Consider the following 255,084-nt stretch of genomic DNA (forward strand, 5'->3'; position numbering starts at 1 on the left):
TCCAATTCAATTTGAAAAAAGGAACAAGACTAAAGTAGGCTTGGACCTTTGGCCGTGTGAGTCAGGGCAGCCTTAGTTGGTGGTGCTGTGCTGAGATGCCTCAAAGCCTTATTAAAAGTGTTTGGATCCCCATGAAACCCCACTATACCCAAGTTTAGCATGAGATTTGGGTAAGAATGGGGCTGATGGGCTTCAAGGTTTATAAAATGAGGAATGCTGATTTTAAAAAATCAAGCTTTGAAAACTTCGAGTCCTGCACTTGTGCACGGTGACTTTTTTTTTTTTTTAATTTTTATTATTTGACAGAGAGAGACACAGTGGGAGAGGGATCACAAGCAGGGGGAGTGGGAGAGGTAGAAGATGACTCCCTGCTGAGCAGGGAGCCCATTGAAGGGCTCCATTCCAGAACCCTGGGATCATGATCTGATCCGAAGGCAGACGCCCAACAACTGAGCCACCCAGGCGCCGCTGCACAGTGATCTTTAACCAGCTTTACTTGGAGTGCACACCGATGGAATGTCAGCCTGGCTGGAAATTTCAGCAAGTTCTGTTGGATGGGGACATGGAGCATCGCTGCAGCCTTGTAGAAGTGTTGTTTCCTTTGTGGCACAGATACATGTACCTGTGAGATGCACTTTCACCAAAGAAAAAAGATTGAGGTAGGCAATATTAGTAAATGCATGTTAGTTGCAAATGAGGTTATAAGAACAAAAAATAGCAGAAAGTGGGTAGATGCCTCTAGGAAGCAGGAATCAGAATTCAGGGGAGAGACAGGTAACTAGTTTTTTATTATAAAACATGTAGAATAATTAGACTTATAAGATGACATACTTGTACTACTTTAAGGAAATATATATTAATTTTATTTTTAAGATTTATTTATTTGAGAGAGAGCATGCACAAGAGCATGAGTGGGGGGAGGGGCAGAGGGGCAGAATCTCAAGCAGAGTCCCTGTTGAGAGCAGAGCCCAATCCCATTACCTATAAGATCACGACCTAAGCTAAAATCAGGAGTCAATGGCCCAACTGATGGAGCCACCCAGGTACCCAAATACATATGAATTTTAAAAATACAAGTGAGTCTCAGGGAAATCAATTTGTTAATAATTTTTGGAAGGGATCAAGGCAGTGGCTTCAAAATTCTGATATATATATATTTTTTCCAATGGGAGACTGAATGAGACAAAAAAAGGACAACATGGAGGGGTGCCTGCCTGGCTCAGTCAGTGGAGTATATGACTCTTGATCACAGGGTTTTAAGTTCAAGCCCCATGTTGGGTGTAGAGATTACTAAAAAATAAAACCTTTAACCACCACTCCTGTCAACACACCTTGACTGAAAAGATAAGGTTTGCTGCTGTGCTTCCCTCCCTAACTGGATTTTGGGATAGGCAGGGATGTACTCCTGGGCAAAGAGCACGAGGCCAGGAATAAGGAAGGAGGAATTCTCTGGGTGGAATCATTTCCTGTATGCCAAATGAAGTACATCTGTAGTTCTCAAGGAGAAGGTGTATCTTGTCCGATTCATGGAGCATTTCTCTATATGTAATTTTTCTGTATATTTCCCTATGACATGATAGTAAAGTCTTGATTAAATGTTTCAGCCTGCCTTGATGGTGTCTTTAGTCTAAGCTAACTAAGGTCAGAGGGTTAGGCCTTTGTGGTTGTCTGAAGAGACCCCCTCCCCACCTGGAGACTGCTCTAGAATAGTAAACTTTCTAGTTCTCAGGTTTGTTTTCTTTAAGGAAGATACTTCTTTATGCATTTCTTCTCCCCTGAAAACCAATGACATATATATTGTCATCATCCCCATTTTTACAGGGGAAAAACTGAATTCTTATGAAGTTAAGGGACGCATTCAAGGTCATGAGGTAGCAAATGGCAAGACTGATTAATAAGTCCATACTTTTTCCTGACCATCCATAGTAATTGCTATAATAAAGGTTCAGACCAGCAATTTGTTTAAATATGTGGTCACACAGTAATCCATAGAAAATTATAATGCATTTAGTTATCTTGACCATCACCTCCCCTTACCTTCAGAGAGGTTAGATTTGTCCAGGGAGTAGAAAATGTGATCTCTTTGGCAACCACATCTAAAACAACGAACAAGAAATATCAATGGCTTGTGGCAGCCTCAGAACACAGGATTTTACGCTGATTAGCTTTTTTTTTTTTTTTTAAGATTTTATTTATTTATTTGACAGAGACAGAGAGAGGGCACAAGCAGGCAGAGGGAGAGAGAGAAGCAGGCTCCCCACCAAGCAAGGAGTCCCATGTGGGACTCAATCCCAGGACCCCAGGATCATGACCTGAGCTAAAGGCAGCCGCTTAACCAACTGAATCATCCAGGCGTCCCCATTCATCCGCTTTAAAAAAAAAAGTTGATCACAGGGCGCCTGGGTGGCTCAGTGGGTTAAGCCACTGCCTTCAGCTCAGGTCATGATCTCAGGGTCCTGGGATCAAGTCCCGCATCGGGCTCTCTGCTCGGTGGAGAGCCTGCTTCCCTCTCTCTCTCTCTCTCTGCCTGCCTCTCTGTCTACTTGTGATCTCTCTCTCTGTCAAATAAATAAATAAATAATATTAAAAAAAAAAAAGTTGATCTAATTCTCATTCACCTTTTTCAAGTGTACGATTCATCCTTTTCAAGTATGATTCAGTGGTTTTTAGTATATTCACCACTAACCATCTCCACTCTAATTCAAGAACATTCAATTCACTTTATTACTAAAGTTGATTTAACAAAAAAGTTCAATATAAAAAGGGCACATGACCTGGTTTTATTTTTGCAGTAAAACGGGTGCTATGTAGAGGGAACTTGTAGCAGCAGCTGATTTCTTCCAATGAACACACCTATTGCTTATACCTGTTCCAAGGCTTCTAATACAATAATATTATTTCATTGTATTACCACTATTCCAATATTCTTGTTCCCCCATGAGTTGCCATTGCCACACTTACATCACAAGATCTATAAAGGGGTCAAATCCCCACAATATTCATTGGACATGTCTACCACCATTTAATCTCAATAATAATTTCTTATCCATAAATTTTTTTCAACTTAGGAGGGTGAGCTTTGCTCATGATGACTATTCAGAATTCAAAGACCCATACTTCGATTTACTTTTTAAATCTTTTTTAAAGAGATTTATTTGTCAGGGACAGAAGGCACAAGCAGGGGGAGCAGCAGACAAGAGGGGGGAGCAGCAGACAAGAGGGAGAAGCAGGCTCCCTACTGAGCAGGGAGCGTGACATGTGGCTTGATCCTAGGACCCTGGGATTATGACCCTAGCAGAAGGCAGATGCTTAATGAGCGAGGCATCCCTTGAAAACTCTTTTCTTACGGGTATAAGAGAATAGCTGGGTATGTGTGTGCAATTGAGAACCCCAAGAAAGATCTAGAGATCTCAAACAAAACTGGAGCCAACAAATGTAGTGCTACTACTATAGTCTTTAAAAAGGAAACTGCATAACTTATAAGAAAGTGCCATAGAGCAGTGCCTGGGTGCTTGGTCAGTTAGGTATCTGAATCTTGGTTTCAGTTGAGGTCATAATCTCACTATTGTGAGATGAAGCCCCACTTTGGGCTCCACAGTTGGCAGAGTTGGCTTCAGATTCTCTCTCTCCCTCTGCTTCTCCGCGCCCACCCCCCCCCCCGCACCTGCACACCCTCTCTCTTTAAAACAAACAAATAAATATCTTTAAAAAAAAAAATTGACATAGAGATACCATTGTGTTAATGGTCAGGCCATGGTAGAGACATCTGAATTTTGTCCAGTTCAAGAGCTGTTCTCTAAAAGTGACAAAAAGAAAAGGGTCCAAGGAGTGTAATCAAGATAATTAAAAGTAGAAAAGATTCACAACAAAAGCTTCAGGATCTTGCAGTAATTTAGTCTAGGAAAGTTATTTAAGTACAACTTTAAAGGACTCAAGAGGATTGTTATACCGAAAAATGTGATGACCTTTATTTATCTCCTTCTTTCAGCAAGGAAAAGACAAAGAAAATTGATTCATTCTAAAGGAAGAAGGGTTAGATTAGCATAGAAAATCACCAGACAGAGCCTTGTTAAAAACCAAATGGTGGTGGCAGCAAAAAGTCCTCTAAAATTTTTTAAAAAGCTTCTAAAAGTTGCAAAGATTAGTTTAAAAAATTCCTTCACTCAGATTCACCAATGTTAACATTTTGCCACATTTGCTTTATTTTCTCTCATATATATATGCATTTATATATTTATAATCATTTGAGAGCAGAATTAGATACATAATTTCCTTTATTCCTAAACAGTGGGTATTTCCTAACACAAAGGATATTCTCCTGCCAAACCACAGTAATATAAAAATCAGGAAATTGACACTAAGACAATGCTATTATTTAATCTACAGACCTTACTCAAATTTTTTTTAAAAGATTTTATTTATTTATTTGACAGAGAGAAATCACAAGTAGATGGAGAGGCAGGCAGAGAGAGAGAGAGAGGGAAGCAGGCTCCCTGCTGAGCAGAGAGCCCAATGCAGGACTCGATCCCAGGACCCTGAGATCATGACCTGAGCCGAAGGCAGCGGCTTAACCCACTGAGCCACCCAGGCACCCTCAAATTTTCCTATTATCTCAACAATGCCCATTTTTTTAAAAAAGATCTTATTTATTTATTTGAGAGAGAGAGAGTGCGCACAAGCAGGGTGAGGGGCAGAGGGAGAAGCAGACTCCCCACTGAGCAGGGTTCGGAATTAGGGGTTCCATCCCAGGGCCCTGGGATGAAGACCTGAGCAAAAGGCAAAGGCTGCACCCACTGAGCCACCAAGGCGCGCCTCAATAATGTCCATTAAACGGGGGGGGGGGGGGGATAAAAGTTCCAGGTCCAGGATTCATGCATGCTGCATTTAGTGGTCAGGTCTCATAAAGTCCTTTCCTATAGAACAGTTCTTCAGTCTTTGTCCTTCATAACCTTAATTTTCATGAATACAGGCCAGATATTCTAGGTCTCAGCTGCTAAGCACGCCCACACACACACCACAAAAAGATTCTCATTTGTTAGGGGAGTTTTATGTGTGATCTTGAGTGAAGACCATAGGTAGAGTGACCCACACCCTTCAAGGTCCCTCCCAGAATTATTACTGTGTGCATCACATATTTAAATGTTAGAATTATTCTAAATGGTGGGATAGACAATAAATCATTTTTGTATTCAGAACTGCAGTGTTGCATAGATCCCCCCCCCTTGGCATTCTTGCATTTTACGAGTTTATTTAACAAAAGTAGGTTTATCCGTCGAAGAATTAGCACCTCTCTTTTTAAACACTTGAAACTTAAATTACCTGTAGACTCCCATTTTCAGAATTTCGCCTTCTCAGTGATGAACTCTGCCCTCGCTAGGAAACAAGAGCTGCAAAAATGGGTGGGTGTTACTCATTAAAATCTTTCAACAAATATTTGTTGAGTGCCTAGTGTACGTCCGGCTCTGTTCCAACCCTGGGAATACGTTACGGAACAAAACAAAATCCCTGTCCTTGTAACCTAGTTGCACACATTCAAATTTAAATGAAAAACCTCAGAACCCCGGGATCCGACTTCCTTAAACAGGAAGACGAGTCTCTGAAAAGGAGCGGCTCTGGGATTGGATTCTCACAGGGACAGCGCCGCGGGATCCCTGATAAACGAGCGGAAAATAAAGTTCTCGGTTGACCCAAACGCACTACGCAAATGATTAATCCAACTACCAGAGGCCACAGAGGACCGGCGACGCAGGACTTCCCGAGCGGCTGTAACCACTTTCTCAGCCACCGTCGGCCGCCGGGCGTTGGCCCTCCTCGCAGTCGTCGCGAGCGCTCAACCTGCCGGGCGTGGGCCACCACGTAGCCGAGCCCCGCGTCCCCGCCAGGCGGAACCTCCCGGCCCAGGCAAATCCAAGCACCTGGGAACCGCGCTCCGCGAACGCCCCGCGGGGAGGCGGCTCCGGGGAACCGGCTCCTCCGGGCGGCCTCGCCCACTGCAATGCAATCTGGGTGGTTTTTCCAGGTCCCTCCCAACCTCACTCCGCGCCCAGTCCCTGCCCCCGCGGCGCCTGCGGGCGGGGGAGCGTCGCACGCGGACCGGAGGTGGGGGGCGAGGCGGCCCCTGGACCGCGGGGGGCCCCTTTCCCACCCTGCATCCCGAAGCCCGGGTGCGGAAAGCACGCGCCGCTGGAGCTCGAGCTGCAGACGGGGATGGTACCGAGCACCCTCGTGGTACCTTGAGCGCGGCCCAGCCCCGCCAGAGCCCTGCCTCCGCCCGCTCTCCCGGGACGCGAGCTGCTACCTGCGCCGCCGGCCGCAGCGCCTCCGCCCGCACGGTCCTGTCGGGAAGCGCCCCGGCTCGGCCCTGGGCTCCTCCAACTCCGCCCCGCCCCCTCCCGCCGCCCGAATCCTCCGCGGCTGTCGGCTCAGCCGGCGCTCGCTCCTGGTGGGGCAAGCGCGATCCTCATCCTCCCCAGACGCGCATCCCGACAGGTTCTCAAGATTCGCACCCGGCTGGGTTCCTTGCGGGGTGTGTGCTTGCCTGATTTCACACCATGAATATAAAGGGTGGATACCTGGGGCCCGACTAGTAATACCTCAGACGGATTTCGGTTTCCGAGAGTAGATAAGTTTGAAACCTAAAACTCGAGGAAACGTCACCTCTGGAGCTTTTCTCACACACGTCTAAAGGCCCTACCACGTCACCTTCCGACCTGGTGGCTGGCGGGGGGTGGTCATGGTGGGCGTCTAAGCCTCGGTGCAGACATAGCTTAGCTAGAGGAGGGGGAGTGCTTGCGGGTTGGCCAAATAGACACAGAAGTACAAAGGAAAAGGTTTGAGTAGGGGGCGTGGGGTCAGAGCGGGAACTGAGGAAAACATTTGCTTTGGCCAGTTGAGGAAAGCGTTAGTGTGTACGTTTTCTTTAGAGCCTCGGGCAAACCAAAGGAAGTGGGCCCAGCCATGGAGAAGGTTCTAGTCCCCAACTAGCAGCCAGGACCGAACAAGACATAGCAATGTTAAGGGAGTAGTTGGGAGACAAGGAAGTGGGGTCCATTGTGCCTCAATTTCCTCGTAGCGCGCCGCACCTGCGTCTTTGAGCGAAACTTGGCGGCTGAGTGGGATCCCCGGGCGCCCGGCTCTGTCTCCTGAAGGTGGGCAGCGTCCCGGGGTTTGGAGCAGCGAGCGTGCGCCTGGGCTCCGGCCCGGCGAGGGGGAGGGCCCACGGGGTTTCGCTTACAGTTTGCACTTAAAGGTGTGCTGGGGTCGGGAGCGGTTTTTCCGGTGTTTGGCAACTGCCCCCGCCACCGCCCGGCTGCCGTTGGCCGGTAGCTACCCCCGCGAGTCGCCCTCCCCGGGCGCCGCGCCCTGAGTAGCTCCGCACCCAGGGCTTCACCTCTGGCCTCCTTTCGCTTCCCGGCGCCCGGCATTTTCCCTTGACCCTTTAAAAGAACCTTCGGCGTCGCTCCCCACAGCCGGCGTTTTTCCCTGCCCCTCCATCCCTCTCCATTACCTTCAAAGAAGGGGTGACCCCCCCAGCCCACCACCACCACCACCACCACCACCACCACCACCAGCGACTCCCGCACTGCCCTCCGCGCCTTTCACCCCTCACCCTTTCCCCGTCCGGCCTGGGCTACCCTACAGGTGGCAACCGCCTCTTCCCCGCCCCTCACGTCTCCCCCTCCTTCTTTCTCGCCCTCTCCTCTCCATTCATCCAGCCATTGTCTCCCGCCCCCTCCTCCCCTTTCCCCAGGCGGCCTCCTCCCCCACCGCTGCCACGTCGTGGTTTGAAGGAGCCAATGGGCCGGCGCCGCCAGGTGTCTCTTACCTGCACCACGTGGGGGAGGGGGAAGGGGCGGGCAGGTAGAGCCACATCCCAAAACAGAAAAGCTTTCAGCCATTGCGCGCTCCACCCGGGGTGCAGCCCTGCTCCTGGCTTTTTGCATAGACGCACCGGCCATTGAATACAAAAAGGGCAGGCCTCCGGCGCCCTCCTTCCCACCCCCCTTGCAGCCCCGGGTGGGGAGCACCGGCCAGGTGTGGGCTTGGTGGTAGGTTGCCGCCTTTTGCAGCAGCGGCGGCGAGGAGGGGGGGTGGTGGGCACCCTTTCTTTTTCTCTTAGAAGAGATTTTTAGCACAGGTTTTCTCGTTCTCACTTCCACCCCACTTCACCGCCTCCCAACCCCCCTCTCCCCCTCCCCACCTATCGTCATGACGGCGTCTCCGGATTACTTGGTGGTGCTTTTTGGGATCACTGCTGGGGCCACCGGGGCCAAGCTGGGCTCGGATGAGAAGGAGCTGATCCTGCTGTTGTGGAAAGTCGTGGATCTGGCCAACAAGAAGGTATTTCTCCAGGTTCCTGTCCAAATGATAGGAATGGGGCAAGAAGTTTGTTGTAGAAGTTTGGGGAGTCGGTAAACAAGTGTTCTTGTTTGGCCACTTGTGAGGCTGGACCCGAGGCCTACGGAATCCAGAGTAAAACCAAACGCGGTGGCCACCGGCTTTGGAACCGTTTCACTAATCCGAAATCTGGCTCAGGTGGGGAGGCCCGGCGCAGCCGAGCCAGGTTCTCTGCCCGTCCGGGGACGCCCGGCGGAGCCGGAGTGGAATCCCGGGAGCCGGGGTTCCCACTTCCAGGGCCTTTCTGACCTGATCCGGGTGGGGGTGGGGCCGGAGGCTGGGCCGTGCCGACCTCTCTGCCACTGGAGCCGCTCGCGACAAGTGAGCTTTGATTCTGCGGCCAGACCCCACGAGGGGCGCCGGCCGCCGGGGCAGGGAGCGAGGGAGGAGGGTGAATATGGGGCTTCCAAATTGAGGAAGGGGAAAACTGACCCCAGCTTCTTTCCCCTCTGGAGGTGGGACAGTTGCATGAAGTACTAGTTAGACCGGATCAGTTGGAGCTGACGGAGGACTGTAAAGAAGAAACTAAGATCGACGCGGAAAGTCTGTCCTCCGCTCCGCAGCTGGACCAAGCCCTCCGACAGGTGACAGCCCTGGGCCGTGCCGCCCACCCTTATGCAGGCCGCTCAGGTGTCCCCCACCCCACCCCACAAGGCAGCCATACCAGCTCCCACGCCCTTGCCGGCGGGTCCATGGGCATCCCTGGGCAGGGTGGCGAGACGCGCGGCCGCGTGGGTGGAAACCCGGCCTGGAGGCCCGGGTGGACCTTTTGGGAGGCGATCGCTGCTTCTCCAAGCTTCCCAGCGCCTAGTTCGTGGGCCTAAAGTTCCTAGTTCTCGAGATATTCCTGGGGTCTCGGAATCAGTCGGGTTTTACCAATTGAATGATAAGCGGAGTTTGAATCCTAGCGCCCCAATCCCCAGGGCTAGACCCCAGACGCTCCTGTTCTTTGAGGGGGTTTGGGTCTGTGGTTCAGCCTTAGGACAGAGGGCGCTGTGGCTGCGGTGTAGAGGAGCGGGTGGTCCCCGCGCGGCGTACCAGAGGTGGCCCAGTTTGGTGGGGGACCTGAGGGAGTCTACTTGGTTTCAGGCTTCTGGACTCGGACAAGCCGGGTTCTGGTTGCTTTCTTTGTTCTTCAGTGGCCTTGGTCGTAGCGCCGGGGAGGGTTTGCAGGCCGGAACATGTCGAACTGCTCGTTGGGTCACTGTGAAACTGGTAGAATCCACTTAATGGAATTGAGGTGACCCCAAAACCGGCTGCTTCGTGGTTCTGACGGGTACTGGATCAGGGGTAGAGCGGGGCGCTACACACCTGTGCAGGTGAGAGTCAGAGCTCTCAAGGCCCTGCCCTAGCACGCAAAGTGCGAATTAATAGGGGTAAGTTACCATTTTGGGGGTTCTGTTCCAGGAAACGTGTTGCCAGACTTTCCAGAGGTCCTTATACCCATTAACCACATTTGTTTATCATAAACTGGCATCTTTCTTAATCTCAACACATCCAAACATAAAGTAACACCAGGGAATGATGTAATCTGAAGGCAACCTGCTGATGAAATGAGACCCGACTTAAAAAGTCTTGAATGTGGATTTATTGCAAAAATAGAAGAGGGGATGGAAGGAAGAATGTATATACTAAATTCTCCTGTCTGTGAAATGTGGGTTGATTGGAAAGCTTACCTGTATAAAGGAGTCTAGATAGGAGCCTTTCTAACATTGCTCCAGCACTGGTGTCCCTTTATATGGCCTTTTGGTTTTACGTGGTTATCAACACGTGGGGCCACTTTGCCAGAGTTTGGAATTCCTGCATCAGTTGCCTCCCTGTGTCTTGTTTTCAGTTTAACCAGTCAGTAAGCAATGAACTGAATATTGGGGTTGGAACCTCCTTCTGTCTCTGTACTGATGGGCAGCTGCATGTCAGGCAAATCCTGCATCCTGAGGCTTCCAAGAAGGTAAGAGTGCTGGCTTCTCAGAGAATGATTGGACCTTTGGTGTTGACTGGAGGCTGCCTTTTTTTTTTCCTTTTTTTAATGGTTTATCCAAGTTTCTCCATTTTTATAAAAAGATACCTATCGGGAGTTACTATTCGATGGCAGAGTTTCAGCTTGAGAAGATGACAAAGAATGGGTGGTGATGGTTTCACAACAATGTGAAAGTACTTAATGCCACTGAACTGTACACTTACTGTTAAAATGGTAAATACCATGCTATGTGTATTTTACCACAAAAAAGAAAATTCATGACCCTTCAGTAGAGGTGTTTGACATAGCAGTAATTTTATAGGTACTTTCTGATGACTTAATAAAAGTTTCTCTTTTTGTTTAAGTTTTTGAGATGGTTAACATTCTTACTTTTCCAAAGTATATTAGCTGAATTTTTGACTTTTAAATGAATAGCAGTAAGCAGGAGAAAACATTTTTAAATTTTAAGACATTGTGGTATTTTCATCTGTGTGGAAAATGCTTTATCTTAGAAAGGAAGGAGCAAAGAATAAGGTTGAATTAAACCCTTTTAATTGTAACTGATTTCATTTAAGAGCTTTGTACTGTGTAAAGAGAGCCATATAACTAGTGAAACATTAATTACAGCATACTGCACTTTGACTTAAAGTAAATGTTCAAAACTGATTAAATTTTGTATCATAACAGTAGGTTCAGCCTCATCTTTTATCTTTGCTGGTCTTTCTGCTACGGAAAAGCATATGGGGGTGAGAAAAATATAGCCTAACTATAGATACGTGATTTCTCTCCCTGGGAAGAATACTGAGGGGCTGAGGGAAAATGGAGAGTATAGAGGGCAGACCCAATGTAGCCAATCATTGCTAATATAGTTGATCTTATCAACTTAATTAGTTTGAGCTGTAACTTTTTATTGTGGTAGGCAAATACTGAACTTGAAAAGATGAAGTGAAATATTTTTTTAAAGAAAGTAGATGGGGCAAGTTTTCAAAGAAAGATTTAGACTGACGTTGATGTCACAAGTATAGTGGCTAGGCAGTGCAAATTTTTCTTTTTACCTCGCTAGGGAAGAAATGGAAAGATACAGATTAAATATGTAATGACAGTTTCAAAAGTCTGAAAGAGAAATTCAAGTTCCTCTATCAGTCGAGAAACCACTCCTTTTGTAGCAACTTTAGTAATTATTCAATTAAAAAGGGGCAGTGGTTTTCATTAATAGATGCTAGACCAATTGCTACACCCTTGATCCAGAAATAGATATATGAGGATATTTTTCTTCCCCTCAAACTCCTATAGAGAGGGATAAAACTTAATCCTTTTTCTGTTGTGCTGAGGGAAAACAGCTGTTTTATTTCAGATAGACTGCTTTAAATGTGGGAAAACCTCCAGAGAATAATTGAGACATTTTTCTGAGTCATTTCTGCTAGGATTTAGATAAAGAAACCTAAAAACAATTAATATTCTTAAACTAATTTAGTATCATAAGGTAATTCTATTTATTAAGAAAAAATAGAGAAAATCATAAAATAATCTTGCCATTCAGAAAACTATATTGAAGTGTTTTTCTCTAATATGAATATATTTGAAAATATTCTTCCAGGTACTTGTAGAAAAGCCCATTTTTACAAAGAGCACTCATACCACACTTTTTAGCCTACTTTATAGTTTAGTATAGCAACAGTATCTTTTTTTAAATTTTTTATTTTTTATAAACATATATTTTTATCCCCAGGGGTACAGGTCTGTGAATCGCCAGGTTTACACACTTCACAGCACTCACCATAGCACATACCCTCCCCAGTGTCCATAACCCCACCCCCCTTCTCCCAACCCCCTCTCCCCCCAGAAACCCTCAGTTTGTTTTGTGAGATTAAGAGTCACTTATGGTTTGCCTCCCTCCAGTCCCATCTTACAACAGTATCTTTTTAAAGACTTAAATGTTCTGTATTTTAAGTGAATACAACTATTTAATCTTTTATTTTTGAACGTGTAAGTTATTCTCATCATAATTAGCTTTTAAATGAACATTCTTGTAGGTAATCTTGATTCACCATTTTCTTAGTAACTGTTTAAAAAACTGACCGTGTACAATGATACCTATTTTATTTATTTATTTTTGAAAGATTTTGTAGTAATTCCTACACACAACGTGGGGCTAGAACTCAACAACCCTGAGATCAAGAGTCACATGCTTTACTGATTGAGCCAGCTGGTGCCCTGATACCTATTTTAAATACAGGAGGAGCAGGTCTCTATCTAGTAGAATCCAGTTAGGAAATCAGGATAGAAAGAGTTATCATTGCATAAATGTTATATAGGTTGCAAACATTAAAAAGTCTTTATTTCCTTGACTTTCTAATGTGTAAATGAGTAGAAATTCCCAGTGAGTGAAGAGAAACTATTTTGAGATTGTAAGAAAAATCTAAGTTCAGTTTTTTTTTTTAAAGATTTTATTTATTTGACAGATCACAAGTAGGCAGAGAGGCAGGCAGAGAGAGAGTAGGGGAAGCAGGCTCCCTGCTGAGCAGAGAGCCCAATGTGGGGCTCAATCCTAGGACCCTGGGATCATGACCCAAGCGGAAAGCAGAGGCTTTAACCCGCTGAGCCACCCAGGCGCCCCCCTAATTTCAGTTTTTAAAAAATCCTCTTTCGGGCGCCTGGGTGGCTCAGTGGGTTAAGCCGCTGCCTTCGGCTCAGGTCATGATCTCAGGGTCCTGGGATCGAGTCCCGCATTGGGCTCTCTGCTCGGCAGGGAGCCTGCTTCCCTCTCTCTCTCTCTCTCTGCCTGCCTCTCCATCTACTTGTGATTTCTCTCTGTCAAATAAATAAATAAAATCTTTAAAAAAAAAAATCATCTTTCAAAGCTATTCAATGTGGGTTTCCCTGCCCCAGGGGAAACAAAAACATAATAGTGTATACTATTTTCCCAGACCTTTGAACTAGCTTAATAACCACAAGAGTGGTGCTAGTAGCTAAGAACAGCAGGTAACTATTTCTCCCATGCTCTTGAGATTTGTGATTTTCCTTTTCTTTCCTTTAAAAAAAAAAAAAAGTCTAATTTGAGTTCTCAGGTATAGTCAGAATCTTGGCCAGGAAAACTAATGTGGCACTATAACTTGGCACAAAAATCATCCTTTTTAGGCAATCAGGAATTTATTATCTTACTCTGATTTCAATACAGAAAATATTTATTATATGAAACCAGTATTTAAAAATACTGTGTTTTGTAGCTGAGTCCTATGTCTAGGTAGATATTGTAAAAGGGCTAATACTGCTGCCTGAAAATACTGGTGGTCTGAAATGATTATGGTTGAAAAGAGTATAGTTTTATCACTTAGAAAATACATGACAGCCCGAATGTATTATAACTTCAAAAGTGTTTTAAATGAACGCATATGGAACACAAATGTAATCTGTTACCTTAAAATAAGGTATTTTTTCCATGACACTTGTCTATAGGATGTAATACTGTACCAGAAAATAAAGTCACTCTTATATTTGATTTAAAAAATTCAGTTGTGGTAAAATATACTGCCATTAAGTTCTTAGGTTTCTAGTTATTAGAGAAGCATTAAACTAAATTCATCTAGTTAACAGTGTCTACTTTTGTCCTTCCTCAGAATGTATTATTGCCTGAATGCTTCTATTCCTTTTTTGACCTTCGAAAAGAATTCAAGAAGTGTTGTCCTGGTTCACCTGATATTGATAAACTGGATGTTGCAGCAATGACAGAATGTATCCTTTAAGTGATTACCCAAGAATCATTTGAAAAGGTAGCTCTAGATAAAATGGCAATTCAAGAAAGTATAAAGTATTTTTTAAAAGATTTACTTACTTGAGAGCAAGAGCTTGCGAGCATGGGAGTTGGAGGGAGGGGCAGAGCGAGAGAATCTTCAGCAGACTACCTACAGAGCAGGGAGCCTATGCAAGGCTTAATCCCATGACCATGACATGAACCACACCGAAACCAGGAGTTGGAGGTTCAACCAACTGAGCCACTCAGGCACATCTAAATTTTTTTTTTTTAAGATTTATTTTTAATTAAAAGACATTTATTTGAGACAGCGTGTGAGCAGGGGTAGGAGCAGAGAAAGAAGGCAAGAGAGGATCTCAGGCCGACTCCAGACTGAGTGCAGAGCCAGATGTAGGGCTGCATCTCACAACCCTGAGATGATGACCTAAGTTGAGATCAAGAGTCAGTCGCTTAACCGACTGAGCCACCCAGGCACCCCACCCCTAAAAATACTTCTTACTTTGTTAGTGTATGAATGAAATTTACTTTTCCAAAATTTGTTTATTTTACTAGAAAGACCTAATCGTATAATTAGAGGCAACTTTCTTGAAGTTATGATTTAAATTTGAGTACTGATTTAGTTAGATGGACCTAGAATTGGATTTTTATGAGCTGAACACATCTAAAATAGAATTCAGGTTCACATTATTGGAAGTGTCTGGATTTTTTTGGTTGAAGAATTGTAAGACTACCTTTTTAATTTATTTATTTGGCAGTATGTGTGAAAGAGAGCACAAGCAGTGGGGAGGGTTAGAGGGAAAAGCAGGCTCCCTGCAGAGCAGGGAGTCTGATGGGGGACTCAATCCCAGGACCCTGGGATCATGACCTGACCCGAAGGCAGATGCTTAACTGCTCGAGCCACCCAGATACCCCTTTACAAACATTGGTACCCCTTTTAACGGGTTTCTCAAATACATCTGAGATTGTGGTGATGATAATAAGTCATCTTTTGAGATGATAAAATGATGTTGGGACTTTACCCCCCAAATTCTTTCATTACCAAGATTGTATCCTTGATGCACTATGTATTGTAAAAGTTTTATAATCACAAATCTTGTAGTCATGACTGACCCATCATTTTCATCCAGTAAGACTTTAAAGTGCTAACTAATAAGTAGTCATGTGCTAACATCAGATGTGAAATTGAGTAATAGAAGAGTTGGGCAATTGACCCAAAGTCACTATGAGAGCCAATTTGAAGTCAGATTTAAGTTACTTTCAGGAACTTAATGGGTTGTAGATGTTTATTCTTTTTCTTTTCTCATTCTTTTCAAGAGCTAAAGCCTGATTCTTGTTTTATTTCAAAATTTCCCTTCCAGGGTGCCTGGGTGGCTCAGTGGGTTAAGCGGCTGCCCTCAGCTCAGGTCATGATCTCAGGGTCCTGGGATCGAGTCCCGCATCGGGCTCTCTGCTCAGCAGGGAGCCTGCTTCTCTCTCTCTATCTTTCTGCCTGCCTCTCTGCCTACTTGTGATCTCTCTTGGTCAAATAAATAAGTAAAATCTTTAAAAAAAGAAAAAAAATTTCCCTTCCAGATTGGAAAATGTTTGCATGTTTTTCCTAACGCCTTATAAGCAGGGAAAACCCATTGTATCTCCCTCCTTTCTAGAAGTAGTTAGCTAGAAATTTGCTTTCATGTTCCCACTAGTACTGGGAGGTAGGCGTGCAGTAAGTTTATTTTGAGGGAATTCTTGGAAGAATTAAAAAATTGGGACAGCAGAAAAATTGTTACTAATTGTTCTGTTGGTTTGAAAGTGGTATTAGTCTGCTAGGACTACCATAACAAATATATTAGACTATGTGGCTTAAACAACAGAATATAACTTGTTCATAGATAGGGAGTCTGGGAAGTCCAAGGTAGACAAAAGAGAAAACCAAAGAAATCTGGAGGAAAAAAAAAGATGAGGGAAAGTCTAATTTAAAGTTATCTAATTTAGAAAAAGACAATGTGAGTAAAAAAGGCAGGATATTAAGAACTGTTTAGTTTTGACTATTCAGTATCCTCTTTTGGCAAAGACAATCTTCCCCTAGTGATGATAGGTCACATGCTAGTAAAAGTTTCCCTAGATACAAGCAACAGGTTCTTATGTTTGGGTTTTTCAGTTTTCTCAATATATTGACAGTTTAGAGAGAACTTCCTAGAAATTCATGTTTTCTTTTTTCCCGTTGGTTTCTTCTTGAGACTTCATGTATATAAAATTTGGGGTTATTAGTAAACGTATCAGTGTAGTAATCTGGACTTTATACTCGGTTTGTACCTTTTTTTTTAAAGATTTTATTTATTTATTTGACAGAAATCACAAGTAGGCAGAGAGGCAGGCAGAGAAAGGGGGGAAGCAGGCTCCCTGCTAAGCACAGAGCCCGAAGCGGGGCTTGATTGGTTTGTACTTTATTACCTACATACCAGTATATAGTAATTTTTTAAAATAACAAATTGAACTATCTGGCCTTTAAGTGAAGAAATAGGATGCTTTGCTGATTATTTTTTGTCATTCAGTTTAATCCTAGCTCTAAAATTTATTTATTTGAGAGAGAGAGAGCGCATGAGCAGGGAGTAAGGGCAGAGGAAGGGAGAGGATCAGGCTCCCTGGGAGCCTGACGTGGGGCTCAATCCCAGGACCCGGGGACCATGATCCAAGCCAAAGGCAGACGCCTAACGACTGAGCCACCCAAGTGCCCTTGGTGGTGGTTCTTTTTTCAAGTTCCATGAAGATGAAAATCAGAAATATTTGACTATAGTAAACAAATGAATTGTGAATAAAGCTAACTTGGGCTCCATTTCAGACACAGGGCACTTGAAATATGAAGAAATTCATGGCCATTTAGTAATGCATTCATTGGAATAACCAGGGTATTTTCTATTTCTTGAAAATCTTGATTATAAAAAAAATAAAATTAAAAAAAAATCTTGATTATATCCTACTTTCTTTGGGTTTATATCGGAAGAGTCTTAGGTTTGTAGTTTTCTTCCCAGTTAGAAAGTAGAATTTTAATCTTTTTTTTTTCTTTTTAAGATTTTATTTATTTATTTGTCAGAGACAGAGGGAGAGCGAGCGAGCAAGTACAGGCAGACAGAGAGGCAGGCAGAGGCAGAGGAAGAAGCAGGCTCCCTGCCGAGCAAGGAGCCCGATGTGGGACTCGATCCCAGGACCCTGGGATCATGACCTGAGCCGAAGGCAGCTGCTCAACCAACTGAGCCACCCAGGCGTCCCTAGAATTTTAATCTTAACTGTTCTTATTAATGTTCTATCTGCATATTTCCTTACCGTTTAATAGGTAAGAAATCTGGTGTGCCTGGGTGGCTCAGTTGGTTAAGCGACTGCCTCTGGCTCAGGTCATGATCCCAGGGTTCTGAGATTGAGCCCCACAGTGGACTCGTTGCTCAGCTGGGAGCCTGCTTCTCCCTCTTCCTCTGCCTGTTACTCCACCTGCTTGTGCTCTCTCTCTTCTCTGTCAAATAAATACAATTTCAAAAAATAACAATAGGTAAGAAATCTTAAGCTTTCCCGACAATGGTTTTTTACACTGAAGCTGTGATCAGTTATTTTATGACTCCTATTGGGAGGAAACATTATTGGCTTTACTGGGCCACCGAAGTCCTCAGGTCAAAAACAGTCATACCAGATTTGAGTTATGTACTTGTCCTTATCTATACAGAGGCTTTCCACGATCTCTGAAGAGTTGTGTTCTTTCAGATCACTAAGTATTTCCCTTTCTCGTATGGAAATGACACTGAATTTGGAAACGTAAAGGTGGTCATTACACATCCTTGATGGTTTTGCCAAGTAGATGGGGAGTCATTTGCTCCTGAGGGATTACCTGTCCAACCAGGTAAACGAGGGGAGGGAGAGGCTCTTGCCAACCCTTGGAAAGGAACAAGTAAGGGAATATCCAGCTTCACTTTCCTGGGAAAGTTACTTGAGTTTTCTAAGCCTCACCTTTTATCTCAGGTGTTCTACACGAAAGCTTTGTAAAGTACCAGGAGCAGTGTAAATGAAAAAGTAAGACTACTCTGATAAAATAAAGGGTTTAGGAATTCTCGAACACAGTGCTGGTCCTTATTTTAGCACTTACTTCCCTCTTTTGTCTTTGCATTGGTTCTAAGACCACTTCTGGTGTTACTGTTGAACCTTTCTGAGTTCTTCAAGTTGTAGTTTTGTTACCTGCCTTTTAAAGTATGCAGTCTCCGAAGAGAAGACCTCATTTTGCAGGTGAACTGTGGGTAAGCATTTTGTAAGCTTTTTATTTAATCAAGTGAGGTGGTGTGGTAAGAGTGGGAAAATAGGAATCGGGTCCTCTGATTTTTGGGGGGTGCACTGGGGGGAAGATTATCTTAGATATTTAGAGGAAATTAATATAAGCTTTCTCCTGTGAAAAAGACATTTTGATTGTGGGACTGTTTGTATAAATGACTTCTTTTATCCATTTTTAAAAAGAGCAACCCTATTTTTTCCCCAATGGTGGATGGAATTACTTCCTCCCAGTTTCTTAACCTGTGTTTTCTTAGCTTTGTTATTCATGAACTAACTTATTCTCATTAACCAAGACCTTGTGCATTGTGTTTTCTTTACTTTGCCAAGACTTTAATAAGAACTTTTTTTTTTTTAAGATTTTATTTATTTGAGAGAGAGACAGTGAGAGAGGAAACATAAGCAGGGGGAGTGGGAAAGGAAGAAGCAGGCCTTCTACTGAATAGGGAGCCTGATGTGGGGCTCGAACCCAGGACCCTGGGATGGTGACCTGAGCCCAAAGCAGATGCCTAATGACTTAGCCACCCGGGCGTCCCTAATAAGAGCTTTTTAATAAAAAAGGCTTCTGATAAACTGAACTTGGCCTTGTAGGCAAGCAGGTAAAAGAAGGTTTGTGAATTAAGTGCTTATGTGTATGCTTCAGCAGCCCCCTCACAACCAGTGTAGGAGTGTCACCCCCTTTTTCAGCTGGGGAGACTGAGACTTATAGGTTTTATCTAGAGGTGCCAGCACTTTAGCCAGAGTCATTCTCATGTAAAAATTATGCTCCTTGGGGCGCCTGGGTGGCTCAGTGCGTTAAGCCGCTGCCTTCGGCTCAGGTCATGATCTCAGGGTCCTGGGATCGAGCCCCTCATCAGTCTCTCTGCTCAGCAGGGAGCCTGCTTCCCCCCCTCTCTCTGCGTGCCTCTCTGCCTCCTTGCGATCTCCATCTGTCAAATAAATAAATATTAAAAAAAAAAATTGTGCTCCTTAACTAGGGGATAATACTCTAGAATTTATAAAGCCATTTGAGGGTGAGATTGGCTATTTATAATAGATATGTCCCTTCTAGGTTTACGTTCCCATTTCCTGAGCACATACTTGAACTGCTCAGCAAGAAAGAGGAATTAACTTCATAAAATTTTTTATCCGGTTCCATCCATATGTGCTGTTTATTATTAGCAAAAACCATTTCACTAGTGCAGTTTTCCACTGTCAGGATGAAAACAATAATCGCTAAACCACTCCTGTCCGCCCGTCCAAGGGTTATTAGGAGTGTGTGTGTCTGTCTCACCACTTCTTGATGGGGTGAAGGATTTATGTGTGTGCATGTGCTAATACAGTGACATTTGCCTATTTTTTCCCATATATTAAAGATGGAGATGGGTGCCTGGGTGGGTCAGTGGGTTAAGCATCTGCCTTCAGAACAGGTTGTGTGTCCCAGGGTCCTGGGATTGAGCCCTGCCTTGGGTTCCCTGCTCAGCGGGGAGCCTGCTTCTGCCTCTGCCTTTCTCTCTCACTCTCATGAATAAATAAAATCTTAAAAAAAAAAAAATAGAGACAAAAACCTTAACAGCAGAGTGGTTAAGAACAGGAGCTTTGGAGTCAGATTTATTGGGGGTGAATTTATTGTATCCCTCAGCTTCAGTTTCCCCTATCTTAAAATGGGCATGCCTATTGTAAGGAATAATAAGATACTGTATGCAACCACTTGGCCAGTACCTGGCCGGCCATACACTTTTCTGTGATGACTATGATCCTTTGAGCTTTACCGGGGTGGGGGTGGGGGTCCTCAGATGAAGAAAAATAGCTTCCAAGGACTGAAAAAGGACTTGATTACTGATTTAGGAACTTATTTAAACTATTTTACACTTAAGATTTTTTTTTTTTTAAACTTTGAGTGAGATTGGATATAGACCTTTTAAACATCGAGTGTTTTAGTACACTAAAACACTTTAGTATTAGCTGTGTTAGTACAGCTAATCTTCAAGGTTAATTTTGCTTTCCATTTGTAAAATTGTATGTGTGGTTAATTCTGCACTTCCGTCCTGATAAACTGAACGGGGCCTTGACAATTGCATAAACCTTCATTGCCTTGCTTAAAAAGGGGAGGGAAATGCTGAATCCTCCTTGGTACCTTTCTGCGTATGAAAGGGATTTTAAATATCTTCAGGTATACAGTTAAGCTAGGTTAGTAGTTGACCTTGTTAGCTAGTGGGGGGAAGAAATTATCTTTGGCATCAGGTTGGCATGATATGAGCCAAATCCGTAAATACTCTGGTTTGTGGTCTGTAATAGGTGACTAGAAATACTATATATTCTTGGCCAGCACTCAGTTATGTTAATTTTTTGTGGTTTATTTTAATTATAAAATAATTTTTTTAAAATTTTTTTATTTATTTGACAGATCAGAAGTAGGCAGAGTTAGGTTGAGGGGGGGGAGAAGCAGACTCCCTGCTGAGCAGAGAGCCCAGTGTGGGGCCTGATCCCAGGACCCCAGGATCATGACCTGAGCCAAGAGGCTTAACCCACTGAGTTATAAAATAATTTCAAAATGTGAGTTTGGGAATTTCAGGGTAATTTTTTGGTCTGTTTTAGAAGGACTGAGAAGACAGTCTCCCTTTCCTAGTTTGCTTACCCCACCCAAGTGTCTTTTCCTAAAGTAAAAATACTCACTTTCCACTCTTTTATTGAATTACCGAAGTCTGTCTTATTTCTTTGACAGTATAATTGATTTGTCAGTTCTGATTTTTGTTAAAATAATATCTCCTGAGGTAATATTTGTTAGGATGGGTCTTACTGTTTTCCCTGTAAGCCCTCTTGGAAGAGTTAAAACTGTGGTTTTGGATTTTTTTTTTCCCCAGCATTTTATTCCTAGTATGAAAAAAGTTGTTGTTGCCTTGACTCCATAGTGGCCTTCTTGATTTGTTTATTTCAGAGCTTACTTTAAAATATAAAAGGTGGGCGCCTGGGTGGCTCAGTGGGTTAAGCCACTGCCTTCGGCTCAGGTCATGATCTCAGGGTCCTGGGATCGAGTCCCCCATCGGGCTCTCTGCTCGGCAGGGAGCCTGCTTCCCTCTCTCTCTCTCTCTCTCTCTCTCTCTCTGCCTGCCTCTCTGACTACTTGTGATTTCTCTCTGTCAAATAAATAAATAAAATATTTAAAAAAATAAATAAATAAAATAAAATATAAAAGGTTATTTAGAGAATCTATTTTTTAAATTATGCAAGTCATTTAAGGGTGATTTATCACTTCTTTCCCTTCTTTCCTTCACATACTTGTAGGAAACTTGAATTCTTCCTTGGGGTACTAATTCCACTTCTCTCTTTCCATATTCTGTTGGCTATCCCTTTGTTCATTAGCATAGGCATTTTGTTGTAGTATGTCTGGCCATTAAGCCATTGTGTTCTAGATAAAGAAGCGGAGTAGAAGGGGAGGAAACAGACTTGTCTGCTGAAGGGTCTGTGGCAGGGAAAAATGGCTTGGGGTTAGAATTTTTAATTGGGATGCAGTTATAATGGAGCTTAAACTTAATCATTCCACTATGTATTTGTTTTATATATGTAATTCTCCTAATATAAACTACAAATTTAGTTTAAAAAAGATGTTACTTACAAGTGAAAATTTATAATCAAATGTGTCAATTTTTAGGCAGTCAGAAAAGGTAACTTTTTTAAGTGGATGAGCTAATAGTGGCGAGCTTTGTTTAAAGGTATTTATTTATTTATTTGTTTGTTTGTTTATTTTTGAGATGGTGAGTTCATATAGCTGGACTTAAAATCTTGCTCTCTAAATTTCACCCTCCGCTAATACACATTTTGGGCTAAATCCTGAAATCCGTTTCACTGAAGGAAGCACTAAGGAAATGTTCCTCCTATTCAAATAATGGCAAAGTCTGGACTTCTGAGCTTGGCATAAATGTGGCACTTTGCTCAATTGTAGCTTCAGATGTTAGTGTTGTTCCCACCATGTCTGGCTTTACCCTTTCTCATTTCCTCATGGCATTTCTCACTGTAAAGCTGGCTAAGCCTGTTCGTGCTGTTGTGGCTGCCTCGAGGGTAGAATGAGTAAGTTGCGTGATGAGCCATAAATCAGGAGGCATAGACTCATCTTTCCTTTCCTCAAGATCAGACGTGCAGCAAGCCATTCAATATGTAATTAAAATTGATAGGGGAAAGAATTGGTACTAAACTTTTTTTTTAACCCTCCTTTGTTACTCATGTTAAATTCTGGTAAGGATTATGAATTGAACATGCCTTCTGAAGAGGATGTGTGTGTGTGTGTGTGTGTGTGTGTGTGTGTGGTGTGTGTGTGTAAGTAAATGTGTGTAAGTTTTGGTTTTGGTTTGGGCATGCAGGAGGTTGGGTGACTTTTGAAAGTTGTCAGGAGCTGAGCGCTGCTGATCCTTAGTGTGCGATGTCTTGAAGGGAAAACGTGTTGGGACGTGTCCTGTGGAACCAAGTTAGCCAAATGTCTAGAACATATTCCTACTTTAAAAGCAGAGTTCAGTAAATAATTCTTCATCTACTAATCCATGTCTGTCCAGACAGGATACTTTCCATTTTTACTTTGTCTTTTATTTTTTTTATTTTTTTAAGATTTTATTTATTTATTTGACAGAGCTCACAAGTAGGCAGAGAGGCCAGCAGAGAGAGAGGAGGAAGCAGTTTCCCTGCTGAGCAGAGAGCCTGATGCAGGGCTGGATCCCAGGACCCTGAGATCATGACCTGAGCCAAAGGCAGAGGCTTTAATCCACTGAGCCACTCAGGTGCCCCACTTTCAGTCTTTTCCACTTGACTTTTTTTTTAATTTTTTTTTAAATATTTTTATTTATTTATTTGAGAGACAGTGAGAGAGAGCATGAGAGGCGAGAAGGTCAGAGAGAGAAGCAGACTCCCCAAGGAGCTGGGAGCCTGATGCGGGACTCGATCCCGGGACTCCGGGACCATGACCTGAGCCAAAGGCGGTTGCTTAACCAACTGAGCCACCCAGGTGCCCATCCACTTGACTTTTATATATACATTTAGAAATCTTCTGATAAAGTATTCTCAGAATGAATTAAGCAAAGCTTCTTATCTTGGTGCAGGGAATTATATACACATAGTCAAATCAGAGATGTATTGTAATTCCGGCTCTTACCTACCAGCTGGGAGCCTGGGTGAGTTAGGCAACTCACTAAATCCTGGTTTCTTCATCCATTTGGTTTTACCATTATCTGCCTGGTGGGGCTGCTGTGAAAATAGAAGGAAACAGATGGTGTTTGGCATGAAATGGTGTTTAATGCCATCGTTTATGTCAATAGATTCTGAGAAATGATAGGTGCTGTCGTAGATAGCAGAGGTATCTACATGCTTGGGAAATGTCTAGTACTGTTGAGAGAGTATTTTATAGGAGTAGTAATATCTAATCAATTCTTAAATTGATGGTTGCAGCCTAGAGCAGCCAGAAAGGTATTGGTGATGGATGGGTAGGAGTTACCTATAGTCTCATTTGGTTAGGGGATTATGAAGATAAACTTCATAGAGGAATTACCTGAGCAAAGGTGAGAAAGCTCGACACCTCTTATGTGTAGAGGAGAGAAAACAGTGGTTAGAGTGGAATATACTTTCTCCCTCCTACTCCTCCAAAGTTTAATTTCCCTCCAATATTCCGTTTGGGGACAGGACGTGGTAAACATACATTCCTGTGTGGCATTCTGGTTTTGGCCATCTCCAACCGACTCTCTTCCTTTAGGCCAGAGGTCAGCAAACTTTGAGTAAAGGGCCAGGTGGTCAATAATTTAGATTGTGTGTGTGTGTCTGTTGATATGGGTTTTGACAAGCACTGAACTGGGTTCATAAGTGGTGTTTCTTTGGCTGGTTTTCTTGAAAATCTGTTCCATAATGGTCTCGTATATAAGAGCTTTTTCTGATGGTTCAGTAGATAGTAAGGGGTGAAGTTGGAACAATTGGGAACTCTTAGCCTATGCTGGTGGTTCTCAACCTGGGTTGATTTTTTCCCATTCGGAGACATTTGGCATTGCCCAGAGGTACTTTAAGTCAGAACTGAGGGGGATAGAGGCCAGTATGCTAGTAAAAATCCTATAGTACGCAGGACTACCACTTCCATCCTCACCCTCAACAAAGAATTATCTGGCCTATTGGTCAGTAGTGGCAAGGTTGAAAAACAGTGATTTATACAATGGGATTGGTTTCCATTTCTTGAATGCCTTTCTCTTGACTCCATTGCACCTAGCCCCTTGCAAGGCTAAAAGCGTTACTAGAATTGCAGCGTTCCAGAGGACTGTTTTCTGGCAGAGTTTGTGTGATCAACTATGGCTATGACTATGGCTAGTCATAGCTAATCCTTCTTAGTTCTGTAAGTCCTCCCACCTTCCACCCCTGCCTTCCCAGAAAATTTAGGGCAGTTCTCTTCCCAAAGTATTTTCATCATTTGACTCTTGTTTTTCTGTCCTGTCATCATATTCCTTGAAAACAACACTCGAGGGGCGCCTGGGTGGTGCAGTGGGTTAAAGTCTCTGCCTTCAACTCAGGTCATGATCCCAGAGTCCTGGGATCGAGCCTCGAGGCTGCTGAGGACACTCTCTGCCGGGCAGGGAGCCTGCTTCCCTTTCTCTCTCTCTGCCTGCCTCTCCGCCTACTTGTGATCTCTGTCAAATAAATAAATAAAATCTTAAAAAAAAAAAGATTAAAAAAACCCCACTCAATTAATACTTTATTGTGTACTTTCCATGGATAATCATTTCATTTTATTTATCTTTTTTAAAGACTTTTTTTTTTTTGAGATTTATGCGGGGCTCCATCCCAGGACACTGGGATCATGACCTGAAGGCAGACACTTAACTGACTGAGCCACCCAGGCATCCCTAAGACTATTTTTGAGTAATCTCTACACCCACTGTAAGACTTGAATTTATAACCCTGAGATCGAGTCACATGCTCTACTGACTGAGCCAGCAGTGCCCCCCAATAATCATCGCTCTTGTTGCTTGAGCATCTCCTGGGACTGTTTCTCTAATCTCTTAGTGGGCAGGGCATTTATTTCATCAGTAGATGATGTAAAGGGTTGGACTGGGGGGTGGGGAAGTGCAGAAATTATCTGTCATTTCGATTTGATTATTATCCTGTTAGTATACAAATTAGCATATGGTGAATGACCCTCAAAGTGATTATCATGGGTTATGAAAGTTGGCCACCCCAGGGCTCTAGGAAGAAGGGGAGGACATCACTTTTTATAATGCCTGCTTTGTGCCCTGGACTTGTTTTATCTCCTTTAATCTTCACAAAAATGCCCAGGGAGGCAGAGATTATCACAGCTTTGGCTTTTCAGATAAGCTGAAGTTCAGTGGGGTTGAGTAATTTGCCAAGGAACATATGGCTGCATTTCTCCATGTGGTATGTTTAAAGGGCTGAGAAATGTAGCTGGGTGAGGGACAGCAGGAAGTGAAGGAAGTGAAATTGTCCAGCATAGTGAAAAACAGTAGCTCCTTATGGAGAAAGAACAGGGAGGGGAGGGTGTGTAGGAATGAAATGCAAAAGGATTTTGGATTGAATGGAGAAGGATATTGCTCGTTGAATTAGCTCTTCAGATTATTGGTTTTTGTTTTGTTTTGTTTTAAAGATTGTATTTATTTGACAGAGAGATCACAAGTAGACAGAGAGGCAGGCAGAGAGAGAGGAGGAAGCAGGCTCTCCACAGAGCAGAGAGCCCGATGTGGGGCTCGATCCCAACACCCTGGGATCATGACCTGAGCCGAAGGCAGAGGCTTTAACCCACTGAGCCACCCAGGTGCCCCAGATTACTGGTTTTGATGCTTTGTAGACCGAGCTCTCTGAACTGTTTTAACATTGTATCCTCTTTGATTGCCGTGAAGTAGTGCCTTGAACTTAATGTCTGTCTTCATTTTTCACCCTTATTACAAAATACCAGTTAGAAAACTAAAGGCAAACATTCTAATAACCACCCACCAGATGGCTGTTTTCGTTTTAAGCTCCAGAAAAGACAGAGTAGTGTAGTGTTATCTATTATACGCATCACACTGCATTATGAAATCTGCAAATTTATACATAATACCTAGTGTGACTATAGTATTGAAACTTAAAAATAACAGAATTAACCATTGTAGTAGCTGTTAACTTCTTGACAAAGATAAAAGTTTATTTTAGAAAGATAGTAAATGGGGTGCCTGAGTGGCTCAATGGGTTAAAGCCTCTGCCTTCAGCTTAGGTCATGATCCCAAGGTCCTGGGATCGAGCCCCACATCGGGGCATTCTGCTCGCAGGGAGCCTGCTTCCTCCTCTCTCTCTCTGCCTGCCTTTCTGCTTCTTTGTGATTTCTGTCTGTCAAATAAATAAATAAAATCTTTAAAAAAAAAAAGATGGTAAATCTGTAAAACTTGATGGAAATCTTTTCTGGTCTCACCCTGTATCACAGTTTAAGGCACTGTTTCTTTCTCTTTTTTTTAAGATTTTATTTATTTATTTGACAGAGAGATCACAAGTAGGCAGAGAGGCAGGCAGAGAGAGAGAGATGAGGAGAAGCAGGCTCTCCGCTGACCAGAGAGCCTGATGTGGGGCTTGATCCCAGGACCCTGGGATCATGACCTGAGCTGAAGGCAGAGGCTTTAGCCCACTGAGCCACCCTGGTACCCCACTATTTCTTAAAAGCCCTGTTTCCTGGCTTACCCAAAGCATGTATTCACTTGATCCAGAGCCACATTGGCCATTGTTAGCTCTGAGCATTTGAATTGTTTCTACAAATTGACTCTAAAAGGACAAGCATTTGCTGACATCTAAGACAGCTATACTACAGGGTCTCCAAAAATCTCCTAGTAGGAAAGTTCCCCTTAAAAGAGGCATTGTAGAAATAGTGTTATCAGTAATATGAAGTGCCTTTTTCAAACAGCCTAAAAAAGCCATTTGATATATACCTCATGGTCTTGACTATATGTCTTTCAGTCCCCATATTCATTGCCTTGCATATGCTGTAAAGGTAATAGGGTGAAGGAATTCACTAATTCTGGTGTATACTTCATGGTTTGACACTAAATGAAAGTGTTTAGTATTCATGCATTTGCTACTACTCAATAAATTTTATTACTGGTAGTGCCTCAGGACAGGATTGTTTGGGCCATTTTACTATATATTTACCCAAGAGGGTAATTAGAGACTCCAGGAAGTACGGGTGAAGTCCAGAGTGACAGGAAGCAACTATTCTGTGATTTCAAATAATTTGCAACCTTAGATGCATTTTACCTGGCTTTTTGGCTCTGTGGGAGTTTAATCTTGGGCTAGAAGCACCTCATTTTACTTCCTCAAAGTGTTTCCTTAAGGGGCGCCTGGGTGGCTCAGTGGGTTAAAGCCTCTGCCTTCAGCTCGGGTCATGATCTCAGGGTTCTGGGATGGAGTCCCACATGGGGCTCTCTGCTCAGCAGGGAGCCTGCTTCCTCCTCTCTCTGCCTTCCTCTCTGCCTACTTCTGATATGTCTCTGTCAAAGAAATAAATTAAAAAATCTTAAAAAAAAAAAAAGTGTTTCCTTAACTTAATATCCCAGGCTTAAACTTTGAGAAGACTGGTTCAGTCTCCCGGTATGGAGCCTCTCAAGTTGAAGATATGGGGAATATAATTCTAGCAATGATTTCTGAGCCTTATAGTAAGTATTGCTGTGGTAACAGTTGTGGACCTAGAATTTGGTCTTGCCGTGTTTACCTCATACACACTTTTGAATGTCCTCCCATAGCTTTCTCTCCCTAATAGCTAAAAGATGACTTCTGTGTTCTCATTTTTAGATCACAGGTTTTCAGATCCAGAGAGAGTAAATTACAAATTTGAAAGTGGCACTTGGTAAGTCATAGAGTGGTATTCCATTTGAGTCTTTTGATATGTTTTATTCATATTGTGATACTTAACACCCTTTGTATTTCAGTAACTTCACTAAACCTTTTGGCTATCCATTTTTTAAATATTAGGTTATTTATAAAAGAAGGTTATATCTTAAAGTGAGCTTGGACGTTGGGGGTTAAACTTAATGAAACTTAATACTTGCAACTTCAGTCACTATGACCCTTAGGTATCCTGTCTGTGCTTCTTTTTGCCTCTCTGAACTATTCATCCTCTCACAGGAAAACTTACAAAGGAAAAATCATAGGCTTTAAGAGTTCACAAGATTTTTACTGAGATAATTTAAAGTATGTTCTATCAGCTTATACTTTAAAGCAAAGGAAATAAGTGGTAAGAAGTATGAAATGGTGGTATCTCTGTGATCTCAGGTAGACCTGTTTGCTTGTAATCACTGCAGTGAATTCCTGAGACTGCCTGGTGCCTGAAGTGAGCAGAAACTTCTGACTTCATTGCCCATAGAGAGACTTCGGATCTGTTTAGTTGGGGAGAAAGTGATTCATTTAGGAAGTATCCTAGGACTTCTGGAAATAAGAATATGGGAGGAACAGAACATCAAAATATATAATATTAAATATTAAACAGTATGTTATATACATATAAATATTAATATAAATGTATAATGACGTCAAAATATATACTAGGTGATTTGCAAGTGACTCATTAAGGTGTGGGAACTCCTGTGCATTTCCATAAACACTCTGTGATGGCTCCCCTGTTTGATGGGGGAGATATTTTAATGGCAGAGTTCTGACTGCATGTATATATTCCTGACGTGGGTTAATTGCCAGCTTTATGCATATCTTAAGTTTTGCTGTCAAACTGGATTTCAGCTCCACTGGTAATACTGGCCGGATCTGAGAGTAAATATGAACCTCTCCTTCTTAGTTCTGGGGGAATTTACTGGCCTTCAGGGTATTGGGAGAACTTTGCTTCCTATGAGCTGATCCTGGGTCCTTTTGCATGTATGCCCAGCAGGCAGCAGCTCAGCTGATGGATGGTTTGCTGAGTGACCTCAGCTTGGCTTTCTATAGTGAACTACCTAAAGAATAATTTGAACTGTGCCTAGGTAATCTTTGAGGTTATGAAATAAATCAGGCAGTATTACAAGTCTGTCTGGATACCAAATGATACCTTATATGTAACTAGGAAAGTGGTAACTTGGAATAGGTCAGATCCTCTAGAGCTAATTAGGCAATATGAAGTTTTTTGCTTGACCCACAGCAGCAAGATGGAGCTTATTGATGACAACACCATAGTCCGTGCGCGGGGTTTACCGTGGCAGTCTTCAGATCAAGATATTGCAAGATTCTTCAAAGGACTCAACATTGCCAAGTTGGTTTTCTTTAATCTCTATTTTACTTAGTAATCCCAAAGAGATAATGGGTGTCCTATCATTTTTCCTCACTGTGCCTTTTTTCCCCCCCACTGCTATCTGTCCTTTTCAAAGGGGAGGTGCAGCACTTTGTCTGAATGCCCAGGGTCGAAGGAATGGAGAAGCTCTGGTTAGGTTTGTAAGCGAGGAACACAGGGATCTAGCATTACAGAGGCACAAACATCACATGGGGACCCGGTACATAGAGGTATGTCCTCACAACCTGAGATCCTTGACATCTTGAATGAGTATTCATGTTGGAAGGCTCAGAACCTGTATTTACTTTTTCTTTCTTTTTTTAGGTTTACAAAGCAACAGGTGAAGATTTTCTTAAAATTGCTGGTGGTGAGTGCTTTTTATATAATACATCTATAAGAAGAATCTGAAATGTATTTATATAACCAAGGTAGATAAGTGGGGTATGAATAGTTTTTATTACCTAAAGAAACATAGGAGTTGACTTTTTAATTAAAAAAAAAGTGTGTGTGTATATATATATACAGATATATATATACACATATACATATATATGAAACCATACAAAGGTGAAAGGGTCCTTTAAAGTCATGTACAGTGGGAGAGAGTAGTTCTTGAAAGAAGTTAGTCTGAAAACTACTTTCAAACAGCCATACCAGAGTACCTGGAATTGTTGGCTATGTGCTTGTAGGTTTGCTCTCAAGCTTCTGTAACTCCTCATTCAATGGCCAGGAACACAGTAGTTTTCTGGCTCTAACATGTTTGAGTACATAGTGTTTGCAGTAATAAGGTCAGAAAAAAAATGGGACCAGATACTGTTTTTATCTCATTATTGAGTGATTTGTTACTTTAAAACCTATAAGGAACAGATGCATAATAAATGTTGATTATGGTTTGAAAGGCTTTTTTTTTTCTATACATAAAACTATCTTGTAAGTTTCTATTGCTGTTACACAGCTTTATAACTATCTCCTTTTAGTATATTGTGAATATTTTCCCATGTAACCAAATTTTCTTAAATGTTAATTAATATACAGTATTATGTATCATACATTTTTTAAACACCCTGTTGGACATTTATAACTCATTTCCAATTTTTCACCCTAAATATGTTTCAGTGAATATTCTTGTATCTCTGTAAGTGCCACTCATTAGGATAACTCTAAAATTAAGATAGCTAAATCTAAGAATGCAGGTAGATCTTTTAAGAGACTTTTGAAAATACACTGTTGCCAAATATATGCTAGGGTGACTTTCACCTTAACTGTAGAGAACATTTGTATCTTGGTAATACATAGCCCAGGTTAAAATCCCTGGAACTGTTGAACTTGTAACAAAAACATCTTGTTTGCACAATTTACTGGTATATTTCCGTTTTGACACTTAATTCGTTAGATATGAAGGCTTCCAAATTTGTACAGCTTCAAGATTGCTTCCAAAATCATAAAGTGATGTTTGGTATTGTTTGGGGATGAAATATATTTGGAGTTGCTATGGTTCTGAGGTTCCATGATAGATGGCAAAGTTAACTCCTGCGTTAATCCTGGGATCTCATAGTATGTGGGTAGTATGAGAGTTTGCTTCTTGAAGGGGGCATCTAGCTGGCTCAGTAGGTAAAACATGCAACTCTTGATCTAGGGTTTGTGAGTTCAAGCCCCGTGTTAGCGATAGAGCTACTGAAAAATAATAAAATGTTGAGTATATGAGCTTGAAGGATATGCTTCTAAATATTTGCTACATGGCAATATTATACAAAAAGCTTGATGATAGTCAGAATGGTAATGAATCTCAAAACAGGCTGCTGTGTTCATTATACTCCTCTTACATTTGAAACTTTCTTAATAAAAAGTAATCAGGAAAATAATAAATTGCCAAAGTGAGTGCTTTGTGTGTAGACTTATTATCATAAGTCTATGAGGTAGGTAGTTTTACTCCCATTTTACAGATGAAGACACTAAAATAATAGAGGTTAAACTTGACTAAAGCCATAGCCTAGTAAATGGCAAAGTCAAGACTGGACCCAGGCATTCTAGGTTCTTGACCTGTGCTCTTACCTAGCATGATGATTTACTGCCTCTCCATGAGAAGAGTACAGTGATTGGTCAATGATTTGATTGTCTGGCCACCTTCCCAAGTTAGGTGTTTTATGAAATTGTGGGGGGCCAGGGTTTGAATTTGTGGGGAGAAGAATCCGATTCCTGGAATGTTGTCTTGAATTCAGTGAGAGAATGAATTTTAATGATAAACACAAGACATTGCCAAGAATTTTACCATTTTAAGCTGGGTGAAGTCGATGTCTTAATCATTTCTCCCCATGCTTCCTGGTATTTGTGTTCCCTAGGTACATCCAATGAGGTAGCCCAATTTCTCTCCAAGGAAAATCAAGTCATTGTCCGCATGCGGGGGCTCCCTTTCACAGCCACAGCAGATGAAGTGGTGGCCTTCTTTGGACAGCATTGCCCCATCACTGGGGGGAAGGAAGGCATCCTCTTTGTTACCTACCCAGATGGTAGGCCAACAGGGGATGCTTTTGTCCTCTTTGCCTGTGAAGAATATGCACAGAATGCATTGAGGAAGCATAAAGACTTGTTGGGTAAAAGATACATTGAACTCTTCAGGAGCACAGCAGCTGAAGTACAGCAGGTTGGTTTTTAAGCCCATTTTGGTGGCTCTGGGTGATTTTCTATTTCTTTCCAGGAACAACTCTACATTATTGTGTTAAAACTTAAAGAATACAGAAAGTATAGGTGCATTTTAAAAAATTTCTGTTCTGTGATTAGAAGATAGCCACTGTTATTTTCTATGCATCCAGAGAAAATGTGTTTGTTTTTATGTAATTAGACTGTTACTATAGATACATTTTATATATTTTTTAAAACTATGTATCTTCCAAGTTTAACCATGTCTAAAAAATTTCATTTTTAATGTTACGTACATAATTTACTGCGAAATTCTATTACACATTTAAATTGGCCTTTTTTCATCTATAAGAAATTTCTAGATAAACATCCTTATGAAACTCTCAATTTCTGATTGAGTCTTTAGAACTGGATGGAGTGAGCTTTTAGGGTTGTTTTTTTTGTTTGTTTGTTTTTTTAAAGATTTTATTTATTTATTTGATAGACAGAGATTACAAGTAGGCAGAGAGGCATTCAGAGAGAGGAGGAAGCAGGCTCCGTGCTGAGTGGAAAGCCCGATGTGGAGCTGGATCCCAGGATCCTGGGATCATGACCTGAACGAAGGCAGAGGCTTTAACCCACTGAGCCATCCAGATGCCCCAAGGTTTTTTATATTTTACCAATATCTTAATATCCCCAAAGGCCTGATCAGTTCTATACTGCTGGTAATGGTATAAGGTGTCCTTTTGTCCTGTTACTCTCCCAGAATTCAAAAATGTTTTTGAGGCACAGGTGGACAATCAGTTGGCCCAAAATGATCCAGACATGAAGCCATTTGTAGGGTTTCAAACCTTTTGGCTATTCTTGACTTACCAGCTGAAGGGTCTTTAAGGGTCTACATTTTTCTTTTGTATCTGAAATCATGCAGTCTGCTTCACATGTGGCTCTTCCAGCTTAATCTGTTTGGGTCCCCTAGTAGAATAGAGCAACTTTAATGATACATTTCATTTTTTAAAAGTAGTTTAGGACACTGACTTGACTATCATTCCTATGAGTTCATAAAATGATTTTGTCTAGCTTCTTTCTGCAAAGCCCATTGTGTATTGTGATTTGAAACAATTGCTCAGAGTTGAAAAGAACCTCTCACCTGGTAGGATACTGACATGATTTTTATATCTTGAATAAACATACATGATATTTTAAGCTAGTTCTGCATCCTGATGTACTAGTGCTCTTGAACCCTAAACTGTGAACATCCTTAGAATTTAAACAATTCTGTACCTTGTTGAAAAGGAGTATCATATAGGTACCTGGGTGGCTGAGTTGGTTGGACCACTGCCTTCAGCTCAGGTCATGATCCTGGAGTCCCGGGATAGAGTCCCACATCAGGTTCCCTGCTCAGTGGGGAGTCTGCTACTCCCTCTGACCTTCTCCCCTCTCATGCTTTCTCTCTTACTATTTCTCTCTGAAATAAATAAAATCTTTAAAAAAAAAAGAGTATATAAATTCTGAATTTCTAAAATATGCTAAACATGCTTGAGGCTTCAAACATTAAACACATCAGTGCCAAACCAGAGGAGGGGAAAATAAAATCTTAGATCTTTAACTGGAAGAACAGTTTTATGGAAACTTGGCCTAGAAGAGACTACTTCAGGGCCTTGGCTACTGTGTTTTGATTTGGTTTAGGTATAGCGTATGCTGCCGCTATGTGACTTCACCACAGTGAGGTTTGGGTGATAGATGAACTCCTGTTCCAGCCCCCATCCTACTGATTTATTTAAGAAATGCTGAATCAGGGGCGCCTGCGTGGCTCAGTGGGTTAAAGTCTCTGCCTTCAGCTCAGGTCATGATCCCAGGGTTCTGGGATTGAGCCACACATGGGGCTCTCTGCTCAGCAGGGAGCCTGCTTCCCCCTCCCTCTCTGCCTGCCTCTCTGCCTACCTGTGATCTTTGTCAAATAAATAAATAAAATCTTTAAAAGAAAATGCTGAATCACATGCTCTGCACTGTCATCTTTTCATTCCTAATAACCATTTCATTCAGTAACTCCCTGCTCATCTCCTATTTGGCAGGTATCGGAAGGTGCTCGACCATTTCTGTGCTGTTTGTCTACAGCAACACTTATTTTGCGTTCATGTTCATTCCATAATGTTTGTGCTGTTTATATAATTTTTTTTTAAAAAATTCTGCTGTCTCTTAGGTTTCTTTGGCTGTGTTGGATTTGTTCTTTGATTTCAGTTACCTCTTAACAACTGAACAGGGTGGGAGTGAGGAAATTAGGGCATTTGGGGGGAGGGTTTTGATTTTGTATTTTCAGTTTATGGCATGATGAAGGTTACAGAAGTAAGTTCAGAAAACAGGGTTGTCATATATGCTGTTTGCACAAGGACCTCCTAGTAGTATAAACTGGTAGGTATGTTCTAAGCTAAGGCAAGAGTAAACAAGAACCTTATATATATTTTTTAAAGATATACTTATTTGAGAGAAAGAATGAGTATGAATGAGGGTGGGGGGTTGGGGGCAAAGGAAGAGGGAGAAGGAGAACCCTCCCTCACCCCCCATGTAGGGCTCAATCCCAGGACTCTGGGATCATGACCTGAGCCAAAGGCAGACACTTAACCAGTTGAGCCACCCAGGTGCCCCTTTATAATTTTTTCAATTTTTTATTTTTTATAAAAATAGACCAGAACTTTATAATAGAGTTTTGCCTGGGAGTAATCCTTTCTCCGAAGTATACCGAGCCTCTCATTCATTTTCAAGATAGTGGAATTCCAGGACTTTTTTAAAAAAAATTTAAAAAAGAGCACCTTGACTGTTTGTCTTTCCACTATCTCAAATTCACATCAAGACTGATTATTCTGTGGTCACCAAATAGTTTTTTTCATTCTTATTACCAACCATTCAGTCTTGGGCTTTATACATTGTTATAAATGTAGCATTGTATTCTAGTATAATCCAGAGTCACTGTTTGACCTGTGGTTCCTTTACGGTGTCATTCTCTTGCTTGGGTTTGGAGGTAGAATGTGATAACAGTATTAAGCTGTAAGTATTAAGTATTAACACCGTGCTTCATGAGATGAAATCTAATAGATTGCTACAAAAGTTCACATTTAGCCATATATCCGGAGGGTTACCCAAGCAGCATACTTCTCAGGATATTTGTCCTGAGACCGTGAGATGCTTGTCCAGTAGACCAGTCCTTGATCAGAGCTCATTGTATTGTGTGTGGCAAAAGCCAGGGGGAGGGGGGGTGTCTCCTGCTTCCTCCGCTGAACAGTAGGAAACCCTTTCCCCATAGGAGCGTCTCAAACTTGAATATGCTTATGAATTACCTGGGGCTCTTGTTAAAATGCAGGTTCATGTTTCCTAGGTCTGGGACAGAACTGAGACACTGCATGTCTAACAAGCTCCACAGTGCTGTGTTCTGGTTTGCAGATTGCATTGGAGGAGCAGGGCTCTAAATCACTTCTCTTTTGCTTCGAGTACAGGTGCTGAATCGGTTCTCCTCGGCCCCTCTTATTCCACTTCCAACCCCTCCCATGATTCCAGTACTACCTCAGCAATTTGTGCCCCCTACAAATGTTAGAGACTGTATACGCCTTCGAGGTCTTCCCTATGCGGCCACAATTGAGGACATCCTGGACTTTCTGGGGGAGTTTTCCACAGATATTCGAACTCATGGGGTTCACATGGTATTGAATCACCAGGTAAGGAGCAACTTACTAGAAAACTGATTTGCTTGTTCTGAGGGGCAAAGGTCCTCTTCCAGTTTAAAAAAGAGAAAAAAAATGTACAGGTGTTCGTCAGTGGTATCCTAAGCCTTTAAGGAAAGCTTTAACCGTAGATGCCTGAGGTCTTTCAGATGAATGCTGAAAGAAAAGAGTGCTGTCATCGGCATGGTAATTTAAATTCAGCTCTGATTGCACCATCACTTGTATCCACCAGGTTATCCGTACTCTCAGGAACGATGCAAACACATTATCTAATAACGACATTTTTACTATCGCACCCACTGAGCTTCGCTATTGTAGCTTGAAAGTGATTTTAGACCATATATAAACCAAAGAGCATGTCTGTGCTCCAGAGTCTTTTTTCCTTATAGATTGGTTAGAACTCGCTTATTTTATATATATGACATTTCGTGATATTTAGTAGAGTACAGACTTAGTAAGGATTTGTATCTGTGCCACCTGAAACGAGGTGATCATAACAGGCGCTCGAACGTGTTAATGAATTGTTGGGAAGCCTCCATCAAAGGATAACCGAATTCTAATGGTACACAAGTATATATTCTAGGCATATAAAAAGTAGTTCTGTCTTGGTGTCTCCTGATTTTTGGTTAAATGAAATAAATCCTATTACTTGCTAAATAAGTCACCAGCATTGTATGCTGTGGTGAGCGGAGAAGAATTTTTAAAAACCTATAAACCACAGGGAGTCCCATTAAAATTTTGGAACTCTTAAAAGCAAGGCTGCATTGGTTTTTAAAAGTGTTCTCTGAGCATTATGGGTTGGATATAGGCGTGTACTGGAAATACCAACATTTTTCTAAATTCCTAGTCTTGGTATGAGGAACCAACAAACCTGCTGAGTCCCTGGCTTGGTTTTCCACACCAGCACATGCTAGTTCTAACTCTTGTGTCAGTATTAAACTCTGCAACTTTTAATCTATGTACCCTCTCAGCATGCTTCACTGGTGGGAGTCCTTTTGAATAAAACTTCCCTACATTTCAGCATTGCCAGGAAATTGTTTGGTTTCTCTTTGAGCACCATTTCTAATAATCTAGGGGCTATTTTTGTTCTTTGATTAACCACAGTGGACATATTTGCCTGTTATTGACCCACGTGACCTGTTGTGATTGCATTTGGGAGAAATGCTTCTCGAATGATGGCCGAGCCTTTAGCTACCTTGAAGATGTTAGGTTTCCATCTTGGGTTGGGTTTCCCTGGTATCCCTGATTTCCCTGGTATGGTAACTCTTATGGTAACTTGCATGGTTATAATTTGCACAAAATAGTCCCTTAGAGACTTTTAAAGAAATCCATAAGAAAAGGAAGGGAGTCTTAAAAGCTGATGATGTCTTTTTCTCCCCCATAAAATGTCCATGTTAAAGAAAACCAACATGTTCTGATTCTGTGAAACAGAGGTCAGCTTGGTTTTAAACAGGATTTTTAGCAAGCAGTTAGTAATAGAGGAAATGTCTGTAAACACCTGTCTGGCTAAGGTTTAAGGTGGAGGTGCCAGGGAAGAGGTGAGAGGAAGACTCCTAAGCAAGGCTGATGATACAGCTTTCACCTACCTTCCCTGTGCTTTGCAGTTCCCATTTCCTTCTCCCCCTTCTCTGTTCCTATACCCACATCCCAACCTAGGCTTCAGGGAGAAGGGAAAGGGATCTTGCAGGTCAGTGACGGACAGCTGAGAGCCAACACAGAACACTGGTTTATTCAGCTTCATGTAGGAGCATACATAAAACTCTTAACCTGGTGTTCCTACTTGTCAATCAAATAAAATTTAATTGGATTTTTCAGAAAGTCAAAACCCAATCTATAGTCCTATACTTTGAAACCAGTTCTAAGGAGACCCTTTCAAAACCCTGTAAATCTGATATTAATTAGCGGAAATGAGAAAGAAAAGATTGTTTTTAGCTATGAGCTCTCAAAACTCTCTCCAGAGTTTTGTGGGCTGTTCTGGTGATTAGGTGATAAAATGCAAGTTAGATTTCCGTAGACCACACTTGTCACCCAGATTTTGTGGCTAAAATGTCTGTACTGTGGGTGATTGTCACTTTGCATGTTTTGTAAGCAACCATTTCCTTGTTGAAGGAGACAGTCTCCTTTTGTTTTTATTCTTCCCTCACACGCTCAGGGCCGCCCATCAGGAGATGCCTTTATCCAGATGAAGTCTGCGGACAGAGCATTTATGGCTGCACAGAAGTGTCATAAAAAAACCATGAAGGACAGATATGTTGAAGTCTTTCAGTGTTCAGCTGAGGAGATGAACTTTGTGTTAATGGGGGGCACTTTAAATCGAAATGGCTTATCCCCACCGCCATGTAAGTTACCATGTAAGTTTTTCTTGGGTCTTGGCGCTCTTCTACGCTGTATGCTGGTAGGTGCTTAAGCTGCTTTCATAACTTGCTGTGCCCCTGGTTCTTTTCTCAGGCAGGTGAGGGGTTATATAAGGCTTTCCCATCTGAAATCGGTAGTATCTGGTAATCATTTAAGACCTTGGTTGTGGACACCCATAATTAGAGATGCTACAAATACCTCCTTTCAAATTATATTCTTGCTTTTCCAGTGATAAGCACTTGATTTCTGAAGCTTAGTGTGCTCAAGATAAGCACTGACTCTGGGAGGCAACCTGGCTATGTAGATATTTTAATACGCATTTAAAGGTAAAATAAGTATGGCTAGATCATTTTTCTTTTCTTTCTTTTTTTTTTTTTGGAAGGGTGATTTGCTATCCATTTTGCATTTTTAATTTTTCGAGCATTAAGTATTGCTTTGGAGAGGACAATCTGGGGAGCACGTCTCTTGTCCTCCAGGATATCTTGAAAGAGCTAGTTAGTAATAAAATACAAATGCGTAAATAAATTAGCCAAAGTTTCCATTGGGTCGCAGGATCAGTGCTTAATTTCAAGCCATGCTCTTGCTCATTGGCACCTGGGTGCAAGCCATCTGGAATCCTGTGTGAGAGGAATAAGCCCTTTAGTCTGGACACCATGTTGTGGTTCGTGACTAAGGAACATTTGTGGATCTGATGTTAAAACTTCAATCTTTTTGACACAATATTCACTTTTGAGTAAGACATACCTTGTTAGGAGCAATGCTGGGTATGTTTAAAGAATGTAGCACTTGGGATATAGTCCAAAGATAATGGAGAAAGCTAACTGGATTATGTATTTGATCCCAATAAAATGGAGTGTGTTAGGACATCACTTTCTGTAAAGAGGGATCTATCGCAATAAAACTATTTGATAAAGTATTTTTCATATAGAACATTCAGTGGGGCTTAATCCTTTTTTTTCCCCCTTGGACTTCCTAAATGCTAATAATTCCATTCATCTGCTGCTTGCTGTTGGTGAATATCTAAGAGTTTATGACTAATGAATGTCAAGTTCTGGAAACTTAGGATTGGGTTTAAGTGGTGTCTTAGAGTGATCTTAGTCCTATGTATTCTGTCCATAAACAACTGATATTATCAGTAACATTTATGATTTCCTTGAGTGATAATCTTATCAAGCATTGTGAGATAAGGGAATTTCTTCATGCTGTATAACCCAATTTATTCTGCTATAGTATTCTTTTACCTCTGTCTCTTCCTGGTGAAAACTGATCATTACAGACTTTATTCACAAGACTTTGATTTTTTTTTTACCCCTTTCCTCTCACAAACCCTAAGGTAATAGAAAAAACTTAAAATGGTTTTCCACACAAAAATAGATGTCCATGTATTTTAATATCCCCAAAAAATCTTAACCAAAATTGACTGCTTGCTACTTTAGCAGAATTCACTCATTTAAAAAAAAAAAAAAGTCAGAATTCCAATTGACACATGCTAATATTATACATATTCAACTGGACTTTTTTTTTTTTTTTTTAACCTACAAACTCACTTGAGGTGATTTTCCATTTTTACGGCAACCAAAAAACTTAGAGAAATTGCATATTTTTTTTTAATTTGCTCTCAACAACTAAAAAAGTTAAAAGAGTTAAAAGTTAAAACCCGCCTGAGGAGTTTCTTATTAAATCTGGGAAAGAAATGCTGCTGTAGTCTCAGTGTTTTTCAGAGTTTTAAACTTTGTTTATTGAAATTTTAACTTTTTTAAAAAGTTGAACATTTGAAGGTAAACTCTACTTTTCTAAAGTAATCTATAAATATACACATCTGATTCTTTAAGAGTATAAGAATAGCTGTCCTTTCATTTGAGGAATACCCAAACGTGGGCAGCCTAATCTATATCAAAAATTTCAACCTTTTTTTTATATTGTCCTGTAACAAATTACTTGATAGTTTTGAAAACAAGGTACAGGCAGAGGCTTCATAATTTTCTATATTACTTAGATGCCTCAGTTTGCTCTGTTTGCCCTTTTGTGGAGTCTTTAAGCTCAGGAATCTTCATTTTAAAACTTATCTACATTAAGTATCGAAAATGCAGCACAGTTTTTGGTAGATTATGAAGGAGATACCTAAAAGTTGAATATGAGATTGCTGTGTTGGTCTTTGGTTTATGTAGCCCTGTGCAGCAGACTGTCTTCCTTATCTCCATACATATGTAGAAACTCCTAAGAAACACACAAGACAGTAGAGATTTTCCTGTGAAAAGGTATCCCTTGGGCCTCTGCTATTTGCAAAATATATTAGATGGTTCTAGGTAAAAAAAAAAAAAAAAATTGAAGAATTCTAACTTCAGGCAACCATTCCATGACCTGTTCTGTTCTGTTGAACACGATGGCCTGGAAAGTTGTGTTCATCCCACGTGTTACAGCTATTGAGCAGTAACTAGTATGACTTAAAGAGTTATGGGGCTTGGAAGATGTTGAATAGCTAGAAGATAATAGAATTTCATCCTTTCTGTTTTCTCTTCAACCGCAGTCAGCTTTTTATCAGCCGACTCTCAGGAAGGCTTGAACCTGTTTTTCTTGAGTTATTTTTCAGGCTGGGTAGTGGGGTTTTTTGGGTGGTTGTTTCTTTTTTAGAACAGGTCCAGAGATGGAGCTAAGCTTCAGAGCCCATCTTCTGGGGTTCATTTAGGTGGAAATAATGCAGAGTTAATCTACTCTTAGGTCAGTTCACTCTGGCACCCATCTATGCCTTGGCATAGGACTCGTGAAATCATTTTTATCCTAAGCATTTTCATCTTAATTGTACTACAGAGTAGATAACAAGGTGAAAGAGAAGCATAGCTCTCATAAAAGCAACAAACTACCCAGCTTTTAGTGTGAAGTTATACTAAATGTCAGTCCTGTGTTTCTTTCCTCAAAGGGTTAGTTTGTGGTAACTGGCACTTAAGAGTAGAAAACAAAAAATCACATATCACAAAATGGTTTTTTCACCAATTTCTAGGTCTTCAGGTTTTGAGATTATATTTAGGTGTTAATCTATATAATCAAAGGATGTTGCTTGGAAATTTTAATCAAATATCTCATGGAAGATTAGGATTCCATGATTGATGAATTGAAAATTTACCAAAAAATTACCCACTATTAAAAAAAATTGTTTTCAAACTTTTAAGAAGATTACATTTGAGAAATTCCACATTGTTACAAAAATTTCAGAAAATACGAATTATATACAATAAAGAGAAGTTGTTTGGGATGATAAAGAACTGGTGTCTTTAAAATGTATGTATGTGTGGAGCAGTGACATCATGACTTGAGAGCTAGCAAAAATTGTCCTTTGGGAACAACATATCTCAAAGTCTCTCTCTTTGCTTATTTAGGCCTGTCTCCTCCCTCCTACACATTTCCAGCTCCTGCAGCAGTAATTCCTACCGAAGCTGCCATTTATCAGCCCTCTGTGCTTTTGAATCCACGAGCACTGCAGCCCACCACAGCCTACTACCCAGCGGGCACTCAGCTCTTCATGAACTACACTGCATACTATCCCAGGTAAGGCTCTGATGGAAGTGGAAATGAGGGACAGAAACAAAGGACTCCTTTGATAGGCAGTAGCTGAGTTCACAAAAGAATACTGTTTGCCACGGAAGATTCGGATGGCAATCTTGATTCTGTCCTACCTCTCTGACCAAGAAGGCTGTTTCAGGACCAAAATAAGTTTGTTTTTTAACCATATCTGGACAGCAGAATCTCTTAGGTTACATATGTATACAGCTTTCTTTTTTTCCTTCTCCTGTCACAGGGCCATAAGTAGGCATTGTAACAGCGTGGCAGTATCCTGTGAACAGATTATAAAACAGGAAAATCCGTAAGATCAATTATAGTCTAAAGTCACATCAATTCACATATTCACCCATACTAAATACTGTTTTAAATTTTACAGAACTTCCGTGCTTCCCCCCCAAATCAGTTCTAACATGTCCAAGATGAGATTATTCAGTACTTTGTTAGAATCAACGTATTTTCAGTCTGATTTATTCTTTCTGATGTGCTCAATTTCTGGAAAGCAACAGGTATGATGGAGAGAAAGCTGTTGGTCTGAAAGTTGGGAGACTTGAGATTTACTCTGAGCTCTTAGTCTAACTGGGACAAGTCACTTAACCTTTCTGGTTCTTATAAAATGAGGAGATGGGCCAAATTTTTGGAAGACCCTTCTAGGTCTGATTGCTTGTAATTCTAACTTGGATGTAGAATGCCCTCATTTTCAAATTTGCTTTTCAAAAAGATTTGTTTAGCCAGTGACTGGTTCATTATTAAAATAAAAACTTATTTTATTTTATTAAAATTCAAACTTCATTAAGATGCATTTTTGTTAAAACACAATTTTACTTTGGTGCAAGCCGTATTGCTCAAAATTTTAAAAATTACACCAGGCCTGGGGCGCCTGGGTGGCTGGCTCAGTGGGTTAAAGCCTCTGCCTTTGGCTCAGGTCATAATCCCAGGGTCCTGGGATCGAGCCCCACATCAGGCTCTCTGCTCTGCGGGAGCTTGCTTCCTCCTCTCCTTCTCTGCCTCCCTCTCAGCCTACTTGTGATCTCTGTCTGTCAAATAAATAAATAAAATCTTTTTAAAAAAATAAATAAATAAAATAAATAAAAAATAAAAATTACACCAGGCCTTATTTTTCCTTCCCCAGCTATTTTGACTACATGTTTTGAGTACATCCAATATGCAAGTGAGGTTTTTTGTTTTTTTTTTCTTTAAGATTTTATTTATTTATTTGACAGAGAGAGATCACAAGTAGACAGAGAGGCAGGCAGAGAGAGAGGGAAGCAGACTCCCCGATGAGCAGAGAGCCCGATGTGGGACTCCATCCGGGGACCCTGAGATCATGACCTGAGCAGAAGGCAGTGGCTTAACCCACAGACCCACCCAGGCTCCCGCAAGTGAGGTTTTTTGATGAGTGATCTGGAAGTAATCTATCCAATCACCAGAGTTGGTATATCACATTGTAGCTTTTTTCCCCCCTCTCCATCTAGTTTTCTAGAAGGGAGCAGAAACTGTAAAATCTCAGTAGCAGTGAAGCTTGTGGCCTCTGTTAATTACATTTGTTACTTTGTTACGTATTTTTAAAACATTCATAAATGCTGTTGTACATAGTCTTTTTTTTTTTTTTTTTAAGATTTTACTTATTTATTTGACAGAGATCACAAGTAGGCTGAGAGGCAGGCAGAGAGAGAGGGGGAAGCAGGCTCCCTGCTGAGCAGAGAGCCCGATGTGGGGTTCGATCCCAGGACCTTGGGATCATGACCTGAGCCAAAGGCAGAGGCTTTAACCCACTGAGCCACGCCGGTGCCCCTGTTGTACATATTCTTTATTCTCCTGGGGAAGAATAGGGAGAAGGCCATAATAATTGTCAGTTGGCCATATTTTGACGGTTTATAAAGGCTCAGAAGCATGAATCATTTTTCATGATTGAGCACTCTGTCAAGCATCTGGACCAGTCCCAGTCTATCACCTACTCTGGAACCTGTGACAGTCACTTGCTACTTGTGGGCTCTGGTTTAAGAAAGGTCTTTGATTACCCTTATACCTCACGATGTCAGGAGTGAAATGGCATTGATCCTCTGGGTGCCTGGTGCTTTTTTCCACTCAAGAATACATTTTCTGAATATCCAGCTCCATCACTGCCTTGTAATACAGACCCTATGAAAAGAAGGAATCCCTTGGGGGTTCCTGGGTGGCTCAGCAGGTTAAAGCCTGTGCCTTCCGCCCAGGTCATGATCCCAGGACTCTGGGATTGAGCCCCTCATGGGCTCTCTTTGGGGAGCCTGCTTCCCCCCCCCTCTCTGCCTACCTCTCTGCCTACATGTGATCTCTATCAAATAAATAAAATCTTAGAAAAAAAAAGAAAAAAAAAGAAGGAATCCCTTAGAAATAGCCATCTAACATGGTAAGATGGGAATTTGAGTCTTGAAGCCCCAAAATCAAGAGGAACTGACATGGTTTAATAGCTCCTATCATTTTGGGCCCTTGGCTAAATATTTTCTAGTAGTTTAAAAGTTTTTAAGGTCATCGTTGTTCCATATAAGAGTATAGAAGCATAGTGAAGGGTGGCTGAGTGGCTCAGTCATTAGGCATCTGCCTTTCTCTCAGGTCATGATCCCAGGGTCCTGGGATTAAGCCCCACAGCTGGCTACTTGCTCGGGTAGCCTGCTTCTCCCTCTCCCACTCCCCTTCTTGTGTTCTCTCTCCTGCTGTGTCTCTGTCAAATAAATAAATTTGAAAAAAAAAAAAGTATAGTGAGTAAAAGCAGATTACCATTTTATACACCTCTAAGTCCAGAAGCAGTCGCTATTACTGGTTTGGTAATAAAGACATACATGTGTACTTCTGAATAATGTGGCATACTTAACATGTACTACTCACTTGTCCCTTTTGTTTTGTGTTTTCTTTTTTTTTCATCGACATCTCCCCTAAGGAATATATGTTCACCTCATTCTTGGAACTTCCAGATGATGTCACAAGGGTGAAAATACATCAGAATTTAACAATTCCTTTATTTTTAGACCTCTAATTTTAAAAAAGTTTTTTCTACTAAACAAAGCTCATATTGATCTTTATGTACTTATATTTCCGTGGACAATTTCACAGAAAGGGATTTTTTAAAAAATACTTATTTTTAGAGAGTGCAAGTAGGGGGAGGGAGATGCAGAGTCCCCAGTGAGTATGGAGCCCAATATGGGGCTCAGTCTCATGACCCTGAGATCATGGCCTGACCCGGAATCCAGAGTCAGGTTGCTTAGCCGACAGAGCCACCCAGGTGCCCCAGAAATGAAAATTTTAATTGGAGGTTATGTGTATTAAATTAAAATTAATACTTTCAAATAACCCCTAACATATTTCATTATTTTAATTGACATTTCCCTAATTGTAGTGAGATTATCCACACAAAGTGTTTAAACACGGGAATGTCTTCATATACTGCAAAATCTAGAATAATTTAAAAACAAATTCCAAACTGTAAAATAGCAGAATACCACTAATTTTCTAACCTGAACTGAGTAAAAGGCATTTGAGGCTATTGAAAAATTCCTGTGTAAGTTTTCAAGTATATTTTGACCATATTCCCTCATAATGGGGAAGACTTAAGAGAGTGTCTGTGAGGCAAAAAGGGGTATTAATCACTCTAGAGTTCTTGTCTCTTCTAAGATTAAAGGTTTTAAAATTCCCTCCTTTTTAATGAAATATGTCATTAAGAAAGATCTTTGGTTACCCTTATACCTCAGGATGTCAGGAGATTTAACTTGAGATTAATTCAGTGTGTTCTTTAAGAGGTTAAGATGTTAATGTATTTTACAGATTTTTTTGAAAGATTTTATTTATTTGATAAAGAGCAAGAGCACCAGTAGTGGGGGAGGGGCCAAGGGGAAGGGAGACAGACTCCCTGCTGAGTGCAGAGCCCTAGGATACAGGTCTCCATCCCAGGACCCTGAGGTAGATCATAAGCTGAGCTGAATGCTGCCGCTTAACTGACTGAGCCATCCAGGTGTCCCTATTTTGCAGTTTTGTTTGTTTGTTTGTTTGTTTTTGTTTTTTTAGATTTACTTATTTATTGGACAGAGAGAGTGAGAGAGCACAAGCAGGGGGAGCAGCAGAGGGAGAAGGAGAAGCAGGCTCCCCAGCGAACAGGGAACCCAATGTGGGGTTCCATCCTAGGACTCTGAGATCATGACCTGAGCTGAAGGCCGGTGCTTAACCATCTGAGCTACCCAGACACCCTCCCCTCTTTTTTTTAAAAGCATGTCACCTCAAAAAGAAGTGATTAACTTTTTTTTTTTTTTTTTAAGATTTTATTTATTTATTTATTTATTAAAAAGTAATCTCTATCCCCAGCATGGGGCTTAAACCCACCACCCTGAGGTCAAGAGTCACATGCGCTACTGACTGAACCAGCCAGGCACCCCAGTTTTAACTGTTTTTAACTTCCAGTTTAACTGAGCAAATGTGAGATCTATTGGGAATACGATTCATAAAACATAGACTCTTCCTACTATAGAGTGGCTGTCAGAATGCATGTGTGACCCTGTGCTAAGTCAGTGACGTCAGGGGACTTCTTCAGCTGGAGGGCATTTGTCCTTATTTTATCTCTAATTTGGTCTGTTTAAAAATTTGAAGATAAACTCTTTAGTGGCTGCTGCTCTGAGATACAGTATCTTTTATCATAAGGATTTGGGTTACTTGAGGAACATTTAAGGAGAAAACATGAACCTTTTTTTTTTGAACCTTTAAAGGAGTTTTTAGCAGCCTGAATGTGTGGCTGTGACAATGACATTTTGAAGAATGAGTGAAATAAAAGCATATGTGGTTTCATTTTCTGCTTATGGACTTTCCTCTCCCATTTGGAAGAATTACCCAGTATCCTAGCGCTTAGCCAAGGATACAAAGGAATTAGAAGGGCAGATACATCTCTGCCTATCCTGCTTATCACTGAGAACTCCATTTTATCTATCACACCTTTTCTCTTCAAAAGGAGAGTCCTACCTTTTATCCTCCCCTTTCATTTTTCCTAGAAAAGTAAATTCTCCTTTGCACCAAACCTGTGGCATAGGTGAAACACGTTGATTTTTCAGTTCTGTGCCATCCAATTTAAGGAAAGCCAGATTCACATACATGTCTTTATATGCATCACCTTACCTTTGGTAGGACACTTAAATAAGTAACATACCACTTTGAATCAAGAGAGAGGGCAAGGGATATTTTATTCATGATTGTGTTTCGTTTACTTTCATTATTCAATCAGCTTATTCTACTTAAGCAATGAATATGTATATGTAATAATATTGAGGCATTCTGCAGTTTGGTTTGTTGTATAACATTTCTGTATTCTATTTTGAAATTCTTCACATTTGAACCAAAAAAATACCAACCCTCTGAGAGATGCCTGTATTTTGTATTTTCAGTGCTTAGCTTTTGAATTAAGTATAATTTCATTCCTGTGCAATTGTAACAAAGAGAGATCTCCTATACATTTCACCAGGTTTGTCCCAATAGTAACATTTGGCAGCCAGTTTATTTGGTGAAAGTTTTCCAAAAGACTAGGAAAAAAAGATAAAATGTATCTTTAGTATGGTGTTATATTTTTCTTGGTTATTAAAATAATTTAAAAAAAAATTTATTTATTTGACAGATCACAAATAGGCAGAGAGGCAGGCGGGGGCAGGGGGGGGAAGCAGGCTCCCCGCCAAGCAGAGAGCCCAATGTGGGGCTTGATCCCAGCATCCTGGGATCATGACCTGAGCCGAAGGCAGAGGCTTTAACCCACTGAGCCACCCAGGCGCCCCTAAAATAATATTTTATAACTTAAATATTTAGTGCTACAAATACAAGCTGGAATTCAGCATACAATGAAGTGATACCAGAATACCAGTAATAGAGTAGTATCAAGCAATGTTGTGATAATGGAGAAGCGTCAGATAATTTTTGTTGGTGGGAATGATTATAACTGAAGTTTTTCAGTTTGGATGACAGTTCTAAATCACATAAGCAAGAACTGCTGTGGGCAGTTAACTCTACTGTCCGTGACAATTCAGTATAGCTTTCATAGTAATAAAGTCAAAGTAGTAATCAGCTAGGCTGAAGACTTGATTCATGTAATGAGTAGTTCAGGGATTTAAAATGCAAATGTGCTTAACAATCTTTTTAGCATGGCAGAAAATTATAGTGTGGTGAACATCAAGGAAAAATAACCATTCAAAACACCTGATACAATTTGTTCTGATTTGTAAACTTGTTTTTCTAAGAATTTTTTCTTTAAAAATTTGTATCATGTTACTTTTAAGCATAACATTAAGAAAACTCTATTACAGAAATTTTCAAAGTCAAGAGATCATCTTCTCCCTACTTGTGACATTATTATTTCATCTGTTTCAGTTTACCCTGCTCTACTCCTGTCCTGGAATTTTTTAAAAATATTTTTTCTTTGGGGCACCTGGGTGGCTCAGTGGGTTAAGCCTCTGCCTTCAGCTCAGGTCATGGTCTCAGAGTCCTGGGATCGAGCCCCGCATTGGGCTCTCTGCTCAGCAGGGAGCCTGCTTCCCTTCCTCTCTGCCTGCCTTTCTGCCTATTTGTGATCTCTCTGTCAAATAAATGAAATATTAAAAAATATATATATATATTTTTCTTTAAGTAGGTTGCACACTCTGCCCACTGAGCTGGCCAGTCACATGCTCCAATCTTCCCCGTGCCCCGCCACAAACATTTTAAAGTAGAAAACCTAGAGGTCATTTCTTTCACCTGCTACTATTTGTGTGCCAAATATCTTTAAGCACCTTATTCTCAAAATGTTACTGACTGTAAAGCAGGAGAATTTAATAAAACACATCAGTGTTGATAAAATAACCCTCTTTTACCTTTATTGCCTTAAACATTTTCTTTGGTATGTGTTTGAGAGATTACACTGAAGGAGGCCTAAAGGAAGAAATGACATTTGTCTATGAATTTTAACATTTTAGGTTAGTGACTTATTTTGACTTTCCTTATGAGTTCTTTTATTTATTTAAATATTTTTATTTTAAGTAATCTCTTTACCCACCATGGGGCTCAAACTCAAAACCCTGAGATCAGGGGTCACATGCTCTGACAGATGTACCTCAGCAAGTCACCCTTCAAATTTTTTTCTTCTGGAGTGCCTGGGTAGGTCAATCATTAAGTATCTACCTTGAGCTCAGGTCATGATCCCAGAGTCCTAGGATACAGCCCCCAGTTGGACTCCTGCTCTGTGAGGAACCTACTTCTGCCCCTCCCTCTGCCCCTCTCCCCTCTACAACCCGTCCTACTCCCCAGTCACCCTGTGCTTTCTCTTGCACATACACTCTCTCAAAAATCTTTAAAAAAAAAAAAAAAGTTTTTCTTTTAAACATCTAAGAGGATCAGTTATGTTGTTATTTTGTGCTTCCAATTAAACAACAAGATTACTTTCAAAATAGTTTCTAATGGCACCTGAGTGGCTTAGTTTGTTAAGCACTGACTCTTGATTACAGGGTCATGTGTTCATGCCCCATGTTGAGCCCCTGAGCTTAGGAAAAAAAAAAAAAATTCAAGGCACCTGGGTGGCTCAGTGGGTTAAGCATCTGCCTTCAGCTCAGGTCATGATCTCAGGGTCCTGGGATTGAGTGTCGCATCGGGCTCTCTGCTCAGCAGGGAGCCTGCTTCCCCGTCTCCCTCTGCCTGCCTCTTTGCCCACTTGTGATCTCTGTCAAATTAATAAATAAAATCTTTTAAAAATTTTTATTCATTAATTTGACAGAGAGAGATCACAAGTAGGCAGAGCAGCAGGTAGGGGGCAGGAGGAAGCAGGCTCCCTGCTGTGCAGAGAGCCTGATGTGAGACTCGATCCCAGAACCCTGAGATCATGACCTGAGCCGAAGGCAGAAGCTTAACCCACTGAGCCAGCCAGGGGCCCCAATAAAAAAAATCTTTTAAAAAAAAGTTCCTACGGGCACCTGGGTGGCTCAGTAGTTAAAGCCTCTGATTGCGGCTCAGGTCATGATCCCAGGGTCCTGGGATCGAGCCCCACATGGGGCTCTCCGCTCAGCGGGAAGCCTGCTTCCCCCCCTCTTTCTCTGCCTGCCTCTCTGCCTACTTGTGATCTCTGACTATCAAATAAACAAATAAAATTTAAAAAAAAAATAAAAATAAAAAATAAAAAAAGTTCCTACATGAAAATTGACTCCAGCCTTTACACTTAACTGGGATTCAAACAGTGTTTTTCCAGTCACTTTCCAAACACAAAGTCTTTGTAACACTATGGTGTTATGAATGTTAATACAGTCTGCAATAATTTTGCAAGGCAGTATTTCCTAAGTTAATGTGTTGTAACTCATTAGAGGGGAGAATGTAGTTCTCTAATCTTTTCACCTAACCTATTTCTTTAGCTTAGATAAAACTTTGATTCTCTCTTTCCCAGAGAAATAATGGTAAGTCTTCAAATTATGAATATTGTCACACTACCACTACCTCTGTGTTGAATGTCATTGATAACATTAATTAGTATTACCAATGTTTAGTAGTTTGTAATTAATACATGAAGGAAGTATATTACAAGGCATGTTTTCAATAATGTGTATAATGAGTGGTCTGATATGGTAGGCACCTTGGCCCCCAGTATTATCATATATCTTTCTTTGTTTGGCAAATTTTTTTTTTTTTTTTTTGAACAATGAGAGAGAGAGTGAGAGAGTTGGGCTTGGGAGGGGTGTAGAGAGAATCCCAAGCAGGCTTTCTGTCCAGCTTGGAGCGTGAGGGTCTCTTGGCTCTGAGATCATGACCTCAGCTGAAGCCAAGAGTCACACTCACTCAGCTGACTGAGCCACCAGGTGCCTCTTGAAGATTTTTATTTTTAAGCAATCTCTACACCCAGCGTGGGGCTGGAATCCACAACCCAGAGACCAAGAGTCACATGTTCTACTGACTTGAGCAAGCTAGGCACCCCTCCATTTTACATTTCTAACCAACAATGAGATAGAAGTCTAAATTCATTCTTTTGGCATTTGTACATTATCCCAGCATTATTTATGGAAAAGATAATAGGCATACCTCGTTTTATTGTGCTTTGCTTTACTGCACTTTGTAGATAACTGGGTTTTGTTTTTTGTTTGTTTGTTTGTTTCAAATGGAAGGTTTATGGCAATCCTACAGCATCTTTTTCACAGCGTTTACTTATTTCTTTTTTTTTTTTTTTTTTTAAGATTTTATTTATTTATTTGACAGATCACAAGTAGGCGGAGAGGCAGGCAGAGAGAGAAGGAGAAGCAGGCTCCCTGCTGAGCAGAGAGCCAGATGCGGGGCTCGATCCCAGGACCCTGAGACCATGACCTGAGCCAAAGGCAGAGGCTTAACCCACTGAGCCATTCAGACGCCCCCATTTACTCCTTTTCTCTCCCACATTTGAGCAATTTTTTGAAATATTTCAGTTTTTTATTTTGTTATGATCTGTGATCAGTAATTACAACTAGCTGAAAGTTTAAGTGGCACTTAGGATTTTTTAACGTAAAATATTTTTAAGGTGTACCCACTATGTTTTTGGGCCTACAGCTTTTGCTCACTTAGGAGATTACAGTATAGTCTAAACAAATGCTGTATGTGCACTGGGAAACCAGAAACTTCATTGGATTTGCTGTATTGTGTTGTTACTCACTTTATTGCAGTGGTCTGGAAACCCACAACATCTCCAAGGTTTGCTTTTGTATTCTTTCTTCATTGAATTGTCTCAGAATCCTTGCCAAAACTCAAATGAACCATAAATGTTAGGGTTTATTTCTGGCTACTCAGTTCTATTCCACTGATCGTTACCAATCTTTATGGAAGTACCACACTGTCTTGATTACTGTATTTTTTTTTTAAGATTTTATTTATTTATTTGACAGAGATTACAAGTAGACAGAGGCAGGCAGGGGGTGGAGGGTGAGGAGAAGCAGGTTCCCTGCTGAGCTGAGAGCCTGATGTGGGGCTCTTCCCAAGACCCTGGGATCATGACCTGAGGCTAAGGCAGAGGCTTAACCCACTGAGCCACTCAGGCTCCCCGATTACTGTGGTTTTATAGTAAGTTTTAAATTTAGCAAGTGTAACTCTTATTTTGTTCTTTTTCAAGGGAGTGTGGCTCTTCTGAGTCCTTTGCATTTCCTTGTATGTTTTAGGTTCAGGTTTTTTGATTCTTGTAACAACCCAGTTGGAATTTTGATACTATTGAATTGAATCTTTAGGTCAATTTAGACATACTGTCATTTTAACAATATTAAGTCTTCTGTTTATGAACATGGGCTGTCTTTCCTTCTATTTAGACTATGTTTTATTTTTGAGAAATGTCTTTTAACTCTCAGTGTACAGGTCTGGCTATTTCTACATTTATTTCTTTCTAAATTTTTTTTTTGATGCTCTTGTAAATGAAATTACTTTTTTTTTTAAGATTTTATTTATTTATTTGACAGAGATCACAAGTAGGCAGAGTGGCAAGCAGAGAGAGAGGAAGGGAAGCAGGCTCCCTGTTGAGCAGAGAGTCCGATGCAGGGCTTGATCCTAGGACTCTGGGATCATGACCTGAGCTGAAGGCAGAGGCTTTAACCCATTGAGCCACCCAGGCACCCCAGAATTCCTTTCTTAATGTCATATTTGTATTTTCACTGTAGTGTATAAAAATGAAATTGATCTATTTTATGTATGGACCTTATAAATTATACTTAACTGGTTTTTTGATTTTAGCTTTTTTTTTTAGTAATTTCTTTATTTTCTACTTAGAGGTTTGCCTTGCCTACATCTTGTCACTTTTATTTTATAAATTTTTTGTTGATTCCTATTTCAATAATCTGAAAGACTTTGGCATTTGGGTTTAGAAAATTCTTATTCTTGTGTCCTGTCAGGTAGATAAACAATTGTTTAATTTTCCTTAAGATGCCTTGTGTATAGCAGGAATCCTGGTGCAAAAAAACAAGGATATGATTCCATGTTTAGGCTTCATGAGAACAGATGCTACCTTATAGATGCTGAACATAATTGTCACTTAAAACCTCACATTTCCAGTTGGTAACTTTCATTTTGCTGTTTTGTCTTGTTTGTATTTTGAATGTACTAGACACCTAGATTTAATTTGTAAGAGATCTTTAGCCGAAGGACTAGAATGCGCCAGGACAGAATCATGGTAGTAAGGTCTATACTGTGGAAACAATCTGAGGCTCATAGTCAGTATGGAAACCTAGTAACACAGATACACAGAGAAAGCTTGGTGGTTCTTGAGAATTAGAGTGAGTATCTACCAGGCATTTGACATGAGCAAAATATGGTCCCTGAATGATGAATGGTGGCTGAAACATCTGGGTGGTTCTGGTTTGGTGAAGAACTAACTGGTTGTATGACCTTTGGGAAATTACTTAACTCTTAGTTTCTCTTTCTACCTCTGTAAAAACGAGGTGTGTCTGAGTGATGGCTAAATTTCTCCTCAGGTGTAAAGTTCAGCATTCCCTCGGTCTCTGCTCTCCTAGTTGCACATAGATTGACTGTTAGTCTCTAAATAGGTTCTAATCATACAGAGTAGTAAACATCTCGTGTGTGACTCTACTATGCAAACAAGTTGAGGATCCCTGCTTTATACACACCTAGTAAGGTGTGTATAAGGGCAGCTTGATGTCAAGTAATATTTTCAGGCTCTGATATTTTAAAAATGATAAAATGGAATGATGATTATGGAAATAATATAAATTACTTCATTGTGTGATTTATGGGGTTATTTGGTTGTTGTATCATTGAACTGAAGAACAATTCTGTGAAACTAAAAAGGTGCTATTATGTCCATTTTGCAAATGATGAAATTGAAGTTCCAAGAAATTAAGTGACTTACACAAAGTTACTGTGCTAATTAAAAAAAAAAAAAATGGAACCTGGAACTGTTTGTACATCTGGCACCATTCCCATTAACCCATCAGTTAGGATTATATAGGATAAATAATTTCAAAGATTTTTAGTCCCTTCCATTATGTGTTTATTGGTCTTTGAAATCAGATAATTACCTATATTTGTAAGATTTAATAATCTATAACTGTGGGTCTTTATTCCTCTTTAAGCTAATAAGGTCCTTTAAAAATTTCCACCTATGTATTTTCAAGTATGAGTATCTGGCCACTAATTGTGATAAAAAACCAACTGGGTGGGAGACAGGTTGAAACCAATTTCACAATATGGTAATCACTTGAGCTGCCACATGAAGAATGATTATGTATTCAGTTGGCTTTCTCCTTGGAGGTAATTGCTGCAGATGAACAAGAGGACACAAGCATCAATTTTCCCCTTGTGTTAATGGTGATTGATTTAATTTATTATGTGTGCCTTCCAGTTTACCCACTTCAGTACTTTTTTTTTTTTTTTTCCCTCTAGTCAGGTTGGAAGAACTAACTCATGAGTGCTATGGTACTTTGTGTTTTGTGCTGTACAGTTGCTTGTACATATGGGTGGAACAGTGTATTCTTTGGAGCAATAACTTTGGATATTTTTGGTCACTGTGGCTGTGGTTCCTAGAAGTCCTTTGAATTTCATGCCTTACTATTCTGGCAACTAGCCAGTTAATCATCAGTGAGCTGGGCTTTGGAAGTGGTGCTTTGTGGTTATGTGACTATGAAGCTTTAATTCTCTCCTGACTGTCCCTTTAAGAATCTCAGAACTGGATCTCTGGGGAAGCCTTGCACTTAACTCTATATTAACTGTTCTACTTTTCAACTTTTGACTTTCCTGGAAGTGTGGGACAGATCAGCTATGGTGTTCTTCCTTGTCTTGGGAGAGATGAGTGAGAATTCTAAGATCATCTTAAGAAAGTCAGTTTCCTTAAATAACTAATGTTTTTAGAGTAAATATTGGACATTGTCTCTTCCTGTTGGTTCACTGTGCTTTCTCTCCCTTTAGCCCCCCAGGTTCGCCCAATAGTCTTGGCTACTTCCCTACAGCTGCTAATCTTAGCGGTGTCCCTCCACAGCCTGGCACGGTGGTCAGAATGCAGGGCCTGGCCTACAATACTGGAGTTAAGGAAATTCTTAACTTCTTCCAAGGTTACCAGGTCAGTAGCTTGAAGAAGAAAAATACACAGTGCCCTTATTACTTAAGTTGGTTTTCTTGAAAAATGCAACAGCCAGGAAAGAAGCAGAGTCTCAGAACCTGTCATGTGTACCTGTGCTGAAAGATTTGCTTACAGAGGCAAAAAGAACCCGAGGTAAAGTCAGAGGGACTAGTTATGTGAGTGCTCACTTCAGACTCACCCCTTTGACAAGATGAGCGCTTTTCCGTGCTGTTCTAATTGTCTCAACATAATCTGTTGGTGCTCTTTTTTGAAAATTGGGCTACTTTGGGAAAGCTCTTTAGAGCACACAGCATTGTGGGTCTTTCACGTAGAATAGGCTTGGCTGTTGAGTAGTTTTCCTCAAATTCTTGATGAACAAGAAAAGAAAAAGTTCTTAAACATGAAGTTGAGTATTTAAAAAGTGAGGCCTCTCTGCCTAACCTGGAAAAAAACAAAGGAGACTCAAGGAATCTTTAGAGGCTAACTTATTAAAATGAGCTGTAGGATAATTAGCTTTTTATGAAATAATCTGCTGTAATTATTGTAAAACGAACATTCAGTCTTACTGGATTTTTCTACCACTGCTGATGTCCATCAGTTGTCTTCTGACTCAAGCTGAAAAATGACAAATTTCTTCCCATCCAAGTACTAACCAGGCCCGACCCTGCTGACAAATTTCTTGATAAGAGCTCTTTAGCAGGAAGCATAGTCTCCTCAATGACATCACATCTGAGCAACCTTTCCTTCCACAAATGACATAATTACCTAGAACCCAAATTCCTTTCCTGTGTTGTCTAAAAATCAATATCCTGAAGCTGCTTAATTGAAATTACCTTTCTTCTTGGAGCTGAGCTTTGCTTGATTCTCCAGAGTTGAAAAGCGTTTATAGACATAATAGTCTATCTTATCTAGTCAAATCTTAAAATAGGCCTTGAACATTTACGGTACAGTGTTGTACAGGTTGTGCCTACAGAGGCTGTTTCGCTCTTAGAATGGGTTTATGAGATTGGTATCCATGAATCATGGAGGATTGTGGAGCTCAGCTAAAATAATCTCGGTGGAGATACCATAAACCCACCAAGTTACTCTAATGGTCTTAAGGGCTTTTAACATAGAGTATTTTCTGACAAATGAAGAAAATCTAAGGAAGGTTGGACAGAGTTGTTTTTTGTTGCTGCCTGGTTTAATACATACTTACTAGAGGTAAGATACTTTTCAGAAATCAGTGAGTCTTCCCCCATTATCTATGGGAGAAACATTTTTTTTTAAACTTTATTTTCTTTTTTCAGTGTTCCAAGATTCATTGTTTATGTACCATACCCAGTGCTCCATGCAACATATGCCCGCCTTAATACCTACCACCAGGCTCACACCCCCCAGTGTCATCCTCCCCTCCAAAACCCTCAGTTTGTTTCTCAGAGTCCACAGTCTTTCATGCTTCATCTCCCCCTTATGGGAGAAACAGTCTGAGACCCCCAGTGGATGCCTGAAATTGCAGATAGTATCAAACCCTACATATGCTTTTTTTCTTATTCCTGCGTGCCTGTGTTAATTTATAAGTTAGGCACAGTGAGAGATTATCAACAATAATAAAGTACAACTGTAATGAAAGACATGTAAATGTGGTCATTCTCTCCCTAAATATCTTACTGTATTGCCCTCACCCTTGTTGTGATGAGATGGTGTGAGAAGACAAAATGCCTGTGTGGTGAGAGGAAGTGAGGGAAAGACTTAGGGATGGCGATGTTGCATCAGGACCCTCTGCTTCCCGTGGAGGGTAACTGAAACTCCTGGTAAGGGGGACTGTTGGAGATGCTTTGCTTCTTTCCTAAGCCATTATACTACCTATTGGGAGCTCTTGCAGGGCTAAACAAAGTTAGTTTCTAAACTTCATAGTGAGATTCATGAGGTTATGAAAGGAATAGAGACTTTCAGTGAAAGCTATTGAAGAAATTATTTAATGTGACCAAGATAAACATTTTTTTTTTATTTTTCTCCCAATGTTCCCCAGTTCTAGAAAGCTACAAGCAAAGTGTCAGGTTTTAGGGGTCAGCTGAATTAGTTTAATTTTTTGTTTTGACTAATCAACTTTATACCTTCACACTGAATAGAATTAAGTGGTCATATACGTAGAAACTGGATATGACATGAAGCAAAATTGCTCTTTTGTTTTTCCTTTAAGATTTTATTTGAGAGAGAGAGACAGAGAACACAAGCAGAGGGAGCTGCAGGCAGGAGAAGCAGGCTCCCCATGAAGAAGCCTGACGCAGGACTTGATCCCAGGACCCTGGGATCATGACCTGAGCCAAAGTCAGACACTCCTCCGACTGAGCCACTTAGGCGTCCCAAGCAAATTTGCTCTTATTATGAAGAGTTCTGTGGCTGACTTTTGTAGGTATTTATTCTACCAGTAACAAATAAAAGCATTTATTTTTAGATTGATAGCTAAAAGATTGACCTGCTTTAGAGTTGAGATCAAAGAAGTTTGTAGTAGTTTATTTTCTGTTAGCTTCTTGGGAATCATTAAAGGTTAGAGTTACCTGATATAATCAGAAGTAAGAAGATTGTGCAAATTACTTCATCTCAAGGCATTTGACCTTAACTGCTGAAGTGCTTGACGTGTATGAACTAGATCAATGAATTGGGATTATGTAGGAACCTGGGGCGCTTGGCTGGCTTAGTCGGGAGACCATGCAACTCTTATCTCAGAGTGTGAGTTCAGGCCTCATGTTGGGCCTAAAGCTTATACTTAAAGATTACATAGGAACCTCACTTACCCAATTTTGAGTATATCAGATTATTCCAGTGTCTTCAGTAATTTTAGCTTTAAGGCAGTTACATGCATGCATCCGAAATTTTTTGTATCACTCTTTCATAAAGGCTCATGTTTTCTGGCTTTGAGAGTCCATATCGTCTTTTTCCCCGCGACCCCGTACTCCATTATTTTGATAATAAGCCACTCACAGGATTTCAGATTGTTTAAGTATAGCTTTACCATAAGACAAAATCAGTGAAGGATGATTAAAAACTGTAAATTCTGTGTTTGTCTTTATTTATGGTGTACTTCTTGCTATTTTTTATTTAATGGGAGGTTTTCATTTATTTTTCTGATTATCTATGATTATTATATGGTTATGTAATATAGTCATGTAATTAAGCAAATACGTGGTAATAATTGGTTGAGCGAAGGAAATTGCTTGGTAGTTTCTGATTCTGCCTTTTAAAAATGTCGAGGTAATAATGGCCTGTGTCATTTTCTATAAACATTATATTTAAATATAATTTTTAGATGTATGTTTCTCCTACCATTAGTAAAACTCCTTGTACTTCAATTTAATTTTTCTGTACTTTATATTTGGAGAGGGGGTGTGAAGCCAGAAAGGGCAAGGATTTACAAAAAGGGAAGAATTCTTGTGGCTAAAACACAATGCAGGAAATGTTTTCTGCTATCAAGTCTTTAATTTGTAGGGGTGCTTTGCTGGCTTAGTTGGAAGAGCATGTAACTCTTGATCTTGGGGTCATGAGTTTGAGTCCCACATAGGGTGCAGAGATTAAAAAATATACATAAGAAAAATTCAGTAATTTTACAAAGTTAAAGTGCCTGGGTTGGGCCCATTTTGATGAATGAGATTAATAGAATGAGAACTGATTATATGAAGACAAGCTACCATGAAAATATTTGGTCAGAAGAATGTCCTTCTGGTTGTGAAAATAAACCCATATCTATATTTTAGTTGGTGGGCCTCTTATTCTGGACTCTCTGGTATTCTTACATAATTTCTTTAACTGTATTTGCTCTGTGCTTTACCCTTTACTGTTAAAGGCTTTGCAGTTTCCATAGTGCTAGTTTTTGTTTCCTCTAAAAATACTGGCTTTAATCAGTATCTCTTTGGGCCTCTCATGGCTGATATTTTTACTTGTCCTCCTGAAGAATCAGGCTGATGTTCCAAATAACAGCTAATATTTAAAGTTCACAGAGTTGTTTGCAGATGCTGGGCTTATTGTACAATACCTTGCATATAGTTGATACTCAATTCCTTTGTATCTAGTCGCGCCTGTGGTATCATGGATACTGTACCGTTAGCACGATCTGAAAGGTTTGGTGTTGACTGTGTCACAGTATTCTTTTCTTCTCCCTGTGTTCAATTAAACTTCCTTCCTAAGGAAGGAAGGAAGTTTCCTAAAAAGGAAGTTTTATGGTATTTAGACATATTAAATAGGATGTAGCAACTTGGGATTTGTGGTTATGTATGTGGTTTATACCAAGAGTTTTAACTTGTTTCCTCTGGTCTAAATAGAGTGTAATACTGTTGGTAGATTTAGTCAGTTGAAATACTAATAATCCATAGTGGCAGTTTGTCCATCTTTTGATCCTGTTTGTTCTAACTTGCATTTTAGTATGCAGCCGATGATGGACTTGTACACACAAATGACCAGGCCAGGACTCTACCCAAAGAATGGGTTTGTATTTAAGGGCCCCAGCAGTTAGACCATCCTCAGAAAAGAAGGTAAGGCACTACGATGTGAAAGCTTAATCATAAAGGGCCCAAACAAATAGAGATCAAGAATTCAAAAGCGTTTCTTATGAGTTGGGTGAGAGATTTCCCCTTTTCTTCAGTGTGATGTAGGAGGGTCAGAAATCCTGGAAGAAATGGGAGACTGGAATTCAGTGTGTCATTCAAAAAGACAGTATCTAAGCAACATTTATGGATAATAGTTGTATGTTATTTTGAGCTAAGGGAAAACTTTTCTATTTGGGAATCCATGTGCTGTATTTCGTGTGGAATGCAGGTTGGGTGTGCTTTTTTTTTGGTTTTGCTTTAACTGCAGTAAAAGTCACATAATAAAATCCATTGCTTTTAAGTCTATAATTCAGTGGCATTTAGTGTATTCACAACATGCGCAACCATCTCTATCTAGTTCCAAAACCTCTTAATCACGCCAAAAGGAAACCTCATGCCTTTTAAGCAGTATCTCCTTATTTTCCTTCCCAAATGACCCTGGCAACCAGTATGCTTCCTCTCTGCATGCATTTGCCTACACTGGATATTTCATATGAATGGGATCCTACAACATGTGACTCTTTCGTGTCTGGCTGCTTTTCACTTCACTTGTCTTTGAAGTTCATCCTTGACATGGCATGTCTCAGTACTTTGTTCCTCTTTGTGGCTGAACTACCCCATTGTATGGCTATACCACATCTATTCATTTCTCTACTGATAGATGTTTGGGTTGTTTCCACCTTCTTGCTATTTAAATAGTACTGATATGAATATTTATGAGTACCTGTTTTTAATTTCTCTTCGGCATGTTTCTAGGAGTGGAATCACTGAGTCCTATGGTAATTCTTTTGAGTTGGGTATACTTTTTTCCATTTCCTTAAGTTTCATTGTCTAAGTCTGGAGGGAAGGAACCCTGATAGTTTTTGAAAACAGTTTTTTAATTGATAACCTTTTCTTTTCTTTTTAAGATTTTTATTTATTTATTTGACAAACAGAGAATACAAGTAGGCAGAGAGGCAGGCAGAGAGAGAGGAGGAAGCAGGCTTCCTGCCGAACAGAGAGCCTGATGCGGGACTTGATCCCAGGACCCCTGAGATCATGACCTGAGCCGAAGGCAGAGGCTTAACCCACTGAGCCACCCAGGTTCCCCCGATAACCTTTTCTTAAAGGATATTGACTTTCTTTGTGAGACTGAAGAGAATATATTTTGGGGACATGGTCAGGAATTGGTGTGGCTTAATTTCTTCATTTTTTTATTATTGAGTTTGCTGAAATTGGTTTTCCTGGCATACCATCTTCAGATTTTGTTACCATTTTTATGGCTGAGGAGCCTATGGCCCTTAAACATATGGATTCTGATTTGGAAAATATGGTTATCAGTAGTATACTGTTGTTCATGAAAAATGACAGTTGGGTTCTTAGTTCTCCTTCTGATTTTAGAAACCTCAGTTTTGGGGTGGAGGTGATGATTCTCTGCCATTTTCTGTGAGGTTTCAAGATCTCTTGGGTATCAAAGAGTATCATGCCCAGATACTTTGCAGTGGGAGGTGGGGTCTTTTCTAGTTTAGTTAACAATGATGGGAGACATTAATTTAATTTTCTGATACTCTTTTTGGTCCATACTTTGTAATTTGAAATGTTCTTTGTTCAACCTCTAAATGCTGTTTATGAACTTAATAAAGATCTATATAGAAAAAGGAACATATTAAATTAGAAATGAAACTTTCTGCTATTACATGAGAAATATCCTAAATTGACTATAGCCATTACTCAGCTTTGATTCTATCTTATGCTTGGAGTCAGGATAGAATAGCAAATCAGTTGCTCTGTCAAAACCCGATTTTTGCATTTTATTATAATATCAGATTAATACGCTTTTTATATTGAGAATTTTTTTAAAAGTCACGTGGAGTTACTGTGTGAAACACTTGGCCTAAGTTATAAGATATTTAATGATCTCAGCAACCCTGGGAGATAAGGATCACAAAAGTATTATGTGCTCATTTTAGAGAATTTGGAACATATAGACAGGTACAAAGAAGTCTCCAATAATTTCTACCCTCCAGAAATAACCACAACGAATGTCTCCTTTCAGCTTCTTTTGTGTATGCCCTCATGCAATTTGGACTTAGTTTCCTTTCCCCTTAACCTTCTATTGTGACTATATATTGTTTTCAACTCATCTATACTACTCATCGGATTTATCATCACCAGTCCTCTCTTACACCAGTAGATGACCTTATGCTGTTTAAGCATTTTATACCTCCGATGCCATGTGAGTCTTCTCACAGCACTGTGAGGCATTAGGGTGGGTGCCCCCACGGCTCCATCTGACAGACAAGGAAAGGAAACCCAGGAAGCTGGGTAATTTTCAGAGTCCTACAGCTTATGACCAGGCTGAACAAAAGAGCCATCACTTCTAGTTTCAATCTTCATACTCTTTTCCGTTGAGCATGGCAGAGTAAGTACTTGTAGCAGGATGAATGGTGGTCGCAAATACGTGTCCCAATCCCTGGAACTGGTGACTATTACCTTATCTGGCCAAAAATGTAAATTAAGGATTTGGGGAGAAGGAGTTTATCCTGGATTATCTGGGTGGACCCTTACAATAGTTACAAAAGAGGCAGAAGGAGAGGGGGCAGTACAGGCATGGAGGCAGAGACTGGAATGATGCCAGCATAAGCCAAGGAGCACTTGCAGCCATCAGGAGCTGGAAGAGGCCAAGAGTGTTCCCAAGAGCCTCTGGAGAGTATGCATCCTGGATGATAAGTTGATTTCTGACCTGTGGCTGCTAGAATTGTGAGATAATAAGTTTCTGTTGTTTTTGTTTGTTTGTTTTTTGTTTGTCTTGTTTTTTAAAGATTTTATTTATTTGACAGAGATCACAAGTAGGCAGAGAGGCAGGCAGAGAGAGGAGGAAGCAGAGAGCCCGGTGTGGGGCTCAATCCCAGGCCTTGGGATCATGACCTGAGCCAAAGGCAAAGGCTTTAACCCACTGAGCCACCCAGGCACCACAAGTTTCTGTTGTTTTAAGCCACCAAATTGTAAATTTTTTTATATGGTTGTAATTTTTTTTCAAATTGTAATTTTTTTTTTAAAGATTTTATTTACTTACTTGTCAGAGAGAGAGCACAAGCAGAGGGAAAGGCAGATAGAGTAGCAAGCTCCATACTGAGCAAAGAGCCCAATGCAGGACTTGATCCCAGGAACGTGAGACCATGACCTGAGCCAAAAGTAGATATTTAACCAACTGAGCCACCCAGGCATCCCATAGTAATTTTTTAAGTTTTATTTATTTATTTAAGAGCGAGTGAGAAAAGACTCCTGGGACCATGAGCAGGGGAAGTGGGAGGCATCCTGTAGCAATTTTTTTGAAGTTTTATTTATAAAAGAGAGAGAGAACGTGCTCTGCGTAGGGGAAGCAGGAGAGGGAGAATCTCAAGCAGACTTACCACTGAGCATGGAGCCCAAGTGTGGTGTATAAGTGAAATTAAGTGAAATAGCATAGAAGAACCAATCTGTGTTCAAATTTTAGACTAGTTTAAATAGCTTTAAATAGGACAAATTTACTAGTTTAATAGCTCTATGCCTCCATTTCCCCATCTGTATAATGGGGATAACATGGTAATCTTACAGGATGGTTGTGTGGATAAATGAATCAATCCACATCAAGGTTGTTCATCAGCTAGTCACTGACATGTAGGGTTCATGTTTCCGATAATGTCATGCCTCATAGCTTCTTACTTGGATATTTTTGCTTCACCTTATTTGAAATTTCTTACATTAGAATTTAATTTTTAAAAATTGTCTTCATGGTTTTAACAATGGTATTGAGCCTCTACTATCAGAAGAATGCTGTGGTAACTCAGGAACCCAGACTAAGGAATGTCAGTGTGCTTATTGACATTGTAAAATGGACTCTCCACAAGGGAGCTGAGTGAAGTGTGGAGGTGACAGCATGCACATGATCATGCATGGTAATACACAGGGCAGGGAGTTGTGGAAATGCCAGTTATCACAGAAACTTCATTTGCCAGCATTGTATTCCCTGAAAACTTGTCATGTAAAAGCCAGCTTTTTTGGTGTAAAATAAAAATTTGGACTACCTTAAGGCTTTTTTAAAATTTAAGACCTTGTGTCATTCAAAATAATTTTTTTATAGCTGCCAATAATTGAAAAATTTGGAGACTATAATATTTCCTTTCATTGTTTGTTTTTTGTTTTTTTCAGTGTTTAAAAGATGTATGGTGATCCTGAAGCCGTCAAATAATGACAACTTCTAGCAACTTCAGGGGAAGTTTGTCTACGCTCAGGCTGCAGTATTTTCAGCAAACATGATTGGACGGTGGGCTTTTGCCCAATCTTTTGGTAGAATAAAAAAAACTTGAGCCAGTGAAGCCAAATCCTTATAGCAAGCAGCACGCCTGGCTCCTTGCTGATTGCAAATAGGCATTTAAAATGTGAATTTGAAATCAGGTGACTCCATTACTTCCAGCTAATGTGGCATCGTAGGTGTTTCCTAAGTTTTAAGTCTTGGACAAAAAATACTAGTGTCTACCATCTCCATCAGGAACCGTGTCGTGGAAGCTGTTTCTATTTTTCATTCTCTTTCTCCATGTCTTCTGCACAAGCGTGCCCTCTTACTAATTCAAGAATAAGGTCTTGGAATCCTTAAGTCTTACAGTTAAACCACGCAACTGCCTTTTTAAACACCTTGGGATAAATCAGAAGACCTCTGGCACCCACCACCAAACACTCCTAGCTTCAAAGTTTCCTTTTTTTCTCAGCAGGTACCAGTTGTAAATAAGAATGAACTAGGGGCCAAAATGCGAAACCAAAAATGAAACAGCTATCTGTAGTTAGTAATTTCTAGTTTAAACTGTAACTGAACATTGTGGCTTCATATGTATTATTTTATATTGTACTTTGCCCATTACTGATGGTTTGGACTTTAATAAGAGAAATTCCATAGTTTTTAATATCGTAAAATAAGAATATTTGAACAGTGTATTCTAGAAAGCAATATACTAACTGAAGTGAATGCTTGTATATATTAAGATAGAGCCTTAAAACTTTCTCTCTAATGCCTTAACTGTCAAATAATTAAAACTTTTTAAAAGCCTAGGATTATAGTCAGCATGCTGGACTGAGAGATAAACACTGAAGCCCACTAGAGCAGGTACTGATGCTGTCAGTGTTTAGCACTGTGTGTTTAGCTGTGTTTATGCTAAAAAGTGCAATATTAGACACTAGCTAGCTAGTACTGCTGCCTTGTGCAACTCCAAAGAGGAAAACAGGATTTGATTAAGTGCTCATGTGTCTTTAAGTTACTCCTATTGTCCTTAGTTCGGATGCAATGCCCTGCAGGCTTCTGTGGCTGCTATTTTTATTTCCTTTGCATTATTTTTGATTAACACCTTGAATGGAGAGCCAAACATTCCCTCTTCACCTGACCAGCAATGGCCCTCTAACTGCAATAGGAAAAAAACTAAACAAAACAAAACACAACATTTGGTCTGAAAATTGGTGACAACTGGCACTTAAGATCAGAAAAAGAGTTGTTTATACTTGATGCCTTAAGATGCTGTCAGCCCAAAGCTCTGAGAGACTTTAAGATAGAAAGTAATACTTAACCACGGTACTAGAGTTTTCGTAGAATTGTTACATTTGATAATAAAACCCGCCTGTTTAATCTCAAAGCATGTGTGCTTTTTTTTATCCCTGGAAGAGTTAGGGTCATGGTGGGAGAGCATGGGTAAGCCATGTTTTCCCAAAGTGGTAAGGTTTTCCCCTGGTTGTCATAAGGGTTTGTAAAAGCCACCAAGGATAAGTGCACTCCAGGTACAGGTCAAACAACCCTACCCCCTTTTTAAAAATAATGATTGATTGATTTGATTTGGCAACAGGGAAAGGGAGAGGGAAGGAGAAGCAGGCTCCATCCCAGAACCCTGGGATCATAACCTGAGCTGAAGGCAGCTGCTTAACTGATGGAGCCACCCAGGTGCCTCCCAAACAGCCATCCTTTAAAGCATAAATCACTGAAACTTTTGTTCTGAAATGTTTAACTGTGACATCAGTGAAATCATTTTGTCCTTGGCGTTTTATTACTGGTGCTCTACTTGACAATCTAAAAACCTACATAAGCCACAGAAAACTGAGAAAATGGAGCACTCTGTTTCTGAATTCCACACAGTCTTCTATTCCAATTGCTCTTTGCCCATATGGATTTCCACAATATTCTCAAATCTGAATTCTATCTGTTCCTCAGGAGTACAGTCAAGGCTTGGCTGAGTTCTATTTCAGAGCTGTCCTATATTGTCGGGATCCCTTGGCATACATAATCTTGTTACAGAGCTTGAGTATGTCAATTCGGAATTTGGATTATAACATCATGGGTAAGAAGTATACCTGTATTTTCTCTGTACAGCACATTTGCACTCACTCAGCCCTTGTGAAGCATTCATGGGATAGGAAGTTGAATTTACCTGGGAAATTCAGTCCCAATCCTCAATGTCATGTACAAAAATGGAGTCCGTCCTTTCAGGTTTGTACTTCACCTTAGGGTGTCTGCTGTCATCTGCAAGGAGTTGGCAGAGATCTTCGGCAAGCTGAGATTCTGACCCCCATTCTGTCCCTGGAGGCTTTTAACATTGCCCGGGCTATTCCTTGCTGTAACCAAAAAGTTGCCCGTGCTAAACTTGTTTTTCTATTTACCTCCCTGAGGTAGTGCACATGTAGCTGATCTCCTGGCAGAAAAAAAAAAACTGGGTGTGGAGTAAAGGAAGGAAAAAAGATGAGCACAAAGAGGACCAGAATATGTATAAGACCTTAAGTTCCTTCTCAGGTTTATAGCTGATTGCACAATTTCTCTTCGCCCTACTTTCCCCAGCTATTGGGGACATATGAAAGTAGAATGATGAACACTTTGCACCCTTTACCTAGCTTCAACAATGATGAACTCCAGGCCCATCTTGCTTTATATCTCTTTTCATTTTGCCCATTGTATTATTTTGAACCAAGTCCTTTGGGTCAAGTCTAAAATGGATCCTCCGGTGCTTGGCTGGCTCAGTCGGAAGAGTGTGGGACGCTCAATCTCGGTCGTGAGTTTGAGCCTTGTGTTAGGTGTAGAAATTACTAAATAAATAGAGATCTCCCAAGTTTAAAATTAAGCCACTAGGGCGCCTGGGTGGCTCAGTCATTAAGCGTCTGCCTTCAGCTCAGGTCATGATCCCAGGGTGTTGGGATTGAGCCCCACATCAGGCTGCCTGCTCAGCAGGAAGCCTGCTTCTCCCTCTTTCATTCCCCTTGCTTCTGTTCCCTCTCTTGGTGTCTGTCAAATAAATAAAATCTTAAAATAAATTAAGCCACTAAAGTAGGTGATGTTCTTGAGAAGAGTAGAAAAATAAAACTAAATTGGTACAGTTGGTTAAGTCCCTGCCTTCTGTTGAGGTCATGATCCCAGGATCCTGGGATTGAGTCCCGAGTAAAAAAAAAAAATTGAACTATTGGAAATTCTCTGTTTATGGATGCTTTTAGTTCAAGGTTAAATCTGACTTGTTCATGCTGTAGTCTTATGTGCTAATGCAAGGAAGCACAGAGTAGGCAGGAGATGATCCGAACTTTGAAGACCAGGGATGCCTGGGTGACTCAATTAGTTAAGCATCTGCCTTTCATTCAGGTCATGATCCTGGGACCCTGGAATCAAGTCCTGCATTGGACTTCTTTCTCAGTGGGGAGCTTGCCTCTCCCTCTGCCTGCTGCTCCCCCTGCTTGTGCGCGCTCTCTTTCTCACTCTCTGTTTCTAACAAATAAATAAGAAAACTTTGAAAACCAAAGGCCATGATGATGATGATGAAATTCAAGAATAAGTGCACTACGTGGGTGCCTTAGGGAGAAAACTATTTTTTCTACACGTTTACTGCTTCCTTTGTGTTGAATGACATAGTAAAAGCCAAGACCCCAATGTGTGGGCCTAGGGAAAAAAGGTTCAGAAGCAAATTACTTGACTTGCCCCATCTTAGATTTATATTTTGTCCTAATTTCATTGTAGTCCAACACAATACCATTAGGTGGAGTGTGGAGAGAGATGTGGAGCCAAAAACCAAGCTGGAACTCATTATATGGGAAGAATATACCGTGACTGACAACAAAACCACTACCGAGAAAGTGTATGTCCAACAGTAATAAGTATTATATTGGTTAAATGAATCTTCACAACAACCTATTATATAGTAGGTACTGCCATTATGAAAGACTAGAAAATGGAAGCATCGGTCAAGTAAAACCTCACAGCTTCACAGAAAGTAAAGGGAGGGACCTGGAAAATAAGATTTGGAGACTGGGTGATGTGGTTGATACTCTCCTAGCTGCTCCTTTATCCACTTGGCTCTTTTCTGAGCACAGCACAAATACTGTTTGTTGTTTACAATGTCACAAAGTAGGGCTTCAGAGTGTTCCTTGGGTCTGCCTTTCTACGTTATTGCCAGCATGCCTCTAATTCAGCCCCTGAATTATTCAGTAGCTGCATATTGTTTCTGTTCTAAAAGTGAATGTAGATAAATGGGTAACAAAGCTTCTGGCTACACATTTGAATTTGAGACAATGTTTTATAACCCCAACCTGTATGATGGTAGAATTAAACACCAAAAACACATTTTAAAAAATTAATGTAGGGGGGCGCCTGGGTGGCTCAGTGGGTTAAGCCGCTGCCTTCAGCTCAGGTCATGATCTCAGGGTCCTGGGATCGAGTCCTGCATCTGGCTCCCTGCTCAGTGGGGAGCCTGCTTCCTCCTCTCTCTGTCTGCCTCTCTGCCTACTTGTGATCTCTCTCTGTCAAATAAATAAATAAATAAAATCTTAAAAAAAAAAATTAATGTAGGGGCTCCTGTTTGGCTCAGTCAGTGGAGTGTGCAAGTTCGAACTTGCAAGTTCAAACTCCACCCAGTGGAGTTCAAGCCTCTGGGTGCAGAGATTACTTAAATAAATAAACTTAAAAAAAAAAATCAATGTGGGGCCACCTGGGTGGCTCAGTTGGTTGTGTCCAAGTCTTGATTTTGGCTCAGGTCATGATCGCATGGGTTGTGAGATTGAGCCCCGCTGAGATGGGCTCTGCACTCAGCGTAGAGTCTGCTTGAGATTCTCTCTCCCTCTGTCTCTCTCCCTCTCCTCCCTCTCTCTCAAATAACTAAATAAAATCTTTAAAAAATTAAAACCAGGAGCACCTGGGTGGCTCAGTGGGTTAAACCTCTGCCTTAGTCTCAGGTCATGATCTCAGGGTCCTGGGATCGAGCCCTGCATCAGGCTCTCTGCTTCTAGGGGAGCCTGCTCTCCATCTCTCTCTGCCTACCTCTCTGGCTACTTGTGATCTCTCTCTGTCAAATAAATAATAAATCTTTTTTAAAAAATTAAAATCCGTGTGAACCGCTTCTCAGCCATTTGGCTAAGATCAAGCATAGTATCTGCTCCTATCAATTTAATATCTGCTGTCTTTGTCCAAGGACAATGTTAAATGGACTTTCAGAGAAGGCACCTGGAATAGGAGTTTGTTCCATCCACTCCACACATCAGCCTGGTACTGCAGCACTTCTAAGAACTGTACACCCCCTCTAGGGTGACAGTAGGAAAAAAAAAAAATCCATGTGAAATTCTCAGCTTGTTCTGCTTCTAGCCTCCCTGGTGAGTCATCTTCCCCACTTGATGTTATTTCTCCCAGTTCCTTCTTCAGCTACCTTTTCCTTCTTTTCAGTCTCTAGACAAACTCATTTCCTTCCACACTCCTCTGCTGGAGCTACAGACTTCTGTACCTAACACTAAAATGGACATTTCCAACTGGACATCTCCCCTGGCAATTCAAATTCAACATGCTTAAAATGGAACTACTCTATGATCTCTGTGATCTGCTACTCCTTGTGTTCCGTTTACTTCAGGAAGCAGTGCCACAAACCCCTGGATGCCAAAGTTAAGAAAGTCGTTCTTTAACTTCCTCTTTCACATGTTTTTGCCTCAATGCTGGACTCTTTATCAAATTCTGCTTTCTTTTGCCAAAATGCTTTTTAAAAACCCTTTTTTAATTACCACAGATCTGATTACATGGTCTTTAAAGATTTTATTTATTTATTTTAGAGAGAGAGAGTGCAAGCTGTGCAGAGTGGGGGGACGATAGGGAGGGATAGAGGGAGAAACAGAAGATCTCAAGCAGACTTGTACTGTTCATGGAACCAGACGCGGAGCTCAATTCCATGACCATGAAATCATGACCTGAATCGAAATCAAGAGTCCGACACCTAACCAACTGAGCCACCCAGGAGCCCCCAATTATGTTCTTTCTTTTTTTATTTATTATTTTTTTTAAGAATTTATTTATTTATTTGACAGAGTGAGAGACAGCAAGAGAGGGAGCACAGCAGGGAGAGTGGGGGAGGGAGAAGCAGACTTCCCGCTGAGCAGGGAGCCCGATGTGGGACTCAATTCCAGGACCCTGGGATCACGACCTGAGCCCCAGGCAGACACTCAACAACTGAGCCACTTTCTTTTTTTAAAAATGACTTTATTTATTTATTTATTTGACAGCGAGAGACAGCGAGGAGGGGGAGTGGGAGAGGGAGAAGCAGGCTTCCTGCTCAGCTGGCAGCCCAAAGCAGGGCACGATCCCAGGCTTGACCTGAGCCAAAGGCAGATGCTCAACAACTGAGCCACCCAGGCACCCCTGTATGTTCTTAAAAAAAAAAAAGTTATTGAGGTCTGACTGAAATACAAAAAGGGGCACATATTTAACATATACAACTCAGTAAGTTTGAGTTAAGTTTACATAGGTGAAAACCATCACTACAATCAATGCCACAAACATTCATCCCCTCCAAAAGTTTCCTCCTGGCCTCTTTGTTTTTCATATGTGTGCGATAATAACACACATAATGATTACATGTTCTTAAAAATCTTTTGAAGGAAAAAAAAAATCTTTTGAAGGTTCCCATTTGCTGCAGGAAAAACCCCTCCCACATAGGGCCGTGTGATACTGCATGGGCTGCCTCGGCTACTTGCAGAGCTTTTTCCAAGACACTCATCTCATATGCTACATTTTGTTGTACTTTTTCTAGTCCTTTGCCATCTTTGTCTGAAACAACTTTTTTTCCCCTCTTATTCCTCTCTTCACTGACCAATTGCTACACCGAAATAATTGCCTGAGGAAGGTCTTTCCTGATTCCCTAGGTCTCCCTATAATCAGCTTCCTAGCTATTGTAACTTTCATCAGAGCAATGTGTAACTTCTTCCCCACTGTATCCTTAGTGACTAGCCCCTGCTTGGGATATTTATACATAATACCTGTTTGTTGAATGAACAAGTTTATGTTCATTCCTGAAGGGGAAAACTAATGTGATTCTAAAAAAAAAAAAAAAAAAAGTAGTTACATATAGCTTTCAGAATTTTCATAAATTTTAATGTACACCATTAAAAATATTAAAATGAGGGGCGCCTGGGTGGCTCAGTGGGTTAAAGCCTCTGCCTTCGGCTCAGGTCATGATCCCAGGGTCCTGGGATCAAGCCCTGCATAGGGCTCTCTGCTCAGCAGGGAGCCTGCTTCCTCCTCTCTCTCTGCCTGCCTCTCAGCCTACTTGTAATCTCTGCCTGTCAAATAAATAAATAAAATCTTTAAAAAAATATATTAAAATGAGGGGCGCCTGGGTGGCTAAGGTGGTTAAGCGTCTGCCTTTGGCTAGGGTCATGATCTCAGGGTAGTGGAGCCCTGCATTGCTCATTGGGAAGTCTGCTTCCACCTTGTGCTCGCTCTCTCTCTCAAATAAATAAAAATCTTTTAAAGATTTTAAAATGCATTAGTCCAGTTATTAATGGTATACTTTTTACATTGAAATACACATCCAAGGAGACAGTTTGGTATAAAATTTACCTACGTATGATGATTTTGGCTGCTTCTGCCATCTACTGGACATGTAGTGCTACTGGCTCATCAGGGTCCTATTCTAAGATTCCAGCTTAGATTAGATATCTAAGATTCCAATAGGATTTTAAAATTTTATCTATATCTAAGTCATGTCATAATTGATTTTTTTACTGTATTTTAAAAATAAATGTTATGCCAATTCCCCTATTACACATAAATTGTTACATTGCTAAGTCACAATTTTGGTAGGAAACAATCCCCCCTGTCCCCTCAAATCATTATGCTCTTTTGGTTTTAAGATCCCTATAATTTGCAAGTGTGATTACTTCTCAACATGGCAGGTCTAGATATGTCTGATAAATTATTATTATTATTATTATTAAAGATTTTATTTATTTCTTTGACAGACGGAGATCACAAGTAGGCAGAGAAGCAGGAAGAGAGAGAGGAGGAAGCAGGCTCCCTGCTGAGCAGAGAGCTTGATGTGGGGCTCCATCCCAGGACCCTGGGATCATGACCTTGCCAATGGCAAAGGCTTTAACCCACTGAGCCACCCAGGCGCCCCTGTCTGATAAATTATGATTTGAGAAGTGATTCAGCGGTCACTCCAAGGCTGCACTGGGCCAATCCAGGTCTGGCCTGAGCCCTTTACAGCATGGCAAAACAGCAGAAACAACTTCATACATTAGGGTTTTAGAAATGACAGATTCTGTTCCTGAATTTGTGCAACTGATGTACTCAGAGTCTGCCTGCGATCTAACAGCCTTCCCTCTATCGTAAAAAAGAATTTAATGTGTTAATTACATGTTCCCAGAAGGCTTGAAAGCAATCAGTGTTGGGTGGCTTTGAATGGGGCAGTCTGAATTCATATAAATAGAGCTGCCAGAGTTAGCAAAAATGAAGAAAACACTAAGCCAAACTGAAGAATAAACCAAATACTCAATTAAATGGAAATTTCAGACAAACAACAGATAATTTTTAGTATTAAATATGGCTGAATATTATATGGGACATAGTTATACTAAAGCGTCCTGTATTTTATCTGGCAACTCTAATATAATTCAAATCAATTCAACTTCACAAATATTTTGAGGGCTTACTATCTGAAAGAAGAGAGGAAACAATCTTGGGACAAAGTCAGCAACCTGTGTCTTTACTAAAATTGCTTTGCTGGGAAAATCTCGATAATAGACCATTAAGTTCCAATAAAGTTTTGCTTTTATTTTTTTTTAAGATTTTACTTGGGTGTGGGGGAGTGGGAAGAGGTAGAGGGAGAAGAATTAGACTCTCCACGGAGCAGGGAGCCGCACGCCGGGCTTCATCCTAGGACCCCAAGGATCATGACCTCAACTGAAGGGAGCCACTCAACCAATGTAACCACCCAGACACACATTTTGATTTTATTAATGGGTATTGTCTCACATGACCGATTCGGTCAAACATCTCTTTCTAGAGGAATTTTAACTCTAGAAAAGAATTGAACTTTAGAAAATCTCCTAGGGGATAAAATCTTTAAAGAAAAAAAAAAGAAAATCTAAGATGCCTAATATGTTCAATTTTAAAAATATTTAAATAGAACACATTTTTTAAAAAGATTTTATTTATTTGACAGAGAGAGATCACAAGCAGGAGAAGCCGGCAGAGAGAGAGGAGGAAGCAGTCTCCCTGCTGAGCAGAGAGCCCGATGCGGGGCTTGATCCCAGGACCCTCAGATCATGACCTGAGCCGAAGGCAGAGGCTTTAACCTACTGAGCCACCCAGGCACCCTAGAACACATTAAAAAAAAAAAAAAAAGTATCTATTAGAGAGAGAGGGAGAAAGCACAAACAGGTGGAGGGGGAGAGGGAGAAGCAGGCTTCCTGCTAAGCAGGGAGGCCCCAACATGGAGCTCAACTGTGGGGCTTGATCTCAGGACCCTGTGATCATGATCTGAGCCAAAGACAGATGCTTAACTGAGCCACCCTAACTAGAACATAAATTGTTTAGTCTATCCCGCTTGGGAGGATTATACATTTCACAATTTGACCTTGTTGATTTTTATGATTGTCGCTCTCCCAGTCAGTGGAAAAGGACAGTAAGTCCTTACGATGAGTGACAATAGGGAAAATGTATTCAGTAGGCATGGAAGCTCAACTTCAAACAATGCGGAACAGTGAGGAACAAGTTGAGAAGCAACTGCAGTCGCAGCTGACAGTCTAAACCTTGATTCCCCTTTTAAAGAAAAGGTAAAGGGAAGAAAATCCCACATTAATCCAAAATCACAACCAGAATTAGTGAACAAAATAGCTTCAAATCAAGGGATGGTTCTGATGGTAGTACAGAATATAAGCTTTATGTTGGTCTTCTAAGTCCCACCCACAGCTAACACTTGATATTATCATCAACTTTTAAGTCAATTCTCAAAATACTTGTCTACAATGTTTGTCTGTTTTCAAAGACTGGAAAGTGTGAGGATCAAACATGACCAAAATACAAGCCAGAATATAATGGCAGTAAGTGTGTCACCTGTTTTCAAAAACAAATTGATCATATATGGTTCGGACTTCACAAAGGAGATGGCGTTTGAGAATAATATAAATATGTTTATTTATTACATAATAAAGATAAAAAATTCCCTACCTTTAGGGGGACCTGGGTGGCTCAGTGGGTTAAGCCTCTGCCTTCAGCCCAGGTCATGATCTCAGGATCCTGGGACTGAGCCCCACATTGGGCTCTCTGTTCAGCAGGGGGCCAGCTTCTCCCCTCTCTCTGCCTGTTGCTCTGCTTACTTGTGATCTCTCTCTCTCTGTCAAATAAATTTAAAAAATAAATAAATCACTTTTTAAAAATTCCCTATATTTAATAGACGAAAAGCTGAACTGATGCAAGGATTTACTAATTCTGTTCTGTTACTAATAATAAGATGAAGGATTTGATGGAATTTTTTTTTAAAGATTTTTATTTATTTATTTACCCACTGAGCCACCCAGGCGCCCCAGGATTTGATGGAATTTTTAAAAAATAGACTTTGCCAGCATTTTATTTCAAGTAGGTAAGTCATCAGGGGCTTTTATCTTCTATTCTTCTCATACCTTGGCAGCATATACTATACTTGGCATATAAAAAGCACATGATTAATTTCAAGATAGAAATCTCAGGAATCATCTTCAGCTCATCATGTATCACATCCAATTTGTCACCAGGGGCTATAGATTTTCTCTCCAGCATCCTTTGAGTCCATTCTTCTTGAACATTTTTATTTCTATGCCCCTATTCCAAGTCTTTATTCCTCACCCAGTTTACTACTGTAGCCTCCTAAGCTCCATTTCCATGACTTAACTTCTTAAAACAAAGAAGATTTTATATCACTTCATAAAAACATCCATTGCATACAGAAGGGATCCTCAAACTTCCAGAGGTGGCAAAAAATCATACCGTTTCTTTGAGAGCATATCGTAAGTAAAAGACCATTTAAGAGGGGTGCCTAGGTGGCTCAGTGGATTAAAGCCTCTGCCTTCGGCTCAGGTCATGATCTCAGGGTCCTGGGATGGAGCTCCACATCAGGCTCTCTGCTTGGCAGGGAACCTGCTTCCCTTGCTCTCTCTCTGCCTGCCTCTATGTCTTCTTGTGATCTCTCTCTGTCAAATAAATAAATAAAATCTTTAAAAAAAAAAAAAAAAAGACCATTTAAGAAAATAAGAGGTCTTTAGGTCGAGGCGAGGCAAACGACGATGAAACAAACCTTCACATTTTGGACTGGAAACTAGCAGTCCATGACTGCAGTGGTAAAATAATCAAGTTATCATCAGAAGTGATCTTTGGACCATGCATTTGGACCATCATTAGAAAATTATGGATTGACCTACTGAAAACTCAGGTATAATGCCTGCTGCAAGGCAACATTTTGAGCACTTAGGATTCTATCTTTTGGGATCATGTATACATTTGGGGGGGGGGGGGAAGGCCTATTTCTCTCAGAGCAAAATGAGAGATTGAGGGGAAATAAAGTGTGACACTCTCATTTTTATGTGGAGGTTTCAGGTTTCCAGAGAAGAACTATGTTTCTACTATGGAACACAATCATGATTCCATTGATTTCTATGTAAAGATTGAATAATGATCTTTCTCCTTTCATGATTCCCTTTACAGTTTAAGAGGCTGTTTTTCTTCTCTGCCCATTAGAGCAGGCACATTGGCAATTAAGCCCTTCAGTCACCTTGAGGTGATTATGAAGGAACTATAGGAGGAGTGGGCATCACCTTAAGACTCTTGAGTTGAAAAACAGTGGGCCTCAGTGGCCTCTGTATTGTTTCCCAGGAGGTGGAGCTCTTGCAGTAAGGGTCATCTGATAAGGATACTCTGCTATCTGCTGCCCATTACACTGGGTCCTCGCATATCTTGTGGTTTTCAAGGTCCACACATTCTGTTCCTGCTCTGCGTTGATCCGGGTCTTTTCTGGTCTACTGGCAACCTCCACTGTTTCTAACTCCCGGTGCAGTGTTGTTTAAGGGTGAGACATATTTACAGGCAACCAAAGGCATAAAAAGCGTTCCTGGAACTGTTTTTTGCACAGCCCTGAAAAGCGATAGCTTCTCTCCAAATATCCTAACTTGACAAAGGGGTTATTAGGAGAATCTTGCTGCCCGCTAAGAATGGGAAGTCCAGAATTACTCGGTGACTTCAGCGAGTTCTGGTGCTCTTTTTCTCGCTCTCTCTAAAATGAGCATTTTGTCAGTTCCTAAACCTACTTCCGAATACTGTTGGGGGAAAGTTCTGGTGTTTGTCGGAGAATGCCCGACGTAGGAACAAGATCGGGGACACATAGCGCAGTAAGTTGAAACTGTGGTCGGCCGCCGGGGAATATCTAAATGCATCCCGCTCGCCGCATTGACCATGGTATTACTTTTTTTTTTTTTTTTTTTAAGATTTTATTTATTTATTTGACAGAGAGATAGAGCGATCACAAGTGAGCAGAGCAGCAGGCAGAGGGAGAGGGAGAAGCAGACTCTTCACTGAGCAGGGAGCCCGATGTGGGACTCGATCCCAGGACACGGGGATCCTGACCTGAGCCGAAGGCAGCCACTTAACCGACTGAGCCACCCAGGCGCCCCTTACTCTTTCTTTGAATTGTACCAGGAAATGCGACTGTATGTGTTTAACCAGTCCGGGACGTTATAAACACGGAGTGCCCAGTAGAAGCTTCCTTCGTGGAACGCTCGTGTCATCGAAAGCGGCCCACTAAACCCCAGCGCCAACCGCGAGCAAGCAGTCCGCCGCCCCGGGGAGCCGCCGAGCGCGCCAGCACCGAGGGCAGCCGCGAGCCGAGCGCTCCGGCGCCAGCTCGCGCCAGCTTTGCGCCTGACACCTCGCCCGACCTCCGCTTCCTCTCGGTCAAACGGGGCGCGGATGTGGTCTGAGTCTGGAAGATGAAACGGATGATTTTGTCTGAGTCGAACGACAAACGCCGCGGAACCCCAGCTAGGCGTCCAGCCTTCGGAAGGGCGGGGGGAAGGGGGAGGGTGCGGGCAGCCGGGAGGAGGAGGCGGGGAAGAGGAGGCCGAGAGCGCCGGCCGTGGGCGGGGCCACCCGCGCGGTCGAGTCGTCTTCCTGCCCGCGCAGGCCTGGGCGCGCCAGCAAAACGCTCCGGCCGCCCTCCGCTCCCGGCTCTCTGGTTCCTGGGCCGCCGGGCGGGACGCGGTTGGCCGCGACACCGGAGGGGGGCGGGTCAGGAAGTGGGGGCGCGGCGGCCCGGAGCGGTCTTGGGGCTGCCGAGGGGTTCGGCGACGCGGAGGGCCGGAGACTCCGGGCCGCGCGGGACCCGGAGGGTCACCCGGGCCTCCGCGGAGACCATGGCGGAGGAAGAAGGTGAGGGCTCCCGGGTCCAGCGCGCCAGCTGTCGCTCGTGGTCTCGGGAAAGGGAGGCGGGGGCGCGAGGGGCCCAGAGGCCTGGGCTGCGGGCGGTCAGTGGCCGCGGCTGCGCGAGGGGTGGCTGCGTGGGGGGGCCGCGAAGGAGCGGGGCGGCGGCGGCGCAGGGACTTTTGGGAGCGGAGTGAATGGCCCGAAGTTTTGTCCGCCTCAGTGGGAAGCAAAGGTGGAGCTTAAAGTTGGGAGTGAGGTAGGGAGAGAAGCTGTGTTTGTGTGTTGCGGAGGGAGGGGGGACTCCCCGAGGGGGAGGGCTCCTAGCAGACAGTTAATGGGGTGGGAGGCGCAGTTTGGGTTAGAAGATGGAGGCTTAGGTGCTGGAATGCATATTTTGAAAGTGATAGTGTTTAACCAAATGCCCTCACTCTGGAGTGCCTTCAGGGGTCTGTGGATCCTGACCAATACAAGGTCCGGGGAGGGGGGGAGCAGCCTCACGCCGAAAGTATGGAAAGAGGCAGGAATTTGGGGTTAACGAGGTAAGATGAATTGGGAGGGGAAACTGAAGAAGGCCAGTTCGTTTATAGGTTAGGGGGAGATGGCAAAGGGCTGAGCGATGTAGGAAGTTTGGGAGGATTAGGAAGCCAGGAGTGCTTTGAGCGTGAAAGTCGCTGGAGAAAGCTTCCCGTGCCCGCACACGGCCCGTGCTAAGAAAATTAATCTCTTCAGTAATATTTATTTATAGAAAATGATGGGTATGAGAGAAAAATGGGGGAGTTGGAGGAACTTACCAGCTAATGGTAGATATTACAGGAAACATTCATGGCATAATAACTTCATCAATGATACCCGTGCTAGTTTTAGGAACAGATATATATGGTAGTGTGGCTTGACAGAGCAGTTAGATTTTGAATTCTGGTGGGAAAAATAACTTTTTACCTTCTTGAGTGCAGTTGTAAATGTGATCTCATTTAGATTTAAACCATATATATATATATATATATATATATATATTTTAAGATTTTATTTATTTGACAGAGAGAGACACAGTGAGAGAGGGAACACAAGAGGGGGAGTGGGAGAGGGAGAAGTAGGCTTCCTGCCAACCTGCGAGCCCCGATGGGGGTGGGGCTCCAGCCCAGGAACCAGGGACCATGACCTGAGCTGAAGGCAGATGCTTAAGGACTGAGCCACCCTGGCGACCCTAGATTTAAATCTTATTGAACCAAGAATGCAAACAGGGAATTTCAAGAATGCAGTGGAAAGCAATTTTTTAAAAAGTGTTTTCTGCTCTTTGGTTTGCTGCCATGTCCCTATGCTCACACTGGTTTCATATTTGACTCCTCTTTCTTGAGTTTTCAGAGTGTTAAAACCTATCTAAAGACACTCTACCTAAAAAGGTCAAAACCAACGCTCTTTTTAGTTGGTAAGGAAGAGTGTAATTCCGTTTGTTACCTTGGTTTTATCTTCTGTTGCAGTAGTTTAAGACATTTCTTTATATTTTTTCTTTTTCTGAGTAGTTGCAAATCTGTGGAGTAGGTTGATAAACTAGCTTGTGTGTTTGCATGAACACTTTTCACGCTTAAGCTAAAGCATAAAAAATTAATACCGCAATACTGAACGTCTTTAATATTATACATCATGCAAAATGAGAGATTGTTTTAGGAGATTATTGTTACACTTAAATTAGTGTGATGTGGAACTAATTAAAAAGGCCATACCAGGGGCACCTGGGTGGCTCAGTGGGTTGGGCCTCTGCCTTCCGCTCAGGTCATGATCTCAGAGTCCTGGGATTAAGCCCCGCATCGGGCTCTCTGCTCAGCAGGGAGCCTGCTTCCTCCTCTCTCTCTGCCTGCCTCCCTGCCTGCTTGTGATCTCTCTCTGTCAAATAAATAAATAAATAAAAATTAAAAAAAAAAAAAAAAAGGCCATACCAGGGGTGCCTGGGTGGCTCAGTGGGTTAAGCCTCTGCCTTTGGGTCCTGGGATTCCAGGGTCCTGGGATCGAGCCCCGCATCGGGCTCTCTGCTCAGCGGGGAGCCTGCTTCCTCCTCTCTCTCTGCCTGCTTCTCTGCCTACTTGTGATCTCTGTCTGTCAAATAAAATCTTAAAAAAAAAAAAAGCCATACCATTTTGTAAAATTTATTGATGGGATATAAAATGAAAAGTGATTTTTGGTTGTAGAATTACTGATAATCCAAAAGCAAATATATCCTAATATGGAACAATTAATGTATTGAAGTTTTGTTGAAATATAGTTTCACTTGGCAGCTTTTTAATTCCATAAACATTTGGGTGCCTGCTGTGTTAGGTGCTGGGATATAATAATAAATGAGTAATTATAGTCTTATTTATTATAACAGTACTAGTAATAATATTTATAGCAAACATATCTGTGTACTAGGCATGATTCTGAGTGCTTTACACTTATTTGGCACTATATAAATTTTTTTCAAAATACATATTATCTGGGGCACCTGGGTGGCTCAGTCAGTTAAGCGTCTGCCTTTGGCTCAGGTCTCAATTCCAGGGTCCTGGAAGTCAGCCCTGCATCAGGCTCATTGCTCAGCGGGAAGCCTGCTTCTCCCTCTCCCTCTGCCTGCTGTTCCCCCCGCCTGTACACATGTGCTCTCTCCCTCTGTCAAATAAATAAATAAAAGCTTAAAAAAAACCCCACAAAATTCATATTATCTTAAAATTAGACTAAATGGTCTATTTTACTTGTATCTAGATATTCCCTATACCCTTTTGCTGATCATTCACATTCACTTGGGTCCTTTTCATTGTCCTGCTGTTACTCCAGGTAAATAATTTTTTGAGAATCTCATCTTGCAAAAAATGTCTTCATTGTTGCAGCAGAGGGTCAGGTTTTTCATACTTACGCTTCTTGAAATAAATGTTAGAGCAGAGAGAAGTGACAGCTTTGAGTAGAGCAGTATTAACACTTCATTTGGAAATTGCTGTGTGTTGTCTGTATGGATATTTGCAGGCCTGTTTGTAGCTCTCCTATGTCATGTGAAGATCACTGGACCAGAGCCTGAAATGGCAGGTTATTTTTGTGGCTATGTTATCATTTTCATTTAGTTTGACTTTTTCTTTATAATGCTAAAGATGTAAGAAAGAAAAGGAAACTTAAATTCTATTCTAGAGTTTTCCTGTCACACTGGACATGGATCCTACTTAAAAAAACAAATGGTGCCTGGGTGGCTTAGTTCACTGAGGTGTTGCCTTCTGCTCAGGTCATGATCTCAGGGTTCTAGGATCAAGCAGGGAGTCTGCTTCTTCCTCTCCCTCTGCCCTCCCTTCCTGCTTGTTCTCTCTCTCTCAAATAAAATAATCTTTAAAAACAAACAAACAGACCAAAACCCCCAAGATACCTGCTCGGTATCTTAAAACGTATACCGTCTTAGAACCAAGAATTTATAGTGTTATAGATCCTTTATAGATAATTTATTTGCATGGCCCTTTGTTGTTCCTAATACAGATTCTTAAAAAATGACTTTGTGCATCATTTGGGAATCTGTGCAAAATTTTTGTATGAGCTCTACTGTAAATAGAATCCATTTATATGTACTAAGAATAATTTAATGTCTCTGTAAAGTGATTATTTATGAGGAAAATTTTTAAAAAGGAAAATGATAACTTTTTTTTTTTTAAAGATTTTATTTATTTATTTGACAGAGAGAAATTACAAGTACACTGAGAGGCAGGCAGAGAGAGAGAGAAGGAAGCAGGCTCCCTGCTGAGCAGAGAGCCCGATGCGGGACTCGATCCCAGGACCCTGAGATCATGACCTGAGCCGAAGGCAGCGGCTCAACCCACTGAGCCACCCAGGCGCCCCGGAAAATGATAACTTTTTATAAAGGTTACTTTTTGTGTGATACCCCCTTCCCAGTCTATCTTTATCTTAAATGTGTGCTTTTAGTCTTCCTCTAATAAAAAAGACCTACCTAACCCATTTGTAAACTACCTTAATAGATTTGTTAGCTTGTTTTCTGAAATTATCCATTTAAATTTTCAGAAAAATTTTAATACTGTCAATGTGTTTCTCTTGCAAGTGTAATAACTAAGTAAACTTGGAGTTATATCACCCAGTTACTGTATCCTTCCTCTCATCTCCCATCTCTGATTTCATCTTATTTTTTCCTTCCATTCCCCTGTGTTCATCTCTTTTGTTTCTTAAATTCCACATACAAGTGAAATCATATGATATTTGTCTTTCCCTGACTGACTTATTTTGCTTAGCATAATACCCTGTCATTCCATTCACATCATTGCAAATGGCAAGATTTCATTCTTTTAATGGTTGAATGATATTCCATTGTGTGTGTGTGTGTGTGTATATATATATATATATATATACACACCGCATCTTCTTTATCCATCCATCAATGGGTATCTGGGCTTTTTCCATATTTTGGCTATTGTAGACATTGCTGTGATAATTATTGGGGTCCGTGTGCCCCTAAATCTTCATTTTTGTTGGGTACTTCTAACTTTTGCTTTATTCCAGAGCAGAGAAAAGTTAAAAAGTGTCATGAAAAAGAAATATAGCAATATCTATTAATTGACCCAGATTTATGTGTAGAAATACTGAAAATCTGGGGCATTTGGGTGGCACAGTCAGTTGGGCATTCACCTCTTGGTTTCGGCTGGGGTTGTGATCTCAGGGTCATGGAATTGAGTCATGTTCAATATGGAGTCTGCTTGAGATTCACTGCCAGTCCCCCAATGTGTGTGCACATGTGCTCGCCCTTTCTCTCTCTCTCTCTCTCTCTCTCTCTCTGAAATTAAAAAAAAAAAAAACTCGAAATCTGAGGTATGGCTCTTCTAATAATAATGTCATTTTTCTAATCTGTTCCCTGGCTTTAGTACTTAAGTACAAAATAAATGAAAGTATAGAAATCGATGGAATCTACTAAATGTACAGTTTATTTTTTAAAATCATGATTCCAGTTTTAAAGACACTTTAGCAAACTTGAATTTGCTTTGAAGCTATTTAAAAATATATACTTTTTGGTGGGGGGGCACCTGGCTGGCTCAGTTGGAAGAACCTGTGACTCTTGTTCTCCACAGTCATGAGTTTGAGCCCCACACTGGGTGTAGACATTCTAAAAAATTTAAAAAATATATATATTTGTTTTTCATTTTCCACAATAAACCTAGAATCGTTCATATGATCATCAGCAGCAGGTTTATTCTCCTTTATTGACTCTTCTTTTTAGACTCAATTCATAGCCTAAGGTCATACCTAAGATAAAAAAGAAAACTCTCCACCACTCTAGTAAGGAGGAAATAAATTCTTGAACCGTCTTATAAGCTTGGTAGGACAGTTTGTATCAACAAGACAGTCATAGTCTACCTTATAAAATAATTAATTCTGGGGGCACCTGGGTTGCTCAGTTGGTTAAGCATCTGACTCTTGATCTTAGCTCAGGTATTAATTTCAGGGTCATGAATTCAGCCCCTGTATTGGGCTTCATGATGGGTGTGGAACCTACTTAAAAATAAAAAGAGGGGGCACTTGGGTGGCTCAGTTGGTTAATAAGCATTTGCCTTTGGCTTAGGTTATGATCCTGGGGTCCTGGGATTGAGCCCCCCATTGGGCTTCCTGCTTAGTGGGGAGCCTGCTTCTCCCTCTGCTGCTCTCCCTGCTTCTGCTTTTTCTCTTTGTCAAATAAATAAATAAAATATTTTTTTTAAAAAAAGATAATTAACTCTAGGAAGGAAAAGTAGTTAGGTTGAATATATAATTTTTAAAAATATTTTTATTTATTTATTTGACACACAGAGAGAGAAATCACAGCTAGACAGAGAGGTGGGCAGAGAGAGAGGGGGAAGCAAGCTCTCCGCTGAGCAGAGAGCCTGTTGGGGGACTCGATCCCAGCACCCTGAGATCATGACCTGAGCTGAAGGCAGAGGCTTAACCCACTGAGCCACCCGGGTGCCCATATATATAAATTTTTGTTTCATTTGGAATTTAGTTTACTGGTTTGGAGCTACTTTCTGCTTTTTATTTTTTATCAGACATAAAACGATAGTCTAATATTGGGAGATTTTCTGACAGTTTTCTGCATATAGGGATATGCCTATTTCAAATATCTAAATCTATAAGACTGTACAGTGATAAAACTATATAGCACTGTGAAATTCTGCAGAATTTGCAAGACTTTTTTTTTTCATTTTACTTTATTTTTTTTTTAAGATTTTGTTTATCTGACAGAGAGAGACACAGTGAGAGGGAACACAAGTACCGGGAGTGGAAGAGGGAGAAGCAGGTTTCCTGCATGCGGACTCAATCCCAGGATCCTGGGATCATGACCTGAGCCAAGGGCAGATGCCCAATGACTGAGCAGCCCTGGCACCCCTTTGCAGGATTGTTTTAAAAATGAAGTATAATTTTATGATCAGTGTATTTGTTATATTCAGATTTAAAAAAATTGTTAATCCTTGAATGATGAGTGTGACACTCAGGTAATTAGAATAATATGCTAATATATTTTTTCAAAATATTTTATTTATTTATTTGATAGACAGACGGAGAGGGAATATAAGTAGGGGGAGTGGGAAAGGGAAAAGCAGGCACCCCGCCAAGCAGGGATTCTGATTTGGGTCTTGATCCCAGGATCCTTGGATCACAACCTGAGCCCAAGGCAGATGCTTAACAACTGAGCCACCCTGGCACCCCTATGTTAATATGTTAAATAACATCTTGTTCCCTAGTCATTCTGGAAGGAGGTTTACTTATTTTGGAATATTTTGAAAATAACATTATTAGAGCTTGTTGATTTATCAGTAGGACTCTGAAGGCACAGGTGGAAGGCAGAACCTAAATTTCTTTCTGTATGAAAGACAGACTGTCTAAATGAATAATTTATTTAATTGTGAAGAAAGTTAATCTTTGATACTAAAAGGTCTCTGTGTGACTTTTGCCTTAGTATAATAAAAGTGGATTAGTTTGGGTTATAGATTAGAACAACGTGGTACACATTTTGCAATAACATCTTAAATTTTTTAAGGACCAACAGTAGAACTGCGCCAAAGAAAAAAGCTGAAGTCTTCAGAAAATAAGGAATCTGTCAAAGAAGAGAAAATCAGTGACACTCCAATTCCTGAAAGAGCTCCAAAACGTAAGTTAGATAAATTTGGAGTTTTTGTGCTACCACAAAAATGGCTTTTTGTATGCTAGGTATTATATTTTATATTAATATTTTAAATGCGTATACCTGTTTTGAGATTAATTACATGGTATTATCAGTCAGCTTTGGTTTTGCTGTAGAACAAACCCTAAATCTCACTGGTTTACAAAAAATGCTTATTTCTGACTAATGTTTCATGTTGTGGCTTCAGGTTGGCTGGTGTAGCTTCATGTGTCGTGAAGGAACAGCCCCTAGTTGGGATTTTTTTTTTAAGACAGAGGAAAAGAACAGGAGAATAGGCAGAGTCATGCAGTGTCTCTTAAATTTTCTGCTGAACTGACACTCAGTCACTTTTACTCAGATTCTATCTGTGACCCAAGGAAGCATATAAACAATCCAGACAGTGAAATTGAGAAGTATACCCTGATTACAGGGAGGCATTGCAAGTCACATGGTAGTGGGGAGGGAGATCAATAATCTTTTTGTAAGAAAGGACAAAATAAGTGGGAATAATAATATAACTCTCTACCACATTCTTTCCTTTTGGTCATAAATATTTACTTTTCTCCCTCAACCAAAGTACACTCACTACCTCTCTGACCCCAAGGAAGATACTCAGTCTTACTAGTTCTGGAAGCAGTCTTGAGGCCAAAGGTCGTCCTATCTACATCAGGGCCAGGTATGAATCATTCTGGTCCATATATCTATGAATTAAAAAGGTAAGTTATGTGCTCTGTGTGAGGGGTTTCCAAGACCACCCCTATGTTTGGTGATTAGTGAGAAGGACTCATAGGTCTCAGAATAGTTATAGCTATGATTTATTATAGTAAACAGCTAAAAGAAAATCAGCAAAAGGAAAAGGCCTAGGGCTAAAGTCTGTAAGAACTAGGCTTAAGCTTCACTGATTATTTTACTAATGGATTCACACAGGTTGTGCTTAACTCCTTCAGCGTCAAATTGGGACATTTGTCAAGTTTTGTCTACCAGGAAAGCTTATTAATGACTGCATGGAGTTTTTTTGTTTGTTTGTTTTTGTTTTTTTTTTTTTAGATTTTATTTATTCATTTAGTGAGAGAGCATGAGCAGGCGGAGATGCAGAGGGAGAGGGAGACTGAGAAGTAGACTCCCCACTGAGTCTACGCCCCAATGCAGGGCTTGATCCTAGGATGCTGAGATCATGACATGAGCTGAAGGCAGAGACTGAACCATCTGAGCCACCCAGGCACCCCTGCACAGAGTTGTTTGTTTATTTTTTTCCTTAAGATTTTATTTATTTATTTGACAGACAGAGATCACAGGTAGGCAGAGAGGCAGGCAGAGAGAGAGGAGGAAGCAGGCTCCCTGCTCAGCAGAGAGCCTGATGCGGGGCTTGATCCCAGGACCCTGAGACCATGACCTGAGCTGAAGGCAGAGGCTTTAACCCGCTGAGCTACCTAGGCACCCCCTGCACAGAGTTTTTATTGGTGGCTGGTCATGTACCCTTTACCTACCACAAACCAAAACTGGATTTCCAGAAGGAAAGTAGCGAGCACAAACCACATCATTTGTACAAATAGGTCAGGTACAGTAAACTAACTGGTAAGAGAATGGTGGGAACCTTTCTGAAGTCCAAATTTCCAGATTCCAACAAAGGCCCTACCTTGCAAGCAGGCCTTTCTCCATAAGGCAGTTGCAGGGCTGTTATGTTAGCTTTTCTGCACATGTCCCCCTCCCAGGATATATTGTTGGACAGGGACAGGATAAGCAAAATAAAGGCATTCCATGCTTCCATTCAGAAAGAAGAAGAGTGAGAGAGAGATCAGTCACTGGTCCATAGCAGTTACGAAATTTCATAACTGCTATGGATAAATATGAGGGCTCCTTATCCCGGGTAGGGATGTTTCTTTATTAAGCCCTAGTTGTTTTCCTTGGAAGTAGCTTCCCAGTTCAGTGTTCTCTGTGGTCCTTGACTCCACCCTCTGGAGGTCCTTCCTTTTCTATTAAACTACTGAACTGTGTATGAAGATGGCTCTGGAGAACATGCTGTCCTTAGAGGCTGAAAGCCTTCTCATGCTTCCCGCTGAGTAGAGAGTTGAAGGCCCATTTTTAAAAAAAAAAGTTTTAAATTTTTTGAGGATTTTATTTTTTAGAGAGAGAAAAAGAGGGCAGACAAGTAGGGGGAGTGGCAGGCAGAGGGAGAAGCAGGCTCTTGCTGAGCAAAGAGCATGATGTTGGACTTGATCCCAGAATCCTGGGCCAAAGGTAGATACTTAACTGACTGAGCCAACCAGACGCCCCTGAAGGCCCATTTATATATATATTTCTCAAGTAAAATAAAGGCAGTAGATAATCTGTAGAGCTAGTTCAGGGGCTAGCAGCAAGGAAATTTTTTTGGAAGCTAGAAAAACAATAATCCATATTATGCAGTGATAAAACATTTTATGAAACCATTTCTTATGAATTTGTTGCAATTTTTATAGTACTTTTTTTTTATTATTTTAGGTAACAAGATTGTAAAATAGGATGTTACTAGAGTGCCTTGGTTATCAGCTACATTTGATTACATCTCTTTGATTAAAGAAATGAATTTAGAACAGAATTATCCTATTTGCAAGCAGGAAAATAGAGGATCCAGAATTTCTGGGACTTGTAGTGTTGAGTTAGAACTGTCTATTTTAGCTAGCAAAATCCAGAAAATTGAGAAATACCTTGAGCAATAAAGGTGAATGACTAGGATGAATCCTCAGGGCAAGGCTGTCGCGGAGTTTGTTAAAATATATGGATGGATGAAGATATTTCCTAGTAAATCTTTTCAGTTGGACAAAGTATTCAGGGAAAATAACACAGCGTGTGGTTCCACAGTAGCCTAATAAGCTCAAAATACATGTATTTAAACCTTTTCCGAGACTCATCTAGGAAAAAAATTTTAAGTACAATAGTCCTTCCTATCCAGTAGTTTCACTTTCCATTATTTCAGTTTTCTGTGTTCACCACAGTTTAGAAGCAGATAATCCCACGTTCTGACGTGTTGTCAGAAAGTTAATAGTAGTGTAACACTACCTCAGGATACCTATGCCATTTTCCTCACTTCATCTCATCACGTGGGTGTTTATCATGTCCCATCATCACAAGGTAGAGTGAGTACAATACAATAAGATATTTTGAGAGCCAGAGACCATGTTCCCGTGACTTTTATTACAACATATTGTTATAGTTGTATTTTATTATTAGTTATTGTTAATCTCACTGTGTCTAACTTTATAAATTAAACTTTTATGCATCAGAAAAGCATAGTATAACTAGGGTTCAGTACTATCCACAGTTCCAGGCACCCATTAAGGATTTTGGAACATTATGCCTTGCACACAAGGCGGGGGAGGACTTCTGTATAGTTGTTGGAACAAAGAGCTGACTAGAATCAAGTAGGTAAAAAGCTGACAAGATTGTTCTTTACAAAAACAAGTGATTTGCTTTTTAAAAATTAAGGTACAGGCATACCTCCTTTTATTGTGCTTCATTTTATTGTGCTTTGCAGATATCTTTTTTTTTTTTTTATGAGTTGTAGGTTAGTGGCAACACTATGTTGAGCAAGTCTGACAGCACCATTTCCAACCCCATTTGCTCATTTCCTGTTTCTGTGTCATATTTTGGTAATTCTCGTAGTAGTTCACACTTTATCATTATATCTTGTAGTGATCTGTGGTCAGTAATTATGACTTAATGATAGCTCAGGTGATGGTTAGTATATTTTAGCAATGAACTGTTTATTAAGATATGTATTTTTTTTTAAAGACATAATGCTACAGTGTAGTGTAAACTTAACATTTATATAATCAGGAAACCAAAAAATTCACTTAGTACGCTTATGGCAATATCTGCTTGATTGCAGTAGTCTGGAACTGAGCCTGTACCATCTCTGAGGTATACTTCTATAATTAGCTTATAGTAAAAATGCACAGACTCTTAGGCATTTCATTAAATGAGTTTTGACACAGGAGTACAGTTGAAACATGATACAGAACATTTCCATTAACCCGGAAAGTTTCTTTGTACCCGCTTCCAGATTTTCCCTGTTCCTCCCCACCTCTGAAGACAATCACTCTTTTTTTTTTTTTTTTAAAGATTTATTTATTTATTTATTTGACAGACAGAGACCACAGACATATTTATTTATTTGACAGACAGAGATGACAGGCAGGCAGAGAGAGGGGAAGGGAAGCAGGTTCCTTGCTGAGCAGAGAGCCCGATGTGGGGTTCAGTCCCAGGACCCTGAGATCATGACCTGAGCTGAAGGCAGAGGCTTTAACCCACTGAGCCACCCAGGTGCCCCTAACCACTCTTTTTTTAAAAAGACTTTATTTATTCATTTATGCAAGAGAAGGAGCAGCAGCAGGCAGAGGGAGAAGCAGGCTCCCCACTGAACAGGAAGCTGAATGTGGGACTCAATCCCATACTGTGGGATCTGAAAGCAGCCACTTAACCTACTGAGCCACCCAGGTGTCCCAGTAATCACTCTTCTTATTAATTAGTTTTGCATGTTGTAGAATTTCCGGTAAATGGAATTGTATAACATGTATGCTTTTGTGTCTGGATTTTTTCACTTAGCTCGGCTAAGTGAATCATTTTGAGATTCATTCATGTTGGTATAATTTTTTATCTATTCTGTTCTTGTTGGACATTTGAGTAATTTTCAGTATTTATTTATTTATTTTTATTTTATTTTAAGATTTTATTTATTTAATTGACAGACAGTGGGAGAGGCAACATAAGCAGGGGGTATGGGAGAGGGAGAAGCAGGCTCTTTGCTGAGCAGGGAGCCTGGTGTGGGACTTGTTCCCAGGACCCTGGAATCGTGACCTGAGCTGAAGGCAGACGCTTAATGACTGAGCCACCCAGGTGCCCTAATTTTCAGTATTTAGCTATTAAGAATAAGGCTTCTGTGAACACAGTTCTACAGATCTTTTTGTGGGCATTTGTTTTTTTATTTCTGTTAAGTGAATATCGAAGAGAATTGCCTGCTAAGCTTTTAGGAGAGATATACCGTTAAAAGAACTATCAGCCTAGATTAAAAAGGATATAACTATTCAGGTCTTAAAATGATACATACATGCAGGAAAACAAGCTAAATAAGCTGTTCCTAAGGGGTCTTTCTTGAGAAGGAGTGAGTGGTTTGCCTTTGGAGTGAAGTGAATATTTGTGACAAATGGTACAGACCCTGATAGACTCTTTTATTTGCAAGTATTTTCTCCTTTCCCTAAAGTGAATTATCCATTTATTCCCATTGCCGTGTCATTTGGAGTGCATCTCTGAGGCAGTGTATACTTTGTTCCCTCATTGTCAGGCTTACTGATGTGACTCGCCTGGACCAATGGACTGTCTGTGGAAGTAGCATGTTCTAGTTTTGACCAGAAACTGTAAGAGGCATTATATTCTCTGCCTGTTTTCCTGCCTTTTTTTTTTTAAATTTTTTTTTAAGATTTTATTTATTCAGGGGGTGCCTGGGTGGCTCAGTGGGTTAAAGCCTCTGCCTTCGGCTCAGGTCATGATCCCAGGGTCCTGGGATTAAGCCCCGCATCAGGCTTTCTGCTCCCCAGAGAGCCTGCTTCCCTTCTCTCTCTGTCTGCCTCTCTGCCTACTTGAGATCTCTGTCAAATAAATAAATAAAATCTTAAAAAAAAAAAAAGATTTTATTTATTCATTTGACTGAAAGAGAGAGAGAGAGAGCTGAAGCAGGCAGAGGGAGAGAGAGAAGCAGGCTCCCCACAGAGCAGGGAGCCTGATGTGGGGCTCCATCCCAGGACCCTGGGATTACAACCTAAGCTGAAGGCAGATGCTTAAATGAATGACTGGGCCATCCAGGCGTCCAGTTCTCCTGCTCTTACCCTCTTTCATGAGAATAGCTACTGACCCCAATCTGGGACTCTGAAGAAGATACAAAAAGAGCCACAGCTAATCTAAAGTGTGGAATTGGGTGAAGAGTCACTATGGGCCCCAAACCCACAAGTAGCATAAGTGAGAAATAAACCTGTATTTTGTAAGCCACTAGTGATTTGGCGTAATTTTTTTTTTTTTAATCATAGAAAAGCTTACTAATAGAGTGGTCATTTAAAACATTTTGGAAAATACAAGAAAGATAATTAAACAATCTAGAGCTAACTACTGTAAAATAGTATTTTCCCCCTGAATACAAAAACATATTTTTTTATTTCTAGAGATGTGGAAAATAGAGAAATGTGTTATAAAATAAAATGTATAAATAATTCCAGTAGATAGAACAAAAGTTTTGGCAGGTTTTACTTACATTTTTTTCAGTGCCCTTATACTTTTCTTTTTTTTTCCTTTTTGTGAAATGGAATCCTACATTTCTTTTCCTAATATGTCCTTAACTTTTTCCTTTGCTTTAAATGTTACCTAACTATGCCCTGTATTGTTGATACTGATATTTATTTAGTGCTCTTTTTTTCTTATTCCATATTTGACTCTTCACAATAAACTTTGAAAACACCATATTTAGTATTAAGGTAAGGCATTTATATGTAGGATTTGGTTTACATACTTTTTTTTTTTTTAAAGATTTATTTATTTATTTGACAGAGAGAGAGAGAGATCACAAGTAGACAGAGAGGCAGGCAGAGAGAGAGAGGGAAGCAGGCTCCCTGCTGAGCAGAGAGCCAGATGCGGGACTCCATCCCAGGAACCTGAGATCATGACCTGAGCCAAAGGCAGCGAGCGGCTTAACCCACTGAGCCACCCAGGTGCCCCTGTTTACATACTTTTTGTAATAACCCATGACAATTAGGATTAACTTGCCATTATCTAAAGAATTAATGAGCAAAAAATTATTCCAGAGAATTAATGGGGAAAAAAAAACAAACAAACCAGGACACGTGTTCGGAAACTTTGAAGCACCTTTGCCAAACTGCCACCATTGATGTTTTTTACCAGCTTTTTATAGCTCATATTGTGTTAACATTGCTTTAATTAACTATCTTATATATTTTTGCATGTATACTTCTGTATCTCAACAATAGTAGTATTTGCTGAGCTCTTACTATGTGCCAGGCCATGCTTTTGAAAGCAGTAATTTTAAAACAATTGTATCGTACTGATACTAATATTTGATTTATTGGGTAGTGTTTTTCAAGCATTTTCAATGTAATTCTTACTGACTTAGTCATATCTAACTGCTTTGTCTACTAATGTCTCTAAGTGTTCCATGAAAACTAATATTTATTAAATAATATTTTGAAAATGGCTTAGATTTTAGTTTAGCTAACCTCATAAATCAGCAAGTTGAGTTTTACAGATCATTCAGTAATCAAACATTGGGCTTTGGGGCCTTAGGCCTGTGCTTGTTATACCTAATAGCTAGAGTAGAGCAGGATTAAATCATCCTGTTTGTAGAAAATTCACATGTGTCTTATGTTACTCATCAAGAAATAGTTACATATATATAATAGTTGCATATGATGTTTTAAATATATAAACATTAAAAATGATTGAATTACATATATTTTAAATGGCTGTAATCTATAGTATGTAAATTATTCCTCAGTAAAGAAAAAAATTCCTTGATAGGAAACGCTATTGATAGTAATTCTGAATGAACCTGTATTTTTTTCTTTAGATGTTTGGTAGTACATACCTTTTATTATTTTCTTTGAGTAGTAGGCTTTAATTTTTGAATTCTTTTTTGGTTTATAGAACTGGACAGATAGTGCAGAGTTCCCTTCTTACACCCTCCTTCTGCCCACACATAGAATTTCCCCTTTTATTAACATTTTGTATTAGTATGGTATTTTTGGTACACTTAAGGAACCTGTATTAATACACTATTTTTATTTTTTATTTTTTTTATTAACATATACTATATTATTTTCCCAGGGGTTCAGGTCTATGAATCATCAGGCTTACACAGCACTCACCATAGCACATACCCTCCCCAATGTCCACATACCCTCCCCAAGGTCCCTACCCCGCTACCCTCCAGCAACCCTCAGTTTGTTTCGTGAGATTAAGAGTCTCTTATGGATTGTCTCCCTCGCAACCCATGTATTTTCATTTTTTCCCTCCCTAACCCCCATGACCCCCCACCCTGCCTCTCAAATTCCTCATATCAGAGAGATCATATGATAGTTGTCTTTTTCTGATTGACTTATTTCACTTAGCATAATACCCTCTAGTTCTATCCATGTAATTGCAAATGGCAAGATTTTGTATCTCTTGATGGCTGCATAGTATTCCATAATACACTATTTTTAAAAAAGATCCATACTTTATTCAGATTTGCTTAATTACCAAATGTCCTTTTGCTGTTCCAGGATCCCACATGACATTTAGTCAGCATGTCTCCTTAGACTCTTTTGGGTGTGGCAGTTTTTAAGGTTTTCCTTGTTTTCGGTGACCTTGACAGTTCCGAGGAATACTGGTCAGGTATATTTAGCATGTCTTTCTTTTGAAATTTGTCTGCTGTTTTTCTCATTAGACTGGGGATATAGGTTTTGGGGAGGAAGAACACAGAGTTAGAATGCCATTTTCCTCACATCAAGGGTATATACTACCTTTTAATTACTTTTTAAAAATAGAAGTGGATTAATATAAATATCATCTACATCTGATTACTTTTAATATGCTTTTTCAGATGTATTATTTCAGCGCTTTGCAAAGATTTTCATTGGCTGTCTTGCAGCAGTTACTAGTGGTATGATGTATGCTCTCTATTTATCAGCATACCATGAACGGAAATTCTGGTTTTCCAACAGGCAGGTAAGAAGAAAGAATTTTGAGCATATGGAAGTTGTTTGAGTATTTAACTTTAATCTAAATAATGTATTTTTCAGGGAGCCAAACTGTATGTGTAAGTATGACAAGTGCTTTCTTATGTACAGTCATTAGACACAAAATGGTGTAGGAGCTATTTTGAGAACACAGTCAAAACATCAACCTTGAAAAATGTAATACAATGTATTTCCAGGCCATGGAATAAAAACTATGAGGATGCTTTTTATTTATTGTGCTACTAATCTATCAGGGGCTTTTAATGACAGTGAAATGTTACCAAGTTTAGTCATACTTTTACTAGTTTTGGTAGTTGACATTTCAAAAACATTTCAGTAGTAAAATATTTTAATTTTTAGATTACATGATTAGAATGTTTTGGGGGTATGGAAATGATTAACATACGTGACAGTATTTATTAAGATGTCTCTACATATTAGTATGTTTAATGTCTGGTTTTAAATCATGTGTATTCCACAGACCCTTTAGTCACTGTAGTTACTTACATAACTCATAATTTAGCCTTTGAGTAAATTTGTTCTCAGACTTTCCTTCACAATCAGATATACTTTTCATGGATTGATAAGGTTCACAGAGTTACCACTTGACTCTAAAGAGTTTTGTTTTCTTTTTTAGTCCAAACTGTTTTGTTGTTGTTCTTATTTTTGAGCAGCCATTGATTGACCTCATCCCACCAAAACATTTAGCTGAATAATTGCCTGTATTGATTTGACAAAAGCTATTACTGTAGCATATCCTATTTCCTTGATAATACTGGATGTACAATAGAACCATCTGATGAGCTTTTAAAAAGTTCACATATTCTTGGGTGGGGTAGCGGGAAGTATCTAGGATCAGTGTTTTAAAATATGTCCAAGCAATTCTGTTGGGTAAGCAGTATTGAGAACAACCAAAGATTTGAAAATATAGAAGGCATGCATCAAAAAATACTGTGTTTCTTATAAGACTGTATGATTTAGGAACATTGACTTTACTTGGGAGCTTTTTTAGATTTGCAGATTCTCAGGCCCCACTTTAGAATAAAAATCTAATCGGAGATCTTTTTTTTTTTTTTTAAGATTTTTTTATTTAGCAGAGAGGTAGTGACAGAGCACAAGCATGCAGAGTGGTGAGGGAGAGGGAGAAGCAGGCTTTCCACTGAGCAGGGAGCCCGATGTAGTGCTCGATTCCAGGACCCCAGGATCATGACCCAAGCCGAAGGCAGCCACTTAACCCACAGAGCCACCCAGTTGCCGCTAATTAGAGATCTTTTAATAAGATGTCTGAAACTCATATGCACATTAAATTTGAGAAGCAGTGATCCAAAGTTTATATCTTTGAAATTTTAGAAACAAATCTGTTTCCATTCATAAAGAATCATTTTAAGGAAATTTACCTGATTTTTGTTGTTAAGGAAATTTATTTTGATCAATAAGTTCTAAATGGGGAAAAAAGTCACTGGTCAAATAGACCTAGAAAAAGTCTCCTCCTAGAGATTCACAGTTGCATAAGACATACTGATACTCTAGGAAGTCTTAAAGAAACCCATTTTCTTGAATGCTGCCTTTGCACAACTTATTTAACTATAGAACTCTTTATGTGGGTAAGAACTCTTTAAATGGGTAATACCCATTTATATCTCAGGAAATTCTGTTAGCCAAACTTAGGAAAAACTGCTCTGATACCTTTTACATTAATTGATAAATGTTATGCATGAAAATAAAGGAGTTTCATTTTCAGAGACTATAGATTTACAAAAGCTTGATTTATCATGAAATGTGCAAGGTTTTTCATGGTTTTTGAATTACCTATATTGCCCAATTTTTTAATAATAATTTTTTAAAAGGTTTATTTATTTTTAGAGAGCAAGAGAGAACATGAGTTGGGTGGTGGGGCAAGGGTGAGAATCACAGACTCCCTACTGAGCGTGGAGTCTGATGTGGAGCTGGGCTTAGTCTCACGACCCTAATAGGTCATGAGCCTTCTCATGACCCCTTAGGTCATGATCTCTCAGGAGATCATCTCATGACCCCTTAGGTCATGATCTCTCAGGAGATCATCTCATGATCTCTCAGGAGATCATCTCATGACCTCTCATGACCAACATGGAGCTTAAGCTCAGGACCCTGAGGTCAAAAGTCGCATGTTCTACCGATTGAATCAGCTGCGTACCCCCCACATTTGTTTGTTTGTTTTTTTTTTTTAAAGGTTTTATTTTATTTGAGAGAGAGCACAGGACGGGAGTGGGTCGGAGGGAGAGGCAGACTTCCCTGCTGAGCAGGGGGTACGATTTCTGGACTCCATCCTGGGACTCCAGGGCCATGACCTGAGCTGAAGGCAGTCACTTAACCAGGAGGTCATGCTCAGGACCTGGGCTGAAATCGAGAGTCAGACGCTTAACTGACCAAGCCACTCAGGCACACTGTATAACTCAATTTTAGGAACTTAAGATTTGCCTCTGTGTCTGGAATTTCTTTTGAAAAGCACTGATTAGGTGTTCTTGCTATAGAAAAGAGTTAAGGGCTTATTGTTCTGGATATTTAAGAAAGTAGAAAAGCAATAGAAAATACTGATTTCTTCTTAAATTTTTTTTTTTTATTATGGACTTTAACACTTCAACCATTTTTTTTTAGGATTTTATTTATTTATTTGATAGACAGAGATCTCAAGTAGGCAGAGAGGCAGGCAGAGAGAGAGACAGGAGGAAGCAGGCTCTCTGCCGAGCAGAGAGCCCGATGCGGGGCTCGATCCCAGGACCCCAGGACCATGACCTGAGCCGAAGGCAGAGGGTCCAACCGACTGAGCCACCCAGGCGCCCCTCAACCATCATTTTTTATTACCTGCCTTACTATTCTTGCTGTCCTTAGAGCATTTTTTCTGGTTTTCCTTCTAGATTTTCCTGATATATAATAAGGTAAATGCCTTATGAGCTACAATCCATTTTAAACCTTAGGTGTTTCTTTCTTTCTTTCTTTTTTTTAAAAGATTGGTTTATTTGAGAGAGAGCATGTGAGCAGGGAGAAGGGCAAAGAGAGCAGAAGAGAATCTCAAGCAGACTCTGCTGAGCACAGAGCCTGATGCAGGGCTTAGTCTCAGGATTCTGAGATCACGACGCAAGCCCAAATCAAGAGTTGGACACTTAACTGACTGAGCCACTCAGGTGCCCCAAACCTTAGGTGTTTAATTAAAATAATTGTCAGATTATTGAAAAGTTTAACTCCTTAATGTGGCCACTAGTGATTAAAGAAAAATTCAAGCATGTTTCTTTGAATAAAAGGATAAATAAATAGCATTAATTTAGAAGATGAAGAGAAAGAAGATTGCAGGTGAAATTTAGGATACTGGTATTTAAGTAATCATTTCATTTTCTTTTAGGAACTTGAACGAGAAATCACATTTCAAGGTGACAGTGCCATTTATTACTCTTATTATAAAGATATGTTAAAAGCGCCCTCATTTGAAAGAGGTATGATAACCACATTTGTTTGTTTGTTTGTTTGTTTGTTTGTTTTTTAAACTGTACCAACATGGGGCTTAAGCTCAGGACCCTGAGGTCAAAAGTCGCATGTTCTACCGATTGAATCAGCTGCGTACCCCCCACATTTGTTTGTTTGTTTTTTTTTTTAAAGATTTTATTTTATTTGAGAGAGAGAGAGCACAGGACGGGAGTGGGTCGGAGGGAGAGGCAGACTTCCCTGCTGAGCAGGGGGTACGATTTCTGGACTCCATCCTGGGACTCCAGGGCCATGACCTGAGCTGAAGGCAGTCACTTAACCAGCTGAGCCGCTCAGGTGCCTCTACACACATATATATATATATATATATATATTTTTTTTTTTTTAAAGATTTTATTTATTTATTTGACAGAAATCACAAGTAGACGGAGAGGCAGGCAGAGAGAGAGAGAAGCAGGCTCCCTGCTGAGCAGAGAGCCCGATGCGGGACTCGATCCCAGGACCCTGAGATCACGACCTGAGCCGAAGGCAGCAGCTTAACCCACTGAGCCACCCAGGCGCCCCACATTTATATTTTTAATAACAATGCTTCTCTAAAATAAAACATTGTTCTACTATGTGGGAATCCTTGAATTTGGAGATTTGTCTTAGAGTACAAGTATTACTCTTTCTTATACTTAATAAAAGCATTGGAAAAATGAGGCACACTCAGTGTATTTTACTTTGAGGTTTTTCTTGGTAATTAGTAAATATTTAAAATATTTAATGATCTCTGAATGACATGTTTAATTATTGTAAAGCAGAATAAATAATCTGGAGAAAAATTTTTCTGTCTTTAGGTGTTTATGAATTGACACACAATAACAAAACTGTATCTCTGAAGACTATAAATGCAGTGCAGCAAATGTCTCTGTATCCAGAACTTATTGCCAGTGTTTTATATCAAGCAACTGGTAGCAATGTATGTTTTCTTTTGACTTTAATATTTATTTTCTTACATATTTGCAAATAATTAAAATTATGTAATGTCACTATATTATCTCCTCTTTTTTCCCCCCCAATTAGGAGATTATTGAGCCAGTTTATTTCTATATTGGCATTGTTTTTGGATTGCAAGGAATATATGTTACTGCTTTATTTGTTACAAGTTGGCTTATGAGTGGAACATGGCTAGCAGGAATGCTTACTGTTGCATGGTTCATTATTAACAGGTAAGAAATGGTTTTTAAATTAAGTTTTACAGTTTTATTTTTTTATGGCTGTGGTATTTGGTTCTAAAAATGCCACCCCCCCAAATATTCCACACCCTAATCCCCACCTGTGCATAAGATGAGATATCATTCCTGTGATTGTTATGTTAAATGGCACAGTTGATATTAAGGTAGGAAGATTTCCTAGTGGACCTGATCTAATCAACCATATGAGCCCTTAAAGGTGGAGATCTTTTTACATCTGGTGCAGAAGGGCAAGTCAGAGATATTTGAAGCATGAGATGGATTGCTGCGCCGTTGCTGTGAAGTGAGGAGGAAATGAATTTTGCCAATAACCAGTGACCCTGGGAAGGACCACGAGCCCTGGGATGAGAACAGCAACCCTGGCTGATGTTTTGATTTTAGCTTAGGGAGACCCTGAGCAGAATATTCAGAAATACTGGGGTAGGTTTGTGAGCTAATAAATTTATGTTGTTTTAAGTCTGTACTTGTGTGGTCATTTGTCATGCAACAACTGAAGTATAATACATCTACCTTACATCTCTCTTTTATCAGACATAGTAACATTGGTATACATGGATGTGCCCTTTCTTTCCTCTTTTATTTAAAACTGAAGACATTATTTTGTGAAAAGGAAAGGCATCACATATATCACTATTAAGTTAATCACCACAGATAAGGATTCTATATTAATCTATCACAGAGTGCTCTGAATGAATAAACCCATCCCTTTTGGTATTCAAGGCATCCCCCTTTCTTTAATTGTGAGTAAAAAGAGGGTAGGCAGTGGGTCTTTAGAAATGGAGGGCTGATTTGAGACCTAAAAATTTTCTTGGCATTGGTCAGTGTCTAAAGTTTAGTTTTAAAGGATGGATGTTCTTTCTTTCCATTATACTTTTCTCCCCTAACACTTATCATGACTAAATTTTATTTTTCTATTTTATTTTTTTATTATTTTTTTAAAGATTTTATTTATTTATTTGACAGAGAGAAATCACAAGTAGATGGAGAGGCAGGCAGAGAGAGAGAGAGGGAAGCAGGCTCCCTGCTGAGCAGAGAGCCCGATGCGGGACTCGATCTCAGGACCCTGAGATCATGACCTGAGCCGAAGGCAGCGGCTTAACCCACTGAGCCACCCAGGCGCCCATGACTAAATTTTAAAAAATGAAACATTCTGTTACAACATTTTCTTTTGGCAGTTGCTAAATAAAAAATACACTACTTTCAAATTATTGAGACTCAGCATTAAGATCTATAGCTCTTACTGGGCTTTGTTTATATTTAGAGTCACATGTTGCCAGTAATTTGATAAAAAGGATTTTTAAAAAATCTTTAAGGGCACCGGGGTGGCTCAGTCGGTTAAGCGTCTGGTTAAGGGTATGACTCTTGATTTCAGCTCAGGTCGTAATTTTAGGGTCATGAGATTGAGCCCTGCTTCAGACTCTGTGCTCCTGCCCAATTTTTTTTTTAAGTAAGCTCTATGCCCAATGTGAGACTTGAACTTAAGACATGTGATCAAGAATCCAGTGCTCTATTGACTGAGCCAGCAGGTGCCCCTCCTTAATTCTGTTTAAGCCCTCCATAATCCCTTTTTTTTTTTTTTTAATTGAAGAGACCAGTTAGTTGTCCTACAGAATGTCCCACCTTATGGATTTATTTCTCTTTTTGCTTTCTTGTGGTGTCATCTAGCTCTTTCCTCTTTGTGTTTCTGTAATCTGGAAGTTATATCAAAGGCTTGATGAATTCAAGAGAACAATTCTAGTTAGAATGTATCATAGATAAAAAAAAAAAAATCTTAGATGATGGGTTTTTCATGTTCCAAGATATTAAAAGTTACATGGTGTTTATGTGGCCTACCTCTACTGAGTCTGAGATTGACTGTTGGTTTGGGGGACCACAGATCTCTTCATTGAATAGTATGACTAGAATATAATTTGTGTGGTGTTTGGGGTACCACATGAATGTCCCTTTTAACATTAACCATGTACCTAAGGGTTGTAACTCCAGTTGCTAATCTTTGCTGAAATTAGTGATTACATCAGGGTTTATTAAATTATATTTTTCTTTTTTTAAAGATTTATTTATTTTAGAGAGAGAGAGTGCAAATAAGAGGGGGAGAGGCAGGGGGAGAGAGAGAGGGGAAGCAAGGGAGCCCAACTTAGGGCTCAATTCCAGGACCCCAAGATCATGACCTGAGCCAAAAACAAGAGTTGGATGCTTAACCAACTGAGCCAATCAGGTGCTCCTTAAATTACATTTTTCTGTTTTCATTAGCTATATTCTTCATTCTTAAAAGGTAGAGTTTTTCTTTATTTTCTTTATTGTTTTTTTTTTTTTTAAGTAGGCTCCATCCCCAAAACACAGGGTATGAACTTAAAATCCTAAGATCAAGAGTTGGATGCTCTACTGACTGAGCCACCCGGGCATCCCTAGAGTATTCATCCCTAGAGTATTTCTTAGTTAACCAGGGTTCTTTGGTTACCTTTAAATTCAGTTACTATTAGAAAGTCAGAAAAATGTTTAATTTTACTTTACCCATTTCTAGGAAATTATTTAATGGCTGCTTCATATAGTGATAAGCTTTCTGATATTCTTTAAAAAAATATTTTTAGTATAGTTATATATTTAATAAGTTTTATATATATATATACATGTATATATGTATATGTGTGTGTGTATTTATTTATTTATAGTAGGCTCTACCCTTATGTGTGGCTTGAACTCAAAACCTTGAGATTTAGAGTTGTGTGCTCTATTGACTGAGTCAGTATGTCTTCTTTTTTTTTAAACATTGGTATTCTCTTTTCTAAGCATGTTTTTCTAGGTTGGGATTTTCATTGATTGATTAGTGCTAAATCTATTACCACCGTTGTTTTTGTTGTTCAAGTTGTTACAACTTTGGTTAATACAAGTCCTTTCAGGCTAACTGCTGTTCTTTTAACACATCTTCATTAATTTTTGAAAGCTCTGTTGTTTTCTGGCTCAACAAGGTGAGCAGGATCAGCTTATACATTCCCTGTGAAAGATTTGGAATTAGCCACCTCTCAATGGAGCTTTAGTTCCTTTTAGTATAGACTAATATTAGAGAATCTAGTGTAGATGCTTCAAGGATAAGATGATTTCTTGTTATATCAGAAAAGTGCTTGTTAGAGAGTATTTTGAGTTGCCGTGCACTTTTCTAAAATTCTATTAGGATTCATTGTTAGAAATTTAATAGTCCACTCCAAGTATTTCAGAACTCATAGACTAGGTCTAGGAAGTCTTGCTTTTTAGAATGAAATTTATTTAGTACAAAACTGGCATTTACAATAATTGAAGGATTGCTTTCTTGATTATGTGATGTGTTAGTTATTGCTGCATATCAAATCAGCCTTAAACTTAACAGCTTAAAGCAATAACCATTATGGCAGTTTCTGATGGTCAGGAATCTATAGCGGCTTAACTGGGTAGTCCTGTTTCAGGACCCGTTTTTGAGGTTACAGTCAAGAGTTGGTTAGGGTGGGGCACCTGGGTGGCTCAGATGTCCTGGGATCAAGCCCCACAGAGGGCTCCCTGCTCAACTGGGAGCCTGCTTCTCCCTCTTCCTCTGCTGTTCCCTCTGCTTGTGCTCTTCTGCTCTCTGCCAAAAAAGTAAATAAAATCTTAAAAAAAAAAAAAAGTTGTTTAGGGTTATAGTCATCTGAAGGCTTGACTGGCCTGAGCTGTCTACTTCTAAGCTCATTCATGTGACTTTTTTACAAGAAGCCTCAGTAACTTGCTGATTGTTGACCTGGAAGGCCTTAGTTTCTCATCACATGAGCCTCACCATAGAGCTGCTCACAATTTGGCTACTGGCTTTCTTTAGCATGAGTGATTCAAAAGAGTGTGGAGTGAATGTGCCATCATGGAAGTGAGATCTCTTTTATAACCTAATACCAGAAATGTTAGGACATTACTCTGCCATGTTCTATTGATCATGCACTGACTTTGGTGCATTGTGGGAAGTAACTACACAGGATTTTAATACATTGCAGACCATCTTGGAAACTGGCTACTACAGGCAGCAGACTTTCTTTTTCTTTAAGTGGGCTTCATGTCCTCCATGAGGGGCTTAACCTGAGGACCCTGAGATCAAGAGTCACATGCTCTTCCAACGGAGCCAGCCAGGCACCCTAGTAGTGAATTTTTAATGTTCATTTTGTTTAATTTCTAGACTTATCTTTATCTTTATTAGAAGCTTGAAGAGGAAGCCCAGGCAACTTTTTCGTGTAAGAATAATAGCATTAAAGAATAATAAGAGTCCTTGCCAAATAGAGTATTTATTTATTTATTTATTTATTTATTTTTTAAAGATTTTATTTATTAATTTGACAGAGAGAAATCACAAGTAGATGGAGAGGCAGCCAGAGAGAGAGAGAGGGAAGCAGGCTCTCCGCTGAGCAGAGAGCCCGATGCGGGACTCGATCCCAGGACTCTGAGATCATGACCTGAGCCGAAGGCAGCGGCTTAACCCACTGAGCCACCCAGGCGCCCGCCAAATAGAGTATTTAGAGACACTTAGAATTAGAAGGAAATTGCCTTATTTCATTGTACAGTGTGTATCCTGGGGAGCTGGAGCTGGAGTTAGGTAGAAAAATTAACCTGATATGTCCTACTAAAATGTATCCTTTGGCAATTAAAACATTCTTAGCAAGTAGTTTTTATTTGTTTTGCTCTTTGTTCATTTTTCATTGGTATATATTTTATGCTGCAAAATATATTTTGATGCTGTGAAAGAGAATATGCTTTTTCTATTCACCAGCTTTTGTTTAAGATTATTTATTTATTTATTTGAGAGAGACAGTGCGTGCATGTGAGTGAGGTTAGGGGATGGTGCAGAGGGAGAGGAACAGAGTCCCAAGCAGACTCCACACTAAGTGTGGAGCCCAGTACAGGATTTGATCTCACACCCAGAGGTCACGACCTGAGCTGAGCCACCCAGGCACCCCTGTGCACCAGCTTTAGAGTTTATATATGAATGTCTAAAAAAGTATAAAAAGATATTAGTCATTCTGTCATATTATTGGTGTTGGTAATTATATTTTGTGTTACATGTTCCTTAATACCAGAAGGGGAAAGCAGGATTATAAAACCAAAAGATGTAGACATACTAGAAAATTAAGAGGAAATTTTAGGAAACCAGACTGTATAGACAGTAATGGGGGAAAAAAATTAGGGGCAACTTACTCCCTTGTAACATATATCACAAAAATGGGCTAACCTGAGACCCGGCTTCACATATAAACAATATGGAACAGTCCCTGCTGATCTCCTAATCTACAAATATATATCTGGGTATCATTTCAGTGGAAACATCTTTGTATTTGAAGAGCAAAGAAAAAAAGTGTGTGATTAAAAGTGTATATTAAAGTTAGTCTTTGGGGGCGCCTGGGTGGCTGAGTCAGGGAAGAGTCTGCCTTCTGCTCGGGTCATGATCTCAGAGTCCTGGGGTCAGGCCCCACATCAGGCACCCTGTTCAGTGGGGAGCCTACTTTCCCTCTCCCTCTACCCCCTCCTCCTGCCTCTGTTTTCTCTCAAATAAATAAAATCTTAAAAAAAAAAAAGTTAGTCTTTGTCACCCCCAAAATAATTTTCATTAGTAATAATAAAGAGGTAAGATGCAAGGAAATGCACATGTTCTAAAGGTATAGCTAACAAAATAATGGTGACATACCATGCTGGTTCTGTTGTGATTCTATTGGTATACTCAGAATACTCACGCATGTATAAGCTTTTCCAATATAGGTGATAGTCTTTCCCAGGAATTCTATTTTGTTGCAAGGCAGTAATCCAGAAAAAGACAAATTAGAAAATCATCTAAATAGAAGAGAATGATTAGGTAATTTGTGATATATCAGTGCAAGGCAATATGCTGCCATCAGAAGTTATACTGATACTGTGTAGATTTTTTTTTTTTAAGATTTTTATTTATTTATTTGACATAGAGAAAGAAATCACAAGTAGGCAGAGAGGCAGGCAGAAAGAGGGGGAAGCAGGCTCCCTCCTGAGCAGAGAACGTGATGCAGGGCTCTATCCCAGGACCCTGAGATCATGACCTGAGCTGAAGGCAGAGGCTTAACCCACTAAGCCATCGAGGCGCCCCTATGTAAATGTTTTTTAACTTCCACACATTATGCATTGATATGCCAAACTGTTTTATATGTTATCCAACTCAACATTTCTCAAACTTTAGTTCTGTATTTTCATGGGTTCCATGTATTTACTTAAATAATTTGAATTATAATGCTGTTTATATATAAAACTAGGTAATGCTCTGACTGCTTACGCTGCTTATGGTATTATAAAACTGAAACCAATATACTAATGAAATAATCAACCAGAAAAATAATAACTGAAAAGATTAATTTAATGTGAAAATGATATTTTGCTAGAACCAGATTTTTGCTCTCAGCATAAATAAGCTACCCTTCCAGGAGGTTCTTTTGAGTGTGGCAAGCCTGCACAGGTGGGTACTGTGAGAGGACTCACTTTTCATCCTGTAGTGCTCTCCTCAGTCCACTATAAAATCTTTTTTTACCACAGTGATCAAGACATCATTTTGTTTTTATTTGGCAATACATCATTTAGTATTATAATCATCTCTTTATTTTTCCTGATTAACTCAAGCCAATTGAAGTAGTCCTGCCTTGCCAGCTAGATTGTTAACACAAACATGGAAGTGAACACTGAAATCTTTTGGCAATAGTGAATTACAAGTAGTCATCCAGATGATCCAGATTATGCTTATACTATGATGTGTCTAAAATGAAAACTCAGGGGGCTCCTGGCTGCTCAGTCTTGATCTTGGGGTCATGAGTTCAAGCCCCATGTTGGGTGTAGAGATTACTTTAAAACAAAACAAAAAAAAACAAAACTCAAAATTAAACTCGGAGTTTGCTAATCTCTGTGAATGTATCTATAGGCTTATGAACCCTAGGTGATTTTAGTTACTTGAACTGCTGGTTTGTGCTGCTGTTAGACTCTGCCACTGGGGAGAAAAATTGGGTCTCATTTGACCCAATTTGACTTGCTTCCTCCTGTTAGCCTTCTGGTCCTCACAGTCGTCAAGCATGGTGAAGGCAAGAGAGTAGCTCAGGTGTTCAGAGAGTAGCAATGGGAAGGCCTGTCCAGGTGAAGAGAATAACTGACAGAGATCTTACTCAGTTTTTGTTGCAATGACTTCCTTTCTCCAGTGCAGAGTTTTAAAGGTTTCCCTGCAGTGATCTGTGATCTGGACAAGGGTAGTGAGTGAACCTTCAGAGAGGTGAGTGCCAGGTCTATTTTCCCAGTTCTGGGCTGATGGAGTGGCTTGTGGAATCCTGATTGAGAATAGATATTCTCTCCTTCCTCCCTACTTCCTGCCTCATGCCACGTGAAATCTCCTATTTGTCTGTAGAGAGTTAACTTTCATAAATTTTTCAAGGATGTTATATGAAAATAGATGGTCTTTAGGATAAATGATGTTCAGTTGATAGTATTGGAACAATCATCTGGAAAATACAGATACTAAAATAAGCTCCAAACAGTGAAACCAATAATTACTATACAAAAACATTGACTCATGTTTTTTGTGGTGTTTTTGGTGCAAAAGGTGTTTTTATAGGGGCGCCTGGGTGGCTCAGTTGTTAACCGGCTGCCTTCAGCTCAGGTCATGATCCGGGGGTCCTGGGATCGAACCCTGCATTGGGCTCCCTGCTCAGCAGGAAGCCTGCTTCTCCCTGTCCCACTCCCCCTGCTTGTGTTCCCTCTCTGTTAAATAAACAAATAAAATCTTTTTTAAAAAAGTGTTTTTATTAAAGCACAGGGACAGGACCTGTGGGCAGAAGGAGCTGCCAACATTGGTTCATGTTTTGAAAATCTTTGTAAAATGTAGTATCAGAAACAGTATAAGTATATAACAATAGAAGTTGGTTAATTATCATTAATCTATATAATGATGTGTCATGACCATTAAATATTCTTTAAGTGTATTTAATGATACATAAGTTATGGAAAGATGATCATAATATATTAAGTGAAAGTAGTTATTACAGAATTATAAAAGAGCCAGTCTAATATCACTTACTAGGTTGTAGACACACTGCTAAGTTCTTTACAGCTTTTATTTCATTTGATCTTCACATATGATCCTGTTTTTTTCATATATCTATTCAATCACATATACATTTGTACAAGACAAGTTTTCTTAAAATACTTTTTAACAGTTTTATTGAGGTATAACTGACATAAAATGTATATTTAAAGTGTACAGTTTGATCAGTTCAGGCATTTAGACACACTCATGAAACCATCAAGAAAATCAGTACAATAAACATCTGTCATCCCAAAAGTTTCTTTGTTCCCCCCTGGTAATGCTTCCTTCTTTGCCTCTCTTACCCCACCTCTACTAACTGTCCTGTTGTCTTCAGGAAACGAATGATCTAGTTTCTATCATTATAATTAGTTTGCATTTCCTAGAATTTTATGTAATGGAGTCATACAGCATATGCTTTTTTGTTTTTTTTTTTTTCCCACTCAACATAATTACTTCGAGATTCATGTATGTTGGGCATATCAATAGTTTATTCATTTTCATTGTTATGTAATATCCTATACCATAATTCAATTGAACTAAATTGTATGCTAATATATCCCCCTCCATTGTTTAGGAGAGTTATACAGTAATTTTCATAAAATTTTTAAAGCAGTCTTTGTTTCAGTGTGGAAAAGAGCCGTTGGGTGTATGAATTCCAAATTTAATGATTATTGGAAAGGTCTTTTGAGGTTATATACAGGAGACAACCTGCTGTCAGTGCAAATTGAGGAGAAACTTAGGAAAAGCATGGAAAGACATGCTGTATTTATGATTGTAGGAATTTTTAAAAGTTTCTGGTTATATCACATGAAGGACTACTGTAATGGTAATTCCAGGTAACCTGCTGATTGAAAAGATTATTAAAAAAGAGATCAGAAGATATGCACTGTAATCCCAGTTGCGTCACCTATTAGCTGTATGACCTTGATCAGGTCATATCACCTCTCTGAGCTTCATATTCTTTAAATAAGGGAGGATAAGAACTTTGGGTTTGTCAGGCCTGCTAATTATGTAATGCAGATTGTACTCTAGAGAAGGGTAGCCATCTCATTAAGAGAGAGTGGGAGCTGAAATCCAGTGTCTTCTGCTCAAGCTATGTTGCCTTAGCATGAGGCCTATCTGCTCAGAGCAAGGGTGCCTTTTCAGTTTTTCAATTTTTCAATTGAAAATTGCTTTTTCAGTTTTTCTAGAGGCCCATCTCTCCACCAAGCAGTACATGGCAGCACTGAGTCTTCCTGGAAGGGAGAGTATGGGGGCTGGATGAGATGCTTAATTTGTTCAAAGATGCTGTATAAGACAGTGGTGGCTTTGTCTATTTCTAACTCACAGGATTGGTATAGAGAACAATGAGATTGTGTGAAAGTGCTTTGAAAAGTTCTGTGTTACACAAATATAATATCTTGCTATCTTGCTCTTCATTTATGGCTTACTTTAGGGTAGATACAACAAGAATTGAATACTCCATTCCTTTAAGAGAAAACTGGGCACTACCATATTTCGCATGCCAAATTGCTGCACTTACAGGCTATTTAAAAAGCAACTTAAATACTTATGGAGAGGTAAGGTACAAATTTATTTGTCACAATTAATTTTGGTGTATTGCAAATATATAAAATGTTATTTTATTTTATTAAAAAAATTTTATTATTTGACGGAGAGCGATCACAAGTAGGCAGAGAGGCAGGCAGAGCGAGAGAGGGAAGCAGGCTCCCTGCCAAGCAGAGAGCCTGATACAGAACTCGATTCCAGGACCCTGAGATCATGACCTGAGTGGAAGGCAGAGGCTTAACCCACTGAGCCACCCAGGTGCTCCTGTGGGGTAAAATTTTAAAGTTAATCATATTAACAGTTAAGTTATAATCATTAGTGAAGCCTAATTACTACATAATAAAGAATATATTTAGGTAGTCCTATTATATAATGCTGTTAGTCTAGTCAGATAGATGGTAAATTATTTTAAGGAAAAAGATGATACATTGTTTCGGTACAGTTATTTGACAAATATATGAAGAATATATTATTTTGAAAATTAATTTGTCTCATTAATTTACCATTTTCTGTAATATTGATGGCTTTTAGTTTTTGCAAGTTAAGGAAATATTAATGAAGATACAAAGAGTGACTATAGGGGCGCCTGAGTGGCTCAGTCATTAGGTGTCTGCCTTCGGCTCAGGTCATGATCTCAGGGTCCTGGGATCAAGCCCCGCATCAGGCTCCCAGTTCAGCGGGAAGCCTGCTTCTCCCTCCCCCACTCACCCCAGTTGTGTTCTCTCTTTCGCTTTCTCTGTGTCAAAATAAATAAATAAATAAAATCAAATCTTAAAAAAAAAAAAAAAACCATGAGTGACTACAAATGGCTGTAACGTTAACTTTTATGGTAGCACTTCCTATTTTCTATTTTTCTGGTAAAAATAGAATTGCTCTCTTCTCTATCACTATGATTTTGTCATTTTGAAAGTTTATACAAATGGAATTATATAGTATGTTTTCCTTCAAGACTGGCTTTTTTCATTTAGCCTAATGCCCTTGACATCCATGTGAGTTGTTCATTCTGTCAGTAGTTTGCTTGTTTTCATTACCGAGTAGGATTACAGCAAAATGTATATTTTAATCACATATTTTGTAGTTTGCTTCTCATTCTTGAGGCTAGAGCTTGTGGTCCCAGTTGCATCTCAGATATTTGTGCCATTATCTGGAGCTATCTGGAGACATCTGTGATTGATTACTGAAACACACTTAATGTGTCAAGTAATATGTATAATAAAATAGTTCACAATAAAGATGTAGTTGAAAATGAAGTGAGCAAGGTAAGGGGTAGACCAGAGTGCACAGAATTATGAAAATGGTCAGAGAAAGGAAAAACATAGCTAATTGTCCATATTGCGTTTGACATACATTTCTTTTGTTTTGCTGCATTTTCTTTAGAATAGTTTGAGAATAAACCCTTGGAATTAGCAATTTGCTTCATTATACTGTAGTTTTTTCCTATTATGCTTGAAGTAACACCCATATGTCTACTAGATTAATTAGGCTGGATCTAGATCTGAGCCTTCATTGATTTCTGGAACTGGTTTCTCTGGGGATGATGATTTCAGGCCTTGTTATTACAGTTCTGGTTGTTCTACATTAGAAGTTTCCAGAACACTTTCTCTTATAGCTGTGGTGATATGAAGAGCAGATGCTTATGTGTTCTGTCAGTGCTAAGCTTTTCTGGGCCTGGCAGTTGGTATTTATTCTTTGACTAACTGGTAGACTTCTTCCATCTCTTATATTTTGTTCTCTGGTCTGAATCTTATTCAGGATGCTCGAAAATCCTTATATCTGCTGATGGCCTGAGGTATTTCTGACTCCAAAATTTATCATTGAGTATAGTCAGCTGAGTCTGAAAGATTAAGTTCTAGAGAGTATGGTTGTTTTCTCAGGTTTGACTAGACCCTTATTACCCTTCTCCTTTGCTGTTCTTATCAGAACCAAGTCATTTGACACCATGGCTGGTGGGGAAATTGGGAATAAAAATGTAGGTCCCTGGAGCAAGTAGAGGTTGTTAGAAATATGCTGAGAAACAGTGGATTTGTCAGACTTGGTTTCCCACTAAGGGATCATTTGAGAGATGACATTTGGAAGGACAGAAATTATTTTACCCAGGTATTTTTCAGGCTAGGGCAAGAAATCCTTCTGTTTAGTACCATGGCAAAGGAAAAGAGAGTTTTATGTGGTTGACAGTACAAGCACTGGGGAAGGGTAAGGGCATACTTTTATTGCTAAGAAGCAATAAAAAAAAGCAATGGGCTTTTTTCCATGACTGTGTAATAGGCTGAGATGTAAACAGACTATTTAAATGGAAACTCTTAGGGAAATATGAAGCACTACAGAAGTGAAAATATTTTCTAGGGTGAGTGGAGTTACCTTCACAGTAACAAAAGCCCATCAGCCAAGACTAGTAAAGCCACCATTATCTTAGATTTATTACTTTACCTCTTTTGAGTTGAAAGTGTACTGAAATTTTTTCCCTTTGTCATCTTGAAATTCTCAATATGATGTTGAACTTTGAAGGACAAGTCATTGATTTCTGTGTGCTCTATTTAAGATCTTACTGTTTATATAAGGATTTAGTAATACTTACGTAACTTTTAAAAACAAAGTTTCTAGAATTAAATAGCTTAAAGTATAACCAGTGATAGAGCTGCAACTTTGAGGTAAGAACCTCATAGATTTTTATAGTAATAAGGCTACTGATACTTAGTTTCTTTCTTTGTTTTCCCTAGAGATTTTGCTACTTATTGATGAGTGCTTCAACTTACACATTTATGATGATGTGGGAGTACAGCCACTATCTCTTATTTCTTCAAGCAATATCTCTTTTCTTGCTAGATAGTTTTTCACTGGAGCAAAGTGACAAGGTATTTTGAATTTTGAAATTGTGATTTTAAATCCAGAGAATAAATGTTTTTATAGTGCTGTATCTTAAGATCATTTAGCTTCTAAGTTTTATTTTGAAATGTTTTAATAGGCTCTGATTTATAACTCTACTCAAAAGATTGCTAAACTCATTCTTCCCACCCTTTTAGAAGCACTATGAAATTCCCTTAAATAAGGTCTACTTAACCAGTCAATCATGTGCTTCTTCTCCAGTTCCAGCCCTTTTGCCTTCCCTTTATATTTATTTGAAAAAGAAAAAGAGTGGCATATAGAACATGCATAAAAGAGTATACGTATGCAGTGTACATATACTGTATAGAATAAAATATGAGTATTTGACCATCCAGGCCAAGAAATGGAACACTGAAATACCCAGAAGTCCCTCTCTTCATGTTTCCAGTCACATTCTGCTCCCTCCCTAACAGAGGCTCACTGTCCTGAATTTTGTTAATCCTTTCCCCTGTTTCCTTATGGGTTTTACCACCTATCTAGCTGATCCTTTAAAAATACACTGTAAACAATGTATTGTTTAGTTTTATCTGATTTGCTTTTGAGATTCACCTGTGATGGTGTGCAGAGCTAGATTTCATTCATTTTTATTTATTTATACATTTTATTGTTGATAGACATTTCATTTTTTCCAGTTTATCGTCCATATAACCAGTGCTGCAGTAAACGTTTTTACCTGGCACATAAGTGCAAGATTTTTCTCGAGTATATACCTCCTAGTGGAATTACAAGTCAAAGGATATGTGAATATTCAACCTAACTAAATACTAAATAAGCCTTTGTCCAGAATGGGTTATAGCAGTTTATGTAAGTGCCTGCCATGGTTAAATGTTCCCATCAGCATTTGGTTCCTTTCTTTATCTTTTTCTTTTTCACCCCCTCTCATCTTTCTTTTATTTATAAACATTTATTAAGTATTTAATATGTTATCCAAGCCAGAAATTTGGGGATCTTCTTGCTCTTTCTTTCTTTTTTTTAAGATTTTATTTATTTATTTGACAGAGAGAGATCACAGGTAGGCAGAGAGACAGAGAGAGGGGGAATCAGGCCCCCTGCCAAGCAGAGAGCCCGATGCAGGATCCTGGGATCATGACTTGAGCCAAAGGCAGAGGCTTAACCTACTGAGCCAACCAGGCGCCCTGCTCTTTCTTTTCTTAATCCTATATGTTTAGATGATCCAGAATCCTGATGAATACAAACGCTTAGGTTAACTGAATAGAAAGAATTTAAGATAAAGAATCATTAATATAATGTCATTATCTTGTTAATTACATAAAATATAATGTCATTATCTTGTTAATTGTAAGGGGGTAGTAAGAACCTGAAAGTATCATGGAGGTAGCAGTGTGTAGGAAGCAGGTTCCACTACCAGAGCTGAGGAAGCAAAGGGGAGAATTTGGAATTAATTAAGACTTCAAAACTTAGAGGAGGGACATCTGTGGAGCTGAAACTCAGGCTGCTAATGAGGGGCCACTGCCTGGCTTTGCTGGTGTCTCTAAACTGGAAAGAAGGGCCCCATGGAAATGCACGCAGACCTCTGTGAATGGGGCTCTGGCTAACTGGCCCTGGGATCTCTGGGGGCAAGAGAATGTGATACATCTGGTTCTTCAAGTGCTGGACAGACTGCACCTGCATTCAGCTGCTTCCGCTAGAAGGAATGGCTCTGTTGGAGTGAAGAATTACTGCCAATAGGATATTCACAGGAGCTGCAAAGCAGACAGGAAGCCGCTAGCTCCTGAATTCTCCTCCAGCCTTGTAATCTGTTTCAAGCTTTTCACATGGGCAGAGTTTAATAGGGAGCCAGCTGGAAAAGCAGAAACATAGAATGCAGAGTCTCCAGCCCCTGCATTACAAAGCAGGTGGTGGAGGGATAAATTGGGAGCTAAGAGACAGTCATTCATTAACTGGCACATATGTGTATCCACAGAGCCAGCCTCCAAAATCAGAAAGTAGAAGAATTTCAGGGACATCTGGGTGGCTCAGTCGGTTAAGCTTCTGTCTTCCGCTCAGGTCATGATCCTGGGGTCCTGGCGTCAAGTCCTGCTTTGGGCTACTTACTTGCTCAGTGGGGAACCTGCTTCTCCCTCTGCCTCTGCTCCCCCTGCTTGTGTGTGCTCTTGCTCTCTGTCTTTCTCTTTCTCTCTCTGAAAAAAAATCTTTAAAAAAAGAAAGAAAATTTTCAGCACTCAGAAGATCCCATTGTGGCCTCTCCCAGTCATTGCTTCAGCCTTCTAGCAGTAAGGTATTTCTTTTCTTTTCTTTTCTTTTTTTTTTTTTTTTAAAGATTTTTATTTATTTATTTGATAGACAGAGAGAGATCACAAGTAGGCAGAGAGGCAGGCAGAGAGAGAGGGGGAAGCAGGCTCCCTGCTGAGCAGAGAGCCCAATGTGGGGCTTGATCCCAAGACCCTGAGATCATGACCCAAGTCGAAGGCAGAGGCTTAAACCACTGAGCCACCTAGGCGCCCCAAGGTATTTCTTTTCTTAATGGCTCTGGCCTCTTAGGGATATTGTTCATTCTGTTTTCCTTTTCTTTCTTTCTTTCTTTTTTTTTTTTTTTTAAAGGTTTTATTTATTTATTTATTTATTTGACAGACAGAGGTCACAAGAAGGCAGAGAGAGAGAGAGAGGAGGAAGCAGGCTCCCCCTGAGCAGAGAGCCCGATGCGGGGCTCAATCCCAGGACCCCGGGATCATGACCGGAGCCGAAGGCAGAGGCTTAAACCCACTGAGCCACCCAGGCGCCCCTCTTTTTTTTTTTTTTTCCCTTACCTTCAGCACTCTGCCTTCGATTCCACCTCCCCCCAACTAATGCCTATATTTTGTCTTAGTTTTCCTTTTCCAAAAGGAATTAATCTTATGATAGGTTAAATTACTATATTACTGAATTTTAGAAAAGATATTTTCTAAGACATGTGACTTTCCTGGAAGATCTTCTATTAGGACATTGAGTTTAGCTTCCTTATGCTTATTGTTAAATGGACCAAATCTAAAAATACTTGTCTCTGGTGTTAGATTTCATGGCAGTAGGTTTTCATTAGGTAGGTTTTTGGAACTGCTTCTAAAGATTGTGACTTTTGATTTTTGCAGTTTGATGTTGTATAGATGGATTTTAATAACAGGGCAAGCAAAGTAAAATTAAATCAAGGTGAAAGCAGGTTCATTCAGGATGATTAAGATGTCCGTGGTTTTAAAGCTTTTTACTTTGTTTATGAGAGTTTTTTCTGAGAAAGTAATAAATTCATTATATACTATAACATTAAAAATACAGGTTGAACGTTTGTAGGATACTATCCTAAATTATAGTTGAGCGTTGATTTTATAATTGGAATCAAATCTATTCTAACTGAAACTAATGAGAAGATGTACAATAAAATTCATTTTATTCTCATTTATCTTATTTTGTCCCAACAGGTTCATGAAGTTTATAAAATCTATATATTTTCTCTCTTTCTGGGATATTTACTGCAGTTTGAGAATTCAGCTTTATTGGTGTCTCCTTTATTGAGTTTAGTAGTAGCCTTAATGCTTGCTAAGTGCCTTCAGGTAAAGAGAATTGCCTTTTTATCATTCTTGCAGTGAATCTTTTAATTGTTAATTTTTCATACCTCACTTCTTTGTTTATGATTTCTCTCCCACAGCTGAATGTGAAGAAAGGAACTTTTATAGCTAAAATAATAAAAGTGATTAATTTTTACTTGGTGTGTACTCTGACAGTGACACTGAACATTATAATGAAGGTAAATAACTGCATGTGAGATTCATGTAGTAGGTCAAGTTGAATAATGAAATATTCTGGGCTAAATTTTAATAATAATGAGATAGCATAATAATAGAGTTTATACAATAAAATTTTGAGTTGAACAATGATCATATTTATAGGAAAAATAGGATTCTAATTCTTTTCTAGATATACTTAAAAGATACACTTTATTTTCCTTTTAATTTAAAATGTCACCATTATCTAATTAACTAACATTAAGTAATTAAGTAAATTGAGATGAATAAAAGTTTTGAAAAGAGTGGGTAAGTGACTTAAGTCATGCAGGATAAGTGGAAATCTTACTACCCTACCCCATTATAGTTTTACCATTAACTATAAAGTAATTCGATTGACTTAGGTCACTAGATCTCCTGGCTTAGTTGTTATACCAAGTATTATTTAATTCATTTTTAGTTTGTAGTTTTTATTTTATAGTCTTGCTGTGTTTTCTATTTTAGGTAGAAACATATTGCTGTGAACCTAGCTAATAGTTTTTTGTTGTAACTGTCCTTTTTTCTTCCAGATGTTTGTCCCACACAAAGAAAATGGGCACATGCTGAAATTCCTTGAAGTAAAATTTGGACTAAATATGACTAAGTAAGTTTTAGATTATATATAAATTTACCTAACTCTGTATGACATAGAGGATAAAGAGCAGGGTGCCTGGGTGGCTCAGTGGGTTAAGCCTCTGCCTTTGGCTTAGGTCATGATCTCAGGGCCCTGGGATGGAGTCCAGCATCGGGCTGTCTGCTCAGCAGGGAGCCTGCTTCCCTCTCTCTCTCTCTCTGCCTACTTGTGATCTCTCTCTGTCAAGTAAATAAATAAAATCTTAAAAAAGATAAGGAACAAAAAAAATCCAAGGAGTAGTAAACACCTAATTACCTACCACTTAGAAAATAAATAATTTAGCATATTACAATATCTAGAAGAAATATAGCATTAATATGTTTTCTCTTTTTAAGAAAATTTCATTTAGGGGCACCTGGGTGGCTCAGTTGGGTCAGCAACTGCCTTCGGCTCAGGTCGTGATCCTTCAGTCCCGGGACTGAGTCACGCATTGGGCTCCCAGCTCCATGGGGAGTCTGCTTCTTCCTCTGACCTTCTCCCCTCTCAAGCTCTGTCTCATTCTCTCTCTCAAATAAATAAATAAAATCTCATTTAGGTGTTTTATAAGTTAGATGTACTTAAGCCTTAATAGTATCACAGTGTTTTAAGGCTACTTTCTCCCTTGATGTGGAACAATGATACAGTCTGAAATCAGAATAAAGATTTTTTTTTTTTTTTTAAAGATTTTATTTATTTATTTGACAGAGAGAGATCACAAGTAGGCAGAGAGGCAGGCAGAGAGAGAGAGAGATTGGAGGAAGCAGGCTCCCTGTTGAGCAGAGAGCCCGACGTGGGACTCGATCCCAGGACCCTGAGATCATGACCTGAGCCGAAGGCAGCGGCTTAACCCACTGAGCCACCCAGGCGCCCCATCAGAATAAAGATTTAAATGAATTTAAAAACCAATGTAATTTTTTAAAAAAGATTTTACTTATTTATTTGAGAGTGAGCGGAAGTGAGAGATCACAGGAAGAGAGGGAGAAGCAGACTTGCTGCAGAGTGGAGAGCCCAATGTGGGACTCAATCCCAGGACCCTGAGCCCAAGGCAAATGCTTAGCTGACTGAGCCACCCACACACCCCAAAACCAATGTAATTTTAACCACTACATCAGCAAAATGCTTGCATTAAAAAGGGGTGGGCAGTAAGATATCTATTTCATAGTAAAGAATCTCATTTTGGGGTCATATTAGTGGATTACATTGGAAGCTGACTTTTTAACCAACTGATCCACTCAGGCACCCCTAGAAGCTGACTTTTGAAATTCGAGTAATGTGCTTTTTGTTAGTTAAATGCACTTTTTAAATTGGAAGTGAGGGGCCCCTGGGTGGCTCAGTCAGTTAAGCATTTGCCTTCAGCCTGGGTCCTGATCCCAGGGTACTGGGGTCAAGCCCCATATCAGGCTCCTGCTCAGTGGAGAATCTGTTTCTCCCTCTCTGCCTGTGTGTGCTCTCTCTCACTCACTCACTCACTCTCTGTCAAATAAATAAATAAATATCTTAAAAAATAATAATTAAATCTAAAGTGATATGTGTGATAGTGTCCACTTGCATAACAAAATATATATTTAAATACACATTTTTCTGGTTCATATAATATACCTTAGAACCTTATTGTCATTTGCTGTGATTACATGGGATTTTAGATGCTGTGCATGGAATTTCATGTTGTGGTGTATCACAACAATGTGTTGAAACACTGGAGAAATCTTCTGAAGTATAAGTCATATATAGGTCTCTACTGGGGTAAAAGGATCCTTTAGGAGGCCACGTGTTCCAAAAGGACAGGGAGGGACTATGTCTTTTTTGGGTGTGTATATATAGGCCTGATATTTACCAGGCAAGTAGGAAAAATTGGTACTAGAACTCCATAATTGATGGCCTTTCCCCTGACTTTCTCTTTAATCTTTAAGACTCTAGAATGCACATAGGAGTAAGGGCTGCTTTTGTCTCGCATTTCTTAGTTGATGTTATGTTGTGCCTCTTTGCTCAGCATGTCAGGTACTAGATTTGCCTCACAGTGTAATACACTAGGTGTTTTAAGAATAAGGCATGTCTGTCCTTAAGAATATTGACATCTCATTAGTTAGTTTTTTGGTTTTTTTTTAAAGATTTCATTTATTTATTTGACACACAGATAAATCACAAGTAGGCAAACAGGCAGGCAGAGAGGGGGGGGAAGCAGGCTCTCCACTGAGCAGAGAACCTGATGCAGGACTCGATCCCAGGACCCTGAGATCTAACCCTAGCCAAAGGCAGAGGCCCAACCCACTGAGCCATCCAGGTGCCCTGATTAGTTAGTTTTTATACTGTTAATGGCATGCGTGGTATAAACAGTTAATGCCTTATGCTTAAATGTGCCCACTGGTTATTAGGATTTGTAGTTCACCGGAATTTCAGGAAACATTTCTGTTGAGACAGACTTTCAAGAACCACTAAAGAAATGTTAGTACGTATTTATTGGATGTGCAGAATACTAGGCCAGGTATTCTGGGAGATACAAAAATGACTATAATTTTAAACTAGCAAGTTGCGTTAAGCACTATAACAGAGGGATAAGTAAAGTGCCATGGGGATATGGGAAGGAACGATTGAGACTGGGGGATATGAGAAGAATATTCACTAAATTGGGATTTGAATTGGATCTTATAGAACTGGTAACTTTAGTAGGTAGACAAAAAAGATGTGATTCATCATATGATAATATGTACAAAACATTTTAAAGGCAGCTTCTTTGATATAGCTGTATTACTGCTTGACACATGGTGAAACTAACTTTTTTCTAAACCCAGTGATCTGGGATGCAGGCATTCACAGTCATCCAAGAGCTCTTCTGGAGATCATTCCTTATCTAATCTCCCTTCTCGGGCTAGGGATTAAGGATAAAATGGATGTTGGAGATGGATCAGGTGTGAGAATGCAGATAAATTCACATATAACTAAGAGTCTTGTTGATCACCTTTAGCTTAGGGTCAAAAAAAGTGTATCCTGAGTCTTATAACTCAAAATGTTTATGTCTAGAATTTTATGATTTCTGTCTTAATAATTAAATTACTCTTTAAAATGGTCCTAGTTGAATTACTTTCATCCATATAAAACAGGACTGTTTAGTAATAATATAACATGAGTCACATGTGTAATTTTCTAGTAGCCACATTTATAAAAGTAAAAAGAAACAAAGGAATTTAATTTAAATCATATATTTTATTTAATCCAATATATTAAAATGTTATTTTAATATATAAGCAGTATAAAATTTATTAATGAGCTATTTTATATTCTTTAGTCCATTTCATTCTTTTTTATGCTTGAAATCCAGGGTGTATTTTGTATTTAAAGTATATCCATTTGTACTGGCCACATTTCAAGTGCTAATAGCTACATTGTACCTAGTAGCTATCGTATTGGACACTGCAGATATGGAGGTTGGACAGCTGAATTTTTTGTTGTCTTGCAGATAAAAATAGAAACTTAAACTTACTGAAACCATTTTGGGTTCTAGAGATGATCATATTACTGGGTAATAAAAAGTAGCAGTTTTACATTTATTGGGGCAGTTTGTTGAGGAGCATTGCTGATGCTATTATCTTTATATAGAGAGAGTCACACTTTGCTGTTACAAGTGAATAGATTAAGAAATGTGTCTTTTGTCTTAGTTTTTATTGAGATAAAAAATACTTTTATGTACAATAGGGTATACCATCTATGATTTTTAATACCATGCTTTTTGTTTTCTGTAGGAATTTTACAATGAATTGGCTCCTATGTCAAGAATCCCTGCAGGCACCATCTCAGGATTTTTTTTTGCGATTGACACAGTCTTCTTTATTGCCTTTCTATATTTTAGTGTTAATTATTTGTTTTCTTTCTATGATGCAAGTTATTTTTAGGAGAATTGGGTAAGTACCAATGAGAATCAGTCACATTGCTAACTAATACATTATGGAAATAAATTATTTTTAATATCCTTCCAATATTTGTATCTGTTTTAGAATTTCTAGATTCATTCTCTTGGTATCAATATCTAAAATATCATCCAGATAAAATTCAAATTTATATATACATCTAAATATATAATGTCCAAATTTAATGTAGGATTAATACTCAGTTAAATTGTTACAGACTTATTTACTAATTTAGTCATAGTTTTACCTAAGAATAATTTTCTTGTGTATAACTTAAATGAAGCTAGTAGTATAAGTGATTTTAAATTCGGAAGAATTCCAAAATATTTCTGTCATGTTTAAAAGTAGGTTGTGTGTAGTATTTTAATTTTGAGAACTTAGCTATTCAACTTATGATTTAAATATTTTGATTTAGTAACCACTAGTTGAGTGATAATTGATCTTGGAAAAGAAACCTAAAAATCTTTTTTTTTTTTTTTTTTTTTTTTAAGATTTATTATTTGAGGGACACCTGGCTCAGTTGTTGGGCGTCTGCCTTTGGCTCAGGTTGTGATCCCAGGGTCCTGGGATGGAGCCCTGTGCTGGGCTTCCTGCTCCCTGCTTTGTGTGAAGCCTACTTCTCCCTCTCCCACTCCCCTTGTTTGTGTTCCCTCTCTTGCTGTCTCTCTCTCTCTCCAATAAATAGATAAAGTCTTAAAAAAATAAAAGGATTTATTTATTTGAGAAAGAGAGCATAAATGAGCGGGGGTAGAGGGAGATAGAGTCTTAAAAGAGACTCCCCTCTGAGCATGGAGCCCTAGGCTGGGCTTGATCCCAAGACCTGAGATCATGACCTGAGTTGAAATCAAGAGTCGGCTCCTTAATTGACAGAGCCACCCAGGAGCCCCCTAAAAATCTTTTTTGTCATATTTCCTGAACTTTTCATGTTTAGTCTTCACAGAGTCCATTATCTTCGTGTTCTAGAAACCATTTCAGAGACGTGGAGATGTGTAAGTTAGATATTTGACTAAAAGAATATACTTTGAAATTCCAAGGACCACCTATATTTTTTTTATGAAGAAACTTAAGATCTTTGATTTTTCAAATATATATTTTCAAAATAATAAAAAAACATATTTCCTTTGTGTAGTGGTAAGTCCTTGAAAGAAACTATTACCCTTGAAGATGGACGAATTGGAGGAAGGCCAGAAATAATTTATCATGTGATTCACACCATTTTATTGGGCTCTCTTGCAATGGTTATAGAAGGGTAAGTGTACTTTATTGGGTCTATTTGTTTTTACAACATTTTATTCTTTCTAATGCTAGTAAGTTGAACTTTTAAGAATTTATTTATGAAACTATAAAAACTCAAAATCTACAGACTTTCTTAAGCTAACTGGAGTTTATGGAGGTTGTTGTAGTACAGTGAACAGACATTTACTTATTCACTCATTTGTTCAAAAACTATTGAATGTCTTCCAGGGGCCAGGCATTGTACTAGGCACTGGAGGTACTGTGGTGACCCTTATGTGACTTATGGCCTAATGAAAGCAACAAATACTAATCACACAAAAATAAAAATACAACTTGGATAAGTGAAGTAGAATAAATGATGCTGTGAGGCTAAGGGTTCAATAAATGATACCCTTTTCTTTGAAGTTTGGACTCAGATGAAAAATAAGACATGAGTATAAAATGATTTTGAGCACCCAGTTTCAGTTAGAGAAAGGGCTTTCCCCACACCAACAACAAGCCATTGTTCAGGCACCAACTGAGTGTCCTACAGTTTGACTTAATTCTGGCACTCTCCGCCTGGACATAGCATCAGATTCCACAGTCCAAGGGTTCAGTACTACAATATTCTATACCCCACCTTCAGGTTCCAGTTGCAAACCCAGGTTATTACCTGTGCTTCAGACCAAATCAGAACTTCCCAAGACCCTCTCCTTGGGTTCAATTAATTTGCTAGAGTGACTCACAGAACTCAAAGAAATATTTTACTTACTAGTAAGATCACCAATTTATTATAAAAAGATAGAACTCAGGAACAGCCAGATGGAAGATAGGCATAGGGCAAGGTTTGTAGGAAGGGGTACGGAGCTCCCTTTACCTCTCTACGCATGCCACTCTGTCCTGGTCTCCATGTGGTCACCAACCCAGAAGTTCTCTGAACGCTGTCCTTTTGGATTTTTATGGAAGCCTCATTACATAGGCACGATTGATTAAATCATTGACCATTGGTGATTAAACTCAAACTTTAGGCCCTCTTCCCTCCCCAGAGGTTTGGGATGGGACTGAGAGTTTCAACCCCCTAATCACATGGTTGGCTCCACTGGCAACTGACCCCATCCTTTGGTATCTTTCAAAAGTTACCATTAATGACAAAAGCCATCTTCCCAATTTCATCACTTAGGAATTCCAAGAGTTTGGGGAGCTGTGAGCCAGAAGCCTTACAAAGACCAGATATATGTGAGAAATATATTTGATCATCTGCATGATTCTGATTTTGATAAAGGTTGCATTGGCCAACACTTCATGTGTGACCAAGGGCTCTACTATTCCCCACCCCAAACTGAGCTTAGTCCTCAAACTTCAGGCCATCTCTTTTCAATGGGCAGAGCCTTGGTAAGTTTATGCCCCTATCTACACCCACCTTGCAAAAAGAAGATAGAAAATGTGGAAGCCTAGAAATATTTGAGCTGGGTATGCTCAACTCTTTCTCTTGCACACAAATCAGATAAATCACTGCCATGAGGAGGAGCCGTTAAGGTACTGAGGTGAAGGGATAGGAGGAGAAGTAGGGAGAGATGAAGAGGATTGATCCTAGTATAAGATTTTGCAAGTTAAATTTCCATTAATTACGAATATAGATACTGGATCTCAGTCATTATAGCACCCATGGTGTTCGGTTGGTGTTTCCTCAACAGAAAACTTAGCTATTTTCTTATTAATTTTTTATTTTGAAATACTGTTTTAACACATCACAACTTCAAAGTTAGTTTTTATTAGATCTGCATTTAATGTATTAAGTAGTACTGTATAGGAATTTATTATTTGATATCAGTATTTCAATATAATTGGTTTCCTTTGTAAGCCTATATATTTTATGCACTTACAAACATTTTCTTATAAGACAACATAAGACTTTATCAGACTGCCAAACCCATGACTAGCGGGAATCTCTTTATTGAAACATGAAGCAAGAATGGTTGTTCACTCTAGTAATTAGCATTCCATAATGCCTAGTAAGTGGTATGAAGAAATGTATTAAGCCATGAATATTCTAAGTGACTCATGCTTTGATTCTCATTTCATTGCCTGGTAGTGCTAGAATTTTGGCCCATGGTTTGCCTTTTTTTTTCCTCCCATTGTACTCTCTCAGTTTTATTTCTTTCCGCAGAAAAACTTTTTGTTATTGCCACCATTTTTATTGTTGGGTCTACTATTTTAGATTCAAAATCCTTTTTCTGAACATGTAATCTGCATTATTCTGTTATTCACCCTTCTTTAATTTACTCACTAGGCTTATAATGCTGTAGATCACCTGTACATACAAATAAGATGCACAGTCACCCAGAAGGTGTCAGGCACTCTACTAAGTGGAGAGTAGGGATTAAAGATATATAAAATCTACTCTTTCTTTTCAAAGAGTTCCTGTCATAGGTAAGTGAACCAAGAGTTAGAGCAAAGTGAAGTACTATGAGAAAGGTATACAAAGGGTGCTTTGGTCACTCAGAGGAGAGGTACTAACTCAATTGTAGAGGGTGGGTAGAGGAAGTCAGTTTAAGGAAGATTTCCTCTTTATTTATTTATTTATTTATTTCGAGAGATTTTATTTATTTGACAGAGAGAGACACAGCAGGAGAGGGAACACAAGTAGAGGGTATGGGAGAGGGAGAAGCAGGCTTCCCGCCAAGCAGGGAGCCTGATGCTGGGATCGATTGCAGCACCCTGGGATCATGACCCAGGCCGAAGGCAGATACCCAACGACTGAGCCACCCAGGTGCCCCTAAGGAAGATTTCCAAAATGGGGTGACAGCCTTCAGAGAGAGAGACTGGCCAGGCTGTCTATTTTCTCATGTGCCTTTGTGTGTGTATGTAAGTAATAATCTAGACAGAATAGTATTCTTTGGGAACTAATAATGTGAGATGAATGTGAAGTTAGTGTGATAGATACATCTGGGGGCGTCTGGGTGGCTCAGTCAGTCGAAGTGTCTGCTTTTGGCTCATGTTATGATCTCCGGGTCCTGGGATTGAGCCCCATGTTGGGCTCCCTGCTCAGTGGGGAGTTTGCTCATTTCCCTCCCTGTGCCCCTCCCCAACCCTCACTCCGTCTCTCTCTCTGTCTCAAAAAAAAAGAAAGAAAGGAAGGAAGAAATATGTCTAGGCAAATAAGCAGGGACCAGTGAAGTGTTTATGTAGAAATTTTATATCAGATTTGCTTTTTAGTAAGGTCTCTCTGGCAACAGTGATTGAGAAGAGTTTTCAGAAAAAAGATTAAAAGAAGATAAGCCAGTTAAGAATCGTAATAGAATCTAGAGGGGAGTAGCAGTGGAGTTGGAGGAAAGGGCCAAAACTAAAATATTTGGTAATTGGAAACTGAGTAAGTAGCAGTAAGGACTGTGATGGAGGGACTCTAGGAAAAGTTGCAACTCAAAAGCCAAAAGAGAAGTTTTTAAAGGCGTATAAATTATTAGGCAGCACTAGACAGGGGTGCCCTTGTGTCAGGAGGGAGAAGCTTGTGTGCATTATGGAATGAGAACACAGTTTGTTCTGCAAACTTCAGCTAGAACACTAATCATATTTTGGGAAGTCATAGGAGAAAAACTGAAAAGGTGAATCAAGACCATATATTTTGAGGGCCCTAACACCCATTTAGATGAGTTTTCATTTATTTCAGCAGATTCTGGGGAACCAATAAAGATTTTTTTTTTAACAGAATGTGTCTTGTAATTATGTTTGAAGAAGATTCATTTGACTTTGGTTGAAGGACAGTAAAGATAGAGATGTTACGGTGTCTGATTGGCTCAGTTGGAAGAATATGTGACTTTTGATCTCAGGGCCATAAGTTTGAGCCTCACTTGGGTGTAGAGATTACTAAAAAAAGTAAACAAACTTAAAAGATAGAGATGTTAATTAGCAGCTATTACAATAAAATGAGATGGATACAGAGAAATCAGTGGATTGGACATAATGGTCTAATCTCTAGAACACAAAGTTGATATTCCAGGACATGTTATATATGTATAATTCAGTGTGAATGGTGTCTCCTGGAGTTATAAGCCAGACTGTAGTTTTGATTTTGGCTGACTTGAAGAATAGCAACCATGAGGAAGTTAGGAGGAGATACTAGTTGACCAGAGAAAACTAATGTAGTTTCTTTGTTTTAGCAACATGTGTTCTATTTACATCCAGTACTTCTCTCAAAGTCCAAGGTAGTAGTCATTTTTTAAGAGATTTATTTATTTTAATTTATTTTTATATTTTAAAGATTTGTTTGAAAGAGAGCGAGCATGAGTGTGAGCATGAGCGGGAGGGTCAGCGGGAGAGAGAATCTCAACCAGACTCCACAATGAGTGGAGCCTGATGCAGGGCTCAGTCTCACAACCCTGAGATCACAACCCAAGCCAAAACCAAGAGTCAGACACTTAACCAGATGCTTAATGAACTGTTCCACCCAGGGACCCGTAAAGATTTATTTTGAAGTAATCTCTACACCCAACATGGGGCTCAAACTTAAAACCCTGTGATTAAGAACCTCATGTTCCACTGATTGAGCCAGCCAGGTACCCCTACTTTTTTTTTTTTCTTTTTAAAGATTTTATTTATTTATTTGACAGAGATCACAAGTAGGCAGAGAGGCAGGCAGAGAGAGAGAGAGGAGAAAGCAGGCTCCCTGTGGAGCAGAGAACCCAATGTGGGGCTCGATCCCACGACCCAGGTATCGTGACCTGAGCCGAAGGCAGAGGCTTTAACCCACTGAGCCACCCAGGGGCCCCACCCCTACATTTTTTTAAGTCACCAAGAAACTAGTGTAACAGTATATAGTACCTGAAATTTGGCATTTCCTTGCTTTATATAATTAATTAATTATTAATTAATAATAATAATAATTATTATTAGTTATTTAATTAATACCTACTGAAGGACAGCCAGGTTTCTAATTTTCTTGCTATTAAAACAAATTATTGCAGTTTAAAAACTTTTGTATTTATATCTTTATACACTTACACGCTAGTATATCTGTAGGCTATCTTACTAGAAATGGGAGTGTCTTGGGGTATTTAAAACTTTTACAGGTTCTGCCCAATCACCTTCTGAAATTGGACAGTAGCAGTTTATATTCTGTCCAAGAGTACAATTTTATTACACCTATATCATTACATCTACCTCAGTGTTCTTATTTCATTCTCATTTTAGTAACCTACCTTTTTTTTTTTTAAGATTTTATTTATTTATTTGACAGAAATCACAAGTAGGCAGAGAGAGGGAGAAGCAGGCTCCCTGTGAAGCAGAGATCCTGATGCAGGGCTCGATCCCAGGACCCTGAGATCATGACCTGAGCCAAAGGCAGAGGCTTAACCCTTTGAGCCACCCAGGCGCCCCCCTACCCCATATGTCTTCTTAATTATTTAAGAAATGAATAACAATTTGTTGCTGAAACTTGGAGGCTAAGATTTTCATTTTCCTTTAACATTGTGGTATTTTCACAGGTAGCAGGAAAGAACTCAGAAAAGAGAAATTGGGGGCACATGGCTGGCTCAGTTGGTGGAGCGTGTGGCTCTTGATCTTGGGGGGTGAGGGTTTGAGCCCATTGTTGGGTGTAGAAATTAATTCAAAATATAAAATCTCTAAAAAAAAAAAGAAATGAGATAGTAATGACGTTCACAGGATATTTCATATGTTACTCCTTTTGTCTTTTCTAGTTTGAAATACCTCTGGACTCCGTATGTGTGCATGTTAGCAGCATTTGGTGTATGTTCTCCTGAACTTTGGATGACACTTTTCAAGTGGCTTCGATTACGAACTGTACACCCAGTATTGTTGGTGAGTCATTGTTACTTTGGGTTAAATACTTGCTTCTCTTTCAGTTATATAAATGGAAAGCACATTGAATATAATTGAAGTAGCACGAGTAAATCATATTATGACTTGAGGTTAAAAGATGTTGTGAAAAACTTTTTTTTAATATAATTTCTGATTATAAAGTAAATGCATTTAAATGCAGAGGGGTAAAATACATCTCTCTCATGAGAGAGTCAGACTTAGATTTTCTCTCAGTTCATGCTTTTAGTTCTTGAAGGATAGACTTAAGGGTGACAAACAGGCCAAGAAGAAGGCTGTTGTCCAGGTACTGGACGTGGTGGATGGAAGTGATAAAAACTTCAATATATTGAGTGTTCACTCAATGAAATAAAACATTTCATGTGCTGTTCGATGCTTACAAAGACCCTAATGGCCAAGTTTTATTATCTGTATTTTGTAGATGAAAAAATTAAGGCTTAAACTGGTTAAATAACTTACCTAAGATCACATGGCTTATAAATGTGGAAACCATGATTTATACCTAGGTTTTTCTGACTCCAGAGACCGTTTACTTAATACTATGCTATACTGGAGTGAAAAAAATAGTAAAAGAAGGTTAATAAGACTTGGTGCTTCATTAAGTATGGAGACTAAAGAAGAAGGAGAAATCATAGATATTTCCTAGGTCTCTAGTTTGTGAGACTGCGGATTGTGGGGTTGTCATGAGACGATGGAAGAAGAACAAGTTTTGACAAGGAGGTGATAGATAATAATCTTCTGTAATAGTCATATTGTGTTTTGCCAGTCTTTTTCCAGAGAAATTTATATTTTCTTATTTTATGTATTTTTTTAAAGGTTTTATTTATTTATTTGACAGCGAGAGATCACAAGCAGGCAGAGAGGGAAGCAGAGATGGGGTGGTGGGGGGGGAGCAGACTCCCTGCTGAGCAGAGAGCCCAATGCTGGGCTCAATCCCAGGATCCTGGGATCATGACCTGAGCTGAAGGTAGAGGCTTTAACCCGCTGAGTCACCCAGGTGCCCCTGTATGTTCTTATTTTAGCATAATTATTGATATATACTGGCTATTTTTCCTGTGTTAATTCATTATCTTTTTGTTGATAGCTGTTTAGGTAGCACAGTTCAGTGTCCTTTGTAAACTCTTAAAATTTAAATTCCTGTGTCAAATACTGATTTTTTTTAAAAGATTTTATTTATTTATTTGACAGACAAAGATCACAGGTAGGCAGAGGGGCAGGCAGAGAAAGAGAGGGGTAAGCAGGCTCCCTGCTGAGCAGAAAGCCCAATGCGGGGCTCGATCCCAGGACTCTGAGATCATGATCTGAGCTGAAGGCAGAGGCTTTAATCACTGAGCCTCCCATGCGCCCCTTGATTTGTTATTTGAAATATAGTATAAATGTTACCCTTTTTTATGTTCTGCCTTTATATAGTAAACATGTATGTCTCACTTTATGTCTTAAATTCATTAGTCTTCACTATTCTCACTCTGTGAACTAGGTTCCACACTGACTTCAGTTTCTCTGACTGAAATTTTTACAACTGTAAGAATCTGTCATTGGTCATAGAGTCAATGTCTAAGACTTCCTGAAATGTATTTATCCATAATCATTTTTCTTTCAATGTTTTAGGCTCTTATTCTGAGTATGGCTGTTCCCACTATAATAGGTCTCAGCTTATGGAAAGAGGTAAGAAAATCAGATTTTTGTATTATTAATATGTACTTCAAGGTATTGATAAGTTTATGTCTGTGTAGCATATTTATATTGAGACACTACTCTCACAACATAAAATGTGCTATTAGTATGCTTAATTTTTTATCAGTAGGAACATTAAAAAAAGAGCTAAGACTTTTTTTTTTTGAAGATTTTATTTATTTATTAGACAGAGGTCACAAGTAGGCAGAGAGGCAGACAGAGAGAGAGGAGGAAGTAGGCCTCCCACTGAGCCAAGAGCCTGATTGGGGCTCGATCCCAGGACCCTGGGATCATGACCCGAGCTGAAGGCAGAGGCTTTAACCCATTGAGCCACCCAGGTGCCCTGCTGAGACATTTTTAGAATGCCATGTGATGCATGTAGTCTAATGCTTTTAAAATTCAGTTTATAATTGTCAAAGGAAATTACTGAATAAATAGGTGATATTATTAAGAAGTATTTTGGCATGAAAAACCCACAGCTAATATCATACTCAATGATGAAAAACTGAGAGGTTTTCCTCTAAAATCAGGAAAAAGATAAGGGTGTCTACTCTCTCTACTTACATTCAACATAGTCCTGGAAGTTAGAAGTCGTAACCATAGCAGTCAGACCAGAGAAAGGAATTAAAAAAACATCCAGATTGGTAAGGAAGAAGTAAAATTTTTACCATTTGCAGATAACATGATAGTATATATAGAAAACTCTAAAAACTCCACCAAAAAACTACTAGAACTGGGGTGCCTGGGTGGCTTAGTTGGTTAAGCCTCTGCCTTCAGCTCAGGTCATGATCCCAGCCAGGGTCCTGGGATTGAGTCCTGTGTATGACTTTGTGTTCAGCAGGGAGTCTGCTTTCCCTCCCTCTCCACTTTATCCTTCCCCTGCTCATGCTTGCTCTCTCTCTGTCTCAGATAAATAAATAAAATCTTAAAAAACCGAAAAACCTGCTAGAACCGATAATTGAATTCAATAAGATTATAGACTACAAAATCTCTATACAGAAATCCATTGCGTTTCTATACACCAATAATGAATGAAGCAGCAGAAAGAGAAATTAAGAAAACAGTCCCATGTGCAATTACACCAAAAATAACAAGATACCTAGGAATAAGCCTAACCAAAGAGCTGAAAGACCTGTACTCTGAAAACTATAAAACAATGACCAAAGAAATTGAAGATGACGCAAAGAAATGGAAAGACATTCCTTGCTCATGGGTTGGAAAAACAAATATTGTTAAAATGTTTATACTACCCAAAATAATCTACACATTTAGTGCAGTCTCTATCAAAATACCAACAGCATTTTTCCAAGATACCAACAGAATTAGAACAAACAATCCTAAAATTTATATGGAACTGCAGATGACCCCAAATAGCCAAAGCAATCTTATAAAACAAGATTGGAGGTCTTACAATTCCAGACTTCATGTTATGTTACAAAGCTGTAGTAGTCAAAACAGTATGGCAGTGGCACAAAAAGAGACCCATAGACCAATGGAACAGAATAGGAAGCCCAAAAATAAACCCACAATTATAAATTATATGGTCAGTTAATCTTCAACAAAAGAGGTAAAAAGATGCAGTGGGAAAAAGTCTCTTCAACAAATGATGTTGAGGGGCACCGGGGTGGCTCAGTGGGTTAAACCTCTGCCTCCAGCTCCGGTCATGATCCCGGGGTCCCGGGATCGAGCCCCACATCGGGCTCTCTGCTCCGCAGGGAGCCTGCTTCCTCCTCTCTCTCTCTGCCTGCCTCTCAGCCTACTTGTGATCTCTATCTGTCATATAAATAAATAAAATCTTTAAAAAAAAAAATGATGTTGAGAAAACTGGCCAGCTAAAAGAATGAATGTGGAGCACCTTCTTATACCATACACAAAAATAAGCACAAAATGGATTAAGGACCTAAATGTGAGACCTGAAATCATAAAAATCCTAGAAGAGAACACAGACAGTAATTTCTCTGACATTAGCCATAGCAGCTTTTTTCTAGATATGTCTCCTGAGAGAAGGGAAACAAAACCAAAAATAAACTGTTGGGACTACATCAAAATAAAAAGCTCTGAACAGCAAAGGAAACAGTCAACAAAACAAAAAGAGAGCCTGCTGAATGGGAGAAGATGTTTGCAAATGATGTACCTGATAAGGGGTTAGTATCTAAAATGTATATAGAACTGGGGCACCTGGGTGGCTCACTTGGTTAAGCATCTGACTCTTGATTTGAGTTCAGGTCATGATCTCGGTCCTGGGATTGAGTCTGTGTCAGGCTCCAAGCTCTGTAGGGAGTCTGCTTGAGAGTCTCTCTCTCCCTCTGCCCCTCCCCCGCTGTGCTTTTGCTCACTCAATCTCTAAAAAAACAAGTCTTTAAAAAAAAAAAAGATATGGGGCGCCTGGGTGGCTCAGTGGGTTAAAACCTCTGCCCTCGGCTTAGGTCATGATCTCAGGGTCCTGGGATTGAGCCCCGCATTGAGCTCTCTGCTCAGCAGGGAGCCTGCTTCCACCTCTCTGTCTGCCTGCCTCTCTGCCTACTTGCGATCTCTCTCCCTGTCAAATAAATAAATAAAATCTTTAAAATAAAAAATTAAAAATTACAAAAAAATAAAGATAGGCAGAAGACATAATTGTCCAAAGAGGATGTACAGATAGCCAACAGACCCATGAAAAGATGCTCAACATCACTCATCATCAGGGAAATGCAAATCAAAACCATAAGGAGATATCACCTCACACCTGTCAGAAGAGCTGAAATCAGAAACACAGGAAATAAGTGTTGGCAAGTATGTGGAAAAATAGAATCCCTCAATAGAATCCCTTGTACACTGTTAGTAGAAATGCAGACTGGTGGGGCATCTGGGTGGCTCAGTTGTTGAGCATCTACTTTTGACTGGGGCCCTGATCCCAGGATTGAGGCATTGGGCCCCACATTGGGCTCCCTTCTCAGTGGGGAGCCTGATTCTCCCTGTCCTGCCTGCTCTTCCCCCTGCTTGTGCTCTCTTTCTCTCTCTCAAATAAATAAATAAATAAATAAAATAAAAATCTTTAAAAAAAAAAAAAAAGAAAGAAAGAAAGAAAAGAAATGCAAACAGGTACAGCCATTGTGGAAGACAGTTTGGAGCTTCCTCAAAAAATTAAAAATGGAACTATGTTATGATCCATCAATTGGACTACTGGGTATTTACCCAAAGAATACAAAAACACTAATTCAAAGGGGTACATGCACTCCTATGTTTATTGCTGCATTATTTACAATAGCCAAATTATGGAAACAGCCCAAGGGTCCATTGACAGATGAATGGATAAAGAAAATGTGGTGCATATATGTATATATATACACGCACATACATATACATATACACATACACATACATTTACAATGGAATATTATGTAGCCATAAAAAAGAATGGAATCATGCCATTTTCAACAACATTGTTGGATCTTGAGAGTATAATGGTAAGTGAAATAAGTCAACCAGAGAAAGACAAATACCATATGATTTCATTCATACGTGGAATTTAAGAAATAAGACAAAGGAAAGAGAAAAGAGAGAAACCAGAACAAAACAGATTCTCAACTATAGAGAACAAATGAACAGTTGCCAGAGGGGAGGTGGGTGAGGGAATGGTTGAAATAGGTGAAAGGGATTAAGAATACACTTAACTTGATGAGCACTGAGTAATATATGAAATTGCTGAATCACTATATTGTACATCTGAAATGAATATAACACTGTATGTTAACTACACTGGAATTTTTAAACAATTATTTTGGCAACTCCAAAATTTAAATATTTGTAAAATAGTTTATTGTAATGTAACATGAAGCTAATTGAAATTAATTGTGTGTGCATGAAAGATACAGCTGATAATTGGTAATGAGAAAATTATTTATTGAGTCTAGGCATTAAATTAAACATAAAATAGATTACTTTGAAGAATTTATTTATTTGAGAGAGAGCGAGCCTGAGTTGGGGGGCAGGGGTAGAGGAGAGGGAGGCGGAGGAGCAGACTCCTCACTGAAGAGGGAGCCAGATGCGGGGCTCGATCCCAGGACCCTGAGATCATGACCTGAGCCGAAGGCAGATGCTTAACCGACTGAACTACCCAGATGCCCCTAAAATAGATTATTTAGAGTATTTGTAACTGAGAGGGAAGAGCAGCTCACCGGAAGGAAGTAAAAAGATCTATGACATTTTTCCCCTGGGAAAAATGTTTAAATACTGTTTGTCTTATGTTAGTCTCTTAGTCCTTTGAAATACTGTGTAACGGTTTTAAACTTTCTGGATATATACATGATTATATACATTTATACATTTTGGAAATTTTGTTTTGCATTTTAGTTTTTTCCAAGATTAATGACAGAATTAATGGAACTACAAGAATTTTATGACCCAGATACAGTGGAACTTATGACCTGGATAAAGTAAGAATTGAACTGCTTTTAAGACTGTTGTTAAATTGTTGCATGCTATCTAATTGATTCGGAGGAAATAATAAATTAATGCTTTTCCATTCTCATAAAACTCAGAATTTTACTTCCATGCTTTTAGGGATATTTAGTTTTTGATTGACCTATAATTCAAATTTTCTAATTGAATTCTTCACTGAAAATACAGCATTGTGAGGCACCTGGCTGACTCAGTCAGAAGAGCATGCGAATCTTGATCTCTTGGTGGTGAGTTCAACCCTCATGTTGGGTATAGAGATTACTTAAATAAATAAAAAACTTAAGAAAATATAGCATTGTAAGTTTGAAATTTGAGATCTTGCCATCAAACACCTAGAAATGTGGAGTATAAATGAACAAATATTCCTTTGAATAGTCAAGATGATGCTTCTTTTGCCCTGTGTTGGAAGTGGATGAGTGGTGGATTGCTAGTCTTGGTAACCAACTTTACCAAAACTTAAAATTTTAGTTTTAATACCCATGCACATTTTAATGCTCACATAGGACCAGAGATGTGGTCTTGGGCCAGTGGATGCAGGGAACCATAACTGAGACACCTTTTCCCTCTCCCAACACATGCACATAACTAAGGGACCCTCAGAGGGTTACAGTATCAGGGAAAGGATAGACTAACAACCTAACAGGAGTGCTAGAAGCAGATGTTAAGAAGGCTTGTATTCCTTGGCTTCAGCTTTTGGTCAAAAAAAGTTTTTCCTTTGAATTTGTAGCACTGGATCTGAATTCACATGGGTTTGCAGTTTGAAGTTATACTTGTTTAATCCAGGAAACCCCCAGTCAAGAAAGTATCATAAAAAGTGGTCCTGGGGTGCTTTGGAGTATCTGTTAATATTCTCAACCCAGGCTACACAGGTTCCTACAAATAAGACTTCATGAAGATGAGCTCTCAAATTACAAAACACATGAGGAAACAGTCTAATACAGTAAGAATTAGCTGTTGTTTGAGATGAACAGCAGAATTAGACCTCTAGCAATTTTTTTTGTTTATTTATGTATTTACTTGAGTAATCTCTACACCCAATGAGACCCTGAGATCAAGAGTTGCATGCTCTTCTGACTGCACCAGCCAGATCCCCCAGACCTGTAGCAATTTCTGATAATAAAACTTGTTTATGTCAGTTTTTGATGCATAATAGACTATCACAAAATTTAGTGGCTATAAATGATAAACGTTTGTAATTTTGCACCATTTTGACCGTCAGCTGAGTCAGGGAAGTGGGGAGGATTCTTCTGGTCTGGGCCAGCTGATCTAGGACTGGGTAGCCTGGCATGGCCTCTCATATGTCTAAAGGTATCAGCTGAAGGGATGGAATTGACTTGGTCATGGGTCTCTCATCATACAGCCAGGTAGCCTGGGTTCATTCACAAGGTAGTGGTTGTAAAGTTACCAAGAGAGCAGTAGGAGAACACAGATGCCAATGTCAAGCATTTTCTTTTTAAATTTTATTTATTTATTTGACAGACAGAGATCACAAGTAGGCAGAGAGAGAGAGGGAGAAGCAGGCTCCCTGCTGAGCAGAGAGCCCGGTGGTGGGGCTCGATCCCAGGACCCTGGGATCATGACCTGAGCCAAAGGCAGACGCTTTAACCCACTGAGGCACCCCGGCGCCCCAATGTCAAGCATTTTTAAAGTCTCTGCTCACTTTATGTTGTTCTGTTGGCCAAAGCAGGTCACATGACCAAGACCAGCATTTGCTCCGAGAGCATAGGTATGGGAGAAGAATCATTGCAGGCGTTTTGTGACTAGAATACCCCACAGATAGACATTATAAAATGAACTACATTGGAAATTATTTAAGACCTAGAAGAAGAAACTAAAACATGAAAAAGAAATGAAACACTATCAAAAATAGCCAAGAAAATATGGGGGGAGACAAAAATGTTTCTAGAATGAGGAATAGATTTATAGAAATGAGAATTGGTCTTATCATAAAGTCTTGTTGCTGTAAATACACCCTTCATATGTCTAAAAATTGTTTCCTTTTGATCACTCTTAACTATTGCCTGTTAATATTTTCTGTGAATTGTATTTACCATTGTGGAACACTGACTGTATAGCTTTGCATTGTTATTAACAAAAGAGGAAATTGATTCTGGGTTTGTGATTTATCACAATATTTTCAAAACCAGCACAGGGTCCTGAACATTGAACATTGTGCATCAGGCAGTCAGACATATATATTATCATGGTGTAATTATCCTGTTTCATGTTTGTTTCCCTATTACTGGGTGTGCCCTGAGGACAGTGGTTATATGCTGCCTTTTATTTCCAGAGCTTGGCATTGTTCCTAGACTGTGTAGGATAATGTTGAACACAGGAAGTGATTAAATAAGTAAAGACATTGGAGCAGTCCTTCAGGATCTGCTTTTAGTTTTGTAAGTGGCGTCTGTCTGGGACTTTGGATCGTGGTTCAAAGTGGAGAACTACATGTGTTATCTGAAGACAGGTATATGGTAAAGGTAGGGAAGAAGCAGGAAGGTGGATGGATTGGGAAGAATTTGGGCTGTGGTAGTTAATATTCGCAGAACGATAAATTTGAGAATTCACATTATCACCAGTGAATTGACCACACTATATAAAGTAGTGAATTCCTGTCATTATATATACCCTGCATATTTTTTAGTGGTATTATTACCACCTGACCTATATGTTTATTGTCCTTACAGTCTCTCTCAAAAACAGGGAGCTCATCTTCATCCCTGCTTTAAAAAAATTTCTGTATTTTCAGCATTCAGAATAGTTCCTGTCACATAGTAAGTGCGCAGTTTTTTTTTTTTTAAGGAATTTGTAAATGAAGTGAAAGCTGACATTGAAACTCAAATGTACAATACATTGTTGAGTTTGTGCTATATCAGAGTTGGTATAAATCAGTGATCTAAATAGTGTGTAAATCTGTGTGTCTCTTTACAGAAGGCAAGCTCCAGTTGCAGCTGTGTTTGCAGGGAGTCCACAGTTAATGGGCGCCATTAAATTATGCACTGGATGGATGGTGACCAGCTTGCCCCTTTACAATGATGATGATCTTCTCAAGAGAAATGAAAACGTAAGGCATTTTAGATTACACGTTTGGATCTTTCTAACATTGCTCTTTATTTTCAGTGTAGCTCTGTAATGATGTATATGTTCTTGATTAGTTAGGAATATCCAAACAATTTTAGAAAGAGTTAATTTGGGCACCTGGGTGGCTCAGTGGGTTAAGCCGCTGCCTTCGGCTCAGGTCATGATCTCAGGGTCCTGGGATCGAGTCGCACATCGGGCTCTCTGCTCGGCAGGGAGCCTGCTTCCTCCTCTCTCTCTCTGCCTCCCTCTCTGCCTACTTGTGATCTCTCTCTGTCAAATAAATAAATTAAAAAAAAAAAAAAAAAGAAAGAAAGAGTTTATTTGCTTTAGTTTTTAAAAAGCTGTATGTTTAAGCAAGGGGAGAACCAAAATTCAAATAATAATTTCTTTATTTTATGAATAGTATTGATGTTTCTAGGAGAAACCTTTAATTTTCCACAAAGTTTCAAGAGGACACTGATATGTCCTCTTTGGAAAATATCATTGTTCTCAACCAAATTATTGAAGGAAGTCAGGCTGTCAGTTAATATCTTGATGCATTTTGTATTTCCAAGCTAAAATTGTATCTCACTGTGGTTTATGTTTTGGTATGGGCTGTTACTGATAACTTAGTATAATATTAGGATGATAATCTAATTTTTTACTATTCAGATAATATATTTGAATGTTTAGTCTGGATATAAATGTTAACTTCATATCTGAGAGCAGTGACTAACTGAACCTGAATTCCAAATATTCTGTTTTTCAGTTAGAGAGAATTTCATAATGGTTTTTAATCAAGCTCTAAGCTAAGGAGATAGTATAGCAATATAGAATTTAGACTGTAAGAATGCAGACTATGGAATTAGAATACCTGGACTCAGATGCTACTTCTGCCATGTACTAGCTCTGTGACTTTGAACAAGTTTCTTTTTTTTTAAAGATTTTTTTTAAGTTTTTATTTAAATTCACTTAATTAACATATAGTGTAATACCAGTTTCAGGTGTACAATATAGTGATTGAGCACTTCTAATATCTACACCCAACATGGGGCTCAAATTTACAACCCCGAGATCAAGAAATCAAAAATCACAGGCTCTACTGACTGAGCCAGCCAGGATGCCTCTTTTCTTTTCTTTCTTTCTTTCTTCTTTTTTTTTTTTTTTTTTTTTTGCATTTCCACAATAGCTCTTTTTTTTTTTAAATGGAGGTATAATTGACATGTAACAGTATATTAGTTTCATGTGTACAATGTAATGATTTGGTATTTATATATATTACAAAGTGGTTACCACAACAAGTCTAGTTAACATTCATTACCATACAGTTATAAAAAATGTTTTTTCTTATAATGAGAACTTTTAAGATACACTCCCTTAGCGACTTTTAAATGAGCAATACAGTGTTATTAACTATAGTCATTATGCTTTACATTTATTTTGTAACTGGACGTTTGTAGACTCCCTTCACCCATTTAATCCCTTATCTCTGCAACCACCAGTTTGTTCTCTGTATCTGTGAGCTTGGATGTTTTTGTTTTTGTTTATAAATTCCACATATAAGTGAGATTATATTGTATTTGTCTTTCTCTGACTTACTTCACTTAGCATAATACCCTCAAGGTACATCCGTATTGTTGTAAATGGCAAAATTTTTTTCTTTTTTGTGGCTGAATAATTTCCTATTTATAAATACACACACATATATACTACATTTTCTTTATTCATTCATTGATGGACATTTAGGTTGTTTCTATATCTTGGCTATTGTAAATAATGCTGCAGTGAACATGGGTTTGCATGTATCTTTTTGGATTAGTGTTTTCATTTCTTTTGGATAAATATCCAGAAGTGGAATTGTTGGATGATATGGCAGTTCTATTTTAATTTTTTTGAGGAGACTTCATACTGTTTTCCATTAGTGGCTGCATTACTTTACCTTCCCACAGTGCAAGGGTTCCCTTTTCTCCACAATCTCACCAACACTTCTTATTTCTTGCCTTCTTGATACTTGGCCATTCTGACTGATGTGAGGTAGTATCTCATTATGGTTTGATTTGTGTATCTCTGATGATAAATGATGTTGAGCCCCCTTTCGTGTACCTGTTTGCCATCCGTATGTCTTCTTTGGAAAAATGTCTACTTAGGTCTTCTGTCTATTTTTTAATGAGATTTTTAAAAGATTTTATTTATTTTTTGGGGGGGGTATGAACATTGGGGAGGGAGAGAGGGAGAGGGAAAAGCATGACACAGGGCTCGATCCCAGAACCCCGGAATCATGACCTGAGCCGAAGGCAGGTGCCCAACCAACTGAGCCACCCCACAGATTTTTTTTTAATTGAGCTGTATGAGTTCTTTATATATTTTAGGTATTAATCTCTGATCACATATATGATTTGTAGATCTTTTCTCCCATTCATTAGGATGCCTTTCATTTTGTTGATGGTTTTCTTTGCTATGCAGAAGCTTTTTAGTTTGATGTAGTCCCAGTTGTTTATTTTTGCTTTTGTTGCCTTTACTTTTACTGTCAAATCCGAAAAAAATCATCGCCAAGAATAATGTCAAAGAGCTTACCACCTGGAGTACCTGGGCAGCTCAGTCATTTGAGCGTCTGGCTCCTGGTTTAGGCTGGGGTTGTGATTTCAGGGTCCTGGGATTGAGCCCTGCAGTGGGTTCTGAGCTCAGTGGGGACTTCTCCCTCTCCTTCTGCCTCTTTCCCTGCTCTTTCTCTTTCTCTCTCAAATAAATAAATCTTAAAAAAAAAGAGAGAACTTGCCACCTATGTTTGCTTGTAGATGTTTTTTGGTTTCAGGTCTTACATTCAAGACTTTAATCCATTTGAGTTAATTTTTGTGTATTGTGTATGATAGGGGTTCAGTTCCATTCTTTTTGCATGTGGCTTTGCAGTTTTCCCAGCGTTGTTTATTGAAGAGATTGTCCTTTTCGAAGTGTATTTTTTGACTCCTCTGTTGTAAATTGATTTACCATGTATTTTGCATACATGTATATGTGAGTTTATTTCTGGGCTCTCTGTTTTGTTCCATTGATCTTTGTGTCTGTTTATCCTGAAACCCTACTGTTTGGATTAATATAGCTTTGTAATATAGTGTGCAGTTAGCATGATTCCTCCAGCTTTGTTCTTTCTCAAGATTGCTCTCTCTTCAGGGTCTTTTGTGGTTCCATACAACATTAGGATTGTTTGTTGTGAAAAATGCCATTGGAATTTTGATAGGGATTGCACTGAATCTGTAGATTGCTTTAGGTAGTATGTACATTTAAACAGTATTGATTCTTTGAATCCATGAGCATAGAATATCTTTCCTTTTATCCGTGTCTTCTTTAATTTTTTTTTAAAGATTTTACTTACGTATTTGACAGAGAGAGACACAGCAAGTGAGGGAGCACAAGCAGGGGGAGTGGGAGAGGGAAAAGCAGGCTTCCTGTTAGGCAGGGAACCTGATGCAGGTCTCAGTCCAGGACCCTGGGATCATGACCTGAGCCAATGGCAGACACTCAATGACCGAGCCACCCAGGAGCCCCGATTTCTTTAATTTTGAGAAGTTTCTGAATCTGAATCTAGAAGTTCTTACGTCTTAGTTGTGAGAATTACAGATAATACACCATGCCTAAAACATAGTAGACCTTAGATAATAGTTATTTAAATACTAAATATTGTACATACACACACACACACACACACACACAGAAACATAGAATATACAAAGAAGAGCTCAAAAGGAGGAACAGTCAATTCTGGCTACAAAAATCCAAATCTTCATAAAGGGCATTCCATTGATCTGGGCTTTGAAGGACTAGTAGAAACTTGTTTGGAAAAAGAATGCATATGATTATGATTCCAGGCTGAAAAAGTAACATGAGCTATGAAATTTGTATAGCCATGAAACTAGAAAATACAATGAAGCCAAATTCTGAAGGACCTGCTAAAGAATTTAGACTCACCCTTGAGGCATTTGGGAATTATCAAAGACCTTTAATAAGCCTGGGAATGGAATGCTTAGATCTGTTTGAGAGAGTTAATTATGGTCAGAGCAGAAAACAGATTGAAGCAGGGAGAGGTCAGAGATGAAGAGATCTACCTGGCAGTGATTTACCTTAGAGACAACAGCTGCCTTTGACTAGAATTTGCTGTACTTTGAAAGGGTGGAGTCGCTTAAACAGAATGGATATAGCATATTTCTAAACTTTATTTTTTGTGGATTTCTTTGTTATCTTATGATTAGTCTTTTCCTAATATAGAATTTCAGAATCACCTATAATTAGGTTAGACTTTTAATTGGGTTCTAATTAAATTTAAACATTTTAGAGTTTATGTTTTATGTGACTTGACTATGAGGATAGGAACCATGTTTTTTTTTCAAATCTTTGTCTTTCTCTATGGTGTCTAGTACATAGTAAGTGCTGAATAAATTTGTTGTTAAATTAAAATTCAAATCAAACTCCATAAATAAGACCATATAATTTGAATTAGATGCTATCTATAATTCATGACATATGACTAATCTTTGTATAATCTCCTAGGCCAGTGATTCTCAAACCTGGGACTTTTATGCCCCTGGGGGACATTCAGCAATGTCTAGAGACATTTTGATTGTCAAAAGTATAGAAGGAATTCTGTAGCCTTCTAGTGAATCAGGGATACTGCTGAACATCCAGCAATATACAGAACTGTTTTCCTCTGTGCCAGCAATGAATTATCTAGTGTAAAATGTCAGTAGTGCTGAGATCGAGAAACCCTATCAGTAATATTATTGCCATTGCAGAGAGGTGGTGTTTTTTTTTTTTTAATGTGCCACAGTTTCTCAAAATTTAAAAATAAATAAAAATGTATGTGAAAAACAATAAACAGATATAGACTGGATATTCCCATTGGAATGTATGTAAAAGTAAAATGAGGGAGAAACTTCCTCTTGGTTCATTAGCCTTCTGTTTATCACAGAATATTCAGTTGAGTATTTCTCTCATGTTGGTGGACATCAGACTTCAAGGTGCTGGGTGGACGGCAACCATAACATGGAGTAGGTGGCTGCTGAGTATCAAATTAGGTTGGGATGTTGTCCAGTCTAGATTTCAAATCTCAGTATTTCTAGGGCATATAGTATGTGGTACTTTGGGCTTAACATTTGTGATTTTATTATTTTCTGAAGGGTAGCAAGAGCTAGTCCAATGTTAGCATTTCAGAAAAACTGAAAAACCTTATTATTTAATAAATGTAGAACTTAACAATCATACAAGAGCAGCAGAATTATCATGAAAAACACCACGGGACCAAGACATGAATATTTTATTTTATTTATTTTAAAGATTTTATTTGTTTTTGTGACGGAGAGAAAGAGAGCACAAACAGTGGGCATGGCAGGCAGGAGAAGGAGAAGCAGGCTCCCTGAGGAGCAGGGAACCCAGTGCAGGGCCTGATCCTAGGATGATGGGATCACCAGCCGAGCAGAAAGCAGACACTTAACCAACTAAGCGACCCAGGCACCCTGATTATTTATTTGTTTTTAGTAAAGATTTTATTTACTTATTTGACAGAGAGAGCACAAGCAGGGAGAGCAGCAGAGGAAGAGAGAGAGAAGCAGGCTCTCTGCTGAGCAGGAAGCCGGATATGGGACTGGGTCCCAGGACTCCAGGATCATGACCTGAGCCAAAGGCAGACACTTAACTGACTGAGCCACCCAGGTGCCCCAAGACATGAGTTTTAAGCATTCTTGTTCACTCAGTATTTTGTGACAGTGGTCAAATAATGTTTTAACCTTGCTGATTTTATCTCATGTATAAATGAGTATAAAATACTCTGTACATGGTAGTAAAACTCGTATGAACTGTTATAACTCAATAATAAAAAGACAGGCCAATTAGGAATTGAGCAAAGCACATTTGCAGCAATGTGGATGAATCTTGAAGGCATTATGCTAAGTGAAAGAAGTCAGATAAAGACAAATAAGTATATGATACCCTTATATATGGAAGATATAAAAAAGGTATGAAGAAGCCAAACTCACAGAAACAGAGAATAGAGTGGTGATTACCAAGGGCTGGAGGGTAGGGAAATGGGGAGATATTAATCAAAGCTTACAAACTTCAAGGTATCAGATGAATAAGTTCTGGGGATAATGTTAGTATGGTGATTATAGTTAACAGTACTGTATTATATAATTGAAAGTTGCTAAGAGAGTAAATCTTAAATGTTTTTATTTAAAAAAAAAAAAGAAATGGCAATTATGTGACACAAAGGAGGTGCCCGCTAATGTTATGGTGGTAATCATTTTGCAACATTGAAGTGTGCCGGGACACCTCGGTGGCTCGGGTTAGGCCTCTGCCTTCGGCTCAGGTCACGATCTCAGGGTCTTGGGATCGAGCCCCACATCAGGCTCTGTGCTCAGTGGAGAGCCTGCTTCCCCCTCTCTCTCTCTGCCTACCTCTCTGCCTATTTGTGATGTCTCTCCCTCTGTCAAGTAAATAAATAAAATCTTTTAAAAAAAACCACACATTTAAGTGTGTCAAATCAATACATTGTACACCTTAAACTTGCAAAATGTTATATGTCGATTATATCTCAACAAATCTGGGAAGGAAATGGCCAAAGGACTTAAATGACATTTCTCCAAAAGAAGATACAGAGTGGACAATGAATGAATTATGACCATAAGCTTCTTAAGGGCAGGAATCAAGTCTTAGTGGATATCTTTATTTTCCAGAGATAGTGCCGAATACTAAGTCATAGTAAATGCTCAATGTATAGTTTCAAATAACAAGTTTTAAAATTACTGTTTTAATTATATTCTTTCAGATCTATCAAATCTATTCAAAGCGATCTGCTGAGGATATTTATAAAATACTGACATCCTACAAGGCTAATTACCTAATTGTAGAGGATGCTATCTGCAATGAGGTGGGAACCACGAGAGGCTGTAGGGTTAAAGATTTATTAGACATTGCAAATGGCCACGTAAGTAACCATTTGAGAAGTTAAATCTTTTTGAGAAAAATGACTTTTTTAAACTTTTACTCATCAAACTTTATTTCTAGACAAGTAAGAATATAATTAGAAGTTCTTTAACAGGGGTGCCTGGGTGGCTCAGTTGGTTAAGCAACTGCCTTTGGCTCAGGTCATGATCCCGGAGTTCCGGGATCAAGTCCCTCATTGGGCTTCCAGCTCCATGGGGAGTCTGCTTCTCCCTCTAACCTTCTCCCTTTTCATGTTCTCTCTCACTGTCTCTCAAATAATAAATAAAATCTTTTTTTTTTTTAACTTTTTTTTTTTAAGATTTTATTTATCTATTTGACAGAGAGAGAGAGATCACAAGTAGGCAGAGAGGCAGACAGAGAGAGAGGGGAAGCAGGTTCCCTGCTGAGCAGAGAGCCTGATGCGGGGCTGGATCCCACGACCTTGGGATCGTGACCCGAGCCGAAGGCAGAAGCTTTAACCCACTGAGCCACCCAGGTGCCCCAATAAATAAAATCTTTAAAAAAAAAAAAAGTTCTTTAACAGTGGGGGAGTACATTAAAAGTACTTTGAAGTGTTTGGGGTTTTTTAAGATTTTATTTTTGTGAGAGAGAGAGCAGAGGGAGGGGCAAAGAGAGAAGCAGACTCCCCACTGAGCAGGGAGCTCCGCGAGCAACTTGATCCCAGGACCCTGGGATCATGACCTGAGCCGAAGGCAGACGCCTAATGACTGAGCCACCCAGGTGCCCCATTTTTTCCAATGTACAAAAGAAAATTTGGGCAGTTTGCAGAAAAAAATAATTTTTTTTTTTAAAGATTTTATTTATTTATTTGACAGAGAGAGATCACAAGTAGGCAGAGAGGCAGGCAGAGAGAGAGAGGGGAGGAAGCAGGCTCCCTGCTGAGCAGAGAGCCCGATGCGGGACTCGATCCCAGGACCCTGAGATCATGACCTGAGCCGAAGGCAGCGGCTTACCCCACTGAGCCACCCAGGCGCCCCAGAAAAAAATAATTTTACCAATACCTGGATTCCTTATTCATTGCCTGTATTTGTTTCTGTTTCACATTTATGTACAAAAGATGGCATAATTTGGGGCACCTGGGTGGCTTAGTCGTTAAGCATCTGCCTTCAGCTCAGGTCATGATCCCAGGTCCTGGGATCAGGCCCTGCATTGGGCTCCCTGCTCAGTGGGAAGTCTGCTTCTCCCTCTTCTACTCCCCGGCTTGTGTTCCCTCTCTCGCTATCTCTCTCACTCTGTCAAATAAATAAATAAAATCTTAAAAAAAAAAAAGATGGCATAATTTGATTTGAATGATGATTTTATTTTAACTTATAATCTAAAGAGCAGCTGGTTGTGTTGTTACATTATTATGTTGAGAATTTTCTGATAATTTGACTCATAGCTAGAAAAATCGCTTGCTAAATTATCACAGTCCCTGATATCCACAAAAATTAGTGTATTCAGAGCTACCTCGGTTTTAAGGATTTAGCTATAGCTGTATTTTAATTTTTCATTGGTTTTGGCTGTTTTACCAAGCTTTCTTACTTCTCAGCCTGCAGTGTGTACCTTATATATCTGACAACTAAAAGAAAGATGGGAGTTTGTCTATCTGGTAATTAGTGTTGTCTGGAATGGGTGTCTTTACTCCTTGGAAAGTTGGGTTTGAGGGACCTTAGAAGAATTTCAGTTGCCAATTCTGAATTGACATGCGTGTTCTATATGGCTTGCAGCCAAGATTTTTTCTGTCTTTTCATAAATGATAAGTTCTTTCTCTTATTGTCCCAGACCAGTTTGGAGGTGAGAAATTAGTTTTTATGATTTCCACTTTTGTCTTTCATCATGACCCCATAAACCTGTAATATAAATGTATTCTGTGTTCTGCTGCATGTATTTTGAATTTTCTCTGTTGGTAGTTGATATCCGTGATCTTCGGCTTAATTGGTGACAAAATGGGATTTTATTAAACATCAGGTATTCAGTAATTACTGCTGTGTTGCTGGCTGTTATCTGGAGCCTGTTAATTCTGATCTTGGCCATCTTTCTGCTCCATTTTGAAGATCAGATTATTTCTTCTTTCATGTAATAACCAGGCATGGACTTAAAGCTACTCCATCCTTTCACTCTAAAAGTTGGTTCTCTGACATCTTTCCAAGCATTAGAAGAATGTTTAATGTTTTAGTGTAGAAAACCCTTCAAGCTAGTTAAGCTATCTTAGTGAACATCATTAAGATGAGAATGTAAAGGTTTGCACTGGATAAGTCACAAAAACTTGCTTACTAGATAATTGTGAGTCATTTCTATATAAGGAAAAGAGTTTGAACATATATTAAAAATATGTCAATTTCTCAGTAGATAAGTCAGAGGAATGATAATTAACTGAGGAGACAGTCTTCTATATTTGAGGATTTTAAAATCTTTCTGAAAATCAGAAACAGTACCTGGGTGGTTCAGTCATTAGGTGCCTACCTTCGGCTCAGGGTATGATCCCAGGGTGCTGGTATCAAGCCCTGTGTGGGGCTCCCTGCTTGGCAGGAAGCCTATTTCTCCCTCTGCCACTCCCCCTGCTTATGTTCCCTCACTTGCTAGGTCTCTCTCTGAAATAAAATCTTTTAAAATAAAATAAAATCTTTTAAAAAACAAAAGAAAAGAAAACCAGGAACACTTTATACTAGTCTCAATCTCTAGGAGAAGCTGAAGAGCTTAATGGAGATGGTGATTCTCTTCTAAAGAGGGTTCTAGATTTACTAATCAGTGTGAGATAGTCCTTGTGTAGCAATAATGTATTTTTTATATAAATAGTCACTTGTACATTGATTGTATTTCTCCTGTAAACTTCATAACCTTTTGAATATTGTTTCTTATCTTTTGATAGGTGGTTTGCGAAGAAGGTGACAAGTTAACCTACTCAAAATATGGGCGATTTTGTCATGAGGTCAAAATTAACTATTCTCCATATGTGAATTATTTCACTAGAGTATACTGGAACAGATCCTACTTTGTATATAAAATCAACACTGTGATATCCTTTCAGTCTTGAAAGATAGCGGAGCCTTCATTTCAAAGACTTATATCACTTGAAGGAAAATGTGATTTTCTTCTTACCTACACGGTGTCTTTTAGAAATCAGAGTATGGACATTTGAAATGCTGCTGCTTTTTCCCTCCTGCTGTTAACTGGATTCAGAGTTCTGCAGGGAATAGAACATCAAACATTACCGTCCTTTGGTAAAATGTCAAATCTACCAGTCTGTCATATTCTTGTCAGGTGTTTTCCTTATCATTACATGGTCTTTATAGACTTTATCTTCTCATTATCTTCTCAACTATTATAAAATTGTCCTCATAAATCTTCATTCTGTCTTAACATAGGTCTTGAATTTGAATATGTTCAAGGTGAGAATATATTTCTCAAATAGAACATTTAATAAATATTTCATTTAATGTCATATAATTATAGACTCAAAAGAAGGGAATTCTTCTTACCCTCACGGCAGTTTCTGAAGGTATTTCATGGTTTATAATAGAATTGAAATAGTACAGTAAAAACTAATTTAAATGTTAGCTGATAATATGTGACATTTAAATTAAAATTTGTAAATTGTATAAAGGAATGTGATTTTGAAGGATATACATAGAGATATATCCAGATGTTCCATGATACGGCTCTCATCATCTGCTGCTTGTATAACTGTGCACTTTCTTAGTAAAATACATACATGATGTTGCATTTTATTATTTTACACTATTAAGTGGTTAACATTTTTTACTTGTGCCTGTAAATTTAATACCAGTTTAATCATGATAAAAGTCACTCTTGTTACCTAAGTATTTTTTAAAACAGATACTTAAAAAGAATGTTGTTCAGGTTTTTAAAAGATAAGGAATGGGGTATACAGTGTATTCACATATTTTCTACTGAAGTATTAAGTAAAAAATTAAATCTTTATCAGCACAAGAATATTCTAACATTAATGACTAAAATGACATAACACTAAAATGAACAATTTCCGGAGATGGGGACAGATGCTATTAAAAACAATTCTGTATACAGGTATGTTTATTATAAAACACAAATGCTGTTATTTATGAAACTATGGTATAGTCTTCAACATTAAGAACAAAATGACAATTCTTATTAAATTCACAACACAGTTTCACAACCTAAATGCTACGCTCCTTTAGGTTAAGTGTTTTCATATTTTTAATCATTTATGAAAAGATGTTCTTAAATGATGAGTTGGGCTATATAAAGAGATTTGGGATAGATGTATCATTTTAATAAGACAGGATGCATGTTTAGTTTTACCTTACACATATTTAGTGAACAGATCTTTAAAATTTTCACTTGTTAGAGTGCTATAAAAAGTTCAATTTCAGTACTCTGAATTACTACGTTAGAAGGGAGCATCTTTTCGTTAACTTTATTTTCTGTTTTATATATATATATGGTTTGGGTTTTGTTTTGTTTTGTTTTTTTTTAAGTACAAAAGCACATGCATTCTTCTACTAGCTCTATGATGTTTTGGTTTTTTGGAGCTTCAGAATAATTGTTTGATGGCAGTGTCCTATATTTGATGCACTAGTTTTATTGGTTCTCATTTTATGCTTTTTATATAGTTTTAACAATTATATTAACATAGTTAAAGACAGGGCATTTCAGGTTCTCTATACATCTTAATTAGTGAATCACTAGTATTTAGCTTCAAGCCTTAAGAAAATATTTCTGTGGGAGCACCTGGGTGGTTAAGCGTCTGCCTTCGGCTCAGGTCCCAGGGTCTTGGGATCAAGCTGTTCATTGGTCTCCTTGCTCAGCGGGGAGTATGTTCTGTCTCCCTGTGCCTCTCCCCCTGCTTGTGCTCTCTCTCAAATAAATAAATAAAATCTTAAAACAATATATTACTGTGGTTACCTAAGTATACAACAAATAGTCACCTGGTAGTCCTTGTGATCAGAGCATGTAAAAACAATGCAATTTCAAAGTCAGCTTGCATATTTTGAAAGGAAAATAGAATAATCTGTGTAGCATGAAATATTTAATTCACTTTTTACTGATTTATATTATCACATATGCTGAATTAGTTTTGATGTGTCTTTTGTTTTTAGCTTTTGACATATATGTATTAGTAAGTTACTTTTGCTTCTGTCAGCTTATTTCTTAAATAGATTTGGAGAAACTTTTAATTCTTTAAATGATAAATTTTTCAGTCAGCATCAGTTAAAAAGGAAAACGTAAGCTTTATTACAGAAGTAGTAATATTGGATATGAAAGATTAGCTTACTTGCTTCTGTTTTAACTACAGTTAATACAGAAGTAGTCAAACTTTGAGTGAGGAGCAATTAATTTTATTGCTTATTTGTAGAAAAACAAGTGATTAAAAATTCTGTATGTAATTCCATTTGGGTAACTTACAGTTGTTAGATTTGATAATAAAAATCTATGAAAGGAGCAAAGATATGGTTTTAGGATGGAAGGAATTTCTCAAAGAAATACAAAACATACTTTGCCCTTGATGTTGCAGAACCATTGAAATAAGTGCCTTAACTTCCATTTACTTTTTACTTTTCAAAAAATATTATGGACCTTTTTCCTTTCTGTAAGATGATTCTGGTATCTTTCCACATCATTAAGCACAGAGGAAGACTCCTCACAATGCTGTTTTCAGTATTAACTTTTAATTCATTAATAAGCAAATCTTTGGCAAGAGTACTAATGGGATTTCTAGCCTGCTAAATTATTTAGCTTTCCAAATGCCAAACAGACCAATAAATAAAACTTATTGATAAGGTATATGATAATGACTCTGTGCTGGTATCTATTTTTTTCCAACTTTGGCGCCTATAACTTGGTGCTTTTTGTTAGACTAGTAAGGTTTTACAGCCTAGGGAATAGGTGTTGTACTTCAGAACTAACTTTTTTTTTCATTACTTTTTGTGTACATACCATGTTTTTTCAGGACATTAACCTAAACCGCCAGTAGCCTCACTGTTGTGGCCCTCTTCCAGGTTCTCCAGATCGATTCAAGGAGAAGCAGAAATGGTGGTCAAAGTGTATCACAAGTTGGGGCTGAAAAATATGCTTTATAAAAGTAGGTTATGAATTTCTTGAAGAGCACAGTGAATAGCCATCTTACTAAACTGTTTTGTTTTTGAAAAATCACTTTTTTGGCCCTATTTTTGAACTGTTTTAAAACATTTTATTGCCTTTAGTGAATAGATAAAAGTAGTGCCTCTCTTTATAAATTCGTGGGGTTTCTAAAAGTTGTAAGTTGATCTTTCTGCTAAGTTTATTTTAAATGCATGAATACTTAAAGATCACGTGTTATGAATTACTGTGTATATTTAAGAACCTTTTGTAAAGCAAATAACTAATTCCTAATTTACATCCCAATATATTCTCTCTTCATTTGTCCACTTTTTAAAATATATAGTCTCTATTGTTGCTATTTGCTAGTTGTTTTAGATCCCAATATGTATTAAAATTATACTTTTGAAAAGTTGCAGGTAAATTTGGACAATTTCTTATTAAAATAATAACTCATTAACTTTTTAAATGTTCAGAGGTAACACTTTAAATAAAATTAGATGTGGAACTTGCAGAGAACATATTTGACTCAACTATTTTCCATCCATTAAGGTTTCTAAACATTAGCCTTCCTTGTTTTCTGTAGTAAAAAGGGACATTTAAGCACCAGATTTTCCAAATTTACTATAAAATCATCTTTGATTATTTACTTATGTCCCTTAAAATTTGCAACATTTTACCTGACTTCAGTAATTTTACGTGCAGTTCTATGAGAGATACACTGAACATCTGGCCACGGTAGTTAGTGGATTAATGGTATCAGATAGAAACATGCATTCCAAACTTCTAGTTTGAAATATCTCATGAACAACTTTTTTTATATTGTAAGTTAATAGCTTTGTACAGCTATTTAGCAAAAATGAATAATATAGCTGCTTTTATGTATGTTGACTTCTGAGTTGTATCTGTAACAATGTGTAACAAATTAAATGTGTTTCTCCTGTACTAAAGTTACATCTTTACAAAAGAATAAAAGTTAATTTCAAGAAATAGAAATCCTTTAAGAGTTGGGTTATAAACTAGTTTACTTCAGATTTTGTAACATTAAATGTACTTTTATCAAGAATGAAATTATTTATTTCATGCTTAATGACACTCCTTGTTTTGTTTCTATAATAAAACTTTTTAGAATTTTAAGTTGTCTTTTATTTATATATGTATCTTTTTTGTTAATGAGACATAATTTCTATACATTCAGTTCACCCATTTAAAGTGTACAATTTGACAGTTTTTAGTATTTTGAGTTATGCAGTTATCACATTTTAGATTAATTTTAGAAAATTTTTATCACCCCAGAAAGAAACCCTATACCTGGGTTGCCTAGAGGGCTCAGTCATTAAGTGTCTGCCTTTGGCTCAGGTCATGATCCCAGGGTCCAGGCATGGAGCCCCGCATCAGGCTCCCTGCTCAGCAGGAAACCTCCTGCTTCCTCTCCCACTCCCTCTGCTTGTGTTCTCTCCCTCTCTCTCTCTCTCTGTAAAATAAATAAATAAAATATTAAAAGGGGGAAAAAGAAACCCCATACCTTTTGGCTGTCATCCATAACCACTATATCCTTAGGCAACTCTTACTAATACAGTTCTGTGTCTCTATTTGCTTATTCTGGACATTTCACATAGATGGAATCATGACAGCTGATCTTTTGTGACTGGTTTTTTTCATTTAGCATGATGCTTTTAAAGTTCATTCATGTTGTATGTATCTTTTTTTATTGCAAATAATATTCCATTGTATGGATAGACCACATTTTCTTTATCCATTCATCAGCTGGTGGATGTTTGGGTTTCCACTTTTTGGCTATTATGAACAATGCTGCTATGAACACTTGTGTACAAATTTTTGGGTGGCTATAGCTTTTTCATTATTCTTGAATATATGTCTAAGAGTAGAATTTTGGGGTTATATGATAACTAAGGAACTACCAGACTGGTTTTCAAAATGTCTGTACCACTTTAACAATTCGTGCAACAGTGTATGAGGTTTCCAATTTCTCCCTGTCCTTGTCAGCACTTGCTTATTACCTTGCTTCTTGATTGTAGTCATCCTAGTGGATGTGAGTGGTATAGTATTGTGGTTTTAATCCACATTTCCATTATGGCTAATGATGTGGAACATCTTTTTTTTTTTTTATGATTTTATTTATTTAGTTGTCAGAGATAGGGGGAGAGAGAGCGAGCGAGCACAGGCAGACAGAGAGGCAGGCCGAGGGAGAAGCAGGCTCCCTGCCGAGCAAGGAGCCCGATGTGGGACTCGATCCCAGGACCCTGGGATCATGACCCGAGCCGAAGGCAGCTCCTTAACCAACTGAGCCACCCAGGCGTCCCGATGTGGAACATCTTTTTATGTGTATTTTATTTGTGTATTTTCTTTGGAGTAATGTTCATTCAAATTCTTTGCCTATTTAAAAAAAATTGGGTTGTCTTTTTACTATTGAATTGTAAAGGTATTTGTATATTCTAGATATTAGATTCTAGATATAAGTCACTCATAAGATATATGATTTGGAAATACTTCCTTCCATTCTTTGGGTTTGCTTCACTTCCCTGATAGTGTCCTTTGAAGCACAAATGCTTTTAATTTTGATTGTACTTGATGTTATTGATGTAAAAAAAATTTAGTTTTAAAAAAAATATTTATTTTAGAGAGCAGAGGAGGAGGGCCAAGAGAGAGGGAGATGGAGGATCTCGTACAGACTCTCTGCTGAGCACAGCCCAATGCAGGGCTCGACCTCAGGACCCTGAGATAATGACCTGAGCTGAAATCAAGAGTTAGATGCTCAATTGACTGAGCCACCCAGGCGCCCCGATACAGCATTTTTACTATGATGTGTTTGAAGTAGATTGACATGTATCCTACTTGGAGTTTGCTGAGCTGCCTAGTTATACACATTAAGAATTTTCTTTAAATCAAATTTGCAACTCCTTATATTCCTATCCACACCTATATGTTGGTGTGTTTAATGGTGACCCACATTTCTCTGAGGCTCTGTAATTTTCTTCATTTTTTTTTCTTTGTTCTTTGAATTGCATAATCTGTCTTCAAGTTTGCTAATTTTGTCAGTCCAAATCTACTTTTGAGCCTTTCTGAATTTCCATTTGTGTGTGTGTGTGTGTGCGCGCCTGTACCATTCTTACCTCTATTGATACTGTTTATAGTAACTATAGGTATTGGTCTCCTTCCCATCCCCTGGAGCTTGTTATTATAGTTGGCTTGTTTATTTCCTTAGTTTTGTCTGGACTATTTTAGTGATGTCTGTTTTCTCCACATTATGGAGCCTCTGATGTTGGTCCTCAGACATCACTCCCTTGAGCATGTATACAGACACCCTGGGGTGACAGTGGGTTTTAGCAGGGCTCCTTACTGTCTCTTTCCTTGATCTTACTCAGCTGTGAAACTCTACTAGTCAGCAATCCCCTGAGCGTAAATTGCTCCACAACCTGATCCAATTAAATTCTGTCTACTTTGAAGGGGTATTGTTGTGTGTGTGTGTCGGGGGGGTAATAATTGTGGTTTGTTCCAGTGCCAAGAGGGCTCTTTTGCTGTCTCTTTCCCGGCTTGCCTCTGGTACTATGTGGGCTATCATTTAGCTTGTATCTTCTATGAAGTTACCAGCTTCTTCATAATTGCTTTCCACCAAAATCTTTGATTTTGAGTACCCTTAAGCTTGAACTTCTTACACTGTTTCAAATGAAGGTAATTCTTTTGGAGATAGCTGTGGAGCTCTTTGTTTTACATCCTGGTTTTCTCTGTAGCCAGAAATCACTGAGCCACAGCTCTGGAGCTGGGAGTAGAGGCAGAGTTATGTGTGTAAGTGGCCCTTCCGTGTTAGGAGCCGGCTTCTGGGTAGAGATGAGAGCCTCTCTGGTCTTGCCATGGCTCTCCCAATTTGCCACCTTCACCCTACAAATTAGCTACAATAAGAATGACCCATGTGCCTGAGATAGAGTCTCTCCTCTTTTTTTTTTTTTTTAATTTTTTTTGTTGTTGTTTAATTGCCAGACAATGTTACATTATTTTCAGGTGTACAATGTAGTGATGCAACTTCTCCATACATCATGCTGTGCTAGTTATAAACACAGCTGTCATCTATCACCAAAAGATGATACTATAGTATCATCGTCTGTATTCCCTATGCTGTGCCTTTATTCCTGTGACTGAATCATTCCATACCTGGAAGCCTGTACCTCCCACTCTCCTTTATTCATTTGGCCCCTTCTTCTTTCCTCTAGCAACCATGAGAGTCTCTCCTCTTAATAGTGGAAGCTGGTTGTGATGAGAGAAAAACTCTTTAGAGGCCTAGTACCCACGGGAAATGATTTCAGATTTCTTTCTAAGTCAACGTGACTGTATATAAACTTTGTTCAAACCAAAAGCCTGATTTGTCACCCAGTACATATCCATTGTACATCCGCTTTGTGAATGAGTAGCATAAAGGAAAACCACCTTGTTCTTGGGATAATCTACTGATCAATGTTTATAGTCCCTGCATTCCTTTATGATAAAACTTGTGATTCCTGACCATACGGGAATCTATCCTCTTTTCAGCTTTTACAAGATGTAAAGAAGTGTATAACCCTGTGGAAATTGTTCATTTCAAGAACACTTTTTTTTTTTTTAAGAATTTAAGTAATTTCTACACCCACGCTGGGTGTAGAATCCACAACCCGGATGATCAAGAGTTGCACATTCCACTTACTGAGCAGCCAGGTGCCCCCCAGCACACAATTTTTCTCTGTGAAGAGTGATTCCTGGGCAGCTGTCCTAACTTGGGCTCTAATAGAACTCTCTTTTTTCCTGTTAGAGATTCTGAAAGGTTTGTTCAAATTGTCTTGACAGGTGAAAAAAGGTAACCCCTCACCTTTTGGCCGCACTTGCTTGGAATTTAGCCTTTGCAACAGATGGCTAGGAGAAATGGGAAATTCTGGTGGCCTGCCTCTCCGAGGAAGGTACATTCCTCAACAGCTACATTCATGGCTGTACCCACCTGGAGTGGATTTGCCTTCATGCTGAGCTGGGGTGGGGAGCAACAGGGTGGATAGTGGTTCCAATGCCACATGGGTTCAAGTGCTATAGACTATGGCTGTTCTCACCGAGTTTTAGTAGATTTCTTTGAATAAATATTTCTTCACTCACCATATGGCCTTAGGTCAATTCTCAGATATTTTTAAATGGTGTTTTTTTTTTAAAATAATTGTCACCAGTTAGGCTTGTTTCATGGGAGCTTCTCACACTGCCATTCCAGATGTGGGACTGCGTACACGAACTTCACGGCTATTGATGACTGGAGAAAAATGTAGCAGCTCATTTACAGTAGTTAGTAATTGACTTTCTTTTTGCTAGTATCATTGGTAAGGAAATAAAATTAATCAACAGTTATTACGTGAAAAATTATAACTAGGGCTATCAAAATGAAGGACTGGCTATTTGTCAACCTAATAAACTAAATGTCAAAGCAATGAAAAATAGGCTCAAGAAACTGCTGCAAATATTGTTATAATCCTGTTTTGTGTTTTTTATAACCACAGTGATAAAATACAGTGAAATTAAGATAATGCTTACCCCATAGTGTAATTGGTGCTAAGTAAAACATTTTCAATTTGATACTAAGTAAAATTTGATACTAAGTAAATTTGATACTAAGTAAAACATTTTCAATTCCTACCAGGAAGCAAGTGTTTTGTAAATTGAAGCTTTTATTATCCAAATATCAAGTTCTGGTCTGGTGCCTGGTACATAACAATGTTAGCACTTTCACAGCTCCTATTAAGTGTTATCTTCTAAAACCATTAATGGTGCCTGGGTGGCTCAGTGGGTTAAGTGTCTGCCTTTGGCTCAGGTCATGATCTCCGGGTCCTGGGATTGAGCCTCATGTCGGGCTCCTGGCTTGGGTGGCGGCGGGGGGAGTCTGCTTCTCCCTCTGCCCCTTCCCCTGCTCATCCTCTCTCTCAAATAAATAAAATATTTTTGAAAATAAAATAAGATAATTGACTATTACATTAGAAATTAATTCTGCAAAAGAGCTACCCAAGGGTCGGCTTATTAAGTGAACTAAGTATATTGGACAAAATAGCAATAATAGTCCATCAAAGACCTTCTCCATTTTTGTTACAGTATTTTTTATCTCTGGTATTTTTGTTTTTTTTTTTTCCTTAGGATTTCCATCTCTCTGCTTACATAGCTCATCTTTTCTTGCATGTGCTCTATCTATTAGAGCCCTTAGCATATTAATCATAGTTGTTTCAAATTCCTTTAAATTATAGATAATTCCAATATCCCTGCTATGTCTGGTTCTGATGCTTGCTCTGTCTCTTCAAATTGTGTCGTTTGCCTTTTAGTATGTAATTTTTTCTTGATAGGCAGGCATACTCTGGGTTAAAGGAATTGCTATAAATGGGCTTTTAGTAATGTAATGGTAAGGTGTGGAGGAAGGGGAAACATGGTATCGTGCTGTGATCGGGGCCTACACTCTTAGCCCATACCTCTAGACTGTGAACTTCACAAGTCTCATTCTTCTCCCTATAGGTGGGACAGGATGGCTAGCATGGGCTAGGGTTGAATATTTACCTTCTCCTAGGTAGTTAGGCTCTGATGAAGCCCTAGCTGTTAAGCTCTAGTTAGTTTCTCTTTAGGGCAGAATGTTTTGTATAATGTTGGATAACAGTGCTTCATCCAACACAACTTTTGCAAATATTTTCTCCCAGTCTGTGGCTTGTCTTCTCATTTTCTTGGCATTGCCTTTCACAGAAACGTTTTTAATTTCGGTGAAGTTCACCTTATCAGCTATTACTTTCATGGATCATGCCTTTGGTATTTTATCTAAAAAGTCATACCCAAGGTCATCTAGATAGTATCCTATGTTATCTTCTAGATGTTTTATAATTTTGTGTTTTACACGTGGGCCTATGATCCATTTCAAGTTAATTTTTGTGACGTATGTAAGGTCAATGTGTAGACTTGGGTTTTTGTTTGTTGCATGGGAATGTTCCAGCACCATTTGTTGAACTGACTGTCTCTGCTCTGTTGAATTGTCTTTGCTCCTTTGTAAAAGATCAGTTGACTGTATATATGTGGGTCTCCATTCTATCCCATTGATCTATTCTCTATTCTTTCATCAATACCAATCTCTCTTAACTACTGTAGCTTTATAGCCTTAAGGGGCTTTCAGGAAGACTGAGAAAAATAGCTAGGAAAAACAAGAATCACACCCTGAACCTACTTAGAACAAATCTTACTACCTTAAGTCACATGCAGAGCCCTAGATGGGAATCGGAGAATGTAGACTTCAGCTTTCCTGCAGAAAAGAAGCCACTGGGATGAGTGGTGATAAGCCAGTTTATTATATATGCCACAAGGATGATCCAGTTTTTAAAAATTATGCAGACGGTTGAATAGAAAAAAGACCGGAAGGGTATGTAGGCTTTCCTTGCTTCGACATACACTGATGTCAGCTACCATGGTTTAGTTAACAGCAGTCCTCCAGCAGCACAGTTCAAATTTCAGTTACCATCGTACAGTAACTGTACTCACAGAAAGTACAAACCTCACTGTCAGCTCTTCAGTGCACAAGGGACGATGCACATAACAGATACATGTCCTGCACCTCTTTCGCAATCTGTGATTGGTAACTAACTGCACATCTGTTTTCCAGTTCACAGACCTCAAAGCAGGTGGTGATGTCACCTCTGTGTCTCCCAGTGAGTGATAAATCCAAGTGACATTTTACAAAAATGGGTGAACTGAAAGAGGGAATTAGCCAAACAAAGATAAAAGTACACCAAGGGGGCAAAAAAGTGATAATGTTTGAATGAATGTTGAACCAAATGTAAATAAAGTTAGACAATGGATACCTGACGGGGATATATATCAACACTGCCACTGCTGGGAGATTCTGGAGAGGCCCTCAAAGGAGCCGTGTGAATGTAACGATACGAGAAAAGATAAAAGATGTCCCAGAGGAAGTCACACAAACAAAAAAACTTAGGATTAAAGGAATTCTCAGAGATATTTCATGACATTGAAAACACAAAAGATAAAATTATGAAAGCTGATCTGAGCTTAGAAAGGGTTATGAGAATTTGCCAAAACAGAGAACACATGCTTGCTCTGTATCACGAGTTATATGGTGAGAAGTCAAGCACTGTTGAAACTACTTTTGATAAGTTTTTTATGGAAAGATAAAATACTTTAATACCCCAAGTTTTTAGTGTTTAAATTATACTAAATATCACTTCTTCCATTCTTTTACTTCCATGTTCACTTGTAACTGCCGGTTAAAGAGTTATGTAATGTTTTGACAAAATTTTTCAAAGTTTTAAAATTTAGAAGTGCCTGGGGGACTCAGTTGGTTAAGCTTCTGACTCTAAGTTTCAGCTCGGATTATGATCTCCCGGGTTGTGAAATTAAGACCCACGTCGGGCTCTACGCTCAGCGGGGAGTCTCTTTGAAGAGTCTCTCCCCCAACTCTTGCACGCACACACCCTCTCTCTCTCAAATAAATATTTTTTAAAATATTTTTAAATTTAGGGGCAGCTGGGTGGTTCAGTGGGGTAAGCCTCTGCTCAGGTCATGATCTCAGGGTCCTGGGATCGAGCCCCGCATCAGGCTTTTTGCTCAGTGGGGAGCCTGCTTCCCCCCTTCTCTCTCCCTGACTCTCTGCCTACTTGTGATGTCTCTCTCTCTCTCTGTCAAATAAATAAAATCTTAAAAAAATTTTTTAAATTTAAAGACCATGGAACAATAGTAACAGTTTCTATTGATGATTGAGATCATTTTTGCATCATTTCAGCTTGCATGGTCATGGTTCTCCACTACTATACAAAGCAAAGACTGCTTATATACCAAAATATTGATAATGGTAAGGTGGTAGAATTATTGGCAATTTGTAATTTATTCTTTTTGTATTTCCTAAGTTTAATTTCATAAACATGGATTGATTATGTAATTTAAAAAGCAACAGGGACGCCTGGGTGGCTCAGTTGGTTAAGCAGCTGCCTTCGGCTCAGGTCATGATCCCAGTGTCCTGGGATCGAGTCCCACATCAGGCTTCTTGCTCGGCAGGGAGCCTGCTTCTCCCTCTGCCACTGCCTGCCATTCTGTCTGCCTGTGCTCGCTCTCTCCCCCTCTCTCTCTCTGATAAATAAATAAAATCTTTAAAAAAATAAAATAAAAAATAAAAAGCAACAAAACAGTATAAACATTTTAGAAGAATAAAACTGTACAATTTGCTATAGTTATAAATATTTGAAAATGCCCATTAAGGGCACCTAGGTGGCTCAGTCGTTAACCTGCCTTCAGCTCAGGTCATGATCCCAGGGTCCTGGGATTGAGCCCCACATTGGACTCCATGCTTAGCGGGGAGTCTGGTTCTCCTTCTCCCCCTATCCCCCCCCCCCGCTACTTGTGCTCTCTCTTCCTCTTTCTCCCGCAAATAATTTTTTTTTCAAATAAATAAATTCTTTAAAAAATATATGCCTTTCTCTTTCTATGGTAGAATTGTAAATTGTACTGTGAATTTTCCCTTGGTCAAGATTAGGCACTCCTTGGGGCACCTGGATGGCTCAGTGGGTTAGGCTGCTGCCTTTGGCTTAGGTCGTGATCTCAGGGTCCTGGGGTCAAGTCCCGCATCAGGCTCTCTGCTCAGGAGGGAGCCTGCTTCCCCCCTCTCTCTGCCTGCTGCTCTGCCTACTTATGATCTCTCTCCCTCCATCAAATAAATAAATAAAAGCTTTAATAAAAAAAAAATTAGGGGGCGCCTGGGTGGCTCAGTGGGTTAAGCCGCTGCCTTCGGCTCAGGTCATGATCTCAGGGTCCTGGGATCAAGGCCCGCATCGGGCTCTCTGCTCAGCAGAGAGCCTGCTTCCCTCTCTCTCTCTCTGCCTGCCTCTCCATCTACTTGGGATTTCTCTCTGTCAAATAAATAAACAAAATCTTTAAAAAAAAAAAATTAGGCACTTCACTATGTTGTTCTAGGAATTTCTACAGGAATTTTGTTGTTGTAATGTTAATACTATCTAATTAAGTTCAACATATAATCATTTAGAAACCGAAATTATGTTGTGGCAATAAGACGAGCCTTGTGTTCAGTGAAAAAATAGACTCTCGAAAGCCAGAAATGTTTCTTTTCAGTCCTCAGAGGCAAGACCATCCAGCCCATGGGCTGGGACATGTTGTGCTGAGGGGCACTGTGGCGTGCAGCATTGTGCAATGAACGCCTTGTGGAAATGGATGACTGACATATTATAGGGACAAAGTGTTCTCGTGAGGCAGTTTCCCATGCTGGCGGTTGGCAACAGTGAGGTACGCCAAGTTTTAGGGATTATAAAGAACAGAAATGGTCATGGTCATGGACAGAAACAAATCTCCAGGAATCTGAAAACAGGAAACTTGGGATAGGAACAATGCTGCTTAGAATCTCTAATTCTGTGCCCAGCAACAGGCCTGAAACAGATACTAAAAAAATCTTCAAGGGGCGCCTGGCTGGGTCACTTGGAAGAGCAGGTGATTCTTGATCCTGGGATCATGAGTTCAAGCCCCATGTTGGGTGTAGACATTACTTAAATAAACTTTAAAAAAAAAAAAATCTTCAAGCAGTTAGCCACTCTGTCTCACTGGAGCTAAACTTGGTCCCTGCTTCTCTTAGCGTGTCTGCTCCCTTCTTTTACCTCTGTGGACCCGCTTCTTCTGTCTACAGATGACTGCTTCCAAGCCCTACTCCTTACGATCCATCAGGTTCAATGCCCTCCACAAGCTGGCATTTGTCTCTGAGCCTCGTAGGGTGTCCATGGAAGGCATGTGGCAGAAGTCATGGCCTTCGGGCAGAGCCAGTGGGCTGTCTGCCTTTGAGGAGCCCATGGTTCCTGCTCTCCTGGGAGCTCTCGGGAGGCAGTCCACCACTGCAGCTGTCCCAGTAGAGGCGTCCCAAAAATGACCCCTTCCCTTCTCAGCACAGATGAAGCCACCAAAAGAGTGAGGGCTTCATTCCTTGTTGGAGCCAAGAGCTGGGCTCCCTGCATGTTTGCCCAGGGCATGTGGCTCTTGGTGATAGTGCCGCTGGGCTGGCATCATTCTAGCATGTAGGTTTCCCGTTCCCTGTGACAGGCTGGCTGGTGGCTCCTCCTCTCTAGTCCCATGTTTTTCTCCTGTCACCTAGGTTGCAGGCTTGGTGGGCAGCACCATGGAAGAGCTTGCCTACGGACAGTAAGAATTTGAGGTTTGCTGTCGCCATGGGCGGGCGGACGTCACACAGGCTGCTGTGCCTCAGTGGGCCCCACCAAATCCCCTTCCCCGTGCGGCCTTGTGGAGAAAGCTCCAGCTTCGGGCGCAGAGGTCTCTTCTTTCCCACCGCCCTGCTAACCCTGCCTCCAGCCCCAGGCAATGTGGCTCCCAAAGAAGTGGTCAAAAGAGCAGAGCTTGCTTTAAAAAGGAGAAAAATCGGGGCACCTGGGTGGCTCAGTGCTCTCTGCTCAGCAGCGAGCCTTCCCGCCACGCCCCCCTCGCCTGCCTCTCTGCCACCTTGTGATCTCTCTCTGTCAAATAAATAAAATATTTTAAAAAATTAAAAAATTGAAAAATATTAGTAAAATATTTTTTTAAAAAGTAGAAAAACCATACGTAGAGAAGTGTCTGAAGGAACAGTGTCCATTCTGGGTTGGCCGGAATAACAAACTGAATTACTTTTCTTCCGTAGAGGTCCTTTGTGGATTTTGTTGTTTATTGGCCACAGCTGAACCTCGAGCTTGTTAACTGTGGCCGAGAATACCTTTCATGTGAGCTGGCACAGTGCTTCTCAAACCATCTGCAGTGAAGGACTGGTTTTGTTGTTTTTTAAAAGATTTTATTTGTTTATTTGACAGAGACACAGCGAGAGAAGGAACACAAGCAGGGAGAGTGGGAGAGGGAGAAGCAGGCCAGGTGAAGGCAGAAAGACCTTGGGGACTCAGCTCTGGCTTTGTTGTGGCCAGCAGCATATGCCTGTTCCCTTTCTTAAGTAAACAGGGCCCACAGGCAGCTATCCATTCGACTAGAAATTATGTAGGAGTAATACAAAGACAGAAGTTCACGACATGAACACCGCCATATATGAGCTTTAAGTTCATTGCTGGTTGTAAAGCCTAGAACACATCAGTGCATTGTTTTAGGAGCAATTTAGTAAAGGTGTAGGTCAGATAAAGGAGAGATTAAGGTTTGTAGCTCTGGTTTCTACTGTTTTCATGTAGGTACTACATGTTCAATCAAACAATTTATTGAATTAGCAAATATTTATTGGGTGCCTCTTATGTACCAAGGACTGTACTAGGTAAACAATACAACCACTATCCTGCTCCTCCCCACCACACACCTAAGAGCTTAGAGTCTAGCAGGGAAGTTAGGCTGCTAATTAATTGCAAGCAGGTGAGGTGAGGGCCTGGATGCTGATGCTGAGTGCTATGGCAGCATGTAACAGGGTGCCTACCGGTTCAAGGAGTCAAGGGAAGGCCCTGGAGAAATGAAATATATGTGTAAGGAAGTAATTTTTTTTTTAAAGGTTGGAAGTATCTTTATTTTTATTATTATTATTTTTCAGTAAACTCTACACCCAACATGAAGCTCAAACTCATGACCCTGAGATCAGGAGTTAGCATGCTTTACTGGCTTGAGCCAGCCAGATGCCCCAGGAAGTTAAGTCTGATAGCTACAGGATTCATTATCTTTCTTGAAAGATCTGTTTTGTTTTTAAGATTTTATTTATTTATTTGTGAGAGAGAGAGCACACAAGCAAGAGGAGCAGCAGGGAGAGGGTGAGGGAGATAGAAGGAGAAGCAGGCTCCCACTGAGCGAGAAGCCAGATGTGGAACTCGATTTGAGGACCCTGTTATCATGACCTGAGCCAAAAGCAGACGCTCAACCGTCTGAGCTACCCAGGTGTCCTGAAAGATCTGTTTTTGGAATTCCCTGTGAAGATGTGATTCAGTTAGATGTAGCTGGATAGCTTATGTAAAGAATAGGTAACTTCCAATCATAAGCCTCATGTCATAGTCCTTCTTCCAACTGGTAGATATGGACACTACCGGCCATGGCCACAAGATGGCAGTGTAACATCAATATAGTACTTAACCCCGCCATTGTTCATAATAATAATTATTAATAATTATCAATAATTATAAACAAACAAATAGCTATTATTTATTATTTTCTTTCATTAATTTTTATTAATTTATTAATTATTTTACCAATTTATTAATTAAAATATTACTATTTTATTTTATTAATATTTTAATATAGTTATTATTATTATTATTATTATTATTATTATTATTATTATTATTATTTTAAGTAAGCTCTATGCCCAGCTTGGGGCTGGAACTCACAACCCAGAGATCAAAAGTCGCATGCTCCATGGACTGAGGCTGCCAGGGACCTCACTCCTAAAATACTGAAAAAAGTTTTAAATTATCTATTCATAATTGAATAGTAATGAATTTACTTAAAAAACAAAACAAAACAGGGGCGCCTGGGTGGCTCAGTGGGTTAAAGCCTCTGCCTTCAGCTCAGGTCATGATCTCAGGGTCCTGGGATCGAGTTCCGCATCGGGCTCTCTGCTCAGCTGGGAGCCTGATTCCCCCTCTCTCTCTCTGCCTGCCTCTCTGCCTACTTGTGATCTCTGTCTGTCAAATAAACAAATAAAATCTTAAAAAAAAAAAAAACACCTTGGGGCTCCTGGGTGGCTCAGTCATTAAGTGTCTGCCTTGGGCTCAGGTCATGATCCGAGTCCTGGGATCAAGCTCCAGGTCATGTTCCCTGCTCTGCAGGAAGCCGGCTTCTCCTTCTCCCACTCTCCCTGCCTGTGGTCCCTCTCTCACTATGTCTCTGTCAAATAAATAAATAAAATCTTTAAATAGAAAAACAGTAATAATACGTTGAGGCTCTCGGGTGGCTCAGTCGGTTGAGCATCTGACTCTTGTCGGTTTTGGCTCAGGTCCTGATCTCGGGATGGTGGGATCCAGCCTCATTTTGGGCTCTTAGTCCGCTTGAGATTCTTTCCCCTTATCCTTCCCCCCCTCTGCTTCTTCTCCTGGTCTCTCTCTCTCTCTCTCAAATAAATAAATAAATAAATAAAATCTTTAAAATATTAAAAAACAGTAATAATACTTCTTTGCATTTTTTCCACTGTAGCTTGAATAATTGTTGCACATACACGGCATATGAACCTTGCAAGATGTTCTGTTAATTACATATCACCATTGTAAAAATGTTTGCTAGAATTTCACTTATTCTTATGATAGTATTAAATCTGGAATCACCTAATCTGTGATTTTCCCTCATTCTAAAGTTTAGCACTCTGGCACCTTTCAGGCCACTTGATGAATTAATAATTGACTACAATCTTCTCTTCCCATCTTCCTTTCACTTCCCATCTACTTTCTCCAAGTAGAGATGACAGCTGCCAGCACCCAAACAACTGGAAGCAAAATGAGGGGTTGCTGTTGCATGGGCAGCATGCCTGAGGTTAGGGTTTGCCCAGAAGGGGAATAGGGAGGTGCTGGGGCCTGGCCATACTCAGATGAGTTGGTGACCCTGTTGGCATCTAAAGAAGCAGAATGATACATAGAGAGTTGCAGAGAGAGGGCGATGGAGGAAATGCAGTGAAGTATTAACAATCGAGACATCTGGGTGAAGTGGTTGTAAGAGTTCTTTATATGGGGACACCTGGATGGCTCAGTCCTTTGAGTGACTGCCTTCAGCTCAGGTCATGATCCTCAGGGTCCTGGGATCGAGCCCTGAGTCAGGATCCCTGCTCAGTGGGGAGGCTGCATCTCCTTCTCCCTCTGCCCTTCTCGCTGCTCATTCACTCTCTCTCTTTCTCTCAAATAAATAAAATCTTAAAAAAAAAAAAAGTTCCTTATATGATTCTTACAACCTTTTTTGTAGGTTTATCACTATTTAAAAAGCAAACTAAAAAATCAACAGCAAGGTATCTTCTTGGTGGAGTGGTGAGTTTGGGCTCTGGCATCAAACAGACTCAACTCCCTATTTTCTACTAACTAGGTGTGTGATACTGGGAAAGTCACTTAACTCCCCTGAGAGTCAGATTTCTCATCTATAAGATGGCATAATACAGCGAATGGTACCTATTTATTGTGGGGTTGTTATGAGGCTTAACTGAGATGGCGTGTGTAATAAAATACTCTGCACTGTTCTGTGCATAAATAGTATATAAATATATAATATATTATATAATATATATAAATATATGTATTATACATATAAATATATGTATTATATATATAATATATAAATAAATAAAATACTCTGCCTGGTTAGTAAGTAATAAAGAAGGTCTTTATTTGCTATTTATGTTTATTGATATTTACCATATTAAAAATTAAAACTGAGAAATTAAAAAAAAATATTTAATTCATTTAAAAACTTCATGAATCCAGGCAACAAGGCTGGGCTTAGAACATTCTAGAAATCCACACAATCTAAAATGGTGGAGTGGCCCAGTGGAGCTGGGGATACTAAACTCGTTTAAAAATAAAAATCTGGGGGCGCCTGAGTGGCTCAGTGGGTTAAAGCCTCTGCCTTCGGCTCAGGTCAGAATCCCAGTGTCCTGGGATCGAGCCCCACGTCAGGCTGTCTGCTCTGCAGAAAGCCTGCTTCCTCCTCTCTCTCTCTCTGGCTGCCTCTCTACCTACTTGTGATCTCTGTCTGTCAAATAAATAAATAAAATCTTTAAAAAAAAATAAAAATAAAAATAAAAATAAAAATAAAAATAAAAATAAAAATCTGGGCAATCGTTAAGTATCTGTCTGCCTTCCACTGGGGTAATGATCCCGAGGTCCTGGGATCCAGCCCTGCATGGGGCTCCCTGCTGGGCGATTGGGGAGACTGCTTCTCTCTCTCCCACTCCCCCAGCTTGTGTTTCCTCTCGCTGTTCTCTCTCTCTGTCAAATAAATTAAAATCTTAACCCAAAAAAAAAAAAAAAAATTAAATTAAATAAGATTTTAAAAATCTGTTGAATCACTACATTGCATGCCTGAAACTAATATAACACTGTATGTTAATTGGAATTAAATAAATAAAAATAATACAAATCACAAGCCTGTTATATGTTGACATAATTTTTATGTGAAATGACTTATTTTCATTTAAAACTGATAAGGAGATGGCTTTGTTTTACATTCTTGCAAATCTCTTTCATGTATAACAGAAGACAGTGGGTTCTCATATCTGCTTCTGTTTTCGAATACTATACATCCTTTTGGTAAAAATATACGAAGAAAATCCAGCTTCACATAGATATGTAGTTGTAAAAAGGAGTATTTTGGGGTGCTTTTGTTGTCTTTGTTGGTATAACATGTAAATTCATGACCCATGTTGGATTCAGAGCTTAAAGAAAAGAAAAAGAAAAAGGAGTATTTTAAGTCTTTTTAGATAATTGTGGATTTTTTCTTTGATACTACACCAAAACTCAAGAAAGTGTTTTTTTTTTTTTTAAAGGTTAGTTACAATTTGGAATCTGCAGTCCTGTTAATTGTACTTTTCAAACCCTGCTCATTGTTTACTGAGCCTAATATTTTCTTCAGTGTTTTACTTGGATTCAGATATCTTCTTTTGTAGATTGTATTTTCTTGACAGCCCAGTTTTCTATTGGACTGTTTTGTTTTGTTTGGTCCTTTCTTATTAAAGAGACACATAGTGCATAGGGTAAGATTTTAATCTCTGCCATGATGCTGCTTAAATTCATGCTTAGCATCTGGCACTTAATAGTTGTTTTAAAAAATTTCTCTGTGCCCGTTTTAACACCTGAAAATGAAGATAATAGTGAAACCCACCTCATAGGGCTTGAATGAGATAATATGCATGTTATGGATTGAATGTTTGTGCTCATCGGATTTATATGTTGAAATGTGGAAACTCTACCACCTAACCTGATGGTGTTAATAGGCAGGACCTTTGGGAAATAATTAGGACTAAAGGAGTTCATAATGGTGGAGACTTCTTGGATAGGATTAATGTCCTTAGGAAAGAATTGGCTTCCTTTCTGCTTTGTCAGTTGAGGAGACAATGAGAAGTTGGCAGTCTGCCCCCCAGAAGAGCTGTTACTAGAATGCAACCATGTTAGCAACCCTGATCTTGGACTCTGAGCCTCCAGAACCGTGAGAAATACATTTCTGTTGTTTAAAAGGCCTTCAGTTTATGATATCTTTTTATTCTTAATTTTTATTTTTTTATTTTTTAAGATTTTATTTATTTGACAGAGAGAGACACAGCGAGAGAGGGAACAGAAGCAGGGGGCGTGGGAGAGGGAGAAGCAGGCTTCCCACTGAAGGGGGGGCCAGATGCAGGGCTCGATCCCAGGAACCCTAGGGTCATGACCTGAGCTGAAAGCAGCAGCTTAACGACTGAGCCCGCCAGGCGCCCCACAGTTTATGGTATCTTGTTTAGCAGCCTGAATTGCCTAAGACAATGCATGAATCCATGTGCTTAAATCCACGCCACAGTGAGTTCACAAATGAGCATTGGCTACTATTATTAAATTTTTTTTTTTCCTGCATACAAATCATGTGTCCAAAAGTTAGCACCCTCTGGACATTTCCATTCTGACACCTAACGGGAGGTGCATAGTCAAACATTTTCAGCATGAATTTCAAACTTTCTCTTAGCTATTCACTATACTGATAAAGGATGAAGACACAGGTCAGCTACCATTATCAATGGAGTCAGGAATATGGGATCCGTCCTTTCTCACCTGACCTTTTTATGCCTAACTGGTGAGTAAAACATGCCAAATTTTCCATGAAAATGACTGTTTAATCTCCCTGCTTGTATTTTATTAATTTAGTCCTCATGGTTTTATTAGTCCAATACATGAGTGATTTCTTTAGAGCCTGGAATAGAATTGCACTATTTGAGGGATAGTGACCCAGTGATGGTTTTTATAGTGAGAAGAGGACAAGGAATGGGACCCCAGGGAACACTAAAATGAAAGAGGAGAAGCAGCACAGAGCCCAGAAAGAGGATTGGGAAGGAAGAAAAGAAAAGGGCAAGGATTGCCACTGAAGTATTTGATTCACTTTCACTTATGAAGGAGTTACTTCCATTTATTTTTCTTAAAACTTATGAATGCCCTCCTTCTTCATTCTGGAAAAGACCATAAGCAACTGATTGTTTATCCCATGTTGGAAGCAGCCTGGATCCAGCTGAAAGTTCACCAAAGTCATGGCTCAGCCCCTTCTTTGTTGGGAAATCTTGGGCAAATAACTCTGGAACCTCAGTTTCTTTATTGGTTAAAAGGTGTATAATGAGTTAGTTAATAGGAGAAAATTAGACTCATGTGTATGAAAATAATATGCAAAAAAAAAAAAAAAAGCACTATATGAGATCAGGTAACATGCACGTTCTAAATGTCAGGCCTTGTTTAAAAAACCTAACTGGGGGCACCAGGGTAGCTTAGTTGGTTAAGCTTGTGCCTTGGACTCAGGGCATGATCCATCCTGGGATGGAGACCCTTGCGGGGATCCCTGCTCATTGGAGAGGCTGCTTCTCCCTCTGTCCTTCCCCTCCTTGTGTTCTCTCTCTCATAAATAAAATCTTAAAAAGCTCACCTGCATTATCTCATTTACCTGATTATCGAACTTACCTGTGTTATCTCAAGCTCTGCTTTGAATTCTCTTATCAACCCTAAGATTAGGTACAAATATGGAAACTAAAGTTCAGAGAGGTTAAACAGCTTAACCTAGACGAGTTTGCACTCTCGACACAGAGCGTGTGCATGATCTATGAATACACTTTCCCAGATTTTAATTACTAATTAAAAAACACATTACAGAATGGCGGTAAATGTAAAATGGGATTAACAATACCTCTAGCTGGGATATCAAAAGGATTAATTGAGCGCTAAATATTGAGAGCTAGTCCTGAGAAGTAACAGAAAAGCTGGATCTCACTGTGGGGCATCATTCTGTTATCTTTCGGGGAAGGGTGGTCAGGGACTCTAGTGCCCAAGCCAGGAGGGCGCCTCCACTGAGCGCACCTAAGTGGGAGGAAATCTAGGAAATGGAAAAGGGGAAATTGAAGGCACCGAAGACAAGATTTGCCTGGATCACAGTTTACAGGCGTAGTCTTCGCTGTCTTTTGAGGACATTGACGCCCGCTGAAATCCTGAATGAGGCTGTTCTATTTTCTTGCTGGTCATCTCCCAAGAAAGGGGGAAAGCCTACCTGCGACCCAGCTTCTTTGCCAGTCGTCTTCCATGGCAACCGGGGAGCAGGCGTGATCTAAGGGCTGGCCCCGCCCCATCTCGACAAGCGAACAGCAATTGGCCCGGTGGCGCGGCGGTGGCGCAAGGAGGCGGGCTTAAGCGCCTCAGCTCCTGCTGGGCCGCGTCGCCATTTTGAGTTGTGTGGGTTTCCAGGACGTAGTGAGTGTGGCCTCGCCCCGGGAGGTTCCGTAGATCACAGGCCAGAGGCACGCGTCCGAGTGTCAGGTTGGAGCCGGGAAGCGTCCCTGGGGGTAGCGGCGGCGGGGGCAGGATGAGCGCGGAGGCGGCGGACCGGGAGGCGGCCACCTCCAGCCGGCCCTGCACCCCGCCGCAGACCAGCTGGTTCGAGTTCCTGCTGGAGGAGTCGCTGTTGGAGAAACATCTGCGCAAGCCCTGCCCGGGTAAGCGCGGCGCCTGCACCCCGAGGGCACGGGGACCCGCCCGCGGGCGCCGCCCGCCTGGCTCTCAGGACCCGCATCTCCTCGGCCACGAAGCTGCGGGCCCGGGAGGCGCGAACCCGTGTGGAGCTGTGGCCCGGCCCCCTCGCCAAGCATTCAGCATCCCAGAGCCGGGGCGCTGCCGTGGGGGGCTTGAAAACGCAAAACCGAGGCCCTGCTGCCCCTCGCGCCCTTGGCCCTTTTACTGTTTGCGGTTTTAGCATCTGCGACATGGTCGTGTAGGATTGCGTGGGCTGGGGAGGCTGGCTCTGACACACCCCTGCAGAACGCCGGCCTGGGATCAGTCTGGAGCGGGCGAGAAATTGCTGTTCTGGTGCTGCTCCTGACGCTGATTCGTTATATTTTAGGTTCTTATTTAAATGTTTTGTTTCTCAGCGAGGGGATTTTACCGATTATATATACATCTACACACACACACATTCAAACAATATAGATACCCATATATTTGTATATTCCGCAGTTGGGCTGTGATTAGAATGAGAAAATCTCCCAAGAGTAGGAAATGCTGTACAGTTGTAACATGGTTGTTTAATGATGATCAGGATTAATATCCCAGTTAATGAGTGCTGTTAGGGAAGGAGGAAACACTCCAGGCGTGTCTGGAAAAAGGTACTGGCGTGAAAAGGTAAGTTTCTTGAATAGTATTTGGCTCCTAAAGTTCATAAAGATGTAACTTGCTCAGTCTACATCAGCTTCATTATAGAGACAACTCTGCCAGAAGTTAGTGGTTTCACTCCGGCAGTTTTACTGTCTGTATCATATTTTAATTTTTTGCTTTTCATACACTTACTGAGTGCTTTCTGGGTGCCAGGCTTAATGCTTCTCATTTGTTATCTCATGTAATTCAGCCTTCATAATCTCAGGTATCTTCTGTTTTGCATTGATGGAAACAGGTGCAGAGAGGTAACCTGATGCAGGTCGCACTAATTGTTAAAACAGTTCTAAAGAGGACATGGCTTTCCTGTAATTAACATTGGTTATTTGCTGATCTGGAGACCTATAACCATTATGTTCTTACTCTGCAGGTGTTTTCTTCTGCACTACTCTCCTGCACTTTCTCCTTACCGCCCTTTCTGATCTCTGCTGTAATCCCCAAGCATACTTCTTAGAAATCATATTCCTTAGTTATTATAAGTACACAGCTGTTGAGGTTCTTTTTGTAGCCAAAAACTAGTACAGGGAAACCATTTGCATCTTCATAATTAAAACTTAAATATAAGATTTTTTTTTTACATCCTAGATCCTGCACCAGTTCAACTTATTGTTCAGTTTTTGGAACAGGCTTCCAAACCTTCAGTGAATGAGCAAAACCAGGTGCAACCTCCACCCGATAACAAGAGAAATCGTATTTTAAAACTGCTTGCTCTTAAAGTTGCTGCACATTTGAAGTGGGATTTAGACATATTAGAGAAAAGGTATACAATATTTAAAAGGAATCTGTTTTTGAAGTACTATTTAGGTATTTTGGGTTATTTCTGTGTGTGCTTATGATAACCAGCCCTTAAAATGCATTTTATTTTTCTGTATTTTCTTGGTAAAATATGCAACTTTTTTTCAAAAGGTATAAAATATTTGAATGTTAGATGAATTTAAATCACTTTTGAAGTATAGACTTACCCATAGTGACTTAGTTTATCGTTATTATTTGATATGACGACTAGGGAAAATCCACACCTAAACGGTTTTAAATGTTTCAGTCGATTTTTATGTATCTGAAGAAAATGAATGAAAATTAATGATAGTTATTCTGTAATATAGATGATTTGCTTTTAAATAAATCAGTTATTTTTTACTGGTCATAAATCAGTCACTAGCTCCCAAACTATTAAAATATCTTAGAGTCAATACCTGTATTTTAACAATAAGTACTGTTAAGGCTATGCTTAGAAAACAACTTGTTTTCCTCCTCTTTTTCTCACAATTTAAAGAGAAAGTACTTTGTAAAATTCAAAAACTAGGAAGGAAATAATAGTGGAGGGGAGACATGTACTTCTAACATTTCTGTGTAACTTTTGTTGTTTTTCTCCCAATTTTTTTTTAAGTAATTTTTATACCCAACATGGGGCTCAAATTCATGACTCCCAAGATCAAGAGTTGGCTATTCTACTGACTGAGCCAGCCAGGCACCCCTCTCCATATACATATACATGTATGTATGTGTGTGTATATATATATACATATATTTGTTGTTTAATATTTAAAGATTTTTTTTTTTTTTTAAAGATTTATTTTAGGGGTGCCTGGGTGGCTCAGTTGGTTAAGTGGCTGCCTTTGGCTCAGGTCATGATCCCAGAGTTGTAGGATCCAGCCCCGAACTGGGCTCCTTGCTCAGTGGAGAGCCTGCTTCTTCTCTCCCTCTGCCACTCTGCCTACTTGTGCTCTCTGTCAAATCAATAAATAAAATCTTTAAAATATATGTGTGTATATATATGTTTATTTATTTTAGAGAGGGAATTAGTGGGCAGAGAGGGAGAGAATCTCAAGCAGACTCCCCGTTGAGCTCTGAGCCAGATCATGACCTGAGATCCAGAGCCAGCTCTGACCCTGAGATCATGACCTGAGCTGAAAACCAAGAGTCAGATGCCCAACTGACTCTGCCACTCCAGTACCCCTTCTTTTTTCCCCAAATAACAATATCATGAACATTTCCCCATTTTGGTTTGTTGGAGATAATTCCATCATGTGGAGAATTTATTAACTGTTCTTCTGTTGATATTTAGTTTATTTCTACATTTTCACTCTAATAAGTCAGAGCCTTAAATATCTTTGTCCTTAAATTTTATCTGAGTTTTTGGTTATGTCCTTAGTACAGATTATTAAATTGCTGACTAAGGTGGTATAAACATTTTTAAATCCCATGATGGGTAGTGGCGGGTTGCATTTCAAAAGAGTTGTACTAGTTTATGCTCTCATTGGTAGTCTTTAAACACTTTTTCACCACCCTTCTGCAGCATTAAACATTAGAATTAAAGGAAAGAATTCTTTAATCTGAGGAAGAGCCTGTCCATTAATAGGCTGGAGGTGTATCAAGAGATAGTGATGTGTTCAAAGAAAGTATGATGTATATGATACAGGTGGAAATTGAACACTGATGGAATATTTGATAAGCAACTGAATTCTTTTTAGATGTGAAATTAATACTGTGGCTATGTTAATTTTTTGAAGTTTTATTTAAGTCCTCTCTGCATAAAGGTGGGGCTCAAACTCATGAACCCAAGACCAAGAGTCACATGCTCTTCTAACTAAGCCAGCCAGGCACCGCCTGCCCCCGCCCCCCCCCCCCCCCCCCCCCCCCCCCCCGTTCAGTTAATTTTTTGGAGATCTGTTCTGAAACACTTGAGGAAGACATGATTTAATGTTAAAAATTTGCTTCACAATAGTGAAGGGAAGTAAGAATAGAGATGAGACCAGATTAGCCATCAGCTGATAATTGTTGAAACTAGATGATGGCACATAGTGGTTAGTTATATTCTTATACTTTTGTGTATGTTTAAATTGCTTTCATAATGAGATTTTTAAAATATTTTGAAATTTAGTATTTCTGTGTTGTTGAGACAGGTGAATAAAATGGCCCTGTGGATTTAGTCCTTTAGCATTTTAATTATGTTCAGTGAAAATACTGAATTGTGCATTTTATGCCTCTTATGCAGACATTAACCTTTTACTTCTTTCTTTTAAGTTTGTCTGTTCCGGTATTGAATATGCTACTAAATGAATTGCTGTGCATCAGTAAAGTTCCTCCTGGGACAAAGCATGTGGACATGGATCTGGCCACTTTACCTCCAACCACTGCCATGGCTATCCTTCTCTACAACAGATGGTAAATTTTTTCATAGACCTAAAATGTGTTGGACAGCCTCTTTTTAATTTCACTCTGGCCTTCAAGGGTATGCCTTTTTAAATTTTTTTAAGATTTTTTTTATTTATCAGAGAGAGCACAGGCTGAGGAGTGGGGAGGAGGCAGAGGAAGTAACAGACTCCCCACTGAGCAGGGAGCCTGAATTGGGGTTCGACTCCAAGACCCTGGCCCAGATCATGGCATGAGCCAAAGGCAGACCCTCAACTGACTAAGCCACTGAAGTCCCCTTCGGGTATGCTTTTAAGGGTCCCCTATAACCTAGAGGTCTCTCAGAGGATCTTGTAAACTGTGAGTCTGATGGTGGAGAAAATTGATGACTGCATAGTTGAGCATTCTGATAAAAATATGGATGATTTATGAAATTTTTATCTGAATTAAAACTTAGGATAATTTATAATACAAATGTTCTAAGGAGTACTTGAAAAAATAAATGACATTTATAACGTATTAAATTTTCTTTTTTTTGTCTTCAGGGCAATTAGGACAATTGTTCAAAGTAGTTTTCCTGTCAAACAGGCAAAACCTGGACCTCCTCAGTTAAGTGTGTAAGTTGGCAGATATGACCCTTTGTTGGTACTTTTTTCATCAGAGTTAAAAAAATTTTTTTCTTGCAAATTTTTAAAAACCCGTGGTATAGAAGGTGTAGAGTAGAACCAGAGGGCTGAAGGCTTGCATCCAGGTAGGTTTGAAGGAGTTGGAAGGGTAAGAGAATCAGGTAGGGTTCTGGACATCTAGAATAGAGAGCTCTAGAAAGATGGTAGGAGAGGGCGCTTTGTGAATTGTGCCTTTCATCTTTGGTGTTAGCTCATCTGCTCCAGAGTATTAAGATTTCTTCATATAATTAAATTTATGTGAAGGTGTATTTGTTCTGTACATAGAGAAATTATCTTAATATGTAAAATTGATAGGAGTTCGAAAATTAATTACTAAATTTATCTGTATGTTTTAAACCTAATACTTAAAATTTAGGTAGTTTACCCAAATTTGGGGCTCGAGAGCATAGTTTCTAAGTTGATATAAATGAGCTTTTGCTGGCCAGTAAGTTTTAGTTTTAAATTGAGAATTATTATTTTTTTAAACACAAAGCACATGGGAAAATAATGGTTAAATAAGCATCATAATTGAGTTTTTATGGGTTTTTTTGTTTAATTTTTTAAAAGATTTATTTATTTTAGATTGTGCATGTGGGGGTAGGGGCAGAGGTAGAGATTCTTCAGACTCCCTGCTTAGCCCTGAGCTTGACTCAGGGACAGATCCCAGGACCCTGAGATCATGACTTGAACAGAAATCAAGTTGTTGGATGCTTAACCAACTGACTGCCCAGGCGCCCAAGTTTTTATTTATTTAGTTATCTTTAAGCATGAAAAGAAACAGCATTAAAAACATTTTTATTTCAATTCCAGCTCACGTTGAATAATGCTCTGACGCTTAGACTTTATAGTCCTTTGAGTAACATTTGATTCTTTTCAATCATTTTCTCTTTCAGTATGAATCAGATGCAACAGGAGAAAGAGCTAACAGAAAATATTTTGAAAGTAGTAAGTATTGGCATCAGTTATACTTTTATATTTCCGGGTTGCATGGCAGAGTATGTTCACATGCTGCTTATAACCTTAAGTATATGAGAATTGGCAAGGTCTAGAAGCAATGACATTTAGGTTTTTACTGTTAGAACATAGTTTGGTAATAATTGTAAATTGTATAGCTTTTCAGTGTTAATGGTGGTGCTTTACCATTTTTTTGTCAAATTGTCATGATACTTGAGATTATCACTCCTTCAGTGATATTTTTATATTTAATATTTCCCAGAATTCTATAATAAGCACATATTACTTATATTTTAAAATTACCTCTACAGTCAGGAAAATGTAGCAGTTACTTTTAAATCTGGTTAATATAAAAGTAGAAATATGGGAGTTACCATAATTTAGAAGTGATCTCTGTAATTCTTTAACACCTACAATGTGCCAGAGATACTCAGGGAAGATAAGATACCTTCTGTATCTATATCTGTATAAAATTAACATGCTCTGTAGTATTTTGAATGTGGAAGAAGAAAACTGCATTATTTTATTTTTGTTACTAGTGCCTACTAAATGGCTATCAGTGATGCATACAAATATTTCTGGAATAAATCAGTGGAAACAAATCTTTTAAAGCATTTTTCTTTCAATTTTCTATTAAAAAAATCTTTTCAATTTCATGTTTTCTAATTTCAGAATAGGAACTTCTGTATTTTTAAAAATTTAAGATAATCTCAACAGATCTAATTGCACTCCTGTGTTAAAAAATTTTTTTAATAGCTTAGTACAACAAGCTACTGAGTATCCTGTAAATATATTTTGGTTAATTTTCTGTGATTTATGTATTTTAATAGTTCTTTTATTGAATTTTTGTAGCTAAAAGAGCAAGCTTCTGATTCTATTTTGGTGCTAGAGGCAGCCCTTAAATTAAACAAGGATCTTTATGTCCATACGATGAGAACACTAGATTTATTGGCAGTGGAGCCAGGTATGGTAAATGGAGAAACGGAGAGTTCTACCGCTGGATTGAAAATCAGAACCGAGGAAATGCAGTGCCAGGTATTTATAGCTGTGTTTAATCAATGCGTGGCAAATTTTTGGAAGACCTTAAGTGAGATCATTCTAGCGTTATTAATTTCTGCCTTTGTCTCTCTGATTTTGACTTAAGATGTTGTTTAAAACTTTGCATCATATTTATTTTTTGAAAGAGTTTATTAGAGAGAGCATGAACACATGCACAAGTCGGGAGCCTTGGGGAGATGGGAGAGGCAGAGGGCAAAGCAGATTTCCCGATGAGCAGGGAGCCCAGTTCTGGGCTCCATCCCAGGACCCTGGGATCATGACCTGAGCTGAAGGCAGAGGCTTAACCCACTGAGCCACCCAGGTGCCCCATTTGAAGACTTTTTAAAGAAAGATCTGTATGGGTACTGAGTGGTTCAGTTGGTTGAGTGTCGGACCTACAGTTTCTGCTTGGGTCATGATCTCCAGGTTGTGGGTTGAGCCCCACAGCATGCTCAGCACAGTGTCTGCTTGAGATTCCCTCTCCCTCCTTCAAATAAACCTTTAAAAAAAAATCAGATTTGTCAGTGATGTGTAGAATAAACTTGAAACAGGATATAAGGAGCTGTGGAGCTGTAGGGATCTGGATTTGAGCCTGGCCTCTGCCAGTACTTGGTTATATGCCTGTAACCAGACATTGTCACTTTCTGGGTCTTGTTCCTGTTCAGAAAATGTTCAGGTTCGGTTAAATAATCTGAGTCTTTGAGTTTTGCATTTGGTGAATCTAGGCATGAATTTAAAAAGGTTCTTGAAGAAATAAACAGATTCTATTAGTACTTTTCCTGTTGGTTTTTTTTTCTATTTTTTATAGTTGAAATTTCTTACTATTTCACTCTGGCCATTTAGTTGCTCTTCCCCACTTTAAAGAAAGTGGAGATTGGGCCGCCTGGGTGGCTCAGTTAAGAGTCAAACTCTTGGTTTTGACTTAGGTCATTCTCTCCCTCTGCCCCTTCCCCCACTTGTGCACACTCCTGGCACGCTCTAAAATAAGGTCTTAAAAAAATAAAAGAAGTAGAGATGGTAGAGAATCCATTATGATGGTGGATGCAGCAACGGTGATAGTAACATCTAGTTTCCAGTGGCAGCCCTAGCAAGAGTATAGCTCGTTGCTGCTCTCTGTGTAGTGCTGGTGGCCACATGTGGTAAGAGCTTTGGAGTCTAGTGTTGAGATGGCTGCAGTGCTCACTAGGTCACTTTGGGCTCTCATCTGGCTTCTTGCCTCCCTTGCCCCTTTTGTTTTCCAAGCCTGATTCTTTGGCCCAGTAATTCGAAAGGTCATCTGAAATCTTAAGAGTTAAATCTATTTTCTGCTTAAATCAGTCCACTGAATTCTGTTGCTTGTGACTAAGAACATTGTTTCATTGCTCACTGAAATTTTTTTTTCTTATATATGTACCTGTGTTTTGCTGAGATAAACATAATTTTGTGTTTTGTTAGCTCTTAAAAATGAAAATTACTAAACAAATTTCATCACCATTTTAGGTGTGTTATGATTTGGGTGCAGCATACTTCCAGCAGGGCTCTACGAATTCAGCTGTCTATGAAAATGCCAGAGAGAAGTTTTTTAGAACCAAAGAACTAATTGCAGAGGTAAGTATAGTGATAACAGGCACAAGATAATCAGTCCTTAAAAAGTCCATCTATTTTTTGGCTTTTTCTGATGATAATAAAAACAAGTGTTCATTGTAGTACATTTGGTAAGTTTTAAAAAATACTGAAAACATTTTGAAAATCTGTAATACTACTGCTTAGAAATTACCCCTATTGTCATTTTAGTTTATTTTCTTCCTATTTTCATTCTTTGTTTTTATACAGATAAGCTTAGACTGACTATATTTACCATATTTTTACCATGCCCAAGTCTTTGGATAGACACTTAAATGTATTCTCTTCTGTATAGATGAGCTGTGATTTACTTCATTTCCCTAATGTTTGGGCATTTATGTTTGCAACTTTTATTTACTGTAAAGCTATGATACTTCTGTCTCCAGGCATAAGTTTTTGTTTGGTTTAATGTCAAGTCAATGGTTACTAAATTTGTAAAGGCTGTGAAACATAAAACCAAGTTGCTTTCCAGGTACATTTCTTTAAGGGTGCTCTCATCTGCAGTGCAGTGTGTTTTTCCTTTTTCTTCCCCTTCCAGTTGCTAATTTGGTTGGGTGAGAAATAACAGTAACTTTAAAACATTTGCATTTCCTTAATTCTTAGTAAGGGTGAACTTTTTTTTTTTTTTTAAGATTTTATTTATTTATTTGACAGAGAGAAATCACAAGTAGTCAGAGAGGCAGGCATAGAGAGAGAGAGAGGGAAGCAGGCTCCCTGCTGAGCAGAGAGCCCGATGCGGGACTCGATCCCAGGACCCTGAGATCATGACCTGAGCCGAAGGCAGCGGCTCAACTCACTGAGCCACCCGGGCGCCCAAGGGTGAACTTTTTCATGTTTATCACTTGCATTTTTATTTGTATGATTCTGGCAACTGCATTATGAAGTATATAACTAGGTTTTTATGTGCTTGGTGCCTAGAAAAATTCCTATTTCAGTCTCTCGTCATCAGAGAAATTGATTAAATGTTCAAAGGATTTACTTTAAATCTATTCTAGACCTGTCGGGAATTCCCATTTTCCTTTGTCCAGGCATTCATCAGATTTGTTCTCCTTTTATGTTTTCTTAAGTATCTTAAGTTGTTTTTTAACAGTATTAGCTTTTTGTTAATGTCTTAATTGTCATATCTACTTAGAGTAATGACGTCTGCCTTTTGTATGTTGGTCTGAAAACTAAACCAGGAGTCAGCAAACTTTTGTAAAAGGCCAAATAATAGATACTTTAGCCTTTGTGGGCTATATTCAGTTTATGTTGCATATACTCATTTTTTTGTTGTGTTTTTTGTTTTTGTTTTTTTCCTTTACAACCTTAAATGTGGTTCTTAGCTCAAGGGCTCTACAGAAGTTGACCACAGGCCAGATTTGGCCTGTGAACACTAGTTTGCTAACTCGTGCTAATTTTTTATGGTTCCTCCATCCCTGAATTTTCCATTACATTTTCTTATACTGTTACAATGCATTGAGTGGGTACTAGACTGTTGTTTTTGTAACATTGATGGATAATGATGTATACTTCTTACTTTGCAGATAGGTTCATTATCTCTTCATTGTACCATAGATGAGAAGCGGTTAGCGGGCTATTGTCAAGCATGTGATGTTCTTGTACCTTCTTCTGATAGTACATCTCAACAATTGACTCCATATAGTCAAGTCCATATTTGTTTGAGATCTGGCAACTATCAGGTAAGATGTATGATAGGGATGTAATAGGGTAGTTGAAAAGTTTTGGAAACCAGGCAGAACTGAGTTCAAAATCTAGCATCGCCATTTACCAGTTGTGTGATTTGGGGCAAGTAAAACAGATTGACCTCTAAAATGGTGGTAATAGTTAACTCATTTCATAGGCTCCCTATGAGAATCAAGTGAGAAGTTATAGTTTATAAACTAAGCAGTGCCTCGTACAAATATTGACTCATTTTGATAATATCCTTTCTTAAAGGTCAAGAATTTGCCCATATTAAGTAATTTTTTTTTTTTAAGATTTTATTTATTTGACAGAGAAAGAGAGCTCACAAGTAGGTAGAGAGGCAGGCAGAGAGAGAGGAGGAAGCAGGCTCCCTGCTGAGCAGAGAGCCGGATGCAAGGCTTCATTCCAGGACCCTGAGATCATGACCTGAGCTGAAGGCAGAGGCTTAATCTGCTAAGCCACCCAGACGCCCCTTAAGTAAATTTTTAAAGAAACTCTGTAAGCAGAACTTTTAATTTTTTAAATTAAAAGTAGAGAATTTTTAGTTTTGTGGACCCTTAAGTCTTGTGTCTGACTTAAAAGTATGGCCTTATAGCCCAGCCTTGTTAGTCACTGCAGATATTAAGACTGAAGAAGAAAGTGACCAAAGTGGTGTTGGTAGTTTTGGATGGTCTCTTACACAGCTTGTTTTACCAACGAGTGTGGTTGTTACCTCAGTTTTACCCATGCAAAGGGCTTAAATTAGTCTTGAGATTTTTATTGCCTCCTTTGGGTATATATTTTTAGTTTTATAATGAAAATCACTGGGAATTAGCATTTGTAGTTTTAAAATCTTTATTGGAAGGCTTTCTTTTTAGAAAATGAATAGTGCCTTCATGTTAGCTCAAAGCTGGAGTCATGAAATGACAAAGCTATAGCATATCTTTAGTTTTGTCTCTACAAATAGGCTTTTAACCGAGCTTTTTATTTATTTTTAAATGAAATTAATTTTTTAAAAAAGATTTTATTTATTTGAGAGAGAATGAGAGGTAGAGTACAAGCAAAGGAGAGAGGGAGAAGCAGGCTCCCTACTGAGCAAGGAGCCTGATGAGACCTTCGATCCCAGGACCCTGGGATCCTGAGCCAAAGGCAGATGCTTAGCCAACTGAGCTACCCAGGTGCCCCTTAGCCAAGCTTTTTAGTTCACTCTTAAATAGAATTGAACCCCCCCCCCCCCCCCCCCCCCCCCGCAGAAAATAAGAGTAGGGATAGTACTTCCTCCCCCACCTCTGCCCCCTTTTTAAATTCTGCTTTGCCTTGGGGAAGAAAACTAAACTTTCTTAAAGACAGATTAGATACAGATGGATTTATATAGACATCTTTTAGTTATATATCCCTAATACAGGCTCTATAAAGAGGGTGGAAATCAGTTACAATAAGATTCAGAATCTTAGGAAACTCTCTGGGGTGGTAAACCTTTGTAAACAGACCTTAGAAATACTACTCATGGATAGGCAAATGTTAACTGTGAATATAATGAAAAGCCAACATTTATAAATCAGAAGGTATTGTAATGAGTAGCTGGGAAGAAAAAAGTCACAATTTTATTACAACTCTAAAATTTATCATTTCAGTTATGTATACAGGAGTATTGTAGAAATCATATTTAGCCTGGTTTTAAAAATAGGGTTCTATTTATATAAATTCTGTAGTTTTTGTGCTTATCGTGTGGTTACTTGGTGGTGCCTGGGTGGCTCACTTAAGCTCAGTTAAGTCCAGCTTCTGATTTCCGCTCAGGTCATGACCCTGGGCTGGTGGGATCTGAGCTGCTGTTCCATGTTTCGACTGCCCTGGGAGTGAGCTTAAGTGAGCCTACTTGGGATTCTCTCTCTCCCTCTCCCCACCCTACCCCCAATGAGTGAATGAATGAATGAATATAGTTATTTGAACAGCTATAACAAATGTGTCTTCTTGCATGTGGGAAAAATCTGTCTTGCCTGTGTGTAGGCCTACTCTGTTCATGTTTTGCTGTGGACAGTGCTTGCTCCCTAGTTGTGAAACCACCTTGGTCACTACTTTTTTGATGGTGACAGTTGATTAGCTTTAAATGTTTCCAGAAATCCTCTTCCCTATCTCCATGTGTTACCACTCCTTTCAACCCTTCTCTTAAATTGCTTGATATCACTCCTTTCTCCTCCTCTTCAATTGCTTGATTAAGAGCTGACACAAAGTCTGTATGGAGTGATATAGGTATTTTCTGTAATTCATTAATGACTATATTTTAAACCATTTAAATTTATTATAATTGTTTCTTTGTGTGCTTTTTCCAGCTCAGTTATTTTAACTGTTCTAATATTTTTAAAAGTTTGTTGTATGAACCTATGTTTAAAGTAGATGAGTATTTGAGGGAGAAAGTGAGTGAGCACAGAGGGAGAGGGAGAAACAGACGCCCCACTGAGCAGGGCTTGATCCCAGGACCCCAGGATCATGACTTGAGTCACCCAGCACCCTGAATTTTTACAACTTCTAATAATGTACCTGGGTTGCTTTTGATTGATTCTTCCTTTACATCTTATTTTTGGCTCATTATCTTCAGTTTGAAAGGGCAGGGTTTAGGGAGTGGTGGGTGGCTGTTTTTATCCTCAATCTAATTCTAAAGTTTGAGAAAAGATTTTCCTAGTAAGATGATTTTCTTTCCTAGTTTCATGATTTTCTTCAATATATATTTTCCATTATAGAAAGACTCTTTTTTTCTTTTTGGAAAGACTGTTAAAGAAACTTTGCCAGGATTTTTGAACTGGATGCAATTTTATGTCTGTATTCTAGGATGTAGTAAAGATTTTCATTGAAGATAACTTAACCTTCAGTTTACCTATCCAGTTCCGGCAGTCAGTACTGAGGGAACTCTTCCAGAAAGCTCAACAGGGGTAAGTAAGTAAATTGAAGAATTAGTTTCTTATTTTTGGATAAAAGAGCAAGTGCATTTTGGGTTTATCAAAAATAACCTCCAAATTACCTATAAACTGTGACAGTAGTTTCACCTTTATTAGTAAATGGGAAACTAACACAGTCAGAGGAGCCACTTTAATGTTCATCTAATCCATTTTAAAAGCACTTGGGAAAAATTAGCAGAATTTGGTTCTGTTACCTAAGCTGTAACTAAATCGTCCCTTGACAGATTTAAAACTTTTCTGTTCTGCTCTATCCCCACCCTTGACATGTGCCTGAATAACCTAAACTCTGACCTCTCAAGGATAAATAACTCATTCTTGTCAGTTTGGTTTTATAATATATACCTTTTATTAAAAAGAATGTATTAGTGGATCTACTTTTGTATTCTACAGAAATGAAGCTCTAGATGAAATCTGTTTTAAAGTCTGTGCCTGTAACACAGTCCGTGATATATTGGAAGGTAGAGCGATTAGTGTTCAATTTAACCAGCTATTTCTTAGACCTAATAAAGAGAAAATAGACTTTCTTCTTGAGGTAAGACACTTTTTCCCTTTTTGATTTGTAATTTTGCTATAAACTTAACCAGTGACCTCTTAGTTGTCAAATCCAGTGCCCTCTTTTCTCTCTTCATCTGACTTGCCGGTGTTGGATACTCCTGACAGACGGTGCTCTCCGTCCTTATCTTCTGCTAGAGCTCTTTGCTGATTCCCCAGTACCAAGTTGTCCTTGGTCGTTCCTTGACGTCTCTTTTGCTCTCCCTTTAGTGTTTCTGTTTACAGTAGTTTTGGTTTTGGCTCAGTTATTTCATACCATTTTTGAATTCTTATTTAAAGCTTCAATCACATGTTGACTAAACATTCCCAAATCATAACTCTGACCTCTTCTGTGAGCTCCAGAATCCGTGTTTTTGTTGGATCTTTCTACCTCTTTAACTGTCTTAATATAACAGACATTGAGAGAAATATAGAAAGCACAGTTAATACCAACTTAGTTCCAAAAATACAACATTGCCAACACTCTAGAAGTCCTTTTTATTTTTATTTTTTTTAAAGATTTTGTTTATATGTTTAACAGAGAGACTGTGAGAGAGGGAACACAAGCAGGGGGAATGGGAAAGGGAGAGCAGTCTTCCTGCTGAGCAGGGAGCCCGATGTGGGGCTTGGGGCTTGATCCCACGATCCTGGGATCATGACCTGAGCTAAAGGCAGACGTTTAATGGCTGAGCCACCCAGGTGCCCCTAGAAGTCCTTTTTATGCCCCTTACCAAACCCTCTCCATCTCCCCTTGAGGAACCACTATCCTGCCTTTTGTGATAATTTTTTTTCTTTTCTTTATAGTTATGTCACCTTTATATGTACCCTAGAGAATATTCTTTAATTTGCCTTTTTCAAACTTTATAGAAATGAAATCATACAAAATGTATTTCTTTTCCTTCATTAAAGAATATGTTTAACAGATTTTTTTTCTAAGTCGTATGCATTTATAGTTGACTTTTTTGTTGCTGTAAGATGTTAGCCGCTTAATATATTGTTTGTAACTATTTTCTATCTTTTCATCTTGTTGATGGCTTTCTTTGCTATGCAGAAGCAGATGTAGGCACAATTTTTTTTTTTTTAAGATTTTATTTATTTATTTGACAGAAATCACAAGTAGTCGGAGAGGCAGGCAGAGAGAGAGAGAGGGAAGCAGGCTCCCTGCTGAGCAGAGAGCCCGATGCGGGACTTGATCCCAGGACCCTGAGTTCATGACCTGAGCTGAAGGCAGCAGCCTAACCCACTGAGCCACCCAGGCGCCCCTGTAGGCACAATTTTTTTGTTTTTTGTTGCCCTTGCCTTTGGAGTCCACTCAAAAAAAAAAAAAAAATCATTAAGACTGAGATCAAGGAGTTTACCGCCTATGTTTTCTCCTAGTTTTACAGTTTCAGGTCCATTATTCAAGTCTTTGTCCATATTGAGTTAATTTTTATATGTGGTGTACAGCAGTGGTCTACTTTCATTCTTTGCATGTTGCTCTCCAGTTTTTCCAGCACCATTTGTTGAAGAGGATTGTCTTTTTCCCCATTATTTTCCTGCTTTGCCAAATTTAATTGACCATATAATTATAGGTTAATTTCTAGGCTTTCTGTTCTGTTCCGTTAATATGTGTCTGTTTTTGTGCCAATACCATACTGTGTTGATTACTATAGCTTTTGATTACTGTAGATTTTTTTTTTTTTAAGATTCTATTTATTTATTTGACAGAGATCACAAGTAGGCAGAGAGGCAGGCAGAGAGAGAGGGGGGAAGCAGGCTCCCTGCTGAGCAGAGAGCCGGATGCGGGGCTCCATCCCAGGACCCTGGGATCATGACCCGAGCCGAAGGCAGAGGCTTTAACCCACTGAGCCACCCAGGCGCCCCTGATTACTGTAGCTTTGTGTTTTTTGTTTGTTTGTTTTGAGATTTTATTTATTTGTCAGAGAGGGTGAGAGAGGGAACACAAGCAGGGTGAGTGGGAGAGGAAAGAAGTAGGCTTCCCACTGAGCAGAGAACCCGCTGCGGGGCTTGATCTCAGAACCCTGGGATCATGACCTGAGCCGAAGGCAGCGGCTTAATGACTGACCCACCCAGGGGCCCTGGTTACGATAGCTTTGTAATAGAAGTTGAAATCTGGAATTGTAATGCTTTTCTTTTCTTTTTTTAAGACTGCTTTGGCTTTTCAGGGTTGTGTGTGTGTGTGTGTGTGATTCCATACAAATCTTAGGATTGTTTGTTCTAGTTGTGTGAAAAATGCGTTGGTATCATGATAGGAATTGCAGTAAATGCGTAGATTGCTTTGGGTAGTATAAACATTTCAATAGTACTTGTTTTTCTGATCCATGAACATTTCTTTCCATTTCTTTGTGTCACCTTCGTCTGTCCCAGGACCCTGAGATCATGACCTGAGTCAAAGGCAGATGCTTAACCACTCTGAGCCACCCAGGCACCCCAAATTTTTAATTTTTAAAAAATTTTAATTCTAGTTAACATACAGTGTTATTTATATTCGTTTCAGGTGTACAATATAGTAATACAACAATTCCATGTATTATTCATTGCTCATCAAGATAAATGTACTCTTAATCCCTGTCCCCTTTTTCATCTGTCTTCCCACCCACCTCTCCTCTGGTAGTTCTCAAGATATTCTCTGTAGGTAAGAGTCGGTTTTGGTTTGTCTCTTTTTTCATTTGTTTCTTAAACTCCACATATAAGTGAAATCATATGCTATTTATCTTTCTCTGAAGCTTAGCTTTATACTCCCATTCCATCTACATTGTTACAAATGGCAAGGTTTCATTCTTTTTTAATGGCTGAGCAATATTCTGTTGTATCTATACACATCTTATCCATTCATCTATCATAGGACGTTTAGGCTGCTTCCATAGTTTGGCTATTGTAAATAATGCTTAAGTAAACATGGGGTTTATCTATCCTTTTGAATTTAGTGTTTTTGTATTTTTGGAGTAAATACCCAGTAGTGCAATTACTGAATTACATGGTAGTTCAGTTTTTAATTTTTTGAGGAATCTCTATCCTGTCTTCTGTGGTAGCTGTAGAAATATGTTAAATTTTAAGGGTTAAACTACTTTGGCTTGCTTGTAGTAAACTCAGCTAAATCATGACTTTTTAAAAAATTGAGATATATTGGGGCACCTGGGTGGCCCAGTGGATTAAGCCGCTGCCTTCGGCTCAGGTCATGATCTTAGGGTCCTGAGATCGAGCCTCGCATCGGGCTCTGTGCTCAGCAGGGAGCCTGCTTCCCCCTTCTCTCTCTGCCTGCCTCTCTGCCTACTTGTGATCTCTCTGTCAAATAAATAAATAAAATCTTAAAAAAAAATTGAGATATAATTGACATGTAACATACTAGTTTTAGGTTTATGTTCACTTTTTAAAACATATTGCAGGATTTAGTTTGTGATATTTTAAGGTGTTTTACATTTGTGTATGAGGTTGATATAGCTGTTTTTTTGTTTTTTTTCATGTCCTTCCTTTGATTTTGGTACCAAGGTCATACATACCTCATAAATAAACTGAGGGATCTTTTTCCCTTGCCTGGAAAAGTTCTCTTAAAAATAAACTCATTGCTTCTTTAAGTGTTTGGTAGAATATACCAATGAAATATTTGGACCTGGAGATTTTTTGTTTGAGGAAAGATTTCTGGCATTGCTTCAGTTTCATCAGTGGATATAGAGTTAGTGTATTTTTCCTGATTATTTTTAAGAGGTTTTTTTTTTTTTTTTAAAGAGTTTATCCACTTAACCTGAATTTTTTTTTAAGAAGGCTCCATGCCCAGTGTGGACCCAGTGCAGGGCTTGAACTCAAACCCTGAGATCAAGATCTGAGCCTGTGACCAAGAGTGAGACATTTAACCAGCTGAGCCACCCAGGTGCCCCCACTTCACCTACATTTTTAAGTTTATTATGTTTTTAAAATGGGTGGCTCATTCGGTTAAATGTCTGCCCTTGGCTCAGGTCATGATCTCGGAGTCTTGGGATTGAGCCCCATATTGGGTTCCTGCTCCTCCGGGGAGTCTGCTTCTCCCACTACCCCTGCCCTCAACATGCACCCCCCACCCCTCTGCTTGGGCTCGCTTGCTCTCAAATAAATAAATAAATAAAATCTTTAAAGAAAATAAAATGTTTACAGCATTTATAGAGATGCCCCCATTTCATGTTTTAAGAACTGAGCTTAATTAACACATTTGTTATATAGCTTATCAGAAGTTAACACCCATTCCCTAAGTTTCTTGATAGGTGTACAATGTATCACTTTGTACGAATAAGCTATTGTGAAAGCATATTCAGGTATTACTTATAATAAAATCATTAGTATTTATAGTGTGGAGCAAAGTTATTGCTACGTATTTTGTACATCAAGATGTTCAGATGTGCTATATGCTGATAATCTATTCATCTGAGCATAGTTCTTTTACAAGGCTGTTTCTGAGCATGGTACTTGAAAAATTACTGTTTTTTTCCTTTTTTCCTTTTTTAAAGAGGGAGGGAGAGAGTTGGGAGAGAATCATAAGGCGGCTCCACACCCAGCCTGGAGCCTGAAGTGGGGCTCAGTCTCCCAATCCTGAGATCATGACCTGAACCTAAATGAAGAGTCTTGGATGTTTAACCAAGTGCGCCACCGAGGTGCTCCCTTTTGCCCCCCTTTTAATAACAGCCTTATTGAGGTACAATCACATATCCTACTGTTCACCCATTTAAAAACTACAATCCAGTGGTTTTTTTTTAAGTATGTTCATAGATTGCGCAACTTACCACCTCAATTTCAGAACTTTTCATCCTCCCTCTTCTACCTCACAACGAAACTCCGTATCTCTTAGTAGTCATCCCTTGTATTCCCTCAGTGGCCTTTGCCCCAGGCAACTACTAATCTAATTTTATCTCTGGATTTGCCTGTTCTGAGCCTTTCATATAAAAGGAAATCATATGTTCCCCCTCCCCCTTTTTTTTAAAATTTTACTCATTTTAGAGGGAGAGTGTATGAGTGCGAGTGGGGGAGGGGCAGAGGGAGTGAGAAAATCCCAAGCAGACTCCACACTGAATGCAGAGCCCAATACAGGGCCCTAATCCAGCACCCTGGGTCATGAGCCAAAACCAAGAGTCATAACAAAACGTACTGACCCACCCAGGTGCCCCTTTGTGGCCCTTTTTTTTTTTTAAACCGACTTCTTTACTAAATGTTTTCAAGGTTCATCCATATTGTAACATGTATCAGTGCTTTATTAGTTTTTGTGGCTGAATAATACTCCATAGAAGGGATACATTTTTCATTGTTCATTTTATGTCTCCATTAGTTGATGGACTTTAGGGTTCTTGGCTATTATGAGTTCTTGGCTTTTAGTAATGCTGCTGTGAACATTCTGTTTTTTTGTTAACATATTAGGGAATATTTGAAAATTTCCACCACTTAGGGACTTTTATACTGATGGCATTGTTTTGGTTTATTAATAAATAAATAAATAAATAAATAAATCTGATGAATAAACTCAGAATATTATGAGACTGTTATGTGTAATAACTAACATTTCCACAGTTTTCCTTAATTTCAGTCTTTATTTTTAAAACCTTGGTTATCTTCTTAATCATTGGTTCTGTATACTTTAGCTGTTACTGATCATTCAGCTATTTCAGATTAATCTTCTTTCACTTTTCTGACTGGAGCTACTGTAGAGTTTACCACCTCATAGAATTGGTTAACGTACTTTATACATTCTGGGAAAGCTTTATACCATGCTAGGTACGTTATTTTTTATATCATATATATACCTGCAGTTGTTGAAATGATCACATTCCACTCTCTCTCCCCACAATGATTCTTATTTCACAGTCTCACTTTTTAAATTACTTAGGTAAATCTGTGATTGATAAGTGTCTGAAGAAGGAGAACTTTGTTGTTTTTAAATGTAAACTTTTCAAACTGTAGAGTATGTTTTTTAAAGTGCCAATATTCAAATAAAAATTACTCAAATTCCTAGGTATGTTCAAGATCAATAAATTTAGAAAAAGCTTCCGATTCTTTGAAAGGAAACATGGCTGCTTTTCTAAAGTAAGTGCTTTTTTTTTTCCTTCACTTTCAAGTTAGTCCTGTGAGAAAAATAACATTATTTTTTGTATATAACCTGCATGTTTTATAGCCAGGCAGTCCATTGAGAGCCAGTTAAGTTCAGATTTGTATAGTGACACAAAATTTAGGATTTATATTAGTTACTCCTTTTGTATATTTTGACACTGACTTCACAATTTTAAGTAAGGACCAAAAATATTTTTAAATATATTTCAAATATAATTATACAGTTTATGAAGTGGTAGCTTGTTAAATGGTTTATGAGTAAAGATTGGTTAATATGATTGCTTTTCCCAAACTAAATTATAAACTTCTTTTGTTTTACAATATTTTTACTGATCTAGGAATGTGTGTCTGGGGTTGGAAGATCTGCAGTATGTTTTCATGATTTCTTCACATGAGCTTTTCATTACATTGTTGAAAGATGAAGAACGAAAGCTACTTGTTGATCAGATGAGGAAGCGATCCCCTAGAGTAAATCTGTGCATTAAACCTGTAACTTCATTTTATGATATCCCAGGTTAGCTCTCTAGTCTGCTAGCGAAAATGTTGGCACATTTTGCCCCTCTATTATATTTACCCCTCAGTGTATTTGAGGATGCCCTCGTATTTGTTTTAATTTATACTTCTGTCAGTAATTAATTAGAAATTTACCAGTCTTCTGTAGTCGTATTTCTGTCTAAGCATTAAGTGCCGAACTCTGCTGAGTCTATGGTTAATGGAGATTGAGGCCTAGTTACATACAAGATTCTAGCTGGGAAAATAGAGTGATTCTGCTGCTGCTGCTGTGTTCTTGGAGGTAAAAATGAGAGCTGGGAGGGGAGTGGTAAAGGGTCCTGAAACTAAAAAAAAAAAAAAAATACAGGTTCTCATGCGTTTCAGTCTGCAGTGCTGTGTGACACTATCTGCTGACTAAGCATTCCTCTTTGGCAACATTGCTATGTTTGCCTTATTTATTTGATGATTTTCTTCCATTTTTGCTTTTATATTATGGCTACAAGTAGAAAATACTATGCTCTTATTAAGAAACGTAAGATTTAGAGCTTAATATATAGGTGAGTCAGAATGCACTTGATATAACAAAACAAAATTGTAGCTGCTTTGAACTTTACTAGGAAAATGACATTAAGACCTAAAATGTTGGGAATGGATTAATGAAGACTGTATCTGAATGTCGAGTTGTAATTGGGGATTTTAATGAACTTCTTGGTTTTCCTGGGAAGGTAGTGCCTCCACCTTCTCTTACTCTCCCTTTAAAAACCACATTTTTAGTATTTACTAAAACAAAAATTTATTTACACATGCCTTTGTTAACACATTATGTTTGAAAGTAGGAAACTGTCTACATAAGTTAATTTTTCCATATATCCCACCTAGTTCTTTGAATCAGTTACTGATTTTTATCTTTGTTTATATTTTCATTGTATTTATTTATTAAATGCAGACTTAATACAAACTGTTAGGTTTTCTATATGAGGATAGAATATGTAATTTATGATGAATGAGTTCTGAAGATGAGAGCTGTTTCTCACTTATAATACTTAACATACAATTTCTCTCAATGAATTATCATTCTTACATTTGTAGGATTAAGGATTTCTTTGAATTAAGTCATTATTGAAATGGAAATCTCTTCTTTCTTAGCTTCAGCAAGTGTCAACATTGGTCAGTTGGAGCATCAGTTGATACTGTCCGTGGATCCCTGGAGGATTCGACAGATTTTAATTGAATTACATGGTATGACTTCAGAGCGCCAGTTCTGGACAGTGTCTAACAAGGTTAGAAACCCTTTGTCAAGAACACATAAGAAAATCACACTTATTTTCTGATGTAATTTATTTATTTTAGAAAAAATTTTATTTGTTAGAGCGCATGTGCACCAGTGGGGGAAGAGGCTCCCTCCATAACTTCTAAAAATAAGTTTATGTCCTATTTATTGTCATAGCATTTCTATATACTTTAAATAAAGCTTTAAGTGTCTGTATAAGGAATGTTCGTTCTTTCTTTCTTTCTTTCTTTCTTTTTTTTTGTCAGAGAGAGTGAGCATAGGCAGAAAGAGTGGCAGGCAGAGGCAGAGGGAGAAGCAGGCTTCCTGCTGAGCAAGGAGCCCGATGTGGGACTCAATCCCAGGACGCTGGGATCATCACCTGAGCCAAAGGCAGCCGCTTAACCAACTGAGCCACCCAGGCGTCCCTGTATAAGGAATATTCTTTATGCATTAGGTAGCTGCTCCTTGCTATGTGCTTATAGAGTATTTTTGTTTTTATGAATACCCTCTTGAAGTCTAAAGCCTGAAGGTTGAAACTGATTCATTAAAACTTCTTTATGGGACATTTTTTGCTTTATATGTTCATTTAAAAATGCCCAGCCAGTGGATTTACCTATTTCTGAGTTACCTATTTAAAAGCTTTCCTGCATGCAAAGTGCGCATGAAAATAACTTTTAGAACACCATTTCAGTGGAATGTAGCTAAAGATACAAAGGTTACAGGAGAAATAAAAGTAGTATGGCAGTACTTCTTACTCACTGCATACTTCTCTGCTGGAAATGTAGTAAAAAAGCAGCCAGAAGTTTATGTATATTTTATGGAATTTGAACATGTAAGTGCAGTGAAAGAAAGATTTCTCTGAACATTAGTGTTGGGCTTCATTAGTATTGATGTTTCTGTTCGTGCTCATTCTTACAGATGAACAAGGGTAGCATAGTGAAGAGGGAGTTCTGATCTGACTGCCTGAGTTTGAATCCTGGCCTCTATCCTTACTAGCTATATAATCAATCTTGGGCAAGTTATTTGACATTTGTGTGTTTTGCTTTTCTTATCTGTAAAATGAGGATAATAGTACCTACTTAATAGTATTTTGGTGAGGATCACATAAATTAATAGATATATGCCTAGAGCTTTTATTTTCTTCTTTTTGTCTATAGATTATCCTTTAGAAAGTTCCAGTCCATTTAATTTATTACTGGGTGATAATGAATATGTTCATTTTGATTAGTATTACATTATGGCTATCATTTTCCTTTCACTACAGAAGTGACCCTTGCCAGTCTCTTTAAAATATGATTAAAGATAGGGAGGGCACGTATTGCATGGAGCACTGGGTGTGGTGCAAAAACAGTGAATACTGTTACGTTGAAAAGAAATTTAAAAAAAATATTTTTAATCACCAGTTCTTCAGTTTTTGTAATTGCATTGTTTTACCTTTAAATCCTGTATATCACACTATATACCCATTTTATTTTTAAATTTTCTGAAGTTTAATTCCAGTTAGCATACAATTTTATATTAGTTTCCACTGGACAAGCATCTTTAATTAAAAGACTTTTTCTTGAAAAAAAAAATGATTAAAGATTATTGAAAGATTCTTCCCTAGATTTGCCTTTCTGTGTGTGTGTATGTGTATTTATGTATTTTTATCTCTTCTAGTGGGAAGTGCCTTCCGTGTATAGTGGGGTTATCCTGGGAATTAAAGACAATTTAACAAGAGATTTGGTTTACATTCTCATGGCCAAAGGTTTACACTGCAGTACTGTTAAGGTGAGTAAAAGCGTACATCAACTACTGGTTAAGAATATGCTTTATATTCAGGGTCTGACCTAAAAATTGATGGCAATATTATGTCCTTTAATTATGAACTTAGTATATGTCTTCAATTATTTGGGTCTCCAATTTATCTATGTCTTTATCTCTTTTAATGTGTGTGCTAGGTTTTTACTCAAAATCTAGTATTTTACACTCAAGACACTTCCTAATTTGGACTGGTCATAATTCACGTGGTCAGTAGACACATACAGCTAGTGACTACCATATTGGACCATACAGCTCTAGGTAATTGTGGAGCTCTTGACAAGTTTATAATAGGGGGCATCATTGGCAGCTTCTCTCTTTCCGTCCCTAAAGTAAGTAACATTTTTTGGGCATGGAGAGACTCTAATGCAGTTTTCATATATATTTATTCTTTCACTTATTACACACACACACACACACACACACACACACTGTGTAGAAGGTGTTAGCTCAGTTTTATAGGTGAGAAATCAGTCAAAGGTATTAAATTAACGTCACTCAGCTAGTAAGTGGCACAAGTGTTAGAAAGGATAAAAGAGAACAGAGGGAAACATTTAGGAGGTAAAATCTAGAATTGAGGGGCGCCTAGGTGGCTCAGTGGGTTAAAGCCTCTGCCTTCAGTTCAGGTCGTGGTCTCAGGGTCCTGGGATCAAGCTCCACATCGGGCTCTCTGCTTAGTGGGGAGCCTGCTTCTTCCTCTCTCTGCCTGCCTCTCTACTTGTGATCTCTCTCTGTCAAAAAAAAAAAAAAATCTAGAATTGATTGCTTACTGATGTGCTATGGAAGGCAGAAAAGAATGGGGAGCAATGCTCAGCTTTTTGCTTTGGATGCCAGCAAGTGAATATGCAGAAGAACATTTTTGAAGGGTTGATTATTCATTTTTACAATGGTTAATTTGGGCCTGCAATGAGAAACAGTCTAAAGCTTGGGGAATGGTCTGGGCTATAGATAGAGATTTGGTAGGCCTGAGAGATGGCCCAGGGAGAATATACAGAATCGAGGGGGTACAACATTGGGTCCAAGAAACAGTGGCATGATGGGTATGAGGACCAAACAGAGGTGGAGTCCTAATAGCCAAGCGAAGAGACAGACTATCAAGAACAAGGGAGTGGGCAGCACTTGGATGCAGTCCCTACGCGTCCTGTAAGATAACTAAAAAGTGTTGAGTAGTTTGCACAATTAGAGTATCTTTGTTTAGTAAGAACTGTTTTTTCATTGTGATGGGGGTAGGGGCCAGATTGTAGGAGTCAAGGAGGCACGTGGGAGGAGAAAGAGAAAGAATGAATGAAGACTACTCTTTGAAAAAATTAGAAGCAGATATGTAAAGAAAATGGTTGGACTTAGTGAATTTATTTGATTAGCCAGTTATATGAACTAGTAAGCTCGTATGCAAAGATTGTAGAATGTAAAACCTTACTGAAGAGTGTAAGATCCAATTCTGAATAATCTAGGTGTGTAGTAGGGTACTTGCATAGAAAGTGTATGCATTCTCTATATACATAAAAGTATGTGACGTGTATAATTTATGTGTGTGTGTATAACGTGTAGCTTATGTATATAAAATATATGTATGATACGTATATAAATTATGTAAAAATTTTTTTGTTTTATATTTTATGTAAAACTTGTTTTCTATAGCATGTTTTTATACTGTTTATTGGCTTTTTAAAATTGTATACTGTAAATTGGATTTTTTAAAAGAAGTAAGTATTGGAATAAATCAGTGACACAGATGATAAAAAGATACTCTAGCCTCACTCTCCGAGACAACTGTTGTTAACCGTCTAAATTAGTTCTTCTCTTTGCTCTGTACTTAGAAAAAATGCACAACTTTTTTTATTCCAGAGGAAAAGTAATCCAGTGATCTGTTTTTTCTTTCTGTAGGACTTTTCCCATGCCAAACAGCTGTTTGCTGCTTGTTTGGAGTTGGTAACAGAGTTTTCACCGAAACTTCGTCAGGTCATGCTGAATGAGATGCTGCTTTTGGATATTCATACACATGAAGCTGGAACCGGGCAGTCAGGAGAGAGGCCTCCTTCTGATCTTATTAGTAGGGTGCGGGGATATCTGGAAATGAGGCTTCCTGGTAAGATGTTCACAAAGTCAAGTTTCAGAAATGCAGTGCTCAACTAATCGTAGGGAAGAACCTTAAACACTTGCTTGGCTTTTTGCCATTCTTCAAAAAGTTACTGCTCTCCTAAAACAGAATTCAGATGTGTTCTCTTGAGAGCATCGGAGATAATGGAGGAAACTATTCATTTCCTAGGATTACCATAACAAAGTATCATAAGCTAGATGATTTAAAACTGCAGAAATTTATTCTCTACATTTTTGGAGACGAGATATCTGAAATCAAGGTGTCTGCGAGGCTGTGCTCCCTCTGAAGGCTCTGGGAAAGAATCTTTCCTTGGCTTTTTCTAGCTTCAGGTGGCTGCCAGCAATCTATGGCATTCCTTAGCCTGTAGCTTCACACTGCAGTCTCTGCCTCCTTTGTTACATGGCTTTCCCATGTGTGTGTCCTCTTTTAAGGCAGCAGTCATTGGGTTTAGGGTGTGTCCTAATCTGTGTGATCTCATCTTAACTAAGTATATCTGTGAAGACCCTGTTGTCCAAGTGAGGAAACTCAGGTCTCAGGTGGAAATGAATTTTGAGGGAACACTGTTCAACACACTATAAAACTATATTGCAATGTTAAGATATTCTGTTAACAAAGAATTAAAAATGTCCTTGTAAGTATAGGTTGAACATTTAATTCCTCATTACCATCATAGAAATTATGAAAATCGTTGCCAGGGGGTTAGGAACTCACTTGTCACTTTAGGAACAGACCTTCTGTGTCCAGTTATAAGTGTAAATATGTTATGATAAGGAGCTTACATATATAAATGATCTCTGTTGTATGTAAATCTTGCTTAGTTAAAGCAATTTTACATGTTTAAGTGATAATTTAGAGCAATTAAATCATACGGTACACATTAAAGCTATAAAAGTGAAGTATAAAGGAAGGTGCTTAGTAATGCGCAAAAACAGAAATGGCTTCTGGCCCTCTGGGGCTTTTGGGTGAATTTGTTACTACATTCTGATTTCTAGCAGATATTACAACTTTTTAGCACTCTGCTGATAGGGTACCTTTGAGCTTTAATGCATCAGTGCCCTTTAATGTCTTAAAAATGGATCCAGTAATATATTGGCACTATCAGCTGACATATGCTACTGTGTGTGTTTTCTTTTTAAAGGTGGAAGTTTGTTTTTTTATGTATAATTTCTCTAAAATGTAAAGTAAAAGGAATTTTTAAATTTTTAATTTTAACATTTGTTGAGTGTTAGCTGCATGTCAGATGTTGTTGGAGCAGCTTTAGGTGCAGAACTCATTTAGTCCTTCTGGCAGCTCGGTGAAGTAGGTACTTTAATTATTTCTGTTCATAAATCAGGAAACAGGTACAGAGAGATGAAGGAATTTGGCCAAAGTCATGTAGTAAGAGACTGAAGAGTGATTTGAATCCATCAGTCCTGGCTAAGCCTCTTTTTTCACTCTTTGAAATAGATGGGAATGCCTTTAAATAAGCACAGGTCACTTTATACTACCTTTTTGACCTTTAAGTAGTTTGGAATTCACATCACTTTTTTTTTTTTTTTTAAAGATTTTATTTATTTGACAGAGATCATAAGTAGCAGAGAGGCAGGCAGAGAGAGAGGAGGAAGCAGGCTCCCCGCCAAGCAGAGAGGCCGATGCGGGACCCAATCCCAGGATCCCGGAACCATGACCTGAGCCACCCAGGCGCCCCACATCACTTTTTTGTTTGTTTGTTTTTGATCCAAGACTCCTAGCACTGCATGTAATTTATATAAATTCTTACCTTGCTGGATGTTCAGCTGCTTGTCCCATAGTTGGTGTTACATTTAGTGTTTAAAATGGAACTGCAAGGATGTCATGTATTGTTAGGAGAAAGAGGCATAGGTCTAGTGCCTTGCTTCAAGCCTCAGTTACAGACTAAGGTCCCTGAGTTCAGCAGACACCTGGCAGTTGTGCACCCCACTGCCACTGTGAGAGTCGGGGTGGGTAGAATGGTCTGTCCAGCAGGGGGAGGGGTGCACACGAAAGGTGACATCTGTTACATAGTCCTCCCTCTTTTTTTCTTTTCTTTTTTTTTTTTAAGATTTATTCATTTGGGAGAGTGGGGAGCATAGGGAGAGGAAGAAAGAGAAAAGCAGGCTCCACACCCAGTGCAGAGCCCAGCAAAGGCTCAATCCCACCAGCTAAAGCAGAAATTTCCCAATTTTAATACCTTTGTATTAGCTTACTTTCTATTAAGACGTGTCTTTGTTATTTTCCTAGGATTTCAACAAAATTGAATTCTAGGTCTGTCCTGGGTACCTGTTATATCATAGGACTCTACATTTAGAAATAATGATTAATTGTATTGCAGATGCTCAAAGGGAAGTTTAATCTCCAAATCATTGCTTTTCAGGCTGTATCAGGATTCTCCCTAGATTCTGATTTATCTTTAAGAACCATTGCTCTATTATTATTGGGGAGTGCTGGGTGAATAAAGGAAACCTTGGAGCCAAATGCTGTGTGATCTGCCTTTGGCAAAACGTAAAGAACTCCGTGACATGCATGCATTGGGGATACTAATTTCACTTCTCTCTTTGTTCTTTCTTGACGATGTTGCAAATAATGTATATTTTGCTGTGTTCCTATGACTCTCTTTGTCCTGTCAAATCCTTTTTTCGGTAAAGTGAGATATAAACTAATAGCCACAGTCTTTTCTAGAAAGACTACACTATTAATACAGTACTCAAGGAGTTTAATAGCTCTCCCTATTTTAAGTTAACATTGTTATTTAGTATTCTTTGGGATTTTTCTTTTTGCTGAAGTACATTAAAACCTGAATATTGGAGCACCTGGGTGGCTCAGCCTCACATCTGGCTCTCTGCTCAACTGGGAGCCTGCTTCTCCTTTTCCTTTTTTCTGCCTCTCTGCCTACTTGTGCTTTTCGCTCTCTGTCAAATAAATACATAAAAATCTTTAAAAAAAAAAAACCCTGAATATTCTATACTTTGAGCTATGAAAATTTGCAGCATATTTAAATAGTTATATTATTTAATCTCAAAGGAAATTATGTGCAAAAGTTTTTTTTTTTTTTTTTGGTCCAAAACAGTTGAATTCTGGGTGATTTTTTTTTTTCCCCCTCATCACTTTTTTTTTTTTTTTTTTAAAGATTTTATTTATTTGACAGAGAGAGATCACAAGTAGGCAGAGAGGCAGGCAGAGAGAGAGAGAGAGAGGGAAGCAGGCTCCCTGCCGAGCAGAGAGCCCGATGCGGGACTTGATCTCAGGACCCTGAGATCATGACCTGAGCCGAAGGCAGTGGCTTAATCCACTGAGCCACCCAGGCGCCCCCCCCCATCACTTTTTATTTAAAATTGGCTTTGGTGCAGTAAATATTTTTTTGAAAGTAAAAGTCTTATTTCTGAGGAGTATTTATTACATTTTAATCCGAAAAAATATTTTAAATGGTATATTTACTCAGATTTATTACAATTTTATTATGTTTTAGTTCTTTCTGTGCTCTAAGTTTGCTAAAAGTTTATGTGGTACCATTGTTTACTCTCTGTTTGTTTGAATTACAAATTTCTAGAGGACAGGTACTGTGGACTTTCTCAGGTTATTGGCCATGTAACATATTCCTAGTAGATGGTTGTGTTGATTAGTAGTGGGGACCATGCAGTCTGTTTGTTATTGGGAAACCTTAGTTTTCTAGGGAAAAATGTAAAATGTTGGAATTTTTCTATTTTTTCACCTGTTAACTGTTGTTTTTAATTTGTTCAACTGAAATCTTAGTACATGTTTGCTTTGTTCTCATTTTAATGTTATGTGGTAATTCCAACTGTTTTCTTTTGGCTTTTTAGATATTCCTCTTCGTCAGGTGATTGCTGAGGAGTGTGTTGCTTTTATGTTAAACTGGAGGGAAAATGAATACCTTACACTGCAAGTTCCCGCGTTTCTGCTTCAGAATAATCCATATGTAAAGGTAACTTGTGTTTAATCTAAACAAAGGGGTTATTAGTTTGGGATTATTATACCTGTTTCTTTAGATCTATCTTTATGTATTTATTTTTAAGGTTTATTTATTAGAGAGAGAGTGAGCATGACCAGGGGGAGAGGCAGAGGGAGAGAGAAAGGGAGAAGCCGACTGTCGGCTGAGCAGGGGCCTGATGTGGACTCCATCCCAGACCTCTAGTGTCATGACCTGAGCTGAAGGCAGATTGAGCCACCCAGGGGCTCCTGTTTTCTTTAGATTTGTACTACTTAGGGAACTTAATCCAGTTTCTATAATACAGTGGAAGATTGGACAAATATTTGTGGTTAAAAGTATAGTTTTGTGTTCATGAGAAGGCAAGCAAAAATTAGTAACAACATTTTGGTATAACTCTAAATTAGTGAGATGTTAGCTTTTCTTGCTTTGATCAAAATAATCAAACTCTAGTTTTAAGGTCCGGAATACATGAGCTTACCTGTGTATGAACTGGTGGAGTTGTGAGGGGTACATTTCCAGCTGTTTCTATCTGTGCACCTTACCTTCTTTGGAGCCTATTTCCTCCTTTAGATTTGGGCGTGATTCTTGTTAATGTTTATGTAATTACACCCCAGTGAAAGAATTCCTTCAGCGAATTGGTGCTTAGTTCTCCTTTCTTAATTTTATCTGTCCTGTGCAACTGAAAATGTTTCTGGGTGGAGAAAACAAAAAAAGAGACTGGAGTTTTCCCTAAGACTGTGTCTGTTTTGTGCTGTGTATACTGTGAATAAGCAGTGGACTGTTCTCGCTTCCTGGTCTTATTGTTAAGATAACATTTAGTGGGGGCACCTGGGTGGATCAGTAGGTTAAAGCCTCTGCCTTCCGCTCAGGTCATGATCTCAGGGTCCTGGGATTGAGCCCTGCATCAGGTTCTCTGCTCAGTGGGGAGCCTACTTCCTCCTCTCTGCCTGCCTCTCCACCTACTTGTGATCCCTGTCTGTCAAATAAATAAAATCTTAAAAAAAAAAAAGATAACATTTAGTGATTTAACATTTTTCTGTGTGTACTTTTAGTTTTTTAGATTTCCTCCTTATTGTTTGTATGCTTTTTGCTCTTTATCTGCTCTCAAATTTAGTACATAATCTCTTAAATCAGTGGTTATCTGGGAACTCTTGCAAGACTCTTGTCACTTTTTTACATTTGTCTTTGGTTGTTTTTTCCTCCTAATTTCATGTATGTCCTTTTAAAAACTGAGCTCATTTCAACTCTTTGAAGATTTACTGCTATTTTTTGGTGAAGGTTTTCCTCCTTTTTGTCTTCTCTACAATTGTTTCTAAAATTTATTGTCATAATTTGAATCATTTTTGTCTTTGGAATTTTAGACATTGGATTATATCTGGTTTTTGTTTGTGTGTGTGGGGGGGGTTTGTTTGTTTTTTTGTAACCTTTGTGATAGGAGTTCCTCATATCTAGAGTAGTTGTCTGATTATGCCCCATAATCTTGGTCTTTACTAAACTCTCAGGTGAGAGAAGCATTTTGTTCCAAGAGATTTCCACTTAGGATTGTCGCTTGTGGCTCAGGACAATACAGTAGCTTTTCTGTTCTTCTCTCCAATGAGTTCTGTGGAACTGTGCAGAGGCACATGGTTAAGGGTCTGCTGTGTGCAGGATATTGTGCCTCAAGTTCCCTGCCCTTGGGCTGGGTGATCTCACTGCTTCCTGCAGTCCCCCTGATCACACCCAAAAGGAGGGGTGATCTTGCTGAAGAGTCACTGAGGCATCTCATTATCTCTTCTAGTTAGGGTTTGTGTGTCCCCTTCCCTCGTTGGCCACTTGCTGCCTTGTTTATGTGAGGAAAAGGGAATCCAACAAGTCTAGAGTAAGGGATGTAAAAATCCCTTCATTTGGAGCAGTTTCCAAACTTGGAATTTGGCATGGAATATGTATACATATGCATAGGGAAAAATCTGGAAGGGTATTGACTCTCATTATCTCTGGATAGTGGAATATTGTGATAGTGTAATATTTGGTGATTTTAATCAGTTTTATTTTCCATATTTTCTTATTTATTTGGATATTCTGTAATCACAAAAAAGAAAGGGAAAAAATCTTAAGCATGTAACTAAATTGTGCCCTTTTTTTTTTTTTAAAGATTTTATTTATTTATTTGACATAGAGAGATCACAGTAGGCAGAGAGGCAGGCAGAGAGAGAGAGGAGGAAGCAGGCTCCCTGCTGAGCAAAGAGCCCGATGTGGGACTCGATCCCAGGACCCTGAGATCATGACCTGAGCCGAAGGCAGCGGCTTAACCCACTGAGCCACCCAGGCGCCCCGTGCCCTTTTGAAATAATACAAAACTGTGCCGTCTCCCCCTTGGATCAGGAGAGGAGGCAGCTTAGTATATTGGAAAGTGCACAGGATTTATGGACTCTTGGGTTATAAAAGACTAGCTGCTAGGAGGAGGAGGGGGGCTTGGTGGTAATAGTAATAACATAAGACCAGGGTTGTTAATGTGGCCTATAAGGCCTTTTAAGATACAGGTGATTCTACCCCAGTTGGCTCTCTGCTGCTCCTCTGTCATGCCAGCTCTGTGCTGGTGGTACCAGACTTCTCTGAGTACTCACATGTCTCTGTGTGCGGGATACTTTCTCCGCTTCTACACTTAAGCATGTGCTGTTTGGTCATTTAGCTGGGATACCCTTCCTGCTTCTGCCTGTTGGTGTGGTTTCTTTTCTTTTTTAGGATGTTTGTTTGTTTGTTTATTAAAGATTTTATTTATCCATTTGACAGAGATCATAAGTAGGCAGAGAGGCAGGCAGAGAGAGAGGAGAAAGCAGGCTCCCCGCTGAGCAGAGAGCCCGATGTGGGGCTCGATCCCAGGACCCTGGGATCATGACCAGAGCCAAAGGCAGAGGCTTTAACCCACTGAGCCACCGGCACCCCAAGATGTTTGTTTATTTGACAGAGACAGGGCACAAGCAGGAGAAGCAGCAAGCACAGGGAGAAACAGGCTCTGTGCTGAGCAAGGAACCTCATGCGGGGCTCAATCCCAGGACTCTGGGATCATGACATGAGTCAAAGGCAGATGCTTAATGACTGAGCCACCTAGTGCCCCCTTGTGTGGTTTCTTTGAAGCTTTGCCTTATTCCTTTCTCCTCACCTTACCTTTGAAATTTGCTACTGGTCCTGTTACTTTTGAACCATAGACATAGATTTTTGTTGGACTTATGCAGTGTAATCTTGATAGTTACTTTTTATATTCTCAGTGTTTTTTTTTACCTGGTGCCCACACATAGTAGATGTTTAAGAATGTTTGTGGAATTCAGTTGACTTGGGGCCTTAGACTTTGGTTTTTTTTTTTTTTTTTTAAGTAATCTCAGTACCCAGTGTAGGGCTTGAACCCCCCACCACAAGATGAAGAGTCATATGTTCTTCCGACTGAGCCAGCCAGGTGCCCATGGGGTCCAAGATTTCTGAAAATTTTTACTTTAAAGTAAAGCAGTCTAGTGAGGTGTGTGATTCTTGACAACAGAAAATGAATTAAGACCAGGAGCTATAAGAGGCCCTCATTGCACTGCCTGTCAGTAGCTGCTTGTATGGTGGGCCTCGTTGTCGGAGCCGACTTGGGTTCAGTAGGCATGCAGGAGGAAATGTTCTGCTAGACTGTGGACTCTTGATTTCCTTTCACATAGCACAGCTAGAGTTGGTTTTTTTGTTGGAGAGTGCAAGCAGTCGTGGGTGTGGAAGGGACAGTGAGAGGGAGAGAGGGAGAGAATCCTAAGTGGGCTCACGCCCAGCACTGAGCCCGATTCAGTGCTCCATCATGTGCCCCTGAAATCATGACCTGAGCGGAAATCGAGCTGAATGCTTAATTGACTGAGCCACCCAGGTGCCCCACAGCAGGGGTTTTTTACATCATTTTCAGTACCTTAGGAAGCACCAGGGTTCTAAATTTTCTTAGGTGTGATCACGGAGTAGTGGTTATGAGTTGTGATTACGTAGGAGAATGTTCTTGCCTTAGAAGATACATACTGAAGTATTTAAGGATGAGGTGTAGTGTCTGCAGCTCACTAGCTGACAAGCAGTATAGGTAGACCTGTAAAGTAAATGCGGCAGAATATTCACAGTTAAGTCAAGTGTATGGGTATTGAACTATTCAGATTTTTTTATTTTTGAAATGTTTTATTATAAATTGAGAGAAATATCAGTTTTCATTTTTGTCATAATATGGCCACTTTCTTGAAGAAACTGCCTTAAGCAGTGGGGACCCCATTATGAATATTTTCTAGGTCCAGTAAGGGATCTGGGGTTTCCTGATAGACTTGAAATTATCCTTGCCATTTTACCCGCTTAAAGAACAATTAGTTACCAGATTTAATAAGAACGAAGGATAGGGGGGCCCTCTCATTTTGAAATTACAGAGGGAAAGAAATGCTGAATTTGACTTAAGCCAATTTTTTCCTCTACATATGGGGCCTATCTTTTCTCTGTCTTTTGCTTTCAGCCCTTCTACTCTTCATGGGTTTCTCCTGCATTTTTGGTCATTAAGGCTTCCTCTATTTAGATCATTCACTTTGAGTAATCTGTCCTTCCTTCTGTCTCCTCACATCTGCAATAGTTCCAGTCAGTGGCTGCCATTTTTCTTAGACAAAGGTTGTCCTTAAATCTTACTACTTTATCTTGCCAACTTCAATTTCCAGATTTCTCATTTTTTCACTAAAAGTTTGTTTTGAGTGATTAAAGCATGTGTGAAGTTAAAGCACTATTTTAATTGCTTCTCTGGGCTTTACCACAGTTAACATTATGTATATGTTCCATTACACACACACACACACACGCATGCACACACCCACGTCCCCCACCCCTTTTAAAGTGGGATCATACTATTTACCAGCTTGGTGTGCCCCCTCCCCCCCGGCTCTGCCAACACAACTAATGAAGTATCCACCTCTTTGCTTTGTCTCAGTTTTGTTCTTACTAGACTATACTTGTTTGTCCTCATTAAACTTTAATTGTGAAGAAAAAATGAGCTTTACAGTGTGGCAGAACCAGAGCATCCTCTTTCCCATTCAGATTTCTGATCTGTTAATAGACAATGAGCTCTAAATTCCTCAGCGGTTGGATGGAAGGCACAGTATAAAATAACTGGTATATTTGGATAGTTATCTTTCTTTCTTCAAGTGTGCCTTAATAATAGAACTTATATCTGTGATTCTGTTGTTACAAATTATTTTTTGTGAATTTTTTGTTTTTTGTGTGTGTTATAGCTTGGACAGCTTTTAGCAGCTACATGCAAAGAACTTCCTGGCCCGAAAGAAAGTAGACGGACTGCTAAAGACCTTTGGGAAGTTGTTGTTCAGATCTGTAGTGTGTCCAGTCAACACAAACGTGGAAATGATGGCAGAGTTAGTTTAATAAAGCAAAGGGAATCTACATTAGGTATAATGTATCGGTATGTTTCTATCAGTTTATTTCCTGAGTTATGTGTACTGTGTACTGTTTCAAGAACATCAGCCTTTTATCTTTGTATATCATAAAGATAGACACTATTAGAGTTCTCTGGTGCTGATTTCTGGTCTGACATGGCCACCTTTGGAGGTATCTTATGCTTATATGCTATTTTAAGAGATTGCTAATCATTTAATATCTATTGGAATTCAGAATCAGTGAAGCCTGTGATTGCATTGTACTGATGAAGTCACATAATGATAAAACAGACAAGTTGTTTTATTAAGTTAGTGTGACAGTAGAACATTATTTTCTTTTATATGTGCAGAACTGGAGAGTTAGAAGTAAACCATCTATAATTTGCTTTAATTCTGATAATAAATGTAAATACAAAATTTATGTTTTTTTTGTAGGAGCGAACTACTTTCTTTTATCAAAAAATTACGGGTAAGTTTTATTAAAAGTTGATGTAATTACTGCTGATTTTCATACAACAGGACTGAAAAAGAGTGTTTAAATGCTGATTATTTAAATACTCTGTATAATGTGCTTATTATCTTCAGTGATCATTCCTGAAGATGGGTTGGTCTGAATGCAGAGGTTTATTTTGCATTTACCTTAACATGTTTTAGTGAATAGAACAGGTATTTTTTAAATTTTAAAGAAGTCTTTCTAATAGAGCTGGTTGTGTGAAGCCTGGTTTTAATTTTTGTTAGCATTAATATTACGTCTATATACTGGACATAACCTAGATTCCATTCCATTCTTTATTATTGTAGGGAATAAAAAGTTTAATATTTTAGAGATAGCTGGAATTACTAATTGGAAAGAGATTTTTTTACTCAATTTTAAAAGTCAATCTGAGGACTGGAGCACCATAGGCTTGTCGCCTCAGTATGGTAATTTTTATTTTAAGATTTATTTAATGTAGAGAGAGGGCGTACGTGCATACATATGGGTGCACATGCATGGGGGACGGGTAGAGGCAAAGGGAGAAAATCTCAGGCAGACAACATGCTGAGTGTGGAACCCAGCTCAGGGCTTCATCCCATGACCATGAGATCATGACCTGAGACAAAACCAAGAGTTGGATGTTCAACTGACTGAGCCACCCAGGCGCCCCTAAAAAGAGTAATTTTTGTGTAAATTGTATGCTTGATTTCTTTCATGAGATTAAAAATAAACAACCTGTAGTGTGTGCTCTAAAGAAGATGGTATATTTCAAAAGTGAAAGAATTTTTTGAGAGCAAATCCTTGGTGTCCCTGAGGTTGACAGGAATATTAAATATATATATTTAAGGATTCTTTCTTCTTTTCTTTCTTGTAGGAGCCATTGGTTTTGACTATTATTTTGTCACTCTTTGTGAAACTTCACAATGTTCGGGTCAGTATTTCATAATCTCATTAAAAAAATCTTCAAAAGAAATTTTTAAAAAATCACACTTTTAAAAATATATATTTTTTTCTTCTTAGGAGGACATTGTCAATGATATTACAGCTGAGCACATTTCTATTTGGCCATCTTCCATCCCCAAGTAAGATGTATTATAGCTTTATATTTATTACTTAAATATTTAGAAACCATCCTGATATAGGTAACCTTGAGTAATTTGACTAAAAGGCTTCTCTTAGGCTTCTCTTAGGCTTCTCCAGCCAAGTTTGTTTCTGTGTTGCAGTCATTATGTTCCTATAAATGAATGTAACCTAACTGTAAGAGCTAAGTTATACCAGCCTTCGGTTGAACAGAAAGATCCCTAAGTGATCCTGACAATTTGTCAATGGGTAGAAATAGAAAATCGAGGCAAAAAAATTGATTTCCTGTTAGATTTCCAGGATTTTGCATCTTTTACAGGTATCTGTTTGAAAATGACTTTTTAATAATTCTTTGTAGGTCTGCTCTAATACTGTGATTGTCAGAAGCTCCCAAACCTCTTTTAGTTACTAAGAAATTCTTGGGTACTTTGAGAAATGTTCTTTCTTTCATCTCCTGAGAACTACAATAAGATGATGGGGGAATTTTGGAGAGAGAGAAGAAAATGTTCTTTTTCTATTTTATTTTATTTTATTTTATTTTAAAGATTTTATTACTTATATGACAGAGAGCACAAGCAGGGGGAGGGGCAGAGGGAGAAGGAGAAGTAGGCTCATAGCTGAGCAGAGAGCCCAATGTGGGACTTGATCCCAGGACCCTAGCTAGGATCATGACCTGAGCAGAAGGAGACACTTTAACTGACTGAGCCACCCAGGTACCCCAAAATGTTCTTTTTCTGAAAGAAGAAACCATTTACACATTGTTTTTCCTACCCATAGCAACTTCTCATTCAGGAGTCCCATTTCTTTTCTCACAAAAGTGACTTTTTCTTCCTTCCCCACTCCCCAATTTTTTCTTTGCTTTTTTTTTTTTTTTAACTTATGCCTGAAGGGCAGGACTAAGCCTTATTTTATTGCTCTTAGTGGCATCTTTGAAGAAGGAAAGATTTTGGTAGGTAGGTAAGTGGTCTATAGAATGAGAGTAATTTGCTTTCATCTCAGTCTTAGAGATGGAAAGTAGTTGTGCATCTTGAGTAGGTTTGGAGGGTCAAAAGTGGGTGGGTGACCCTTTCCTCCACTTACAGAGGCTTGTTTCCCGAAGAATCACCATACTTCATGAAGCCAGTGTTTATACTACACAGCGTTACAACTGCAGATTTGTTTTTTCAAGATTTTTAAGTAATTCTGTACCCATCATGGGACTTGAATTTATAACCTGGAGAGCAAAAGTCGCATGCTTTACTGACTGAGCCAGCCAGGCATCCTGTAACTGCATTTTTTATATGAATTTTTTAAAAAGATTTATTCATTTATTTGATAGAGTACAAGCAGAGGGAGAGGGAGAAGCAGGCTTCCTGCTGGGCAGGGAGCCTAATGCGGGACTCGATCCCAAAACCCTGGGATCATGACCTAAGCTGAAGTCAGATGTGCAACAGACTGAGCCATCCAGGCACCCCTGAAAATTTTTTTTTTTCCTAGCTTACCTGCATGAACCAGGTTGGGCGGGGAGGGGCAAAGGGAGAGGGAAGGAAGGAATCTTGCAGGCACCAGATGTGGGGTTTAGTCTCACAACCCTGAGATCATGACCCCAGCTGAAATCAAGAGTCTTGATGCTTAACCAAATGAGCCACCTCGGGGCGCCTTATGTAAAATTCTGTATGTAAGATAGCAGTCCATAAGTCAGGTAGAAATACTTCTGCTTTTTTAACTGATAGTCGGTAGCATCATAATTTAATGATTGATTTTCAAAGTATGTTTATAAATGAAGCAAAAGAATAGTTTACCATAGAGGCTTTGAGCTAGATTGGTAGGGTTTGAGTCTGCGCCTCTTTTTCAGTTACCTGGTGGATGACCTTGGATAAGTTGCTTTCTTTGCCAGTTCTTCGTTTATTAAATGAGTGAAAGAATAGTACCTACGTCAGATTTGTGAGGATTAAATAAGTTAATACATTTTCTAAACTAGGTGTTTAGAATAAGGACTGGCACATAATAGGCTTAATAACCATAATCTTCGTGATAAAGGCACTCTAATGTAAATTGACCCAGAGAAAATAAAATGTGACTAAATGACCAAGAAAGCATTTTTCTTGAGCAAGAGTCTTTATTGACTCCAAAAATAGTGTGAGAATGGCCTGGATTAAACATTACTATTTTAATGTCAGTTGTTTTGATTTGTAGATAGAATTCTTATTAACATTTTATAAATTTCTTGTATCACAAACCTGTTTAACTCATTTAGTTGTAAATGTCTGATCGAGTATTTGCCAACAATACCTTAGTTTCTTTCCCTCTCTACTGGGATGCTGGTGAACTATGGTTAGCTCTTGACCCTCTTGTGTGTCTGAATCCAGAGCCTATGTTCTCTCCCACTGTCCCGTACTGTTTCTGGGAGGTGGGCACTATCAGCTGTATTTCTTGGATGCTGGGCTGGCTTTTATCCCCACAGTTCCATCTTGTATTTTTGTGTCAAAGGACTTCCAGGTTTAACCAGGCTCAGAGCAGCTGACTTCCTTCCTTCCCCTTACTCCTTTTTTAGACTTAGTTGCTGTGATCATTTTAATATATTTACTCTTAGTAATACTTAGCATTGTATTTACGGTCACCCTAAATTTTGGCTAAGTCTTTGTTTTTAGTGTGTCTGGAATTTGAAGTTGAAAAATAGAGATTAATGTTCATCGTCTTTTTTTTTTTTTAAAGCCTCCAGTCGGTGGACTTTGAAGCTGTGGCGATCACAGTGAAAGAGCTAGTTCGGTACGCCCTCAGTATAAACCCCAACACCCATTCCTGGCTAATTATTCAGGCAGACATTTATTTTGGTAAGTGAGATGTATGGTTGCTTTGTGTTTTTGCTTTTTTGTAGCACTTTTGGAAATGAAAATAAATAATGACACATTTTTCCCCCAATACTTTAAGTCTTGTTTTTGATCTCTGACTCTTCTTCCTAGATAGACTTATGTATTCATTTTTCCGTATTGAGCATTTGGTTTGCATACTTTTAATTTTTTATATTGACTACCTTTTTTCTGTTTTTTTTTTTAAAAAAGTTTGTTCATCTACTAAGTTGGTTAAGACATTCTTTTTTTTTTTTTAAGATTTTATTTATTTATTTGACAGAGATCACAAGTAGGCAGAGAGGCAGGCAGTGGGGGAAGCAGGCTCCCTGCTGAGCAGAGAGCCGGATGCAAGGCTTCATCCCAGGACCCTGGGATCATGACCTGAGCCGAAGGCAGAGGCTTTAACCCTGGTTAAAACATTCTTAGGAAAAGAAGTTAAAGGTAGGTAGTTTGTAAAATTGCCTTTTTTTTTTTATTTTTTTTTTATTTTTAGAGAGAGACTGAGAGAAAGCACAAGCAGGGAGAGGGGGAGACAAAGGAAGGAGAGAATCCACAAGCAGACTCCTCCCTGAGCTGGGAGCATGATGTGGGGGCCTGATCCCAGGACCCTAAGATCATAACCTGAGCCAGAACCAAGAGTCAAACACTTAACTGACTGAGCCACCCAGGCGCCCCTTTAAAATTGCTGTTTTAAAATATTCTGTCCCAGGGGTACCTGGGTGGCTCAGTTGGTTAAGCAGCTGCCATTTGCTCAGGTCCTGATCTCAGGGTCCTGGAACGGAGCCCTGCCTCAGGCTCCCTGCTCAGTGGGGAGTTTGCTTCTCCTTCTCCCTTTGTCCCTCCTCCTGCTTGTGCTTGCTCTCTCTCAAATAAATAAATAAAAATCTTTAATAAAGAAATTTGGGGTGCCTGGGTGGCTCAGTGGGTTAATGCCTCTGCCTTTGTCTCAGGTCATGATCTCAGGGTCCTGGGATTAAGCCCCACATCCGGCTCTCTGCTCGGCAGGGAGCCTGCTTCCTCCTCCATCTCTCTGCCTGCCTCTCTGCCTACTTGTGATCTCTGTCAAGTAAATCAATAAAATCTTTAAAAAACAAACAACAACAAGAACAACAAAATCACCTTTTAAAAAGAAACTTAAAATATTCTATTCTGAATATGCTGTTCTAAAATCTGTCTCGGCACTCTTGATAATTATTTGTGTTCTTGGAAGTAGATTCCTGACTCCTCCCCCACCCCATTATATGTGATAGATACTTGATATGAAAGTTCCGATATTTCTGTTACTGTATCGGTAAAATCAAATTTCTGACTGATAGTGGTTCAGGATCAATTTTCTTTAGGAATTGAATTTTTTAAAGAGAAAGTTCAAAATAAAAGAGAGGGTAAAGGCTAGTATAATGAACCCCCATGTATCTGTCATCCAGCTTTAACAGTCATTAACTTATGCCCAGCTTTATTTTATCTGTACCCTCACCTGCATCATCCCCCCCTCCTGGATTCTTTTTGAAGCAAATAATTACTAGTTTCAATGCTCATTTTTACCATAAATCCTCAAAGAACTTACTCTCAAGATCTTAATATCCATGTTCAAAATAGATTTATTGATTATAAACTACCTCAGAAAATTCAGGTTATGTTTCTAGTATGGGTGTTTGGGAAACAGATACCTCCAATACTAAATTCTAGTAATGTGCTAGTAAGGTTGACAGGAGATCTGAGCTAAATTTTTGGCTAATCGGTTTTAGAAAGCAAGGAACATATTATATTGCTTCTTTATTTTTTTATTTTTATTTTATTATTTTTTAAAGATTTTATTTATTTATTTGACAGAGAGAAATCACAAGTAGATGGAGAGGCAGGCAGAGAGAGAGAGAGGGAAGCAGGCTCTCCGCTGAGCAGAGAGCCCGATGCGGGACTCGATCCCAGGACTCCGAGATCATGACCTGAGCCGAAGGCAGCGGCTTAACCCACTGAGCCACCCAGGCGCCCCTATATTGCTTCTTTAAATTAGTTCTTAAAAATGTGGTGTGTGTGTGTATGTGTTGTCCTGGAGAAGTCTTATCCCTACTCCTGTGGTTTGAATCTGCTTTTATCAACTCATGAAGTAATAATACCCGACTCTTCACAAAAGAGGCCTTGTCTATTTTTTCACCTATTATGTCTAATGATCAGTAATTCTTTACTTCTGTTTTCTACTTTAGCAACAAATCAGTATTCAGCAGCTCTCCACTATTACCTGCAGGCAGGAGCTGTGTGTTCTGATTTCTTCAATAAGGCTGTGCCCCCTGATGTATATACAGACCAGGTAAACTATTTTTGTGGGCTCTCTTTCTTTCCTACCTTTACAGTGTTTTTTTTCGGGCTCCTTTTTGGGTAAATTTATTTCTTTCCCTGTATGTGGGGATAACTCCAAATTGAACGCTGTAGCTGCAATTCCACTGTATATTTCCAGGGCCCACAGATCACTGCTGCTTTGATTTCCCAAAACACTTAAAACTCAACCTGTCCAAAACTGATTTCAGTATCTGACCTTACAGTCTCCCTCCTCATGACCTTTTCCCACAAAAAGAACAAAACACCAAAATACCAAACACCTTTGTTCGACCATTTGAGTTGACCAAGCCCAAATCCTGATGTCCTCTTCTTTACTGACACTCCGCCTGAAATCCAGTCAGCCTTCAAGACCTACTGATTCTCTCTTCAATCTCAAATTTATTTCATTTTCTTCTGATATGTATTGCTCTTTCCTCTGGTTTAGGCCACCGTTATCAAAACTTACTGAATGGTATTTTTCAGTACTTTAGTAATACATGGTTTTTAAAATGAGATCTTAAATTTTGTAGTAACTAGCTACTTTTAATTAAAAATTGTTTTTTTTAGAGCAGTTTTAGATTCACAGCAAAACTGAGTAAAAAATAGGGTTCTCATATACCCACCATTTCCACATACACAAAATTTTCACCACTGTTGACATTCTACATCGGGTCAGTTGGTTACCATTGATGTTGACTCGTTTTTGAAAATAATCTATTTTTGTAGGTAATAAAACGAATGATAAAATGCTGTTCCTTGCTGAATTGCCACACACAGGTTAGTTCATGATACCATGTTGTTGATTTATTTTCATGTACTGAGCATTGAACTGGGAAGTAGCCTTTCTTTTCTGTATCATAAAGTTTATGGTGCTTAAGATTTTGGCATATTCTTTCAAATTTTTTAGTAAATTTTAACTGAAATGAAAGTATGAATTAGAAAACATTGGTCTTTGCGTTTTCAAGTATTTCTTTTTAATATGTAAGAGTGGGTATATACATTAGTCAGCAAGGGACCTATAAAATCAATATGGCAGTGAGATACCCCTTCATATTCACTAGGATGGCTGTAACTGAAAGACAGTAACTAGTGTTGGTGAAGGTGTGGAGAAATTGTAACCCTCATACATTGCTGGTAGGAATATAGAACGGGGCATCTCCTTTGGAAAACAACTTGGCAGTTCCTCAAAAACTTTAGGCATAAAATCACCATGTAAGCCAGCAGTTCAATTCCCAGATTTGTAACCAGGGAAATTGAAAACCAGTCCACAGAAAAATTGGTACATAAAAGTGCACAGTAACATTATTCATAACAGCCAAAAAGTAGAAACAACCCAGAGGTACATCAGTTGGTGAATGGATAAATGAAATTTGGTAGATCCTGTGGTAGAATATTATTTAGCCATAAGAACGGGTGAAAGGCTGATACGTGCTACAACAGGGATGAATCTTAGAGGTATTTTGTTGAGTGAAAAAAAGCCACATAAAAATGGCTTTGTATTAATGATTTTATTCATATGAAATGTCCAGAGTAAGCGAATCTGTAGTCCAAATGTAGATAAGTGGTTGCCAGAGACTGAGGGTGTGGAGGAGTGGACTAGCTGTGACAGGTCTAATTGCATGTTCTGTATGTCCTTGAAAGTCATTATGTAATACTTTTGGCAGTTTTCCATTCCTTTCAGTTTTCTGAACTGGCTTTTTGCCAGTTTCTCAAATAAAACTAAACTATGATTTAGTTCATTGATTAAAAAATATTGGGCAGATTTTTAAAAAGATTTTATTTGAGAGCACGAAAGAGCATGTGTACTAGAGTGCACACATGCACATACAAACAGAGGGAGGGGCCCAGGAAGAGGGAAAAGCAGGCTGAGCAGGGAGCGCGATGAGGGGCTCCATCCGAGGACCCTGACACTTAACACCCCGAGCCAGTAGGCGCCCTGGGCTGACAGATTCTTGTGTAAAGGTTTTTCGTAGTTAAAATTATATGTAGGAGTCCATAAATACAAGCTGATCTACTCAGTACGATCTGCAAGCCCTCTTGAATATATTCTTGATGTAAGAATCATTAAAAGTTAACCCTCCCAGGGGCACCTGGCTGGCTCAGTTGGAGGAGCATGCCACTCTTGATCTTGGGTTTGTGAAATCAAACCGCCCATTGGGTGCGGAGATTATTAAAAAAAAAAAAAATAAATTAAAAAATTTACCCCGCCCAAGGGAGTCATTGTTGACACTGGTTATGTGAAACCATTTTCAAATCTTTGTTTATGTAGGTGGCAATTTTATGTCAGTTCCTCAGAGAAATTGACTACAAGACAGCCTTTAAGTCATTGCAGGAACAAAACAGGTACGAATCATTTTTTAAATGAAGTTGAAATTTTTCGGCTTAAGAAAGAGGAAGTAACTAAATTCTATTTTTCAGTCATGATGCTATGGACTCCTACTATGACTACATATGGGATGTTACCATTTTGGAATATTTGACTTGTATCCTTTCATCAGCATATGTGTTATTGGAACAGTTCATTTCTGTAAATTGAAAAAATACTGTGTATTTCCTAAATCAAAGTTGAGGAACAATTGAGATTGCGTCATGGTATTTAATAGTATCAGATTTATTATTCTTAACTGATTTGTTTAGATCTTCACCATAAAAGAGGAGAAACAGATAAAAGACAAATTGCAGTAAGTTACTTTATATGCCTTTCTTCAGTGATATACTTAATTTCCATGGTATTAAACCATTGTTAACATTTGGACCAACAAAAAAAGATTTCGTGTGCCTGGTTATTGCCAGAATTTAGTTATCTGTGTTTACTTTTAATAGGTCCTATTTTTATCTTAGAGCTTTTACCTCTAGTTTATTTTATATTAAAATGTTAGATCATATCCCTCTCTGCTCCAAACCTTTAAATGGTTTCCCATTTCCTGCAATGCCAGAGTTCTTAATAATGACCCACAAGGCTGCAGATGACTTGACCACTATCCATTCCACTTTCCCTGTTGCTAACTTCTCCTACACCATTAGCTGTTCTTTGAGCGTGCTGAAAACATTCATCACTGAAGGGCCTTTGAAATTTTCTTTTTTTTTTTTTTTTTTTTTTTAAATCTTTTTTTTTTTTTTTTAAGATTTTATTTATTTATTTGACAGAGAGAAATCACAAGTAGGCAGAGAGGCAGGCAGAGAGAGAGAGAGAGGAGGAGGCAGGCTCCCTGCCGAGCAGAGAGCCCGATGTGGGACTCGATCCCAGGACCCCGAGATCATGACCTGAGCCGAAGGCAGCGGCTTAACCCACTGAGCCACCCAGGCGCCCTGAAATTTTATTTTCTAGAAACATTTCTTAACTTCCCTCAGGTCTCCTTAACTGTCTTCTTAGTGATCATCATTTCTTGGGCATCTTATAAAATAGGCAGTCTTTCCCCACCCTTTACCCTTTAACACTTCTCCTTTCTCTTTTGAAATTTTCCTTCATTACACTTATTACATCTGATACACTGTATATTTACTTGTTGGTTACTTCCCCACAAGGTAGGGACTTGGTTTTGTTACAGCGGATACCTAGAATGTTTCCTAGCTCATAATAGATACTTAGTAGTTATTAAATAGATTATTTAAAGATTTGACTTATAAGCCAAAGCATTATAAATTTATGGCCATTTTTACTTGCCTAACATTTTTGCATCATTATCACCAAAGATATTTTCTCTTTCCTCTTTCACCCACATTAACAAAATTACATATTCTTATGCATATTTTAAAACTCTCTACTTGGACTAAATTGTAGGACCATTATTTAGAGGAAAACTATAATAGTATCTTTTTAAAAAATGAAAGGATAAAAACGTGAAACTAGCTGCACTTGACTGGAGGCCACTGTCCCTGCATTTCCAGCTTATCCAGGGCTGGAAGGCAGTACTGAAATTGTTACTTCCAAATTGCCTTTACTTGTAATCATCTTACACGCTTCCTCTTTAAAGCTTACATTGGTCTCCACATGAGCTCATCTAAACCAACCTACTGGGTGTTCCTCTACGTACATCAAAATACGTGATCTGTTAACGCAGTATCCCTAGCTTTGCAGGTTCCATTGTTACCTTTACTCTGAATCAGCCACCCACACCCATAGCCAGGCCTTATTGTCAGTTGTTCTACGTAAGGTCTTTCTGTCAGTAATCTATCCCTCTCTTATTTCCTGGCTCCCATGTTCATTATCAGTGAGATGTTCAGGTTCAAGACCAGTTTTTCCTCAGTCTGTCAGTGCCTCCCCAGCTTCCCGTCCTTCCCTACTCACCAGTATAGCTAATACCAACCTGTGTGCTGTCGGAGATACTGATTCATTTGGTCTGAGACGAGGTTCTGGAATCCACATTTTAATTTTGGCAGGTCGTTCTGATGACAAACCACATTTGGAAACCCCTGCTTGTCTATGGCTGACTGTCAGAACTACCCTTTGATCAATATTATAGCATCTTTGCTTTTTTTGGTCCTTCACTTCACCTGGAAAAATCCCTTTTCAAAAATGTAAGCTTTTTATTCTGAGCCAGAGTCCAACTGGAAAAACTCCTGCAACCATAGAAGCTGGTGCCACTACCAAACCCTGGTCTCCAACCTTCATTGGCTCTTCATCTCTTGGGTTATGGCCAGCAGTCAGGGGTCTACTTTTTCACGGACTAATTTAGACTTGCCTTCTGTTTAGCACCCCTGTCCTTTCTCTCCCTATTCTGTACTTCCTTGCCTGTGTTCAGACCAGAAAAAAGACTGACCAGCTCCTATCCATATAGGAATTGTAGTTTTGGGAATTGTGGCCATATGAGTTCAGCTTCAGATCCCTCCTTCCCACCTTTAAAATCTAACTGTGCTCACCACTAGGCGCCCTCTTAGTAAGAGGTTCTGTTACTCCTTGATGAAGGCACGTTTTTAGGCTTTGATTCTCTCTTCAGTGACCTTTAACTAGTTGTCTCCTCTCCTCTATTGTCAATCTGCCCCATAACTTATGAACTATTTGATCCTTGACTGTGCCTCTACCTCCCTCTTCCTTTCTCTGCCTAGTTTTTTGAAGCTCTTTGGTCCAGTGTAACTCACCACTCCTGTTATCTCAAGGTTCATTCAGTCAGTGGCTGTTCTTCAGTCCTTATCCTTCTGTTTATCTCTCACTTCTTAAAATTCTTTCCCTGACATCATTTTTACTGTTCTTTTCACTGTTAGGATTTTTCTTCTCTATGGGTATCTCCCTGTCTGCCCCTTAACTTTGATTCCCCCAAAAGTTGGTCCCTCCATTATTCTGCTTGCTCTGCGTCCTCCCTCGGTAGCTCCATCCACTTACGGTTTTGACTGCTACCCAGAGTACATTGTTTCTCTCAAATCTCTGGGCAGTTCCAATTTCTGTCTTCTACTTTGGACTTTTATAGCCAGTTATCTTTGTGACATTTGGTTTGTTTGAAATTACTCTGTAGTTATACCTTGGGACCATGTTTTTCCATGTGTATTCCTTCATATGGAAATGGTATTATCCAGCAAGTCTTCCTACTCTCTGATCATTTCTGGGTAGTCTTGCTATCCCCCTTCAAGCTACATATCAGAACAGTCTTTGTTGTTTAAAGATGTTCTAAATGGGTTTCTTTTTTTAATTTGTAGATTACTTTAAAGGTAATTCAAAGATACTAAAATGTTCTCACAAAATGCTCCTTGGCAGAATACTGTCGATTTTTAGTAGGCTGAGGTATTTCTTTCTAATCACGGAAGAAGTGCAGTACTATGTGCTGTTACAGTGCTGAACAGCTAGCTGTTTTTGCACATTAAAAAAGTGAAGCCTTTCCTGAAACATGAATTTTGACTTATAAACTTTTGTTGGAGCCCTAATTTAACTGTAACAAATGTGTCAAATGACATGTAGGGGTTATTTACTGGTATTTTTAGTCAAACTTATATGAATTAATGTTACTGTAGCTTGAGTTGTCTCCCCCCTTTTCCACAGGGGTAAGTTCCAAGACCTCTCTGGTGGATGCCTGAAATCATGGCTAGTACTAAATGCTACATGTACATACCTACCTATAAGAGCAGTTATAACAATATACTGTAATAAGCTATGTGAATATAGTCTCTCAAGAGTATCATCACCCTTCTTCTGATGTGAGGTGAATGATGTAAGCATTGTGGTACAGTATTAGATTACTGTTAACTTTTTTTTTTTTTTTTTAAGATTTTATTTGAGAAGGGGAGAGAGAGCAAGCAAGAGCACAAGAGCAGGTGGAGGCTTTGATCAGCACTCAACCAGGCAGAGGGAGCAGCAGACTCCCTGCTGAACAGGGATCCAAAGATGCTGGGATTATGACCTGAGCCTAAGATAGATGCGTAACTGCCTGAACCACTCAGGCCCCCCTACTCTTGACTTTCTAAGATATGTCAGGAGGAGGATCATCTGCTTCCGGACCCTAGACCTTCAGATAAGGGGGGGCCTATACTATAATTCCATAAAAAGTGGTTTAGCATATCCTTTTTAAGAGTGGCTCTCGTCTGTTTTTATTAATTTCTTCCATCTCTCTCATCATTTACAATTAGAGGTTAACTAATCATTAAGCTGAGTGTTAGTATGTAGGTAGTTTTATATTATGTTTACTAGTATTTTTTACCACACCTGTAATAATGTCACTTTCTTGTTTTGGAAGATCAAAGCCATCGGCCAGACAGAACTGAATGCAAGCAACCCAGAAGAAGTGTTACAGCTGGCAGCGCAGAGAAGGAAAAAAAAGTTTCTCCAAGCAATGGCAAAACTTTACTTTTAAGCAGTTAGTTAAAATTTTTTAACTTTTATTTTTTAAACAATGGGCTAAAAATAAACAGTATTAGATTATATAATACATATGTACACATTTAGTGGTGTTTTCTTTTCAGACAATACTGAAAAAATTTAAAAACTATACAGAAGACTTCATACCATAACCATAGCTTAAATTTATAATTTCTTCAAAGGAAGAGATTCACATGTCCAGTAACAGAATAAACTAGCAACTTAGTATAATTTGTTTTCTATTTAGACTCCCTCTTGAGGCTGAAATTTCATTTTTTTAAAAAACTAAAATATGTATAAGTAGCTAGTCTATATACAGCAAGTTCTTATGTCAGGTTTTTTTGTTTGTTTTCAATAAATAATCTAGCAGTCAGTATACATTTACTACGTTTCTGCCTTATGAAAATAAATTTAGGTCAAGTGTTAAACTTATCACTTTGACACTGTCCTTAACTCATAATGTAGGAATTTAAAAAGGACCTTAATAATTTTGCAAACATAAATAGTCTTAGTCACACTAAATTAAGAAAAAGTCCTTGGGGATATCTTGGAGTTAGTAAAGTGACTTTCTCATATAAATAGGTTGAAAGGGTACTTCTTCACTTAAATTGTGATGTACAAAAAGTTATTATAAAGCAACCTCTGTGTCAAAGCCCAAAGTAGGAGCTACAACATTTATCTTGTTTAAAATTTCTTTGGTATTCCCCCTTTTTAGAGCACAGTTTAAGCACCATGTTCATCTAAGCCTTATTGGTTAAAAAATGTTATGGCAAGGCAAATGTATCAGTTAAAAAACAGATTAAAGTTCATTTGTAAAAATTCAAGTTTTATAATAGCTTGCTACAGCAGCTATAGATAAATTAGTCACCTTATTATAAAACTAAACCTTTGTAAACAAGTTTAAATTTTATTTTCAGAAACCAAATTGCACTAGTCAAGAATATGAATTTTGCGAATCTAGAAACTAGATTCAAAGTATTGTATTACTCATGTCCCCTTTAAGGTAGCACTTGTCTAGTCTAAAACTCCAATGATAAAATTCTTAATTTATCAAGATAAACATAGTAACACTGGATCAAAAAAATTCTTATGGCATAAATTGTGGCTGGCTTCTATCCAGTCATGCTGGGAATGAAGTCATCTTTGTAAACAAGTCCAGCTGTTTAAACAGCTAACCTAGGAATTTCTTCCTTAATGCCAATTTTAAGTGTTTTTTCTTAAAATCAGAGAATGGCAGTGAAACTTCTGAATTGGCTAGGACAGTCATAGCACTACTTTCCTGAAAACTTTAGTAGTTCAGTTCTATGAAATTCTACCCAATACTCAATTCCAACTTGTTTGCCAGTTCACTTCTTTAGTGTTTTCCTGGTGGTTTTTCAGTGCTCTTCGGTGGTGTCATAATACCTCCACTGCACACTGGTGACAACTGTCCACCCTTTCTGAAAGTGTTTACATAATTTACTTCATCCTGTACATGTGAAGAAATCATGCAGAGATTAATAGGTAAGCACTGACAGTAAAACAAAACCCAGATTTTTTGGGTATTAACCTGAGACTACTTAGGCCTCGTGTAGGTTTCTGTCTTTGAAAGCATGACTAATCACGTTTTAGAGATACAACGGTTTGAACTGCCTACAGCTGTATTTTTAAAAACTCTTATCTGGAATACTGGCATTGATCTTGAGACACTCCACAAATCTTCCTGTGACATTAGTGTGCCCATAAGAACTTTCTAGCCCCTAGTAGCCTAAACCATTGCCCTAAAGTATTTCTAGTATCCTTACTATCAGTTTCAGTGACTTACTAGATAAAACCCAGAAGCCCCACAAGAAACATACCAGCATAGCCAGATAATTCGTATGTGTCTGGATATTGTGTCTATCTTCCATAGAAATCTTCTTGAAAATCTTCAGCTTCACGGGGCTAGTACTTTTTACTACGCTGACAAAAGGCACCATCCAGTCTACACATTCAGATATGTTGTCCCATTCCAAACCTAGACAGAGGAAAGTTTAGGAAAATGTGAAGGTTCCATCAGAAACTGTCTTTAAACCTAGTTTGAGAGTGCTAAACTGCTTTAACTTGTTGGTACTTGATTCTGGCCTTTTATTTTTTAAACTTATTTATTAAAGAACACACGTTAGCAGCAGAGGGAGAGGGACAGACTCCACAAAGAGTGTGGAGCCCACCATGGGGCTCGATCCCATGACCCAAGATCATAACCTGAGCTGAAATCAAGAGTCAGATAACCCACGAGCTATCCAGATATCCTGATTTTGGCCTTTTAATAATGTGACCATTCAACTTAGAGCCTTTTTTTCTTTTAAAGGATGTATTCATTTGAGAGCACTCGAGCAGGGAGAAGGGAGGGGCAGAGGAGCAGACTCCCCAGAGTGCAGAACCAAAAACAGGATTTGATCCCCAAAACCTGAGCCAAAACCAAGAGTTGGACATTTAACCAACTGAGCCACCGAGACTTAGAGCTTCTTAATCAGTACCTTCTATATATGAAACAAATTGTCAAAACCCAAAGAACTCTTAGAGCTTTATCCATGTTGACTAACTTGAAATGGATGTAATTTACATTTGATCTTTTTGTTTATGGATATATATTGACAATTAGAAAGTACTTCTAACAAAAGGGAACATAATGGCTAAACTAATTTTCTTCCATTTTAATAGGAAGCTAAAGTTGATAAAAGCCCCTTTAATATTTAGTTGTAAACATGTAAGAAGATAACAAAATACAGTGCCTTACCTGAGGCTTTCTTCACCACTTCAATAGAGGTAAAGTGGCATAAGGCAGCGGCAGCCAGTATTCTGTACTGGAACTCTAATGAATCGATGGCTAGAATACACAGATCTAAAAGCTAACCAAGGGAAAAGCAAAAGTACACATATTTAAGAGGAGAAAGGATGAGTGATACATGTTGCTACTAAAGATGAGTCAGGTACAGTTTTAGAGTACTTAAGATGTGGATCCATATGCCAAGAATTGCTAAACTAAGGGATCCAAAGGTAATTTCCTTGAGAGTGGTGGCTTGAGTTAGGAAGTGAACAGACAAGGATTGTTAGGATGTGGTTTGCTCTGTAATAGTAGGAGGGGCACCTAATCCAGGGTGGGGAAGACTTGTGCTGTTTCAATCTTTTTTTTTTTTTTTTTTTTTTTAAAGATTTTATTTCAGGGCGCCTGGGTGGCTCAGTGGGTTAAGCCGCTGCCTTCGGCTCAGGTCGTGATCCCAGGGTCCTGGGATCAAGTCCCGCATCGGGCTCGCTGCTCAGCGGGGAGCCTGCTTCCCTCTCTCTCTCTGCCTGCCTCTCTGTCTACTTGTAATCTCTGTCTGTCAAATAAACAAATAAAATCTTTAAAAAAAAAAAAAAAGATTTTATTTCAGAGAGAGAGGGGGGGGGGGAATATAAGCATAGGGAGTGGGAGAGGGAGAACAGGCCTCCCGAAGAGCAGGGAGCCTGATGCAAGGCTTGATCCCAGGACCCTGGGATCATGACCTGAGCCAAAGGCAGACGCTTAAGACTGGGCCACCCAGGTGTCCCTGTGCTGCTTAAATCTTAAAAAAACAGGATAGCTAAGAAGATTGGAAGGTGTATTTTACATATAGGGAACAGCATTTGCAAATGAGAAATGAGACAAATGAGAAAGTATTCCTTGCCCTTAGAACTCCTAGTTCAGAACAAAGGAATTCCTTTCCTTCATTCCTTGTTTAAAGGGGTGGGGGGGCAGTAGCTGGAGAGGGATAGATTAGATCATAGATTAGCCTAGGTTAGATCATAAAAGGTCCTTAAGAATTCTAGTTCTGATTACTGAAATTACTGGAGGACTTTAAATCAGGAAAGCTACATTTTAAGAATGATCCTTTAGAAACGTGTTCCCCCTGTATCTGCTTCACTGTAGTCTAAACAGTGAGATTATTTAAAAGGCAATATAATGGAGAAGAATGGTGTAAAACGGCTAGATTTCAGAGGCCTAAGGTGAATACCTGTGCAGTGGAATAAACTGAGCAGAAGACTTAGAAATAAACAATACAGATACAGTAATTACCAGTTTATCAAATGTTTGTTCTCGTTTGTTACAAAATGTTATAAAATGAACCAATTCTAATATTTTACTGGTAATTCAGTGTTAGTGTTCATAATTGTGTTGACTAGGTTTAAAATAAAACTAAGTTTCACCCTAGGTTATTTATTTATTTATTTATTTATTTTTTATTTATTTATTCACCCTAGGTTATTTAAAACCCATCCCAGTATGCCACAGTTCCTTCAATTCCATATGTAAGCTTTTCATATCCTACATAGAATTAGAACACAGAACAGTTACAGTGGCCTTTAAGATACTTAGGAGAAGCAGGCAGGAAAGAACATTTGTTACGCTGGCCTAGGAAAGCATAATTTGAACCTAAATTAAAAAAAAAATCTTAATTCTAAAGTACAAAGTAGGCACTCTTTGTATTCAAATAAGAATAAGATAATCATATAGAATAATTTCACATCAAACTAAAGGCAACTGGCTATATGTCTTTTTCCATTTTATATATCAAAAAGGTATTTAACTCTACTTTGAACTCAAAGAATGAAAAGTATTCATAATACATTTAAACTCTAAGTTTAAAAAGTTTGTTTTCTAGAATTACTAAGCAATATAAATATTGGGAACAGAATTTTATGCATCAGTTTTGTTCTTGTCAATTAAGGAGTGGATTTAATTCATTATGCTTTTTATTATATAACTTAGTTAAGACTTTAAATGCACTGAACAGCTATAATAAACATTAGCATATATTCATTGAAAATACCTGAGCTATTTGAATGAACTTTTCCTGAGAATACTGAGGTAGAAGAACTTTAGGAGCATCCTTAAGAGCATCAACTTGGAGGAAGAGATTTAGCCAGGAGATGACTGTTACAGGACAGAGTTCCCATTTTAAAGCCTGTTAATGGAATTAAAATACCTGTTAATAAATGGAGATATGTACACACTATAATACATAGCTACTTTATTAGTCATTTAAAAACTTTCTGCTTTAGGTTTATTTCTTCCTAGGAATTTTATTGACCCTTATTTTTATTAAAAATATTTATAGGTACCTCAAGATGTAAAGGTGCTTATATTTTACAGTCTACTAATAGAGGCCCCTTTATAATTCTCTAGTTGTCTTTCTTTAAAAAGCTTACTACGTCTGGTATTCATTCATCCTCTTATTTCTTGCAGCACCCCTGGTCTTCCACATCTATTATTTATTGAAACTGCCTTTGTAAAATTGTATTCAGTGACCAGCGCTAATTCCATGTAGATCTTTTCATGATCTTTGATGGCTTCTTGTCAAATTTAAAAGTTTAGAACAAAAAAGACAAATCCCGATTTATGATATACTCTCCTCCATGAAGCCCTAGGACTTTACCATTTACAAGCAGTCTAAAATAATTAGGTGAGAACAGTGTTACAGAAAACTCCATCTCCTCTTTACCTACTCCTTATAGTGTGCTTCAAGCCTGAATGTGAATAAGGTTATTGTTAGAATGGCATCTTTCTGGTAAGCTGATATTTAACAGAGCTATGAATATGAATAGATTGTAAACATAATTTACAAAATATAAATTTATAATTTATAATAAATGTAGTTTAGATAATCTATAAAAAGTCCTTGTTTTCTGGTGTGTCCTATATATAAACTCAGGGTGTTCAAATTTAATAACATACTTTCTAGTTGCTAACATTCAGCGTTTACTTTAATTCAGGGCCTGATTAAACACCTTTATGCCTCTCTTCTCCATGCTTGTTAATAGTCCTTTTTTTGCATATAGAAAGAAAAAAGACAATGAAATAATTTTCATTCTGTATCTACTGGAAGAAGGCGGGGGGCAGTATCAGAACTAAGATTTGAATTATCAGAATAAAATGTCAGAACTAAGATTTGAATTGTTGGAGTTCATTTGTATACACAAATGAATTAGGCTATGTTAATTATACTTTTCAAAGTGTTTTCCTTAACTTTAAAATTAAGAAAATAATATATTCTCAATAGAAACAAAGACACAGAAAAAGAAGAATCTACAGGTTATGTAAATTCCACTCTATGTACCATTGTCAGTATTTTGATACATTAACCTCTTTGAACTGGATCCTAATGCTGAGTGAAACCTGTTTTCACTATTTACATTGTGCTCTTTCAGATTCAGTAGTAACTACTAACTTAGTAAATAGCAAAATAGACAATAAATTTATTACCTTTAATATAATAAGTTCCATTCTTAAGATATCCTCTTCACTGCAGGCACCATCAGTAACATAAGCAAACTCTTGTAGTTTAGGAGCATATATTTCCTTTAAAGTGGATTTTTTAAAAATTAAGCACAGTTGAGATTGAGACTAAAACAAAAGGTTATATAGAAACCACATACAGGCTTCATTTTTAAGGACAGCTTCATAAAGTGATTATGTGTCTTAGTAACAAGATTTTTCACAGATGTAGGCGTCTGAATCAGCCAACTACATTGACACTTATTTTCATAGACTTGATCTTAAATTTCAATTAATAAACAACTAGAGCATCTTAAAATATTTCAGTTAAAAAACAAAAAGCCAGATTTTTTTAAGATTGCTTATTTATATTGGCCACACCAAAACAAGACACTTCAACAAGGTCTAGAAACTACTGAAAACAGTTCCTTTATAAAGGTGTGGTACATCAAGAAATATGTTGTGCAGTTTGGCTGACAGGTCTGTCTTAACAGCCCAGAGGAAAACAAAATGATCAGAGTAGAAACGAGGCCTGCTACAGATGAGAACAGGTTAAACATCAAGAGTTCAGTCTAGAAAGATACCTGAAGCACACAGTAAGGATAGACCGAACACAAAATTATTTACCAAATATGTCAGAATTGGGAGATAGCTCTTGGTGCTCAAAAGACAAATTTGGAAGAAAAACACATTTAGATTAAGGCCTGATTCACAGTCCCTCTCCAACCCTCAAAATGATGACAAGTTTCAAAACTTTCAGAAGAAAGTATGATATCCAAAATGGATTAAGAAAAACAAGATTATGTGGAAGAAAACCTCAGGCAAAAAAGGGTTGCCTTCCATCCTGGCAGCACCACCCAAAAACAGAATATAGACCATTCAGTATATATAGACCATTATTTTAACCCAGCATAGTATTTATTTCATTTGATTGGTCAGTTAGTTTTCAAAGGCCATTCTATTGAAATCAAGTGCTGTATATGTATACAGACCACACTTTTGGTGTATTTTGTCCAGCAGAATGAACCATAGGATATTTCACCTAGATGCTTCCAGAATCTAATAAACCAGATGCTTATAATAGGCTCAGATACTAACAAAGGGAACTGTATTTATCTATCCAAATAAGTAATATCCAGAAAATGTTCTGGGGGAAAAAACCCATTCAGCTTTCCTATAGAGTTAATGTCAAAATCTGTATTTGCTGGGATTATTAATGTGTTGATTTAAAAAAGTGAGATATATGATCATGGATAAAGCTTGAGAACTCACCTCCAGTTTGGAAGCAATGAATAATGAGGTAATTCCAATAAGCTGAAGCATATTTTTATTTATATCCTTTTGTGTCAACATAAATCTATCAAAAAAGTCTTGCGCAAGGTAAAATGTTTCTCTATGAAGTGTGTATACTTCACATACCTAGAGAAGAATTCGAACATTTAAATATTCTATGCATTTCTCCAAATTAGAAAGTTCTCACCTAAAATACCAGTCTTTAGAATACTTTCAAGACCAAAATTGCTTTTTAGGATAACAGAGCTAAGATTGGGCAGGGATAAGGAGGGGGGTACTAATTATATACAAATACTAACATATACTAGGATATAGGATAAAAGAATCTATTACTATCCTCATTTACTTACTAGATTTTTTTTAAGTTATTTAAAGGTTTTATTTATGTATATGTCAGATAGAGCACAAGCAGGGGGAGCAGCAGGCAGAGGAAGAAGCAGATTCCCCACTGAGCAAACAGAACTTGATCCCAGGACCCTGGGAACATGACCTGAGCCGAAGGCAGATGCTTAACTGACCGTGGCACCCAGGTGTCCCTACTGTTACTAGTTTTATATATGTATTTTTTTCATATGGACTTAACTTATTCTCAGATATATTTATACTTTTGCTGACTGTGAGTGGGAACTTTTTTCCATTAGTTTCCTAATTGTTTATTACTGGTAAGTGGTTACATTTTCATGCTTAGTTTATAATTTTAACAACTCGAAATGATTCTCTTCACTGTTCTAGGTAGACATTTAACTACAAAATAACATTTTTTTCAGTGTTTTTAACTTCATTTTTTTCAAGTTTTACTGTGTTGGCTAAGAATTTTTATAGAAGACAACTGAATGAACGACATTGGTGATAGACAAAGTCTTGATCTCATCCCTTGTTTCTTACTGTAATGGGAATTTCCCTAATGTTTCACTATTGTTAATAAACAGTATCTGTCATTTCTATACTTAGTATAGGGAAAACTTCAAATTCTGAACTCCAGGAAGTAGCAGCTTTATCGCCATTTTGAAGATGAGGAAACAGGGACGGAAGTACATGAGTTTCTAGTAAATTATGTGTTAAGGAACTCTTAGTTTACTACATATTTTGAAATGAGGAACAGAAACTGAATTTCAAAAAATGTCTTTCAAGTCTATCGACACTTTATGTTTCTCTTTTAAACTGTTAAGATAATATTGAACCATCTTTGCATTCAAAGACTAAAAGGATATATACTAAGAAAAACTAGAGTTTAACACTGCTGGATTGATTATATTCTATAGTTTTGCATATAATCCTATTTAAGGGAAGATAGCAATAAATTTGATGGGCAACTACTGGATAAACTCAGCGTAACCATAAAAAGGAAAAAAAAAATCTATATAATTGTGCTTAGGTTGCTTCCATGGTCACTAGGCACTCCAAAAGTAAAAATTCAGCCACCTTCTTGTACCCACATGACTGAAATATCTCCCCTGCTAGTCAGAATAAGAACTGATAACCTAACTCAAAAGGACAGTGTTTTATAATCTTAAAAACTTTTCTGATAGCTTCTGAGATCTACTCTGCCATGTATTATTCCACTGAAAAGCCTATAGTGTTTCTCCCTTAAAGTGTATCAACTCTATCAAACACAGGGAAACTACAGAGTAAACATCCAAGGGCTGGAGAAAAATCAGTTTGTCATTTACACAAGTAATTTTCTCAATTTTAGAGACTCTTGGAATTATTATCCAGAGAAAAAGAATGGGCCTAAACAGAACATTCTGTCACAGATCTTTAGAGATTTGGAGAACACGGTTACTTGTTTAGATTAATGGTACAGTGTGTTTCAAAAAGGAATAAAGGTGTGTAATAAAGGGAAACTACATGAAGCCCAGAGGGCTTAGTGCCTCTGGATATTCAAAGCCTCCTTATTATTTAGGACCTAGAAATCAGGATTCCAAATCATAATTTGATTTTGGTGATGTAGAAAAAGGACTTCTGAGGGCCAAGGCCTAGTCCTGGTTCTTCACTTTGCATAGCAGAATTCAAAATCTTTTCAACTATGTATATATTCTGTTTATCTTGATTATCCTCAGCATCTAGTGCCTGGTACACAGCAATTCCCACAGACACTAGGAGTTCTGAATTAAGTTTAGGTTGTATGGGATGCAGTGCCTGTGTTACTTTATTCTCACAAAGCGGACATTTTCCATTTTGGTACTGTTAACTGCAGTATGTATCCCCCAAAAGATGGCTACTGAAAATATAGCAAGGGCACATGGAAAGCACATATACATCTAAATACTTTTCCATTATACAGAGATAAAGAAAATTTGTATTGGTGGAACATACCTCTAAAAGCCAGTCTAGAAGTATTGACCTCATCTGTGGTTCCAAGTCAGAATGCAGAACTTCAAAATGTTTGTCATGAACATACCTGGTCTCCTTTTTTAGCATGTTTAGCCAAACATCCTTTGAACATCCCCAGCTATAGAAGGGGAGAAAAGAATATGTAACCTACTTAATATTCAAGCTACCTGTTGTAAAAGAATCAACTTCAGGTATTGAAAAACAACTTTGAGTTAGAACTTGGAAGGAGGAGCTCTTAAAGTAAATTAGGAAAAAATTGCTACTTTAACTTTTAGAAACCATTTCTTTAGCATAAAAAAGCAGAAGCCTGAAATTGTACAGCAAGAACTTAGACTATGGCTTTTAAGAGTGCTTCCCCCATTTATAAATTAAAAGGCTTCCATTTAAGATAACAATATTTTCTCAAGAGCAACACTGCAAATTTAAATATTTAAGCATATAGTCCCAGTAGAGACAAGTTCCAGTCATCTCCAAATAAATCAATAGTAAACTCACCTAAAGTGGTGGTGACTGGGACAGAGTATAGTAAAGGGGAGGGATGGTGAGTTTAAATGTCTGCCCATTAATTTGTATATTAGAGCCAAATATACTACATTACATGCTTTGTATAAGCTGTACCTCTTAGTCATATTAACTAGAAAAAAGAATATAGGTATTTCTAAACTTGGTAAGAAATAGGGTTGATCTATCAAATGAAAATGTCATACCTGTTAAAGTGCTTCCTTATTAAAATTTAGAAAAATGACTTAAACCTCATTTAAAAAGCCTCTAATGAGGCTTAGAGTATTCAACAAGTAAATGAAAAGCACTTCATAAAATCAGTATTTTAAATACCCATATCCTTTGCAGACATCACCATTCTCAGTGCATGCATAAATATTAGTAAAGCAATTTTTGGATGTTTTTCGGTCTTCTAATGAAGGCAAAATAGGATTCAAGATAGTGTAATATACTAAGTAGTTTTAATCTTTGATATTAAATTATAAAAAATGTTCTTACCTTAAATCAGGCAAAGGTGAAGGATTAATAAAAAGGTTTTTAAATCTGTAATTTGTAAATCGGGAGAAGTCACTTGTTCCTATTTCTTTGTGGGGTGTTTCAATGATAATACAAGGACTGATCCCCCCAGATAATACAGGTGGCCAACAGTTCTGTCATATAAAACAAAAATTTGTGCGAAAGAAAATCAGCTTTTGTCTTGGATGGAAGCTAGTATCTCTAAACATCTATAGTTTCCCCCAACATCACTGTTAGTTAACCACTGCTGACAATCTAGTTGACATTCATATTTTAGAATTAAGACACCATTCATACGGATCTTCATACATAAAGAGTAACAGGTGGGGATGTTTTAGAGAACAAAATACAATTCTGGAAATATACAAGACATTAGATATTGGGGAAGGGAGTAATAACAAAATGCATCTGTAGTCAAACACTAATAATCACTTTCAAGATCATAAAACGGAAATTCTCCCTCTTTACAATAGTGGTAAGGGCATCTTGTTTTATAAAAAGCTCCTCCCCCCACACCAGTTAAGTCTGCTTTCATACTTCAGAATACTATAAAGCAAAACCTTAAAAGTGGAATCAACTGATGTAAATTACTTAAATAGCTTTTAAAGGACCCTCTCCCCAACCAATGCTGGTTTCAAAGAGAACCATTGTCTCTAGTGTTCTCTGCACCACGCATAGGGAGAATAGGTGGCAAAGGGCTATGTGCCAGTCTGTCAGTGACTTCTATCCTATTTATGCCCCAAGGAACAGCTATTAGGACCCTCCACTATAGTCAGAGAGGGAACAAAGAGCAGTACATTGGACAGATTAGGCGGGCCCTGGTGCACCAGGCGATTCCAAGAGGGAGGGATTTACAAAGAGGAACCAGCTGCTTCAAGGCAAACTTGATCTGCAGCTGTAGTAGGATTCAGGCACGTAAAAACCACCCAAAGATACGGGCCTTCTGCTGACCTCTAGGGGCATTCGAAGTAAAAGTGTCAGAGGTATCTTTCTATTGCATAGCAATAACACAATTTTATCATTTGTCCTGCATTTGTTTCCCCCAAGCCCACCCAGCCCAGTTCTGCATTACCCTAATCTCGTACTGCTGTTTCTTGGCGACCTCCTCTTTTCTTTTTTTGACATCCTGGAAAATAAAAAAGACCATTATTAACCTGAAGTCCCAGCAAAGAATTTCTTCTCTCTCCTCTCTCTCTCAACTCACCTGAGCTGTTTTTCTCCTCTTGGCCTGAATTATCTGGGCTTCCTGGGGGGAATCCGTCTGGCTGGGCTGGGGCTGTTGCTTAGCTTGCAAACGGCTACTACGGTGACATTTTTAAAAGAAAGTTTAATCGTGAGTTTAAAGCGCAGCAGCGAATTTTTAAACATATCTACAAGACAGTGTTACCTGCGTCTTGACATTCTCTTCTTTCAAGTGTGTGAAATCTCTGGAGGGGACAGGAAAAACGAGAGTCAAATATTGTCACCCATATTCTCCCAAGTGCCAATCAGACGCTCATTCAGGGGTTTCGGCTAAGTCCCTCAGGAGATGGCCTGAGCCATTTGACCATGCTGTCTCACGCACTACAATGGTTATCTCACGGTATTAAATTTGGACACATGCCTGCGTCTCCTCAATTGAATAGACAGCCGGGACGCGAGTGTCTTCAAGAATTTACAAAGCACCCCAGCAAGGAGGCAGGTCTCCCCCAAAATGGGTCTTTTCTGCGCCCTCCATCCTCTCTCCCGGAACCTCGACGGGGGCTTGGGCAGCGCCCCCACATCCCCCCTTCCATCCAGGACGAGTCCCGGAGAGAGAGGGGGTTGTGGAGGCGAAACGCTGTAGAGAAGCCGGTTCCGCGCCAATTTGGAGAGCGGCGGTGGCGGGGAAGCAGGGGGCGGAGGGAACGGAGACTTGTGTCACGTCCTTCAGTCTCCGTTCCCTCCTTCCCAGCCCCACCGGGCCCTGCCTGTTGCTTGAAGGGGCACCGGGACCCCGACTCCAGATGGGGGTGGGAGTGAAAGGAGAGTTAAAGGGGAAACTGGGGTGGTCAGGGAGCTCTTCGCCCGTGAAGGGAACCCAGACCCCTATCCTCCCTCCCGCGGGAGAGCTCCCCTAACGAGCGTGGGCGAGAGAAGCCCCTAGAATGAGGGCATTTTCCGTGGCCTCCCCCTTCGGGGCAGTCTTCCACCCCCCGCCGCTTCCCCGGCTCCCTGCCAGAGATCCTGACAGGGACGCAACGCGGGAAGCCATCCGCCCCAGCCGCCTATTTCTCAGCCTTCCCATTTTTCCTCCTCTAGGCTCCCGCCCGCGGGAAGAATCGGCCCCGTGGGCTTTCTTTCCTCCCGCACTCCGCCCTACGCCCGGCACCTTCTCACCGCTGGACCCGCTACCGCTCCGCTCTCAGCTGGCGCCGGCGCCAACCCAATATATAGGCCGGCCCGGGCCCGCCCCGCACGCATGCGCCTCACACTGACACCTCCGGACTGCGCGCTCCCCTCTCCCGCGCGCCCGCCCCGCAGGCCCGCGCGCCGCGCCCTGATCTCAGTCCGCGCCCGCCCACCCCGAGGGGCCGGGGCCAGCTTGCCCAGGCCCTCAGTCCGCGTTCACCTGCTCTCCACCTCACCTGCCTGCGCGGCCCGGAGGCGGGAGGGAGTCTCTCAGAGGCTCCTCCTCCGAGGATTGGTTCCCGGCCGCTCTGCTTCCGCATCTCCCGCCAGTACTTTCAATTTCCCTCCCGCCCTCAACTCCCAGGTCCCGTCCACGTCAGGCCGCGGCTCAGTCCCGGCCTACGGCCAGGTGGAGGCGTCACGGGCGAGCATAGAGTACTGAGGTAGTGGCCCTCCTGCGGCGCACCGTGGCGGTCCCGCTAAGGCCTCAAGGAACCCGATTCTGTCGGGAAAGACGCCAGGGCCGGGAGGGCCCGCCCCTGCGGGAGGAGCGCCGCTTCGGCTGGCCAATGGGAGGCGACGACGGCGGCACAACGTGGAGCTGCTGCAGAATGTAAACACAGCCCGGCGCGCGGCGGGCCACGTGTGTCCCCGCGCGCCCCCCGTCGGGTCTGGGACCACCGGGGCCGGCCGCGGCACCCGGGGGCAGCCATTCTCTGCAATGCCTGTCTTGCACTTTGCTCCAGCCCGCCGACGGAGGTTCGTATCAACCCTCTTCCCGCTCCCCGCTCCGCCGACCGGTTACCTCCCATGGATGGGTCCCTCCGCACCCCGCCGCCTTTCCCCGGCCCGGCGCCTTCCCACTCCGAAGTCCCCGCGCTCAGAAAACGCTCGCGCCAGGCCGCACCCTCCCTTCCTGTCCTCCGGATCTGAAGTTCCGGGGCCCCCCACGAGTAAAACGTCTCTTCAGAGCGGGTCCGGGGGCAGCATCCCGCCTTCCCCTGAGAGCGGTGGCTCTCCCGGGTTGGGCCGGGAGAACTGCCCCCACCACGTGCAGCCCGCGGGCCGACCCGCCGCGCCCCGCCCCGCCCCGCCGCCGCCTGCGCGCCCTGCGGAGCCCGCGCGAGTTACCCGCGCTGGAGGGAGCCGCCCTCCAGCTATAATAGCAGGAGGCGGGCCCGACGCGTTTCCTTCTCTTTCCCCCCCCTAGCCAGACACAGGGGTACCCTCGCTACCTCTATCACCGCCCCTCTCGTGCGCGCCCCGGACTGGCCATCTCCAAGTAGGACAAGCCGTTGATAGTCCGCCAGCAGGTTTGGCGGCGGGAGAGGTGGGGCGGGGACGCCTACGGGAACAAAGACCCCCGCGGCGGAGGAGCCGAGCGCAGGCTCCCGGGAACTCGCGGCTGCTCGGGCCGGCCGCGGGCTGGCGGCTTCGGCGCTTTGCCTGGCCCGGCGCGAGCTGCTGGGGTAGGGCCAGGGATACGTCGGCGCTCGGGCTGGCGCGGTGGCGCGGCCCGGGCGGGAGCCCTTCCCGAGATGCACCAGGAGGCGGCAGCGGGATCGACCCGCGCCCCCGCCCGGAGCCCTTTGTGCGGCTGGGTCCCGGCGGCCCTGGGAGCCTAGAAATAGCCGCAGCCCGTCGGGATTTCGGGCCCGCAAGGCCAACTGTTTTTCATGCTCCCTCTCTGGATTCTTTTAACGACAGTCTCGTGCCTCCCGCAAAATCATTGTTTCTCCCCGGTATTAACGCAGGAGAAAATAGGAAGAGCCTTGCCTCAGGTGGCATAGAATCAGGAGAGGCCCAGAATCTAGTCGGTCCCAAGAAGCTTGATACCGTTATAATGCTTACGATGGCGCTCTCGTTCCGGAAGGAGTTGCCTCCGTTTGCAGTCAGCTCAGAACACTTGGCGGTAAAAAGCTTAGAGATGTCACAGCATGATGGTAAGAAAAGGGAAGTCTACCAACAAGTGTCTGTTACCTTGATGGACGCAAAACTGGTGGCCTAAATGAGTGACGGTGATAATCAAAATATACTGAAAACTAGGGATGTCCATGAACATTTGTAGGATTAATCTTGGAGTATGTATGTATTGTATGCCCAGCACTGGGCTAATTAATAAATTACTTGTAAACAAGACATGTAATTAGAAATGTTCTTTGCTCAGTGCCCTTGGCTATGAAGTGAATACGGTGCAGTCGTAGTAAGAAAGAAATCAGAAGCAATCTCAAGACTGCTTTGTCTGGAACCAACAGGGTGAATTCTGCCATATTACAAACAGCTAGATGGTTAAATGGGACTAAAAAGGACATGGGTTTACTCTCAGATGGACCCTGGTTCCAGTCTTGTTCTGCTGCAAGATACTGAGTTCCTCTGAGTAGGGGTTTTCTCCCGAAAACACAGAAGATACTCATTTCAAGGCTCTTTCTAAAGATTACATTTGATAATACATAGAGAGACCCTCTCTTGTGTATGTTACCTGTCACAGAGAGATGCTCAGTCCTTGCTCTTTGCTCCTCCGTCCCCCCTGCTTCCCCCGTTACTAGTTCACACCCATGGAATTTGAGTTGTTTGAAAGATCTGCAATAAAATGAAGCAGAATTAGGAAATTGCTGTTTCCCAGAATTTTGTTCATGTAGTCATCCTTTTGGATACTTACTTCAGACTTCTTTTTTTTCTTAAGATATATTTGTTTGTCAGAGAGAGACAGAGATCACAAGTAGGCAGAGAGGCAGGCAGAGAGAGAGGGGGAAGCAGGCTTCCTACTGAGCAGAGAGCCCCGTGTAGGGCTGAATCCCAGGACCCTGAGACCATGACCTGAGCCAAAGGCAGAGGCTTAACCCACTAAGCCATCCAAGTGCCCCCTGACAAAAATTTTTTTTTCAAGTTTTTAAAAGTTTTTTAATTCCAGTAATCTCTGTAACCAACATGGGGCTTGAACTCATGAACCCCCCCGCCCAAGATCAAAAGTCATAGACTCTTCCAACTGTCTAGAGGCCAGCTAGATGCCTCTAGACATCATCTTTCAATATGTTATCTTTGTTTCACATTTTAGTCCCCTCATTTCCTACTGATCTCGCTTTTACAATTCACTTATTTTGCGTGACCTCGGGGTTATGTGATTCAGCCCAGAGTTGTGCTTTGTCCTCAGCAAGGAGTCTGCTTGAGATTTTTTCTCCCTCTCCCCTTTATTCTCTCTCTCTCTCAAATAAATAAATCTTTGAAAATTCACTTTGAAATGTATATTCTTTCATGCTTGTGATAATTTTAGAAATTTTGGCATTTTCTAAAGTATACTTTTTCCATTGTTCATGTAAAGTTAAAACACCATGTTAAATAAAGTATTGGCCTCTACAGTGCTTTTATTTTCAGGGAAAAGGACAGGGAGAAAAACAAGACTTTTAGAGGAATACCTTTAAAAAAGGCTCAGTTCACTTATTTCTTGCTTCTGTACCTTTTCCTCTCCATGCCTCCTCTGCAAAACCTTCCTAAACCCCTTTTTATCTGCTCTTCAGTTCTGCTCACCTCACAGTACTGTAATTACCTATTAAAAATGTCTTTTATCTCCAACTAGGCCTTGGATCTTGTTCATTTTTTTTTATAGTCAGTACCCAGCAGTTCAAAGGCCTTCAGAGTAGGACCTTGGTAAATACTGAATTGAATTATGCATGGGATATCCCATTATAGAACTTCAGTTCTCAAAGGCTAGAGTGATGGATTGTAGAATTATTCACCAATTAATAATAAGGTTTTTTAAAATCCTATTTTTTAGAAAATTTTAGATATACAGAAGAATTGAGAGGGTAGAACAAAGCTTCCATATATTCCTTTACCCTCCCTGACCACCTCACAGTTTTTCCTATTATTGACACATTAGTGGGGTACATTTATTACCATACGAATAATGTCAATGCATTATTTTTAACTAAAACCCATGCTTTATTCAGATTTCATCAGTTTTACCCTAATGTCTTCTTATTGCTCCTGGATCCAAACCCATCACATTTAGAACTCAAGTCTCCTTGAGGTTCCTCTTGGCTGTGACAGTTTCTCACATTTTCCTTTTTTTTTTTTTTAAGATTGTATTTATTTATTTGACAGACAGAGATCACAAGCAGGCAGAGAGGCGGGCAGAGAGGAGGAAGCAGGCTCCCTGCTGAGCAGAGAGCCCGATGCGGGACTCGATCCCAGGACCCTGAGATCATGACCTGAGCCAAAGGCAGCGGCTTAACCCACTGAGCCACCCAGGTTCCCCCATTTTCCTTATTTTTTTATGTCTGACAGTTTTGAGGGGTGCTGGCCAAGTATTTTGTAGGATGTCTTTTTTTTTTTTTTTAAGATTTTATTTATTTATTTGAGAGAGAGAGAGCAGGAGTGGGGGGGGGCGCAGAGCAGAGGGAGCCAGATGTGGGGCTCTATCCCAGGATCATGATGGGAGCTAAAGGCAGCCACTCAACTCACTGAGCCACCCAGGTGGCCCTGTAGGATAACTTTTTAGTGAAATTTGTCTTATGTTTTTCTAATGGTTAAACTGAGGTTATAGGTTTGGTGGAAGAATATCATAGAGGCAAAGTGCCATTTTCATCATATCATATCAAGAATACATATTATCATCGCGGTTTATGACTGTTGATGTTGACCTTGATTACCTAATAGTGTTTGTCAGGCTTTTGCATTGTAGACTTACTTCCCCCATCCCCACCCTCAAATACTATACTGCTTGGGAAAAAATCATGTGCAGCCCACCGGGAAGGAGTGGGGAGCTATGCCTCTCGCCTTCAAGATAAAATATCTACGTTATTTATTTGGAGTTCTGCTAGATTTGTCTCTTCTCTCCCATTTACTATCTCGTTCAGTGATTTATTTATATTAGTATACACTCATGGATATTTACACTTTTTGTTTTGTTTGTGTATTTTGAAGTATTATTCAGTATTACTTTATCTTATTGCTCAAATTGTTCTAGCCTTGGCCAGGGTATTTTTAATACTTTTTTTGGTCATAGAGTTGATTTGAAATTAAGCAAAAATGAGTATGACTAAATGATAACCAGTATATTTCCTATGAAGAGGGAACTAAAACTTTGTAACATTAAACGTGTTTATTCATCTTAGTCAAAACTCATCAACAGAAAAAAAAGTCCTTTCATATTTTAATACTGAATTGCCCATTAGACTATTCCTTTAATTGCCTCATCAAGGACATTTTCCAGTGAACCTGTTTTTTCCCTTTTTTTGTACTGCTGAGTGCTGGTACCATGACTACTAGTATAGTTTTGATGAAGTCCCAGAACCTAAGTCACGTTCGGTGGGGTGAGGAGGTTCGGAGCCGACGACTAAAGAAAGAATTCTTAAGACGTCGTTGGTGCAAAAGGTGATTTATTAGAGCACGGGGACAGGGCCCGTGGGCAGCCACCGTCTTCATTTATGCTAGGACACCACTGCCATTTGCATCATCACAGCAAACATTAACACCAGGAAAACAGTTTTGACCTTGTGATCTCCTTGAAGGGGGCTTTGGGACTCCAGAGGTTCCCAGATCACACACTGAGAACTGCAGATCTAGTTTCCAAAGCAGAATGCTAGGAGTCATCTTAGTTATTCCTTTCTTCTTTTTTCTGAGCCTCATAATTATAACTAGTACTTCCTGAGCAGAGCTAAGCTCTACTTTAAGCTTTTCCATTGTATTAACTCCTTGTAGTCCTGCACCAGCACAACGAGGCTGTTACTGTCATCCCCACTTCAGAGATGAGACACAAACGTAGTTTCCCTGGGACCGGTGGCAGGGTCTGACTTCAGCACTCGTGCGCTGTGCTGCTTCCAGGTACTACCGGGTCGTTTCCAAATTAATCCTTTTTCCCCTCCACCTTAGTTCAGTACGACTCCAGTCTCTCCTCAGTTAGTGCAGTGATCTCCTAACTGGTTCTCCTGACATGTGTTATCCCCTCTAATCTGCTTTCCGATGTATTGCCAACGCTTTTTTCTTTCTTTTCAAGATTTTATTTATTTGAGAGAGAGAGAACATGGAGAGGGAGAGGCAGATTCCCTACTGAGTGGGGAACCTGATGCAGGACTCGATTCCAGGACCCTGGAATCCTGGGATCCCGACCAGAGCTGAAGGCAGACGCTTAACCCGCTGAGCCACCCGGGTGCCCCCTAAGCTCTTTCTCAAGCACAGATTTGCCCACACCACCACCACCCTGCTATCGATTGCCCTGGGGTAAAGGCCAGAGCCCTTAACACACAAAGCCTCTTGCACCTGGGAAATTCAACTGCAGAGCTGTGCGACACACCCCCTGCCCTTCTTGATTGGACCTTTGTACCTGCACCTCCCAGTCTCCTCTCCCCCTCTGCTGCCTTCCCTCAACTAATTCCCACAAGTCCATTAATACTCAAACGCCACCTCCTCCCCAAAGCTGTCCTGCTCTGAGGTGGGGCTCTTCACACTCTTTTCTTCCCACTTCCTCCTTTTCCTCCATACCAGCTGGCCTCTACTAGGCAGCAGGGAGCTCCCTGGGGGCAGGAACTGCCTCTTTCATACCTGACACCCACGTGCCTGGCCAACCGCAGTCCCCTTTGTGAAATGAATGGAAGGGGCAGCCAAAATGGGCCCTCCTAAGCCAGACTCCAGGGACCAACCACTCCCTTTGCAGCAGGCATCTTGGACTCAGCAGGGTCATGGCTGAGTGCTGCCCTCTAGAGGCAGAGCTGTTTCTGGCATCTGGGATTCCAGAAGCACCTAGGAGTCTAGGCCCAGAGAGCCTGGCTCTGTGGGAGCGGCCTTTGGCCACCCTTGCCGGCTGGGAGAGCGGGGGTGCACTTGAGAAGAAAGGCATCTTAACACGTGGGAGCTAGAGCCCCTGAGAGATAATAGGTGTAGCTTCTGAAGGGTTTGTGGTAACTCCACGGTGCAGAGAAAGAACAGAGATAAACAGGGGAGCATTGGAAATCTAGAAGGTCTGGGTAGAGGTTGAAGTTGGCAGGTAGATGCAGGGTGGATCAGCATGCTTTGGGCCGTCCACTGTTCTTGTTAACTGCAGGGCATATGACAGTTAACAAGAAATGGCCCCTAGCTCCATCCAAGAGCTATATATATATATCTCTGTTGGGGTGGTGGACAGGGTAAATGTGTAACAAACGACTATCATTAAACAGTAGTGAAAAGTGGGGCGCCTGGGTGGCTCAGTCGTTAAGTGTCTGCCTTTGGCTCAGGTCATGATCTCTGGGTCCTGGGACTGAGCCGCATATTGGGCTCCTTGTTTGGCAGGAAGACTGCTTTCTCCCTCTTCGACTCCCCCTTGCTTGTGTTACCTCTCTTGCTGTGTCTCTCTCTGTCAAATAAATAAAATCTTAAAAAAAAAAAAGAGCAATAGAGAAAAGAAAAAAACTAATATAGAGGGAACTATTAAGTTGTAGGAGGTGGGGAGTGGATTGGGAAGGACTCACGGAGGTGGTGACATTTTGTCTACCTCATTCATTAATTCAGCAAACACTAGGACACAGTAGTAAAAGCAAACAAAACTGCCTCTTTGGAGCTTTATTCTAGTTAAGGGGTATAGAAAGCAAGCAAACATAAGTCAGATAGCAATAAGAAGAAAAATAAAAGCAGTATAATATGCTGTGAGGTGCTATATTGGATAGATTTCAGGGAATCTGAACAAGTCAAGTGAGAGAACAAGCCATGCAGATGAGGAGGAAGAACATTCCAGGCAGGGGAACAGGAGGTCCTGAAGACCTTGGCTTACTTAATGGACAACAAGGAGGTCAGTATGGCTGGAATGTAGGGAGGGAGGAACAGAGGGGAGGCAGCAGGAGGAGCGTTTACAAATGACCTGTGGGACTGCTGGGTGGAAAATAGACTCCACAGGGAGGTCACCCAGTAGACTAGGGTGATCCAGGTGGGAGAGGATGGTGACTTGGGACAGGCTCGGGTGGTGGGGTTGATGAGGGCTGGGTGCATCCGGAGCGGATGTTGGAAGTAGAGCTGAAAGGATGTGCTGATGGATTCCTTGTGGGGGTCAGGGACAGTGCAGAGGTGAACAACTAGCTGAACGGCTGTCATTTATTGGAATTGGGAAGTTGAAGGGAGGAGTGGCTTTGGGGCAGAATGAAATCAAGAGTGGGTTTTGGACAGATTAAATATTAAAACCTTTCCCTACATTTTATTATGAAAATTTTAAAGATTTATTTATGTATTTTCGAGAGAGAGACAGAGCATAGGGGAGGGAAGGGGAGAGGAGGAGAGGTTCTTAAGCAGATTCTGCACTGAGTGCAGAGCCTGACATGATACAGGGCTGGATCTCACGACCCAGAGGTCATGACCTAAGTCGAAACTCACTGCACCACCCAAGCGCCCCTATTACGAAAATTTTAAATGCCCAATAAAGCTGAAAGAATTTATAATGAGTACCTGTATATCCAGCACCTAAATTCCATCAATGTTTTGTTATTCCTACTTTATCATAGTTCTCTTCATCTATCCCTCCCTCTGTCCATCCACTATTTCATCTTATTTTCCAGTGCATTTCCAACAAAGTGAGACACCAGTGTATTTTCCCCTCAATACTTCAGCATGCCTAGCATTAACAGAGTTCGATATCGGTTTAGTTGTGTGTGTGTGTGTGGTAAAACTTATTTAAAATAAAAAGTACAAACACGGGCACCTGGGTGGCTCAGTGGGTTAAGCCGCTGCCTTCGGCTCAGGTCATGATCTCAGGGTCCTGGGATCGAGTCCCGCATCGGGCTCTCTGCTCAGCAGGGGGCCTGCTTCCTCCTCTCTCTCTCTCTCTCTGCCTGCCTCTCTGCCTACTTGTGATCTCTCTCTGTCAAATAAATAAATAAAATCTTTATTAAAAAAAAAAAAAAGTACAAACACTACATTTACATTCTCAATGGACACACTTTTGTAACCCAAACTCCTGTCAAGTTTTAAAACATTACCATCACCCCCAGAAAGTTCCCTTTCCCTGGCAATACCCTCTTCCACCTTCCACCATCAGGGAGCCACGGTTCTGGGTTTTTCCCACCATAGACTGGTTTTACCAGTTTGACGCTAGAACTTCATATTACATACAAACTGCATTATGCATGTGTACACACGTGCACATGGAATCACAGTGGCTTTTTTAAAGATTTTATTTATTTATTTGACAGATATCACAAGTAGGCAGAGAGACAGGCAGAGAGAGAGAGGAGGAAGCAGGCTCCCCGCCGAGCAGAGAACCCAATGCAGGGCTCAATCCCAGGACCCTGGGATCCTGACCTGAGACGAAGGCAGAGGCCCAACTCACTGAGCCACTCAGGTGCCCCTCACAGTGGCTTCTTAACGCGTTTTTGACTTTCACCCGTGCTGCTGCATAGACCTGTACTTTGTTCCTTCTTACTGCTTAGTATTCCATCGTATCAGTACACCTGTTTATTTTTTTAGTTCTTGGCTATTTTAAGAAAAGGTGCTGTGGACATTCTTGTATGTGAACATTCCTGCTGTGAACACTTGCGGACAAACATGTTCGTTCCTTTTAGGTAGTTACCTAACAGTAGAATTTCTGGATGATAGAGTAGGAATATGTCTCAGTTTTATTAAAACACACACACACACACACACACACACATACACACAACCACCATCACCAACTTGTGATGAGCACGAGGTGTTGTGTGGAAGTGTTGAATCACTAAATTCTACACATGAAACCAGTATCACTCTGTATGTTAACTAACTGGAATTTAAGTGAAAACTTGAAAAAAAAAAACCTGAAACAAAACAAAACCTATCAGATCTTTTTTTCAAAGGTCCATCAACAAAAGAATGGGTAAATATATGGTGGTCTAGTCATTCTGAGGAATACTGGGCTAGTGTTAAAACGAAGTAGAGCCACTTGTATCAACATGGATGCTTTTCAAAAATATGGGGGGAAAAGCAAATTTTAGATAGAAACACTCAGTATGATATCATTTATATAAAGTTGGAAAGCGTGTGAAACATTACATACAGTTATTGATACATACTTAATAGCATAAAGGCATGTTTTGCAAAAATAATCCTTGATTTCAGGGTAGTAGTATCTTGGGCTGGGGGCAGGAAGCTGAATGGGATCAGAGGGGTCTGTAATAGGCTTCACCTGTATCCTTAAAGTTGTATTTCCTTAAAATCTTCTGACGCGAACACGGTAAAAATATTAAGATTTTATAAAGCTGAGTGATGTAGTCACGTTCATTTTACTCATCTTTATACTTTCTGGTTCTCTGACTTCTGACTTGTGTCTAAGGAGCTCCTCCTGCAGTATTTATCTCATTTATTCCTTCGGCCCTGGCCTCTCCTTCTTAGTAGTTGAGAGCAGAGCCAGGCTTCAGGGGACAGAGCTGCTCATCCCGTTGCTGAGCTCCCTCAGGGGCGGGGCGGCCACAGCCTAGGAAGAGCTCCTGGGAGACCCCTGGGTGTGTGCACGTGAGGGGTTGAGGGTTGTCCTGACTGGCAGAGGCCCTGGGACCCGGGAGGCCACGACCACCCGCAGAGGACTTCCAGCCTTTCCTTCCCACCTGCTTCCTAAATTGAGGTCTGTGATCCGGGCCAAACTTCCCATCCAATTCCAGGTCCAAACCCTCCCTAAAATCAAATGATAACTTAAAATACTTGTTTTGTTCCATTATTCAGGGCTTTTTCTTCGGGGACTCTACATTTGTGCAATTTCCTTTGCCTGCCTATCTTCCCTATTGTGCCTTCTCTAATGATTTTTATTTATTTCTACATGATCTTCACTTTTCTCCTCTGTTTTCCACAGCGTCCTCTAGAGTGGTGCCTCTTTTTGCTTGTATTTCTTGTAATTTGGTTTCTGAAACACTGCTGTGTTTTTCTTACACTTATTTTCTAACTTCACACCCCCTCCCCCGTTCCTCTTTCCTGTCTTCCTGTTGTCTGCGGCCTTCTGCGGCCTGACCACCCCTTCCTTGAGTGATTTCTGCCCCATCAGCCTCTAGCTCAGTTGCCGCTGCCTGGTGACACTTTTTAACTCTTATAATAGGATGCTGATTAAGTTTTTCTCCTGCCCTAAGAGTTTTCATAGTCTGCAGGGCAGTTCTCTTCCTCCTTTTCCGATTTTTTTCTGGCAGTGCCTTTGTACGGATATTTTTCTAACGTGCTTCTGATTGGAGGTGGAGACGCAACGTTTCATCATTGATTTTTGCATGAGTTGGATTTTTCGAAACCAGCGGTTTGCAAGACAATCCTGTGATGGGAGTGGGGAAGCTGGCCTTCCTTCTCAGCTCAAGGGCTCCCTCCTCTGTTGCTGCAGGGGTGCAGACTTCCTTTACTTGACGGAGCCTCGTCTGATTTTAGGATCCCCGCCTGGCTCAGGAGGGCTCCCAGGACCAGCAGGAAGCTTCCCTGGTTCCTTCTCCGGACCAAGCCGCTGGCCCCAGGGTCCTGCCCCTCCTGCCAGAGTGCTCCTCGCTCCTTCCCTCTCCTGTCCCTCCGAGTCCTCCAGGCACGTGGGTGACTTCTTTCTTTCTCTTCCCAGTCCTGCTCACAGCAGTTCCCAGCCAGGCTGAGTCCTCTCCTGCCGGGGTGGAATTTTCCCTGGGGATTGCTGGGACCTGCATCCCCCTCCCACCAGGCCCCTGGGCAGTTTCTGGTCTCCCCTGTGGCAGCTGGCAAACCGAACTTTGGATCTGCCCCGTGCTGGTGCAGGGGTGAAGCCGCACACAGTATGAAGCTTGTGACCTTTCTCACATCCTCATTTCACTGAAGATCTAAGTGTGTAGTGGTCTCAAACCTTCCTTCTCGTGGCTCTGAATGATTTTCGGGAGGACTGCGGAGATTCTGCACAAAGCTGCCAGCATGCTCCCCTCAGGCTGCTCCGGAGTCCTTCCTCCGGCATTCAGAGCCCCCCACAGTCTGGTTTTCCTCCCAGCTCTTAGGTGCGACCACGGTTCCAGCCAGAACTCCGCATGCAAACTTCTTTCTCTGGGTTCCTGCTTTTTCCATGACTGCAACGCTCCCTCCAGGGAGGGGCCTCTTTAGGGTAGCTGTTGTTTTGGGTGAATCAGCAGGCGGGCATTTCTCCCTCTCCCTTTCTTCTGCTTTCAGAACCTACCTGCCATCTGCCAACAGGGATAGGTGTGTGAACGGAGCTTGTTAAATCCTGGTGGCCCATTGGTGGGCACTACGACTGTTTCAGGGAAAAAAGCCGAGAGGTCCAAGCAGGGCCAGAGTTCCTCCCTGAATATTCCTTCCCTGAGAGCTAGCTAAGAAGCCTGGGTCGTGCTACAAGGTCACCGTATGAACCGATGTTCCTCTGGAAGAATGTTGCACCTGCAGCATGAAAGCCTATGGTGACACAGAGAGCGGAGAGAGAGGGTTTCCTTGTTTAAGTCCTGATTCTGCCCTGAGGTTCCTAATAGCACGAGCCAGTCTGTTTCAGTTTAGCTTAAGAAACTGGAGTCGGTTTTGCCAGGGGCAACCGAAAGCCCCTTCCCTGGTCTCCTGTCTCCCCCGCGCCCGTGCTGTTCCCTGCTGTAACACACCACACACTGCGTGGCCCTGGTCCTTGTCTGGTTATCGTATGGGTCTGTATCCCCCCCTGAAAGCGCTCTCCTGCAGGATCCACACTTGTTCACCGTGGGTGCCCAGGACCTGGCATTGTGCCCAGCCAGCCTTGGGCAGTCAGGGCATATTCATCTGAAAGTACATTTCTGCCTTTCCTCATTCCTCCTATCACTCAAGGTCTTAGATTCCAAGCCTGTCACGGAGCTTTCCACATCCAGTGAGAGAACACAAGTAAAATGTCCAGCACTGGAGGCAACGCAAAGCAGACTCTCAGACTTGTCCAGACTCTTCACTTGTCCAGGCTCTGAGGACTTGGAATTAGAAATGAGGCATGAGGCGTCAGAGTTTATAATGCCTGTGGTTCTGATAAGGGGAAACACCGTTGCCAAGCAGTCAGAAGCTCCAGGTCCAGAACTAGGTTTTTGACCTCTCAAAATCCCCCTCGTACCTTCCTTTGGCTGTATCTTCCATATAGGATTCGGATCGTCTAACCGATTCGATCTTATGAATGTGAGCTCCAGAAGGCCAGGAACTTGGTCTGTGTCAATCTCCTAACGCCTACAACAGTGCCTGATCACCATAGAGCCCTAAGAAGAGCTTTGTACACATTTATGGAATTCATCTCTCTACTGGAGATACACACTGGATACCGCTTATTTATCATCGACATACCTTGCTGAAATATTTATGTGCCCAGATTCCCTTATCTGATCCAGATACTAGAAGAACTGTCAAGTCCAAGTCCTATGAAGTTAGTAATTTCCAAAATCCTCTTCACTAAGGTAACTCTAGTGTCCCCAAACACTCGGTCAACATTTTTGGAACGAATGGCTGACATATTTGATGAGTGAAGTTTAAATGCAGCAAAGCAACGGAAGCGAGTGGTTCGGATTTAGTAAGAATACTGTACTACATTTGTTTTAACACTGTTAGAGGTTGTAAGTTTTCTCACAAATGCCCCCTTCCCATGAGTCCTGCCACAGCCCTACAAGGTTGATTTGGTAAGTTTTATAGATGAGGGGGAAAGGCTCAGAGGAATCAAAGGGCTTGTCTGAGACTGTGTAGCTTGCAGGTTGCAACTTGAACCCAAGACATGATTCCAAGTTTTATGATCGTTCTCCTTTTTCATGGATACCAATAGAAAGTGAGACAAAAGTAATAGGAAACATCAACATTTTATAATTCGAACTGTAGAACCTTGGAGTTGGAGGAGGCCTCGCACATCAAAAATTTCAACCCCCTCCCTCATTTTCTGAAATAGGACAGTGAGATTCGGAGGCATTCTGTGATGTATCTCAAGGCGCATCTCCAGCCGAAGATATAGTTACACTGAAGCTGGCTCCTCCATTTACCGCCTCTGGTTTGTCCTCAGGCTTCACTCGCAGCTGGAGAGATTGGACTGAAGTTGCAGGAGAGCAAGCCGCCCTCTACTTTCCTGCATCGGAGCCTCTGGAAGCCCCTGGAAGCCCAGTCCCCCAAAAACCTTCAGCTCTGGCAGGAACATGGCCCCAGCTGAAGGAAGCTTGGTTTCTCTCTCTCCCTCTTTCTGTCATTTCTTTTTCCTTCTTTCTTATTTAGCTTGCAGGTGAGGGGCGAGTTTTGCGGAAGAGGCATCCAGCCAAGGTTCCCTACTCGCTTCCCTGTGAGATCTCGTTTTGATAAAGGTCATGGAGTTTGAAAGTTAGTAAAAGTAACCTCATTTCCCTCTGCATTTATGCACTGCTTTTGAACTGGTCACAGCTCAGAACCTAGTTTTGTTTTTCTGCCTTTCTCTCATGCCCCCTGTGTAGACCCTGCTGGCCCATCAAGGGTTCAAGGTGCAGGGAATCTTGCCCCCGCCCCGGAGGAATGACTCTACCAGACCTTCGAGAAGATTGTGCCATCTACTGGCCTTGCACGTCACTCTATCTCTATGAGTTGAGCCTGACCAACGAGAGCACAAACCTCAACCTTAAGCGTAATCAGAGAAATGCAGTGACATGCCATTTTTCAACCATCCACTAGGCAGGGAGAGAGAGAGATCACTAATATTTTGTGCCGGCAAGAGGGTGAGAAAACGAGCACTCATATGTTGCTGCTATAAATATGAATTAGTTACATCTTGGGAATGCAGCCTACTATCTATTAAAATAAAAAAATGCAGAGATTACATTCAGTTACATTATTCTTGTCCATTCATCCTGTGGAAATCAAAGTTCCAGTTTGTAAAGTCGTGTGTTCAAGAAAGTTTACCACAGTATTATTTGTAATGGCAAAAGCCTAAAAACAATTTGAATTTCTGTCAGGAAGTGTTGAATAAGTTGTGGTTTGTCTGTAGTATAGAACATACCGTGCAGTTACTTTTTTAAAAACCTAGTTAGGGGGGCACCTGGGTGGCTCAGTGGGTTAAAGCCTCTGCCTTCAGCTCAGGTCATAATCCCAGGGTCCTGGAATCGAGCCCCGAATCTGGCTCTCTGCTTGGAAGGGAGCCTGTTTCCTCCTCTCTCTCTGCCTGCCTCTCTGCCTACTTGTGATCTTTCTGTCAACTAAATAAATAAAACCTTTAAAAAAAATAAAAAAGATTAAAAAATTAAAAATAAAATAAAAATAACCGAGTTAGGGTTACATGTGTGGACTGAGAAACTCTGAATGTTATCAATTAAGTATAGTAGGAAAGGTTACAGATTAACATTAATGAAAGGGAGAAAATAAAGAAATGTTTATATGTGTGTCTGTGTAATTACGTGAGGTTGGAGAGAGAAGTGGCAAGATACCATCCTAGCTAGTAAAGTCTGTACTCTTGAGTTGGGATGGGGATGGAGACATCAACCCATCTCTTTCATTGAACTTGTTACAACAAGCCTGCACTGCTTTCGTGATTTATTTTTTTTAAAGATTTTATTTATTCATTTGACACAGAGAGATCACAAGTAGGCAGAGAGGCAGGCAGAGAGAGAGAGAGGAGGAAGCAGGCTCCCCGCGGAGCAGAGAACCCGATGCGGGACTCGATCCCAGGACCCTGAGATCATGACCTGAGCCGAAGGCAGCGGCTTAACCCACTGAGCCACCCAGGCGCCCTCGTGATTTTTTTAATAAAGTGATAATGGGTTTGAGAGTTAGACAGCTGGGTTATAATCTAGTTTCTGTCACTTACTAGTTGTAAGAGGTTTGGTTAATTGACCTAACCTTAGTCCTCACCTGTAAAAGGGGAATAACAGTAAGTTCCCTGCGTTTAACTCAAGGAAATATACAAAACATGTCTTACATTGTAATCCTTCTGTTTCTTTTTCCTTTTATGCAATTCACAGAATATTTGAACATACACAAAACTTGTCAATGAAATGAGAAGGAGGAAGGTCTAACAAGGGACTCTGAGTATCCAGAACAGATGTTCTAGAGTGCAAGCTCTTACTAGATCATTTCTTCTTATTTTAGACACCCAAATAAGCTTTTCCAGCCCTGGTGCATTAGTGAGGATGCTAGGACGGGCAGCACCTGACAGCAGCCAGGAGGGACAGCTGGCCTGAGCCCAGGGGTGGCTGGAAGACACAAGTGGCTGGAAGTCCTGGAGCCAAGGCCCTGTTTTCACAGTGACTAACTCACCTTCATAATGGCAATGCTGAATTATTAGGGAGAAATTAACTCATTCTTTACATAATATTTTAAAAGTTATTTACTGGGGCACCTGGGTGGCTCAGTGGGTTAAGCCTCTGCCTTTGGCTCAGGTCATGATCTCAGGGTCCTGGGATTGAGCCCTGCATCGGGCTTTGTTCTCAGCAAGGAGCCTGCTTACCCCCTGTCTCTTCCTGCCTCTCTGCCTACTAGTGATCCCTCTCTCTGTCAAATAAATAAATAAAATCTTAAAAAAAAAAAAGTTATTTACTTAAGTAATCTCTACACCCAACAAGGGATTGAACTCATGACCCCAAGGTCCAGAGTTGCCTGCTCTTCCAAGTGAACCAGCCTGCCGTCCCTCATGCTTTATTTAATCTTATAAATGCCCCTAATTAGAGTGTAACGCAGTCTAGAAGTATTACTACCAGAGAGGATTAAACTTTTTCAGTGTTGTTGCTTAAAAACTAAGTATTGGTTTCATATTAGTGCCAGAATGTAACAGAGGACTTTATCCAATGAGGGGAAGATAGAAATCTGCATAGCCCAGAGTGACAGGTATTAGAAATTGTTCCAAAAAGATATTAACCTGGAACAATGGAACGATCTCCTACAAGTGTGTTATTTGCGTTTTTGCTAAAATAAGGTCTACAATCTATACTCCAAAATCTTTGGGGGCCTGGTGAATTTTGGAACTCAGAATTTTTCAGATATCCTTAAAGGTAGTGTGTATAGGGGCCCCTGGGTGGCTCAGTCATTAAGCATCTGCCTTTAGCTTATGATCATGATCCCAGTGTCCTGAGATCGAGCCCTGCGTTGGGCTCCCTGCTTCTCGGGAAGCCTGCTTCTCCCTCTCCCCCTACCCCTGCTCGTGTTTCCTCTCTTGCTCTCTCTCTCTCTCTGTCAAATAAATAAATAAAATCTTTAAAAAAAAAAAAAGGTAGTGTATATAATGTTGTATGTTTCAGGACAGATCCAGCAAGGTCCAAGGCAGCAAATCAGAATCAAACATACTAAAACTCCTACAGTGAAATACTCATTAGGACAAACAGTGTGTAGTTTATTTAAATAATAATAAAACACTAAGTGAAATAATAGGATAAAATAGATTATAAATACTCTAAAATACTCTAAATAGATTATAAATACTCTGAATCTTTAAATACATGCAGGTTCAAATTTAGCTAAATATGCCTGTGCATTTGTAAACTGAGTGTCCCCGTGACCATAGGAGCTGGATTGAGGGAAGCATTCTAATAGGGGCCTCTTTAAGACCTTCTCCTCAGGCCCAGTAGTTCATTAATTTAGGTTTCCTTCTAAGCAGTTCCTCTTTAGTTACCAAAACCCTCCTAAACTCACATACATTGATAAATGTGTGTGTTTCAAGGCCAGCTGTTGACTCTTCACACATTTTCACCATATCATCTAAGTTTTTTTCCACCTGTTTACAAGTTCATCTTCATCAGTGCTATTACCCTCATGATCATCTATATTTAAAAACCACTTCACACCCATTAAGTTAGCTGCTGTAAAAAAGAACAAGTGCTGGCGAGGAGAGAGAGAAATGGGAGCCCTTGTGCGCTATTGGTGGGAATGTTAAAATGGTACCGTCACTGTGGAGAACATAAGCCATTTCCTCAAGAAAATAGAATTATCGTATAATCAGCAATTCTGTACAGCCAGACTTCTGAGTACTCAGAAGAATTTGAAGCAGGGTCTCAGATATAATGTGCGTCCATAGCAGCATTACCCACAGTAGCTAAAATATGGAAGCAACCCAAGTTTCCAGTGACTGATGAATGGATAAGCAAAATGTAAGACACACAATGGAATTTTTTTCTTAAACATTTTGTTTTTAAGTAATCTTCACACCCAATGTGGGGCTTGAACTCCCAACCCAGGGATCACGAGTCACACACTCTACCCCTACAGATGGACCCAGCCTGGTGCCCCCATACAATGGAATATTATTTAGCCTTAAAAAAGAAGGAAGTCCTGCATTTTGGCACAATATGGATGAACCTTGGAGGTCACTATGCAGCGTAAAATAGGCCAGTTACAATAAAGACAAATATTGTCTGACTCCACTCCTATAAGGTACTTCAAGTAGTCAAAATCATCAAGAGAGGAGTTGTAATGGTGGTTGCCAGGGACTGGGGAGGCGGGGCAGAGAATAGGGAGTTGTTTATAGGTAGAGAGTTCCCGTTTTACAAGATGCAAAGAGTAATGGGAATACTTTGTGGTGAAGGTTGCTATGCAATGTGAGTGTATTTAATGCTACTGAACTGTGCACTTAAAAAAATGGTTAAAATGACAATTTTTTGTGTGTATTTTATCAAAATTTTAAAAAATTTTGTGCACCCGAAATTCTAAAACAAAACAAAACAAAATCACTTGAGCAGTGTTCTCACTCAAGACACGCACAACAGGAGGGTCACTGTTGATGTGGAACATTTCTTTGTTGTCGGCTTTGTATTCTGGCTGACAAATTTTTGCATCAGTTGTCTTCTCATTAGTGCTAAGAAATCCTTCAAAGCCTGCATAGATTCAGTTTCAAACATCAGTGTAAGTCCAAGTCCACGCCAAGCATTTTTAAAAATAAATTTCTAAATTTGAGGTAATCTTAGAAATAAAGATGAGTTGCAAAGATAGGGCAGCATTCCTATGTGCTCTACACCCATCTTCCACTAACATTAGATAACCACGGCACATTCGTCAAAACTAAGAAATTCAGAATGGCATAGTAGTATTAACTAACATCTGCATTTTGTCAGATTTCACCAATTTCCTCACTAATGGCCTTTTTTTCCTGTTCTAGGATCCAATGGCAGACACTTCGGTGCATTCAACCATCCTGTCTCCAGAGCCCCTGCTAGTCTGTAGTACTTTCTCAGTCTTCCCTTGTCTTCCACAACCTTGAAACTTTTGAGGAGTGCTGCTCAAGTATTTTGTACAATGTGTCTCAATTTGAGTCTAATTTTTCTCATAATCAATGTGTGGTTATGCATCACATCAAGGCCAAGCATTTTTTTTTTAAAGATTTTATTTTTAAGTAATCTCTACACCCAACTTGAGACTCAAACCCATGACCCTGAGATCAAGAGTCACATGCTCTACTGACTGAGCCAGCCAGGCACCCCACCAAACATTTTTATTATTTTTTTTGAAGGTTTATTTATTTGAGAGAGAGAGAGGGAGAGCGAGCACAAGCAGGGGGAGCAGCAGGCAGAGGGAGAAGCAGGCTCCCTGCAGAGCAGGGAGCTGCACACAGGACTTGATCCCAGGACCCTGAGATCGTAACCTGAGCTGAAGGTAGATGCTTAACCGACTGAGCCACCCAGGCGTCCCACCCAATCTTTGTTTGCATGGAAAAGCCCAGGGAAACTATATAGAGCTTTTGAATACCTTGCCTGATGCTCTATCTGGTTCCCCACTCACCCACCAGTGCCGCTGAGGTTTTCCCCAGTATGTAGCTCCAGGTAAGAGTGGTTTCATCAGCACTCTCAGTATGCTCAAGAAAAACGTTTTCAGGGCGCCTGGGTGGCTCAGTGGGTTAAGCCTCTGCCTTCAGCTCGGGTCATGATCCCAGGGTCCTGGGATCGAGCCCCACATTGGGCTCTCTGCTCAGCGGAGAGCCTGCTTCTCCCCCCCTCTCTCTGCCTGCCTCTCTGCCTACTTGTGATCTCTGTCAAATAAATAAATAAAATCTTCAAAAAATTAAAATTGGATTTCACCAGTTTAAAAAAAAAAGGAAAGAAAAACATTTTCATCAAATACGATTTTATCAAATTCATCAACTTTCTGAAGCTTGCTGATCATTAGAAGCTGTCCTCACCTGGTGTGCCGGCTGTTTTACGCAATGATGCTTCTTCAGTTTCTGGGACCACCGTGATGAGTGTTCAGGCACATCTTCAAGGTTCAGTTCTTCCTGGGAGATTCTAGCAGTGTTCTAGTTAGAGAGCCACTTCTTGTTGAATGCACTCAGCCAAAACGTGGTCGAGATCTTAGGTTTTGGGGGGGCAGCTGGCTGGCTCAGCTGGTAGAGACTCGACCTCAGGGTTATGAGTTTGAGCCCCACATTGGGGTAGAGATTATTTAAAAATAAATTTTTTAAAAATATTTTATTTATCTGTCAGAGAGAGAGAGAGAGAAATAGAGAGTGAACACAAGCAGAGGGAGCAGCAGGCGAAGGAGAAGCAGGCTCCCCGTGGAGTAGGGAGCCCCACATGGGACTCGATCCCAGGACCCTGGGATCATGACCTGAGCCAAAGGCAGATGCTTAGCTCACTGAGCCACCCAGGCATCCCTAGATTACTTAAACTTAAAAAAAAAAAAAAAATCTGTAATTTTTGTCTTATGCAATATTTTCTTATTTTTATTAATTCTTATTCCTCATCACTATAAAACTTAAATGACTTCTGTTTCTTTGTCATAGGAAGTAACGATTCTGCTTCATAATCTTGAGTAAAATATCTTGAAAACACACCAGGACTAAGCTTCTGTAATGACTTCATTCTCTGTGCTACATTGTTAATGAGAGATGCTTCTTTTCTTCTATCTTCTCACTTTTACCAGAAGGGTGTCTTTGACCCTGATGTTTTCATAGTTATAAAAGAACAACAACAAAAAAAGGCAACAAAATACCAGCATTCAGCAGATATTTTGAGAGGGATGTTGTGACAGCTGAGTCTTTGGTCAGTTCAAGCCCATTTTGCTGCAAAATAAGTTTCGGTGCCAAATTTATGGAATCACTTTTGGTTTTAAGGGCTTTTCAGATCAGGATTGCAGACAAGGAGTTGTGGATCTAATTCTTTTGTAGAGAATATTTTGTGCAGTGGAAGAAATATCAGTTTCCTGCTGTATGAAGAAAAGCTTCCTGAGCACCTAGGACAGGAACTCACCCCCCCTCTTTTTAACCAGAGCCCCCGCTTTAGTCTTGGAACAAAGTATGTCTGATGACCAAACAAGGATTCTGATTGCCACGGATCACCAGCCTGAGTACACGGAAATGCTGTCATTTGTAGAGAGAAGCATTTTGACTGGCACACCAATCCAGGTTATACATAAAACTTATTGGCTTTATAATGTAGTTTAAATACATATTGAAAGGAGCACAGATGGCTTCTACTAGTTTTATCAGAAGTCCAGCGGTATTAGACAGCAAACTTCCTCGTAGGTCTTAGGCTCTGCACGCAGAAGTACAAAAGTGAGTAACACACGGATCTCGCGTACAGAGGTGAGCCATAGGTGTCCATGGTTCAGGACTTAAGATTAGATGGAGACCTGAAGAGAACACAGATCATGTCATCGCAGGGCAAAGAGCAAGCAGAACGAAAAGGCGGACCTGAGAGCAACGAAGGATGAAGAGTCTGCCTGGAAGAATTAGGGAAGGGGCAGGAAGACCCTGTTAGAAGTGATGCCCATATGAGACCTTGTAGGACCAGTGGGCTGTGCGGGGGTGGAAGCGACTGCGGGGGGTCCCCTCCCCGACAGATCTCCCAGTCCAGCTGCAAGAAAAACGAAGTGTTCCCTTCTCCCTTGTGGCGAGGAGAGGCCGCTGACTGAATTCTGGTTAGCGGAATGTCAGCAGAAATGGGGTATACAGCTGAGGCAGTGGGGCATAAAAGTGTGCCTCGTTTGAGGTCACAGAGTGGCTGAGGGAAGTAGCAGGATGGGTATAGAAAAGAGAAGAAATAAAGCCTCGTGCAATGTCTTTGAGCCCGATGCAATGCTTTTCTCTCCGTTGTTTCTCAATAGCAATTCACCGCTGCATCTGAGGTGGTCCCTAGCACAACAAACAACGTGGGGCCAGCCAGGCCCTTGTCCCGTGGGATCAGCACCACCCAACAACAAGAGGCTTCCTTAATGGAGCCATTGTCCCCCAGTCCACCCGTCTGAGGGGAAAGGCCAGTGCCCTGCTTCCCAAATGACCCAGTCCCTTTTATAACCCAGCTGTCACCCTGTCAGCCACTTAGGTTTACTTAGTATTTACATTTAAAGGAATTACTACAGAGTCGGCCCAATTTCAGTTTACACTACCGACTGAAAAACAAAAACAGCCACAAAGAATAAATGCAGACCACAAGTCGCTAGACGATGTAGTATCGACTTACAAGTTCCTATAGTAAAAATTAGCCCCACCACACTAATCTAAGGATGGCAGCCCTCTGGTTTCTACCCATGCTGGAGTATCCTCACACAAGGGTGCTGGAGACATTTACTAACATCTTGGCATTGGCCTTACATCCTCTGGGAACTTCCACACACTTCCTGGAATTTCAGCTAAACACAGGTCCTGCTGGGAGATGCAAAAAGAACCCATATCTCCCAGCAGCCAGACCAGTATATTTTCCTCCTATTTAACAATAGAGAGAGGCGTCTGGGTGGCTGAGTCTGTTGAACATCTGCCTTCAGCTCAGATCATGAACTCGGGGTCCTGGGATCGAATCCCACATCGCGCTCCTTGCTCACTGGGGAGCCTGCTTCTCCCTCTGCCCCTCACCCCACTCGTGTTCTCTCGGTCTGTCTCTCTCAAATAAATAAGATCTCTAAACAACAACAGAGAGAAGTAAAAGTAAGCTCTGTCAAAATTGGCAAATTATATAAAGCTTTGAGTCTGAAATGGATTATATGACAAGATGGTTGAATTACTACTCAGTGTATTGCCAATGGCATCTCCGCAAACTGGTTTTAAAATAGAAAATGCAGAAAAAAAAAAAAACCAACAACACACACACACACAAAAACCCTCAAAAACCAAATCCAAGTGCAACCACAAAGAATCTCTAAGAAGTGGGTGCCTGGGTGGCTCAGTGGGTTAAGCCGCTGCCTTCGGCTCAGGTCATGATCTCAGGGTCCTGGGATCGAGTCCCGCATCAGGTTCTCTGCTCTGCGGGGAGCCTGCTTCCTCCTCTCTCTCTCTGCCTGCCTCTCTGCCTACTTGTGATCTCTCTGTGTCAAATGAATAAATAAAATCTTTTAAAAAAAAAAAAGAATCTCTAAGAAGCAATTTTGTGTGTCAACACTAAAGAGATTTTAGAAATCACTGATAAATGTACAAATTCTATTAAAAAATGAGGCAAAAATTTCACCCACTCTTTGTCAAATCTTCCTCTAAACATTATAACCTTGTGGGTAAGTGGTTTGCCAATCCAGTTTTATAACAAGGTAGACAAGAAGTCATTCTTGAGTTTATTCACTTTCCTTTAAGAAACACATATCAGTCTTTTCCTCAGGTCTGCTACTGAAATACAAGATACTAAGAGCAGCCTCCCTGGGCTAGTAGTCTCCCAGGAATTTCTGCAGACCCCTAGGGCTGCAAAGGAACATTCTCTAGCCCGAGTTGTCAGATGCTTTTTGGGTCAAAAGTTTTAGGATCAGTGCAAAACTTCCTCTTTGTTCAAGTTGCTCTTTAGTTCCAAAGTTTTCTAACTTGCCTTAGATTTCTCTATAGATATTTATAATCTTTTTTTTTTTTCCTCCCTAGAAAAGATACTGTAGAGCTCAAGAACTTCTAAGTGTGTTGACCTCACGAATTCGCCCGGTTGGACTCCCTTCCTGATCAGGGCTATCAGCACGACACAGGCTCATCACGGAGAAGCCATTGCTCTTCATGTCCCCTGGGGCCGGGGCTGGGTTTGAAGCAGGAAGCCCTGGCCTGGGCCTCTCAGGGTTTCTGAGGCAATGGTGACAGGGGAGGTCCTGGGAGGCTGGCCAAGAAATAAATTGTCCGTTGAAGCCACCACATCTGCCTCTATAATTGTTATTCCAGAGGCTTTATCGCAGATAAAGCCTGGTCAGCTCTTTAATTACTAACCCATTTTTCACTTTTTTTTTTAAAGATTTTATTATTAATTTGACAGAGAGAGATCACAAGTAGGCAGAGAGGCAGGCAGAGAGAGAGAGAGGAGGAAGCAGGCCCCCCGCTGAGCAGAGAGCCCAAAGCAGGGCTTGATCCCAGGACCCCTAGATCATGACCTGAGCTGAAGGCAGAGGCTTAACCCACGGAGCCACCCAGGTGCCCCCATTTTTCACTTTTATAAACTTCTCTAGAGGCTATTTTTAGCCTATGAGAGAGCTGTATAAAATATCACTTCACTGACTTTCGTACTTTGACTTTTTTTTTTTAAAATATAGGTTCCTTGCCCAGCATGAGGCCCAAAGTGAGTTTTAAACTCACAACCCTGAGATCTAGACCTGAGCTGAGATCTAGAGTTGGACACTTAACTGACTGAGCCACCCAGTGCCTCTACTGTGACCTACTCTTGAATATAGTTGTCAAATGTTTCTCTGACATGAATAATTTTATTCCTTTAATCACATTAAGAGTGCCCCACGTGAAAGTCCAGGGCACTTTAACCCCCAATTTTACCCCCAATTTTTCTGTTGGCAAGCGTGAGGATTTCCCAGTATCTACCTCTAAGATCTTTTTAGATAACTTACTAGGTCCCTGAACTGACTAGACCCCTCTAAGGCTTTAGTTCCCCAACCCTTCCCCTCAGTGAGGGACAGTTAGGTAGAAGGTCTTCGCCATAACATTATCTCCAGTGAAATAGGTAGCAACCATGGCTGTTTTTTCTTGCCTACAACAGGTTTACAACAAGGAGGAATGGGCTGTAAAAATTAAATTAAAAAAAAAAAAAGTGCCCCACGTGGGAGTCCATAGACTAGAGTGAGTTCTTTTTCCTCAGCCTTGCCCAAACTCAAAATCTTCTTTTCCTTTCCTCTTCACCCCCACTTCACACATCTCAGTTCTGTGACAGGACCTCCAACCACCCCTTCTCCAACTCGTTCTCCACATTTTGCCCTGGGGAGGTGTTCAGTAAATCCTGAGCAACTGATAACATCCATCTCCCTTTTCATTCCTTATATCTCGATAGGAGATTAATTTTAATTTAGTTAAATGTTACATTTTGGGGCGCCTGGGTGGCTCAGTGGGTTAAGCCGCTGCCTTTGGCTCAGGTCATGATCTCAGGGTCCTGGGATCGAGTCCCGCATCGGGCTCTCTGCTCCGCAGGGAGCCTGCTTCCCTCTCTCTCTCTCTGCCTGCCTCTCCATCTACTTGTGATTTCTCTCTGTCAAATAAATAAATAAAAAAAATCTTTAAAAAAAAAAAAAAAAGTTACATTTTGTATGAAACCATCAGGCCAGGGTGTACTGAAGCAACTTTGGGACACATTCTCTTTAGGGAAATCATTCAACAGAAAAAAAAAAAAAATCAAAGTTAATTTTTCTACATCTTTTAGAGGAAATAAATCCTGCACTTCTCTTAGGAATCCCTTTGCTTCCTACTCCTTTGAATACACGGGTTTTAACTTATAGAACTTAAAAATAAACTATCATCCCACTAGAGGCACCAGTGTTATTATTTGATAAAAGCATTTAAAAATGACTATTACTGGGGCGCCTGGGTGGCTCAGTGGGTTAAGCCGCTGCCTTCGGCTCAGGTCATGATCGCAGGGTCCTGGGATCGAGTCCCACATCGGGCTCTCTGCTCAGCAGGGGGCCTGCTTCCCTTCCTCTCTCTGTGATCTCTTCCCTTCCTCTCTCCTACTGTGATCTCTCTCTGTCAAATAAATAAAATAAAATCTTTAAAAAAAAATGACTATTACTTCACTCCTTAATTAAAGGTACCCCATAATCATTAATTGTGATGTATTCTCAAGTAAGAAATCAGACATTGTGGACTGTCATTCATTTTGTGCAGTCCCCATGATTTGCTTCATTATTTTCAGAGACCAAGAAATTCATAGGTTTGAGTCTACCCACCTGCTTTTGGCTACCCTTCTATCCTGGTGGCAGAGAGGATCCTGTAAGCTCTTTAGGGAATGATGTCCCCTCTGCCTAGGCCACAAGGACCCCCTCGGACAGGACACTGTTCTACTTCTGCAGCTGCCCTGAGTTCCAGAAGGTTTGTCCTATCTGAATTCATTATCCACAATCGATATTATAAATGAATCAAGTTAGCAACAAAGTCTAAACTGGAGCAGTGAATTTAAAAATAAATAAAATAAAATATGGCAGAGAGACATTGAGAATCTATGCTTGGACCAAAGGTTTCTAAATAAAGCAGAGCTGATTCAGGGGAGAAACTTGGGATATATATATATGTGTATATATATACATAGATATATGATTATATATATATACACACATACACACAGATATATATACATATACATATATATATATATATATACATATACATATATATATATAATTTTTTTTTTTTGGATACAGAATTTCTTTTTTTTTTTTTTTTTTTTTTTTTTAAAGATTTTATTTATTTATCAGAGAGAGAGGCGGGAGAGAGCAAGCACAGGCAGACAGAATGGCAGGCAGAGGCAGAGGGAGAAGCAGGCTCCCTGCTGAGCAAGGAGCCCGATGCGGGACTCGATCCCAGGGCGCTGGGATCATGACCTGAGCCGAAGGCAGCTGCTTAACCAACTGAGCCACCCAGGCGTCCCTGGATACAGAATT

General features: G+C 39.7%; 5 protein-coding genes, 1 long non-coding RNA gene, 1 other non-coding gene and 1 pseudogene across 23 annotated transcripts; 4 read left to right on the forward strand and 4 right to left on the reverse strand.

The window, feature by feature from the left end:
- Positions 1 to 514: 514 nt before the first annotated feature.
- On the reverse strand, positions 515 to 6,735 carry LOC116574950. Its single transcript, XM_032316000.1, has 5 exons — positions 6,695 to 6,735; positions 6,299 to 6,538; positions 5,722 to 6,232; positions 2,038 to 2,096; positions 515 to 634 (listed from the first exon to the last, which is right to left on the reverse strand). Exons 1-4 carry the CDS (start codon positions 6,733 to 6,735, stop codon positions 2,049 to 2,051), a joined length of 840 nt encoding a protein of 279 aa, XP_032171891.1. The 3' UTR covers positions 515 to 634; positions 2,038 to 2,048.
- LOC116574709 lies at positions 2,561 to 3,167 on the reverse strand (annotated as a pseudogene).
- An 837-nt stretch (positions 6,736 to 7,572) lies between the features above and the next one.
- Positions 7,573 to 65,095, forward strand: ESRP1 (epithelial splicing regulatory protein 1). 7 transcript variants are annotated; one of them, XM_032315455.1, is made up of 16 exons: positions 7,573 to 8,340; positions 8,853 to 8,981; positions 10,232 to 10,345; positions 13,972 to 14,086; positions 27,926 to 28,024; positions 28,161 to 28,215; positions 29,494 to 29,604; positions 29,720 to 29,852; positions 29,947 to 29,989; positions 31,962 to 32,263; positions 35,727 to 35,945; positions 38,104 to 38,290; positions 41,681 to 41,849; positions 54,744 to 54,894; positions 59,293 to 59,402; positions 63,627 to 65,095. In XM_032315455.1, the coding sequence occupies exons 1-15, from the start codon at positions 8,209 to 8,211 to the stop codon at positions 59,365 to 59,367; spliced, it is 2,034 nt and encodes a 677-aa protein (XP_032171346.1). In that variant the 5' UTR covers positions 7,573 to 8,208; the 3' UTR covers positions 59,368 to 59,402; positions 63,627 to 65,095. The 7 variants fall into 7 exon arrangements, with proteins under 7 accessions (XP_032171346.1, XP_032171350.1, XP_032171349.1 ...); XM_032315454.1 differs by having other exon boundaries at positions 7,574 to 8,340; positions 38,104 to 38,302; XM_032315459.1 differs by lacking the exon at positions 54,744 to 54,894 and having other exon boundaries at positions 38,104 to 38,302.
- Positions 65,096 to 68,815: 3,720 nt separating this feature from the next.
- On the forward strand, positions 68,816 to 69,001 carry LOC116575624. The gene has a single exon (XR_004279880.1). It is a non-coding gene; the product is annotated as a U2 spliceosomal RNA (small nuclear RNA).
- Positions 69,002 to 76,965: 7,964 nt separating this feature from the next.
- Positions 76,966 to 148,501, forward strand: DPY19L4 (dpy-19 like 4). 5 transcript variants are annotated; one of them, XM_032315449.1, is made up of 19 exons: positions 76,966 to 77,139; positions 84,152 to 84,262; positions 92,892 to 93,016; positions 96,404 to 96,494; positions 97,323 to 97,444; positions 97,549 to 97,694; positions 107,222 to 107,345; positions 110,052 to 110,186; positions 113,628 to 113,759; positions 113,855 to 113,953; positions 114,500 to 114,573; positions 118,320 to 118,478; positions 119,614 to 119,733; positions 125,393 to 125,513; positions 127,140 to 127,196; positions 131,538 to 131,620; positions 134,574 to 134,706; positions 141,511 to 141,669; positions 144,541 to 148,501. In XM_032315449.1, the coding sequence occupies exons 1-19, from the start codon at positions 77,124 to 77,126 to the stop codon at positions 144,703 to 144,705; spliced, it is 2,172 nt and encodes a 723-aa protein (XP_032171340.1). In that variant the 5' UTR covers positions 76,966 to 77,123; the 3' UTR covers positions 144,706 to 148,501. The 5 variants fall into 5 exon arrangements, with proteins under 5 accessions (XP_032171340.1, XP_032171342.1, XP_032171341.1 ...); XM_032315452.1 differs by lacking the exon at positions 76,966 to 77,139 and adding an exon at positions 90,765 to 90,771 and having other exon boundaries at positions 84,174 to 84,262; XM_032315451.1 differs by lacking the exon at positions 141,511 to 141,669.
- On the reverse strand, positions 88,955 to 103,803 carry LOC116574710. The gene is made up of 3 exons (XR_004279449.1): positions 103,793 to 103,803; positions 96,247 to 96,248; positions 88,955 to 89,050 (listed from the first exon to the last, which is right to left on the reverse strand). It is a non-coding gene; the product is annotated as an uncharacterized LOC116574710 (long non-coding RNA).
- Positions 148,502 to 167,109: 18,608 nt separating the features above from the next.
- INTS8 (integrator complex subunit 8) lies at positions 167,110 to 221,431 on the forward strand. Of its 3 annotated transcripts, XM_032315676.1 has the most exons (27): positions 167,111 to 167,394; positions 168,692 to 168,866; positions 171,131 to 171,271; positions 171,784 to 171,855; positions 172,797 to 172,848; positions 173,710 to 173,892; positions 175,375 to 175,482; positions 177,021 to 177,176; positions 179,986 to 180,086; positions 180,504 to 180,645; positions 186,616 to 186,686; positions 187,049 to 187,224; positions 188,349 to 188,482; positions 190,132 to 190,242; positions 192,157 to 192,358; positions 196,186 to 196,307; positions 201,560 to 201,744; positions 202,154 to 202,187; positions 203,068 to 203,124; positions 203,214 to 203,275; positions 205,968 to 206,086; positions 208,306 to 208,409; positions 209,144 to 209,194; positions 210,687 to 210,760; positions 210,836 to 210,900; positions 211,055 to 211,098; positions 215,080 to 215,275. In XM_032315676.1, exons 1-27 carry the CDS (start codon positions 167,265 to 167,267, stop codon positions 215,194 to 215,196), a joined length of 2,988 nt encoding a protein of 995 aa, XP_032171567.1. In that variant the 5' UTR covers positions 167,111 to 167,264; the 3' UTR covers positions 215,197 to 215,275. The 3 variants fall into 3 exon arrangements, with proteins under 3 accessions (XP_032171568.1, XP_032171569.1, XP_032171567.1); XM_032315677.1 differs by lacking the exons at positions 211,055 to 211,098; positions 215,080 to 215,275 and adding an exon at positions 221,222 to 221,431 and having other exon boundaries at positions 167,110 to 167,394; XM_032315678.1 differs by lacking the exons at positions 210,836 to 210,900; positions 211,055 to 211,098 and having other exon boundaries at positions 167,110 to 167,394; positions 215,080 to 215,154.
- Positions 215,975 to 229,796, reverse strand: CCNE2 (cyclin E2). Of its 5 annotated transcripts, none has more exons than XM_032315682.1 (12): positions 229,707 to 229,796; positions 227,489 to 227,528; positions 227,306 to 227,402; positions 227,174 to 227,227; positions 226,084 to 226,235; positions 225,067 to 225,202; positions 222,730 to 222,876; positions 221,446 to 221,541; positions 220,013 to 220,147; positions 217,960 to 218,071; positions 217,040 to 217,197; positions 215,975 to 216,669 (listed from the first exon to the last, which is right to left on the reverse strand). In XM_032315682.1, the coding sequence occupies exons 2-12, from the start codon at positions 227,500 to 227,502 to the stop codon at positions 216,556 to 216,558; spliced, it is 1,215 nt and encodes a 404-aa protein (XP_032171573.1). In that variant the 5' UTR covers positions 227,503 to 227,528; positions 229,707 to 229,796; the 3' UTR covers positions 215,975 to 216,555. The 5 variants fall into 5 exon arrangements, with proteins under 5 accessions (XP_032171573.1, XP_032171574.1, XP_032171571.1 ...); XM_032315683.1 differs by lacking the exon at positions 229,707 to 229,796 and adding an exon at positions 229,401 to 229,528; XM_032315680.1 differs by lacking the exon at positions 229,707 to 229,796 and adding an exon at positions 228,708 to 228,957.
- Between the last annotated feature and the right edge of the window lie 25,288 nt (positions 229,797 to 255,084).

Source organism: Mustela erminea, chromosome 16 (genome assembly GCF_009829155.1).
Source record: "Mustela erminea isolate mMusErm1 chromosome 16, mMusErm1.Pri, whole genome shotgun sequence".
Taxonomy (NCBI): Eukaryota; Metazoa; Chordata; class Mammalia; order Carnivora; family Mustelidae; genus Mustela; species Mustela erminea.

What these genes read in the sequence shown, in the direction of transcription:
- LOC116574950 (XM_032316000.1), bottom strand. Translation starts at nt 6,735, where the DNA reads ATGACCACCCCCCGCCAGCCACCAGGTCGGAAGGTGACGTG. An exon ending in CCAGGTCGGAAGGTGACGTG is followed by an intron (nt 6,539 to 6,694) that starts GTAGGGCCTTTA and finishes GTGTGAAATCAG; the next exon opens with GCAAGCACACACCCCGCAAG. An exon ending in CCGGTCCTCTGTGGCCTCTG is followed by an intron (nt 2,097 to 5,721) that starts GTAGTTGGATTA and finishes TCGTTGTTTTAG; the next exon opens with ATGTGGTTGCCAAAGAGATC.
- ESRP1 (XM_032315454.1), top strand. Translation starts at nt 8,209, where the DNA reads ATGACGGCGTCTCCGGATTACTTGGTGGTGCTTTTTGGGATCACTGCT. An exon ending in AATGATTTCTGAGCCTTATA is followed by an intron (nt 28,025 to 28,160) that starts GTAAGTATTGCT and finishes TCTCATTTTTAG; the next exon opens with ATCACAGGTTTTCAGATCCA. An exon ending in ACTTCTTCCAAGGTTACCAG is followed by an intron (nt 54,895 to 59,292) that starts GTCAGTAGCTTG and finishes CTTGCATTTTAG; the next exon opens with TATGCAGCCGATGATGGACT.
- DPY19L4 (XM_032315449.1), top strand. An exon ending in GCATGGTTCATTATTAACAG is followed by an intron (nt 97,695 to 107,221) that starts GTAAGAAATGGT and finishes GGCTTACTTTAG; the next exon opens with GGTAGATACAACAAGAATTG. An exon ending in CTTGCAATGGTTATAGAAGG is followed by an intron (nt 119,734 to 125,392) that starts GTAAGTGTACTT and finishes TGTCTTTTCTAG; the next exon opens with TTTGAAATACCTCTGGACTC.
- INTS8 (XM_032315676.1), top strand. Translation starts at nt 167,265, where the DNA reads ATGAGCGCGGAGGCGGCGGACCGGGAGGCGGCCACCTCCAGCCGGCCC. An exon ending in TGCTGAATTGCCACACACAG is followed by an intron (nt 209,195 to 210,686) that starts GTTAGTTCATGA and finishes TTGTTTATGTAG; the next exon opens with GTGGCAATTTTATGTCAGTT. An exon ending in CAGATAAAAGACAAATTGCA is followed by an intron (nt 211,099 to 215,079) that starts GTAAGTTACTTT and finishes TTGTTTTGGAAG; the next exon opens with ATCAAAGCCATCGGCCAGAC.
- CCNE2 (XM_032315682.1), bottom strand. An exon ending in AGAGGAGAAAAACAGCTCAG is followed by an intron (nt 227,228 to 227,305) that starts GTGAGTTGAGAG and finishes TTTATTTTCCAG; the next exon opens with GATGTCAAAAAAAGAAAAGA. An exon ending in AACAGCAGTACGAGATTAGG is followed by an intron (nt 226,236 to 227,173) that starts GTAATGCAGAAC and finishes TTTATATGACAG; the next exon opens with AACTGTTGGCCACCTGTATT.